Here is a 252,279-nt window from a genome sequence, read left to right as displayed (position 1 = left end):
CGCTGTCGTATGCTAAATACAAAGCGAATGCAAGCAGCAGGCTCATTAAGCTACGCAAAACAGGAGGCAACAGCTTGCCTGGATCTGTCCAGCGGTAACAAAATCAGCCTACAAGCACCTCTAAAGCTCGCCAATTAAAAGTTTGCATCTTGCGTTTAATCCAGCGTCACCCAGCAGCTTTAAAAAGCTGGCGTGAGCAGAATACCTTGGCAGAAAAACCAAAGGCGACTTAAAACACTGCGTTTGATTTGAACGTCATCCTCCACCCTACAGAGCCGTTTTATCCATCATCGTTATAGAAAAATATTGACTCGTGCAAGTGGGACAGTTGAATAAGGCTTAATGTTAAAGCAGCACCTCGGCTCTCGTGCATGTTTTAGCCCATTAATTCTAAATTGGACACACTTTAAGCCGACGCGGAGGCATATAGACTCCCAGATTGATTTCCTACCTTCAAGGCAACCATTGGATTCAACTCATTTCCCCAATGGAAAATTAATCTTCACTGACTTGGAACTTGCTTGATATAGATAATCAATCACAGTGAAAGTTTTACGTATCAAAAGGTCCATTCTTGTGAGCTGTGTATAGGGTCCAAATTCCTATAGATGCTTTAAACTTTGGGATTTAAGAATCAGTTTCTGAAGCTACCAAAGTACATTATAATGTTTTACAAAATAAAGTAGAATGGGAGTTACTTTGCTGTCTTTCTTTCTGTTTTTAATTAAAATTCATAGCATCTTATGGATGCATGTTTGGGACGTTGACTGACACACAGAGTTTTCAGGAAGTGGAAGGAGTAAATTGCATTGCAGTCTTCCTTATCGCACACGGACAGCTTTAGGCCAGACTGTGACTTTGTAAGCCGAACAAACGGTTTGAATGAGGTTGAATACAGCTACAAGTTCATGTTCAATAATGTCATCTAAGGTCAATGTTCTTCCAACGCATCTTCAGTGATCGTAGTTAAAGACACGGCCCGACGAGCTCGGGTTAAAATGGACGCCATTGTCGTTACGCCGCGCAGCACTCTGACGTGACACGATTGTTTTCATGTTTAATGATGCTTTGTTTATGTTTTTCCAATCATGTTACAATGAGATTTTAAGCATGGGATTTATAAAGGTTTTCTTAGCCAACCATGTAGGGTTACGTTTCGTTCACAGACAAAATAAATTAATACTTCATGCAGGAAGCAGGAAAAACCTCATCACAGCTTCAATTTGCAGTAATATACTTTGCGCCTCTTGGCCTTTTGGCTGCACATCTCTATTAAGAAATCTGTGCACGAGTCTGGCACTTGTTGTTATTCCAGAGCCGACTGAGCTGTCACCGTCAACCTCTGGGACAGAATAATGTCTGACTCAGACAGAAATGAGGCGTGAGGAATATAGAGAAATGTATGGAGGATAGCATGTGCACAAAACCAAGGTCTGGTGAAACATTATATGCTGTAGAAGTACGAAGGTAAAATCAATGCACTTTTAAAAGCGTGGCATCAACACTGCAATGTGGACATACTGTATATGCACCGTCCCCCCTACGTCGGTTCCTTCCATCATCATGTTACGTGACCATATTGTCTGTGACTGTGCTAAAGAACACTAAATAACATCATTTATGATCAAGCATAGAAACACGTATCATGTGAAAACAAAATTTTTCCACTTTTCTTTCAGGAAAGTTTTGCGTTTATGCAGCAACATTTTGAAAACAACGTCTGTTTGTCTAGCAGGAACACATAAAATGATGCGGTTTCCACATTGGGCCACTAGTGGGCGCTGTTGTTTGTGTTTGTAATGAAACCACACACACATACACACGAGTGCAGACTACCATACGCTCTAAACATTATCAATGGTGAGTACACCGACATTCAAAAACAAACAATAGCACCCACTGGTGGCCCTATATGCTAATTACAACATGTTGAGCATTTCTGCCGATTCCATGGAAATGCCCATTGTTATCAAAACTCTGCTGTGTAAACAGAAAAGTTTTTCGAACTGAAAATGCAACAAATATGCGTTTTTACTTGAAAGATCGTCGTGTAAACGACACCTCAGTGGGACGATTCTATTGTAGTTAACTAGCAATTGTAGCATGACTAACTTCTTAGTTCAACTCCGAAAGTCATTAAAAAAACTAAGTATGTGTAGAAATATATGCCGATGTTTAACCTGTGGAATGAATTTGGGTCTTTTTTATTTTTTTTTACCCATATTGCAGAACGGTTGTGTCAATAAATATCAGGCAAATAAAACTGACCAGTCGGTTGTTTTCAAGTTGGGGGAGGCTCATCATGAGGAATTAAAGCTTTTTTTTAATTGTGTTCATTAGTGTTACGGCCAAACCAAGAAGTCCTGGCTCAGAAGGCTCAAGAGGCTACACATAACAAATGACTCAGTACAGACTGAGTCGATTGGCATGCTTTGTGTTTAAGATGTTGATACCAAGAAACTCTAATCAAGACAATAATCACAACAACAACAACAACAACAACAATACATTACAATCATCATCAATGAAAGATATCAATGAAATGTGATAAATCTTATATTGTAATTTTTTTTTTTTTTTTTTTTGGGCTACGAGCATCAGGAGACTTTATAAAAAAGTGAACTCTGAAATAGAATTTCTGTCAGTCTCCACCATTCCAAAACCTTGTTGTCAAGGAAACTAGGAAATGCAGATATTATTAATTTCCTCACTGCCATCTTGTTCATTTATTTCAGAAGGTACTTGCAGTATACAGGAGCAATGCTTCAATGTTTTATAAGGATGTGTGCTAACTGCAACAAACACAGACGGCGAAGAGTGCAGCATGTCAAAACTTTCTTTGAAAATTCTTTGGCACGTTGAATACCCCCCCCCCAACTCCCCCTGTAGCTTTTTGTTTTAATGTAAAGGCTTTGTCGGAGCACTGACAGACAGCCTAAACAAAGAGGAGCGAGCAGTCGACAGAAAATCACCCTGTCTCTCACTAATGTGTATAGTTTGACAGCCATTGCAAGCTTTCTGACAACGTAGGCTTTATTCTGCATTCTGCACACACACGCAACCATAAATCCACAGTCATAAACCAGCACGCTAACCTTCAATCGAGGGCTGCCCTGATGAGAGCCTGTCGGAAAATTTAATGTGACAGCCTGAGGAGGTTTCAGTCAGATACGGCAGCAGTAAAGCAATAAAAACAGCCACATTGAACACCTGTTTACAAATAACGGCCTTAAACACCCTGAGGTATGGTCTTTTCTTGCTCATACCCATACATCCTCCATCCATCTGCTTTTTTTTATACGGCCTTTTACAATGCAGGGTTGCTGGATGCTGAATCCGATCCCAGGCTGCATACACTCAATACAAAATCATCCACATGTAATTTTCCCATCGGAGTACCAGCAAATTTAAAAAAAAATAAATAAACATGCGCAAACAAGGAAAACATGCAAACTCCACACAGAAAGACTCTCATCCCACACAACAACCGTGCAAACCACTGCTCCTGGACACAGCCTCTTATGCATCCTGCAAGCAGCGAACATGTAAATCTCACCAAAGACTATATTATTTCTCGGAGCCGGATTGCAGATCAATCTTTTTTGAGTAAAATGAAAAACACAATTCTTTTCAACAGGTAGAGAGTGAAATTGTAACGGGGGTAAATCCATCACTCTGCACACTGTGAATGGGTACGATCCATCACAGAGAAAAAAGCACCGGGAAACGGGAAAACTGAACATAACTCAGTTATTTATCAGCTGCTATTTGACAAGCAAGGCTTGGGTGTTTTTTTTAAAACTCATTATAAGTGAAACTCCTCACATGAAGTTTTATTTTGATTTTAATGCAATGCAGCAACTTTCTTTGCATTTTAACTTGAAATTATATCCTCTTTTCAGGTGAAGTCCAACATAATTCTCAGCTTACTTGTATTTTCATTGATATTACATGTATTTATCATCAACATTAACATCTAAGAAATATTGATTTCTGGAACAAATATGATTCAAAAGTTATCTTTTTGAGGCTAAAGGAGCTTTAAAAGAATCTATCCCTGTTGCACCAACACGGAACCAGTTCAGTTACATTACAGACCACCAAACATTATGGTAATGCTGTACTTCTAAAAACACCCTGAGGGGGTGCCAGAGAGCTTTGGGTGGAGGCACAACAGGCGAAACCTGAGTTAACTGACTTTCTGTAGATTTTAGGTATTAGATGGAGAAGCCAATTTCTAATATTGACAAGTGGCCAGTGTCTCTTATGGGGTTGTCAGTCAGCCACGACAGTATCAGAGTTAACCAAAGTAATGAATTGAATCAATTATCAGGAAGGAAGAAAATAAAAAGAGAAGAGCAGAAAGAGAAGAAGTGGACAATTCTGTCTTGCACATGCTTGTTGGCTTTCTAATGCATGAAACTGGTATAAGAAAAGCACCCGTTTGTGCTCCAGATTCGCAATAAACTGAAGAACGTGACTTGCTCCTGAATCCTGCATGCCATGTCCAACGTGTCAAAGTCTCCTGTACAGCAAAGGGCAGATTTAATTAGTCCATTTGTAAAACATTCATTTTTCACTGGTGGTGTTTTTCGCCGTTTGGCGGATTAAAATGAACATTTCTTTCAAATGAATTCATTGTGTTCTGATTGTGTTCTAGGATAATACATAAATATAACAAGAAACAAACAGACAGAATTAATTAGTGGCAATGCCGCTGTCACTTCATCATGGACACAATACTGAAGCACACGAGATGGCAGTTAATAACATGTCAGCCATTCAAGCAAATGTCAATTTGATCATCAAAAGTCTGGACATGGGAAAGAAAATGGATGTTTGCGTGCGTGGGTAAATGAGGAGAGCAAACGCACTCTGGAGAGCTCGCTGGCACTCCCATTTAGTTCCACTCAATAAGAATGTAAACGCTACTGAAAATTTGCATAATAATTAAGCTTTTATTTGAAATCTTTTCAGTGCAGATTGGATGTAACACACACTCTCATGAACGCACTTTAGAGGGCATCACAATGACTTATCTTATGCTCACAAAAGAAGGTTGCGTTCCGGTTACGAATTGACTGAAAAACACTCTCTCACACACACATTCTGACTTTCATCACTTGTGGGGTCCGCCAGGTTTGGAGGTACTTGTGGGGACTGGGCTTTCTGAAGTTTAAAAATGACTGGAAAATAAAATCAGTCAAATATTACTCAAAACTAACATTTGAATCAGCTTTGGGATCACATGACGTTGTAGTGGTTAGCACTCTTGTCTCACAGCAAGAGGTCACGAGTCTGAGTCTGGCTGTTGGCCTCCATATGTGTGTATCGGTTAAATAAAGGTACTCTTGTTTCCCTCCCACGGTCCAAAAACATGTTTTAGGGTAATTGGCAACTTTAAATCACATAAAGGTATGAATTTGTTCATATGGGATGAACATGTGACCTATTCAGAGGATGTGTAGAAGGAATCACTTTAATTTGTAACCACTTTGTCACACATTTTTGTCACTACTAATTCAACATGCATCCACTTTTGGATTACTTCTCAGAACAAAAAAGTATTTATCTAAACTGAAACCAACTGAAAATTGGTACTTGGATTATCTTTTTTGATGCCACAGTCTGTAAGAATGGAGGAAATAACATTTATCCTGAAAAAAGCAACACCCCCCACACACACACACACACACACACACTAGAAAGTCAGTGGACTCAGAAGTCTCTGAAACAGGGTATCCCAAACTTTATTTTACTGGTTTTATCAGAAGTACCATGTACCATAGAGAGCAGTCACAGTTAGTGGCAACACACATACAACAACGTTCCTCCTATCAATTGGTGTTCAACAAAAAAATCAATTAAAAAATAAAATAAAATTAATAAACACACCCACACCCACACATACAGAGGAACAGCAGCTAAAAAAATTAATCAAAACATAGAAAGAAAAAAAAAAGTCTTCATTATTACAAACATTTTTAGCTGTTATGGTTATTATTCCATTACAAAACACACCAAATCAAACTAACAAACATGAACTTCCCGACTACACCCTATAGGACAGAGAAGGAAAGAAAGGATGGAGGGGGGAAAATAAAGAAGAGAACCGACATGGACAAAGATGTGCAGGAAGGATTAAGGAAAGAAAAGATGAAAACGCGGGAGGATTTAACAACCAAGGAAAATGACAGATGGTTCTGAACGAGACAGACGGTGACTTCAATACAGAGAAATGATCCTTTGAGAGAAAGTTGGACAGATGGAGACACGGGGAGCAATATTGTGCGTAACTTCGGAGGGATGAACATGTGAGAGGACAAGAAAAAAACAAAAAACAGGCGATCTCGATCAGGCGTGGCGACACTGATGAGTCAGCGGGGGGAAGCGTTCGGACCTACGCCAGGCGGACAGACAACGAGTCTGAATCCAGGTGGGAAAAGTCCGTCCCACACACCCCTTCGATGGACGAATAAGAGAACAAGAGGAGTGGATGGAATGGAGGGGGAGAGAAAAAAAACAAACCATGGAGAGAAGAATGGATGAGAAGAAAGAGCCAAGCAGGGATATAGAAACAAGATTCAAACAAACTTCTCCAAAAAGGCAATATATGTCATTCTTGAGTGTAGTGAGTGTTTTTTTTTTCTTCCTTTAAATAAATATGTAGAATTAATTCTCTATGGTTAGCGTGATGGCCACACAGTCCACCTCACTTATAACACTGTACAGTATATACACGAGATTACTATTATTATATCTTTAATGACAAAATAACCTTTAGATGTACATACAGTATTCTTTCATCCTCTGTCAGAGAATACAGCCACGGTATTTAGAAGTAGCAAGCAGTGTCTTATTATTTTGTACAAATAACCCATGCAACTCCCATATAGTTTATTTAACATACATAACTTCTGCAAGATCTCATCTCTCATTCAATAACAGCAGATATTGCCTTTTTTATTTAAACCAAAAAAAAGTGCAAGTTACTCCAAAACTAAAGACGTCGCATCTCAGTTTAAATTAAAAATAAAGCCAACAAGCAAACCGTGGTTAAGCTCTACCAACATTACAGAGAATGTAACTGAACTGATGAACTGAAAACCTGAATCTGTACAACATTCAGACCATTTCTTTTGTCAACACCAGGGGAATGGGATACGATTCTCTATAACTATATACAGACATGTTATCATTCATGCACAGTGTCAACAAGTAGCACATTGACATTCCCAAAAATATGGAAAACATGGCATAGGGAGACGGAGGGGGGGGAGGAGAGAGAGGTGAGGGGTTGGGAAGGGATACATAAGAAAAGGGATTCGCTGCCCACTTTGGTTACTTTGGCAGCAGAGAGACGGAGAAAGAAAGACAGAGAAAGAGGGTGAAGAGAGACACAGAGGGACAGATAAGACACCATAACAATACACATGCTGGGCAGGAGAAGTCCATTTCAATCTCACTGGCCCAGAAATCAATGTATGGCTGTAACTTCATGTTTTTGTTTTTTTTTTGTAATTTTTCCTCCTTCTTCTCTCCATCAACATCCTTTTACATTGTACTCATCAAGTGTTACTTTAAGGGTAGAGAGTAGCTCTGGTTATTGTCTCTTTCCTCCGACAGCAAAGTCTCAGCGTGATGCAGCTCGGCTCGTACCAGCAGGGGTGTTTCTGTTTTTTCCTTTCGCACCTCTCATCTGTCTGTCTGTCTGGTGTTGCGTTTATTTATTCCTCGCTCTGTCGGATGGACAGTCAGTTAAGGAGTGAACGAGGCAACACAAAGTAAAAAGGAAACATCGTCGACCTTTTACACTAGAAGCAACATCGCTAATGGTTCACAACTGATTAACACCACTGTTTGTGTTTTTTTTTTTTTTTCTTTTTTCTTTTTACATCAGGTATATCATTATTATTCTGATAATCAGTCCCCCCAAAAAATCCCAAACAAACCTGTTGTTTACATCAGGAGCAAATCTCATGAAACAACTTTGTTGCCATTTCACATAAGCGACAAAAACCAGTGCAATGCTGCTCCTTCATTTTAAAATCCTGCCCACGTGCTCTTCAACCCCCATCAGCAAAAGAATGAAATAAACCCAAATCACTGTAATAAACAGCTCACTTCTCTACTCCGTGCTTCATTTTAGTATCATATGTACAGCAGTGGCTTTCCTAACCTTTGGCCGTCTTTACCTCTGATGTCCATACCAAGGCAGGACGCTAACGTTAAATGCTATTGCGGCTTTTTGCAAGTTGCTTTAGAAGAAAGATAAACAGCGTTGCCAGGTGGGGAAAGGATTGCATTTTGGGAGGATATTATGTTATTAACTATCTACTATTGTGCTACTGTCAAATTATAGTCACTGTATGTTAGGAACTTGGATCATTACGACCATCGCTACCAGAGTCGGACTGGGAATTATGGCAGATAATTCAATGAAAAAGGCCTTAATTGACATGCATGTGTGTGATATTATACAATAATGCAACACTTTAGTCATTTCAAACTATAATGGCACTTTGGCCATCGTCCAACCATTACCCACCAATTTCATAAATTATGAAACAAGGCTTATAAAGTATGTGGATGAGCGGGGACACCAGTTGCCAATGTCCACAGTATGTAGTTATTAATCTATTGCAGGTACTTTTTTTGCTCGTTTTAATTTTAAACTGTCACCAGCTTTTGTTACGCCAGCAGAGGCCATCAGAGTCTGCTACAGCCGTCAAGAAAATCTTTCCAATGCTCTTCTATATTTTTCTCTCGTCCTTCACCTCAGTCCTATTCAATAATTCTTGCTTCTGCATCACATCCGACTTCCTGATTGGCACAGCGCACCAATCAGCCAATCGTTATTGATCACATCGTACAGAAGGACAAATTATCGTACGGATATGATATCTACTGTACACCTGGCAACGCTGCAGAGAACGAGAGCTGCTATTTCCTGTAGTTTAGCTTCCCTTCTTGGTCTAAACTGTGTGAACAGCAATCGTAAATCTACCCTTGGCCTTACACATTGCATCAGACTAGCTTTAAGTTGCAGTAAGATACACCGAGAGAGGCGGTGCAACAAACCCAGTGCATCAAGGGAGCTAAACTCCTATAAATTAAAAAAAAAAAAGATTCCGGAAAAAATTGTGCAACAAATTATTTCTGATGCAAACTACTACTTTACTGCAAGCGTATCATTCCTGCGCACTAACAAATCACATAGTGGAGACGTTGTAAGTATATTCAACATGATTTAGCGATATCAAAGATAATTCATACCCTGTTGAAGGTACTCAAAAAGTGACGCAAACATCTTCCACAATCTTTTTTTTTTTGCGCAAGCTAGCATATTTTTGTTTAGTTTTTTTTTTTTGTTTTTTTTTTTAACAGTGTACAAACCTTCAGCTCCATGCCAGTGAAGAGACAAATACATACAAATTTAAATAGAAAGATTCAGGTTAGGTTAAAATGACATCAAGGCTTTTTTTGTCTTTTTTTTTCAGATTGTTAATGAAATATGAATATTTGGCGTTTTAAGAAACATCCATTGGTTAGAAAACCCTTTACAGTTTGGACTGCAAATATTACGTTTATGATAGAAAGATTTCCCTTTGGCAAAACAGGGGTAAACTGCCACTCCAAGGCCTTCACATGAGAACAGCGACTCCAATAGAGAACCACACATTGTGCTGAGTTTGGCAAATGCAAATAATGCTGCAGCTCATCACATTTCACTTCATCTCCTCCAGTTTTTAAACCAATGTATAATTGTCAAAGCTGTTTTAAGACTGCGAGTTAAGAGCATGGCAAGGCATTTATCTCACTTGAACCTCTCTGTAGCATCACATAGTCAAATATCCATTTGGTAATCAGTATTTATTAAAAAATCCATTAAGTATGTGGCAATCCTCCTCATACTCTGGATTTGCCGAACTCAACCAATCCAGGGCTCTGCTCGGCTCTGCTCTCTCACAGGGGTTAAAAGCTGTCTTGACAGTATACTTGCCAAGTCTGAAATGGATTACATCTAACTTAGACCTTATCTCACAGATGACAATTAAAGTATTAATCCATATTTCAGTTAAAAAAAAAAAAATCAGGCCAATTTAGATGCAGAAGGTAATGCCATTCAACAAATAATGGACTTGTAAAATGTCTACAGAAACTATCTAGGTTTATCTGAATGAGTAAGATAGTTAACAGTCTGAAGTTTAAACCTCTGAAATAATTTACACTTTACACATTATAAAAAAGCAAAACAAAACAAGCTTCTTAGGCTTATCTTACCCAATTCAAATGTTATCACCCATTGAAATGGCCGATTATCAGCGGGTATCGCCTCCCAATGTTATGCTATTGATTTGTGGGCCAACAGGTTCAATCTATTGGGACCTACAGTGGCTAAATTAACTATGATGGTAGCAAAAGATCTATGTGAGGTAGTGTATCTTGTGGAATGGTCTTTGTAGATGGGAGGTTGGGGAACACTGTTCAAGTCCCATGTAAAAACAGTTGGAAAAAAAATCATGTAACGTACTGGACATAATTATTTTCACATGTTTATTTATCTGCACACAAGGAAACACCTACCGATCCAACTGGCCATATTCTTGGTTTGTCAGCACGATTGATAATGGCCAATTAGAGGGCTGATAACACTGGAAGAGGGATGTAGCTTCATATAATATTGTTTATGTAATACTGAATTAAGAAACAAGTTTCCTAACTGTCTGATAATGTTTTTGTAATGAGGTTCATGTGTCCATTGATTAAAGAATAAACACGTTTTCGGATCATATTAGTGTCTACAGACAGCAAATCTAGTGTTTTATAAATTTCAGTTTTACTGGAGAAGAGTTCAGTCCTGGTCCATGAGGGCCACGCGACATTTTTTAAACACCTATCTGTTCCAGAACACCAGACTGGGATGATTGGCTTATTATCCGGATTCCTGCTGAGCGTGATTATGACACTTTCCTTAGATTCAGGTGTGTTGAAGCTGGGAGATGTCCAAAATGAAGAACCATGGCCCTCAAGGAACACTTTTCAACACCTCTGTTATAAGGTGTTGACAGATAATTTTAATGGGGCCAGCCTCCTGCCTGCGCATGATAAAATCCAAGATCAAAATATAGATATGTTATTTTGCTTCAAAATAGTGAAACTAAATACAAGATCAGATATTTCAGCATTTTTAGGGTACACGCATGTGATAAGAGAAGATATCAGTTGAACAGCATCTAAAGAGTTCTGAGTAAAAAGGATCAATTATTTCCAGACTCCCACTAGACATAGAAATTCAGTATAAATAAATTACTGTTAAAAGAAACCCCAACTGTGTCTTCACAACTGGACCTCTGGTATTCAGTTGGAAGCTAAAAAGCAACCATTAATTGCTTATAAGTACTTTTCTAAATATTGTGGCTTTTGTTTTGCACTTGGGATATGTTTTGAAACATCTATTGGGATTCTAAAACCGTCTCATATTACACAGCCTTTTTGAGAAGCCAATATTGCATGTTTAGGACTTATATACTGTATATAGCTATAAACACCTTTTCTTGTGAGCATGTCAGGTAAAATTTGAATAATTTTGATCTATCCCTTAGGGTTAGGGTTAGGGTTAGGGGAGGTGGTAATACAAGTTTGTCATGAAGGACTGAATGATTATGGCTGTTGTGATTGATTTCCTTTGGGTCAAGGCCTTGACGATGCCGCCAAGAGGCTGGTTAGTGTTTTCAGGCGTGAGAGTGAACAGAGAGGACACAGCATGGATATTTCTTTTTTTGGATTGAGCCGACTGCACACTTTTATTACATTTTTGCAATAAGTTAAGAAAAGAGTTGGAGCCTGACTGAGCACTTCAGATCAGCAAGTCACTCATTTTGGGGGTATATATGGATACTGGTGTTGGAATTTTTTTTTTTTTAACTCACACGGGGCACCATTATGTTGGGAACATGGTGGTCTGATTATGAAGAGGTGTTGTCACTATTTCATATCTTTTAATGCCATACTAAAGCAAAGTCGATGTGTAAAGTGATACTAAACTCCTGTTAAATATCCCCCTGAAGACCAATCTATCCGAGAGTTATAAATCAAGGGTTGGGGTTAGGGATTAGTGGTTGTTTCTTACAAAGCCCTTGAGGATTTTGATTGGTCCACTGACCAGCCAGGGGGAGGTGCTTAAGACACATGGGGATCTGGACTGAAGCTGTTAAGTTAAGGAGAGATAGATGATCACAGGAACGAGTAAAGAGAAGGCTTACAAGGCTTCACAGAGGGTGGCACCTACCTGTTTTTCCTACTGCGACGTTATGACGGACAAACTATGGTAACGTCATTCAAACTGAAGCCCACGATTAAAAAGAACAAAACACATAATATTAACCTAGATATTTATGCAATGATAATAGCAGTTTTTAACAGTAGAGTGGCCTCTTGGTCCTCTCAGACACGGCCTTATTAAAGGTAAAAGCACGCTAACCCTTCATCGATTCAAATTAGACCTTAAATCATTTACATCTACAGTATAAAGCAACAGAAAGAGGGCCCGTTCAGGAGCGCATGGCGTAACTAAGACATTCAGAAGGAAAATAGTGGAGCTAGAATGCACGTTCAGCTCTTTGTATTTACATTTTCTACCCTCAGTGATGATGAAAACACTGCCTCACTGAATGCGCCCTCCCATGAAAGAGTCCCACTCAGCGTTTCTACAGGCCGGAAGAGTCGAAAGGACCTCGAATACCAAAGCAGATTTCGTCTCATAGCGAAATGAGAGGGGTTTTTTCTTTCTTTTTTCTTCTTCTTCACAGTAGTTAACCATCTTCTCACAACACACAAGCAACATGAACACACCGTCACACATCAGCACACACACACACACACACACAGCTTGTTGTCGTTAAACAGTTGTGGCAATGTATCCGGTTTCTTCTGACTTCAGTATCGTCTGGTCATGCATGTACATACTGATTGCAATTATTTGGTCTTTTTCGGTCTCACTCATGCCTGTTACTGTAGCTGGACACAGAAGAAACAGTAAAGTGATTGTTGTTGAAGCCTTGCGTCCCGGGTAGCAGCTCAGACCGCTCAGAGGTCTTTTTTAATCCTCTTGTTTGGATTGCTTAAACTAGCTAGGACACATTTGTGTTTCTTTGTGTGGATCTTCAACTTTTGGGATTAGTTTTCTGTATCTTAAAACACGAGAGAGGTTCAGACAGCTTGATTGGTTTCAGATTTGTCGAGTGACACATAAAAATGTATTCCTTTGTTTTCTTCCTTTTTTTTTTAGCTTCTTTGATCCTCACATTTATTGTTGTCCATCCAGCATCTGCACCTTCTTCCTTCCTGTTTTAGATTTATTAATGCAACCTTCTGCGAGTTCTTCATCTGTACATCTTTTCATTCATCTGTCAGTCTATTGCAAAAAGGGAGTGATAGATCAATGAAACAGCCTTAATTTCTAAATCCATCCATTCATTCATCCATCCAACTCCCCCTGGTTTCTTCCTTTTTTATGCCGTTGTTGTTATATCCCACCATCTTAGAAGCCCTGGATGTGGCAGTAGGCCTCCAGTGAAGAGAAGAGGATGTAGAGGAGCCACAGGCTGAAGAACAGCATGGTGGTCAGGACCTTCGCAGTCCGGGGCCCGCCCAGCTCTCCGCCGATCTCCGGCCGCCGCCGATACATCAGCGTGGCAACGCAGATGAAGGCAAAGATGGTGAAGAGCGTGACGGAGAACGCCAGCCTGCCGGGATCCACCCTGAACTCTTCCCCCCTGCTGTTGTGGTAGATGGCGGCGATGGACCACGCCACCTGGTGGGCAACAGCAAAAACAAAGGCTAAGTTAACCCACGACAGCAAGATGACATGCAGCCAGTATTTTTCCCAACAATCACTCAAACTTTAATTACACGCACTCACCCCAATGCCCAGGAAAACGTTGACAGCGTTGGAGCCTGTCACATTCCCAATGGATGCATCTGCATACTGATCCTGGATAGCAGCTACTTTACTGGCAAATGTATCTGGATGGGGAAGTAAAAAAATAAGGTTGGGGTGAGAGCTGTGACTTATGCATCAAAATATGATACATTTTTTTTTGCCATTAATCTTTTAATTTTGAGTTTATGTCTTTTAACATATTCAAACGGGCGGTATTACTTTTAATCACAAGACATCTAAAGGACTGTGATAAATATTTACATACAAAACAACCAGGGTGGGTAATCAACAATTATACTGATATCAGTGCAGCCAATCAGATCATCATCGTGTCACAGCGGTGCTACAAGCAAAGAAAGCCATCTCACGATCTACTAAAATCCCCAACATCGTCATTGGTCTTAAGCATTTGTTCATATGATATGATCTCTAACATTAGTTCCATCCATTCTTTTAATATCTGGAGGTGATGTACTATTTCACAATCTGAGGATTATCCGAGCAGCCATGACTACTCCGACCTTTATCACTTAAAAGTCATATTTTGATATACTGGGCATTTCTGTTTGGTCTTCCAGTAGGAATACGCTTGGTGATACAGGTATCTTTGAGCCCACCTACTACCCTATGTATTATAGTACCTTTTTCCAAAATAGATTAATCAACCTCATCAAACCCATTCTGTGAAGCTTAGAGGGGCAAAGATAAAACCTATACCTGTACTGAATACATTTTCCACAAGCCCCTTTTATATATTTCCCCAATATTTGATCACATGTTTAGCAATATGATGATTTCTATTCAAATAACATTAAGAAACAAAAGACTAAAGGTGCAGTCGTGGGTGCAGGTCGGAGCAGTTTGATTAGCGATGTATGGATTTCAGTTTGAGGAAGATTTTTCAAAATAGAAGTTGTTTGCCTCATCTGTCCTGCAAGCTGGGCGACAATCATTTTGAGGCAGAGATGAATTTGCTAATCTGTCCTTTTTTTACATGTACTGTAGGAAATCTTGGCGTACAAGTCAAATGAATAATATTGCTCAGTTTGGCTTGAGCCCATCAGAGGTATTTATCTAAGGATTCAACGCCAAACTTTTGCATTTCCTCTTGAAACATTGTTGTGCAAATGGGGCTTCAGTTCTTGGTTTGAATGTTTGACTCCCCTGAACTAGAGGATCAAGACTATACATTTTATGATTAGGCCTTGGCGGAGTCAGAGTGTATAGCGCTGTCATTCGTTATAAATCAAAGTTTTTTAACTTGAGTTTGAGGGTCTTCAGCACAAATGGATTTATGCTCACCGTTCAACTCCTGAGCTCATCGTTTATAAGTCACACAAAGTTGCCGTGACAAAGAAGGACACTCTTGGTGAATGCAGAACACTTATAATTATTATTACAGAACACTGTGCAAATCCTGTTTTAGGTATTTAGGCGGGAGACCTTAAATTAGAAACCACAATCTTTAATCCTGTTACAGTGTGTCTTTCCTGGCAGTCGATACGGACAGGATTTTGGTCCAAGATCAATAATTTACACCGGCTGAGCCTTGGTTTGCAGGGGACAAACAAATCTTGGCCTGGCAGCTAATCAAGCGTGAGCTGCTTGGTCCCAGAAATTTCCCCCGGTTTCATGTCTGCCGAAGCACGACAACACCAAAAGAAGACTGTGGTGAAAAGAGCAGCGAGACCCGGCCAAATCTCAACAATGGAGCTTTTGGTGAGCGGTCAGTTGGCGCTCTTTTCTCTTCTAATTTTCTGTCCGCCGTGTCTTTGTTGGTGATGCATGTCGTCATGCTTTCATCTGGCAGTTACAGCGAGAAAGAAAACAAAAAACTGTGAAGAAGCAAAGAAGTGTGGGATAACAAATGGAGGAAGAGCTTGCTTGAAGTGGAAGCCAAACTGGCAGTGGAAAAGAGAGGAGATGGGAGAGCCGGAAGAGGACGGCGGGCGAGCAGAGATAAATCTCCTCTCGCACCCGAAAAGCCGAGCGGGCCAGCCCGTAAAGCTTGCACGGCGTGCGCGCTCGTGTCGACGCTCTATTTATGTGCCTGTCTGCCTGCGAGAATCGCACACGTGAACACCGAGTCTGTGTGCGTTTTTGAACGTCGCCACCTGGGTCCAATCTGACGCCATGCCTCCACCAGCTGGCAGAGGCGTGCATGTCTGCGCATCAATTGGTCTCCGAGTGCTTGTGAGCCTGACTGAGTGGGTGAGTGCGTGGGCGCTCGCTTGTTCTGTGGCAGCGAGTGTGTATGCATGTCTGTGTGTGTGTAGATGTATATATGTGTGTGTACGTGTGAAAAAGGTTACACTCTGCAGCTTTTTTCCATCTCAGTGGAGAGCTTTCTGCCCTTTTTCGCTACCTCTCTGTCAATCAACCAGATTTCCTGCCCTCTAGTTTCTAACTTAAGCTTCTTCTCTTTCGCGGAAGAACACATTGTGGAGTATTGATGTGCTTTTGACACTGAGATCTTCCTGACAAGTTTTTTTTTAAATATGGGCTAAACAAATCAACTGGTTAATTCTAAATGTTGCATATTCGCTGGAAACTTCAAGAAAATATGCGGCTTAGATTTTGTGATCTTCCATCAAAATCAGGCCTGAAGGGACAGATATATGGGAATCCTTCAAATAATTCCTATTGGTGTGCATGTGTGGGCTCTAAAGGGTATTCTCAACTTTCTGAATCTTTTACAAAATGATCCCTAAATAATTTTTCTTTCTTATTTTTATTTTATTTACGCAAACAAACTCATTTTCAAACAGACTTTAACTATTGGTTAAAAAAGGCTTTAAAAAAAAAAAAAAAGTACAACCAACGTGAGAAAAATGGGGGAAAATAGCCAAAACTGCAAGAAATGGGTTGGAAAACTGCTAAAACTGCTTAAAAAACCTAAAATGACTAAGATTTGTAAAATTAAAAATATAGATTAGAAATTGAGTGTGTGTCTGCATGAGTTTGTGTAAAATGTTAAAAATGTCTAGAACAAAACACAGTTTAAACATAATGCTTGAATTTTCTGAAGCCAGCAAGAAACGATACATAGTTTATTTTAAATTTACAGTCGAGACATAAAACTCACAAGGCCCAGAGAGTTTATCTGATTCCTCAAACCACCAACACATTTACTTTCATGTTGTTGTTGTTATTGTTTAATTCTTTTAAATTTTTTTCTCTTTCAGCAGCTTTTCTTTTGTGGCTTTCTTTCTACCTCACCTTTAGTGTGTATGTGTGTTTTAGCTTGGCTCACTGTGATGAACGAGGTTAATCATACCCGAACCACAGCACTGGATGGCTTTCATTAACAGTAATTGGAGCGAAACTGGAGGTTTTTGTCTTTGTGGTGTGTGTGTGTGTGTGTGTATACAATGGGAGGTACTGGTAATAAGGCTGAAAGCCCCAGAAAGGCTAAACCATTTTGTTTCCATTCAGCAACTCCACACATTGTGAGTTCACTGTGTGTTTGTCCATTAATTGCATTGTTGGAGAGTGTGTACATTGTGGGCGCCTGCACATATTACATGTCCATGTATACTCGTGCTGTGTACAGTATATGTGTGTGAAATAATGCGCAACACATAGCTTTTTATCCCCAAGCTCCCTGAATGGGAGGACAGAGACCACCAGAGCCTGACATGACGAATAGCTCTATGCTAATAACGCAAGGTGGTCACGGCAGAGGAGACAAAGGTGTGTGTTTCTGTGTGCGTTTACACGAGAGGTAAAACCTATTTCAACTTGAAATAGGTTGCAGGTGTGCGCGTTTGCTCTTGGGAATAATCACATTTGTGCAGTTATATGTACATGACTTCAAAATCTGATCCCTTTATAGCATACGTTGGGGGTTTGTGGTGTGTAAAAGTGTGTGTGTGGTGATGATGTGGGGACTTAAGATGTCTCGACAGAAATAGTGGGGTTTTGAAGAACGAAGAAGAAGAAGAAAAAAAAAGTCATATCACAAATCATTAATTTTCAAGGTGAAAACACACTTTATGGACGGCTGTAGAGAGTTACGGCTCATGTAAGTCAGTGTGACGCCCCCTAAAGTCACGGTGGTGTGCCTTTGCGTGTGCCTGGGTGCGCGGGGAGCGATTCGACTGGGGCCAAGGTTAAAACATATTTAGCTGCCGGGTGCAGTCGCTCATTCTTCACGCTTAGAGGATAATCCATGTTCGCTGTCTGCAGCAGACACTGCTTTGTCTAACCGGGCACTTACACATGGGGGGGGGGGGTGGGGGGGTGGATGGGAGCTACTGGGCCAGTGATGGTAAAAACAAAACATCTGCGCTGAGCTTTGTTTTTTTGTTTGGATGTGTAACTGTTAATAGTAGAAATAAATGTAAATGACTGCTGATTTAATCTGGAAAAGCTTGTGGGTATTACCATGATGCCGCAGTAGTGCTGGACATTTGTTAGAGATGGGCAATTACCGATGGAGAATTTTAACCATTCGCCGTAATTAAATAGCCATTACATTAGAAAGTAATGAATCGAAGGGAAAGCCTTAAAATCTGCCATGAGACAAGAGTGAAAACTACTTATTTTAGGCGCAGTTGACATGTTTCAAGCGAAAACATTGTTTTTGTGTCATTACATTTTCACGTTTACACAGCAACGTTCTAAAAACAGAAACGTTGGCAGAAACGTTGAAAAGTTTTAATGTATGGCCACTAGTCTGTGCTGTTGTTTGTTTTTCAAATGAAACCACACACACATGAAATCATCGTATAAAACTAGGCCTTGTAGTATTGAGCATCACAACATCTACAAATCTTTCCAACTTTGTAAAAGTTGGTGTATCCAGACACTTCTGGCGTCTATTGTTGATTTTTTTTTTTTGGAGCTTCACAACAAGTCTGCAATGTAATTGTGCTTTTATTCTAGTTTCCATTAAATCTACTATCGATTTGTTTGATTGCCTTTTACGAGACACTTTAAGACATCGATGCACATATATTCTCAGTAAAATTGTTCTCCTTCACACACAGTGAGCAGAAATGGGAAAAAGCTCCTCGGAATAGAAAGAATGAGGCAAAAAAAGAAGTGAAAATGTCAGTGTGTGCACCCTGAAGGAGATTATCGATGAGCACAAATCTATTCTTAATTTGGAGGACTTGAGGGTATTCTATGCTTCGCTTATGGAGCTAAATGCCAAAAGGTAGAGAGGGAAAGTGCTTTTGTTAAAGGTGGCTGGGAGTCGAACCGCGGTGATATGTCGGATAATTAAAAACACGAAATGACCACATATTATGCATATGAACACATGGAAAATGTATGTTTTGAAATGAATGGGCTCACCTGGTACAGAAGTTCCCAAAGCGACGAATACTACCGCTGTGACGGAGTCTTTCAGGCCCACTGTGCAACCAAAATGAGACGCCAGGTCACCTGGAAGGAAATGACAGAAGCATTACCTCCAAATCTGTTCTAAATGGTAAGAAGTATCTGTATTGTACCAGTATCGGGTCCAATACGGCACCGGGTGCTCGGACTTGTACTCTGTGGTATCGGTGCATCCCGAGTAAAAAGACTTGAATAATCAACGCACAGATCTAAATTTTATTATTATTATTCTTTTAAATTTGCGTACCAATGACGCCGGTGAGAAGTCCGATCATGCAGATGGAGACGACAAAGCAGGCCCAGCCGTTCCAGTAATCTGTGGGCGGGACGAAGGCGAAGAGCACCTTCCAGAAGACGGTGAGGAAGTGCATGACATAGTCGAAACAGGACGGCAGCTTCTCCTCCCCGCACTCTTCGTCGTCGTCATCTTCTCCTGTGAGGATCAACGGAGAGAGACGTTAAAGTGGAGCCCTGCTGGGTTTGAGATCCCTCTCCATGAAAGCGCTTTTCTTTCTTCTTTCGAAAAGCGTGTAGAAAAGCTCATCAGGTTGTCGTTGATGCTCAAGTGTTTGCAGGATATCTTCAGCCGATTAATTCAGTTTGCATGTTCTTACCGTGTGTGTGTGTGTGTGTGTGTGTGTGAGTGGTTTCTCCAGGTACTCCAGGTTTTATTCCAAAAACACACATTTAAGGTAAACAGGTGATTTCTACATGTGAATGTGACCGCACCTGATGGTCTCCCCCTGGTCAAAAGATCACCGTCATCACGTGTCACATGCACGACTTGAAAAGGTCACTCGCCGTCTTTCACTCCCAACTGAAAACTAAAAACTCCCGTCAACCTCCAGTAGAGCAGAAGGGCAAAAAGCTCGCTTGATCTAGATTTGCAGTAGGACAACAGACCGTGAAAGCGGTGGGCCTCATGATCCTTCTGACTTTTGGGGTTTGAAGCAGGATGTGTCAGGTAAGTTACTTTAGTGATAACCAATCATTCATATCGGCTTTATGATCCTTCAATGTCAGCTCTTCCTATCATCTTGAAGCAAAGTTCACCCATCGTTGGATCGCTCACCCACCGTCTTTAATGTAATCATTTCTTAACCTGTGATCACCACAACCACTTTCAACCACCTTTGATATCACATTGATCAGCCTCGGCTTGATGAGATGGATAAGAAGTGATCATCCATCTGGTGTGTCAGTCAAACGAATCAGAATCTCCACGACAAACAAAGTGGATTCAGTCACCAACAAAGAATGATGGTCGAGTATTTAGGGCTTCAGGGACCAAAATTAAAATAAAAATCTACACGAGTTACATGTGATTTCTGTAATTGACAGATAAGTGTGCGTGCGTACGTGTGTGACCGATACCGGTATCAAAGTCCAGTCACTGCCTGAGGACTCGGCCTGAAGCCAACCGCATGCTTCAAGGCTTTGTTGTGCATGTGTGTGTGTGTGTGTGTGTGTGTGTGTGTGCTGAATGTTGAATGACATCACAGAACTGCTTTCTCATTTTCTCTAAAAATAATTGTGCAGTACGAGCATCTTTTGAAGATTTATACAGTACTCTCATCTAGCAACTACCTCATGACATACTACCACCTTGGGGGCAAAATACCCAGTAATTCACATTAATCATTGAAGGTTCCAATATTTTTTGCACCATAATTTATGTCCATCTCCACCAAAATTAAAGAATCAAAGGATTTAGACCTCACAAAGAGAGTAAACCAAGTGCACTCATGCAAATCCACACACAGTGGGTATTAGCAGTCTGTGGAGTTGGCTGCTGTTGTGCTCCATTTATAAATGGGTCCAATGAATGGATAAACGAGACTACCTGCTGCCTCTGTGAAAATCGCTGACTGGGTGAATCCCTGGGAGCGCCATCATCCCTTATTGATTTCACCCCCGTCATTCATCCCGTGTGCACTGTTAACACTGTTAACATTCATGGAGCAGGTGACGCATTTAAACTCCCAAACAAAAAACCGTCTGCTCCTTAAACTAAAAGCTGCAGCACAAACCGACACCGGCTCGCATTTGTTTGATGCCCAGCGTAATGTAGTCAGCCGAGAAATGGACTTTTCTTACAGAGAAAACAACGAATTACATTTTGGTGGTGGAGAGCCCATACTGGAGCTCAGTGGCTAAAGAGGCAGCCTCACTTAAAGACACCACGGGGGAGGGGTGGGGGGGGGGATAAATGGTTGGATACTGCGAGCACAATGGACAGGTTATTCACTGGGCTCCTGCAGAAATGCAAAGCAGAAGATGAAGCATCGTCAAATACGCCCCCCCCCCCCCCAAAAAAAGGAAAAAAATAAAACCTTAATCCTGTTACACTGAACATAATTACACTGTGAAGGTGCTTGAAGTTAAACTGACACCAAAGAATACTGTTCCACGGTAAATAATTTCACTGTAAAGGCGGTTAAAAGAGGTTGTAGCTTATTTTATTGCAACCGATTTATTGCAGTTTACTGTTCAAAAGGTTGTGGTGTGAAATAAACTGCAGTGCAGTTTGAAAATACAAATATGTGTGTCTGATTGACAGTTGTGTGTGTAAAACTTTCTTTTTAGACCAAAACCGAAACAGTTTGGGAACCACTGCTTTAGAACCTGTTTTTAAGATCCTTAAAGAGTCTGAGTGGTATAAATGGCTGTTTTTCTTGGTTTTTCACTGCCTCGTGTGTTTGTATCCCACCTTGGTGTTCTTGTGCTGCAGCTTTATGGACCATAAGTATTCTGATTAAACTTTGACCGGATAAAAATCATTTCATCTCAACACTTCTGTACGCTCACATTGATCCTATCCAAGTGGAATTATGATCAGGTTGGGAGAAGTGGTGAAACCCTTTGATCTGATGTGAAAAACATTGAATTGCTTCTAGTTGTTTGAGCTCTGTGGGTGATACTGGTTTGTAATGTCATCGCATGACGCTTCACCTACCATGTTTTGGGGAAAGGTGAAGAAAAAGGCCGTGGCAAAAGCAAAACTGGTCGATATATGAAAGTCTCCTTTTCTTCAGAATCTGAACAAAGTGAGAGTTTCTTTGGTGTTTTCAAAGGAACACAACAAACTTTACTTAACAAATCCATCTTCAACACTTCCAGGTAAGTGTTCACATAAACAGGACAATTTGAAGTCTCAATCAGAGAGAGTTAAATACTTTATTGATTCTTTTTGTTGTTGCTTCACTGAGTCTTGTATCTTTTCTTGGAATCGCTTTTTGTTTGGAATCTTTTCTGGAACCCTGACAAAAGTGAAACGATACGTCTGTGGTCTGTGTCTCTTTTGAGTCAACATCTTTGAGCGTTTCTCCTAAATAAAGACATGGACGTGTGACTGCTCCCCTGTCTCTGTTATCCGGTTCACTTTCAACCTCACGACTACGAGCTCTCCCAGTCACAGACATCAGGTTCAAAACGTTTCCTTTCTACACATCGAATCTTCTGATTATGGTGACTGTCAAAATAAAATTACCAAGTTTCAGGAGAATAGATGGACTGGGAGTCATGACACCACGGAGAAAACATTGTTCTTATGGTCCATCTACTGAGCACGTGCAGAAGAAATATTTACTACGGCTGTGGTGCGCAGGACCAGTAGCAGTGTTTCTGAAAAATTGTGTTTTCGCCTGTTTCCACGGCGAAAAAAGTTTTATTCCTTTTTGTTTCCTTCCAGAGATTATTAAAGGCTTGAGAATAATAATAATAATCTAGACCAGCGGTTTGCAACCTTTATGACCGAAAGATTTTTGGACTTTTTTTGTGATTTTACATCAAATGAAATTTGTCTGGAGCCACAAAAGATGTTAACTATCTGGAAAAATAAAGTGTCTAAAAAAAAACCCAAAATGGCTTTATATCCTAAAAACTAACCTTGCTTTCATGATGTTTCAAAACACAATTTATATATTTATTTTTCTGATTTTGTAGCCAATTTTTGCAATTGTTTTTGCATCTTGGCTATCTTAACCATTTTAGTTATTTATATATATTTTGTTAATTTTCTCACAGTTTCAGCTATATATACCATTTTTAGTGATTTTACCATTTATGCAGCCATTTTTTTTCTTGTATTATTACATTTTGAGTTCCGCCATTGTCGTCCTCGTCCATTTACTAGGGCAGCATGTGCAGAAGAAATATTCACTACAGCAGTGGTGTTGCAATAAAGGGAGTAAAAGTGTAAAGTTATAGAAGAACATCTCTCATTTAGAGATAACAAACTTAATTATAGCAGAAGTACTTGTACTTCAGTTATCCTCCGAGGAGTTACGGACAGCACGGCTGTTAAGCTTCACCCTCTGCTGTAAAGATTAAACTTACAAGCCACCTTGATATTAAAGTCATTAAACACAAGTCATGAACCACATCCAGACTTTGTGTTGAGCAATTAATACACATCAGCGTGTAGTAACACAATAATTAATGTACTCTAACACGGCCAATACTTTCCTCGTAGGTCATGCACTCTGTTTAATGTAATTAAATATACATGCATCAAACCATCAACTATGAATGACCAGTAGAAGGTCAGTACAGTGACCGGCAGCCTCGTCCTCTGCCATGGTTTGGAACAATGCGCAGGCCCAGACACTTGGTTATGAATTATAAAACAAGACCTGAGCTGTGTCACATTTTCCAGTCAGCAACTCACCATCTGTTATGGCTGAATGGAGCCATGCCTGTCTCACTTTCTCTTTATTTCTGGTTATATGTTTTTACCACCACCTCAGCCCTTTGTGCCTCGTTCTCTTCTATTTCTTTGTACCTGTACGTAGAGGTGTCACTTATTTGCCCCCGAGCGTGGCCGAGTGTTTGGAATCCCGCTGGGGAAATGGGCTAAAGTGTCACTCGTTATGCACATGAAGTGCTGCGTGCAGTTTATCAAAGCCACGCTTTAATCAGCGGAATTTTTCCGCACAAGGCTCCTGGTTCAAATCTGGGTTGTGCATGAGTTTGAGTTTTCTGCTTTCCTTCCACAAAACAAAAACAAAATTACCAGTCGGTGGGATTTGAGTTTGTGTGGTCGTCTCTCTCTCTCTCTCTCTCTCTCTCTCTCTCTCTCTCTCTCTCTCTCTCTCTCTCTCTCTCTCTCTCTCTCTCTCTCTCTCTCTCTCTCTCTCTCTCTCTCTCTCTCTCTCTCTCTCTCTCTCTCTCTCTCTCTCTCTCTCTCTCTCTCTCTGTGTGTGTGATGGACTGGTGACGTGTTCAGGATGTACTCCATCGATAATTGCAAGCTTAGATTGTCTTGAAGTGGTCTAGAAAACCGCTGGACATTTATATAGATAGTTTGTATGAATTCATGTAGCTGACACTCCTATCGTCTCACTCTCACTTTTGTCCAATTTGGCTTATATGGCTGTGCTGTTTCATCCCCCTCTCGCTATTTTACTTCCTTTCTTTCCATGCTTGACTGGCACTCTTGCCGTTTCCCTCTGCGTCCAGGCTCAGGTATGCATTATACTGATAAAGTGGTTATCCCAGAGTAATTCTTTTCCACTCTCCCCGTCAGTCCGTCATTCCGCTGATATAGGCTTTGTAAAATTGATTATTCTCTGTCACTTTCTTGTTTTATTCCACTAAATCTCCTTCATCCCTCTACACAACCTCCTGTCACTCAAAACACCATCGACAGCCACTTTATCCGACTCTGAGCAGGGCAATTATGTGAAGCCTCTAAGAAGATGCTGCCCTGGGTTTGCATAACAACATAAAATAAATCGAGAAATCACACAAAGCTGAGGGTAAAACGCTTACTATAGAAAAGATGGTCACTTAACTGTGCAATGTAAAATAAAAATAATCAAAAAATGTTGACCCTAATATATTGGAATATGATAGTGAACAATCGCAATTTATTAATTAAGTGTTGAAATAATGAAGTGTAAATTAAGTGTAAACACATTAAGTGTTTACACTTCTACTTGTGTTGTCGTACTCGAGGTTGGTCTTGGTCTCATATATCACCATATTTTTAAAATCTTGGCCTTTCTTTCTAGTGCCGGGAATGGTATGGACTAGCCAGAACCAGAAGATGGCGGTAGTGCAACTTCACGAATGCCAACTGCCGGTGAACTCAAGTGAGGAAGACGAAGAAGAAGAAGAAGGAGAAGGAGAAGGGAAACAGTCATCAGGGACAAAAAAGCTGCTGATAAGAGAGAGAGGAAAACAATGTAGATAGACAGAACCAGCAGATGGCAGTAATGCAACCTTATGGATGCAAACTGCTGTTAAACCCAAAAGAAGAAGAAGAAGAAGAAGCTGGACTGAAATAAATTCTATGTTTCTATGGTTTATGTGGCCAATCAGATTGAGTTGTACTGCAGTAGACTGTGTTAACGATCACTTCATTATTTCAAATCTGGTGGCGACAGGCCAGAAATTGGAAGCAAGAAAAGCACCAAAATCATGCAAGCCTGTGAGAACTGCAGATGCACTTGATAAAAACAAAACAAAACAAAAAAAACAGGTTGTACAGTTATATCTCGTTAACATTAAGTCAAAGAAGACAAAGATCACTGTTATCAGAGATATCGTGTACTTAACAGTTTGTTCATTCACCGTGTGTCAGATCGCGATCGCAGCTCTGACCTCCTCCTTATTTGGCCTCGTCTCACTTCGGGTTCGCACGTGAGCGAGCTTCTATGTCTTTTACGTCTCGCCGATCGCGCCGACAAACTCCCGTTTTTATAGGTCAAGGCAACTGATGAGCGACTGCAGCCCCCGTCAAACGTGCTTGTTAGCCGAGCGAAGTGCGAGTCCACGAGTGTGTCAGTGTGTAGGACTGTGTTTTCTTAAGCTGATCTGGCCGGCGCCCAGGGAACTCGTAACAGTCACTCGTACAGCTGTCGGCCTCCAATAACAGACAGACACGTATGTCTACGAACTTACACACACACACACACACACACACACACACACACACACACACACACACACACACACACACACACACACACACACACACACACACACACACACACACACACACACACACACACACACACACACACACACACACACACACACACACACACACACACACACACACACACAGGGGGTCTTGAAACTGATGTGACCAAACAAGCTCCTGGGCAGAAAAAAAAAACAAAAAACCCAGGAGTAGCTCAAAAACAACCCATCAATCACTCTCTATTACAGACACTCTGGATAATTTATGTCAGGATGCATACACCTCAGCCACCAGGGAAGAACCAATGTACTGAGATCAAAGGAGAAGAGACACACTCATGGGAAAAGGACGGAAATAATACAAGCAAACAGGACGACCTGGCACGTTTTCAGGAAAAAACTAAACATAAAAAAAAAACTATACATGTGATCATGTGACAGAATTTAAAACCCGAACACTGCAGGAAATATCATACTGACAGTCGAGAAAGATGGCCTGTCATTCATTCGCGCTTCTTCAAACATCCCTGACTATGCGCCTCTCATTACCGCCCGTCTGACATTGACGGTTTAAGGCGAGTCACACGAGTGAAACGCCGCGGTTCTCACAAAAGAAACGGCAGCCAAAGTTTCAGAAGCGTCTTCTGAAGGGCAGTCCATAATGCCCAAAGTCTCCTCTCTCCTGTCCATTAGAAATCCTTCTGCACACACGGATTAGTTTGAGCTACTTTTCATGAGATGTTTCCACAATCTTCTCCCAAAATGATCCGTTTTTATTTCCTCAAGGTCTTTTACTGTTCTATGACGGCTGTGTGACCGACTGTGTGTGCATGTGGTGTGTGAGGGTGTCAGGATTCATGCTGACACGCTCATGTTTATATTCATGTTCCGCTGGTCCTGTCATCCACAAACACACGCACGCACGCACGCACGCACGCACGCACGCACGCACACACACACACACACACACACACACACACACACACACACACAGTCAAGCTGTCAGGCGGCAGAATCACCAGAGAGCCTCATGAAGACAGTTGACAGCTAAACGAAGCTGAATTGCATCTTCATGCATGATGTGAAATGAAGTTATTAACCTAACTTTACAGGTCAAAACCTCGGAAAAATCAAGCCTCTGTTGTGAACGTGCTCGCAGTCGATGCATACATGAACTTCATAATCAATCACTAGTACGTCTATTGTTGACTGTTTATGACAAATAAGACAAATTACAGTTTGTCTACATTAAGGGCCAGTTTACGCCTGGCAGTAACGGGAGCTTCGGGTTCTCCGATCACCCGATGCAGGCTGTTTACACTTTGGATTGTGTTACTACCTCCACGTCTTGCCCACTCTAAACTGTACTGAGGTCTGAGTGTGAGCTTGGGTGTACGTCTGTGTTGTGACGGACTGGTGACCTGTCCAGGGTGCATCACTTTGTGTTAGTTGGTACCGAAACTGTGATCATGGTCTTGATAAAGGTGGTAGAGATCTATCATTTACAGCCAATCGGCCATGACCACTGAGATCAGGGTTGTGAAAGACATTTCCGTTCAGGGGCCACATATTTCATCTTGAGTGGGCTGGACTGCAAAACCAAACAAATAACTACCAATAATTACTACAATCTCAACATGAAGTAAATTTCAATGAAAAAAACTAAAGCGAAATGTCCAAACTGGACCGAACTTATTCTCACAGTCGCCCTCAGGAAGACGTACAGGTCCACCCAGGAACCGTACCACCAGATTCACACACACGAGTGCAATACGTATACTAAACAACCTTAATCATCATGTGCAAGGATGTATGTTTATTATATGTGTATCTTCAGTATTTCAGTTTTTTATTTGCTCATATATATTTATAGTTTTTCACCTTTGTATGTATTTATTTTTGTTGTACTGCGCACCACAGTCTCCTAATGTCATTGTACCTGTACAGTGACAATAAAACTTCTATTCTATTTTATTCTATTCTAGAAATTCACCTATAGCAGTTGCATTACGCACGTTTTTACAATCTTACCCTGACAGCCTGGCTTTAAGACTAATGCTTGACCAGGTCTTGGAGTTAATTCCTAAGAAATGTATTTAAAAAAAAAAAAAAAAAAAGGTTTTCTTTGAAGTTTTTACTATTTGCTTGGACCGGATTGGAGCTATGTCTATGAGACACCTACATGACCCGTAGCGGCCATTTTCCATCTCCGGCGTTTAAATATCGACATGACACATGCGTCCATTAAGAACACGCCCACCCGGAGGAGGCGGGAGACGAACTCCACGACGTGGACTCAGTAATTAGAAGGCAGTGGAGTGTGGAGTGGTCACACATCAATCTCTTTTTACTTTCTTTCACCATTTTCCCCCCATTATCTGTCCTAACAATCCCTCAGTCCCCCTTGATTTCCTTTCGATTGATTTTTCTCTCTCTGTCGAGCCTTTGTTTGCGCCTGAGTCAGTCTCTGAACAAAACCCTGTGAAGACAAAAAAAACCCTACAAAAACAAATAAATAAATAAACTGTCTGTGCCTTCCTATTCAGCATTGTGTGAAATTGTTGGGGGCAGAGGAGGCCAAGAGGTTGAGAGGAGCGGAGATCCTTGACCCCCGTCAGCTCCCTGTAGCGCGGCCGCCCGCCGATGAGTCAATTCCAATAATTGGGACTAATAAAGCACCATTAGTTTAGTTTGAATGCTGGCAGAAGAATCATCCATTTGTCAAAGGATGATGAAGAAATTATCTTTTAAAATTCAAAACACCAGGGCAATAAACGAGTACGGTTCCTTTGAGCCCCGTGAAAGCGGTTTCATATTTAGCTCTCAAGTTCAGATCATTAACTTTAACTTGTTAGCAACTGGTTGTTCTAAAATAAATAAGACTGAATGACACATCAAACCCAAACAGTTAATTAAAATTAGGCAGGGAGGGATGATTTAAAGAAGTGGAAAAAAATGGATGTCTCCTGTGTCAACGCCGCACGAACGGCCTCCTAATACGCCACCGAGATGAATGTTGGGGTTCGTTCACACTTGACGGGTTGAATTCCATTAAAACAAACAACAGAGCCAGGGCTTTGTAAATGACACTCGTTTGTGGCGAACACCGCCACGTGAACACTCGTCAGGTCTCCGTTGAGGATGAGGCGTCATGTGCAGTGTGGTTTGGAGTCGACGTGCAGGACGGAGCGAGGGTCAAACACAGAATGTGACGAATGCATGCCATCGCTGCTGTCTGCAAATAAACATAAGTAGTGCAATAAAAAACTATAGATCGCCAGAGGGGAAAAAAAAAAATACAACCATAACAATCCCATATCAGCTCAGCTCAGACGGTCTGTTAGTTCTAGAGTATCGTCGACATAGTAAAAATGTATATTATGCCTCAAGCCTATCTGAAAAGCACGAGTAAAAATGCAATGTTTTGTTCGGACTAAGATCCCGTTTACACGCCAATGTTTCAAGTGAAAAAAACCAAAAAAAACAACATAATTTTTGTTGGTAAGCAATATCTTAATATGTTAGCAGCGTACAGCGTTCGCCATGCCCTTTGGTAAAACGTCGGGAGAATTGATCTCCTAGTGAAAATATTCAAGATTAAAACAGTTATGAAAACCAGGAGGATGGTTCGCACAAAGGAATCACACCAGCAGGGCCAACACATACCAACACATTGACAGGGGTTATACAACATTAACTAGAACAATGGTACTTTAAAAGTCGTTCAAATCTGTATGTAATATGTTGTTATACAGCATGGGAGTCAAACAGAAGTCAACATAAGGCACGTAGACCTAAACGGGCCTGTAAAAGGCTCCAACCCGGCCAAACCAGAAAATCTAATTGTAGAAATTCCAAAGAAAACATTGATTAAAATAAACAAAGCACATTATGTAAGATTCACGGACACAACACAACACAACACAACATTCTAACCCTAACCTTAACCCTGTCAGGGTAAGTTTATAAAAACACCCCTAATGCAACAGCTAAAGGACTTATATATTTTTTGGGACATTTCACTGTATTTTCTACCAGAATGTTTAACTAAAATTGGCTTAATGTTGACATTGTAGTCATTTTGTGACACTATAGACATTTTAATCATGTATACTCTGCAGCACAACAAAGAAAACATTTAAAATTTTAATTTAAAGGTTATCATGGCACTATTTTACTGGTCTGGTCCCTGAACTAAAATGAGTTTGACATCTCTGACATACGCTGAATATTCAAGCACTGAAGGCTCCTTGCACAGCCTTCGTGATCACCTTCGAACATCAGATTATGAGGGCGGAGGCCGTGATTGATTTCCGTCGGTCAGCTGCCATTTCTCATACCATGTCATGACAATTGATAAACGACAGTGGACCATTTTGCACAAAGCGTTGAGTGTTTTTTTTTTTTTGCCCTTCAAAACGGACAGAATTACTCCTGCAACATGTGACCTTATCCATCGAAGTGCATGGAAGAAAAAGAAAACCTTTCCAGAGCCCATTAATCATCAGGAAGGAAACAGTATTTGATTTAAAAAAAAAAAAAAGCGTTTCATACTCTTGATTTGTAAATATAAACAAGTGCATTGAGAATTCAACCTTCTCTGCAGCCTCTGTAAGTTAGTCGCTGCACGTTAACCACGATGAATAAATACAATCTTCTCAAACTTCTCTGTAAAAGATTATCTGGGGGAATAATCTACCGTTAGCCAAGTAACACACACACACACACACACACACACACACACACACACACACACACACACACACACACACACACACACACACACACACACACACACACACACACACACACACACACACACACACACACACACACACACACACACAAAAGCAGCACACTGGCATTTTCAAGGGGCTTTAAAGGCTAAACGCCGGCCTCTCACTTCTAGATGAATGTCACCGTCTCAGCAGGGTTTTGTGTGCGTGTCCGTGTGAACAACTGTGCACGTCAGTGTTCGCGCCAAATTGGTGTTATGATGCGTTGACCTAAAGTTCAAGTCGTGGCAGATTTTAAATGTCTTTGCGAGGGCTGCCATCTTCGCAGAGGAGCTGCATCTTTCTCGTCTAATGTTTTTCCTTCAGTGGAATCGGCGTTTCCGGGGGGGTTTCTCAGCCGACCCGACACTTTGCTTGCGGGGTGGAGATGAGAGCAATAAAAACAACTTGTCTTCGCGTCTACGGCCAACACACGGACAAGCGAGTGCTTTTTAAAGGGATTTCAATCTCGAGTTCAATCTAAAAATGTTGGAGAGGAGATAAGAGCGAGAGAGAGAGAGAGAGAGAGAGAGAGAGAGAGAGAGAGAGGGGCAGGGGTAATAACATGCGGGAAAGAGAAAGTAAGAGGTAAGAAAGAAGAGAAGAGATGAGATTAGACGACGCTGGCTTATCAGTGTGTGAATTAAATCCAGCACGGCTTCAGTCGGAGCCGCTCTGGATTTTGTTGGAGTCCGTGAAACAGCAGTGTGTTTCTGAAGGGATGAGCTGCCAAGTTACAGCATGTCTCCATTTGGGCCCGTTGTGTGTGTGTGTGTGTGTGTGTGTGTGTGGCATGTCCATGTGTGCGTCCAAGCCCACATGGGTTGTTCAAGACAAGGGCACAAAAATGTCCCATCGCGGAAATCCTCCATTTATGTTTTTTTCCTCTTCATCTCTTGATGACGAGTTGTTTTAACTCACTGTAAGCTCATCTTTCTTCTTCTCCTCCTCCTGTTTTTTCATGCCCGTCTCTTCCTCTCCCAAGCCAAGTTACAGGTTTTTTTTTTGAGGGGGGTTTCAGTGCAGAACATTAAATCAAGCCTCTGCTCTATTTTCCTGTAGCCTCGCCTTACACCCGCTCTATTTTTCTCCGATACGTTCATCCTTCTTCTCCTATCACCGGCCTCCACCTCTCCACACACACACACACACACACACACACACACACACACACACACACACACACACACACACACACACACACACACACACACACACACACACACACACACACACACACACACACACACACACACACACACACACACACACACACACACACACACACACACACACACACATCCATTTCTCAGTCCGTTCATTAATCCAGCCCAGGGAAGGTGACCTGGCTCGGCCATATGTCACAGCCAAATATCCTCATTTCCTCCACATGCCTCCACCACGGATTGAACTTGTTACTGTTGGCGGGAAAAGTAATTAATCTTTGACCTTTTTTCAATGTTTGATAATTAAGCGGAGAAACCCGATAGAAACGGAGAGCGGGAGGAATGAAACCTGAGACGAGGCGGGGGTAAACGGCAGCAAAATGAAGTGGAGAGCAGTCTGTAAACATGAGTGGAGTCATTTTTACAGATAAATCCACCAGAGCTTAGTCAGAGCTATCCTGTGCTTAAGTAGGATTCAATTCAGGCTCATTCATACTGCGCCAAAAACAAACAAAAAAAAAAAAAACTCAAGTATTCCTCTTGGTGGGCCCACAGTTTGATGGACCTGGATGAGTAAATTGGATGCATTAAAATTTAAGATACACATTTTGGGACCACTCAGAATTTTCCTCCATTGTTGTTATAATCTATGTCCTCGCACATGTGCAGAAGAAGTATGCCAGTTAAAAACACATGGGTAACGTGATGGTGCTGGTTGGCGGGGTTATAGAGGATGCAACGAGTTGCCACCTTATAAACAATCTCAGGTCACATTTACACACAGCGAAACCTGGTTGAACACTACTATTTGCATGTCAAACCTCTAGGTGGCAGTGTACTACGCATAGACTACAAGAAAATATTGACTGAAGTTTTTATAACAGTGACGTTAAACTCCGCCTCCTCCTGAGTCTCCACATGAAAATTTAAAGATAGTTTTTCCAAATTTCCACATTGGCTGGAGTTTTCTGATATAATCATTTTCGATGACCTGCAGCTTAGTTTCTGTGTAAACGAATTTAAATATCACAGTTTTCATTGTTTTTGTGTAGTCGGGGCCTAAAACTACAGTCCTTTCTTCAGGGTGAAAGTCCATGTATTTTCTGGTTGAAATGTATTTTCTTGATAGTTTAATCAGATTCACCGTCACACTATTAATTTTGTGTTTTAATGGTGTTTAAGACTTTGCTGCTTTTCATGTTTGGAAAGTTACAAATCACAAATAGCAGTGACTTTCATAAAAAAATAAAATAAATAAAAAGCTTGAGCCTGCTATGTTTGACGACCCTGGTAAACCCGAAAGTTCGTGTTTGGATGCTATACTCCACCTAATGTGTAGTTTTACCAGATATCTCTGAAGGGAGCACCCCGGTAACGACACACAATAACTCTAATGGAAGCACAAGTAGCAGGATGTGGCTGTGTTTATTCTCACATAAACTACGTCTATTGTAAAAACAAAGAGTCTTTGTGCTTCCTGGTTTCCCATTGAGGTTTATTTTTTGGGAGCCGCGCGAGCTGGCATCGCTCGAACTTCACCAATTTAGCCGAGTTCCACGAGGAAACAACTCTTTAAAAGCCCGCTGGGCGTGAACGGCACAATGTAGTAAAAACCAGTCAATGAAAGCTGAGATGCGATTGATTTTAAATGGATCCCGGCTCCCCGTAGCTCCGAGCAAATATTTGCACCGCGCATTCATACTGGCACGCGGCTCGTTTCAAGAAATGAATGCTTCCACATTTCTCTCCGCCTTCGTTTTAATTTCCTCAGCGTGAATTTGATTCCCCTCATCAGTTGTTTGGGGCTTCCTGTGTGCCGCTCCATCTCTTTGCTCTTGTTTCGCGCGTCGTCTCACAGCTGGATGCCAACTTCCTGTTTGATCTGCGAGCGTCCAATCGGCTCCCGATCTCAATCGCTTTGAACGATCCCCAATCCAATCAGCTTCAGACTGAAGGAGTGTGTCTGAAACTACCTTTTAACTGTTGTCTCTTTAATGCAAACACACACACACACACACACACACACACACACACACACACACACACACACACACACACACACACACACACACACACACACACACACACACACACACACACACACACACACACACACACACACACACACACACACAGGCACAAATCCACACACAAACACACACACACACACACACTCTGTCAGCCGAGACAAGCTAATCCCAGATAACAGAGCAAAGACAGGCCTTTTCATTAATGGCATCAGCTCGCCAACAAAGGCTGGCTGACAGGCCGGCTAACCAAAGCACACACACTTGTACAAGTACACACACACACACACACACACACACACACACAATGAAGTTATTTGAAGACACTAAGGAGATTGTGCAGGCCGCAGACAAACAATGCACTAATAGAAATGCTCTTCTGGAGAGAGCAGTAGCAGATTACAACCCCCTCCGCCCCCCCACCCCCCAATGCATTCGCAGTAATTCGTTGTGCCGCTTTTCATAAATGCACAGAAATGTATTCTTCCTGTTTCACTGTTAACACTGATCGTTATTTCGCCTCATACTAAGAAAGCAGACTGTTGAATTCTTGGGTTGGAAGCAAATGACTGTTTTTCTTTATAATATATGGAGTAAATTAAGGATTACAATGGAAACTATGTATTATATACAGTATGCAGTCTGATAAAACAACAAAAACTTGGTGTAAGAGTTTGTTGTGTTCAGATAATTGGAAAATTTCAGTCCAGGAAGTTTCATCAACCGTGAGAATGAGGAGATTAGTTTACGTCTCCACAATAAACCGCAATTATATGCTATTTCTTATGCTTAGTAAAGAAGGCTAATTTGAGATTTTAAATGAATGTGTGTTGGCCCTGTCCATCACCTGCATGATCGAACTAAGATTCAATAAATAGGTGGCATCGGTGCTCTTAACCTGAACCAGGAAAGTGGCTGACAGGAGAGATTATTATTCAGTTGGCTGTTGAATTTAAATGATTCCTCCGCAGTAAGAACTTTCTTGAAGCTTTTAGTTTCCCCTCTCCTCCCAGTAAAGAGCTGCAGTAATGTTCGGCTTCCTCCAGAGGGCAAGTTTCCACTAGGAACCAATCGGCTGTGAAGATTCTGCAGCGCTGCTGCTTTCTGTTTCCAGTCCTCCACCGACCTGCGTCCTCTCTCTTCTCTCCGACACACACCTCCGCTCGTTTGTAACCGAGTTCTGACGTCTTCTTTGACGTTTTCATAGCTTACTCATACCTTTTTTTCTTTCTTTTTCTTTCATTGCATTCGTCATGTGTCACGTCGTCTCGTTCTCCATCTTCACGGTACATTAACATCATCGAGGGTGAGACGCTGATGTGGCAACGCTGCTGAATAATCCCGTCCGGGAGGATTTTATGAGCTCTGCAGTTCTGATCCACGCCACTAAAACGACCCATTAGAACATTTTCATCGGTTTTACCGCAGAGATTGTTTTTCTCCCGACACACACCCTTGTTGTTCTGTTGTCATGCGGGTTGAAACACTCCCTCACCCCGACAACTGCCCTGAACTTTACCTCCCTTCTGGCCAGCGGACGCCGGTCCAACCCATCAAAAGGCCGATTCACCGTGCACACACTCACACACACACACACTCGACTCCACAGAGGCGTGAAATGACGTCGTTTTACACAGAGAGCGACTGTTCGTGAAATTTTGGATATTTCGGATTAAATTGATCATCAGAACAAATCGAGCTGAACGGCGGAGGGCTCAACACACGGCAAAGCTGCAGCTGTTCACACTAAAAGGATTCTTTATGCCAAACACTTCATCACACAAGCACATCTGCTCCACACACTGATCAGCCATAACATTATGACTATTGATCGGGGAAGCGAAAGACACTGATTGCCTCTACATTATGAGAGGTGTTATTGGGCGGGTTATATGAGGTAGCAAGAGAACATTTTGTCCTCAATGTTGATGTGTTAGAAGCAGAAAAACTGAGTTTGACACGGGGTAAATGGTCATGTCCATATGAGTGGGTTAGAGAATCTCTTGTTGGGCGGTTCACGATGGTCAGTATCTGTTAAAGGTGGTCCAAGGAAGAAAAAGCAGTGAACTGGCGACATTATGCTGCAGTCGAGGTGAACGTCGGGACGTCGTTGCCTCCTAATTTCTTTGCCGATTGAACAGAATTTTTAATTGAGATTGGTCAACTAGTTTACAAACATAAAATATTCATTTAACTTCAACATGAATGCAAATGTTAGAGGTCATTACTCTGACCAACTGTGTGATCTTAGACTGGTCATCATTACAGCGTCTCTGGGTAAATGATGTCAGTGTGGTGAGGTAGTACTGGTTCAATGCGGCGGCTTGTGCATGGCTTCAGTGCCAGCGCTTTTTTTTTCTTTTTTAAAATTCTGGCACAGCTACAACTCGCTGCTTGGTTTTCATGCTGAAAATCAAAGTCCTGCTAAACTACACTTGATTCACAAGATGGGATCTCTATGATTCCATCGTCACGAGGGAGTTAACTCTAAATGGTGACAAGTAGCTGTAAAACAGAAATGGGCTTAAACTGAGAAGCGAGGTTGCAGATGGTAGTGACAAGTTTCATCTCTGCGCCACAACACCACCTTGATTTAGCAGATTAATCACAAGCCTCCCCCAACATGTAATCCCCTCCACATTGGTTACAGAGAGCCCAGAGTACACAGCGTCAGGCAGGCGGTCACAATGCTCAGGCCGAAGCCATACGAGAGCACACAGGTCTTACCCGCACTGACGGTGATGGCTTCTATGAACTGGTCTCTCCAGCTGTTGGTTCCCACCAGCAGAGCCAGGTTGGTCTTCTTTATCAGCTTGTCCACTGTGTTCTGCCAAAAGGACAAAAACACAGGATACGATTATGCTCAAAATGTCAAGTTACGTCATCGGCTCATTCAGTCGGGAGGATTGGTTCGTGCATAATAATTCGTCTTTTAACATTTCGAACAACAAAAGGAACAGTCAAGCGTGAACATAGTTCAGACAACTTCATTCAACACCCGATGGACAATTACCTGCGTTCGCCACTTGATACTCACAATTTTCACCAGCAACAGATTGCTTCACACTCTTATATATGTACTGTATATATCTTATACATATTGTTATTGCGAGTTCCATCAATATCCCACAGCTCTTGGTAATGATCCAAAATAATGTATAACAAATATTAAGAGAAAGGTGTTAATGTACGGAACATTTCCAAACGCCATGAAGCTACGATACATAAACATTATATTACTAAGACATCGTGAGGTGATAAATAGCCGTTGCCCGATAACTGACTATCTGTTAAAAATTGCATTGTATATATAAAAGTATGAATGAATAAAAGTGTCTGTGAGTCTTGGAAAAGCAGAAATCAATGACTTCCTCTTTGACACACTTCCACTGAGCCACGGGCAGGACAAAGGAGCCCGTCATGTTGGGTCAGAGGGAGGAAAGGATCAATTTGTGGTTATAATTGATTTAAAATTTCATTGCTGAATAGTGAAATGGTCAGTCCTTTATTTTTCTCACAGTTATTAGAACACGGAGGGAAAAAAAACAACACACTTGCTCCCAGCTTTCGTGTGCTAAAGATAGAGAATTCCTGCTGTGTAGAAAATAGACCTTCACCTTTTCCCCAGAAATTCAACCTGACAGTTCGTCTCTCACCTCAAATTCAACATAGAGCTTCTTTTATTTTTTCTTTCCTCGATCCGAATTACGTTTGACTGTTTATATGTTACGACCGCGTCTCCATCTGTGGACTCAACTATAATCACACCGGTTTTCATACATTCTCATTGCATAATACAGCTAAAATATCTACACAGTGTACAAGTACAAGCGTTTATTAAAGTAAACATCTCCAGTCTTTCTTATGCCTTCAGAGATTTTTCGCTTTGCACAATATTTCCCCTTTTCTCTCTCGCTCGCCTTCATTTACTTTCTGAATTCAAAGTATTTATTATTTCTTTGATGTTTTCTTCAACCGGAAAGAAACTATGACAGATTGAGATAACAGCAAACACTTGAGCACTGCACACACACACACACACACACACACACACACACACACACACACACACACACACACACACACACACACACACACACACACACACACACACACACACACACACACACACACACACACACACACACTAATTAGTGGCGCGATGGGGATAGCTTTCGCTTCTTTCCTGCACTTCAGAGAGACACTGGGATGCTAATTGTGTTGAATGGCGCTCATGGGTGTGAATAGTGCGTCACCACTGCTGCTGTGGACACACACACACACACACGCACGCACGCACTCACACACGCACGCACGCACACAGAACAAGATTTACTGAGCCTCCTGTATCGTTGAGTTTTTAGTTAACTATTCTCTGCAAAGTAGTTCCAGTTAATTTTTCAGTTTTTTCCCCCTCGTCTGGTTTCAAATCTTTTCTCTTCATTATTTTCGATGCAGGTGCACGCGTCTCTGCAGGAGGCAAATATTCACATCACTCGAAATAGATGAATGATTGTGTCGACCAATATAAACTGCTGCAATGAAATCAACCAGCCTTTCCTTTTATAAACTAACGTTTACGAGAGTAATGACAGAAAATATTGTTTTGAATAGTCTAGGCTGTGCAGTGAAGCTGTGTTGAAAGTACATGCAGCAAATAGATATATCAATATAGCTTCTCTTTTCTTCTTCCATAAACATGTTAAATGGTTCCAATGATATTTGAAAAAAATGTGCTTCTTTATTTCTATTTGTAATTTCATAATGTAACTAGTTTTGCACCAGTTGGTAAGTTTTTTTTTATGATCGTTTAATTAAAAATGTTGTTAAATGTAACAAAACGTAAAAAAATTGAGAATGACATAATTTTAGACTGTTAAAATCTCATTTATTCAATTGTCACTTGAAAGCGTTGTTGTATAAATGGGTCTCCGTTACTTTTACTTGTCATTGTGCTTAAATAAGATTAATTTCACTGGAGTGAATATTTTTCAATTGGACCTATTTCTGTTGAGAACAGCAAAGTAAATTATTCTGGTCTGTCAGGATCACTAACAATGACTTCGGTTTGGCTTTCAGGAGCAATAAGAAAGCTAATTTCATTCCTGTACTTGTAGAAGCAGTGACATAAATATGACAACCGACACGGTAACGATCAAAGACGAGGACGATGTGCTCAAATCTGATCTGGACTGACGACAATGAATTCATTCGAAAGCAAAAAAGTGAACTTCCTGTTCTGACCCTCACCTGCTTTCCTCCCATCGTGAGAAACGAGGGCGTACTTCACTGTGTGCCGACGCGAGTCACTATAGGAAGCGTTCGTTCACACAAATACACACAATTTCATGCATGAACTACTTGACAAAGTATAGCATCCTGTCAAGTGGCGAGCTATTACCGGCTGTTATTAACTGTCTGTCCAGAATGAGCATGAAGGTGGAGCCACACACACACACACACACACACACACACACACACACACACACACACACACACACACACACACACACACACACACACACACACACACACACACACACACACACACACACAGTCTTGCCTGCGTGGGAGAGAGAATGCCGGGAAAATGATACGCACATAATCGCACAATTATTTCTTGCATGTATGTACATGTGATACGGGTGAATTTGTATTAACTTCATGTGTGTATCTGAGACTTTTGACACTATGTGCTTCTCAGTCGACCTCCGTATCTAATAACAGAGCAATTACAAGTAATTACTATTCATAATATGGATCTCACTTCATAAATAAACCATTTTTATTCTGATTTAATTCAGTAAAAATGCAAGGATTTGACCAACAGATGTTAATGATGCTGTTTCTGTAAACGACTGCCCTTGAAATGTACTTTAATTCTGTAACATTTCGAATCTGCACTCCAAGAAATTATTATTGTCATATGGTGAATCAACCACTTTCACCTTTGTGTAATGAAATCCACTGATTGTTCAATGTCATACGTGAGTCCTGTGGTTATCGTGTGGATTCAATTTTATGTGGACAGAGACTGATGAGGAGGGACCATAATCTCAGTGAAGTGCACTGGTCACATTTTCAAGTCAAAAAGATTAAGCACCGAGGTTTTCTAATTGCTAAATGGACCTCGTCATGGAGCCATCTTTATTAGGCACACTTGTACTATTTAATTTGAACTCGTGCGCCAACTAAGACATAAATTATGTTTTTATAAAGGTCATGGAGTGTGAGAAGTTTGCAGTGGTACTCCCAGCAGTTTATTAAGAGGTGTGCCTACTATTTTGACCATGAAATACAAAAGGTTTAGTGAGCATCACCTATAAATTCATTTAAAAAATTTTTTTATGAAACACATTTTTTCATATGAAGGTCGTCAAGGTATCCGAGATCGTAATTACAATTGTAACAAACCGAAATGGTTTCACAATTGAAAACAGGCTAAAACTTAGTTATGATTATGTCCATCAGCTACCTCAGGTAGAACTGACTGCACTGGCGGTGAACCAAGTCCTCATCCAATATGGCGGCCATGATGATGCGTCAGCTCTACTAGGCAGCAGCCGCTTTGTGTTTGTCTGCGACAGAGGGAGGTCTGCAAAGTGCAAAACTGCAAAAAGAGCCGCTTTGACGGTTTTAAACCAGTTAGAATTTGTCTGGATGTGTGAAACATGCTAATGATGTGAAATAAAGAAGAAAAAAAAATTGCTATATACACATACAAAACAAAAGTTGTTTTAATGATGTTTACAGGTAAAATGGAGAAATATTTCATCATTGAATTTTAAGCTGTTCTGGCCTTATTTAAAGGTTTTTCCATGGATTTTCCTGCTTTAGCCATTTTAAACATCTTAACCTCTTTAGCTATTTAGTTGTTTATTCCCCCATTTTTTCCTCTTTGTTCCTTTTTTTAAAAAATCTTTCCCAAAATCCTTTATTTTTCCCTTTTCATTTTCCTTCTTTTCCCCTTTTCCTTGAAGCTCCGTCTATAACACATTTAGCTGTTTTAAGCCTGAAAATTGTATAACTTTTGAAAATCAGTTTGGAATGCAAATAAAAAAAAAAAAAAAAAAATCTAAATGTTTGTTTACATGACATATTCTGAAAGCTTCAGGGAGCCGCTACAGAGGAGCTGAGGAGCCACATTTTTGCAGACCTCTGGTCTATGATGTCTTCTGGTGCAGAATTGTGACGCCTGCCTCACAAGTAAACTTCTGATGAAATGCCACATGATTGTACAGATTGAGGTTTCGGGCTCAATATGGGCATGTTTTATGATGATTCAGCGTTCTGGTTTGTGCTGTTCACACTGTCATAAACAATCAGACATACAGGTCACATATGGCAAAAGGTCAGATTTGGGCCATCTCTGCAGTGTGAATGTCGTCTTTGAAACCTGGACTGATGGAGACGGGGATTGAACCACTAACCCCTCAGTACTGGGGGGATCGTAGCCGCTCCAGTAATCACACATGAGCTTCTCGGCACTGGAACAGGGATTGACCAAGACACACATGAATGTGCTCTGCATGGCTGAAGACATTTTTTGAATACAACGATCCCAGATTGGCGGACGTCCTTCATCTGACCACAGAAAAACACACGGACGCCGTCTCACCTTGAACTCATACGATTCCTCTATGATGACCTCCAGTTTGACGTGATCGCCCAACATCGGACGTCCCATTTCAGCAATGCGCCGTTCCTCTTCGTCTTTGCCCATCTGAGCCTCTTCTTCATCTTCCTCTTCTTTCTGCTGTTCCTCTGAAAAGCCACCGGACAACCAAAGTTACAACAGGTCAGGATGTTGGGGACTTCAGTCACACGACGGGAGTAGCAGTCTTTAATATGACATATGAAGCAGTGACTTGTTTCCTCCCACAGTCTGTCCAAAGACATTTGACCTGAACCAATTACTTAAATTTCCTTTTAGTGTGTGACCTCAGCTGGAGCTACTCAGTGATCCTAAATTGGATAAAGCTGTTATAGATGGATGGACCAATGCTCTTGACATTCTCAAATTGATGGGTTATTCATAGAGGTTTGACACATTTTGCCAAATTCAAATCTGAGGTATTTGTGGCAAAAGCATGAATGCAGTCATATGTGCAAGATGTTTTAGACGGCAAAGCAATCTACCATTTCAACTCAGACATACTAGATTACAAGTTTTTTTTTATGAGTTGGAACTGACCAAAGTGGTAGGTCCATACAACAAACAGTGATATTCCCTATTTGAAAGAAACAGAATGTTTGAAGTGAACAAAGCAACTGGGGTCATGAAAACCAGAGTTTTTATCATTTCATTTCCACTTATAGCTAATCTTTGTGTTAAATTAAAAATGGAGACGCGACTGTGGTTTCGACTTACCTAATTAGGTTTACACTCTTCAGTAGTTTTAGAAGCTTCACTAAATGAAAAAAAGTACTTCCTTCCTCAATATTCGCCTGTCTCCTCATTATCCCTGTTGCTCCATCGCTCACACACCAGCCCCCTCTCTTTTCCTTTCTCCGTCTTTATGGTCTGTGTCAGTAATTGAGATTCATTGTAGAGAAGGAACTCAGTGCCGGTATCAAAGGGTGAGGGGGCAGGGAGAATAGCAATGATCAAATTTACCATGGGAGAACGGTTACCCATGTTACTGCCTTCCATTATCGCACAGTGCACCGAGGGTCTACACCAGCTCATTGGCCATTTGTTCCCCTCAGCGGAGCGACTGCATGGAGCTGAAAGCTTGCTCGCACAAACAGCCATGGAGATTTCTGCCAGGGGTACTTCCACTGGCCGTGAACTCCGTCGTAACCAAGAGGAAGAGTTTGGTGTTGTGACTTCCTGTGGTTATCTATAGCATGAGAGGTAAAGGAAGCTGCTTCTTTTATTCATTCCCAAAAAAATCCATCCCACCATCTGACAGTGTGCTCTCCAGATAACAACCAGGTGCTGGTGCCGGTGATTAGCTGGTTCCAATCTGGCACAAAATGGAGCCAAAATGGCCGCTAAAATAAAGCAGCAGTGGAACAGCACTTGCAGGGACGCGATGAGCTCCACCGTCGTTGCTGTTTGGGCTTCCATGTAGGGTAAACGGCTACAGAGGCAGTGACATACGCACCAATTTGGAAAATACGTGCAAAACCTGAACTGAAAGGAGTTTGTCACCCCTGGTTTAAGTAAAGCGTTTTGAAACCACATCGAGCCACTGCGACCTCCTACTAAAACACTTGAGAGCACAGTCAAAGACTTAACGAGGTACGTCCTCAAACGGGGGACACTATTTATGGAGGCGCAACCTCTTGGTCCAAACTTGAATTACCTAATAGGTTCAGGTGCATGAATAAATAGCTCCGAGAGGAAAGCCACCATTGCGGCGGAGCTGCTTGGTCCCAATTACATATCATTTGCCCTTTCAAGGTTCACTTTTAACTAACTGGAATATACAGAGATTTACACTTTTAAGCCCAAACGCGCATCATTACTCGCCATGTAACGGTGATTTAATGAATTAAAATAACAACCTACGCTAAGCCTCATGTGGGACGATGATGACCTGGCAGTAGCCTTGTTAGCTGCACTCCTGTGTGTGTGTGTGTGTGTGTGTGTGTGTAAGTGGACCTGACAGAGGTTGAGTGTTGCAGGGTAAGATGCTGTTTCCTGTCGAAGCTGCTGTCTGCACCATTTATCATTTTGATTTTTTTCCCCCCTCTGGTGTCCTTCACTCTGCTCCTTTGCAGCTCAACTCAATTAAATATAACTGGCTGTGCCTTACAGGCTGGAGCAGACGCACTGAAATACAGCAGAAGTGTCTGAATACGCCAGGCTGCCTTCATTAGAGATAATTAAATACTCAATATTTTCAACTTCCTCTGATTTTATTGCCAGTAAAGGTTTCGCCGTGCCGTGTAAGCTGTATCTTTAAATAAATCAAACAGAAAATGAGGCATAAATAATGTACTTCACCAGTATTTCTGTTATATAACTATCTAAACCTGTCTTTGTCTTCCTAAATCTCTTTCCTGATGATCCATGTCTGCTCATCACAATGAAAACTACGTTTTTTTCCATCTCCTGCTCTGTCATTTCCCTCTTTACTGCCTTCCTGATTTAGTTTACATTCAAGTCAGTTACAGCAAAACCAACACACGATGCTGCTACCTTGGTATTACCACTGTGAACAAACGGGACCATGCAGAGACAATCGGGAGCATTTGTCTCAATTTAGCAGAGCAAATAAAGAATGTCTTACATAATCTGCTTTCATGCTCTCAATTGCAAATAAGAGTTGTGAAGAATATGTGATATGCAGACATTCTATGCAACACAATTTTATTTTTATTTTTTAAATAGACGCTTTAATAACCATATAATTTCTTGAGTCTTTGCTTTAATTGGTCAGATTTTGGTATTTCGCTAATTTGCAGTCACAGCTATATTTGGATAATGTAGAGATTGCTGATATAATCATCCATCTGTATACTTACTGTAATACTACTATATATATTTTGAATGGATGGAGCAAATTTTCATTTAATTGAAGGACTATTTTGAATTAAAATGCCTAAAATACTGGCTGTGCATACATAGATGTGTACATATATACTGCATATATGTCAATATTTTGGTAAATGCTTCAACAAGATCAAATCTGAACTTCAGATACGCCTCCACTTTGATTTCTCCTGAAGACAGTGAAAAGCGAACGCCCTCTATAATGGAGTGTCAGATGAATTCAAATATCTTCTGTCTGATTGCTCCCTGTCCGATAGTCCTGCAGAATCTGCTCCAATACTACAACAAATAAATTCATAGCACCTCTATGGTCTCTACACTGATGATTCTGGATTTCTTTTAAAATATCAATTTCAGCATAATAAAAACCTCCATCTGTATGCAGGAGCGGTTTGTGATGAAAGCAGAAGGGGAGACGTTTTATGAATGTTCAAATGGGAGAAGAAATCAGATCAAACAGTAAAAGAGCGGTAAGTAAATAGACGGAAGAAGTTACAGTATTGCTAAAACAAAAAGCTTTATGGCGTCACATATTATTGAGAAATAAATGTTATGAATGTAATGATGTTTACCAAATAAACTGTAAGACAATAAAGCTCACAAAAGTGTTGGATGTATAGACATTGGCAAGTGTAATTTACAACTTTTAAAGATATTTCTTTCTTTATTTGGTTTATTCTGCAGCTTGAATTACTTTACATTAGAGATAAATCGTATCCTACCCTGTGGTAGAAAGAGTTCAACAGAAGAGAGGACAGAGTGCAGGTAGATACACTCTAAGCAAACCTCAACATATTGGTCATGGTTGCTTAATCCAATACATTAAACTATTATCCAGGATCTCACCGGGCCTTTTTGTGTGATTATTCAGCAGAACAATGGCACCTTTGGCTTGGAAACCGGCTTGAAAACACGTTATACAAGATGATTTTTGAAGAAAAAATGGACTCCTTAAACCATATCTAAAATAGGTTTGCACTAGGAGGAGTACATTTTGAAATCTATAAAAGAAATATGAGGTTTTTGGAGCATGCACTGTGTTTGGCATGAAGCTCTGCTGGCTAAATGAATGTTAATTATCAGCTTTCTATTAAAACAGACTGAAACTGAACAGTGCATTTTGGAAAACGGCATTAAATCACAAAGTCAAAAGCTTTAGGATGAAACGATGTAATGAAAAACAGAGTTGTGTGTGTGTGTATGTGGGGTTTCACAGGCTGTCAAGCTTCCTGGGAGTTTAACATAAGTGATCAAAGACGACGGAGACAAGGGAAGACGCTCCACAGGTGGAGAGAACAGGAGCTGCAAAGCAGACAAACAAGCAGCAGAGAGGAGGAGAGAGCTTTCCATTCTGTGTTTGACGGCGTCGGGTTCCATCAGAGGAAGATGAGAGGGGAGGAAGATGAGGAAGCCGAAAACTGTCAACACGTGAACGACGTGAGGAGGAGCGGAGGGGAGAACCGAAAGAGGAGGAAGCTGGGACGGCGGCATGAGGGGACATGATGTCTGACAGGATTAAACATTACAGCAGGGGACAAGGAGACGAGGAAGAGGAGGAGGAGGAGGAGGAAGAGATGCCACACTGTCACACTTTCAGAGAATCTCCCAGACGGAGGCAGAATAGAAGCAGGACGAGCACTTTGAAAGACTTTTAACACGTTCTGTCTGTCTGAAGGGAGGAGAAGAGGGGAGGAAGAGAAAGTGTGGAGAAACATTGTGTGGACAGAAAAAATGATGGAAAGATGTGTTAAGAGAAGAAGAAGAAAAGAGGGAGAACGAGAGATGATGGGTAAGAGAGGTGATGACATCAGCGGAGGGAGGAAAAGATGAAATTAGGAAAAAGATGAAATGAGGAAAACATAAGATGATGAAAAGAAGAAAAAATGAAGAAAAGAAGAAGAAATGTGGAAAAGAAAAAAATTAGGAAAAGAAGAAAAGAAGAAAAAATTGGGAAAAGAAGAAGAAATGTGAAAAAAGGAGAAGAAATTAGGTAAAGAAGTAGAAATGAGGAAAAAGATGAAATGAAGAAATGAAGAAGAAATGAGTAAAAGAGGAAAAAGAAGAAAGTAGAATGTAGAAGAAAATAAAAACGAGTGACTTATGAGGCTTTAAAGACTTGTTCAGTTCAAAATGTTAAAATATTCAGTTTACCTTTAACTCTCTATCATTTTTATCGATATGTTTCGCAAGCAGCTGTTTGTTTGTTTGTTTGGGTGACAAACGGATTACCAGCATGAGGAAGCAGATGAGACTGTTTGTGTGGAGTTTGCATGAGCTTTCTGAGCAGGTTCAGCAGAGAATCGGGTCTGAAGCCAATAACAGAGCCGAACTAAATCGAGCTCTTCAAACCTCGTGGTCCACACGATCTGACCTGGACAGACAGAGACGATCGAGCGTCTGCTGACCCGTGGGGATCCGTTTGTTTACCTCGCTGTTTTCTGTCGTTGACGTCGCCACTGTGTCTTGTGATTAGAATGTGTGTCGGGAGTTCATGTGAAATTTCTGGAATGCCGATGCGTCACAGACTCAGACTTGTTTCAGAAATCGGTTTAATGGGACCTGAATTGACCTCCAGAGGGCTTGACCAGTAAAATGAGAGCATGATAATCTTTTTAAACATAATATATGGACGATTTCTAATGCTCTTTTTACTTTTTCTGTAAATATAGGCAAAGTTTACGTCTATGGTAATATTTGTTTCAAGAAATCAGAAAATGTCAATTTCTTTCCATTGTTAGTGGTGGAGCAGGAATGAATACAGTGAATTTTCAAAAAGTCCTATATTTGTGGTATTTTGCAGCCATCAGCATGCATGTATTCACAAACCGATCCTCACAAATTCAGTTTGATGCTGCATCAGTGGCGTATCAGCTCGGGCCTCCATGTTGTGCAACTAAAACACTGTGATCGCGTTAAAAACAGACTAGAAACTGCAGGAAAATCGAATTTTTCTACAGTTTGTAAAGTTATCTCGCCTGATTACACAGGCTTTACTTTAATAGTCATTTATTCAATTTAAATAATGACTCAATTTATTTACTTTTATCCACCTGACCTGGCACAGTAATGATCACGGAAGAGTAATGAATAACTGCACTTTCAGTATTCCTTCTTTCTTTTTTTTAACCACTTTTTCTCTTTTCCACATTAACTGGCCTTCATCATGTGTCCAGTTGTATCATTCATTTTGCATCGACATCACATATTCAGGATTATTTCTTGCAAACGTCTCAAGCAAACTGCCGGAGTAATAAAGAAAAGAGACGTGTCACCGGATGATTTCTCAAACTAATCTAATCATTATAAGCTTCTTCTCCATCATCCAGTTCTTTTGTTTATCTTATCGACCCAGTGCGTGATCTTAATTATTTCTTGCATATGCAGTGGTAATCGGGTAAATAAACAAACATGGTCATTAATGGTCCTTAATCGTGGCTAATGTGAAGGTTACCCACAACTGAATATTGCCGCAACGACGACACAAACAAATCCATTTACATTGTTTGCCCATTTGTTGTGATTAATGACGGAGCTAATGATTCTGTTTCACGGCGGCTCATTAAGAGCTATTGTTTACTACTGTGCACATGGTGGGTTTGCATATTATGTTGACGTTCAAGCGGAATTTGGACACGTTAATCATGGGGTTTTTGTATGATTGCATAACTAAACAGACACGGAGGCAGCAGACAGAGTACGTAAGGGAAAAGGAGCAGGAGGGTGACATTGCTGTCAGACACAATCTGTCACACAGATACGTGTGTGTGTGTGTGTGTGTGTGTGTGTGTGTGTGTGTGTGTGTGTGTGCGTGTACACGACAATGCATACTTTATGTTCTGTGTGTGTGTGTCCATGCATGTTTGATATGGTGTGTGTGTGTGAGGACAGTGGGGTCGTCACCCTCTGCAGGGTGCATGTGTTTTCAGCTGGTTCCCCCTCTCAGCACTGTTCCCTCCTCACGCCGCCTGACTGACGGAGCTGCACTGAACTCTCCTCGCCCCAAAAAACCTGCAGCATCTGGAAACTTCAAAAGCCTCAAAGTGCACGCAGCTTTTACCTCCGCGGAGCCCGGCGGGGGGAGGTATCACTCGGATGTCTCCGAACTGTCGCCGTCAGATGGAATCAGAGGATTTTCTTGCACATTTTATAAACATAAATGCACACTAACGATGCGCCACAGCACTCTTATGTGGCAGAATGTCCGTTTTCAAGTGCAAATGTGAACTAATTTATGATTCTAAGGCTTTAGATTTGTCAAAACATGTGTAATGTTTCTTCCTTTTTTGTAATATGACTGTAAAATTCCAACTATCTCAGGAGTTCTTCATTGTTAATGTGCGTTTTTGATATTACTGAGAAGCTCAAGTAATTAATATGTACTTCAGGAGTCATCAAAGCTGCTGCAACTACAGGAACAAAGACTCCATTTCACTGCTTTCTGGTACTTTATTAAATTTGTATATATAATAAACGGTGAGTTATGCTAATAAGACACGTGCATGTCAAATCCGCACACATATAGAAGAGAAAAGGTTATATGAAATTATAAAAACAGCATTTCTCCGGTTTTACATCTTGATTTCAGAGAACAATTTTTTGTTATGTGCCATTTCTTTTCCTGTAAAACTCTTATTTATTATAATTTATTATAATAAATATTTATAATTTGTATATTTATAATAATGAATAAGTCTCCGCAGGTGACAAACCTGCAACTTTCACCGTATTTTGTCGACATGACAACATTATACGGTAAAAAGTCACAGTTGGAATTTATACTTTAACATTTAATTCACACCGGAGTGCTGGAGCACGCCTCCTCCAGTCCTCTTTCAGCTGCAGTTTCAGGGGCACGGCGCTTTTAAAGCCTCTTTGAAACAAGTTCAATTGTGCCAAAACGCGGCGAGGGAATCCACGTTACATTTTAGAGTCTCTGTGCTGCGGTTTCTGTGCGACACGAGGTCATTTACAGAAAGCGCGGCCTCGCTAAACACAGGCAGGGAACAAGGGACAGATAAGAATGAAATAAATCTCACAGCACTTTCTTGTAACGTCACTGTGCAGTTAATCCACCTCGCTGCCCGCATGCTGAGATTAGTAATAAGATAGTTATCCGTATAGCTAAAATCATATAAATCAAAAACTATAACTTTTTTTTGACTGTATCTTAAAAAAAACCCTCAATTATTTGTTTTTTTTTTCTATTTGTTTGAACTGTATTTTTTTTAAGAATTTCAGTCTTCAGTCATTTCCAATTTTTTCTCAAAAATTATATTTTTTTCCCTCTTAATTGTGCTTGAATAACCTCACAAAGTCTTTGTCGTTTACAGACACAATGTAAGATGGAATGAACTACATTGTTTTCAGGGTTTCTTCCATTTCGATGTAAACAGACGTCGTTTTCAAAACGCAAAAACGAGGCGTTTTATTAAGAACTGCAATCAAATATTAATTATCAATAGCTTCAATAGAAGAAATGGCTTTTTATTAGTTAGAGCTAAATTAACAGCCATGTACGCGAAGCATTAATAAATACCTGTGTATTATATAGCCAGTATTCATACATAAAAGTGACTTTATATTTTCAACTACATGGGATAACCTAATCTCCACGGTGAGGAGAAAAACTGCTGTTATACATTCTTCTTCACTAACATGATGCTTGATTTTGCTTTCCGGAGCAGTGCCGCAACTTCCTAATTGTATTTTATACATATAAAACACTGAACAATGTGGTCATTGCCTTCTCTTGTTTGGACGTGTGAGAGGAAAAGCGTTAAGATACAGCTTTTCTTCAGACAACAGAAACATGTTTAAATAAGCACGCACGCACGCACGCACGCAGGCACGCACGCACGCACGCACACACACACTCAGTAATGTGCCGAGGCCTCAAGGAACTGTGCAGGCCTCATTTAGCACAGAGAACCACCATATCAGTATCAGTTCATAAAACACACTCATTAAACACACCAAGTGTGTGAGTGTGTGTCTGTGTCTGTGTCTGTGTCTGTGTGTGTGTGTGTGTGTGTGTGTGTGTGTGTGTGTGTGTGTATCCCGGAGGTGTGTTTGATCTCCTGACTGTGATAATGTGATATCCAGCCCTTGTCTTTGATCCCCTCATCGCCATAAACACCACTGATGTCTGATAAACACACACTGCCATTAACACGGAGCTGTACTCAGTACGAGTGTGTGTGTGTGTGTGTGTGTGTGTGTGTGTGTGCGTACGTGTTCATGCGTGCGTGTGTGTGTAACAAAGACACAGACTGAACTACTTTTAATGAGTTTACCCAGAAGAGCTTAAGTGACTTTAAAGACATAAAATTCCTTTCAGACCTGAAAGCAGGCAGATTTACATCAAACTCATTAAGATGCATTCGAATTGTACATCCAGTTTAAAGGCCAGTAATTCATTTTTTTGGGGGGGGGGGGGATTTAAAGTCTGAAATAGTTTCTATTATCCTCTCATTAGGTTTTAATCTAATTTAATTTAATTGATGTACAGATATCCAATCGGGTCAACATTTTGTTAATTAAAAATTATGTAGATAGTTTGTCCATAGAATTAGTACCACCTGTGTGGATCCTGCACATATTTAATTCCTCAGCATGTTGGAAAGGAAAATCCTCCTCTCGGCTTCAGCATTTGAACGCTTCAGGATGAGTCACAGAATTATGAACCAATCAGAGGCCGCCTTATTAAAAAGGTATAGACCGCATGGTATCAACTGACCAATCACGTTGCTCGTCACTGGGCGTAATACAAAGCGGAAGTCAGTGGTGAGTTGTGTACACAACACCAATAATCTGCTATGTTTCGGCGAAAAAAGATGGATTTAGACGAAATTAGACGGCGACAAGTAGTGATGGACATTATACACGTATTTTACACGGCTTTGAGCAACACAATTGTTTCGGCCGTCTTTTTCAAAAATTGACCGTCCAAATTTGGACGGCTGGCGGCCTAAAGCCATGAGACGGAGAATAATCCATATGTACATTCTGACACAGCATGTACAAAGATCATTTTTATTATATAAATTAAACGCCAGTTAGTTAAAAATTCATCAGCAAGGAGAATTCAAATATAATAATTTCTTTTTAAATTGATAGACAAGATGTGTAAATTATATGAAAATGAGAATGAATCTCAAAGTTTGAGCAGAGCGGACCAACATAAGGCCCGTGAGCCAAAACCGGCCAGCAAGAGGCTCCAATCCGGCCAAACCACCAAGAAAATTGTAAACATTTCAAAGAAAACATAGATTTTCTTTTTTTAAACCCAACAGTAGTGGGCAAAACGTAACACTAAGACCAGAGTGGGGTATCGCCATGGAAGACAGTGTCTCGCTCCCTCGTTGCTCGAAGCCATGCTGTCAGACAGAGTGCTGCAAAGACCTGCACAATGCAACCGCTAAAAAGTTAGAAGTTTTAGGGACATTTCACTGTATTTTACACCAAAAGGTTTCAGTAAAATTGGTTTTATGTTGAGATTGTAATAGTTTCCTCTGCGCCACAACAAAGAAAAAGTTTAAAGTTTAAATCTAAATTTTATTATGGCTTTATGTTGAAAAACCTCAACTAAAATGTATTTGACATCCCTGATGTGAAGAGTGTATAAATTCCCTCGGATATGACTGATTGATTGACTGACTGACTGACTGACTGACTGACTGACTGACTGACTGACTGACTGACTGACTGACTGACTGACTGACTGACTGATTGATTGATTGATTGATTGGATGATTGATTGATCGATCTGTCCTGAAGCTTACCTGGTTTGCTTGGATCGATTCCAGCTTTCTGAAACATTAACCTGAATAAAACTTCAGACAACAGCATGATGGACGACTCAAAATAAAGTCACCCCTTTCAAGTTTTGAAATGTTAGTTTTTTTTTTTTTCATTTTAGTAGATCAAACAACATTTGTTCAAAGTAGATTTATTTTTGGCTTCTGCAACTTTTTTCAGAAGTTGTTTGTTTGCAAAGATTAAAAAAGGTGAAAACCATGAATCTGGAACGTGGTTATCTCTTAATTTGATCTTTCCCCCTGTTACCTCACCTTTTTCTATTATTCTTTGTACATGAGGGAAAAACCTCAGCGCAAGATGCAAGAGATCCAATAGTACAAATCCTATAAACCAGACTATAAGCTTAATAAAGGTTTGGATAACAATGTACAAAATAACATTTTCTCCCATCTAAATCAGTGGATCTGTGTGATATCAGGATTTCTGTACAGTGGATGTGTATTATGTGTGTATTGTGTCACAGGCCAAGTTATAATTATATGTTATAATTAAACAGATTGACAAGTTTTGCTTGGTTGAAATGGTGAATGTGGCGTCAAACTCGCGCCCTCCTGGGCTTCGCCTCTGTACGTCTGTTCTGTGCAGACGAGTCAGAATCGAACTGAACTGAGATGGTCATGATGGGAGGAGGAGGAGGAGGAGTGAGGAAAAGAAGAGTAGGAAGAGAGGAGAGGACAGGTGTGCTTTCCATTCGATTTGCAGTTTCTTCCTCTTGAGGGAGGCAGAGGAGGAAAAAGTGGAGGAAAAAGGAAAGAAGAAGTGTGCGTTCAACATGAATCCCAAATCAACAGACCCGGTGCAACAAAACACAGGAAACAAGACTGTGCTTTGTATCTCAGAAGGTTAAGAAAGTGAAACTGATAAACTGTTTACGCGTCCGTTTCCATGACAACGGTGCTCGGAGCCAGTGAAAACTGAGCTTTTTGAAAATGGCTCAAAAGGTCGAACTTTTTTATAAATGTTCCAACTCTGTCTCCATGGAAACGGGGGAAAACTCAACTGGCTTTCTAAATAGATGCACCAAACTCCTTCAAAATAAAAGTCCTTGTTTATAAAAACCTTCCAAATGGCTATTAAGGGGTTAGCTATACTTGGGCTTAACTGGAATGAAAAATAAAAGCCCCAAACTCCTTCAAAATAAAGCCCCTCATTAATTAAAACCTTCAAAATGTATATTTTATCAATATTCAAATGAACCAGAGGAAATGATTGGGCTGATCTCAACGGGCCAGAGTTACTTTTTTTGGGTTCCATATTTCTGGCCTGCCACCAAGTATGAAATAATTACGGCTGTTAACAATTATTTATTTGCATTTTCTTTGAATTATTCAAGATTAGTAACATTGTTATTACATATGTTAAATTCAATCATTTTGAGTTTGCGGATCATTAATGTGTAGATATCACAATAACAAATCTGTATTATATTGAGGACATTACTGGATCAATTCAAGAATCTGGAAGAGCCTTAAGCCACAAATCTTATCTTATTAAGTGCTGAAAATATACACATCAATATTTGAATGTGTGTGAATTTATTGGTGTGTGTGTATGAAGTCAGGTGTGTGTGTATAGTGATGTTTAGGTCATTTATTGGGCTTTTGTACTAGAAGTGTGTGTATTTATCTTATATTTATGAGGTATGTTAAGTCAACAATTCTAAATATTCTACGTCTACTTCCTACTTGAAGACATAGATGAAGTCCATTTTGACGAATTAGTGATTTCACCAATGTTCGGGACAAAGGGAATTGTGGTTTTCATTCAGCCTGATGGAAAAAACCACGCGATTAATTGAAATCAAGTTGTACCTCCGTGCATAATCACTGCCTCGCATGAGAGCACAGACTTAATTTTGTTCTATTAACAGGAAACGATCCAACAACCGCGCCATCAAAAACCAAATGTTATCATTAGAACGCCAATTAAACTGCAAAAATGTTCCCTAGAAAAATCTAATTATTATTTCTTTTTTTTTTTTTTCCTTTTGTTAAGTGTTTGGGAGTCATTTTACTACCACCCACAATCAGTTTTACATTTCCCTGCTGGGAGCTGCTCCATAATTTTCTGGTGCGTTTGCAATGAAGCGCAACAGAAAGCAACAAAAACTGTTTTCATCTCATCACAGTGAATTTTCAAAAGCTACTTTACAATCAGAGTGTGATATGATGTCAGGACACAGTTATTCTCTTTTCATGATTACTCATGCCGAGCATTCATTAAAAAAAACACAGCAACTGCACTGGAAACGTTTAAATCCTTCATTAGTGGATTATTTCGAAATACTATGAAGAGACATCTTCAAAATTAGAAAACAAATAAAAAGTCTGCAGTTATTGCTAAATCCACAGGAAATTTGAATTTTATTTTTGCATAAAAAGAAAAAAAATCTAATGAAAATAAACGTAGAAAAATTTACTAAAAATAAAAAATACCCAAAATAAAATAAGATAATTAAATCAAAAAAATGTAAAATAAAAATAAATGGCTCAAGTTGCCACAAAAAAAACAAAAATTTTATTAAATAATTTGATGATTTTGTTTTTATGACTTCTATGGTGAAATTATTAGAAATTGAAGATTTTGTTTTGTTGTGGTTTAGCTGTTGGTTTAGCCGTTTTGTAAGTTGCACATTTTCTAGGTTAATCCATAGAATTCATAGGAGAAGCAGAACTGAGCCAAAGACTTCAGTCTATTCCTTTTCTTTGTCACTTAAGTTGAACAGTATTTTGTTTGTGTTGAACTATGACCAGAAATAAAGCGTTATTGGAAAACGGGACTCTCCCATAGTATTTTTTACAGTACGACAGGATTCTGTATGTGCAGTTGTGCCATTGGTCTGTTGATCTGGGACCTCTGAGGCTCGTAAAGTGTGTTCTTAGTGCTGATTGGCTGCCACACCTGTCCGTTCCTTCCCGCTGCGTCTCCATTGGGGGGTTTCAAGCAGAACGTAGAAGGAGGATTGCTTATTGTACTCCTCCCGGTCTAAGATCCTAACGGTTATGGTCTTCCTGTATGGGACAACACAAGTACACACACACACACACACACATAGAGGGAGGTGGTGAATGCATGCATGGTACACAAACAGCATGAGGCACACAAAAATCAAACACACACACACACTCGTATATGGTGGATGTGGTGAGACGAGGTGACCCGCAGCATGCTGCATGTTCGCTGTCACGGCGAGGACACGTCAGGAGGCGGTCACCAGCAGACCTCCTCCTGTGCAGGCGGCGAACATGCAGCTTCTGCAGTGTGACGGACGCCGGAGGGGGGCGGTGCGGGGGGGTTAGGTCAAAGTTCATGGGCTCTCCGGGCTCACCGTCGTCCTGACCTTTGATGTCATTGCCCTCCACCAGGCGGGGCTCCCCGATCTCTATGTAGAACGTTTTGTTCTTCTCGTATTCCTCGTCGTCAATTACTTTCACCTTGATGGTTTTACTGAAGGAGGGGGAGGGGGGGAAGGAGGAAAAAAAGAAGAAGAGAGAAGGCAGAAAAGTGAGGAAAAGGACAGAAAGCCAAGAAAGTAAAACAGGAAAGAGCTGCATTTCCCACAAGCAGGTCTACTTATCGGATTACATTCAAGTTTTATTTGGCAGGGGACTGTGTTTCGGGGCTGTTTGCCTTAAAGGCCGATTAAATCTTCTTTTTTTTAATATTTCCACAGCTGATGTCAGATTAATCTTTGATGCTTATCAGAGCGTCTCACATCAGCCTGACAAGATTGATCTGATAAACTCCTCACTGTGCCAGCCCGCAGTCCCGATCAGGCCTCCATTCAATCTCCCACTCCTTTTAAAAGGGGGGGAAAACTTCAGCGCTAAAGGCTAAATGAATTGTGGCAGCTTGTGGCCAGTTGATTGAATCTATTAGTAATTTCACGGAAGCGAGGGACTCTGGGTCATGATGGTAAATTTGTCCTTCAATCAATGGAGATTTTCAGATAAAGGTGAAAATTTGGAGACGATCCAATGATCTAAAGCATCGTCGAGAGACATTTGCGAGGAAATAATGGATTTTTCTGGTATCGTGATTGTGAGAAAGCAGTAAATTACTGCCGATTCAGCCAAGTTTTATATCAAAATGAACCGCATGAGTCTGCAGTTCGAGGTTATGATCGACAGCTGATAGAAAATTGGCTGAATCCGGCGAGACATGCAGGAGAATGTACAAGTCAGAAACATCAGAAGATGAAGAAATCAGTCAGGAAAATCCGATCTGCTCCAATCGACACATTTGACTTTCATCTCAACTGCAGTAAAGACCTGCTGTTGTTTGTAACATCAAACTGAAACTGAAGACGCCGAGAGGCTGCGACCGAAGTGACGCAACAACACGACCATCTCCCATCTCGTCCTGCATCCTGCCGCTGAGTCGGCGCTCCATCTGTCACATCAGCGAATGTCATACATGCCATCAACACACGTGACACGTTGGGTATAATTATCTGTGCTCGTTGCCTTTCATCCCATAATATACAGCCAGCCTGTAAACTGACATTATTCCCGCCAACGCTGGGCTCCCGCCGATTAGCTCGATAAATGGAAACTCCAGCTCCATCTAACACGCCATCGTGGAAAGTGTGTGTTTGTTGCGGCAGATGTGCTCGGTCACGTAGGGAAGGGGAAGCCAGGATTCCAGGATTCCAGGTCAGGGAGCTTTGAAGCCAGGGACTGCATGTTGACACAGGTTGTGTGTTTGTGTTTATCAATTGTTTCCAGTCGGGAACAAAAAACCCAAATCCACTGCAGGCATTAACAAAAACCATAGATTTAGTTTTTTTTAATGCATATAGTGTAAGCATGTCACCTTAAAGCCTTATAATGAAGTCAATCTGAAAATCATGAGACCAAATGGTGAAGAACTTCACTTGTTCATTTCAGAAGCAAAGCAATTTATTGAATTTGTTCTATTTGAACATTTCTCCTTGGTTTTTGCCATACGTAAACTGCTATAACTTTGCAAGATGAATTGTATTTCTTTGCAAGATGATCATTATAAGATCAAACCATCTTGACTTTCAGAATTCGATCTACTCAAGGACAATCTGCAATTTGCACTGCGCAAAAAAAAACCAAATGTCAACGTCTTCCCTCCAAGAAGTACAACTGATTCACTATTATTAACTAACTAAAGATATTAGTTTCTTTCTAATGTGGCTTCACATCTTTCCCACCAATAAAAGGTGCATAAATGTTCCTTTTCTACGTGGAAAGAGTAAAACTTGGTTTAATCTCAGTTTTCTTATTTATTCACACTTTAAGCAGTAATGTGTTGGCAGCTGATGCAGCTCTGTTATCATTTCATTAAACTCTTGTTTACCTGATTACGACGATTACACGACAATGCTTCAAGTGAAAAAGCAGCGTTTTTTTCTTCGGGAAAGTTTTGTGTTTCCACGGCAACGATTTGAAAATGATTTGAATTTAGCTGTTTTTATATTCAGAATTGGATTCAGCCCCCCCCCCCCCACAGAGGAACTGATTGTGGAGCAAAGAAGTGAATCAACCACTTTTTTTTTCAGTCATTTGTGTTTAAAACTATGAAGGAACAAAAGTCTAAAAGGTAAATCAGTTTCTTACACGAAGCCAATGTTTGTTCCTCCAAAGACACGTTGACTTTATCCCCGAGATGTATTTCTGAAATGCTATATAGGTCGTTATCAATCTGAAATCCTTCAGTATCTAATAAAATACAAAGAATGGAACGAGGATAAATTCATGCACTTGCATCACGAGGAACAGAAAAGTTCTCTGAAGTGGATCTCAAATGCTAAAGTCGAAAAAGTTCATCTCTCAATTAGCGAAACTCTTTTAAAGAAGCTCACCTGAATACAGATGCCTGAAGGGGACGCTTAACCCTTAAACCCTAAGCTCAATCGTTTACTTAGTCAAACTTCACTCACCCCGACCGAGACATTTCCAAAAGACATTTTTAAATAATGCATTTCTTCCATTGTAGCTCTAATTAGGTGAAAATGCTAAGAAGTGATTCTCCATCATTTGCAATAAAAGGTTAAGAGGACACTTCAGCTGCGGCTGCATTAGTACTTTTCTCCACTTTCCACCCTGAGCATGCCACTTTAACGACAAAAGACACACAGCAACCTGCCGATTATCCAATCACAGCCGGGGCGTGGAGGGTTAATCCATCCACAGTGAAGGTTAATCCATGATAATTTCCTACACAAACACCGACACACAAGAGGTGAACTCATTACAGTGGAGGGATTTAGTTCATTTTACGTCAGATGAAGTTGTTTTTTTTTTTGTTTTTTTTTACCCTCTGGTATCTACAAGCAACGGGTTAATGGAGGGAGAGCTCCCTCTGCCTCAAGGTGGAGCCCTTGAGCAAAGCACTTTGGATGTGTTTCCCCACTGGGAAAGTCAAAGCTGCTGCTCCAGTGGATGTATGGGAATAAATATGGACATTTGCATTACACATTTGTATTTTGCTTTGCCTCTGCACACTATGAGGCCAAAATTGATTTGTAGAAGTAGTTTTTCTTTTTTTTTTTTCTTTCACAGCTGTTTCTAACTGATCCGGACACATGCACAGACCTCAAATCACCGGCGGGACCCACAGAGCGAGCGGTCCCATGTGAGTGGAGCTTTGGGATCCATATTCCCTCAAAAAAACACAACAAACCATCCCAGACAGATCAGACCTTTGGATTTTAACCCTTTTTTTCCCCCTTTGAACTGGCAAAAGATTGTTCATTTCTGATGGGACAGCGACTGACTCAGTGTGTGATATGATTAAAGCATCCATATGTGTGAAATGGCAGTGGATCATTTTTTCTGCACAGCGGACGTTAATCCCAACCCCCACCCCCACCACCAAAAACAAAAAGTTTGAGAGCGATGACTCGACTATTGAAGCTGGCAAACCTCACTGATGACCGACTCGCTGGAAACACACGCACACACAGACATTGACAAACACACACACACACACACACACTGAAGAGTCGGGGTAAATACATATACTAATTTACCCATACTGCATTGCATTGACCGGCTTAATCTGTCCAATCGTCATTGTCTCATTTGATCTATAAACACAAACTGACGCACTGGTTAATCCGCAAACACGCTTGTGCGTCTCTCTTCGCGGCACGCTGTCCCGTTACCATGGCGATGCTGTGTTTGGGTAACCAACAGGGGTGGAGAAGATTGTTTCCAGACCCACTGCGTGTGTGTGTGTGTGAGAAAGAGAGAGAGAGAGAGAGAGAGAGAGAGAGAGAGAGAGAGAGAGAGAGAGAGAGATTGATGTTACACAGTAGCCTATATTGTTGGTCATATGTTGGAGCCTCTTTGTACGTCTGCATCTGATCACATCTTAATCGCCAGTTAAACATAAAGTGTGTGTGTGTGTGTGTGCGTGTATGTCTGAGTGGAGGGGTGTGTCATGTGTCATGAGGATAATATGGTGTGAAATTTGATCGGGAATTATGTGATAGTGACACGTTACATGTATGCTTGTGGGGGGGGGAGCCACTCGGCAGGCTCTGACCTCCAACAGAACAACGATCACATTCAACCAAGTCTGGGATTAAAACAAGTCGACCTCCACCTCTTGGATGGTTTGTAGTGACAACGGTCCTCACAGAGATAGAAAACAATAATGATTTGCACACACTCAGCGGGACAGAGGTGGCATCACACTTGCATGGCAACATTCACAAATGTATCACAAGAGCATGCTTTCACACACACACATACACACGAGGCATTCCTGCACACACACACACACACACACACACTTCTCCAGGGACTGCAGTGTGTGTGTGTGTGTGTGCATCTGTTTCCACGGAGCTGTCCTCCATCTGACTTTGCTAAAAAGCGTTTAAAAAAAGTGAACATCCGCGCAGCTGTGGCAGATCTCCGCCCCGCCGCTCCTGCATCACACCCCCGTCTCCTCCGGTTTGCTGCCGCGGCTTCATCTGCTCGGCTCTCGTCTCCACGCCGCTGGTTTCCCCGCGACGCTTCACCGAGAGTCTCCAAAGGTGGAAAGCCAGCCGGAGGAACAGAAGACATTACTGAATAAACAGCTTGACTGAGTCACACAAACACGCGGGGCTCTGCGAGGGGAAACGACCTGAACGCACCCAAACACAGTTTGGCGGCGGCGCTCGGTGATCACCACTTTTTCCCCTTTCTTCATCAAGTTTGTTCACACTTGGCGTTCCGTCGCCTTAATTTTCCACATTGGCCAGCTCGTAAAGTGAGTGATTTCACAGGCTCTGGCCTCCGCGATCCTGCAGATTTCCAAATCGAACATTTGCCATGAAGCTTAGACACCGGCAGTGGAGGTGAGACATTTTAAAAGAGGGGGATGATTTGTTTTCGCGATCCGATGCTACAAAAGGACAGGGGCGGAAACGTGGCGACGTCTGGCAGACTGCCGCCACAGTTTGAGCAAACACGCCACGAAAAGCGAGAAGAGGCTGTTTTAACTCTGCAAATAGGATCAACACAAAGCTGCCACCAAGTTACACAGGAATTATATTTTCTTAAGCTGCTTTTCTTTATGAATCATAAATGATAAAACACTTTTATGAGGATTTAAATTTGTAATTAAAAGGCAAATGTCAGAAGCAAAGCACTCTTATTTTTAATATTTTAAATTTTTTAGAACAATGGTTCATTTTTTGGGACTTCAGCATTCAACATTTATTAAACATTAATAAAACATTTCACTTGAGTGTTTCTGTCCATACTTTTTGTTGTTGTACTTCTTATATTAAGCAGTTTTATGTTTGAGCACTTTTCGTAGTAAACTAAGGCCCCGTTTACATGACTTATTAGGTGAAAACATGAAAAGTTTCCCATTTACACAGAGACATTTTGAAAACGGAAGAAACACTAGAAATAATGTAGTTTTCATTTTGGGCCACTAGTGGGTGCTGTTGGTTTTCCGTTTTGTTTTTTAACCTCTTTTCAATATAAAAAAAAACTATCATTCATGCTATTTAAGGCTGTTAATAAATCAAACAGAGGAAAAACCCATATTCAAATACACTCATACTACCAGTATATGTGAATTTTGGGGAGTAGTTACACTTCCTATAATTCAACATGTTTAATAAAGCATAAACCAGATTATCATCATTATATGAGTTAAGTGAACACCAGTGCTTGAGATGAATCAAAGCTACTTTGGATTTTCTGACCTTCATGCAAAGTAAAACGGTTTGATTTGTTAAAGTGGGAGCCACTCGGTCACATGGTGCGCATCCACAGCCACACAACTTCTCACCCGAAACTATTAACTTCACATTTTTTCTCCATGAGGACGGCAAGTCCCAGCAACGTCAACTTGATTCAAGTCTCCAACACGGCAATAAATATGCTTGTGTACACACACACACACACACACACACACACACACACACACACACACACACACACACACACACACACACACACACACACACACACACACACACACACACACACACACACACACACACACACACACACACACACACACACACACACACACACACACACACACACACACACACACACACACACACACACACACACACACACAGGCTACACAGGAAGTTGTAGAGCACAACAGGGAGCAGCGCTGGTCACTCCCCTCTCCTCAGCAACCTGCCCTAGCGACGTATTTGGATCGGAAAATTTTAGTTTGGGAACCACCACTTTATTTTAGCTTCGAAGGAGGGAAAAAGCAGTGGGTCAGCTAATTGGTATGCGTGTGTGTGTGTGTGTGTGTGTGTGTGTGTGTGTGTGTGTGTGTGTGTGTGTTTGGAAGGATGGAGGAATTAGGGAGGGAGGGGTTGGCGTCCAATTAACATGAGGATGATGGAATAAACCAAGCAGAGATTGCTGTCCGGCCATCTCTGGACGGCTCTAAAAATGACACGTTTGTGTGTGTGTGTGTATGTGTGTGTGTGTGTGTGTGTGTGTGTGTGTGTGTGTGTGTGTGTGTGTGTGTGTGTGTGTGTGTGTGTGTGTGTGTAAAAACAGGCCCTTCAAACTGTGAACTGCTTCTTTTGTGTGTGGAACAGATTGCTGGTGGGTGGACTTTGGTCACAGACTAAACAAAAGAAGTGTGTGTTTGTGTGTACGTACTGTATGTGCTTGGCGTGCAGATGGTGTGTGTGTTTGCGTGCGTCATGTTTCCGTTGAGGGAGTTTACACAGTATGGAAAAAGAGCAACGCAAATGAGGAAATCTGTCTGTTCTTATGTAAATATGAATAAGACAGCAGCGGCCCGGTGTGACTTTATTAGCAGGACTGTGTGGAAATATATGTGTGACACGGATTTACAGCAGAGCACACCGAGTAGGTGTGTGTGTGTGTGTGTGTGTGTGCTGTTCAGATGCAGTGGTTTTATAAGACAAAGCTGATAATGATGCTATCCACTGTGGGAAACCGCAGCAATAGGCGGACGCTGCTCTGCCAGGCCTCCTCTAATAAGATCCTGACGGCTCACTAATACACATAATCTGAACTTCATGGAGTTTATAGAAAAATGAAAGGTAACAAACACACACACACACACACACACACACACACACACACACACACACACACACACACACACACACACACACACACACACACACACACACACACACACACACACACACACACACACACACACACACACACACACACACACACACTATTACACACCTGCAGCTGGCTCTATAATGCCTTTCTGTCGCATTAAACTTTTTTCAAGCTAGACCTGTGATATGACCCCTTTAAAATAAAGTTTAAATAATAAACTTCAGTATTCCGTCTGCTCATTTCAAACTACTAAATGTACATTAATTAGTTATTTAATACAAATTTAAAATATTAAGCCATGAGTGCAATGAGTGAGGGCTTAAAATATAGACCTTGTACAAGCCTACATACATGCATATACCCAATCCTTTCAATAAATCATATCTGCAGTACTTTTCAGCACATCATATTTTATAGTGGTTTTTAAATAGCATGTAGTCGGTTTTCTGCAGAAATCCACTATTAAAAGTGTCCAACTGAGAGACTTTTAAAGCTAAAAATGGTGATTTATGTGTGATCTTTGTCAGTATGAGGCACTTCACCATATGTTATGTGGAAATGAAGCATTGGGGGAGGGTGGAGGTGGAGGGTGGGCGTGTTACACAGACTTTAAAGTACTGAAATAAATATCCCTGGATAACACTCAATGCATTTCAATGAATGCACAAAACGGGCACTTGCCAATATGAAAACAATGAACACAATCAAATAATAATCAGTTATTACGGCTTTATTTTTTTTGACGTTGTAAACCAACAATATCAAGAATTCTGAAAGCTTCTTAAATAACACAGACAAACTCTTCAGAAGTACGGCAATTTCTTCTCCTGACCTTTTCCGATGTGAGCGTGGCCTTCAGATTCTCTTGTCACGGTGCTCCATCATAGTGAACATTTGGCCTGCCTCATATCTTTTCTTCCCTCTTCCATCTTCTGTATTCCACTGACAACTGCCAATAGTTAAAAAGTCCTCTTTATTCCATGTTCAGCGCCGCAAACTATCAATATTTAACACATTTAAAGTGATTCTGATCAGTTTCCTTGACAGGAGATGTCCCCCCTACGACAATTCAACTTCAGTAACAAACCTCTGCAATTACAAGTTCAACCACTCTTACTTTAATGCTGCGATGAAATGAAATTCAAAACATGCAGAAGACTGAAAATAGTCGGTAGGACTGTAAAAAGATGAGAGATATAGTAAGTTTAATTATGTATCATATAGATAGATAAGATAGTTTGACTGAGAAGTTTAGAAGCACAAAACTGCTTAGAAATGTCTTTAAAAGGAGCCACGTATTCATTGATTTTCTTTATAGAGTTCAGAGTTATGGCGGTCTGGAGTCAGCTTGCTGTGGTTAAAGGTGAGTTAAACACGGGATACTGGCATTAAACAATCATACACACTAATATTCACAGAATTAAAGTTACCTATTCGCGTGATGTATTTGCACTGTGGGATTAAAAACAAAACAAAAAATAGGCTCGAGAATGATTGAATTCGGGGAAGCTCCAGCTTTCTAAGTCACAAGTTGCAATGACAGTCATTTTGCATGTGTCTGGTTGGGAGGAGCTCCGTCAGTGTGATACTGAACAGGCTGTTAAATGATGTAGGTGGTAACGGTCCTTTTTATTGGACAGCCCAATCCAAATCGGCTGGGACAGTCATAAACAGTAGACACTCTCCATTTTTGTCCAGCGTGTGTGTGTGTGTGTGTGTGTGTGTGTGTGTGTGTGTGTGTGTGTGTGTGTGTGTGTGTGTGTGTGTGTGTGTGTGTGTGTGGCCATCCAAACTATTTAGTTTTTATCATCAGAGGGAGTTTCCCTATCTCCTCTCTCTCTCTCTCTCTCCCTACACGCAATATTGGGCTTCCTCGCTTTCCTATCTGCAGTATATGTTGTTAACCAAATAAGGAGTTTGGAAAATCCGCAGGACTCCCTCACACACACACACACACACACACACACACACACACACACACACACACACACACACACACACACACACACACACACACACACACACACACACACACACACACACACACACACACACACACACACACACACACACAGGAAATGTCTCAGAGGAGCTTGTAAATCTGATTGAAAAAGCACATACGAGTATGTGTGAGTGCGCCCGTGCTCATATTGCGGGGACATGAATGTGTTTACAGAGTGGCGTTGATGGGGCTCGTCTTCCTCCTGGGGACGAGCAGCCGGTCCCTCATAATATCAATCAGTACCTTTTAGGGCAGGGGTGTCAAACATAAGGCCCGTGGGCCAAAACCAGCCCGCAAGAGGTAAATTAGTTATGGCGCTTGCAAGAATATGCCTCTTAAAGATGAATATAAGTGCTTGTAATGGACACTAAATTGATTAAAAAAGAAATTAAAGTGTGTGTATGTGGTCTCGTTTTCCTTTAGTTCAGCATCTTTGCTCAAAACTGCAATATTCAGATTTCCATTTGTAAACACGTACAGAGCAAGACCGGGCAGAAGAAAGACTAATTAAGGGAACGTGTAGTTATTCTAGTCAGGATTAAGTGACAAATTGCTGAGCTCAGCATTTTAAAAGTAGCGGGGGAAAAACACACACACACACACACACACACACACACACACACACACACACACACACACACACACACACACACACACACACACACACACACACACACACACACACACACACACACACACACACACACACACACACACACACACACACACACACACACACACACACACACACACACACTGCAGCATATATCTGCAATTAGGGGAGTAAAATAGTGGCGTTAGCGAGGAGGAGCAGAAGGAGTGGCAGATGACCAGGCCACGGAGCAAAGTCAGATGTAAATACAGTCCCCATGTTATGTTCTATAAGCATAAATGCACCGCTTTATAATGAGATGGGGGGGGGTGCAGGGGTGTGTGAGTGAGCAAGAGAGAGAGGCTGCGAAAGAGCAGGAGAGGATATGAATGCTAATCAGTCGATGCTGCCAAACCAGCTGCAGCGCTCCATCATTTCCAGGCCATTTATGATCTCTAAGCTGCATGATGGGATCAGCGCTGATGGAGAGTGACGCAGACTCGAGTGGATCCGGAGAGCCTCTGGAGCCACAACTGCAGCAGGAAAAAAAAGAAAAAGAAAAGAAGCCTCCTTTCTGATAGCTCTGGAGAAAATGCTGAGCACTGAGAGGTTTCTACACTTTCTTTTTTTATTTATTTATCAGGGACAGTGCAATATACATAGATGAAATCCGATGTGTTGCACATAGAGTATATAGCTTGACACTAATTTGCAACTCTCGTCCCTGGAAGGGCTTTTCAGAGGGTAAAAGAGGAAGCAACAGTACGTACAACACCAAGCTACATCAGACAAGCAGAAATACACGGAATACACAGAGTAAATATCTGATTCACAATTAAGACCACGTTTCTATTTTTCACATTTAGGTTTTGTGCTTCAGAGTAGTATCAAGCTATCGAATAGGACCGAGCTATACGTCACCAGCGTATTGTTATATGTAATATGCACGATGTACAAAAGACGACATGAATCATGTTTCCATGCGCTTTTGCATTCATGCTCTGCAAATTCAATTTAAAAATCGAAAGAAAAAAAAATTTCCATTCTGTCACAGTTGGTGTAAATTGGGGCAAGTGAAAGAACACTGTTACTCAATGACATTACTGCATATCGCATGTTCCCCTGATACCATGCAGCTCAACCTTTTTGGTTCAATACTGGACTGATCCTACCGTATACCACAGATTATAGAAATAGATAGTAGCGGCTGTACTCTTTTGTTAGGTTATTCTGGTACAATTTTAATGCCTTTAAACCTTTAAAGTGGAGTATGCAATAACATACTGCACTTTAACATCTCCTGCAGTTGGACTGTAGTTGGGAGAAACATTTCCAAAGACTAACATTCCTGCATTCGATCGGATTCTAACGGCAGAGCGCTGACGATACACAGACGTGCCACAATGTGAGCTTCCTCCTTTCCAAATACACAGATATCTTATCGAGCGACATTAAAGAGTCGACGCGGCGCGGCGATCTGAAAAATGAAGAAAAACAGCCACTGTCACTGAAAAGAAAAGAAAAAAAAATGCAAACATTTAAAGGCCATCCTGAGTCCCATAGTAGTTTTCTTTTCCAACCGATATAGTTCAGAACAACAGATGCCCGTCCTGCATGTGTGGAGAACAAAATACGCCAAATGGGTCTTTTCAGGATCAATGTTGAATCTGTCATGAAATCTAAGGAGAAAACTACTGTGGAGTTAATGCATGTTTAATGCTTCCAGTTGTTTTATCACAATACGCTCCTGCAGCTACTTACATGTCATAGTAATACTGCATCTTCACTTACTGAATAATACTTCGACAGTTTGAGGTCAACACGGGACTGAATGGGATTAGTATGTATATATGCAGGAAAAACTGTTTACCCGTCCTAAATAAAACAAAAAAAGTACAAGGACAAATTGTGAAAGGACTCTGAGTGTATGTGGATGTGTTTATGTAGACCGACTGACCTGTCTCTTATGAGCTGATAGAAACTGCTTGACGCACTTTGATCATCTTCTGTTCACTTTATCAATGAGACATTTTGCCAATTATCTATTAGGAACTTTAAAATCGTAATAACTGACTTCTAAAGTAATAATACATAAATAGGGCCGCATTCCTTGGCAGGATCAATCGCTTCACAGATTAACGTTTCCGAACTGACACAGCAGCTCTGTAAAACGCCACTGAGAACACATGCGACCGCCAGCGTTGGCCTCTGATTCGCTACCAGGAAGCAGCGGTGTGAACTGGCTGCCGGTGTCGAGTCCGACCGCACAAAAGCAAACGGCAGAGCTATTCGGGGGCCTGGAGACCGTACAATAACCCTCACTGTCTTTCTGTCCGCCGCTTGCTCTTTGCCATTTTCCTTTTACAAACTTAAGAAGAGGGAAACACATTTATTTTTTTCTCCTCTTTCCTCCCCTTGACATTTCTTCTGGCTCTTGAAATTCTGTGGCAACCCCTTTACCTCAACTTTTTAAATCTGCCCCCCCCCCCCCACCCCCCATTCCCCTTCCTCCTCCTCTTCCTCCTACTCCTCTCGTCTGATGAAGGTTGAACAGTGGCACACGATTCCACTTGGCATTGCCCGCCTTTCCTTCTGCCTCTTACAACTTCAAATCTCTTCTGTTCTCCCTTATACTTTCAAATGATTTTTACTGGCATGAAGTAGAAAAGAAGGTTTACCTCCGTTCTGTTTTGAGCTCTCCTGTGAAAACCCTGTAGGCGTGACTCAACCCCATCGCCTCCCTTCCTCTCTGTCGGTCCATCTATCCATCAATCAGTCCTCTTCTACGCCACTTATCAAACTCAGGGTGGAGCCGATCCCAGCTGACTGTGGCATAAAGCAGGATACACTCTGGACAGTCTGCCAGTCCAGCATTTTCTACATTTTCATAGTTATTTTGTTGTCAATATGATTTAAATTCCCTCCAGATCCATGCACAGGTTTATATTCATCAACAATAACATCTGATTAAGTCCACAGATTAATTCAAGAATGATTTACTTGTGCACATTATCCCATGTACAGATTTACCAACCGGCACTGAAGATGGATTTGTTAACTTCTGTTTCTTTTAAAACAGTATAAACAAAGGAACATTCAAAGCTGGAATAATCCGATGAACAGTTTACATGCAGTCTGCTCAGATCGTCGGTTTGGCCAACAGATGCCCGAGGCGATGGAGGACAGGCAGAGCGCGTGGTAGTGAGATGGACAGGAATAAAGATAACGTCACGAGCGGCAGCTTTTGTTTCCCCCTTCATTCAACCCACAACTCCCATGTTGATTTGATCAAGTGTAACTCAGCCCTGGTTCGCCTGGCGTTCGTACTCAGGTTTCTCATCCTCGATAACCTTGGAGAGGAAATTCATTTCGCCGAGGACCGACGGCGGGAGTTTTATGAGATCAGGGTGGACAATCGCATTTAAATATGACGCGGAAGTCGTACATTAAAATTGCCAGTAATATTCTACAAAACAATGAAAATCACTCTATATACATCATAAATCTGCCAACGCTCCCGGCATGATAACCAGTAGAACCCCTCCACCATGCCCATATATGACCACTGCAGCCATAAACTTCTGTCCCGTTTCCTTATAAGCTTGCGTATATGTGGCTGGACGTAAACAACTGTCAGCATGACAGCAAGCGTTCACGGCGAAGATCTGGACCGATGATTCCCAGTCGCGGTTAGTCTGTCTTCCTCCTTCACACCTATGGGCCCTTTGTTTCTCTCTCCAACCAAACATGGTTGAATTGTGCAGAAGTTCAGACGCATATATGCAAGACGTTTGACGCTTCTTTGATTCAGAGGTTTTAAGTCCTGCTGTTGTCACAGTCACACTATATGAGAGACAAACCATCGACTTCATAACGGTCTGGGCAGTCCGTCTCTTGTTCCAGTGACACCAATCTAATCTTGGTGCGAAGACCAGATACCTCTGAGGTCAGCAATCTGTTCGCATTCTGACAGTCATGTTGTCTGAATGTTTTCGGCTCTTTGATGCTGTCAAAGGAGGTGAAATGTATCTCTTCCGCTGCGGAAGCATAGCTGACCGGCCACGGCACTCTGACACACACAGACACACACACACACACACACACCACACACACACACACACACACACACACACACACACACACACACACACACACACACACACACACACACACACACACACACACACACACACACACACACACACGTACACACACACACATTTAAACTCCCCCACAAGCACAGACAGAACAAGAACAGACACACATAGTTCTGATCAATCTTTTGCATGTGTATCCGGGAAACAGTGTTAGGAGCAGCCTGCCAGGTCCAAACCTTTGTGTGTGTGTGTGTGTTTGTGTGTGTGTGCGCACACAACTATGTGTGTGTTCTCTCTGCCTGTCTTGCTCTTATTTCATTCACACATATGAGTTACTGTTAACACAACGAACATTTGATACAAAAAATGTTGGGCCCGGGAACAGCAAAAACACGCACGCACGCACGCACGCACGCACGCACGCACGCACGCACGCACGCACGCACGCACGCACGCACGCACACACACACTTCGCTCCAGATCATAAAGCATGTAATCCACAGTAGAAAGAACAGAAAATGACAGGAATGTTACAATAGAAACAAACAACATAACAAAAGGAGAGTTTTGTATATAGATCTTCTGCATTACAGCAGCATCATAAAGTAAAAGGCTCCTGGCAGTCAGACCTAATGTATAAAACATATTTTGTCAAGGACGGCGATAAAACTTTGGGGGGACAAACACAGCAAATGACAGATCAGTTGATCCATGGACAGGAGTATCCAGTGAGCATGCTTGCAGGAAGTAGAGTTAGTCAACCCCAGGCTGCTTATTTCAACACATGGAGGTTTATTTTTGCATTCCTGTTATATTTGATTAATCACAAGTCAGATAAAAATTTCAAACCTGCCCGTCCAGGAAAGTGAACTTTTTAACTTATGAGTTTCCCGCCAGCAGTAATCCTTTTGCATGATAAACGGGCGGAAAATTTAATTGAGAATTCATAGTAAGTCAATCCTTGATCCCCGCATGACCGAATCAATATGTTAGAAAATGATTAACATGCCGCCAAAGCGAGCATGCAAAATACCAGACGCTTCGTCTCCTGCTGATGTGGGAGCAGGAATCAGAGCGTGAGGAAGATGGAGTGAAATCAGAGGAGACGTTTGCTTAATTCACTGTGTCTGAAGTCATTACCCACTCTGGCACGTGGACTGACCCCACAATGGGAGCCCCGATGTTCGAGACGTGCGAGTTCCACCTGACAGCAGGTGTGTCCGTGTCAAGTGGAAATGTCCCCTTCAAACATGAAGCATTTTGGTCTCAGTTGGCATCGCTGTGTCCGTCTGCGATCTTTCACCTCCGGCTGTTTGAATGGGAAGATGCGTTACGCTTGCGGCTCAGTTGTAATCCACATTTCAGGAACCACATTCGGCCTTCTCGCCGTTTAGGAAATCAAAGTCTGTTATCAGACAGCGACAGGATTGACCACCTTCACCCTGCCATGCTGAGCAGAACACAATTACATTTTTTTTTTCCTTTTTCAATCATATTTATAAAACAAACTCCATACAAAAGAGCGTAGGAATAGCTGTTAAAGTATTAGTGCTGTGTAAATAATAATTGCATCTATAGTTTTGAAGGTCTTGCAAAGGAAATGTGATTTGCATCAAATCAGAGCACAACGACTGCAAACCCGCCGGACCCACCGGCTCGTAAATTACCACCAACCGTCGCAGCCTCCTCGCCGCACCGATAATCACAGGGGTGAATTTGATGTTTGGCTGACTGTAACCGAGAATGAATAAAATGGGAAGCAATCACACTGGTAGCGGTAATGCGGATGACTATCGCCTCTCCATGAAACACATTTCTCATCTAATACCCCGCTTCACCTCCGGCCGGATGGGATTGAGGCTGAGAGACTGGACCTATCATTATCTTTAGATGGATGGATATTAAGAGGAAAGCGTCAAGTGTCAATTTTATCCTCCGCTCTGGGCTCTTCTTTCCCTCTGTTGCATCTCGCCACTCTGATTGTTTCATCCACTAAAGCTACACAGAAATTGAAGGATGGCAAACGCAGCGGTTTTTATCTCTGTAATTCATCACACTGTGAAGTTCAGAAGAACAAATTACACTTTGTACACCACAATGCAATGAAAACCTCTGCTACAGCGACATAGAAAAGTCATATAGATTATAAATAAAGCCCTACAAAGTAAAGGAATTGAAAGTAAGAGACTGTATACACTCAGTAGATAATGCCAATGTTGTAAATGCTTTGTTAAATAGGTATAAACATTTCAAAAAACAGCATACCGAATCTCTAATTCATGCAGGCACAGTAACTCTTTGCATCGATAAAATGCTTCTTAATTTGATTCCAATAGAGGATTTTCTCATATTGGGAAGATTTTGACTTTGCTGGCAATCTGGCAGTCATATCAGCCACCCATCGCCGTCTCTAGGGTACTGTATATGTGAGCTGCTAAGCAATTTTGCAAAGCAACCTGGTCTGTACATCAACCAGAAAAAAAACACCAAGGTGATGTATGTATATGCCCCATGTCTTGGTTTATTAACACAGACCAGAAAATGTATTTGTTAAACTCACAAAAAGCATGAACATTTTTTTATTTTAACAACAGAATTGACTTGATTCTCTATTTTTGCAGGCATACAAAACAAATGTACAGCCCTTTGTGGATGCAGGGCTTCAGTTTGTTTACAGGCGACTCGATAAAGTAAAGTTTAGCCCAGTTGATGTCCAATGTAGTCAAACTATCAGTTGCTGCCTCTGGTAATGGATGATGCATTGAACATGTAGAAGAAATGATGAAATGCTACAATTACTGCGGCAGTTTAGATAAGAATTGTCTTTGAGTAGAGTACTGTGACTTATTTAGACCAAAAATCTAAAGTTTTGTTGAAGGTTGGAATCTCCAAAAGCTTGAATGCATCCCAATGTAAAGTATCAGCAGAGTTACAAGACGGTGGTTTTCCTGCAAACGACTGCAACCGTTGACACTATTGTTGATGATTTGTCAAATGTATTTGAATGGTGTATCTTCCTACCCCAGAGCACATCATTGATTTAATACTGAAAGTAAAACCGGGACAGTCGTAAAGAGACAAAACCATTTGAGGGAAATTACACGGTGCAAAAAATATTTTACGACTTTTCGATTTATGGATCGTCAGCCCACAGAATAATAAAATCAGGTTTACAAATCCGTAAACACTGATAGGAGACAAACGAGTCGGCAAAGCAAAAACTGAAGTGTACTAAATGTCCATCGCTGACAAGTGAATGTGACGTCTTTGTTCGATGGTCAATAACGGTGGTGACCTGAACAATTGAACTATGGTTTATGAGGTCGACGTCAATTCATTTTCACCGCGGATCGCCCCCGTCGCCCGCCCCCCCTCAGCCTGTACACCTCTCCAGGGTGCGAGTTTGGGTTCAAAGTTAATCAGGCTTGGAGATGAAACATTGATTGACCATTGCCGTTTGACGTTTCTCATCGGCTCATTAGTCACCGAGAAAGAATTGTTTTGTGCTTGCGTGTGCATGCAGAAGAGAAATACACCCACATGCATGCACGCCTTTGAGTTGTGTACCTTCAAAACGACACATTAAGTCTGACTCATGCGTGTTGCGGTGCGGATCGGTCGAATGTCCGTGTGTGTGTGTGTGTGTGTGCATGCGTGTCCACTCTGACTCATAGATCACTGCCTGTGAGAGGTGCTTGCTCAGCACAACAACATCAACGAAGGTGTCCAATAAAAATAAAAGTGAATTCCAGCTCCAGGCTCAGGCTCTCTTGTCACTAAACGTTGGTCCTGACAGGCAGTTTATACTATCTGCTGCACCAGCCTGTAGATCAACCACTAATATTGAAGGAGGAAAGGTCTTATTGATTACACCGTGCTGAGCTTTCCCACTACCTATTTTTTATAAATAAAATACAAAAAAGACGCAATAAATTCAGTTAGCGTGCCACAAGGAATCTCACATAAAAACCCAAAAAGCAGGAGGAAGCTGGTAGATCTATTGACTGTTGGTTGAAAGTGGTGTCATGGTTATAGCGCAGCTTCCAGTGCAGACGTTGCACGTTCTCTCTTTATTGTTAGCTCTGCGTTGGTTTTCAAGCCGTGGTACATATTTCTTCTGCGCATGTGTGAGTTGATGGACAACAACAGCAATGGCGGCGTCCAGAGTGTCGCGACTCCCAGGGACTTTGGTAGTTTTATAGTTGACGGTCATCTTCATCGTCCGTCCACACCAATGTCTGGGTACTCGCCATTGTTAATGCTTATAGCTTGTTCTTCTCTGCATATGTGTGCGGTTTGTTTAAGAATACAAACAACAGCACCCACTAGTGGCCCAACATGAAAAACTACATTGTCTTTCAATGTGAACGGACGTTGTTTTTGAAACGTTCCGGTTTCACAAAAAGCAATCTGCAACCAGCTCCACTCTCCATGACCTTAAACTACATAGAGGTGTCGAATTTGGACGGGTGTTGGGTAAAACTGGACTTTGACTTCATGGGTAAATCCAAAATTCACTGAAAACGTTGATGATGAAAGCAGGCACTGCCCTGCTGGGGAGGAGCGCTTCACCACTTGGACCAAACTGCTTTTTAATATGTACTTAAGCAATTGTGGTTTAATGACACTGGAACACTTCAGATAGTGCCTCAGTAATACTAAAACAATGTGATCATAACAGTTTGTTTGTTGATTCTTGACCTCATTGTGAGTTCAGCTGAAGATGAAGTAGACGTTTCTCATTCGGGTGCATTAATGGAAACTACCATGGAGCCACAGGAGCTCGTTGAGCAAATAAAGAACGGAGAACTGAGCCTTTTAAGAATTTGTCAGACTAACTATTTTGTCTTCAGGCTCCACATCGAGTAAATGTGGATTTCAAAGACTTCCTCACATAATTACTTAAACTTTGTCAACTGCAGTTTCAGGTTTATTACAAAGTTTGCTATGAGAGGCTGTGGTTGAAGGGGTCGAGTGGACAGATGTAACCTTGCATCAATACACACTGAAAGTCAAATTTTGGACTGGTTTGGAGTCTTTGACGGGTTTTTGACAAAATTTCCATGAACTGTTGAAGAAATGGGTTGAATCCCTTTTCCACCACCGGTGGAACTTGTAAAGTCATCACATCACCCTACCATATCATTGATACGACTTAACAGGGTCTCTCATGGTCCCTGTAATGACCGACAAATCCGCTCCTCCCCACAGATCACAAGTTAATTCGACTCTGTGTTTCTATAGACGTGGCACAGAAAGTACAATGACGCAGTGAAGCTGCCTCCAATAACTCAAGCCGATCAAACATGTCCGCACTCGCCCTGCACCCACCGGGGGGGGGGGGGGGGGTAAAACAACTCAAGACACCAACAGCCGCAACCCAGTTCAAGCACGTCTGAAGTTTTATCCATTTTCATGAGCTGCTTCATCCTTGGTTGGAGAGTTTCCTGAGTTGATTCAATCCCTCACAGAGCGAGAGGCAGGCTACACAGAGATCATCGCCCGGAAACACAACTAACGTAGAGACTTACTCATACAAGCGGAGGACAAAGTCTTTGGATTGTATGAGAAAAATCCAAACAGAACCAGAACAAGGACAGCCCATATAGGAAGACGCTTCTTTCCAATGCGGCTCCACACCGCCCCATCGGATATGTCAAGGAAGTCAAAATATATCAGGTGAAAATGCATCGTTTCTGCGTTTTCCTTTTAGAAAAGTTTCGTGTTTTACACCACATTTTTTAAAACGATGTCGGTTTTCACAGAAACAGCAGAAACATTTGAATTTGTGTTAGTTTGTGAGAAATTACTTTCTTTTTCGTCCAGACTGGACTGATATTTGCTATTTGTAAACTCCCCTTTGACACAGCCTCTTGATTCATGTCCTTTGTAGTGGACTTAGTGTCTACAGCTACGTATTTGGGCTCTACTTCTCTTAAATCTCCTGGTATTCAAAAGCGCTTTAGCGGGAGATGACATGACTTATACTAGAGTGCCGAACCCAACCTGAAAAGAAATCCACGAAATCCCTTTTAACCCGAGGTGTTGTTTTTTCAGAAACTGCTGCCCAGGTTGACTGCATTTTATGGGTCAGTTTCACTCCAGCGGCCCACACACACACACACACACACACACACACTGCTTGTTTCACCCTCAGAATAACCAACATCATCATTATGTGACAATGACGACGGCATGTTGTGACAAAGCAATCGCCTCCTCTCTGATGTCACCGGACACCTGTCAATCACACCCCCCAACACCAACCTGGCAGATACATCGCACTCCTCCCACCCACCCACCCACACCCACACACACACACACACACACACACACACACACACACACACACACACACACACACACACACACACACACACACACACACACACACACACACACACACACACACACACACACACACAGTCCAGCCTGTCCACCGCGCTCTGAAAAACATGCTAATTACATCTGAGACGACACATGTAACCATACAGATTCTCAAAATGACTCAGGTGACTTTTATAATCTGATAAAAGTGTGCCTCCATGGGACTTAATCTTCGATTCAGTCGTGTTTACATCCAATTATGCTTTTCATGTCAATCACTTAATCTGTTGAATTCAAGCACCTCAAATAATGCTCGAGGGAGAACGATGAGACGCGGGCTCTGTGATTATGTGAAGGACGTATGGAGGCTGTAATTATATCATTTGCGTGTGTGTTATTGTGGAAGACAGCAGCAGAAGCTCTGAGATAAATATTCATACAGTCCGGCCTTGAAGGTAAACAAACAGAGTGACTTGACAACTTCTGGAATACACACGTACATGCAGTTTTCATTACCTGAACTCAGACACATTGTCTAAATAAACAAATTTAGAAATTCAATCTAATACCTACTTATCCCAACCCAGTGGTTCTTAAAGTGTGGGGCCAGGATTCCCTAGTTGGAGAGATTCACATGGGCTACAGCAATCGGAAAAATATGCGACTTTCCTTTCAATTTTATAAGAAAATCTTGATAAAAAGAAGAAATAGGAAGAAGCTAAATCCATCACATATTTTGTTAATTTTATTCATTTTCTAATGGCTTTTCAACAGTAATAATTGTCCCCATACCTGGATTGACACCCCAGAAGCAAAGAAAGTCTGTCATCTCTTTCCCTGGCTAGTTTCAATTTTTAAAACGTGTGTGTTCCAACGAGCGAATCAGAAATCCAACCCTATATAGAGTCATCAGGGGTTTAGCCAATCCTGATCAAGGTAGGCCCTCCCTTTGGCCCTCCCACAATTAGGCAGCTCTGCTCTGGCACATGGCATAGGTATGTAATTTATTGCATGTCATTAACAGAGTTAAAAATGCAGGAAGTGTGTGTGGGGTAGGTAAGGGAGGTGGTGGCTCTGTACTAACTTAATTCGAGAGGACAGACATTTAAGACGGAGTCGGAGCATTACCAAAAGGTTGTGTTTTTCCCCGTTTACATGGAGACGAAGTCCAAAGTTCCACCGTGGGTGCTGTTTACAAACAGTTGCATTTTCAGTGGCTTCAAACACTGTTGTCGTGGAAACGGAGCCAAAAAACACAACAGAAATTTTGCATTTTTGCATGAAAACATGGTGTGAACGAGGCCTAAAACTGTCAAAGGTTTTTCTATCAACAAGTAATATTATTGACTGTTTTAATAAGTTTCATCCCCCACACCTGCAATAAATCCTCATCCCTGAAAAGTAACCCAACTACTATTCTTGCTTTTTGCCTGTTTTGCTTAAAAACAACATCCTGAAGGTTCCACTGTTTTCCCTCTGCCATTTGATCCGAGCACTTATTTCCACGCTCATGTTTTCATTTCCTATTTTAAAACCTCTCCTCTGAGAATCAAGTCTGAATTGTAAAATAAATTCATTTCATGATACCTGACTGCACATCGATTTAGTCTGTTCAGCCTTTCTACAATGTGAATTTATTTTGTCAGATATCTGGCAAAGTGATTTGATGCTTGTAAAGCTACTTTTAACTGAGGTGACCATTTACTCCTGGACCTTCGCCAATGACAGTGAATGATTATTTCATGCCCGCAGCATACATTAGCATGGCAATATGAATTGTCATTATGTAAGCAGCTGCAACATGTGAGGTGGTATTTTGTCAAGTGTCCAAGTGAACAAAAGAGCTCCAGGAAATGTTCCCAGATTTTTTCCTAAGCGACTGTCTGCAACTCTTACTGACAATTGGCAGTTGTATTTCTCATAACAACCACTCTTCGACCTTTAAAGATATCTAGAACTTTATAAAATGACTAGAAAGCAAAGAAAATAAAGGTGAAGAGAAGTACTCACTACATGTCCAAAGTTGTAGCTATCTCAAAATACGAGAGGGCAGCCATCGCTTTTTGCACATTTTCTGACATTTATAACCATAAATCAAAAATAAATGTAGGAAGTCTAGCGGTAAAAGTGAGAACTTTAGCTTTAAAATAGTCTGGTCTGACCTCAACACTTTGATCCAATCATCTTTCTGCCCACATTTCTCAAAACAGCCATCCTGCCTTTCAGAGTCCTCGCCGTGCAACCTTCCGCCTTGACATCAACTTTTAAGGACGTCGCTTCAGTAATTCCATCAGCAAGTCGACTTTCCTGACTCTGCAGTTCATCGAGACAGCTTACGTTTATGAGTCTCCCGAGTTTGTGCCTCTCATCACCACAAACAAACTGATACAACTGTATGGAACAATTTATTTAGACCATATTCCATCCTGAAAATCATCAACTCTCATTAAAATGCAAACTGTAGAATAATAATTAGTATAATTATTTTCAATTACACGTGCATGTCTGTGACACACTTCAATAAACATCACTCTCAATCAGACAAATGTACAGATAAAGCAACAGCAAAAAGTATTTCAACAGTGGAAGGGAGTAAAAATACGTCATAAAAACGATGTTTGTAATTCAGAGGAGCACAGTTGTAGGTCTGAAATGTATGTCCACATGATTTTTTCAAATAAAGGACAGATCAAAACACAAAAGATCAGATTTACCCCTGTAAGAATCCCACCAATAGGTGCTCCTATATATTTGAGTTACCTGCTACACGGTATAAAGAACAACAGTGTGTTTGGTTTTTACAAAAGCTGCAATGCAAAAAACAACTTCAGAAAGACAATAAATCAATATAACCAGTAATTGGGGAACGCTTGAAGAATTTATGTGCACTGCAAAAATAATTTTCTGTATGGAAAATAATGGATCCAGTCGAATTTGGGTGCAACGCTGACGTGTTGATAACTTTTTGAAAAGGCTCCGACTCCGTCTCCATGGAAACGGGGGGGGAAACTCAACTTTTCTGTATTGCTGCTACTGTGAATGCACCACGACCGTATCGTAGTTCTTCTGCCCAAGTAGATCAACAAGAGTGGCAACCAACAGCTCCCACTAGTGGCACAAGTAATTCTGTGTAAATGAACATCGTTTTCAAAACATTTCCGTGTAAACTCTCAGCTGTTGTGAAATGAAAACATTAAAAAAGTTGAAGTTTTCACTTCAAACGTTGGTGTGTAAACGGGGCTTTGTATGTGTTGTCTGTCAACACCTGAATGAAATGAAAGTGATTGGTTCGACTAAGGTTTCGTCCGTTTGATATCCGTCTGCGTACGTGCCGTCAGTGAGTGTGCTCACGCAACCAACTGAGAAATTGTTTCCTCTTTGGTCTGTTTCATTAGCGACTCCGTAATTATCACCCCATCTGCTCCCGGAGTTTGACTGTTCTCTCCCACTTTCTCTCCCCCCGACTCAGTCTGCTAAATAAAAAGATCTCTGAACGCAGCCAGGAGGATTTCTCAGAGACTCAGAGCAAATTAACACTAAGCTGCTGCCCAAACCATCTCCTTGTTGATATAAATGTATTAAAAACACTCCAGACGTAATGCTCTTAACTTATCTACCCGAGATCTCATTAAAGTGATTCCTCCCCCCCGTCGTCTGCTACTTGTTGCCTTATATGCATCAGGTAAATTGGTGTTTATCAAACCAGCTACTGAATAATAAGGGTTCAGTGAATCCATCTGTGTTAAACATTGGAGCTCATCGTTGTTTATCTTTTTTTTTTTTTTCCCCCTCTGAACCCTTCCTTCCACCCTCCAGTGCTCTAATTGAAGAAATCTGGGAAGTAAAAACAATAAAACTGCGATGCTGCTTACAGCACAAAGGCGCTGATGAACCCACCGCACACTACTTGCTCAGCAGCCGACAGACAAATTGTGACTAACCTCTCATCACAGTGAAACAAATAACAGCTGAGGAGCCGAGACACTTTTGGGAATTGATAAGAGACCAAATCTGAGCTGAAAGAGGAGATATTTGAATTCTATTTATCAGGTGCGGTTCATTCAGGAACAACCACAACAGGCTGCCCCTCCATCGCAGGTCTAACATATTCTATGCTTAAATATGCAGTTTTTCAGTAATGTAATTAGGCATGCCAGATCCAGACTTGCGTGGCAGGAAGCTGGAGCCTTTCCAGACCGACTCGAGGCAACTGGCAGAGAAAACCATGGACAGGTCGCCAGTCCATTAACACATTCAATCAGTACTATGGGCACCAATCAGTTAACTAAAAACCCCAGCAAGCAGGTCTTTGGGGTGTATGTGAAAGGTAGAGTACCTGAAGAAGAGCAGATTGAACTTTCTTCCAATGAGGCAAAGGGCTGTATTTGAACCCACAACTTCAGAAACCAACTAGAGTTGCAATAGATTCTCAGTCAGATGAACCTAGATAACATATAGCGTGTAGGTTGTATTGAACAGGCGGCTTCTCAGTGGGGGGGGGGAAACACTCAGCGTCCATCTTCATTCCCAGATGAGCCAGGCGCTGAGGGGGGGCTGCTTGAAAATTAACGTTGCAGTGATGATAATTGGCTGGAAAATAACATTTAGAACAAAGTGTTAATCCGACTGTGCATGTACGAGAAGTGCACGTGTGGTCTGTGGGTACATATATGTGAGTGTGTGAACGCAGCCTTGTTCGACACGCGAGTGAAAAAGAAGAAGTTTATAATAACACTGATTTTCACTCCTTATACAGACTCCTGTCTGCAATCTAGAATTACTGAAGGATTAAATTCAACGGATTCACAGACGTAGCATTGCATTGTTTTCCAGGCAGCGAGGCACAGATGGGATCAAAACATCTCGGAATAGAAGTGCTGAGGTTTCAGAGGTGAAACCCGAGTCGTTTTGGAGCCGGGCGACGGACCTCTCTGGCCCTAAATCCACACAGATGAAGGGTTTGATTACAAACATCATCTGAGCACACATTAAATGAAGCCATTCTCCTCTTACAATCAAAACATGTGGGTAACTGTGATATGTCTCCAACAATAACAGCTGGAGGATATTGGACACCCGGCTTTGATTTGAATGAAGGTCAATAAAGTTGCATTATCAAAATAAGTGCTGTGTTTTGGGGGAAACACTTTGAAGTGAAAAGATCAGGGTCAACATAGCTGCATCAGGAGGCCTAGCAAACACTTTTACCTGCTCCCAGGGCCAGTTTATTCACTGCCAGGGCTGAATGCAGAATATAAAACACACAGTAGACATGATTATGTTTCTCGGCAGTCTGCATTTTGTAGATCCTTCAGCCAGCACATTTCCAGAGTACACAAAGTGCTGTTGGTACTCAGAGAACACAACATGCATCCATCCACACATCTGTATCTTTATTCAACTTATATGCAATGACGATATGCTAAAGAAGTGTACTTTGGGGCTAATTTAGCCGATTGGGAGAGTTCATCTCGCCATCTTCGTTGATGCTTAGTCTCTATGGCAGTCGAGAGAGAAAATAAGCCCAGAAAACTTCCTCCAGCTCTTCCGGGAGAAACTCCAAGTTTTCCCCAGACCAAAGCAGAGATGTAATCCCTCCAGCGAGTCCTGGGTCGACCTCTGGGCCTCCTACCAGTCGGACGTGCCTGGTAAACCTCTAAAAAGGAGACGACCGGAGGCCAACCGAATGAGATGAACTGGCTCCTCGCAATGTGGAGGAGTAACTGCTTGACTTGAGTCTCTTTGACGTGACGCCCGCCACCTGAGAAAACTCATTTCAGCTGCTTGTATGTGCAACACTATTCTTTTGGTCATGACCCAAAAGGTGAAGACAATATGCAAAAGCCACTGCATTTCCCGCTTTCGCTGGGTTGGAAGACTCTTCTCATACAAAGATGGTGGTTCAAGCCTCCCTTCAGCTCTTTGCTCTGTGTCGAAGTATTCCTGCGGTGGACGCTAAACTCCAAATTGATCCCCAAGGAGGGAAAGCACCTTGCATGGCAGCAAACACATTGATGTCTCAAAGCACTCAGAGACTTCTGGAGAGATGAAAACTCACCACATACATGAAGTCCATTTGCTTTTACCATTACTTCCTGTAGCTAACTACATCGACAGACGCCAAGTTGAGAACGAAATAGAGGCGTTCTTCTTCAGAGCTGAGATTGATAAACACTACTGCTTAAAACTTAATTTTTCAAAATTTAACAAAGTCTATGACACCGTGCCGCTCTTTAAAAATGTGCATCTACCTGCGCTGCATTTAAAAAGCAGAGCTCCAGGCAAGACTTCCATCACGTCATGCCAAAAGGATGAAGTTCAGCTGTTGCCCCGGTTACCGAATGTTTTGACACGAGCGAGCGGTCCTACGGGCGCGATTAGCAGACAAGTAAGTTTTAATTGATTGATGATTTCTCATGAGACTGTGTGAACTGTTTTCCGTGTGTCGGGTATCCGGCGCGCCTGTTGAATTGCAGCGCGACAGAAGCCGAAGAATCATTATTTCCAACTCGCACGTTCCATGTGAAACGAGCATAAATTAACAGCCGTTCTTTTGTAACAGTCTAGTGCTTCTCTGCACAGAATGTAACCAGTGGCTCTGCCATGTGTAATTGTCACTTGACAGTACACAACATCTCTCTGGTTAGAGATAACAGATGGCGCTGATACCGACTGCCTTCAGACCGCTGTGCAGAGAAACACCAGAATCGGAGGAAGCTTTCGAGGATTACCGAGCTGGGAAGAATCGCTCGTTCGTCTTCATTTTATCCTCCCGACACCGATGCCAAAAACTGTAATGAAAACTTTTCTGTGAGATTCGAAAGTCAGAGAGGAGAACATCAGAAAGTGGAAAAAGCTTGAAAGGAGGACAGGAAAAGTTACGATTGTGTCGTCACTAAGAGACAAGTGCAGTTTTGTCTCTTTGCATAGATTTTCATTTTATTCGACAATAACAGTCTTGTGCAAATAACTGCACAGTAGTGATTGATTCTAGGTGGTTGTTGTGTAGGAACTCTTTGATTTAATTCAAATCAAAACTAGTTAGTTGCTACTTTTGTCTGTTCGGTCTGATATTTGCATGAAGCTGAACAATCAAAATGTAGCAGACAGATCAGCTGAGCTGTCAGTTGAGTGATGGATTCACTCATTGATTTGATCTGAGATTACACCGTTCAGCTGGAGGAAGATGCTCCATGAACTGGGTGTTTGGAAGAATAGGCAGAAAAGCACCTGAGATTGACTATTAACATGCAGAAAGCACCAAAAACTCACAAAGAGGGAGATTTCAAGTTTTCAAATGCAGGAATAATGCATGAAAAGTAAGCACATAACCGATACTCAATTACTTTTAACTGTTAAATAATATTTAAACAATGATCAGGCACCACTGTGCTATGTTACCATTATCTTATACTTGTTAGCATTCAGCATGGCACACTGATGATCACAACAAACTAACACAAAAGTCTCCTCCGATGGTGTTTCAGGATTGAGTCTCGACTGTGAAGGAACCTGTTTTGAATTCAATTCAAGTTCCCATGATGACCTCTGCACAAGGAAACACTGAAATAGATTAAACACATAAGAGAATAAAGCTCTTCAGTACATGTTTGTGAACTGCCACACTTTATCCTGCTTGCCAGATCATGTTCACCTTTAAATTACCAATAATTCCTATTGCACACTGTTTTTATTGTGTCATAAGCGGTTTCTAAGTAAATCAAAGGGCCTGGCTGCCGAGAGGTTTAGAAGTGCTTTCTTGCTTGCATGAGAGAAAGTCAGTGCCGGCACACATTTAATCAGACCAAATGTGTTTTGCAGAATAAACTGGAAGCCTGAACACCGGCGGTCAGCCGAGGCAGAAAACTAGATTCTCGCTTGACAATCGATGCAGTATTATGTGACCGGGGCTGCCGAGGCTTTATTGGTGAAGGATCAATGACCTGCAGTCTGGACTTACTGGATCATACCAGACCGATGGGATTTACACGCAGGCACCCACACACTCACTGGTCTCTGTTTCTAAGGGCCGATTGGATTTCTTCAGTCTCTCTAAGTGACTGTCATTCAGAGCCAAGATGGCCGCCCGCCTTCCCTCAGGACCTGGGAAATTACAGGCTATTACTGACTGGCACAGACACACACACGGACACTGAGTACAGGGTACTGCACGCAGGTCACAGAGCTGCTTGAAGGGTTTGATTTGTAAATGAGAAAAATTTCTTTTTTTTACTTTTAGTTTGGTATGCTGTTCCAGTTTTTCTCCAACTGAAGTAAATCACCATTTATCAGATTCCGCTTTGTCTGTATAGTTTACAATCAAAATGCAAACTGGAACAAATGAGAGGATTCACTGAATGAAGCATACTTTGAAGTAACCAAACCTGGTTGTGAATAAACTCCAGGAATTGTGCACATGATGAGGTCCACCGTCTTCTTTACCGAGACCCCATCATGGACTGACCTTTGTTAAACAGCAGCCAGTATTTACACCCGTGCAAGACGGATAACCTCTGCATTCCCTGACATTTACAGAGTCAGGGTTTAGGCTGCCTTTGGCGAGGAAGACATATGGAGAGACGAACAGACGGGGACGGAGAGGAAGAAAGAGGAGAGGACTTCGCACACAAGAAAAATGTGCTCATCTTGACTAAAACCTGCAGTGGTGTTTGTTATCGACTTCCCTCCGAGTGCACAGCCTCATTATGATGTGCAAACACGGCTCAATATCAGATACTAATTAGAAACCATTTATGAAAAACAAACAGCTTATTAAGATGGACAGTCATCTTCAATTGAGTCGCCCATTTCTCTCGGGGGAAACATTGCAGCTCACTGCACTCATGTCGGCTAAACGGTATACGCAATTAAACAGTTTACACTTTATTCCATGGGCAAACCCAATGAGAAACTAGAGCTACACTCGGTAGAGCGCCACAATTGTTTGCGGAACCGAGTTAACATCACTAGCATGTTAGCCTTTAGCTCATATCGATGCTAACTAGCCTGTCAAGTAGCGACATAGCTGCGTGAGACACTGAGCTGGGAGCGTCTCCACGGCAACAGACGCTGATCTCCTCCATGAAGTGCTGCTCCCATCCGCTTTGTATGGGACATTATTTCACAGTTTTTTGGGGATTTATCCGGAAACAGTTTGCCGTTCACGTCCCTTAATCTAAGAGATTGGTTCTTGGGTGATGACAAATGATCCCTTAAGATTTCATACGAGTTTGTAAAATGCATACATACAAACCAATAAATAAATAAATAAATACATGTAGACAAAAACATTGTCTTCGCCCAAGTTTGGTTTACAAAGGTAAAAAGTTTGAATGAGATTGAAGCCCCAGTTACATGACATGTGAAAAGGCCACGTTTTTACCTTTTCACTTCAGAACGGAGCCTAAAATCATTTGGAAGATGGTGATAAACAGAGAATGAAATGATTTGTACTTCTCATAATCCTAATATTATTTTACCAATCTTTAAAATCACCACCTGTGAACAAAGCTCACCACAAATGGGAGTTAAAGGTGTTTCATGATAAGAAAAAGACAAACCATCCAGAAACAGATTTAAAATATTCTCAGACAAAACCAAAAACTCGATGGTTGGAATAGATGAACACAAACAGATGAATTCATACAATCAATTACCTGCAAGCTCATTGATTGCTGTTACTGATCACTAACAACTTGGTACGGTGACTCTATAAGATCAAACTAATAAACGCTGTTATAAATCCATTCATCCATCTTCTGCACAGTTTTACCCAAGTTTGCAAAGGGGGAAGGCAGGGTACATTGTGAGTAGATCACCAGTCCATCATACAAACATGTGGAGTAACGTATAAAAACTGCCAATTGATGCGGCTCAAAAAAACACATTTAGTTCACGAGTGTTTGTGTGCGTGGACAATAAATGGCGACGATACGTCATCCAGGCTGTGCGCCTATCTGATGAGTTATTATAGCTTTTAAACTATAGAATGCCTGGATGATCCAATGCAAGAGGATACTATGTGTCCGAGACTGTGCTCCTTATTACAATACTCCTGTTAACACAAATATTCAACATGACCAGATCTGCTTTTCAAATGAAGAAATCGATCCATCTATCGTCAATAAGGTTGATCCCTACAAGTCCATCAGAGAGCAAGCAGAGACAGTCACACAAACTGACATTTCGAGACTCCAAATTAACCTCCAACTTGATTTAGAGTTTTGGACAAGAAGCACAAAGAAGAAGAGAAGCACAGAAATGCAAAGCTGTATGTTTTTTTGTTCTCAAGATCAATTTTCCTCATCTGATCTTGAGTTTTTCTTTCCATTTTTCTACCATTTTCATTCTCCCTTTTATCTTGTCCTTACTTATTTTTATTCTCGCCAGTGCATTATCGCCATTCACACTGTGGCTGAAAGCTCTTTATTTACCTCCCCAGCGTTGTGATTTATGTGCAAACCAAACCTTTGAGGACACCTTCACTCTTTTTGGTTTGTTGTTTTGTTTGGACTGAGAAAAACCTGAAAAAACTCCCAGATGAGTACAAGAAATTGAATAAATCTTATAAGAGATGTTACTTAATAGTACTTCTCGCTGCAAAGACATGCTGATTAAAGTCCAACACTCGAAAATAGTCTTAAGGAGTCTGTTTGTTTGTTTTTTTTAGGAGGGGGGGGCAGATGGTCAAAGCACAGCAAAGTCGAGGATGTAATCTGACGGAGAAAATGAGACAGGGTGACGGGGGTGGAGAAAGGAGAGGGAGACAATTTAGCAGGAAACTGATAGACATACAGACAGAGAATGTTAGTTAAGGCCAAATATGACAAAAAGTGAGAAAAGGGATGTAAACTCAAAGAAGATTCAAGATTCAAAATACTTTATATATCCCCTCGGGGCAATTCAAAACAGCCCACGCTGAGTAGTCATGTAAGCACAAAGAAAGAACATTGAGGGAAATAGACAACTGCATCGAGGCTCCAATCCGACCAAACTACCAAGGAAATTGTAGAAATGTCAAAGAAAATATAGATTTAAAAAAAAGAAATTCTGAAGTCCAGCAGACAAAACACGACACTGAGAAATGAGCTGAGAAATCAGTGATGCTGCCGTGAAAGAAAGAAAACTAGCATTTGCCTCGAAGCCGTGCCGTCAAGGTGAGTATGTAAAAAACACCCAGAATGCAACAGCTATCAGAGAAGTTATTTTGGACAATTCACTATATTTTTACCAGGTTTCATTAACAATTCACTTTATGTTTAAATTGTAGTCTTTTTCCTTAGAAATTGTTTATTTTTACAAAAAATAAAAAAATTAAATAAAAATAAAAATAAACATTTTCATCACATATGGTCTGCACCACATCAAAGAAAAACTTAAAAAGTTAAAATTTAAAAGTTATTACGACACTTATCGTGGGCAATTTGGGGTTCAGTTTCTCTCATTCTCTCAACGTATTACAATATGATGGAACTAATATTTGGACTGAAATACATTATACTTGATATTTGTCTTCCATTTTCTGGCATTGCAATCAACAAGTCAGCAGTTATAAAATCATCCAAACAAACAAATTAGAGGCAGGAGCATCTGCATTTTGCAGATGTTTTCCCCGGCAACAAATTGCCAATTGAACATGAGTACGGCGGTTATCGGTGCTGCTTCGTTCTGAGCGCGCTGACGCTCCGTGCAGATGCCTCTAGGGTGTAATCTGCACTTCATCTCACCCACAATGTTTTGTAATTCACGAGCCACATGTAGTGATGTAACAGGAGCACGATAACAGAATTAAGAATATAATACCGCTGGCTGTTGGTGCTGCTTAGGTCCACAGTTAAGGACGCGCCGATGTGTGTTTTGCCTGTGCGAGTGTGTTTGTTGTGGCGGATCCTCGGAACTATCCGGCCACAATACCGTCTTATTGTCACTGCGATTACACAAAAAGGGCCTCTGCCTGCGAGTGTATTTAAATATTTGTACACTCGGCTGTTCGTGCTGGATTCCATACGCTTTTTCTTTTTTCTTTGCAGTGTTTCAGCAGTTTTTTGTTCCCGGCATCCTAAAGGAAAATGTTAACCCCAATCTGTCGTAGCAGATCCAGCGCAGGTTTTCCATGGAGAGCGGCTCAGTGAAGCTTTCCTCCGCATGCAGCTGCTGCGGAGCTTTAACAGGCTTACTATAACCCACAAGGTGTTTGATGTCTTTGTCAATATCTGACACTACTCATTCTGTGTGGCGCAGAAAGAAAAGACGCGATTTTTAGACTACTTCTCGATACCCTGCATTGACACAGAATTGTGAATGTAGCTTCTAGAGGGTTCTAATGCCATCTGTCGGACAAGCAATGTGAAAAACTGACTATATCTGTAATCTGTTTTTGTTTTTATAATTGATATATTTTATATTTCTATAGTAATATTCAAATTATTAGTAGTAGAGCGGTCGTCTCCCAAACGGAAAGTTGAAGGTTCGATTCCCATCTCTCCCTGTGTACATTCCGAAGTGTCCTTGGGCAATACCCTGAACCCCAAACTGCCTGGGTGAGTGCAGTGTGAGAGTGAGTGGTTGGTGATGGTCGGTGGTGCTCGGAGGGGCCGATGGAGCAGATTAGCAGCCTCGTTTCCAAGTACGGAGTGAATGAATAATGCAATGTAAAGCGTCTTTTAGCGTCAAGAAAAGCGCTAAATAAAATCTATGCATTATTGTTATTATTATTAAATTGGGCAACCTTTTACAGACCGATACATCCATCTACACATCTTCTGTCTCTATTTGTCAATGATCCCTACTTTTCTATATCCAATTAATCCATTTCACAAAGAAACATGCAAACCCTGCACAGAGAGCACCTCCAATAAACCAGGGACATTCTCCCTGTAAGGTGTGCAAATGTTAATCACTACATCACTGCATGGCCGACGAGTACTACAAATTGGATGAATCTCAATAGTACTTCACGCTGCAGAGACTTGCTGATAAAAGTCCTACATTTGAAATGAGTCTTAAGGAGTCAATTTTTTTTTTCTTTTAGGAGGACAAATGGTCAAAGTACAGCCATGTCTGGGATGTAATCTGACAGAGGCCTGTGGGCCAAAAACTGGCCCGTGAGACACTCCAGTCCAGTCCGACAAGCCACCAAGCATTGCATGGCCCAATATTTACCTTTAAGGGGTGATATTATCCAGCTTTTCAACACTTTCACATGGTCTCGTTGGTCCTAAAATTTAGTTTTCAAGGTTTATTGCCCCAAATCCAGCTTTTCCTTGATTTTCCCCCATTTAAATATTGGATCATAGGCGCTGCATTGAGAATCTGCTGTGTCTGTGTGAGCTGGACTGACTCCGCCCACACATGCTCATCTCGTGGTGCCATGTGCCAGCGCAGAGCTTCCTAATTGTGGGAGTGTCAAAGGGGAGGAGCCTACCTTGATTGGGAATGGGTAAACCCCCGATGATACTATATAGGGTTTGATCTCTGATTGGCTCGTTGGAGCGACACACTTTTTCAAAAACTGGAACAAGCCAGGGAGAGAGAGGACAGACTTTCTTCTATTCTTGGGCGTCATTCCAGGTATGGGGTCGCATATTGTTGTTGAAAGTGAATTTACCATAATATGACCTCTTTCAGGTCCTACTTATTGTGCTTCTTTAAAGTTAGAAACGCTGCATAATATGGTGTTCACCCCCCCCCCAAAATAAATAACTTCAAAAACAGCTTAATTTCCACGCCGTCATCGTGGAAGCTTTCCGTCATCCCAAGTTAAACAGTTTAAATCAGCGATGAGGAACAAACTCAGACAATAACAAAAGGGAGTTTGAGAACAAAAACCAGGGAAAATTCACCACCGCTGAGAAAAATCCTGTGTTTACATGTGTGTATGTTCCTATGTGTGTCTGTCCTTTTACACTTTTTGTTCACAGTCATAAAAAAAACGGTTAAAAATAGTGTGTGTGGCGTGTGTATGCATGTTGGAACACAGTAGGTTACAGTAACAGTCAACATCTGTCATGTTAAAGCTAAACATGGAAACTTTGCACTCCCCCTGAAAGTCTCTAAATGTGTGTGTGTGTGTGTGTGTGTGTGTCATATGGAAGCACTTAACATGTTACTGTTGTGCGCGCACACACACAGACGGGGAGGAGGGGGGCCTGGAGTTTCACATGTGGTTTATTTTCTTTTGATTTAGCGAGGGATTCCCCATTTAACTCTTTTTCTCCTCCGCCTCCCCCGCCGCCTGCATCTCTTCCTGCCACTCTCTTATTCCTCACCTAATTCAATTTATAAAGAGGGCAGCGGTGGAAACAAATCATTCAATTTCGTTTAAATGAGGAAGTAAATGACAGACAAACATTTCGGGCCATCCATCCATCAAGATCCAGGAGCTTTAATTACCTCGAAAGAACCTCAAACCAACCAGTGTGTGTGTGTGTGTGTGTGTGTGTGTGTGTGTGTGTGTGTGTGCGTGCGTGCGTGCGTGCGTGCGTGCGTGCGTGCGTGTGTGTCAGTGCGTGAGTTCAAATTGCAGCTAATACGAGAGTTAAAGCCTGTTGGTTGTTCCCATTTTAAACTTGAGTGTGTGCATTGAGAGAGAAGACATGCGCAACAGAGACTTTGCTGCAGTGAAGTGATGCAGCAGCTCCACCATGCAGCATGAGTGATAAAGAATTGAGTGTGTGTGCGTGCATGCGTGCCTGTGCACGTGCGACTACATCCGCTCATGGGTGTGCACTAATGTGTGTGTGTGTGTGATTTAATATTAATGCTCCCTGATGTAGTGTTGCACCAGTTCCACATCAAAGCAGAGCAGAGAGGAGAAACAGCCAGATACAAGCTTCTTAAACAGCACAACAAAACACTGCAGGGACGGGCCGTGGATGTCACAGTGTTTTTATTTATTTAATTTTTGACGCTGCAGTATTCGTTTCCTCGATCACACTGTCTTTTCCCAGTCGATACACAATCACGGAGGTCTGTGTTTTACAGTCATCCGCAGGTTGCCATAGCAACATTGCTCATGCCTCACGCCGCATGAACAATTAGCCCTGGTGAAACAATCCGCCCGATTCACACCCTCGCTCTTTAATCTTCAGATGGCGACAGTACGGGAGCCGTAACGCACCCCAAGGTGAAAAAGTTCCAGGCTGATAAAAGAGCACGCTGCTTCAGATCTTTTACTATCGGGGTGAATCAAAGCTTCCATACTGATCCAACTAATAGCAGTAAGATTTTAAAAAGTATTGATACACGTTTTTACATTTGATGCACAGCTATCATGAGTCTTTTGAAAACATTTCTGCCTATTATGGTGGAGTCTGTGCTTAGATGTAGTCATGCATGAACCATAGAGTGGTAGAAAAGAATAGGAAGTCTATTGCAAAACTAAGGCCCTGATTACACAAAGTGAAAACATTAAAACGTTGGCTGCACCTTGAGCGTCGTTCTACGTGACGACAGTGGTCTGAGGCACTGAAAACACGGGTCTTTCAGTGCGGCGCCCAGGGTAGAACTTTTCTTAAATGATTCTTCTGCATGTGTGTGACGAGATGGACAAACTTGTCATAACTGTCAGTCCATATTCTCCAGGGACTTGGCAGTTTTATGGTTGGGAGTCACGCAAAATAGCAATCTAACTTTGTCAATCTGTTCATACGAATGTCCGTGTACTCTCATTGTTAATCCTTATAGCGCATTTACCGCTGCGTGAGCAAGTGTGTGATTTCATTACAAAAACAAACAACAGCAGCCTCTAGTGGCCCATCATGCTAACTACATCATTTTCAGCATTTCTGTAATTTCCATGGAAACGGACAAAACATTGTCGTGTAAACGGGGCCTTAAAGGAAGTGGAGAAGTCGAAAAGAGTATTGTGTGACATTTGTTCTCAGCTCTGTGTCGTCTTTGCTCTCAGGTCAGACTTGCAGGCTCCTGAAACATTATGTTTTAAAATTACTTCTGACTCCTACCTTGTGATGTGAAGACTGAAAAGAGACTGCAGAACAAATTTCACACAACCTGACAAAAGTCAGCCTGCCAGTCGACACTGGGGGCGAAAAAAACAATACCTCCTCAGTTAAGAACTGTTGCGCTAAAAAGAGTGCATCGAGAAGTCCTTCTGAAGTGGAAGGGAAGACAGCGACACACTTTGTGGGCACACGAAACCATCCACGCCAACAGAGCATATATTACGCACACATACGGATTGGATTATGTGCTCGCAAATCTAATTGGACACGTCTAAATTTTGTTACACACAAATAAATGTGTGTGGACGAATCTAACTAGGCACACACAGATTCAATTTACCTAAAATTATGTGCCACACAAATCTGATTACACAAGTTACCCTGGTATTCCAATAGCATGAGCAGAAAGTTTGAACTGATGTTCTCCTGTCACATATCAGCGTGCGGATGTCCCCCTGCCTTATAAGGTGTCCTGTGCACTAAACTGTGAGTCCACCTTTTGTACTTCCTCTGGCATCGTTCGGTATCTGTGAATCTAAACATGGAGCTTTTCCCACAAGCCGTGAATGCAAGCAAAGCTCCAGTTTGCGATATCTCATCACAGGAATGACATGCTCCACTTGCACCGGGAGTGTGTCTGTATACTGCAAGCATCAGAAGAGATCAGATTTCCCCTCAATGATTTGCTCCATTTACTGTAACTGTGCACGCATACCCACAAGCATGTGTGCTGTGTGCTGTGTGCTGTGTGCTGTGTGTGTGTGTGTGTGTGTGTGTGTGTGTGTGTGTGTGTGTGTGTGTGTGTGTGTGTGTGTGTGTGTGTGTGTGTGTGTGTGTGTGTGTGTAGACTAGTGTGGCAGGTTGCTCTGCAGAGAGAGCCTGAAGTCATGGAAAATATGCAGCTAGTTTACCCCGGCTTCTCTAAACAATGTGAAACTGACAGAAAGAGAGTGAGATATGCACAGAAAGTGAGTGTGTGTGGGAGAGGGAGCAGGAGAGAGCGACAGTGTGTGTACGTGTGTGTGTGTGTGTGTGTGTGTGAGAAGTGGCAAAGGGAAAAAAAATATGTGAGTCAGAGGAAGAGAAGGAGAAAGGAGAGTGATGAAGAGGAAAACATCTTTTTATCGGCTCCGTCTGCCCTTCCTTGGCTGGAAAATTATATTTCCGTTTGTGTGTGTGTGTGTGTGTGTGTGTGTGTGTGTGTGTGTGTGTGTGTGTGTGTGTGTGTGTGTGTGTGTGCACTCTCTTAGTCAGCAAAAAGCCCATTAAAAGAGCAAGTTTTAACATTTCCACGCATGCATCACCACACGTAAGACTCGGTAAAGCAAACATCTTGCAGCCTCATGACTCCAAAGGTCAACGTGAACACTCGATGAGACCGAGTCGGCCTCGACTGGAGACGAAACACACGAGCAAACTGTCACAACTGTGTACACAACAACAGTAACCATTTTAAGAGTTCACGAGAAGCCTTTGAAATGACTGAGATGACAAAAAAAGGATGTTATAAAACCTTCCATCTACTATACTGCTTTACAAGTCAGCGTCACGGCGCACTGGAGCTGAGTGAAGGCAGAGTCGACCTGCAACATGTCACCAGTCAATCACAGGACCGGCACAGACACACGGAATCACACACTCACAGTTAGAATGAACAATTAACCTCAAATTCATGTTGTTGTTTTTTAACACTAGTGACAACATGCAAACCTCACACAAATACGCCTCCAAGTTCACATCCTGCAATTTCCTGGAGTACAAACCACTGCACCAATTCACTCTATTCTTTTTATATTGAACAATTGAAAGGTGAATTACTGAAATGCTGCAAATGAAGGAATAGAACCAATACAGCTGACAAGAACACAGTGTTGTATACAAGGACAATGGAGCTTCTTCATGAATAGTGCATGAAAGTAAATATCCGTCATATCATGTAGAGAAGATGAGAGAAAGCCATGCTTTAACTCTGAAAACGCTCTGTGCATAACATATGCATGCGTCATACACTTACACAGAAAAAGGATGCAGACAGATACACATATAAAAGCTAGAAACACACAGGACTATAAAGGAACAAAACTACATGAATAGAAACTTACAAAGATACAAAATAGTGTGATTGTGAATTGAGATAAAGCACTGAGAGGGCTGAAACATCAAAATGTTGCGCCTATAAGGGAAGAGAAACTAAACACTCAAGATCATAAAGGAAAAAAGCCGGAGCCTGGAATAGAACCCAGATCTTTCTGCTGCGAGGTGACACAATAGAATTTGTTTTCAGAACAACATATTTCATCGACTCGGCCACAAACACACGCTGGGAACAAGAACCCCCCCCCCCCCCCCCCCCCCCCCCCCCCAACAACTCGGCCCATCGAAAGAACGCATCACTTTCTGGAGAAATTGATTTCTGAGCTGGAAGTGAGAATGGAGAGAATAAATCCTCCTTCCCGTTCCTCCTCGTATCTTTGAGGACCCATCTGGGGCCGTCCTCACCGGCTGCCCGTCGACACCAACAGCCCTCACTGACAACAGCTGCCAATCATCCTGCCAGGCCATTGGCCAATTAGGACAGGGTTGCCATGGTTACCGGCACACACTCGCGCTCGCTCTCTTCTCACCTCCGACGGCGTCCGCCTACTCATGGCACAGAGGAAGATATAGAGAAGGAATGATTCAAAAGATGAAAAGAGGACAGCATAAAAGAGGGGAGAAGTGGAAAAATGAAACACGTTGAGCAGAAACAACGTCGACAGGAGATTTGATTACTTGTGTTAAAAGCATGCAATAGTTAGGCGTGTACAGGCTGACCAACCTTTCGACATTAAATTAGTGAAAACTAAGTGATAAAGTGTAAAAAGTAGTGTACCTATACTGGCATGCATGTTATATGCAAACGCTCAACTGCTGTTCATTGCCGAACCTGGCACCTCCTCTTTTTAATTAATCTGTTGGTCCTTATGATGAATAAATAATGACTTGCTTTATTCTTGAAATGTAGGAAACATGCAAAATGATATGTTGACCTTTTGTTCCAAATGCCTGTAAAGTCTTGTTACGCCAGAAAACATTCATTAGGAACTTAAAGTTAAATAGAGCTCAAAAAACTGGAAAAGAAATCTACATGAATTGTTAAATTTCCTGTCGACTGGCTAATTAAGCATTTCACTAATCCACTATATAAATACTTCATTAATATAAGACTGACTTAATAAGATTATTCCTCCATTTTAATTAGGACAGCAAACTACTTTTTGGGCTGATATTTTTCTGAATAGAATCAACAAACTGGAGTAAAATTGAGGACACATACGGTATTGGTGTAGTGGTTTGGACCCTTCCATCACAACAAGAAAATCCCCAGTTGGAGTCTCCATTTAGAATATTCTGTGCAGTTTGCATGTCATGCATGTGTGGATTTTCTCCGGTTTACTCCCAGAGTCCAAAAACATGCATCTGAAGCTAAAATGATGACTCAACAATAGATGCTGGCCTCTGAACTGAAATGGGTTTGACATCTCCGCCATCAGTCAAGTCCTCGTAACTTTGGTGTTTTAACCTGGATTTCATGTGAAAATATCTATGACAGCATGTGATATGTGAATCAATAACATTCTGATATTCTATTTACAGGAATCAGGTGAGTTCTCTAAATATAAAGATCAATCAAAGTCAATATTTATGCTGCTATGAAAAGCGATGCTTCAGTAAATGTTGCACATGTTGACATTCTAATGGTAAGTATTTGCGGAAAGTAAAGTTGGACAGGTGATGGATGAACAGATGAAAGTAGACGGGCCGAGGCGCATCTGTATCTGAAGTTTATGTTGCTTGTACACATAACACGCTCTCCACATACGTAGCAGCGTTACTGAGCACGAATACAACCTTCCAGCTGCAGCATTTGATTAACTGTACAAGCATTCAAATGGACCTCGGTGTACAAACACACACTCACTCCCTTCCCACATAAAAAGACTGCCTTGGAGGGACAATCAATAAAATCCTTCTTAAATTCCTCAGCTTCTCTGAGAGAGAAGGAGTGAGCGAGGGGGAGAAGAGAGAGAGAGAGAGAGAGAGAGATAGAGAGAGAGAGCTACTCTGACAGTTTTTTCCCAGTCCTCGTTCATCAAATCTGTGCACAGCTTAAAGGAGGGTTATGAAAGCAAGATATCCAGGAGACAGAGAAGAAAGGTGGGTAGAAGATGTAGTGGGACGAGTGAGGGGAGTGGGGAAGGTGTGTAGGTGAAAGGAGGGAGAGCCGAATCAACATTTCCCTGGGGCTATGGGATGGTAGGAAAGGATGGAAGGAGAGAAAGAAAGAAACCTCAAAGACTGGAGAGAGAAGAAATAGATGAGAATGCAAGACAAGAGTTCATGTACGAGTTATACTGAGGGATGGCAGGGAGAGAGGAAAAAGGAGGAGTGATATGGAGGGAGGATTAGAAGAATTGACGATGAAAGGAGGATGACGAAAGTGAGGCTAAGAGAGCACAAAGCCGGCGTAAAGAACAACAAAATGACAAAACCTGAGCCCATGCAGGCAACAAAGGGACAAAGCCAGGGAGCGAGAGGCAACGCGACATTACAGCCTGATCGAATAAAGTAAACAAGCAGCGACAACGGTACGAGAAATAAGAAATGACACATCGCCGAGAGAGAAATGGAAACAGGAGCAGAGGAAGAGGGACAGAAAGAAACGGTGAATATATTTTGGACAGGCCCAAATGAAAGCGGTAAAAAAAATGAAGATGAGTCAGAGCAGGGGTGTCAAACATAAGGTCCGTGGGCCAAAAGCAGCCAGCAAGAGGCTCCATTATGCACAATCCATCCTTTGGAAGCAGTTTGGGGTTCAGTGTCTTGCTCAAGGACACGTCGACGTGTGCACAGGAGGAGATGGCGATCAGACGCTGCAACATTCAGATTGACCGACCACTCTACCAACCAAGCCACTACCACCCTTCATTTTGAGACTGCCGTAATTTCCGGTTGTAATTATTTGTTTTTTTGTGAAAATATAGACATTTCTATCATGTATACTCCACAACAGAAGAACCTTGAAAGATTTAAAGGTTATTGCGACACTGTTTTACCGGTCCGGCCCACTCAAGATGAAACTGGGCTGAATGTGTCCCCTCAAATAAAATGTGTTTGACAGCCCTGAGTTAGAGAGAAGAAAAAAACCTGAGATATTCAGGATGAGAGTGTAGGGAGTGGAGACGAGAGGGAAAGCCCAGCATGTGGAGATCAATAGTGATTAGGCAGAAGGGGGGAGAAAAGCAGAGGTTATAAACTGTGACAGTGGAAGAGACCATCTTAAACACTGACGGGGGGGGGGGGTCGCTCAATACCAAAGCCATCACCTTGACTCGGGCATGAATCTTAATGAATTCTGCTATTGGCTGCTATGTCGAAACAGAGAATCAAACTTCACGAGGCTCACGCTGAACAGAAGATATAAGAGAGAATTAAATGTTGTTGCTCCTAAAAGTCACAAACTTAATTATATTGATGTTAATGGAGAATTAATAAGAAGAAAGGCTGCTGAATACAATTCTCCAACCAGGATCACAATGAGAACCAGGAAAAAAGAAATAAACACTCTTGAAAGTCATTGAAATGTCAGTTATAATTTAAGGAACTATGCTCAGGTATCCGTAGAAATGTGATTAAATACTCACCGAAATATGAATATTATGACACAATTTTCCCAAAAGACCCTGATGAATTGTACACACTTTTCACTTTACTCACTATGGACTAGTAATTCGGCTTATCTCCTAAAAACACAGTTACCGTTAGTCTGGGTAAGAAAAAGCTTCATGGTGTAACTCAAGCATACAGAACAAGAATATACACGAATAAAACCCAGATTTGAACCAGGGATATTTTCACCTTAAGAGGCGCTAACCACTACTCTCCTGCTTCCTTTAGTTCAATCCAACACATTTCTACAGACGGTTCTCATGAACCTCCATACTGCTGTTTTGCTGTGTAATCTATTACTGTAAGAGGGGTCAGCTCTCCGTCTGCATGTCGCTTTCTACATCTCATCCATCTGACAACACCACATGTATTATTCACACCAGCAGGAAACTGGGATTAAAATCTATACTATAAAGATAACGGGGGTCGAGGCAGATAAAGTAATGGCAAACTACTTTATTCGAAACGTATTCGCTCACGTGGAGAGTCTGTGTGCGTCACCTCAGAATAAAGACAAAAGACAACACCTTTTGAAACATTCATTCCATCCAACACAGATCCCAGAGATCTCCGTCTGCGCCATCCATCATTTAAAGCGGGAACCAGCGGAACATTTCGAAGATGGATGTGTCAATTTCAGCAAATCTGAGAGTGCAGCTTAGGACAAGACGATCAAACGTGATGGGTTTTTTTTTTTCCTTTTACCAGGTGAAGTTCAAAAAGAAAAAAAAGAAAGAAAGAAAAGTGCCACGAGGTGATTTTTAAATGATCTGACGATCTGTGCTCGTCACTGATGGGTTAATCACCATGTCAGCCGCTGGTTGCAAACGGAAGCCGGCGGCCAAATTGAACATGATGTGATTCAACTATACGGTCACTCACACACAAAAGTCACCTGGGAAGTTGTAATCATCCATCCAACTGCTCTGCTTTCTAAAAGTAGTGATTAACCTCATTTAACTGACACACACACACACACACACACACACACACACACACACACACACACACACACACACACACACACACACACACACACACACACAAAAGACAGTTGAGCGAGTTTGCGGATAATTTGCTCTCGATCGATTGTGCTGATTGGCCACCAAATTAAACCACCTCGTTCCAGTGATTACCGCTGCTCGATGGCATTTCATCACTTCCTTCACACTCCACACACACGGATGCACATACTGCATCAATTTGCTTTTCAATTTCTACTCATTTTTCAAATCACACATGAAACGTAATTCTAACGACAGACTATTCTCAAGCACCCGGAGAAAACCTACATGAGAGAACATGCAAACTCCACTAAGGTCCCAGTGACTTTGACCTTTGACAATGTGCTGAAATCACATCTTTAAATGACACAGTGCACACGTAATTTCTTTCTCTAGATTCAGTTAATGAGAATTCCGTGAAGGGATTTGATCTTAATTATTCATCCAGTCACCCTTTATACTGGAAGGTTTCAAAATATGAGAAGATGAGCCCCGGTTTAGAGCTGGATGGATTCATTATGTCTTTTAATCATCATTTTATCCGAATATGAAATTTTGCTTTAAAGGCTGGAAAGAAAGCATTGATTTTTATTGCAGCTGCAGGGTTACGGTTGGCCTCTCTTAACCCCTGAAACTCTCTGGTGCCCGACACAGAGACACTCAGAAAACCAGTATTTGCTAGAGAGCATTGTCCACACTTTGGCCAGAGAGGACGGACGGTTTGAGAGAGAGGTAAAAGAAGCCATCGATGTGTTTATGACGCAATCTCGCCCCCGTTTACAGCACAGTCATTTCTTCACTGCCAAAGAAATTCAATAATCCATCATTAAAGGGTCACGGTCAATCACAAAGGACCTCCATTGAACTGTAAGTGACCCTGTGGGACTCCAATGACCATGTAGAAAGGTCCCGTTCAGATTTGGCGTTAACATGCGTTTTTATTGTAAATCGACGCAGTAATACAATCGGAATACAATCGGTAAAACGCACGATACTAACAAATGTAAACAGTCTGATCACCTAACGCCAGGTGTGAACGGACCCACAGCCTCTGAAGTCATTGGCATATGAAGCCTTTGGTGACACACTCAAAGAGCTCTCCAATGTTTACACGACAACAGTTTTAAGTGAAGACGAGAAAGTTTCAGTGCGTTTTTGTTGGCCGTTTACGTGAAACTTTTTGAAAACACTCCCGACAATGTCTCTGAGGAAACGAGGAAAAAACTCAACATGCTGCTACTGACCCTAACCCTAAGGAGTTTAGCCTAACAAGCATGGACGGTAAATCAAAGACAGGTGCAAGGGAATAATGGAAACGCCACACAAAGAACCTCAGAATCAAACCGGATGTTCTCATTGTGAGCCACAGAGCTTTCCACTACACCGCTCAAGGATGAACATGTCGAGCAGGTGCGCCAAATCCGGAGGCAAATACTTATAGCCTTCATGACGTCAACGTGACACAGAAAGTTAAATAAATAAATCATTCGTCTCATGTCGGAGTTCCAGCAAATACTACGTGTGCACCAATTTGAATAAACTCCCTGAAGGCGTTCTGGAGATTTTGTGTTAATGAGGCTGGAATGAGCAACCCAAAAATATATTGCCTCCAGCTCATGCTACAGAGGTTTAAAGAAAAAAACTATGATCTGTATTCATGATCAAAACGTTGTGATAAGCAGGACATGATTAACCCGCATTCGACACTCTGTGACATGTGGATCACATGAGAGGAGCAGCTGATGTTGGAGACGCACAAATACTTGCTTGTAAACCTTCAGCAGCCTCTTCCTTTCCTGCAGGTGCAATACTTTCAACCCTCTAAATCTCTCTCCGCTGCACCGCACACTCAGACATACTACCGTGGACATGAAATATACATTTGCAGAGTGGCAGATGAATAAAAGATGACAGCGGGGGCGGAGTGGAGGGACCTGCGCTGTCACACGTGAGTAAAATCAAATCTTCGCCGGGATTTCCTCTTTTCCTCTCCGTGTTTATGGGGAAGTGTCTGAGCGTGGCCAGGCTGGGCCGCGTTACCATTTTTTCCTCCGAGTCTATCTTTAGTTTCCAACCCTGCGCTGACAGGTAGCAGCACTGCGTGTCTAAAAGATCAAAAAGAGTCTCAAAACGGCCAAAGGGCTTTTATGGTTTAAGTCACGGCTGAGGAAAAGCTTCTAAATGCAGTTAGTAGGGATAGCGATACTAGTCGGGTGTACTCGTGCTCGTATAAAGATTCCCGATACAACCCAGTGAGTAAACAAAATGGTGCAGCGTAAGGCTAAAGAGCAAGATGCATCTGTCAAAAATAAGAAAAAGCATGCGCTAAAAGAGTTTCATAGAATTTGGCAAAATTAGAGCAGCATCTATTTTTTGTGGTATAAAAACCACCAAACACCAAGATGGTGTGTAAACCCAGAGAGCTCTTCCTCAGACAAGAGAAAGTCATCATTACAGGTTATAATAAAGAATCTTTCTTTCTTTCTTTCTTGAGTGGTGGGAATGGTATGGACTGGCTGGAACCAGCAGGTGACAGTAGTGCAACTTCACGGATGCCAAAGGCCATTGAACCCAAGTTAAGAAGAAGTCATCAGGGATGAAAAAACTGCTGATAAGAGAGGAAAGGAAACGGTCATCAGGGACGACGGGAGCGGTGAGAAACAATGTAGATAGATCAAACCAGCAGATGGCGGTAATGCAACGTTGCGGATGCAAACTGCCGTTAAACGAAGAAGAAGAAGAGGAAGAAGAGGAAGAAGAGGAAGAAGAAGAAGAGGAAGAAGAAGAAGAAGAAGAAGAAGAAGAAGAAGAAGAAGAAGAAGAAGAAGAAGAAGAAGAAGAAGAAGAAGAAGAAGAAGAAGAAGAAGAAGAAGAAGAAGAAGAAGAAGAAGAAGAAGAAGATTTATCTGATGTTTCGGTGAAATATCTTGATTGGTCTTCACTGCTGATTTTGATATTTGAATTTGAACGAGTTTGAAAAAATTTAAATGAAATGAAATGATCTTATGAGGTTCCTTCAATTTTTTTGTGTGAAGTCAAGTCCCCTTTGTTTATAAAGCAGGGTGTTGTGGGGGTCGCCAAAGTTTATAATGAGAGAAATTTATGTCCCTCAAGGAAAAGGTTAGGAACTACTGCATGAGTACACCTATATCTAGTAGACGCAGTAGTATACTGGAACCTTCAAGGCTGTTGGAGGTGGTTAACGGCAACATATAGCCTTGGCATATTTGCAGATGGAATATATATCAGGCTTTATGGCATTTAATAAGTACTAGTATCGGTACTCGGTATCTGCAAGTATCTAAATGTCAGTACATGTACTCTATCTTGACAAATGTGGTATTGGTACATCCCTAACAGTTGCCTGTAGTTGATGTATCAAACTACTTCTTAGCCAGCAGCAGCAACTTATATCATTTATTTTTTAACTTAGAAATGAGGCAAAATGGTCCAGATGTGAATTTTATTCCCTTCCGGCCAAACTTTTTAGAATAAGATTGGAGGAAAACCTCTGTCCAACGAACAGTTTCAAGCTTTTTCCTCCATCGAAAAACATTTTGAAAAATCACCTGGACATTGTAGCTTTCCAGCAGAGTCAGTGGCGACACAGCAGGTTTTGCGCTTACGGCATTATTGTTCTCAGCGCTGTCAGATCAGCCTGTAATCCTGCACAGCAGCGAGTAAACAGGCCCGACTCGGTTACGTCAGGAGAAAAAAAAAGAAGAACATGTTGACAAAAAACAACAAAGTCTTTATTTTCAGGCTGTTTCTGGGACTCGGAGGAAGATTAAGAGGAATCACATCTGGCTGATGGGGGGGGGGGGGGGGGGGGGGGGGGGGTGGAAGGAGGAGGGTGGAGGAGGAAAGAGAATAATAGGGAGATAAACTCAAAACGTGACTAATAAACCCAACAGCGTTGGTTTTGTGAATTTTAGTGCGTCAGTTTCTGTCATGGAAGGAAAACAGAAGCAAGTAAATGGAGATAATGCAGCGGATGAGATGCTGAGAGAGGATCAGTGTGTGTGTGTGTGTGTGTGTGTGTCTGATTCGGCCTCGTGGTCCCATCTGGTTCTGGGAGAGAAGCTCCGGGCTGCTCCGAGTTTTAATGATCAACCACAGGACACTCTGACCCTAAATACATTCACCCCAGTGCTTACAGTTCAGGTCAGTCCAACAAATATAAACCTGCAGGGCAAAGTTTATTTTTAATGTGATGCCCTCTGCTTTATGAGCTGTTTTCCACTATTTAAAAAAAAAAAATCATCATCCACCTCCTTTCTTAATTCCTTTATAATGGCGTGGTGTATGAGAGAGCGCCCTCACTTGAGATCCATTAAAAAAAAACTGGACTAATGCACATTTATTATGCAGAGACAATTAAATGTTCATCGGTAAGTAAGTGAATGAATTCTTTTGAATGGGTTAATTAGCTGAAGAGAAAGCAACTAAATGAAAAGCAAATGAAGGCGCCAGGAATAATATGAGCTCATAGAATAGGGAACATATTCATGAGGGATTGAATGCAGGAGTGAATCTAAAAATATATATCACTGTGGATATATGACAAGTATAAGTACATTATTCAGGGGGAAAGCTCATGTTGAACAGGTTGGTGAGGTTTGGTCGTGTATGAAGAGGGGAGGAAGACACAGGAGAAAGAGGGATTTGGAAGAAGACGATCCACTGTGGAAGAAGAAGAAAGGAACACCAGGTATGTGTTATCATTTGGTAAAAATCTCTAAAACCCATCTGGGTTTTAAACTGATTCACTGTCGCTTCCTGATCCAGTCTGTATCCGCATGCATTCACAACAACATACAACATACTAGGTTCTGCTCTTCATGCCACAAATCTCCAAAAAGGAAGTGGTTTAAAAAGGTTTTCCCATTTTCCTAGGCTTTATATTGTTATGAGGTTGTATCGGGTCTTATAGTGAAAAATGAAAAACACTGTTGGATGTGAATAATTATTTCTAATACATTTTTTTGAATAATGGGGATATTGAAAGTAACCAAAAAAATAAAAAATATGCTGGCGGAAACTCCAAAATAGCTCTTCAGTCATAGAAATGTTAAGTAATCCCCATGTATTTGTGGTTCAGCGGCTGTGGCAGCAGAAACATGGACTGAGGGTGGAAGGCAGTAACAAGTGGCAGTCATGGGAGCGAGAAGTCAGACAAATTAATGGTGAGGGCAACGATAGCTCAGCTGGATGCTCCACAGATAACAGGGTGTGTGTGTGTGTGTGTGTGTGTGTGTGTGTGTGTGTGTGTGTGTGTGTGTGTGTGTGTGTGTGTGTGTGTTTTTGTGCGCGTGAGATGGGATCAGTCCAGTTTTAAAATGCTAAAAATGGTGAGAGAAGACACACACACAGCTTCTGATTCTAATTGTCGTGATTTCGTGTCTGTGCTGCAGGAGAAGGTCGTTTTCATCAATTATATCTCCTGCTTTGTTTTCGTCTCACTATTTCAACAAAAAGGTTAATTGCGACACCTGTTCTGCCTCCGTCAACCATAAAAACCCTCCTCAACATTAGGAAACAGAAAATCTCATGTAATCTCACCCCAAAAACCTTTTTATTCGTTTGTAAATGAGATTGAATAATGATTGAATATTGGAGCGATAGAGTGTATTGTGTGGATTGCACTGGGAAAAGTGGGGGGAAAAAAAGAAAGAAGGACTGAACAAACAAAGCCTGTGTGTATTTTTGTAAAGTTAAAAGTGTGCAAGGGGCCAACAAACGCACTGAATGGAAACTGTGGGAAACTTATGTCACTGCATGTGTATGGATTTAGCTTGCGCTGCAGCCTACGCAAACATGCTCCCAGCCCAGACGCTTTTATTTATGTCCAACACGCACACACTTCACATGTGCGCGCGCACACACACACACACACACACACACTAAGGATGTGTGTAGTCTTTCAAGCAATTCAATTACATAAATTACTTTGCTGCAGCTACGGTTCGTTAACTTTTCCTACAGGAAAATGACATGAGTTTGCAAATATGCCAAGCATCACACACACACACGCACACGCACACGCACACGCACACGCACACACACACACGCACACGCACACGCACACACACACGCACACACAAACACAAACAGAAAACATCTGGACAACTGCCCTCATATCACAGATACAAACACTTTCTCTTGGTAATTTGTCAGCATGCATGAAGACATACTGGCGTCATCGTGGTTCGCTGGTGATATCACTCCCTGCTTGGGCTTCGGTTCAGCTTCGATCTCACCGCAGGCCCACAAAGAGCCAAGCACGGCTCCCTTATCAGGCCAATTGTCAACAGCAGACCAACTGTAAGCTGTGCAGGCGGAATCTCTGCTTTGCTTATGGGCCCCGGAGAGCCGATCAGGCTTCACTTCAGCGTTCCCAGAATGGACTTTTCACTATTTCCTTTAGCTTTAGCCTGGATTGCACCATACAGCTGAACTGCCCTCATTAAGCCTTGTTAAGGCTCGGTGATCTGCAGGAACAGAGAGGGAAAAGCCACAGAGGATAAATGCTTATTTACTGGCTTAATTTTCCCGTAACGCCACGGAATGGAGCTTGTTAGTGCAACAACTAGCCAATGCTAACTTGTCGTCGTTTAATCCGTCTTGTTTTCCGCGACTTTCATCTTTTTTGTTGGACATATGGGCAAAGAAAATCAATGCAGCAAACACATAAGCAGACGTTGCGTCGGCTTTTTTCTGAGTCCGATGAGAACGATGTGTGTGTGTGTAGAGAGAGAGAGAGAGAGAGAGAGAGAGAGAGAGAGAGAGAGAGAGAAAACAGCACACTAATCACTCTATCGCTGTGGGGATTAGAAACACACACACACACACACACACACACACACACACACACACACACACACACACACACACACACACACACACACACACACACACACACACACACACACACACACACACACACACACACAGCCCCCCTGCTTTATTCCACCTGCCACAGTTCAAGGGTGAGCCGATATCCTGCAGGAAAGTGGAGGGTGTGTTAGCGAGTGTGTGTAGCTGTGATTGTGTGTGTTTATTTCTGCGCTTCACGAATGTGAGGAAGAAGGTTTGTGTTTTATGCACGAGTGTGTACGTGATCTGAACCCTGCAGCGTTGATGTAATTCTGCTACGTCTCGGCGCTAATGTGGCTCCGATAAAGAGAAAAAAAAAAAATGTGTGCAGAGGGGGAGAGAAAGTCAGAAAGAGAGAGAAGGAAAGAGTTGTAGAAATGTCACTGAGATTAGTAGAACCATGGAGCGAGGGCCGCTTGTGCTGATTCGACAGAAAGGTGAAAGTAAGTGACTTTTAAAGGTAAAGAAGAAGAGAGGGAGTGGAGCAAAGGGCGGGTTGTGATATCAGCCGGAAAGAGCAATATTAATGTAATACATATAAAGCAGACAAAATAAAATGGAAAATCCTAATAAACGTCTGAGGTGTGTCGGTTAACAAAATTGGCCTGCAAGAAGCTCCAATATGGCACGAGGACATGAGGAGAGACGTCAACATCACTGTGCAGCCTTGTTCTTCCATTTTTGTGCCATTCATTCATCGCACGCCCGCGTTAAGCCCCTCAAACCAAACCACACCCATTCAACAATCACAAAAGCACATTTAACACATTTCCTAACATGTTTTGGAAAATGTCACTTCTTTGTACGAGACATCCTTTCACAGAGAGGATCTTTGATCTCAGTGGAATCAGCGCGGCCGCCATTTTGGCAAAAGGCAGATGAATAATTTGAGCAAAGGCACACTGAAAAGGTCATAGTTTCCCCACACGGGCTCTTTTGATTTGTCATCCGTATTTTCCTCTTTCTCGTTAATAAGAACATGCAGTCTATTCATTTGGCAGCAGATGAAATCAATTCCCCGCCGCAGAGGTCGTCTTCGGTCTGCCTGGGTGTCAGCACACGCTGTTGATGGGCAGTGTGTCCACCAACTGGAGGCATTACCAGATGTGTGGAAAGTATTAATAGTGTGACCTTTGTTAATGTCACGACTCAATTCAATCAAACTGGCGTCATTGTGTTCTTGATGCCATTTCATGTAGATATAGTTTGGAGTACACCGTTTTAGAATAGAAGGATATTAAAACCGAAAGAAATCCTCATAGCTGATGTCACAGGGAGCCAGAAAAGTAGTCCACTGAGTTTTCAGCTTTGTGAATTATACCTCAATATCATCACATCACTTAGGGACTGTTTACACAATATTTCAAGCATATTATCTATTTACATGGCAACGGTGGTCGGAGCCACTGAAAATGTAACTATTATAATCTGTTTCCATGGAAACGGAGGGAAACGCAACTTTACTGAAACACTGCTACTGCGCATGCACATCACAGCTATAGCAAACAGTTCTTCTGCACATGCTCAGTAGATGGACAATACCTCCTGAGTGTCATGAGTCCTAGTCATAGTTGAAAATCTGTCTGTCCATACAAATGCCCGTGTACCCGCCACTGTTATTGTTTATATTGTTTTCTGTGCATGTGTGTGTGATTTTATAAAAAAAAAACCAAAAAAACAAACACAAAAACAATAGCACCCACTAGTGGCCATACATAAAAATCTTTTTCATAGCTTTGTCATGTAAACACGTACCTTTTATGAAACAAAAACACAAAGATGATACAGTGTTGTCTTGAATATTTGACAGTTTTACTTTACTTATTGTGTAAACCGGCCTTACGGTGGTGGACGTACAGAAAGGTACAGAACTTACAGCTTTTCCACAGATATTCTACTCATTACGCAGAATAAATATAAGACTTTCACAGTGAGAGGATTGCAGGGTCAGTGTTAATCTTTTGGTCTGCATTTGGTTCTAAAATGTACTCCTCCTTCTTCTTATCCTCATTTTTCCTTAAAACGAACCCAGCTGCAGCAGCAGGTAGCGTGTTATGCAAGCCAGTCGGAGGAGGATGATTAGCAAGGATGAAGTTCAGCTCGTGCAGGGAGAGAAATGATAAGGCCACAGGAGAAGATAAGGTATAACAAGTTTAGTCTCTGAGGTAAAAAAAAACAGAAACCAAAAAAAAAAGGTAATATAAACCAGAAAACTCAGCTTGTAGCACAAAGTCCATTCAGATCTACCACATCCTGATTCGAGTAAAAAAAACAACACAAAAAAGACTTGATGATTCAATTTTCATTCAATTGACTTAAGGGCCCCAGATGGCTGCATGATTTGATCTGTGCGTTGTGGATGGAACTCTGTGGTTCTAGAAAGCAGATTACATTTAATTGAGCACGACATACAGACACATAAAATATGTGAAACATACCACACAACCACAGAATACTGGATAAGTGCACTAAAAATACAAATATCAAAGACGGCACGGGGAATCGGAGAGGAGATATTTCTATCAGAGGACAACACATGCATGGGTGAGTGTGAGTGTGCACAAAAGCACATGGGAGGGAGGTTAAACTTTGCATTGTGTTTTTTCACACTCCATTATTTGGTGAAATTAATCACAAGGCGACATTATGTGTGTACCGTCATTTTCCCCGAATTGAATTCCACAATTTGTGTTTTTCAAAATGTCGCCGATGCGCTCGTGAACCTGCGTCAGGTAAACACCCAGCATGCCCTGAGAATGAGCATTTCCGAGGTCAAACCCTGAACACACCGTGGAGGCTGGAGGGTGTGTCACCCTGCCATGCTCACTCTTCCTCTGGTACTAAAAGAGCCATTGCCTGCAGGAAACGGTGCCTGTGTCAACTTCCTCGGGGCCTTTCTGAAAAGTTCTGAGCCTGATGACAATAATTAAAACAAGTTCTTGTAATGTGGCACCAGCCTCATCATCTTGCCTGCTACTGCTGCAGTGCCTGTAAACTCAGGGGCCACATACAGCTCAATTTCACCTCAATTGGGCCAGACTGGTATAATGAGGCCATAATGAGATTTAAATTCAAAATTTCAAGTTCTGTCATGGCACAGTATATATATATATATATATATATATATATGATTAAAATGTGGATAAAAAATTTTTTTACAAACCCTGAGAAAAAAAAGTATAATCAAGGATATAATCAAGCAGCTTTCGGCATTTCCTAGAATGGGAGAAGTTAAATTATGGCAAGAAATGTGTAAAAAAGTTTTGTTTCCCACAGGCCAAAAACTTGGATCGGAAGCTAATTGGCAGATCTGTTCGTGTTTGCGCTGTGATCACCCACAGCCTGCTGGAATTAGTTCCAGCGACCCCAAGTTGAGAAAAGCGGCATAAAATATGGATGTATGGATCGATTACCACCAATTTTTTCTACATATCTATTTTTGAGGTTGTATTGATCGTTAAGTGCTTTCTTATTCTAAAATTCCCAGCTTGTGTCCAACTTTTAATGGGCTCTAACCGGCGCACATGCACTCAGACATCGCTGTAGGTAGATGCTATTAATATTTGGCTGAACCAGGACAGCTGAAGTGGGGAACGGAAGCAGGCCGGTATCCGCTGGGAAACAGATCGCTGCCCCCGTTTTATGCAGAATACTGCTGGGACCGCTACTGGGAATGACCAGTGGGAATAATGGGAAGGCCAGCTCAATCTCTGTGAAAGTCGGTGACCTAGACATTATCAGGCAAGGTTCTTTTCCTCTCAAGTCTGATCTGACACTTGGAATTTCACCTGGATTAAACAACCATGAGAGTCTTGCCAGTCATTGATAAAATAATCTTTTTTTCTACGTAAACGAGACAGATTTCTTTTCAAATGCCGTTTTGAGAGTGAGGAATGTACTGAGAGAAGGATGAACTCCCTTTACTCCAATAGAAAACACACCTGTTGCCCCACACACTCCCTCTCTTTCGCGGTGTGTGAGTGCGAGGGAAAATGTTATGACAGATGTTGCACCATGCTGCTTCCCAGCAGACGACTGGCTTAAAGTTCATTAGGAAGGCCTCTTGACATTCAGCCCCTGACAGAAGACACTTCTAAAACACTGATGACTGCTGGTAGAATAATAAACACAAACCGCGTCTCCGCGCTCGTGAACGCTGATTGGCCGAGGTATGTTAAAGGCCATCTTAAAAAGGTCAAAGGAGTATCCATCTCGTCCTCATTTCCATTTTTTAATGTCGTCCGTGCGGCTCTTTCAGACGACGGAGGTTGATAACAGAGCTGTGGATGTTGTTTTACTAGACAACACGTCATTTGCCATGTTTAGATGTTCAGTCGACCGGCGTCCCTCCCAGAGAAAGAGGAATCACTAATGCACCAAGTTCAAAGCCAGCCTTTGTTCACACTTTAATTCAAATTGATAGAAGTTAAATATAGCCTAAAAGAGAGAGAGAGAGAGAGCGAGAGAGAGAGAGAGAGAGAGAGAGATATTTGTATTTAATTTTACCCTCTGAACTCCATTGTACCTGATGGGAGCCGTATCGTAATTCACTCTGGAACTACCTGAGAGACCAGACAGGGCCTTCTGACCGTGCATTATAATGAAGTGAACCTCATAGTCCATTCACTTTCAAGTCGGTGCCGGTATGAGCAGAGTGCTCTGCTGTCCTGGGACCTGGACTCATTAAAGCTCAAGTCAGGTTTTACCAAGGAGGAGAACCTTCTGCTGCCTCTGTGGATTCTGCTAGACATTAGAGCAAGGGTGTCAAGCACACGGCCATCGGGCCAAAACCGGCCTGTCAGAAGGTGGCGATGACCTTTCAATGTGTAAACGTTAGATGGATTTTTTCCAAAAGAATTGCTTTTTCAAGTCACAAAGATAGGAGATGGTTTTTGGTTTTTGGACATTTCATTGTATTCTGCATCATGAAAAATGGAAAAAGTGTTGAAATATCGACCAGATCAGATAAAAAAATATAATTTTATCCTCATATATTTTACCGCTTTGCATCAAGACAACGCAAATGATTTAGACTTGTGGTTAATAAAAAAATAAAAAAAAATTCATGCCAACCATCTGAGATCAGACTGTCCAGTGTGTTGTTTGACAGTCTACTGACACCTTGCATACAGCTTAACATAAAATAATATTGCCGTTATGCCGTGTTTCCCTTTAGGGAACCATCGGCTGACCATTAAATGGACACTGACTGGAAATGTGAGTTACGCTTGTGTAAAATATCGAGGTTGCAATATGAAATGCTTTTAACTGACAGGGTAAGGATGTATTCTAGTTGGGTAGAAGTTAGGATCACAATGTTGTTAAAGACAAACATGATAATATGCTGCTCAATGGCAGTCCAATCAACCTGCTGATATGTTGGAAAAACATAATTTACAGTCTGCCTTACTTCTGTTGCTCTCTCGTTTACCTGCTGGCGACGTTGCTGACGGAGTACGCCGTGCAGTATCGGACCCGATCGGTGCAGCCTTACCCTGGAACCCCCCTCTTGAGAGTCATCTGAGCTTTGTGTTATTACCACAACGTCTTCAAAAAGATCCTATTTCCTCAACAGTGAACAATGAACAATAGACCCCTGTGCCGTTTTAGGGAACTAACGCCTCCTGCTACTCTCTATTAAATCTCCCGACAGGTAATAGCTGCTACCGTTCAATATTCCAAGACATTCGGACGTCCCGTGGTCTTCATAAACTCTACTAATTGGTAGCAACCTGTTTACAACACCTTCATGCTTCTGGCTGCTTTCAAAGATTCAACTTTAGCGTCCCTATAGATTTTCCCCACAGAGTCTCTGAACATCAGGTCATCCAGGCTCCCCCTGCAGACTTCCGGCAACAGTCTTCCGGGAGCTGCACGCATCCCAGCCATCAAAAGCACCAACAATATACAGAAGAGTCCCTTTCTTACCGACACTAAACAATCTTCTGACAGTGTTTCCATCAGTCTACTTCACTGTATGTGTCTGTAATTACTCAGATTTCATTGTGTCCCCTTAAGATGCCTGTTTGACCCCCCCCCCCCCCCCCCCCCCCCCCCCAATTGGTTCTGTTCCATAAAGAGCGTTTGTTCCCATTTCATTCTCTGGCGAGTAAACAACAGCACGACGTGTGTGTTGCTGCACTCCATCAAGCAATCTCTGGAGGTGAGTGCAGCAGAGAGCTGCAGTCCATCATTGATTTCCACTTCAGATCCACTTCATACGTCCGGGGGAACTGAAGGGGGCGAACAAGGAGCCTGAGTGACAAGTGCAGAAGAGGATGGAAGGATGGATTTGATAGAATCATCTAATCATGAATGTGTCACTGGAGGCATGGCAGGGCTTCAAAGATGTCTACCACCAATTCTGGCAAATATGACATGCAATATGTCATATATCATTTCAATACTGTTTAGCGCGGGGGTGGCCAATATCAGTCCGAAAGAATTCTCCAATCCGGCCAAACCGCCAAGCAAATTGTTAAAATGTCAAAGAAAACAGATTTTTTTTTAAATGCAATGATTAAATGGTATTAGCCTCAAAGCCATGATGTCAGGGTGAGTGAGTAAAAACAGGAATAATGCAACTATTGGACATTTCACTGTATTTTGCATTGGAAGTTTTCCTTAAAATTTATGTTGAGATTGTAGTCATTTCCGTGCTCAAGTAATTGTTTGGTTTTGCAAAAATATAGTCATTTGGTCACAAAATTTTACATTGAAAGGTCATTATGGCATCTCTCATACATATTTTACCAGTCCGGCCCATTAAAATGCATCTGAAACACCTTATGTAGGAGATATTCTGCCAGTACTGAAATATAAATATAACTCAAGATATGTTTTCATTGTGTATTGTGTGCACTGATGGATGGTTCAGTTGAGAGAACAGGTCGGAGTTTCATCATATTTGTTTTACATTCCCAACAGGTGACGACAAATCAGGCTGCTGGAAAACGATGGGCGATGATGAGATGATTTAAAAACAAGCTCCGTGTTTCAACATGAAGTCTGAATATTCCACATAAGATTTACTAACCTGCGAAAAAGGAAAAAAGTACAGAGAGAGACTGTGTGTGTGTGTGTGTGTGTGTGTGTGTGTGTGTTTGTGTGTTTTGTGGCTAATGTAGAGCAGTGCGCTGCGCCTGCTGCCGTCTCCGATAACCAACGATGGAGGACAGACCTGATCGATAGCAGCGCAAACACACACACACACACACACACTGACTGAAGAAACACAAGCTCTATTTCACCGCTGCTCTTCACAAGCGGGCAGAGAAATACACACACACACACACACACACACACACACACACACACACACACACACACACACACACACACACACACACACACGAACATGCACATGCACACAAATGCACAATGACCCCAAAAACGTCTTTTTTTGAACGCTTGGGAAAGGAACATTCCTGTGAGAGAGTCCCTGGAGGGTTACGGAGCGAAGGGAAGGGGGGGGGGGGGGGGGGTGGCAATCCATAGGAGTCTGAAACAGTCCGGCCATTGCCCATAGGCACTCTGGCAGCCACGTGTGTGTGAATGAAATCAAACCTTTTTTCGTTTACTCAATCAAAATTTCAAACATTTTCATTTCACCTCCTCCTCTATATCCTGCCATCTTCTATTACTGTACTTTCAGTCTCACACTTTCTTTTCATGTCAGCACCAGTCTTAAAATAGAGTTAGTATGGTGGAAACTGCACACACACACACACACGCACACACGCACACACGCACACACACACACACACACACACGCTAAACCACTGCAGCTTTTTTGCGTTCCACAAAACAACAATCACAACTCCAGCTGACTAAATTCTCATGTGAGCTTTTTGTTGTGTACGGTTGCGTGCACGTATTTTATGAGCGCCTTTGGTTAGCGGAGGCTTTTAAAAGGGAGACGCTCCGTTAAGCAAAACTAATCGACACAAGATGCTGCTGAAACACAAAGAGAGGTGATTGAATGCAAAGATATATGCTTGCGAGATGGGAGGCGTAAAAGAGAGAGGAAGAAGAGAGGTGAGTCGGAGCATGATGAAGTGACGGGGAAAAGAAGAATGGAGACATTTCAGCAACCTAAGAAAGGAAAATTAATTTAAGCTTAACAATAGCATCCAGAGATTGCAATCACCACTTCAGTCGTCAGACGTTACACCCAAACAAAGACGGCTTTAGATGCAAGGAATAGAAAGAAACATTGACGTGTATGTGCCATGAATTTTCTGTCAGCAAACCTGATAATATAAAGTACAAGCCAGTGTTCTTAATTGGCATGAGGAAGCAGAGAGAAGATGCTTGATTTAAAACAAAAACAAAAAAAAAAAAGCAAGAATTCTATGTTTATCCTCTATAGATGTCTACTAACATTGAGAAGTTTAGGACCCCGTTTCCGCGACGATATATCAAGCTAAATTGCATTAGTTTTGAAAACTATGCCCATTCACACGTATACAGCAGAATTGCTGAAAACGATGTAGATGGCATGCATTTTCACAAAGTTCCACCTCGGGAGTCGTTTACAAACCCGCATTTTCAGTGACTCTGAGCATCGTCGTCGTGGAAACCGTCCCCCAAAACACAACGCAAATCCTGCATTCTTCACTTGAAAATGTTGTCGTGTAAATGGGGTCCAAGTATCAACTAGAGCTACACTCGGTAGAGCGCAGACCTTCGCCAACGCCACATTTGTTTGCTGAACCGAGTTAACTAGGTAGGTCAGGTAGCTACATCACTGTGTGAAACACTGAGCAGGGAGCGTCTCCATGGCAACAGACGCTGATCTTCTTTGAGCTCTATGAGGTGCTTCTTTCATCCACTTTGTATGGGAAATCTTTTTCACAGTTTTTTGGGATTACTTAGAAAACGGTTAGCCGTTAACGTCCTAAAATCTAATGGACTGGTCCTTGGATGATGAAAAATCATCCCTGAAAATCTCATGCAATTCTGGTGAGTAGTTTGGAAAAATACATACATGCATACATATATAAATACACTCAGATGAAAACATAGCCTTCTCGGTCAACTTCATGGGCGAAGGTAATTAATGCAAAACATTCAGATTCTTCCAAGAAAACAATGGATGTTCCATCTTCTGTCTGGCCACTGGAGTGTAAATATTTAAGATCTGCATCTCCCTTTCCATCAAACTGGTCTCATCAGGGTTTCTGTTCTGGGACAGTGAATAAGCACCAGTCAACTGAACCAATCTGACACGCACTGCGAGGAGGACACATTAAGCGAGACGCACAGGGACGGGACTGTCCGTCCAGTAGCTGGTCCTGGACGGGTGCGATGAACTGTGAGGTGTCCGACGGAGCGTGGCTGCACATCAGTGCCCATCGCTGACCCCGTTCTCTTCCCTCCTCGCTCGGAACTCTCTATCGATCCAGCAAGGAACAAATTCGCACTAAACCTCCAGGAATGCGAGGATACATGGACAATACACGTATGCCGGATCATCGAACGAGATTCAACACATCTGGGGAATCGAAACTAAAACAGCGCAGCACCTTAACTCGCACGCGCCCTTACAGTCAAACAACTGATGTCATTCAGAGTTTCCAGAGAAGTAGCAGAAGCCAAGCCCAACACAAGCAACTGGGAGAAATGATTTCAGAACCCTGGTAATCACAGCTTTAATTACATATTCTGCTCTCTCTCACTCTCTCTTTCCCACCCTCACTATTCCTTCATCCCTCTCTGTTCTTGGCTCCAGTTAATGGCCAGACATTTGTCACTTTGCCATCCTCCTTATGGCTTCCTCTCCATCTCGCTCTCTTTCTGTGAAGCAATGGAAACAGGCTTTTCGCTCCACTCTTTCTTTCCCCTTCCTTTTTTCATCCCACCTCTCTCACCTTTGACTCTCGACTAACTTGATCATCGCCGAGTTGTTTTTTTTTTTTTCACAGCGTGTTTACGGCTGCAGCTGTGCACAAAACTGCGTGGAATAAAACCGCTGCAGCGACAGACGACACAACGAGGACGCGGGAACTGCATATAAGTACCCTTTGTTTGTGTGCATATGCTTTTTTAGTGCAAGTGCATAAATGCGCTCAGCCTCTGAGGACAGCTCAATTATTAACGTGGTTCAGAGCACAAATGTCACATTCAGTCTGCATCACTGAACCTCTGCCACACTTATTTTTTTCCTTCCTAAGTGACAAATGTATTTTTATTTTTTAAGCAGAATTAATTTGTCTGCATTGCTATATCTCTCATTGTTGGAAAATTGCCTGGTTGCTCTGCAAACACCAGGATGTATGTTCTACTGAAAACGTCCAACTTTTACAGAGGTATCATGTTTGAAGCATCGTTTCTGAAACCTGTGCATATTTGGATCAAGAAAAATTAAAAGAGCCAAACTGATGAATAAACATGCTGGATGTGTTTTTAATCTGTGCTTCAAGGCTAATTCCTCATTCATTTATGAGAACAGCCTGATCGAAGAGCATCTTTTCATCAATATGCGACTGCAGTACGGTAGCTGTGGATTTCTGGAGAGGAGAGGAGGAAGCTGGCAGCGAAGACTCTCCCTGCGTGTGTGTGTGTGTGTGTGTGTGTGTGTGTGTGTGTGTGTGTGTGTGTGTGTGTGTGTGTGTGTGTGTGTGTGGGCCAGTCATAAAAAGTTAGTTTTTCTACTGTACAGTGAAAGCAAAGGAGGAAGGAAGAGAGTGTGTGTGTAATGGAGGCATTTTTAAGGGCTTGGATGTGACACAAGGTGACATACAAAGAGTCACGCAGATGCTCAGACTCGGACAGTTAAAGCCTGCAAAGAGAAAAATCTCACTCCTCAAACTAGTCGTTTACACGACGATGTTTTTAAGTGAAAATAGAAAAACTTCCGTTGCATTTTGGGTATCCGTTTACATGACAACGGTGCACTGAGACACTGAAAACGAATCTTTTTGAGAATGGCTCCCAAACTGGGACTTTGTGAAAACGCTCTGAATACGTCTCCATGGAAACGGGGGAAACTTGTGAAAACGCTCGGTGCTCCTTCCCTGTGCGAACAGTGGAAACGCTGCTGCTGCTGCTGCACATGCGCGAGGAGATGGACAACAAGTCCAGAGTGTCATGACTCCCAGTTCCTATCCTCCTGGGACTTGGTAGTTTTATATTGACATTCAATGTTCTTGATCGTCTATCCAATAGAATGTCAGTGTACTCCCATTGTCACTGTTTATTGTTCTATGTGTGTATGTGTGTGTAGTTTCAGTACAAAAACAAACAGTGCCAACTGGTGGCCTGGCATGCAAATTACATAATTTTCAGCATTTCTGCTGCTCCAATGCTGCTCCAATGCAAATTACATCATTTTCAAAACGTTGCTTTGTATACGTGGAACTTCACTGAAATGAAAATGAAAAAAAGTTGTGTTTATGATTTCAAAGGTCATGTAAACAGGGCCTAACAGAGTCAAGAGACACTTTGAGCTGCTGTGGATAGGCCGCACGCACGCACGCACGCACGCACGCACGCACGCACGCACTCACACACCGATCAGTGTCTAAACAGCCGGGCATGGCTAGTGTCTGCCTGTCCCTGTTTGTTCTCAGTGTGACATACGGCCCAGAGGGCAACTGTCGGCCAACCAGAGTGTGTGCAGGTTTACACCCGTTACAGCGTCAGATTAACACATACAGCCTGGCTTTATAGTGAGCATTTATAAACAGAGTAAGAGAGACCGATTGAGCAGTGCAGTTAAATTAGGTTACAGCTCAGTTTGTTATTACATTTTCTAAAATATCAACATGTTATGCGAATCATAACGCAACATTGCTGGTTGTATATTATCCTCCCTGTAGCTCTAAAATAAGTACCACTTCATTTTCCATTTCCATTACAGCTCTACAGCAGGGCCCTACGTCCTCAACAACTCAGTCCACCTCCCCTTCATTCACTTCTTTTAATACCTCGTTGGGTTGTTTGGTCCTTTGTTGATGCTGCGGTTTTTATTGATTGTCATTCACCTCCCACCAGCTCGCAGAGCAGTGCCAACACTTTTGACTGCTTCAGGCTGCTTGTTATTTAGGAAAAGAGATTTAGGAAAAAAAAATAAAAAATTCTCAGCCTGAACACAAGAACATTAACACGTCAAAGACTCCTACAGACCACCTACAGTAATCCAACGGGGACAGCAGTGCCACTGACATGTGAATATTTGAGAGAGATTACAGTTTCGAACAGTTTGGTACATAAGTAAAGTACACATTTGCTGGGTTTTATTATTTGATTTGAGCTGCCAGAGATGTCCAAGCTTAGTTCCATGTCACTTCTGAATGCTTATGTACATTTACTTTTTTCCACTTTCTTCAGCTGCTCTCTACATATGAATGGAAAAATCTTACTTTCTCTTTCTTGCAATCGCCAAACAAAATCTTCAAAAAACAAAACAAAAATCGACATGCTTTTGGACTGTGGAAGGAAACCTGGAGAAAATATGACGGCGAACATGCAAAATCTACACATAACAGCTCCCAAGTCAGCGATATTAGCTGAAACGAGTTTGCAGCCTAATTACTCTAATTTCCAGACTATTGGGCACACCTGAATATTAGCCGCACCGACCAAATAAATAAAAAATTAGAAGAAAGAAAAGTCTGAGTTAAGTGATGCACCTGAACGCATCAGCCTTGTATTGGTGGAATGAAGCTCCTTAACCCGTAAAACTCCATAAATTAGCCGAGTCACTGTTCAAGCCGCAGGGTTTAAAGTGTCTGAAAAAAGTAGCGGCTCACAGTCCGGACATTACGGTAATGAATAATCCGAAGGTTAATGATGGATCTCGAGAAAACTTTGATTTATTCAGTCCGAAATCCATAACTGGCTTGATGTAAAATACTTTGTTGAGTTTTACATGGGATGAGAGCCGGAGGCGAGCAGAGAGAGGAAGTTTAATGTGTCTCCCCGACAGAAAGTGAAAATGAGGGTAACAGTGTTATGGAGGAAGAATATCAGCGAGTGAGAAGGAAGGAGAGCCAAAGGCCCATTGTGCACTCCGCCCCCCCCCCCCATCTCCATCCTCCCTCTCCTCCTCAGGCATCATGGGAGTTGGTGTGCTACATTAGAAACAGGATCAACTGATAGCCTACATCCACTGCTGGATTATTGAATATACCAGAAATCAGAAGATCTAAGATATACATATATATATTTCCTAATTACTGATAAAAAAAAAATCACCTCACTGTGTGGCTGGAAACATCAGACAACAGTCCAGTAACTTCCACATTCCCCCCTTTCTGCACATGACGAGACTAAAGACAAACTGAATTAATAGTTGTTAAACAAAAGGAAAAAAAATGTGTAAACCTTCTGGAATTTGCACAATCACAGCAATGCATAAGCCTCTGACATTTATAACAGGCAAATGAAAGGGACTTTTGCACACTTGGATAAGTGAACGGTGCACATAAATCAATATTTCCACATTCACTTAACATTAATCATGAATAAGTCCGTTTTTTCCCCTCCAAGTCAAAAATCACTTTATTTTAGCGGATAATGGTGCGTAGGGAAACTTTTCCAGCATTATAGTGAGATACTTCTATGAGGTTGTAGAATATACAGGACTCTAGACAGCTTTTGGCACTTTGACAATAATAACAGTTATCAAAACCTCCCACAGTGAAGTGCATGTATTTGACTGAGCGTCCTGCAAAGGGTTAACTGTACTTAAGAGCAACAGACATAAAAATAAAATGCTGCGACATGCGAACGTAATGCTTCAGCGGAGATCATCTCTGCAGGTTGCACATCCACAACTTCCCTCCCTGGAAATCAATCTTGTTCTCTGTGAGAGTTTGCAGGTGATTTTGTTTTCCGTTGCTGCCATTCCTTCAGGATTAAAGACGTCAATCTGTGGCAAGGAGACTCTTCAGTACCACACAGACACAAGCGTTGCTACTTATCTACTAATCGCATTCACATATAAAGTCCTGGCATCACTTCCAGGCCAGTTGTCGAGCTATGTTGCGCTTGTTGGCCACGGCCTCACATACACAAAGAGACCGTTTATTAAAAGGGTTCAAGCAGTAATGCAGATCATGATCCTTGCTAAACGAGGTCATGAGGAGCTGCTGGATCTGCTCACTGGTATGTACATTTACAGACATTTTGACCCCAGCAGCTCAGTTACAGCTGTGATTTAAGCTTCTCGAACAGAGAATCGGAGTATAGTCCTGCTGTTTCATCCCGATCACACATTTATACTGTTTAGCCTCCGTTTCATCTGTGTTCCGACCTCTAAAGCTTCAGCAGAGGTGGAGCAACACTGTCCTCCGAATCCTGCTTTCATCCTGCGTGAAACAAAGACAGCAGGTAAAGATCGGCAGAGGCTACCGTCAGAGGGCTTAATGCTGAGCTGCTGCTTTCACACGTCACATGTACTTGAGAATACAATATAAACATTAACAATGGCGAGTATGAAAACATTCTAGCTCTAGATTGTTATTACTGTGACTGTCGACTATAAAACTACCAAGTCCCAGAAGAACATGGACCGGGAGTCATGACACTCCGGTGGCAATCATTGTTGTTATTGTCCGTCTACTGAGCATGTGCAGAAGAACTATCGAGCACGGCCGTGTTGTGCATGCAAGAGTAGCTGCGCTTCAAAAAACGTTACGCTTGCACCGGTTTCCATGGCAACGGAGTCAGAGCTTTCTTGTACCTCGGAAGCCGTTCACAAAAACTTGTGTTTTCCGTGGCTCCGAGCGCTGTTGTCGTGTAAACAGACACCCAAATCGCAATTTGTCTTTTCACCTGAAAACATTGAAGTAGGTGCCAAATCAAGACCTTTACTCACAGTTTTACATATAAGACCTGCTGCATTAAAATGATTTACATTAAACTGGCCAACACGACACATAGACAACTTTTTCAAACACATGAAATGACAGATTCCCAACTGGATTTCTGTAAGATTGTAAACACTGAATGCTGCTTTATAATGTATTTATAAAGCAGCATTCAGTGTTGCTTTATAATGTATTTATTTTAGGGCAGAAACAGTACAAGGTCTCAAATTGTTTGGAAGAAACAAAAGAAATGCAGAGCTGATATATCTTATTTTTTATTTATTTTTTGTAACGAATGACCTATTTAGTCACACTCAAGATTAACAAACACTTCCTGTGTCGACCTTCCTTTAGAGGGTTAACTGAGCTACACGTTTTTTTGCATTTGGTGGACGCGCGGCAGAAAGAGCACATTAGATATGAAACCGGCATCGAGGCATTTCTCACTGCCGGACGTGAAGTCGTAAATCTTCACCAACACACACACACACATGCATGCAGGAGTTCTCTTCACTGACAGTCCATTCATCCAATCATGGCTCTCTGGGGAGATGCCTGTCACCACGGAGACAGGCGGCGGGGGCCACCGGGGCATTGTGGGATAGCTCAGCCCTCCAACCTATAGACAAACTGCCATTGCTAATAGATGGTGGAGTGGATTTATTTTGCCTGCCTCCCTCTTCCTCACTTCCATTTTCCCATTTTACTCAACATGTTATCGCCACCTTTTTCCTCTGGTTTGTTGTCTTTCTTCCATCGCTCCACGGGGGATCGAACCAAAATCAAAAAACGGAATTACTGGCATGTTCTCATAGAATATATCTCAAAATGATGTAAGTAACTTTGGCTGATCACATTTTGAATGACTCGGGCAAACTTAACGGCGAGCTTTGAGAGCGTCACATCATAAAACTGATGAAAAAACTGCTTTGATAATTCAAATATAAAAGATCAAAAGAGCAAAAAGACAAAGGCAAACAAAAACTGAAATACTAAATACAGCTATACAGAAAATTTTGACAAAATACAAAAAATAAATAAATGAAATCCCTTGAAAGCCAAGCATTATTGTCCACTCACCTTTAAGGACCTATTTCACCCTGAACATAATCATATTGTGTTTTTTTTTCCTTCTCCTAATAGCTGCTGATGCTAAATTAACATTATTAGTGTTTCATTCCCTTGAGCGTTCTGGTTCGCTCCTTGAAGTAAAGTTCCATTTGAACATGAAAATGTGTGTTTGTAAGTATCAGAAATAATTTTGAATCTTTGAAGTGAGCAGGTTTCTCTTCTCGTTGATCATTATTGATCAGTAAACTCACCTACAACCTAATTTCTCCTAATGAGCTGCCCCGAGGTAACCGTAAAGCGGCCGCTCATTTTATTAATGTCATGGTCTTTCTTGAATTATTTCTACAACATCTTGGTTAACTTTGTCAAGGCAAATACATAATACCCTATAAGGGGGAATTCTCAAAATACTACCTTAAAAATCCTGATATTTCTGTGTCGTCTCTAGTGGAGGATCTCTCTTGAGAAGAGTAAGATTGGTTTATTTTAGGGACACACATAATTAACAATCTGTCTAACTTTCGTCATTCTCGTTAATAATAAAGAATCTCCAAACCACAGATACCGCTCGTCCTCTCTCGTCTACCTGCTGCCGACGTCGCTTTTGACAAAAGACTACATGAATAAGTCCAAAATATAAAACTGAAGGGTTTAGTTCTGGGAACCATGATTACCATGTGTCACTGACTTGTATAGTGTCCTGTTAAATGCAGCATTTCTTCTCCATCCCAGATGAAATATTTCCTCTCCGTTGATACGCAGCCACACAGTAAAGGTTGAACACCCACATGTCGGACCACAGGCTTAACCCAGAGGTTAAATCACGGACCTGGGTTCAGCTTCTACAGGCTTATGAGAAACCTGAAGGTGGATCATGTGCCAAATCCCCCCGCTGAATCTGCACCATCGGAGCTGCAGAAAAGGGAATTCCCAGCTGGAATTCCCACATTACATTCCTATTCCTGGGATCGCGGGAGAACTCAGTGGGGTCGGATCCCATAAGACTCAAAGAGACGTGAAGATTTATGTATACTGTATCTGCTGCATTAGAACACACACATACATGCATTACATATTTATACACATGGTAATCATGGAACATGCCAACTCTCCCTCTCGCTCACACACAATACACGTCAGGTCACTGATTCGGTCGCTTGCGTCTAACGTTATTTAATAAGCTTTCACATGTGGCCCCGGCTGAAACAAGTGGAAAATACTGGACCTGAAGTACACACGAGCAGAGAGCTGTGGGGCTTCGTGCACTTCACAGGATGAAACCTGAAGACAACGGCGATGACAGCGACTGTCAGAGCCTCATAGCGACACGCAGATGTGACACACGACGCTATAGCCAAAGGTCTCTAAATGCCACAGTGGTTATATCCATGTCTTCGTGTGTGTGTGTGTGTGTGTGTGTGCAGTGGGGGTGTTAGCGTGTGCTCTTTTGTATTTAGAGCTTTTTGCGGGGTCAAGGGTCGCAGTTAATCTGTGGATGAGCCAACTGATGTGGGTGTCATGGGTTAACTTCCTGCTACTTGATCTGGATTGAGAGTGGCACTGAAGTGGCGAACGCTTCCACTTGTGTCGGGAGTCCAGCTTTTTTGTTTGAGGTCTTTCTGTGAGGAGTTTGCACGTTCGCGCTATGCATGCCTGCGGTAATCCTCACGGTAATCTGGTTTTCCTCAGACACACAAAGAGCTGAGGGAAACTGGTGACTCAAGAATGACTTTCCCGTCCTCGTGTTCAATATTGACGGACCGGGTAACACGGTGTACCCTGCCTCCACCAATGTTCAGCTGGGACCGCCTCCATCCCTCGCAAACCAAAGTTGGATGAGTTTTGTGAATGTAGGTTTTTTGACACCCACAGTTCGACATTATGCAACCCTGCAGTTCTTTCATCTATTTATTTATTTTTGTACGATTTGAGCAAAGTACAAGAAGTTGATTGCTTGCTGGGTTCAAGTGAAAGTAATCTAACATGCTGTCAGCTGCATCCTCAGAGAGAGATATCAAAGTAAAAGCTTGCTGGAACATTTTTAGATGTTTTTGTACTTTTGTACTTTTTTTTTTAAGTAGTGAAAATCCAACAGATTCAGTTTAAGGACCTGTTTGTACGTTTTCAAGTGAAAATGAAAAGTTTTGTTGTGTTTTGGGTGTCTGTTCAAACAAAGATGATGCTGAGAGCCGCTCAAAATGCATTTTTTTGAAAACGGCAGGAAAAACGCTCCAACTCCATCTCCTTGGAAATGTGGGAAATGCAACTTTTTGAAAACTCTCCGACTTAGTCTGCATGGAAAAACGAAAATGCAGCTTTTTTGAAAACGGCCCGGAATATAGAACTTTTCCCAGATGCTCCGATTCCATCTCCTTGTACATGAAAGAAAAGCACAACTTTACGAAAACACTCCCACTACGTGGAAATGGAGCCAAACAGGACTTTTAAGAAAATGCTACTACTGCACGAGAAGATGAAAAATATCAGAAATTGGTGGCCTCCAGAGTGTTATGACTCGATGTAAACGGACTTCTTTATCAAAACATTTGTGTGTAAACGCGAAACTATTCTGAAACAAAAAGACAAAAAAATTATTCATTTTCAGAATAAATTACATCATATCTGTTTATAATGACGTCTGCTCTGGAAATGAGCCTGAAGGTTAGAGAAGAAGCACTCTGAGCCGAGGCGCGCTGTATAAAGAGAAAATATGATCATTATTAATGGAAAGTCATTTAAAGGACGTCAGTCAGCTTCCCCTGAAACAGGGAGGCAGAGGGGAAAGTGGCCGGGTTTTCTCAGGCATCCACATCTGTTGAGTTTAACTGAGGTCACCAGACATTTTGGCACAAATCCAGTGATTTTTTTTTTTTGACCTCACACACCCTTCACATGAACTCACAACACATTAAGATTGGGAACGTGCATCACCAAACGCTGCTCAGCTCAGCGATGTCTTTTGGACAGAAGCTCCAAGTGGTTTGGTGCCTACAGCAGGCAGCTTGTTTTGCTCTGTGTACAGAGAGAAAGTAAGGAGATGGGAATCTGAGTCACACATGGCTGCCAGTAATGTGCACACCTACATGCCTTCGCACCACGTGCTTGGAGAAAAGAAAAGAAAAAACCAAACCGGTTTGGTTCAGTCACAAGTTGAAGATCGATAAGTTTGTAAATGGTTGGGAAACTAATGGAAAAGGACAGAGGTGATAAAAACAAGACTGTGACTGATTTTATGCCACTGAGCCAGAGGTGGAGCTAAATATCCAGACAACAAACTGTTTTGTTATTCCACTATTATGACTTGAATCTGTCTTATGAGGGGTATACACTGAATACAGTGCTGAGCTCCAGATGTGAGGCGGGGCTTTAAAAAGACAAAAAGATAAAATTTTGGCTTCCTGCACCTTTAAAAGTCTAATTTTTTTACCTGAACCCTCATGACTGTACTGGATTTAATAGGTGAAATTAATCAAAGATCAGAGCCCGTTTCAATGTGGCTGTAATATATTTACAGCTTTGAACGCGGCATAAAGACGGAGAGAATGAGATGAAAAAGAGAGACAGATGAATTGGTATCAGATCTCTGTAAGCCCGGGATTCTGGACACTGGAGCTTGTACAGATTAGCTTACACTGCAGCAGCTGCAGTGTGTGTGTGTGTGTGTGTGTGTGTGTGTGTGTGTGTGTGTGTGTGTGTGTGTGTTTTGTGACTAATGCACTTCACCATGGAGCACGGTGTGTATCTTTCTCTCCATGCAGCAAGCGGTGCAGCTATCAGACGAGCGGGGAGTGTGGCCGTGTGTGTGCATGTGTGTGTGTGTGTGTGTGTGTGTGTGTGTGTGTGTGTGTGTGTGTGTGTGTGTGTGTGTGTGTGTGTGTGTGTGTGTGTGTGTGTGTGTGTGCACGTCTATCCCCGCTGTGACTGCGATCAGATATATATTCCAGCTAAGCTCCAGGCAAGACTCACTCTCTTGCATCAAATCCATTGCAGTGATCTGGGCCACTAAGCACCACAAATCAGTTTAACTTCCACTCGGCTATCACAGCGCTCTGCGTACCTCACAGAGTGTCCGCCGTCATGCGTTGTTCACCTTGCACAAGGTGCTGCGCTTTTCCTTTTTTTTTTTTTTTTGATCAACCGAACTCTGACAAGGTGCAAGAGTGTTGTGATCCGCAGATTAACAGTGGAACCCCTGTGTATGCAAGCTTCAGGAGATTTACATACAAAATGTATCATCTAGGACGCTGGGAGCTTTGCATTGATGGGAAGTCATTATCACATCGTATCATCCACAATTTGCAGCTCCACATGACTCAATTTTTATCACGGGCTTCACCAAAAAACGCGATAAAGGTGAGATGACACACTAATTGCTTGCCATTTTACTGCAATTTCCAAAACTTGAGTGAAAGTATGCAGAGTGTGACGCTGATGAGTTCAAATGCATCAATCTGTGGTATTGTGGAGTCGCGTTATAAATGTTGAACCCTTTCAATCTGTCAGTCTCAGTCATGAGAGAGAGCTTCATTTAAAGCCCAGACTGCTTGAGAACTTTTCGGTGAAAAGTTTTTTTGGTGTTTCTTTACACGACAACGTTGCTCGGAGCCACTGAGAATGGAACTTTTTGAAAATGTCTAACACGGTGGGGCTTTTTGAAAATGCTCCGCTTCGGCTCCGTAGAAACGAGGGAAACAACTTTTTGAAAACTAACTTTTCAAAAATGCCTCTTCTCCACGTCTATGGAAACTAGGAAAATGCAACTTTTGAAAATCAAACTTTCAAAAATGCATTGACAAATGCAGCTTGTCTGAAATACTGCTATTTCACATCCACATTACGGCCATAGTAAATAGTTCTTCTGCACATTCTCAGTAGATGAACAATAAGAACAATGTTTCCTCCGTCGTGTCATGACTCGCAGTCCATCTTCTCCTGGGACTTGGTACTTTTATTTTGACAGTCACCGTAATAACAATCCGAACTGGTCGTCTGTCCACTAGAAGGTCCGTGTTCTTGCCATTGTTGATGTTTATAGCGCATTGTTCTATGTGTGCGCCAAATCGTGACCTGTCATGGGAACTACATATTTTTCAAAATGTTGTTGGGTGAATGCTAAACTTTTCTGAAACAAAAACGATGCGTTTTCACTTGAAACATCACGTAAACGGGGCCTTATTCCAGCTGCTAGTCTACATGTCATCAAATGACTCATCAAACATTTTTTTAATGATACACACTTAAAGAATGAATGACAACAAGGGCACTCTTGGGCCCCCTGGTGGTGGATAGTGTTAAAAGCTAGTTAAAATACAATGATTTTCTATGTAAAACAGAGAGAGAAGACCAACAAATATTTCTCATTTACATTACATTCTGCCACCAAGGAGTTATCAAGACATTTGGACTTCACATTCAGGGACCTGTTGTGTCTGAATGTAGGTAATCCAAATTACCTGGACAACGAAGTGTTCCACCAGGCAATTCACCCACATTATCCAGATAAGCAGAATAATTATTCAGTCCATTCTGTTGCCTAATTTAAAGCTCAAGCACTTCAACCAACCTATAGAGTCTCAACTCCAACAGACTAATGAGACACAATCATCTTAAGTGAATGAAGTCCAAATGATTAGCTAAATGTTTTCAGGCTGAACCGAATAATTGATTCACGAGGATAAAAAAAAAAAAAAGAAAAGTTGCATGTCAGAGTTTATAATCCTAATGGCTTTTTATGCAGCGTGTTTAGTTTGGATGAGCAGACTCTTTTTCCCCTCACTCTCCGCTTTCCGCCTGTCGCTCATTAGCACCGCTGTGTATTTCTCTGCTGCTCTCATTAACATAATATTCCTTCGGGAGTCTGAGTGAAATATGAGACAAAGCGGCCGGCGTGAGCGCTGACAGCGAAAACGATGTGCTACGTATTGAACTCATGTTTGAAAAAGATCGAATGAAAGTGGAATCACTGAACTCCAACGTCTTTTTCCTGTTTTTTCCTTTGTTTTTTGTGTGTGTTATTTTTTTGTCCTCAAAGACTCTCTGGACCCTCTTTTCACCACCAAATCAATCTCACAACTGGATGGAACATGTGCAGATCTCTGCTGCTGTTTACTGAAGTAGCAATACAGGAGATTCTTTAAAAGGTTCCATATTATACAGTTTTTCAACAAATTCATATAGGTGTCAAGAGGTCCAACAACATTGTATTTAAAGTGCATTTCTCCAAATCCAGCCTTGGTCCTGAATTCCAGCCAGTCTAAAAGTCTCTCTACTGAGCTCTACTGAGAACAGGCTGTTTCTGTGTCTGTGCCTTTAAATGCTAATGAGCTATGTCTGTCCACGCCTAATCCAGGTCTGTTTTCCAGTAGCGTTTGTGAGGCCAAAAAATGGCGTCCACTCACGGGGAGGGTCAAAGTAAGTATCCACTACCGGAACGAGTGGTTATTTCCCTGCATGATGTCATGAAGGGAACATCCCTGATTCCCCTGTATGAGCACACATTGGCTAAGTGAGGGAGATGACAGATTTTATTTTCTCTTCTGGGGCCTCATACACAGGCTGTGGGGACACATATCACTGCTTGAAAACCATCAGAAAGTTGATTTTGCTTAATATGAATATACATTTCACGTTGCAATCAAATTTAGAATTTGAAGTTACTGGCAACACATTTCTTTTTTGCCATCTTTTTATTCCACCGTTTTGTCCACATGGCAGCAAAGTGGCCCGTCCAGCAGGATCCACCAAAGAGTTGGACGAGCCCGATAGACCCCTGATGGGAGGCGATCAAAAGGCATCCGAGTCAACTTCCACTTTGAGCTTTTCCCAAAATGATCGAGCTCCTCAGCCTATCATGAAATGTGAGGCCCATCACCCTGCAGAGGAAGCTCACTTCAGCCACTTCTATTCGCACTTCTATTATGACCGTGTGGAGAAAGTGGGGACGCAGTCGGACCGGTGAAGAGAGAGCTTTGTTTTCTGCCGATATCACAACAAGTCTCGTCATGAATAAGACCCCCAATATACTTGAACTAACCCACTTGGTGTAGCTTCTTCCCCTCCCACCTGGAGAGAGAACAAGCATTTCTTTTACTTTCCCACTCAGCCTCAGGATCAAGTTATTTACAGTTGGCATTTCACGGACGTGGCAATCTCGTACATTAAACAACATTTTTAAGACGTGTTGCTGCAATTCCCCTCACGTCACCACAACCTCAGTGCATCCCTCAGTCCGCGCCGTGTAAACGCTATCAGCTGGATAAAACAGTGGTCCCCTCATTAAAAAAGCAGCGTGCAGCAGCCAAAAAACCCTTACATCATCATCCACCACATCTGCACCAGTGTTGGCCCACGGCAGCCAAACATAGTCGAATCCTTTTTTGGAAAAGTTTCTCCTGTGGCTATCTGACCGTAACTATTCTGGCTATGTTAACATGCTGTAAACAGAAGGTGATCGGACAGGGAGCGTAAAGAGGAGGGGAAGGAAAAAAAGAGATACTTTAATCGACTTATGACATTTACTGCCTGGATGACTTGGGAATCTTTTAGAGAAAGGTGCAACACGTGTGCCAAGTCAACTGGAAGACAAATAACTTGCTCAGTATGTCACCTATCATGTCTGTTTAGACTTCAGCAGACATCGCGTCTCGTAAGACAAAATAAAGGGTAGGCCTTATTTGTGCTCTGGGGACCAGTGAAGCATTTCATTTGAGTTATTACGAGGTTTTACCTCAAATTGATTAAATATAGCCTTTTCGTGTAAGTATGAATGAGTCATCCTCTGCTGTTCATCACAATCTGCACACAAATTCAATGCAATCCACCCAAAGGCTGTTGACTAACTATTTACTGAATTATTGAATCTAACATGAATTTTTGACAAATTGACAGTTTGACAATGTGATCAAGTCAGGTTAACCTTTACTGTGTCTGCTGTTCATAAGCTTCCCGTCAGTCTGAAGGTCCTAGAAGGCCGACAAGTCGGTGGACTCAACTTTCCATACAGACTCAACAAGGAGGGTTGATATAATGTGCAGCGTGAAAATGGCTTAAGACTAAGGCCTCATCTATAAGTTTCAAGTGGAAACACGTCATTTTTGCATTTCTGAAGGAGAACGATTATCCATGGCCAAGGTACACAGATGCAGACGGAGTGGGAGGATTTTCACAGGCTGTGAGCATCATTGTCGTGTAAACAAACACCCAAAACGCAACAGAAGTTTCTCCTTTTCCATTGAAAACTTGAATCAAATCTTACTTTTATAATCCTTTTGATAGTCGTAGTGAGGAATGAGGTTGGCGAGACAATCTGCAGTCAATTGGGGCATTTAAGAGTGATGTTAAGAAAGAGGAAGATTAACAATATAGACACACTTAGAGGCCTGGTACACAGAACAATGCACACAGAACTGTGCCTTTCTATTTGTTTATTTCAGTCTCTTTTCCTTGTTAGTTCCCCTGCTCTCCCTCTATTTGTTCCTCTACCGACTTTTTTTATTAGTCAACTTTTTCTATGCAGTCATTGATTTCTTGCACACACTCTCTTCTACTTTGTGTACCCTTTTCCGCTGCACCCTCTCTCTCCCTCTCTCTCGTGCAGTACAATAAGTGGCAGAACAGAAGAGAGATAAAAAGAGAGGCCCATCAGAGCGTGAAATAGTCTGAGCTTTTACTACAACTGGCAGTGTTTGACCGCATACTGCACCAGCCATTGCTGCGGTTACCCGCAGCAACACTGCACTAACTGAACGGCACGCCAACAAAAAAAAGAGAGGAAGGAAGGAGGGGAAGAAAAAAAAAAAAGACGACAAGTAAAGCTGGTGTGTTCTGCATGCAAAACAGGTGTTAATGGGCAAACGAGAAACATGCTTGAGTTCACACAGACAGACAAGTTTGAAGCTTTCTTCATGACTTCGTGGAAACACAATAAGGGTTTGGCTCCACTCCACTGAGCATATTTAAACTATCTGCTGTCGCACACATAAGTGGCACAAGAGTCCAACTGAGAGCCTTTGTTCCATTCCACTAACCCCGGAGCCAAGGCTGAAACTTAAACCTGACCGCCTGACCTGGGGCAGTGTTTGTCATTCCTTCATCACAGAGAGAGATGGGCCCGCGCTAGATGTGCAAAAAGCATTTTTCATGACAGTTTAAAGTTTTGAAAACAGATCAATTTAATGGTCAAACATGCTATTTTGGGAAACACCTAACTAACGCAGGCCACCTTCTTTTTATTTTTTTCAAACAAACACGTGTCACACAAGGGGGGAAACACAGACCAAAAATAGCCAAACCTGAACAGGACGTGATCCCCAGGCCTTAAATAAACCCCATCACGGTCTCAAGAGGCCTGGCAAACCTCTCAGTTTTCACATGGCGCAACTGCTCCACCACACAACATTCAGCAGAGATACAACTGAAACAATACTGCTTCACTTGACCTGCCAATTTGGTATACACACAATCAGAGACGCATTTGGCTGACTCCCTCTCTCTGTGACTAAACGTGGGGGGATATTAAAAAAAAAACCTGCTGAGATTCAGTACCAATATCACAGGATGCGCTTGCCAAAAAATTAACATCAGCATAATAGCATTAGCCCGCTCATAGCGTCCATTAAAAGTACTTAGGGCAGCCGGGCAGACAGACTTGGGAATACACCAGCGCTCTTATTAAAGCACCTCATTCATACAGATAAGAGCTAAAGAATAGATGTGGAGATACAAGTTTAAATCAGGCTCACGTCCGCCTCGCCATCATCATTATATCAGCTACTGTATGAACAACTGTATGAATGGTTTGTGTGTGTGTAAAATACACACACACAAACTATTTAAATAAACACACGCAGACAAAAACATAACCTTCCCACAACGTTCGTTGGCGAAGGTAATAAAAAACAGCGGACCTCATCTCAGTATAACTCCAGAATTATGTCGAGGAATTGCAACCCAAGCCAACACAGGGAAAATAGGCGTCACTATTTCATGGCACTCTCGTTTTTGTGGAAGTGAAGCGATGGTTCATTGATGTCTTGTCCTTGCCAGAGGGACGAGATGAGTAAGTCGAAAGCAAGCCAGCAGTGAGATGTTTTAGCTTCTGCAAGTCAAAAGCCATGGGCAGGAACTGTGATCGCTCTTCTTTTTTAATCCTAGAAACAGTCTAGTGTCAAAACTGAAAAAGTAAACGGCGCCACTCGGAGCAAACACACAGTCAGGATTCGGAGTGTCGAAACAGTGAGTCAAGTACTTGTTATCCAGCAATAAGCATCCTTATTTCATTATCGCAAAGTGACTCACACACTCTTGTTCGCACTAACGAATCAAAATCACCAAACACAAACAATGAAGACGATCAGAAGGCACATCTGGCAGCAGTAAGAACAAGTAATGTGAAAATGCAGCTTCCATCTGGCCTCTCGTTCTACACTCCTCCATCTCTTCACCCTCAATCCCATCTTCTTCAATCGCGTCTTTTATCACTCTCTCATCATGCATTCTCTCTCTCTCTCTCTCTCTCTCTCTCTCTCTCTCTCTCTCTCTCTCTCTCTCTCTCTCTCTCTCTCTCTCTCTCTCTCTCTCTCTCTCTCTCTCTCTCTCTCTCTCTCTCTCTCTCTCTCTCTCTCTCTCTCTCTCTCTCTCTCTCTCTCTCTCTCTCTCTCTCTCTCTCTCTCTCTCTCTCTCTCTCCCAGTGGTTGCCAAGGCGATGGCGTTTTGTGGAGGCAGCTGGTTAGGGCTCATTTGTCAAGCCGCTGACCTGCCCTCACTTCTCCTCTCTTCTTTACCCTCTCCTTCCATTTCCTGGAATTCAGTGCACTAAAAAAGACTGAACAGGCTGAAAGACTGTCATACAGTCGTGTAGTACAACCAGATTTTCACAATTCAGATGCTGGCCAGTTCTCTCAATACATTTATGGCAGTGCCCATTTGAGATTAATATTGGATTGTTCTTTGATATTTCCAGCAGTATGACAGCAACAATTGGGCTTGATACAGTAAATAAAGAAAACGCTGCTGAGCTTGAATAGTGATGGTGACTGGGGACGTTGAAACACTGATTGCACTCGACTCCATGAAAGATGATGTGGCAGACTTCCAGAAATTAAAACTGACTTCTGTGGAAAGTCGGGTGGAAAAAAAAAAGGCAAAATATGTCAGTCCTTTGCCTCTTTTTCAGCCATGCTTCCACATGATTGCTCCTACTTTTACTCAACATATATTTTTTTTCCACCCCACATGACTGCAGCTATAATTTTAATTATGGCAAGTGGACTTTATTTACAGTATGTAGTGCAGTTTAACCACACCTCACATCGTTCACACACACTCACATCAGCAGAGACGACCATTGGGGTTCACTTTCTTTCCGAAGGCAGAGACTCGAGTCTCAACATTGGCGATTACAAAACGAATCACTTCACCAACTGAACCACCCAAACATTTATTTATGACATCTACTAAAAAGTTTTACAAGTCAATATACTTTTGGGGGTTTGCAGTCCACATAAAACGTTCCCACTCCAGTTGTGGTTCATTCTGCAGCCACAGTGTCACTTTTAACGTCAAACCACAGGCTGGTACGTCTTAGATGACAAGACTTTCGAACTTCCACAACAATGCTGTGTGCACGAGAGTATTGTAGTGCCATTTCTAAACAGCTGGGAACTTGGTAAGAGCTTATAAAATACAAAAAGGACTCACGACAGTGCCAGGAAGTCAGACAAATAAAGATTAAGCAGTGAATATAGAGCATTTTGTGACAGATTTAACATCATGTTTGATGGTTTTGGACGTCTTATCTTTGCACTTTTATATAAACAATTCCATCGGGATTGTGATGATTGCATTCAGAGTAAACCAATCTACATCACAACCATTTAATATTTGTGTTTTATAAAATCATTCCATCATAAAGGTTGGCAGTCTGATCATTTTTCTGTGAGGCAGGAGTGCAAACCACTCAACCACAATGAGCCCACCCGATGATACAATGTGAGCCTAAACATCTCTGAAGCAAAAAAAAATAAAATGCACTCGATCATCCATCCACCTGGAGGTTATTGGGGACATGAAGCCAATCCCAGCTGGCTGAGCGAAGGTGGGGGACCAATGAGAAAGGTCGCCACCTCATCACAGGGCAAACAAAGAGACAGACACTCACATTCCTACGTCGACATCAGGAATGTCAAACTCATTTCAGGGGCTCCAATTTCATCTTGAGTGGGCCGGACCGGGAAAATAGTGCCTTAGTAAACCTTTAAAGGTTTTCTTTGTTGTGGCACAGAATATACATTATGAAAATGTCTAGATTTTCCACAAAGGCAAACAATATACTACTGTGAATTACTATAATCTTAACAAAAAGCCAATTTTGAATAAACCTTCAGGTGCAAAATACAAAAAAGAAATCTTCTGTAGCTATTGCTTTATGCATGTTTTTACAGACCGGACAACATGACTTTGAGGCGAGGTTGTAAGAAACAAGGCAGCTCGCGTTCATGGCAGAATCAACAATATATTATAAAACGTAATAAAAAAAAAATCTATGTTTTCTTCACAGCAAAATCTAAATACTCCATTAAAATCCTAATCTATCCACAAGGTCTGAGTTGCTTCGGTTGGTTGTTCTTTAAATCTGTTGAAGAAGTAAAGTCCAGTTTCTTCAGGTTAACAGGAGGAGCAACAAACACTGACACACACGAACACACACACCGAGCAACAGGTGTGTGAGTCTTCTGCCTCGAGAGGTGCGACCACAATGTGCTCGGTAACATGAGAACGCAACCTTCACACCTCATAAAACACGCCCTGCGTGGTTTTGTCTGCGTGCAGCTTGTCTGTAAATATAAGGAGAGAGAGAGAGAGAGAGAGAGAGGAAGACATTTCTTTTTTAAAAAAGAAGCTTTGGACCGATATTGTTTTACGGTTTACTGTTCAGTGCCAGAGAAGAATTTATTAAAACAAATACAAATCAAAAGGACACTTCACAGGCACAGCCAAGGCACGCGCGCTGACAGTTTTAATCATCTGTCCTTTTGTAAGAGGGGGGAGAAAGAAAATGTGTCTCTCCTCTGCCACAACACTCGTTATCTTCCACCGCTAATTAATTTGGCTGTTTTATTTATTTCTTTACACTAATGATACTGCTGTCACAGAGCGATGGCTGTACGGGTGCATGCATGTGACCTACAAACCTCATCAAGCCTCATTACCACCTAATGCCCACTGATACGGGCCAGGAAAAGACCATTCAACTGCCTCTGTGTGTGTGTGTGTGTGTGTGTGTGTGTGTGTGTGTGTGTGTGTGTGTGTGTGTGCACGTGTGTTGCTGGAACTATGACTTCAGTCATTTAAAAAAACTTTTTATTGAATTTGAGGCTCGTGAGCATCAACTATTAACTAAATGCGTTAGTTCGGCTTTGCAAGACGTCTGAATCCAGTTTCTATGATACGTTCCCTCTTTGAAAGTCTCCGAGTACAAACGTGTCCCAAAAAAAGACTGAGGCTGAAACAGTACACCACGATTGTCAATCCCCAGTAATGCTGAGCAACTCTTCACCCCGCCCCGGTGCCGTCATCACATCCAGCCGTAAACACTGAGGCCAACCAAGGTTGGGGCGTCACATCATCTCACGGGCTGAGCTGTTCTGAGCACAACCCGGCGTGTGAAGCAACAGCTGTGAACTTTTTACTGTTCAAATGTTCCAAAAATGTTTTAAAAACTGGATTGAAATGACACAGACCGATAGGAGAGCTTCCGCAGAGTTTTATTGAAGTTTGTGTCTTTTTCCAAAGCGCTCTGTCTCCGTCTCCGTCGAAACGGGACAAAACCCAACTTTTGTAACGCTGCTACTGCGCATGCACAACGCAGTACATAGTTCTTCTGCACATGCTCAGTAGATGGATAATAACAGCAATGGCGGTGTCCAGAATGTCAAGACTCCCAGTCTATATTCTCCTGTGACTTTAGTGGTTTTATATTCGACAGTCATCATCATAACAAAAAAAAGAAATGCACCCACTAGTGGACCAACATGGAAATTACATTCTTTTGAGCATTTCTGCCATTTCCGTGGAAAACGTTTTCGAAACGCTGCCGTGTAAACACAAAACCTTTGTGAAACGACAACGCGAAACGATGCGTTTTCACTTGAAACATCGCTGCGTAGACGAGGCCTAAATATCCCCAGGGTGAGACGCAATGGAAAAGGAGGTCAGAACCTCACGCAGGGCTTTCAATGTTCTCGTTGTGTGTAATAAACTTACAGGGTGAACCCTGCCTTTCACCTGGTGTTGGCTTGGAACCTTTTAGTGGATAGAAGAGGATAAAAGATAAACCAGTGGATGTGTAAGTGAAATCTATTAATAGCTATATATAAGATAACTAAAGATCATTGAAAAATGTGGCTTCTGATAAAAAAAAAAAAAAGAGAAAGATGTGGAGACTGATGTTAAACAAATATACACAATCTCATATGAAGATGAAAGACAGCATTCCTATAGCTCCGGAGCATGAATCTCAAAAGGCCAATCTCAGCTGGTTATTGGAGTGTGAAGTCCCAGTCTGCTTGCTGTGCACGTGCACGTGGGTGTGCATGTGTGTGTGTGTGTGTGTGTGTGTGTGTGTGTGTGTGTGTGTGTGTGTGTGTGTGTGTGTGTGTGGAGGAGGAAGTCTAATCTAATTCTCCACTGCACCATGTTTCTCTCCACTGGCTGTCTGCTCATGGAAATTGCATAATTGTCAATTTCTCCACATGTGTGCACGTGGACCCGTTTGTGTGTGTGTGTGTTTGTGGATATTCACAAGCTCACAGGGTCCAAGAAAAAATGTTTAAAAAAAAATAAATCACTGAGCGCATGCACCAAAACCAACCTATAAGAATAATAAATGCATGTGTTCTGTGGGGCTGCAGCGTGTTGTGTTTCCGTGGAGGACCGGAATACAAGTGAGAATGCATGCAGGTTGAATTTTGTGTCCATTAGAGTCCCGTCCCCCCCCACCCCACCCATCCCCCACCCGTGAATGCTCTGTTTTCTTGAATCTTTGACCTTAACGTGTCGGTACGAGTACAACAAGCGTCTGTTACCCAAAATGACCCACGCAGCTCGGGTCTATTTTACAACTCACCAGCGATTGCCAGACCGAAAACATTCAACCTGCTTGACCTCTCGTCTGCTTAAAAATACAGTTTGAATGAAGCAGTCCTGAAAAAAAAAAAAAAAGCCAAATTGCTGGCCCATTTTGTATTAAGTGGTCTGCTAATCCCATCAGGACTATCCTTAATAAAAATAGAGCCACTCTATAAGAGCTGGAAGGTGTTCTGGTTAAAACTGCTCAACACATGACAGGTGTCAAGATACAAGTCTTTTGTAGAAGATATATGATTTATATCTCAGAAAATCATACATCGAAGCACATTATGTTGGCTTGGACCCAGTTTTGTAGCTTTATTTTCAGCAGAAGGTGTCGTGTGAATAAACTAACCCAAGCTGGCTGCCTTCAGCTCAAGTGATAATCACACTTCCCGCTTTGGACAGAGATGATCAAAAATAAAAAAAATAAAAAAATGGTTGGTTCTATGTGAATATTCTCAGTTTTCCAGGTCATAATATCTTCGGTTCTTGTCTAGAAAGGCACATTGATTGGCTTGAAGTTTTGAATGGCTTCAACAGTTTCAACTGACTAGTCTGGGAGTCTAAAGACCGCAATTTTTAGAGACACATTTTGTTTTGGGGCTCCACGGTGGTGTTTAACTGGCCTCATTAAGACAATATCCAGGGTTGGAGTCCAGTCGATGGACTTTCTGAGAAAAGTTTGCATGTGCTTCCTTTGCGTGCAGAGGTTTTCCTTCACACAGTCCAAATGAGGTTAATTAGTATTTTTCTAAATTGTCAATATTTGTGAATGTTCGTTGTCTTGGATGGATGGATGGATGGATGGATGTTTCTGTTTCATGCTGAGGTTGGTCTTCGCTCTGTTCATACTTCACTTGAACCACACTGGAGTTTTATTTGAAAGTGGGCTCAACCATCCATGCATCTTTCCATCCATCTTTTATGCCCACTTTAGTCACGGTAGGGTCACAGGGTCAACAAAATAATTATTTGTCCTTTTTGTTGAGTGCTCAATGTATTTCAGAGGGCACGGGTCGTACTTCTACCTCAATACACATTGTTGTTTTGGTTTTATTTCAACAAGTCCAGTTCAAGATATTCAAGATATCCAAGACAGTGTTTCTCCGCAAGAATCTTCAGTATAGCCACCATCCCACCAAATGAAATTAAGCTGCAAAACATATCCAACCTTTCAATTGAAGCTTGGATTTAAAAAGAGCTATTTGTAGTTTTGCCGTGCATAGCAAAACTGTATCGGAGGCTGCATTCAAAATCACAGGACTGCAATAAAAAGCTATAAACATTTTCTCCTTCTTTTTTTCTGCTCTTTCAACGTGTCCTTGTATTCATTTGCCAGTAACTCGCCACACAAACAGGATCATTTGCAGTTATTGAAGACCAATCTTTACATAGTGCATAAAACTGATTTCATTCAAGACGTATTTATCCTACAGAGGAAGGACCTGGACAGATGACACGTGAAGTTTACTTTTTGTTGGCTAGAAAATGAATCATTCTTTAATATTAGGTGTCCAATTTTTCACATTCAACAGCAACATAATTGTATTTTGCAAGATTCTCTGCAGTGCAAATTTTAAAAAAGGATGTTTTTTTTGACATTTCACTGTATTTTGCACCAGAAAGTATCATTAAAATTTGCTTTTTGTTGAGATTATAGTCATTTTTGGTAGTAATTGTTTGCTTTTTGCGAAAATACAAACAGTGTCATCACGTATATTCTGCACCCAGTAAAGAAAAACTCAAGAGAAAATTGGATAAAATTAGCCCCTGAACTAAAATGTGACTGACACAGTGCCCTATAGCGTTGCTTTTTAAAGTTTAAAAAGCAGTTAAAGTAACAATAATTCTTCTCATAGTAACACAAACAGTGGTAGAACTGCAAACAGTCATACTAACATAGGAGTGACAATAGGAGTTATAATAATGACAACCGAGTGTGCTATCAGTGCTGCTATGAATTACTGGGAATGAAAGACAGTTGTTTAATAGGCCTGTCAAACTCTGGCATCTGTACTGGCAGATAACACCACAAGGTGGATGGCAGATTGCGCCCACACAGACACTGAGGGGCTGAGCGAGTACAGGGATAATTTGACAGTAGCGAGCAGTTTGTGGTGTTGTTTCTTTGTATGTTTACACACACACACACACACACACACACACACACACACACACACACACACACACGGCGAACCTTCGCAAACTGTTCCACGGACAAATTGCACCAGGACTCTCACGGAGAGAAAGAAGGCGAGATGGAGAGGATGTGGACGAAATCAAAACGAGAAAACTTCAAGAGGGATCTCTCTCTCTCTCTCTCTCTCTCTCTCTCTCTCTCTCTCTCTCTCTCTCTCTCTCTCTCTCTCTCTCTCTCTCTCTCTCTCTCTCTCTCTCTCTCTCTCTCTCTCTCTCTCTCCCTCCTTCCCATCATTGCCTCCATTCACACTCGTTAATCTCTCGCAGTACCCTCCGAATCTGCCTCCCGCCCTCTGCCCCTCTCTTTTATCAGAGAAAACAGAATCAGGGTAGAGTTAGCCTGCAGGCAATCCTATTTAGATCAGCTATTTTGTAATTCCTTTTTTCCGGCTGCAAAAACCTTCATTGCTTTTCTCATAAGGGATGCACCCAGGCCCCGGCGGCAATCAGAATGCATATTTTCTGTAAGGAAACAACAAAAAAAAAGTCCATCATGGGACAAGTGTTGTAAAGTAATTCAAGCTGTAACTTCTGTGGCATATTTATTCAGCTAATGTTCATTAATGGTATGTCCTCAATAGTTTGTTTGATTACTGTGCTACAATACAACCAGGTTTTGAGCCGCAACGCCCCAAACAGTTATTGTTTACCTCACTTTAAAGGTGTGAAACATTAACCGCAAGACACACTGCAGTGCTCGTGCTCAGGTTGGGAAATCCTATTTTCAATAGTAATTGTTTTTAGATTTGGTTGACTAATTGTGCTAACACAGCTCAGATATTGCCAACTATCATTTTGGAGTTTTGAGTGTCTGTTTACGCGACAACATCTTTTTCTTCTGGAAAAACAATAATGCTATAGTATATCTGATTGCTGATTGAAGTGCATTCATAGATATGAAGCTAAAGTCCCACAACTCGAAGAATACCTTTTTATAGAGTCTCTTCAGGTGAGTGCTGATGCTGATTTCAAGGCTGCATAGACTAAAAACTTAGCAGGATTATTACATGCGGACAATGATGTGATTTATAAACAAGTAGCTGCACTATATTTATTTCATGCCCACTGTTGTATGGCTAAAAACCTTAAGTAATCTTGTTATTTTCTCACAATAAAAAAACTACTACATTAGGTAATATAGCTACTATTTTGGCTTTTCATGATTCAAAAAGTTGAGTCATGAGTGTTTATTTCAGTGACACCATGCCAGAAGTGGACATATGGACATATTTCCTGCTATTGCTTTACAATCATCTTGGACCACGTTTGGGGCTTTTCCTTAAACGTGCACACAAGCATACACGCAGTAACCATGATAGCCGGAAGGACGTTCCACCATTTGATTTGGACAAAGTGTTATTAAAAACCCACTTAGTGCTGGCTGTAAGAGCCATAAGCTATGGAAACTATGTGACCTGCCACAGGCTGAGAGCCCCGCAGTCATCTGCTTCGAATTGGACTAAAAACAGCGGCGGCTGAACCCGAGAGGCGGCGTTTCAGACTGCCGTTACCAAGACGGCCCGTCTCCCATTCATTCGTCCTGACAACACACTTTGCTTCATGTCGTCGCAGCCTTTCTTCCATCTCGCAGACAAACAAAACATTTTGAAACGAGCAGCTCAAATAAACTTTGGGTTTCCAAGGCAAACTACTGCAACTACCAACTGAAGCCTGGCAGAGAGAGAACAGGCAGGACTTGACACTACCTCCCCCGTGGACAGCGAAACCAAGTCCAGTAAAGTTTATTCTGCACTCCCACAAATGTTTCTGAAACTCTAGCAGACTTTATAAGCCCACCGAGAGAAGACATTACTGAACTGGCTCAAGTTCTCTAAAAAAAATATCAACATGACAAAAATGAATATGTTGATGGAACAAAGACAGACAGCAGGCACAAAGAAACTGAAATAAATTGAAAACAATGAAGTTGGAGCAAATTAACTATGAAAATTGGATTATAACGAATCATCGGATTACTTCAATGTATGATGTAATGTAACAGGGGAACAATGAGTCCTTTGATATATTCAGCTCAATTCTTGATATACGGTAAATGGACACAAACACTAATGGTTGCCATGCAAAGTGCTTGACTTCCATAGTGAGAAATCTGGAGTTCAGTATTTTGCCAAAGAACATTTAAATGAAAACGAACCACCAGCCCGGGGACTGGAGATGACCCAGTATACTGACTGACCCACAGCCACACAGAGGGAGCCAAAGTGCTGAATTAGAGGTCTGTGTGTGTGTGACTGTAGCTGGTAGTTAAACTGAGGTTCATCAGATATTCATAGTCCCAATTAAACCCCCCCCCCACTGTCACAGAAATTACCACACGGTATTAACTCTCAATAATGAAAGCTGCAAAGTTCATTGTAGTTTCACTAAACCCACAATCAAGTCACCACAACGAGACTCTGCAGCAAATCATGAAACCAGAAGGCGACCTTGTGGAGTGTTTACACTAAACAGTCAACTTGCATGCAGCTAAGCGATTCACCAAGTTGAGTTTTTTTGCAAAATGCAGCAATTTCACTCATCGTGAGAACCTCCACGCACAGAAGAGACTCGCAAATACGAGTTCCTCAAGAAGCAGAGACACAACATGTGACCCAGTTTACGCAGCATTTTCAAAGTAAAGACACAAAACTTTTTGGGGGCCATGTTGCTTGGAGCCACTGACAATGCAACTTTTTGAAAATGCTGCTACTGCACGTGAACACCATGGCCATAGTAAATGGTTCTTCTGCACAAGCAGGATTAGATGGACAATAGGAACAGACGTTTGCCTGCAGTGTCATGACTCCCAGTCCATCTTCTCCCGGGACTTGGTAGTTTTATAGTTGACAGTCACCGTAATAATAATCCAACTTGGTCATATGTCCACTAGAATGTCCGTGTATTCCTATTGTTAATATTTAGAGCCTTTTGTTCTTTGCACGTGTGTGGTTTTATTACAAAAAACAACAACAGCACCAACTAGTGGCCTGACATGAAAACGACATCGTTTTCAACATTTCTGACATCGTTTTCAAAACGCTGCCGCGTAAATGCAAAACGTTCCTGAAACAAAAAGACAAAAACGCTGCGTTTTCACTTGAAACGTTGGTGTGGAAACATGTCAACGCCTCTGTCGTCAACTGTAGTCAGAAATAGCCAGAAATTACTGGAACAAGTCTGTCTGCATCGTCAAAGTAATTACATTTTGGTTAATGATTTACTTAATGAAAAAAACACTTACATAATCCGGAAAATAATTATCAACTGACGTCTCTAGTTCGACATTATACATCAATAAACCATGATGAAAACCAAACAATATATTGACAGTAACATGACTGAAGTGAAAGCCTATGAACAGGAGTGTGACGGTTCTGTTTTATATAAAACAAAAAACTGTTATGAAATCACCAGACGTCACAATAGCACGTTTACCTGCACGAGATCAATTCACCAGCCAACAGATCGTGCACGGCTTAAAAATGTGAGAAGAAAACATGGTTCTTTTCCTCACAGTGATGTGTGCAAATAATGCTCACGATGCAAGATATAAATAAAACTCGGAACATATGTTTTATTGCATACCATAGTGATGAGCGCTGCAAAAACATTTGTGTTGCAGTCGGGAGCCTAATTTCCCAGACTACGAGGGGGTCAAGAGAGATATTACAGCCCCTGGCTGTGAGGAAAATCACCACCGTGGTAAAATGCCATCTGAACTGTGGTCAAATAGTAATCACAGACCTCAACATGAGTCACCATCTGATAATAAGCGTTTGGCTAAGATGAGCTTTGTACCGAGGCTGCGTCTTTTCCCAGCAGGGATCCTTCAAATGGAGTTTCAGGCCCTTTTCACCCAGGAACGACAACATAAAAGCCTGGAGCTGTCTGCGAGACGGGTTGCTCTGGGATGTTCTCACACAGTATAAAGCCACCCGAAAGGGCAACTGGAGGTTTTTAGAAGAAAAAAAATAAGCTTTTGTATATCCAAATTAAATGAACTTGATGGATGTCCTTTCTTAACATTTCGCTGATCCCCCGCTGTGTGTGTTGTGTACCGACACCAGCAACCAGCTCCTCCTTGTTTTCCATTGCGAGTCTCGATGCTTCAAGTAGTTTTCAATGTCGTGATCTTCCGTCTTCTTCAAATTCAAGCTTCAATCTGACAACTGCCGCACTTTCCCAAACGCTCCGCTCTCGACACTGAGACGCTAAACCAGAGTGTGTGGAGTGTACAGAGGTACCGTGACCAGGACAATGAAACCAACAGATGACTTAAAGCAGGTAAACAACAGTCCAAAGTTAAAAGCAAAGAGGAGATAGACGAAGGTAAAAGAGAACTAAGGAGGAAAGATTAAGAAAAAAGCATAAGGAGGTGAGGGGGGTGGGGGTTCTGATTTCGTCCAGTACCCGACGAGCAGTCCACCTCGTCACTCGTCGTGACCACCACATCGCACCGACACCCTCTCTTTCTCACATCATCAGCAAAGACATTGGCAGCATCACATTGACAGAGCGTGAAATCTAATCAAGCAAAACTTGAAAAACAATGACGGAGCAGCTGAAATATCATGACAATCACAATCGAACAAAACAAAAATGAGCAAAGTTACTCACAAGATCTCGTCGTTCTGAAACTCCAGGACGCCGTGAGTGTCTTCGAAGTCTTCGCCGCTGCCCCGCGCCGTTCCCTCCATTGTCTTGTACGGCAGCATGACCACGCCGCGAGCCCCCGAGGTCCTCAGCACCTTCACCTCCATGGTGCCGACGCTCTCGCTGACGTGGCACACGGGCTCCTCGAACGTAAAGATACCGGCGTGGTCGTCGTCGAAGATGGTGACGGTGGCGGTGGCGGGCAGGCCGAGGCAGGCCACCGAGTCGACGTGATTGGCCGACTCGCCCTCCTCAGGCTCCTCCCCTTCCGATGTCAACACCTTGACGTTGGAGAGGTGAATCAGGAAGTTCTCGTCCTCTTCGAAGATGTCGTCGTCGATGATGCCCACACGGATCTCCTTCATCGTCTCGCCGGATTTGAACACCACCACGCCCTCCGTGAACTCGTAGTCTGACCCGGCGTTGGCGGTGCCGTCTTCCGTTCGGTACTCCACAGAAATGGTCTTCCCCGTATCGCCACCGCGCCGCACCACGTTCACCGCCACCGTGCCGCAGTTCTCGAGACACTGGTAGGAACCGGGATCGAAGAAGATTTTAGAGATGGGATCGTTATCACAGGCGTCGGCGCGAACCTCGTGCATGCTGACGGCCTTCCGGGCCTGGTCGGCGGCGTGTTTCTTCAGGATGTTGCCGGCACCCGTCATCAGTCGGGTGGCCTGGCATCGATAGAAAGCGCGGCTCTTCTGTTGTTGGCTCAGGACTTGGTAGTTGGCGAGCTCAATAAGCTGTTCCACCTGGTTAGAGGATATAGAAAAACACAGAAATGGTGAAAAATAAACATGATTTTGATTGAGAGATGTTTGATTGAGCCAGGAGAAACTGAAAATATGCAGGACTGTGACCCTCCAGGACAACAAATTCTCCTGGCTGGGGAAGTTCAATTTTAACAAATGGATTAAATGATTTTTCGATCCAACTGAAACTTAGTAACATCATATTCCCTCTGGATGCACAATACAGAAGTGTCTTAATTTAGAGAACGGTAGCTTGATACAATGCTCAAGTACATTAGTAAGTGACCTTGTCTGAACACACACACCTATAAACAAACAAATCAACATTAGCAGGTCTGGTCTGTAAATAAGAATAAATTCACAGGGAGAAGCTACCATCTGTGTACAATTTTAATGAGGCCAAATTCATTTCATAGCTGTTCTTATTTACATTCCCTGTTGTTGGGGGTCGAGGATGAACTTCGTATAAACAGGCAACTAAATAATATTATTGTCCTTGCCCATGTGGAGTGCTGCAGTCGAAAATGAAAAGGTGTGATGTAAGATTTTATCGAACCAACAACGGGGAAATTTCCGTTTTTATCAGTATTATGTGGTGTCATCGCGAGAGAGTCAAGGATACTCCAAAAAAACAATATTAAAATGTTAATTGGTGACATTTTTTACTGGTGCCAGATGAAAGTGAGCTGTATGAGGCGCCTGAACTAAAATGTGTTTGACAACCTGCTATTGAGAATCAATGGATGAATAATATCCCAATATGTTAATGCTGAATTTAGTGTACTCCAATTCAAATACGCTCAACAAAAAGCTCTTATTACGTGTGTTCATGTTGCAAATTTCCCCTAATACCTTCCCTTCATTAGATTTACCTTCATCAAACTAACCAGAGGCTCTAAATAGGTCATTCATCACTAAAGTCGCTCGCATGGAAGGTGTCTGTCATCTTTACTCAGTTGGTAAGAAAGATCACAGTTCAACTCTGGCGGCAGCGACAATACATCAGTCTGACGTTGTTACCCACCTCCTTGTCAGGGTGCTTCTGTTTGAGCTCCTTCAGGATCTTGGCCATGTCTCTCCGGGTCTCCTCTTCATCCAGGTCCTTCTCATCTATATCCAAACCCAGTGGGCCGTCCAGGAAGTCAACACCGTGCGAGTTCAGCATCTTCCCGTCCATCTCGATGTCCACCTTCAAATGGAAAGTGAAGGATCTTCAATCAGTATCATCAATCACAGGTTGGAACTCCTCCCTTGATAGTGGTGTGATGGTTGACTGAGCGAGAACAGCATGGAACAAGCATGCAGTCAAAGACAAGTGTCTTTTTGTTTTACACGGTTTCAACGGTGTTCCCCCGGTTCCCAATGAAAGGTGCCTTTTCAGTCGCTCCAAGCACCATCATGAAGGCAAAACCCAAACAACAGCTTTCCGTTTTCACTTGACATCGTTGTCATGTACTTGGTGGCTTTCGAGTAAGAATTGTACTTTTCCTGTAAAATTATCAGTTTTGTTTAAAGAATCAATTCAGTTTTAACCAAGATAAAGTAGTTTTGTTATGATATTTTACCTCTTTCTTTTTTTTTGGGGGGGGGGGGTAATTTATGGCTTTGAAACATCAAGCAACGTCTTGTGGGCTACGGTGTTGAGGGGCTATAATCAGTCTGTATGAAGAGTCACTGTTTTTGTATTATTTGGGTGTAGGTTATAACAACACTGACGGAAACAAATTGAAAAAAAAAAAAGATGTAAAGGAGTAGGATTTAAAGTTATACTTCTTCCTACCCCTTTTAAGAACATGTACAACGCACATATTGTAAAATTGTGCGTGTCGTGTGATCCCTGGATTACTCATTTGGATGTTCGTCTTCTGTTTTTTAATTCTGTTGGTTTCTGTTTCTTTTTATGCTTTTTGTACATGTTCATTCATAAATAAATAAATAAATAAATAAATAAAATAAATAAAATAAATAAAATAAATAAAATAAATAAAATAAATAAAATAAATAAAATAAATAAAATAAATAATTAATAGATTTCCTTCAATGGTTTTCCTACCAGTTTTCATGCAGTGATCAAACGCACCATTTAAACCAGATAAACAACGAAAACCTTTCCAGAAAGTACAACACACTGAGTGAGCAGCAGGCATCCAGCACACAGAGCGAGAGCGCACGTAACTGTGAGGCGGTCCGTTGTCTATGGAGCTGTGTGAATGGAGCACAGCAACGAGAGCGACGTTTAGGCGATAAATACTGTAAATTGAACAACTCCTGAAGCCAAGTTCCCATGTCCTGCCACCTGCAGATCCTACCTCATTTATCTGACTCTGCTATTTAGTGGGGCGTCTATCAAACAGTGTCGTCCAGCCTGTCTTTACAGCTTATTGCTGAGCGAAGATCTGCGTGTGATCTGTAGTTTATTTAGTTTAATTGAAAGCAGCTGGCTTCGAAACCGCTGATCTTCACTGGCATTACAATCTTCTTTGGGGTGGTGGCATCATTGATCAAAATACTTTAAAGCTCATTAAGCAAGATGGAAACTTAAAATGTGGAAATTGCAGGGGCCATCTCTCAGGATAACTGTTTGACTTGATTCATTCATTTCTTTTTGCCAGAAGGTAAAATCAATGGGGCCATCATGTACCGACGGTGTCCCCATCCTCAATGATCTTATCAAACAAATTCTCGCAATGATAATGTGAGCCAATTTTAAGTTTGAAAGAAGTTTGAACATGTAATTAGATGAGTGCAATGCACTGCATGATCACACAAAGGATCAGATAGTCAAAACAGGAAATTAAAATGTGACAAGCTTTAAAAAAAAAAAAAAAAAAGTGAGGTGTGCTTGTCGCAACATGCCTCATAATGTTAGTTTACCTTGGCAGATCCCCATTCAGTAATACATTTAATTATTTCCGGTACACAATACTCATAAACACACTTCCGCCTACATGATAAAGCTCGGTCTTTATCCAGTGTGTTTGGATGAGCACTGGCTAATTAATTTCTCCTGGCAGGCTGTTTGTACCAGGATAACACAACAAAATGAGCTCCCAGTGAGATGGAAACATTCTTTACAGAAACACAGATGGGTTTTTAGCAGATGAAATTCTCCCAAATCATTGTTGACCTCAGATAAAAGTAATAAGACGGGTTAAAATTCCTGAACAAAAAAACAACAGTTGGAGAGTAAATCTATTAGATCTCACCTTGGAAGGGAGTGGACGGTCTCCCTCGGTTTCGATGATCATGCCACGCTGCTTTCCGGTACGGTAGCGCTTGTACACGTACTTGTAGAACAGCAGGCGGCGGTCGGCCACCCAGGCGAAGAGCACGCAGATGGGGAAGAAGAAGAACGTGAGCAGCCCCTCCCACACCTGCACCACCCCGGGCGAGATGACCGACAGGATCAGGTACAGCCAAATGTAGGCGAAGATACTCCACGTGGCCGTGACGAAGAAGACGCGCAGGTGCTTGACCTTCCTCGTCTCGCCGTCGGGGACGACGTACACACAAAGGCCGATGATGACAAACATGTTGAAAGCTGCAGAACCCACTATTGTGGAGGGGCCCAGCGTGCCGGCATGGAACCCGTGACCGACAACTTCTATGACGGACAGGAGGATTTCGGGAGCGGAGGAGCCCAGAGCCATGAGGGTGAGGTTGGAGACCGTCTCGTTCCAGATCCGGACGGTGGTCGTGGTGGTTTCTCCGTTGGGTTTTTTAATGGTGATCTCCTTTTCTTGCGACGTGATGACCTCTATCGACGCCATGAAGCGGTCCGCGATGATTGACACGCCCAGGAACATGTAGACCAGAGCCACAAAGTAAACCGTGGCCCTTGCGACCTTGTCACCGAATGAGGGGTTTACGGGCTCCCACACAGGTAGGATCACGCCCTTTTCACACTGTTCGGCCTTGCTGCATTCAGTTTTATTGGTGGACACCGCTGAAACTGAGCTGCCCAAGTTCGGCTCCGGAGGGGCGCCGGCCAGCGAGGGTTGAAACTTGAGGAGGAGAATCATCGTAACGACCGCTATCCTTAAAGCAGGCGACAGGAGGGACGAGTGATTCCAGCGGCCCATGTTGACGGTGTGGTGACGATAACAGATGGAGTTCAACCTTCAGAGAGGAAGAGAGGGAAAAAGAAAAGCACAAAATTAGTGATTTGGTAAATAGGCTTAGGTTTTTTTTCTTGAAGGTTCATTAAAAATGTAAAACAGTGGTATTAAACACAAATCCGTGGGCCGAAAACCAGCCCGCAAAAAGCTCAAATCCAGTCAAAAAGTAAACATTATTAAAGACAACAATGATTTGACTGAGATATCAGTGATGCTGCCATGAAAGACACAAGCGCAAAACTAGCATTAGCCTCAAAGTCATGTTGTTATTTGTTGTTAAGTTTTAAATTTAAAGGTTATTATGGCAATGTTTTAACTGTCCGGCCAACTCAAGATGAATTTGATCCGTATGTGGAAAACCTGAACTAAAATGTTGCCTTGATTTTGACGAACGAGCAGAACATCTACAGTTTTGATAACCCGTATAATCAAATAAGTATATTTTAATACGGTTAATGATCTGTTATGACTGCACTGACATTATATTAACAGATTGCACTTGTGCAGCGAGTACTGGATGTAACTAAGTCATCTCCCTCATAACAACCGTTCATAAGAGGCTGTCTGGGTAACAGCGTCGGCTTATATATTTATTTTACTTCAAGTAAACACTGAAGCAGTGAAAGGTCAAACCTGCATCTGCCTGACAAAAAAAATCGGACCGACGCTAATGTCAATGCAACAGAGTTTTGAGCACCGAACCAGATCTCCTTATTTCAACATTCACCGGGAAATATCAAGTACCTTCACATAACAACACCACAAAAATTAAAACATATGTCTCGAGTAACTACACGATAGGTAAAATTCAGATGTTGAGCACTGTGGATTTCAAAGGAACCACTTCTCAAATCTTCCTGCCACATTCCTCTTGCAATAATACCGCTCTACTTAATTTCACATAAGCGGTAATGTAGGAATATACTTTATTCTTTTTTTGATAACAGTAATAAAAACCACTAAAAATGTGTTATTTCAAGAGCATGGACCCATGCGGAGATGCATATACATATTTACTGGTTTGAACTTGATGGCTGACAGGGTCAAGTAGGTTTGTCTCCAGTTCCCTCCAATAATCCGCATAAATGTATATTATTATGGTGTGAAGCTATTTATCAACAGCTGTGTTATTCCTGTGATGCAGATGGATGGATGGATGGATGGATGGATGGATGGATGGATGTTTGCCATTTAAATAATGACATCTTGAGAACTGGGCACCATTATGAGTTTAATTTAAGATCTGTTTTACCAAGTGGCTTCGGCTTGTTTATTTCATCAGGTAGGTCAAATAATAGACACAAAGACAAAACAAACAAACAAAACAGAAACAAATTCTTTAAACAGTGTCACACAGTCAAAGAAAGGAAGCAGTATTTACGGTCAGTGATTTCATTTTAATGCAGCAAAACATTTAAAGTAAGAAAAAACATAATTTAATAGGAATCTTTTTCAGTGAGGTAAACGTGTCCCTGTGGCCCAACACACTGCATAGTCAGCACAGTTACCACACTTAATGAGCTAATTGCACATTGTTGAGTCATTTTCCAAAGGGAGAATCTGCTATGCAGCCGTCTCGAAGCGCACGGTGCTCACAAATTCTTTGCATACACGTGTCTGCAACTCCTCTGACAGCACATCACGGAAACACAGCAAATGCATGGGCATCATTAACATTCCCATATTAATGTGGACGGCGTTATGCCCGGTATAAAATATAACCACTGAGGCAAATTAGCAGCAATCTCCTATGCGGAGCTCCACGTCTGAGAACCAGCAGCTGCCTTGGAGCTCTCGAGGGATTAACATGACTGGGAGCTGGCCGAGATGCAATACCTAAAAGTCGGCAGCGAGGATTTAAAATAGCTTCCGTTTTTGAGGGGATGCACAAACTCATAACGAATGAGGCAAATTGAAATACTCTGGTATAAAACATGGATGGACGTGTTAAGTCCCTGGACATGTTTGTCAGTCCATTGCAGAGCGAACGCAGAAACACAGGCGATCACGCATGCTCGCTCCAATTACACTCAAATGCATGTTATAGCAGTTTGTATTTAAATCAAAAAAAAATAAAAAAAGGGTAGAGAGGGTTCCCGGCAATGTATAGCCTTCGCATACCATTTGCATATAGAGTAAAAAATAGGCTCAACGGCACAAGGAAGATGCAAACTGAAGCGTCTAATTTCTAACCTTGTGTACTCATCCTTCGTAGAGCGACCAGCTGAAATCAAGAAGATGACGCGCAGTAATCCTTTGAATCAGAGATCAATAACGGGAACCAAGACCCAACACAAGGTCAGCTCACAACTCCCCTCAAACCACTTGCCAGCATCCACCCACCACTAATTAACTGTTCACACCCTCACACGGAGACGCAGCACAAATTACCAGCCATCAAAAAGTGCATCTGAACTTTTCCACCGGGGCAAAGTGAAGCTCAAAGTGAACAACTTCCCTATTAAATTTCATGGAGCCGAGCTCAGAACCCGGAGGCGGCCGACACTATTCAAACCTAAATGCACAACATGCGATCCACCGGGGACACATCCAGCGTGAGCATTGAGGTTAATAGCAACCGGCGTGAAGTCCTGTAATCTGTCTTCGCTCTGTGGTTTCCAACATGCCGTATGCATGTGTCTATTGGCGTTGACCGATAAATCTGTTATGTTTGCAAAAATCACTCCACCCACGGTGAATTTAAATATTTTGGTGAAATAAACCAGAGTGTGAGAAGCATTCTGTTGTGACTGCTGAGCTGATCTACACTGGGCGGCCTCAGCTGTGGTGCGAGAGTTTCTCTCGCTCAGGACGTTCGGAAAATTAACTCAACAAAATTGCATGTCCGTTTAATTTAACTTCAATTCTCTCGGCTCAACATCAAAAAACGTCTTTTTCCCCTGTTGATGGTAGCCGGCAGATCCTTGCTTTCTCAGGTCTTCCTGTGTGGCCACACAAGGCTTTATGTGGCATTTCCAAGTGATCAATAATTCTGTGCTCTGGGGTTTGGTTGTTTTTCACTTAAGAATGTAATTTTTATAATAGGTTGATGACTAAAACACAATGCCCTGAGCCACTTTTTCATCCAACACAACAGAGAGTGTTGTCTACAGCTTTGCAATACCAGTGGAGTTCATCGAATCTTATGAAACAAAACTGCCAGAATTGTGAAAAAGATCAGGTCACAAGTTTTTACTCATAGTAAAATAAGTATAAATATGTAATGTCTTCTTTTTAAATCAACACATAATCTAGCCAGGTCCTAAACACGTCTTCAATCAGGGGACAACCTCATCTCAAAGACAAAAGTATCATGATAGGCAGCTAATAAACTAACATGTAGTGCGAGTTAAGGTCTGAAAAGATCACAAACAAAAGCACATATAGTAAATGAGGGGAAATTGTTCATTTGGGTGTATTTATTGCTGTGAAGGAGACCTGAATCAGTTAATATTCATTAACTTTGCAATGGGAACATCACCAGTTCACATTGTGCGTTTCACCATGTTCAAATAGAGTATTATTTGTAATATTGCAGTTCTTTTCACAACAATGGGGAAAGATTTCCATTTCAGATTGTTAAGGAAAACTCTACGTAACAGTTATGGTACTCCAAAGACTTTTGCAAAAGGTTTCAATCACGTTAAAAGTTAGATGATTATAATGATAATGCTCCAATGTGACATTTAGAGATAAAGCCACAGATGGTCAAAGTAAAAATACTGCAAAGCATCCTTGCTCCATCTAAGGCAGCAATTAACCCGTCTACAAGCCTGGAACAGGAAACCAGTCAGGGGAGTAATATCTGATTTAACAGCACATCCCTAAATGGATTTTAGAGAATAGGTCAATGCAAGGTGATTTATTTCTATTGGCAACTTCAAAGACCAACAAGTGATTTCACCGAAGATAACTAGTGTCCATTTTCTCAACTCGCCATAAAATCTCCACCAAAATGACTATAGACGTGAATATGTGTGGATAATTGTCCCTCTACATTTGGCCTCAGACATTTTGGAGAACAATCCAAGCTGTACTGTTTACCCATTGTCAGGTGGAATTGGCTGTAATGCCCCCAATCCTGGATTGGATGAAGCTGTATAGAAATGGACGGTTGGTTTTTAAGGCTGCATTATGTAAATCAGAATAAATGTTGTATTTGTTCCCCAACAGCAGACCAAAACCTAAATCTACTGGATGAAAGCCGTCTTGATCCACACATCAATCGTATACTTGCCGCAAAACACATGCGCTCACAGAACAATAACGTTATAATTTTCAATCGATGGTTAAAGAGCATTTCCAAGCTGTCCGTGAGAAGAGCACACCTCTCACAGTGGGTTAGGGAAGCGAAGGTGTTTGCGGGTCATTCACCGGGTTGAATCCTGTCAGTGATCGAGGCCATCTGATGTGAAGCTTGTGCCAAATCAAACGTGTGCCAGATGTACAGAAATGATCGGATTTACAGTCTCATTTTAACAACCAACCGACGTTGCATATCTTAGAATAGGCAGGCTTTTGGTCCAGGTGTGCAAAGACAAGATAGACCCTCAGTTTAACAACATGCACTTATATTCTCTAAGATGCATTTCCACAAATAATTAAGAATGAAGAAAAGCAAAGCAAAAACAAATGTAGCATACAGGTAATAAAGTGCAAGTTGAACAATAAGCACAATCAGGTGTAGGTTGTACTACTAATGGCTCGTTTTCAAACGCTTTGTTCCGCTGCTCCAGTTTCAGTTCCTCCGTGTGGCTTGCTTAGAATTCATCCTCATGAACAGAAATCCTCAATGAACCCTGCTTACACAATCTTGGTTGCTTCACCCTTTATTGCAAGATCACATTTCAGCTGATTTAGGATCCTCCCCATGTTCTGTCACAGTCACAAATTGCCTGTAAACCGCATCCTGCGATGATGCCAGACCTGCATATGGGTCATTACCGAGCTGTTCGATTAAAAAAAATATTAATGTCCTCGACTGGAAACAGCAGAAAGCCAGAGAAGGGTGTGTGTTTAGGTGTCTGCCGTTCACACTACAAACACTTAGTGGCTGAGCGCAGGAGGCTATTTTGGATTTGTAATTGAAATATCAAGTTTCAGACAACCCCGGCATGATTCTCCCTTGTGTTATGACCTCAAAAACTTGGCTCTATTTCAGAAGGAGCACAACATGAGGCGAGTCAATCCAGCTTCAGAGAGAAAGCCAACACGCAGACACAAACCGGACCTCGACGCTTCTCCCTCGAGGCAGAAACAAAAGCACAATACATAAAACCATGTGCTTTAGTCAGATAGGTTACTGTTTAGTTTTTTTTGTCTGTGGCCCAAAACTGTCAGTCCTTAGGAGCTTCTGAAAGCAGCACCTTAAGGTAGAAGGAGGTTAAATGTTTGGACCAATCAGGAACAGGAATAACACAAGATGGAGACTAAAGGCTCTTCCAGACTATTTGATTTTAGTAATGTGACACCGAGCGACATGGATTGAATAAAGTTTGACAGCATCACGTTTGTCTCTACTGTGATATCGATCACATCGACCACCGGTGACGTTCTAATAGTCACTGTGTGCAAAAGAGAGAATGTGGACTAGAGTTTTAGCAACATGTGATCTAACATCTGGATGGAGCCTTTGCAACATTTTCAGCTGGATTTCTATTATGAATGCACAATATCAGGTTTTAAGATGTAAAAATGTTTGAGAAACACTGCGAATGGGGATCCACCGATACCAATACCAGTATCGATTAGTCAGAGTATTATCTGAGGTTATCTGTTGGTCTCTGTAGACAATACATATTCATAAACCCTTCAATCTACTGGATAAGACCACAGTTTCAACAGATTCATCTGTTCTAATCATTCTAATGTAGCGGTGGAACATTTTCACGGGGAAAAGAAAGTGATCAAGATTAAGCCTCTGAAAAGAAAGTGTGTTTTAAGAAAACATAGGAAAGTGTGTTGAGCTGCTGCTCCAACAAACATCCCATCCGAGATGCATTTTCTCACTGCCGGACAAGGGGTGATGATAAAATATTGAAAGCACTGAGTGAGAGAGACAAAGAACTATGGAAGAGCGAAATGTGGGTAATGTAAGGAAATAGATTGGAGCAGGAAGTGATGTGGAAAACAGTAAAGTGGAGAAAAAGCAATGACAGAGAGACAAATGAAAAGTAGAGGGAAGTATGATGGGTAAGATAGCTACCCTAACATCCCCTCACCTCCCTTAATGAAATAAAACCACAGGGATAAAAGAGCCACACACACACACACACACACACACACACACACACACACACACACACACACACACACACACACACACACACACACACACACACACACACACACACACACACACACACACACACACACACACACACACACACACACACACACACACACACACACACACACATTATCCTGCCGCAAACTGAAGATTAATGGTCTGTGTTTACCGTCGTTAGAATGATGTGCTGCTCTTTTAGCCCGGATCTGCCTAGCAGCCAGTCCTCAAGCCAGGACGTCTTGTCATATTATTACACTTGGAAAAGGGAGAAATGATTTCCTCTCGCCTGTCTTCATGTCCACTGACATTATCAGTAGAGTGTCTGTCGTGAGCATCTGGGTAGGAAAACAGCGAGACTCAAACAGATGGGCAAAATGGAAAAAAGGAACGAAAATCTGTAATTCCCCTCAGTGGGAGAATAAAAATGAACCATAAACACAGTTTATGGTTTGACGGTTTAAACTTTCTGCTGTGTATTTTTTTCAAAGTAGCATAACAGTAACGATACCATAAGACCTAAAATCACCCGAGTCCGATCGCACTGCCTCGTAATGAGAAGGACCCCGGTTCAAGTCCACGTTGGAGCGCCTCTGTGTGGGGTTTGCATGTTGCCCAAGTTCTCATGCACGTTACAGACTGACTCCGTGAGAACAATCTGCTGGAAAAGTCACGGACGATCACCGTTACAACACACGGGAATGCGAGAAACGTTAATCACTGTCATTTAAATGCCAAACCACGTGCGTATGCACGCAGAGAACAATAGGCATTTTCGCAGTCCTCCGTGGTACAGGGCTCACTTCGTATCGCATGTAAGAAATTAGTTCATTGATCCAGATGATGAACTAAGCTGCAATCTTCCATTGTTACTCATGCATATGCAGAATTAACTGCCATGGTAATGCGCATGTGTTGTAGGAAGCTTTTCAGAAAGGTTCCATTTTTGGTTTCACATGGAGACAAAGTCGATTTCATAAAACCCAACAGCCAAAACACAATTAAAGTTGACAATTCTTTCTTGGAAATGTTGCATAATTAGTATGTCAATCGTCTCTAGGTGTGAAAGTGAGAGTGTGTAGTTTTAGGGACCGTTTACGTGATTTTTTCGAGGGAAAATGAAAAACTCTTGTTGCGTTTTGGGTGTCCGTTTAGAAAACAACGGTGCTCGGACCCCTTGATAATTCTACTTTTTTAAAATGGGTCCCAAGGTGGAAGTTTCTGAAAACACTCCGTCTCCATGGAAAAGGGGGAAAACGCAAATTTTCTGAAAAGTGTGCACCACGGCCATAGTAAATAGTTCTTCTGCACCTGCTCAGTAGACGACAATGTTTCCTACAGAGTGTCATGACTGCCGGTCCATATTCCCCTGGAACTTGGTCGTCTGTCCCTACGTACGTCTGTCCTTGTACTCGTCATTATTAATGTTTAGCGCGTATTGTTCTCTGCACGCACGTGTGTGTGTGTGGTTTCATTACAAAAATGGTCAACAGCACCCACTGGTGTCCCTACATGCTAACTAGATCGTTTTCATGGTTTCTGCCGTTTCCATGGAAACCAACATCTTTTTCAAAATGTTGCTGTGTAAACGAAAAACTTTTCTGAAGTGAAAAACGCAAAAGATGATGCGTTTTTCACTTGTAACGTTATCCCCACCCCACCCTCAACTGAATTCATCAGGGATCGGCTGCAGATCCCTGCAACCCGATGTGAATAAACTGGTATACTAGAAAAGGGATGGATGCATTCCTATAGATCACAAGCACGTCTTTGTTTGCGTGCATGTAGAACACTTGATAGGAAGTCACTCTTAAGTTGCACAACAAACATACAATTCAAGCTGTAATAATGAGCTTCCGCAACTCCAATAAGTCAAAGAGAGTGCTGCTAGGTGAATATTCCCCGTTGTTGAGCACTGTCCAGAGTTCCAGCTCCGTTTTCAATTTACTGCCCATAACACTTCTTCATTCACATCATTCAAAAGCGCTGATACGTCCACAATCTATACGCCAAACTGCTATTTCCTCCAGGATATTGAAAATAATGCATCCAAGTACTGCAAAAAACAAATTAAAAAAAATTATTCTCTGTCGTATTCTTTATGTCTGTTGGTTCTATTCAAGCAGTAGAGTGGGCCGACACTCTTCAGGGATGCTACACCATGAATAAGTTAAGATTGAATTATCTTTACAGCAGATTGACCAAGTGGAAGAAAATGCCTGCGATAGTTGCTGCAGAGGGATGACATGTATTTCTGTGCTCCACAGTGGAGGGTCGCGGCACAAGGGCTATTCGTCTTTGTGTGAATGTACAGTATATTGAAATTTGGAAATCCAAACAGCACAACTGAGGTTTTACTGAAGTTACAGTGCATGTGAATGAGGAAATGAAATGCCAATTTGATTTCTGTTTCTGTACATTGCACTGAAGTGCATTCAATTATTAATAGACTTCAATCATGTTACTTTCTCTATGCACGGCAGGAATAATAGATTTTTTGTGAGCTGATGTGGCGACTGGCATCACCCTGGTTCAGTAACAAGACTGAATTTGTGGAAAATGTTTGATATTAGCTTGTTGAGCTCCACCACAAATAGGCACATGCATTTAGACTTCAGAAGGCTAAATACAATTGCCATTCATCCATCCATCTTCTGTCCCCTGCAGCTTCCTCCAGCTCTCCTGGGGGGACTCCAAGCCACTCCCAGACCAAGCCAGAGATAAAATCTCTCCAGCGAGTTCTGGGCCGACCTCGGGACCTCCTCCCGGTTGAACGTGCCTGCTAAACCTCTAAAATGAGGCGACCAGGGAGCGTCCTAATCAGACGAACCACCTCAACTGGCTTTTCTAAATGTGGAGGAGTAGCAGCTCAACAGTAAGTCCCTCCCAGATGGCTGAGCTCCTCACTCTATCATGAGGAGCGACACCCTTTTCCGTGAGAGAGCCATGTACTCAGATTTGAAGGCGCTGATCTTGCATCTCAACTGCTTCACACTCAGCAGCAAACTGTTCCAGTGAACGCTGGAGGGTCTCATGCGACGCTGCCAGGAGGAAAACATCATCCTCAGCTAACACACTTGCATCACAGATTATTTCTTTTGCTCGGAGATCTTTGTGATTACTGTAGACCTGACAATAGTATAAGAAAAAATTATTTGCACAAACAAAAAGACGGTTTGGTTTTCATGTGATTGGTCAAATGTCTCAATACTCAAAAAAATTTCAACCTTCAAGTCATAAAGCAAAAATCTATTGAAGACATCAAATGCTGATGTCATTTCAGGAAATAATCAAGGTGGCGCAGTAGTTTGCACGTTCTTCCTGTGCCGAATGTCAACTTCATTTTACAAGCCGGTTAACTGGTGACTCTCAATTGGTCCTTGGAGCAAATGTGTATATTGTCCGTCTCCTTGTGTTAAATGGACTTCATGCTAAATGGACTTGGCTTATAAAGTGCGGTCTCAAAGTGCTTTACGCGATCAGTCACATTCAGTGAGGTACACACACACACACACACACACACACACACACACACACACACACACACACACACACACACACACACACACACACACACACACACACACACACACACACACACACACACACACACACACACACACACACACACACACACACACACAGTGGCGACAGAGTGACCACGTAAAGTGCTCACCCTCCACTGGGAGCAATCTGGGGTTCGGTCTTTTGGTCAGGACTCTTCAGCACACAGACGAGAGAAGTACAAACCCATGAAGGACACTGACGGAGGACGACACACTGAAGCCCGGGTCTACAATCCTATACAGGGTTTTACCTTCAGTTCTTTAGTTTTTTATTATTTTTCCATAATAAATCATAGCTTTCATGGTTATTGTGAAGTGTTTCTTCTTATCCAAGGTGAAGCCCTTCATTTTGATGCACTTTGCAAGAAATAAGTGCAATAAATTCCACTTGTCTAACCTGAATACTATGTTTATGGGCTCTGCATTTCATTATGCTCCACTGTGCACAAGTCCAGGCATGTAAACATGGTGGGATTCACATTTAGGGCAACGTGGAAGTTATTCAAAGATGGACGTGCTCCATTTTATAAACCACCTCCTGTAAGGACGCCACAGAAAGCTGACATTTAGCAGAATTGCCCCTTCATTCTATCACAAAGGTAAAATAACCCGACTGAGTTTATTAGAGCTCAACACAAGACACTTGAAGAGGTCTCAGTTGGCGTGAGAATCAGGTAGAAGGTGCTTGTCTTGTGTTCGTGTGCCGTAAGATGGACCAGATAACGGCAACACATTTATTACCGGTCACTGTCTGATTTCCTTACGATGCTTTTACTGAGATTGGCATGACTGCGATAAAATTCAACCGACCCGACACGTGTCAATCTGCCAGAGTTGGTTCTGAACGCTTGAGTACCGAAGACGTACCGTAACATACTTTTTACGTCGGCTGTCAATTCAGCAGTTCAGCGCAGCCATTCACCACATGTTGCTCCACAACGCAAACTCCGGGCTAATCAATACAAATTCCAATAGTTGTCTTCTTTGGTCAAACATCTCATCTGAAAAAATTATGGTGAAATACGTGTGGGTGGACTGACAGTGGAGGTCACACATATTATATAGAATAGAGAAAAATCCAACAATACCACTTGAGGAAGTAGAGGAGACGGTGGAAATAATAATAAGAAACCTTCAGAACCAGATTTAAAAGGTGGAAGCTTTCTGCTTTTCCGAATGGGGTGGGGACAGGGGGGTAGGGCTTCTCTGTTCAATTCAACAGACATAAATCCACTCGCTGCAGACGTATCAGCTACCTATTAGCTTGTTAGCTACTTTATCATCACCACCCTTCAAGACAAAGGATAACTTCAGTGGAAAACGAGGTCCTTCGCTTTATCAGAACCAAGATTTAACTTTTGTTAAAATTCCCCTAATAAACAGAAATCGTGTGTTGCTTCGATGGTCTTGCTGATCTGAAGGAAAATCAGCACGTCTGCTGATGTTTCACTTCTTTATTCTGGCATTGGAAAATGTGCTGTCCGACTTGTTCCTGCAATGAGACCCATGTTTACTGTAAACCACCCTCAACAGGGGCCCTTCTGGAGAAAGGACAATGGCAACTTTTAGGTGCAAATGATTGACAAATTCACAATTAAGTGTGTTGAAATAAACCATATCTTTGTCTAATTTGTTAAAATGTTATGATGAATTTAACACGAAAGCCAAATATTCAAAACAAGAGATTTGCCAGGCATGAGTCTAAAACCAGACTCATAAGAGGAGGAAAATTCATTAAAATGAAAGTAATACTTCAGTTGACGACTCCCTTAGGGTTATCATAACATGAACTATTATTATCATGTATTTCTTCCCATTAGATTCAGAAATAAAACAATTACAGAAAAATAGATGGACTGTGGCAGTAAAGTGATGGCAAATGCAATACCTTACAATAATTTCCATGCCATGTTAAGATGCAGTGTTATGATTCATTCATTCATTCATTCATTCATTCATTCATTCATTCATTCATTCATTCATTCATTCATTCATTCATTCATTCCTCTGCCATTACTTATTTCCAGTATGGTGACCCAGCAGCTGTCCAACTGTAGCAGCTTCAAAAACCTGCAGGAAGTTGTGTGGCTTTGCATGTGTGCTGCATTCTCCCTGAATCAGGTTAAAAAAAAAAAAAACAGGCTTGGTCCGATTCAACCTCAATATGGCTTCTGGAATGACAAATGCTCCACTTTTCATAATTCAAAACGACTCAACCTATTGTACTGCAACACCTCAAATGAACCTTCACTAAAGTATTTAAAGCTATTTCATCAATAACCAACTTACGTCCCTGCTGGAGGATGAATAAAGCACTAAAGACCCCTGACTGTGCTTATTTTTTAACATCGCCATGAATAAATATTTCATCCCATCGTACAGTGGGTGAGCTACAGTTCCTCTGTGTCATGCTCATAAAGCTCCGACTGAAGTCAGCTGGAAAAGAATTGCCTGGAAAGCCTTGATGGTACCTGCCTGATGTGCCAAGCACTCCACGCAGGACGAAGCGTTTGTAGTGTCATACCAGGGGAATGAAAAGCTGCCTCCTCTGATATTGTGCAAGCGGGTTTACAGATGTGCAAAGCTCTGCCAGTGATTTGATTTTTTTATTTTTTTTAATGCAAGCACAGTTAGATGAAGTACATCTTCTAGTTTAAAAATCCGTTTAAAAATAAAGCAAGGTTCAAGTCGGATTTTCTTTTTCACCTAATTTCCTCCCAAACTGATCTCCACTGATGCGCAAAAGCACTCCCCTATAGCCTGAGCCAAACTGCAGTTTGGCGCAAAGGATGGAGGGGAAGGGACCTGCACGGTTGCGCAATTTCAGTGGCTCTCAATGCGCATCTATCCTCCCCAACAAGGATTTCCACATCAAATAGGGGGAATTTAACTTGTGCTGGCGTATGTATGTCACCAAACTTCCACATTGACGACCAGTCAAAAGGTGAGAGTCAAAAGCTCTCTGGACGTGCTCTGCATCCTTAATCATCACCTCCCCTAGAAAGAAGTGAGACAGGCGGCTGGACCTCAACAAGGGAACGGGAAAGGGGTGGGAGTGAACAAATTAAAAAATAAAAAGCAGCCCGGAAAGCAAAATAAAGCAAACCTGTGGTTTTTTTTTTTTTTTTTAAACCATCCAGCTGTTGTCTGTGTGAGAAGCGCAGCGCGCTGAGAGGAGGATGGAGGAAACGTCCTTTCCACTGCACATCCAAACGCTCCCGACGCATGGTGCTTTCACGTCTCCAAACGGTCCCTTTCACATCCCATCCACTACACACCCTCCAAATAGAAACTGTAGGAGCCAGAGAGCAGCCCGCAATCATTGCATCAGGATCACTCCCGCAGAACGCACACCCAGAAAACTGCAGAACGTCTTACCTTTTATAATCTGTATTATCCCGCGAGTTGATCCACAATCCGGAGAGAAAAGCGGCACCGTTGGGTCTACTAGTGATCCCAACAGCTGAAGGAGTGAGAGTAGGAGGAGGAGGAGGAGGAGGAGGAGTGGAGGTAATGGTAATGGAGACGCAGGGAAGCTCTTATACGCCAGTCAAGACGGCGTTTCCAACGACCGAGACGCGCAGAAGGAGGGGAGAGGTGTCCGGATTCCCATGCACCGGCAGCTCTTCTCGATTCGTCGCTGTTTTCCGCTGTCGTCTACTCCCGGTTTCCATGCAGTGCGCCCTGGGTGACCTGTATGATCGGATGACCGGAGCGGCGCTTCATCAGCAAACCCGCATTTGTTGGGACGAGGCGCGCGGCGCGGCAGACTTCTTCCTCATTCTTCCGTTCCCGTCTCCCCCCGCGAGCTTCCAGAGAAAAGTGTGTGTGTGTGTGTGTGTGTGTGTGTGTGTTTGTGTGTGTCCGCGTGTGAGCAGGTCTCTCCTTCGTCTGTTCCCCCACACACTGACTGAGCCTTGGCTCGCCCTCCTCTTCCTCTTCTTCCTCCTCTTCCTCTCTGCGCGTCTCCCTCAATTCTCTCTCGTCTGTGTGTCCACACTCATTCATCTCTTCGTTCCTTCTCCCTGTCACCCCTCCCTCTGGTTATTGTCTCATTGAAAAGACTTTAGAAACACGTCAAATCCCGACCAATCAATATTGATCGATCGAGTCCACGAGTTTAAACTTGGAGCCACACGTGGCTCTTCGCACCTTCTGCAGTGGCTCCCTGAAGCTTGCACTATTTATGTATTTTCAAAATGGCACAATAAATTAAAAAAAAAAAAAAAAAAGTGTGTGTGTGTTGGGGGCGGGGGGGGGGGGGGGGGGGGGGGGGTTTGGTCAGTGATTGTGGAGAAGATTCAGTCAAATATTTAAAAATGTGGAGATGAAGATTAAGATTCTTTATCACTTACTTTAATATACTTCTTTTATTTCTTCAGAAAGCACTGAATAATCTTTTGTTTGAGTGGCACTCTATAAATAGATTTGCATAGCCTTGCCTTAAAAGAGAATTTCTAGATGGTGAACAAAAAACTAAAATAAATAAAATGGTTTAAAAGTTTTAAAGGGGTCTTATTGTGAAAAATTAAAAAGTAAGGTGTGTCCCTATACCTGGAATGACGCCCCAGAAGTGAAGAAAGTCTGTCCTCTCTCTCCCTGGCCTGTTTCAATTTTTTAAAAGTGTGTTGCTCCAACGAGCCAATCAGAAATCAAACACTATATAGTGTCATCGGGGTTTAGCCAATGTGTGGGTGGAGCCAGTCCAGCAAACACAGACACAGCAGATTCTGAATGCAGCTCCTATGATCTAATATTCAAATGGACCAAAATCAAGGAAAAACTAGATTTGGAGCCATAAACTTGGATGTTTCTGGACCAACGAGACCCACGTGAAAGTGTTGAGAAGCTGAATAATGTGACCCCTTTAAAGAATGTATAATTCACACTGACACACTCCCTTAAACGAAAACACGGCGCACACTGATGTCGTTTGCATATTTTCCTGCGACGCCACCGTCCCGTGACGCATGAGTGTTCCCGCTATAAAGCCAATCGGTCAGATGCGTCTTATTTGATATTCAACTTTCTTTCTATTTATTCTGTCTAGAGCAAGGCTTAAAGTAATTTCCATCTGGGATTAAAAAGTATCTCTATTCTTATGTGTTAAGATTGTTTGAAAAAATACTGGAAAAGGATGAAACTGTTAAAGTCAAGTGTAAAAACAGCTGAAAATGTAATGAAAAGTTTGCCATTTAAAATTGCAATTGAATCGTAAGCTCTAGTTTTTGCGTTTAGAAGGACTGCTGTATAAATTAAAGTTTAGAAGCATGTTAGCCTTATTTTAAAAGTTGAACATGTTTGATTTGCTCATAAAGGTTGCAGACCTGATTTAAAAACTTGCGCGTCATTGTGTTCATGTTTTCAGTTGGAGCTCGTTTCTGATCGGCAGCTCGTTTTCCCATTCACATCTTCAGCGGGGCGACAAAACCACACTTCCTGAGGTCAGAGCTGCTTCACAAGCAGCCCGCAGTTAAAGACTTTCAGGGGTGTGTCACTCCGAACTTTAGCAGTCCTCTTTGTTCTGAGCCTCTTTTACAGCTTAACAAGTTACTTTTTTATGTGTGCAGGATTAGTCCAGAGGAATATATGGCCATCACGAGACCGTATTTTAGGTTGTAAAATCCAGTTTCTTTAGCTCAGACTCACAGGATTGCAGAAATACCTTGTTGAAGTCATTTATACTATGACCTGGGAGATGCTGATAAATGTTGTCAGACATAATCTCTAGGCTCCAATCCAGCCAAACCGCAAAGGAAATTGTAAAAATCCAGAAGAAAACACAGATTTTTGAACAAATTTCTTGATTAAACACCTCATGAGGCTAGTTCCGCTGATCGACACAGAAAGTCATTATGTGGGCTCAGTTAGTTGGGCAGTCGTCGCTCAATTGGAAGGTTGCAGGTTTGATTCTCCTCCTGTTCGTGTGTCAAAGTGTCCCGGAGCAAGACACTGGACTCCGGATTTCTTCCAATGGATGAACGTGCCACCCCCATTGGTGTGTGAATGTATGGGTGAATGTTACCAACAATATAGATATATAACTGAAATCCATTTTCCATTATTGTTGCATGTATGAAAACAAATCGACCATCTTAGTCCGACTGGGCCGACATGAAAATGCAGAAAATACAAGTAACAAAATTCAGATCAGATAGGAACAACAATTAAAGGTGTTACATTGTCACTTTTAGGACATCTAAAAAATGAAAAAATAAAAAATATGATAGTAAAAATTTTGCTTCAAAAGCAGAATATTTATTTTAAGAAGCCATTGGGGGCTTTTTGTGGCTTCACAATTCAAGATGTCTCAAACTACTGAGACAACCCGACCTCAATTTAAGTGAGGCCTCCTTTCCACGAAAATACAACTTACTGAAAATACTACTTTTTGAAAACAATTTCCAAGGTGCAACTTTTGCAAAAGGCTTATGAATAACAAACGGCACTCACGAGGGGCCCTAGTAATCCAAACCCTGAGAAGTACATCAGTATTTCCACATTGTGGTTTCACAACTTATTTGAGGTTTTTGAAGCCTGATTCCTGTAGCTGGTGGAAGTCAGTGGTGAAAAGAAGAAGTTCTTAAAGGGATGTGGCTCTCTTAGAAACTACTCAGTGGAAACTTCCTCACAAGTACTGTAAATACTTTGGTCTGAAAGTAACTATGTGGCCCAAAGCACAAACTTTAAATTGTTTCTATTCGATCATCAATTGTTTAATTTTCTTTTAATAAGGGTTGGTTCACATGCAGATCAAAACTGAAGCTGCATCTCTTTGGCAGCAGTCTCGTGAAAATAAAGAGCCGATTCAGCAAAATATAAATTTTAGGTGTTGGGTGGGTTCGGTGTTAAAACCTGGTGACACAACCACCTGCCACCGCCTCTCTTCCGTTTTTCTTCAACTCGGGGAGATGAGATTTAAATCTAACCACACAACTCACTCCGATGTTTGCACCTGACCTGAGATAAAACCCATAACGTAATAACCTGCCAATAGCGTAATGATATATTAGAACCATTTCATTGTCAGATGATTGAAGTATCATGACAGAGCTCAGGAGGAATGACCCCCCCCGAGCTACTCAGACTGGAATGAGGAAAGAAACGCTTTGGTCACACTGACATGCCAACTGAAAGCTGAGAAGAGTTCATGCACATGCCATGCCATGGTTTAACCAAGAGAATAAATGGCACATACAAAAAGTTCCCACCAACCAGGGTGTCGGCCTGTGGGGCATTTAGCAGGTGAGCTCGTGCCCCCTGTTGCCCGGGGTAGTAACGAGGAGCAGCAGTACAGCACCCGCCGCCGCGTGAACCTCCTCCGAACAAAAGAATCTGAGGCTGCACCTTGCGAGAGTCCTGAACTCCGGAGGAGAAGCTATTTCTGTGCTTCTGAAGGGTTAGCGAGGGAGATAATTGAACGAGAAACACCACAAAGGAACAAGCCGATGGGCCCGGGTGTGAGGGTCACAGGGTTCAGATCACAGTGAACAAATGGAGACAGATGTAGTTTAAAAGGCGGGATTGATAAATGCCTTGAAAAGAATTGGAATTGATTCAGGCTTCAGCGGGTAAAATAGCAGTGGCAGAGCCGCTGGAGCAGATCTTAAACAAGGGACATGTGTGTTTGATGAATAGAATAACACTCGTCACTAATGGGGGGGCTTGCTGGAGGAATTTAACATGTTTGACGAGGTTACATTTTCCTGTCATGTAGGTTTTGCTATCATTAATAGCGAGCTGTTGCTAAAAGGGTTTCTGGGAAGTACCTTGGAAAAATGGTTTCTGGCATTATGGCTGAACATTTCTGTAATAACAAGGAAGATTCGGATGTGTGTTATTTTCTCTGCTGGATGGTTGAAGACAGATTATAGTTTCTATTTATGCTTCACAATCCACTTCAGGCTATTGCTGCTGTACATGATGCAATATCGTTATTAGCCAAGGATCTTCAGCTTTACTCAAGAATTATATCCATACGCTCAGAGAGCTAAGAAGCTGTGTCATTCTGATGTTGGGTGGATGCGTTCTCCATCACTCCACCTTCTTATTCATCAGGGCTGAAGGGAACTGGAACCGATCCCACCCAACCATGGATGAAGGCGAGGTACACTCCAGACAGGTAACCATTGTTAACCATCAAGCAACATTTTTAACACTTTTCCGGATGAAGACTTTTATTTTGGCCTCTCCATGAATGTGTGGTGTTTTTAATGGAAACAGATTAAGAAAACCCATTCACGGATGGAGAGAACATGCAAACTCTACACAGGAAGATTTGACTTGGACTTGAATGTACGAGTTTGACGCGCCGGCCCCTTCACCACTGTGCAGGCTCTGGGTGAGCGCAGCCTTATTTTAGACCCTGTTTGCAATATCTCAAGTGAAGCAACATCGCTTTCTTTCTTTCTTTCTTTCTTTCTTTTCTTTTCTTTTAGCAGTGGGAATGGTGTGAACTAGCTGGAACCAGTAGATGGCGATAGTGCAGCTTCAGGGATGCCAACTGCCGTTGAACCCAAGTGAAGAAGAGGAAGAAGAAGGTAATCTGTCATCAGGGATGAAAAACTTTCTGATAAGAGAGAGAGGGAAACAGTCATCAAGGACGACGAGAGCAGTGGGAAACCATGTCGAGAGATAGAACCAGCAGATAGCGGTAATCTAACTTTATGGATGCAAACTGCCGTTGGACCCAAGCGAAGAAGAAGAAGAAGGGAATCTGTCATCAGGGATGAAGAGAGCGCTGGGAAACCATGTAGAGAGATAGAACCAGCAGATGGCGGTAATTTAACTTTATGGATGCAAACTGCCGTTGGACTCAAAAGATGAAGAAAAAGATCTCAAGTGAAAATGCGTCATGTTTCTTTCAGAAGTTTCGCATTTACACAACAATGTTTTTAAAACTGGCAGAAACACTGAGGCACTAGTGGGCGCTGTCTGTTTTTGTAATGGAACCACACACACACATACGAGTAGAGAACAGTATGTTCTAAACGTTAACCATGGCGACGACATAGAACTTCGTATTGACAGACGACCAAGTTAGATTATTTTGAGAAAAAAGCTCCTGCAAAGACACAAGAGAATTTTGAGATCATGCCAAGAAGCAAAACCAGATTTTGTGCTTTGATACACCAGGAAAGACTGAGAATAACCGAACCAGCCAAAACCAGTTTGGGCAAAGAGTCGGGTGGTAACGGCTGATCCCTGATAGGAGATAACCTGAACTGAGAGGAAAGATGAGGAGTAGAGAAAGAGAGAGAGAGAGAGAGAGAGAGAGAGAGAGAGAGAGAGAGAGAGAGAGAGAGAGAGAGAGAGAGGTCAGGAGCATCATAAAAGAAAACAACTGCAGATCGAGGCTGCAGGAAGGAAACACAACAGACGCCCGAGGAAAGTGAACGGCTGGTTATCAGGGTTGGGGTGTCGAGCACGCAGCAAGTAAGCGGTCAGACTGAATGACGGATGGAGCGACTGATGAGGCCTCAACACTCTTGGACCTGTAAGTGCCTTTAGTTGATATCTCTGAAAGATGACAAGCCAAGATCCCACAAATTCTGCCTGCCGGTACAGACTGCTCGCCAGCTGATTTGTTAAATGCTTGGCAGGGTCGTGCCTTAGGGGAAACTGGGAAAACGCTGGCACTGGCAGCATGACACAGGAGGTTTTTCAGGAAACGAGAAACGATACTGCGGCGGCTGTGAAGATACAAGCAGAAGGCTTACCAAAATAAAAAAAATAAAAAAAGCATTTATCTGGTCTAAAGAATCATTTCAGGTCAGTTTCATTTCAAACGATACCTTCACCCTGCCTACTAAAGAAAATAATGCAATAAAGACAAACACTTCAAACTATTTACAGACCACAATTTAAATAAGTTCATCAGCTGCTTCGCTGTCTGGACTGGATTTCATTAAAGCTTATCCTGACCGTCGTTGCTCTCCACTGAAGGAGATCACCACTATAATGTTCTACAATAAACTGGACGCCGTCAACATATGGCGGCTTCAAAACAAAATAAAAGAAGCAAAACCAGAGTGAAGCTCAGTCTGGTTGCAGAAGGGGAATATCAACATGACTCAGCATTTTACCTCCTTTTCTAATCTATATATGATTCTGTTGTGCGACAGAGCTCTGCTTTTTACGACGGTCTTTTTATCATTTATTGGATCAGATTAAAAAAAAAATTTAAGTTCCTGTACGTCTCTTAAAGTCTTATTTATTCATTGACTGATTGATCATCGTATCCATGTGGGAAAGGTGCAAATTTATTTGGAATAAATAAGGCTTGAATCTGAAAGTGAACTTGGAAAATGGAGACCAGGTTCTTTTTCCATTTGAGTGATTCAGGCAAAGTGTTTGATGATACATCATTGACCATCCACAGACTGGGAGTTAATGTCTTTATGAAGATATAAGAGTACATTTCAATTGTTGACAACCAAACAAATGATGGTGAGTCACGGAGACGAGCCCACGGCCCGTCCTGCTGGTGACGGGTGACGTCTTGGACAGCTGGCATGTGACACCACAGACATTTTTTTGACAATTTGATTCTGGTAAAAGTACAAATGATGAATAACGAACTAGTGATGAGAACAGATGGCGGGCAAATTAATACGACTAATGGCCGCTTCCCAGGCTATAATGTGGATAAATGTCCAAAGAGATTGATGCTGTTGGAGAATTACTGCGTCCATAAAGACTTCGAAAACATTTTTGAGAAAACTAAAGATAAAGACACACCCTCAGAGGAAATCATGTCTTTACTCACTTTAGAAAGCATGCATTGTTAGTGTGTTTCACTTTAGTCATTTATTTAAAGTTAAACATTATTTATGTCATGTTTAATTTCTACCTGTAAATCTATCTATCTATCTATCTATCTATCTATCTATCTATCTATCTATCTATCTATCTATCTATCTATCTATCTATCTATCTATCTATCTATAATTACTTTTGAACATCAAGGGGTTAAGGTTAACCAACTTAAGGGAAATACGTAATTTATACTCAAATAATACTTTTTCGGCCTACATGTTTTACATCTTCCTACTCAACATGAACTTACGTTGATTGAATTTAAATTTTGAAGTCTTTAACTTAATTTCTGTTTAGCTTAACTAAATTTGACAAATTTTATTTTTTTAACACAGCAGTTTCCTTTCACTCGGCTTTCTTAATCACGGAGTCATTTAATTGTGCAGTTTTCTTCTCCTCGCTTGTCTCTTCCGATCGTCAATCTACTGTAAATTGTCCCGACCTGCCTAAAGGACGTTCTTCATGTACGGCGCGGTCGCTTGATTGATCGCTTGTCATAATATTTCAGTAAAAACAGAAGGGGGGAGTTGAGGTATAACGAGATGGACGAGTGGAGCGTCCTCTCTGCGTACGCGGCGTTAACGCGGGAAAGGTAAAAGCTTCAGCCCGCGAAAATTCATCATTCAGAGGAGCTGCGTCTCGGGGCGCCTCCTCTGAGCGCAGCCATCCTCGTCGCTGTCAATCACAACAAGGTGGAGCCTCAGCAAGACGTACGCAGAGAATATTAAAGGGTCAAAATAATCACATTAATGCAAATCAAATAATGCATTCGTGTCCTAAAGAAGAAAAACACTGCAGTTTTGTTTTGTTTTCTTATTCCTGCAATCACTTTTCCTTCAATGTACTTTTCAACAATTAGAATAATTAGGTTGGGTTTTTTTTTTCCCAGGTAATTCCAGTGATCAGTTATTTGTGATTTCAGGCTGAGAAAAGTGCCGCTCCTCTGCAGGGATGCATTTTATTAGACCGTCTTCATGATTATGATAATGCCCGACTGCTGTTTTGAAAGAGGATCATTTACATTTTAGTATCATTTTGGATGCGGTTCGGTAAAATATGAGGAAGACCTTCTGCTAAAGACCTGCAATTCATCATGCGGCTACAAACAGGAGCTCACACACAAAGAGAATAATGACGGTACATTAAAGGTATAGATCACTGTTTAACTTGGTTCTTTTTATAGAACACACTTCTTCTTTTTTCTTTTTTTTTACCATAACCAATCTAAGATGATACACAAAAAGCCCGAGGGAGTCTGCTGTGTTAAGACATTGTCCTCCAGGAGCAGCAAACAGTTCAGATTAAAGCTCAGTGCTTTGATTCTTCTGGACACCAACAGCTGAGGTAAAAAATAAATAAAAATAAAAAGCCACTAATGGCTTGTTATCCAATCTGCTGCATAACATCTTACATAAAATGTTTATAAGTAGACTCTTTAAGTATAATCACCATCAGAGGGTTGAATAGGGCTTTTCTAAAACGTGTAAACCGGGACGATAACAGGTTCTGCAAAAGCTTTTAACGCTCATGTGTACGGTTGATAAACCTATGAGCTATAAGTGTTGGTGAATCAGGACTTTAAAAAGGTAGAAATATTTAAAGTACTCAAGGTTCTCGATACTCCTACCTTGAAAACATTAACCTCTTTAGCTACCAGTACAAACACTTTGGGAAAAAAAAAAAAAACGAAGGTGAAGAATGAAGAGAGTAACATTTGAAAGCCGCTTTCTCTTGCAGTCACATTAACATCAAGTCTTTTGCCTTTCGGGAGTTAGAGAAATTGAAGGCAGCGGCCCCCCCTGAAGTGCAATCACTCACACAGAAAAGAGGTTTCATCACTTCACTGATCAACCTAGAACTTTCCCTCTGAAATCTGAATATTTCTCACCTGGAAAACTGCACATTCACTGATTATATAATTCTTGGTAATCACTGCAGCGGTTCTTAGTTTTCAGGCGGCTCCATCTTCTCCAATCCTGGAAGTTCTCTTATGATTTAAAATATACATTTCGAGACAAAGTGTTTCCAAAATTCATGAAAAATATGAAGTATTTTGACCACATTGCATTATGTTGATCTGTGGAGTACATGTGGAAATAAAAAAAAATAAAAAAATAAACAAAATTAACATCTGCTGAATCCTTGTTGCAAGTCTTTGTTTCGGATTGAAAGCTGAGATGACTTAAAAAAAAAAGAAAAAAAAAGAGAGGCAGACATCTTTAAGGAGAATATTTAGTGAAAACTGTCTTTGTTACAAGTAAGACGGGTTAAGACGTGTTCAGATCTTTGTCCGGTGGGCTGTAGCCAATTGAGGTATTATTGAATTCAGAAAACAGCTTTAATTCCTTTTCTTGGCTTATAAACTCAGCTGGCTTACAGTCTTCATCTCCTGTAACGGTACAGAACAGACAACTCAAGGTGAGATACTGTGTGTTAGTTCAGGGGCCACATGCAGCATCATTTCCTCCTGAGTAGGCCGGATCGGTGAAATAGTGCCATAATAAGCTTTAAAATGTAACTTCAAAGTTTTTTTTCTTGTTGTCGTGGCATCAAGTATAAGGTTGAAAAAACGCATACTTTTGCAAAACGTTTCACAAGTAGCAGCAGAAATCGTTTCAATCTTAACATAAAGTCAACTTTTATGAAAATGTCTCGTGCAAAATCCAGTGAAATGTTTACTAATCTTGTATGTTGCAGCCGTTTGCATGCATGTTTTTACAAACTCCGACAGCATGACCTTGAGGCTGATGCTCGTTTAATAGCAATGACTAGTTATAGTTCATGGCAGCATCATTTATCTCTCAGCTCGAGTCCCAGCGTCGTTTCCACTACTACTAAAAAATAAAATGTTTAAAAGTCTGTGGTCTCTACTCACTTCCTTGTACGATTTGCAGCCACACCCCAAACATTTCATGTCCATGCCACACAAATGATTTAATGCAAAAGTCATTTATCTTTTCGAGTCCTATACATTTTCTGTTGGACTAATTATGTTTTTCTTTTCTTTTGGTGTTCCCATGCTGGTGGGATGCATGGCAATGCAATTAATACTCGAGTTCAATCAATCAGCTATAAAATCTGTTGCCATGTAATGATGATGGTTTTCCCCACCGTTGGTTTTGTGTCATGTCAGTAGTGTTTTCCCCTTTTGTCTTAGTAGGTTCTACCTAGTTTGTTGCATTAACACCTTATTTTGTTAGTCGTTCAAGACAAGACAAAAAACAAAACAAAAAAAATTATCATTATTTATAGATAAATAAGAACCTTTTTTTTTTAATAAGTTTCTGTTTTCCTCAACTGTTTTGTCCCCTGACATCCTCAAAGACTGATTCCACCACAATCCAGTGACTGCTTTACAACTAAAGCAAATGGATTATCTTTCACTCTCATGAGTCCAAGTTTTGGGGCTTTTCTGTTCAGGATTTCTCTGGTTTCCAGAAATACTTTATGAATATGCCCTCTTCCCTTTTGGATTTATTTTGTTCATAAATAAATCACTCGATTGTGGTGAAATCGGTCTTTGAAGGACAACTTTTATTAACTATTTGTGTGTTTTGTTTGTGGAGTGATTGGGTTGCGCATGACTGGACTTGTCAACTTCTGGCCTCTAATTTGCAGAACTGATGATTGTGTCGATGCCGATGGACGATCTTCCATCACAATCACATAAAACTTGTCCCTCACAGGTTGATTCTTTTTTTTTTGTTTGTGTCTTTTTCCGTGCATGGTGTTTCTGGATTCTACATTCTGTATACATCTGTTGAAGGTGTGATTTTGATTGCTTACCATTGTTTACCCTGCCTTCAGCCAGATTCAGCTGGGCTCAACCCCAGTTGCATAAGCAGTATAGAAGACGGATATGTAACCAGAACTGTGTGTCATAAGAATCCATTAACACTCTTCATCTGATATAGTGCCAACCTGCACACAATGGCGTATTCACACGCAGACACTAATACACATAGTCTGGCTGGATCGGAATAGAGGTGAGTAATCTCACCGGAGCGAAAAGCTTCAAACAGCGCTGAGTCACTGAGCACATCCCTGTCTCATGCACCCGCTCGTTGTCTCTGGCTGTCTCTCGGTCCAGACGGTGTCGGGGGAGCTGGTTGTCTGAGAGAGAACCCATAGCGTGTTTGACGTGTTCGCTCACCTCCGACCCGCGCCACACCTCTCTCGTCTTGTTTGTCACTTCAGGTGTTTTGTGCATCGGTGCACATTTATTAATGGAATAAAAAACACACCCACAAACGGTATGCATGTGCACGGTGCAGAGAAATGTGGTGCGCAGGTGAAACGCAAGTCAACAAATGTCATGACTTAAGTAAATCATCCAGTTTATGACGCTACCAAGCATGACCTGCATGCTTCTCTAACTATATTGACTATTCTGTGTCAGTAGGTAATTATGAATCTGAGCATATAAAAATCACTTGTGGGGTTCCTCAGGGCTCCACCTTTGGGCCTCTTATTTACCATCAGATCATGGAACATTACATTTCCCATCGTGATTATGTAGAAGACACACGCGTCAGTGATAGTGAATGATCACAGCCCCTCATACCTGCTGAGTAAATGTATGAATTAAATTCATGCGTAGATGGGTCAGAACCTTTTACAATTTCATCCAGAAATAAAATCAAGTCAGAGATTTGGATGTAATTATGAACTCAGACTTGAAACAGCCATATTAAAACAAGAACAAAACCGGCTCACTACCGTATCAAAAATATTGCCGTAATTAAATTATTTCTCACTGAACAAGACGCAGAGAAAATGCATTAAATTTCAGCAAGCTGGATTCTTGTAACGGTGTGTTTACAGGTGTCAGGCAGCTGCAGCCCATCCACAGTCCTCAGCAACACAAAGTGGGGGCAACAAATCCCACCTGAGCTTCAATGTCTGCACTGGCTGCCCGTGCCTTAAAGGATTGACTTCAAAATCTGACTTGTGGTCTATAAAGCTTTAAAAGGTCTCACATGTCAGGCCACGATTACGCGCAACCGGTTTTTACAATAACTAATATTTCCCCCTCTATGTTTACAAAAATAAAAAAACCTCATTGACAGGGAAAGGGATATACACCTGGTTCAGGGATACCATGCGAAACCTGTAGGGGGCAGTGTAACGAGAAGCATGAAGCCATTATAGCCCATCAGAATCCTGGAAAAAAAAAAACACAACGTCACAAATTGTGACGTAAATCTCCGCCTTTAGATGCAACTGGACACAGTGAGTTTTTCTAAATCTCCACTGTGGCCGGAGATTTTGTTTGTGGAGACTCGTAGCTGTGTTTATGTATAAATGCAAAGCCCAAATGCAGAGAAATAGCGCAATTTTCTAAATACCCGCATACTTACTTGTAGAATCTGAACCATCCAGACCCCTGAGTTTCTCAAGGAGAGTTTTACTACGTGTTTCAGAGTCAGAAGAAACAAGGTGAAGCAGTTTTTAGTTCCTACGCTCCTTATCTTAGGGATAAAGTTCGTGACACATTAAATTCTTTTAGTCAGGATTTAAAAACACTATTATCTGCACAGGCTTTCCAATAAACAATAGATTTGACATATTTTATTACTTTTACCTTAATAACATTTAACTTTATTCTCCTTTTCATGTCTTTCTTAATTGGTTTAGTCTAATGTTTTTTTTTTTTTTTTTACAATAACTTATGATTAAGATTGTTAATCACCTTATTTTACTGTATTTCCTTTATTTCCTGGTGAAGCATTAAATAACACGACATTATATAACATTTCTAATATCACCAACCCTGTTTTTCCTTCTTCGCTCCAAAGTAGGCACAAAGGGAGGAAATACATCACGTAGCGCACGTCTGGGCCTCCCAGGGTTTATCACTGAAAAAACACAAACAAGGTAAAAAAAAAAAAAAAAAAAAAAAAAGATGATATCTTTACTTACATTTACAGGAGTTGTTCTTCCCCAAGTTTTCTCACAGCTATTCCAACTTTTCCTGGGTGCCACAGCTGGGCAGGTCATTGATAACAAAACTAAAGTGTTCCTGTGCGCCATTAGCAGCGATGATTGAGCTTCCCTCCTGCTATCAGCTGGCGCACCTGTTCTGAGGCCGCATGATTGGCTCAAGGCAGGTGCGACACACCACAACTCACTGACACCGTGGCATCTGTGTCACACTCGCTCAGCTTAGCCACAAAACCCCCTGAAAAAAATACAACACCCCGCAAAGTCTTACAAGGTAATGCACAAAAGGTGAATTGGAGTTTTCGTGACGTTGTCATCATTCGTCCCGTGCTTCTAAAAGTTGGCAAATTTAAACTCATGATGTCAACAGATATGTTCGGGTTCATTCTAAAGGAGCAGCAACTGGGAATGTATTTGAACATAAGAGAAATGAAAAGCATCAAAGGGAATCGGTGAGAAAAATGAGCAGGTTTGTTCAAAGGTCGTCCTTGTTGAGTGGTGAGGTTCCTGCAGGGCAGCGATGATCAGTCTGCCGAACTGAATAAGTCTGAAATGTCAGGAGGACGAAAACTGCAGCCGAGGAGAAAAGAATGAGGGGAGAGTATCAGACATCAAGCTTGTGAGGAGAGCTCCTGAAACACACACACACACACACACACACACACACACACACACACACACACACACACACACACACACACACACACACACACACACACACACACTAATCAGAGATTTCTAATGAGGTATATAGTGTTAAATTGTAATTTTACGTTCCTGCGTACACGTTTGCGTTCATAAAATAACACTCTCACACACTAAAACACCGGGATACACTCGTGCTTGTTTCTGTTTCGCCACCCGATCATGGAGTCCGTTGAAGTCCAGAGAGAACAGTCACGTTTTCACTTCTCCTGCTCACCTGCAGCAACTCTTCTGGAATTGGGGACAGCCTAAAATAAGGGAACTATTTTAGAGGGAGAGGGAGGGGTCCATGAAAAAAAAAAAGTAGCCCAAGGCTCCTGTCCCCCCCCCCCCCCCCCCCCCCCCCCCCACACACCCCCATTTCTCTCCTCCTCCCTCCTTCCTCCTCCTGTCTTTTTCCTCTCCAACAGCCCTGGGCTCCAGTGGAAACAGAGCAATGGTGCTCAGCGGAGCAGGATGACACACAGCAGAGCCTCGCATGACGTATATCTCATTAAAATACGACTAAAGTCACTACAGAATTGAATACTGACACAGGAGGACAGTGCAACGCACAAGATTATTGCAAACCAGATAGAAAGCACAAGATGTATATAGAAGAGGGGGGTCATCAAAATAATGAGCTAAAGACGCTTCGCATCGACTTACGAGTTTCACTGAGAATTGTATCAACCATGTCCACAGTGTCCACATTAATAAGACAAATCCAGCAGCATACTGGGTTAAAATATAAGGTAGCTAATGCTAACTTAATCAGATAACTAGTTTATCTAATTCTCCATATTTGAGAAATAACATGAAGGATAAAGTATTTCATTGGACAATCGTGGCTGTGGCTGCATTGTGAACAATGTTCATAAAAAGTGTTTGCTCCAACAAGCGTACTTCCTCCTCTTCCCAAGATGGGCGTGTGTGGGCGGAGCCAGTCCAGCTCACACAGACACAGCAGATTCTGAATGCAGCTTCTATGATCCAATATTCAAAGGGATGAAAATCAAGGAAAAGCTGGATTTGGGGCAGCCATCTCACAAAACTTTACTGTGATTGGTTTGTTTTTTCCCCCCTCCAAAACCAGCCAAACCAACAGATTACACAGTCAGAGGTCCTCCTCAATCAGATCGCGTGTGAGAGAAAGCAAACAAACAAACAAGCAAGCAAACAAACAAACAAACAGTCAGACAAACAAAGAAGTGTTTTACACAAGTAGCTTCTCTGTACTTCTAAATGAGTAAATAACATGAGTCCTTTCTACACTTCTAACAGTATTTTTTAACACTGTTTGCTGCTTCTGCATGTTTTTAATGGAGAAATATCCTCTTCTTCATTTCCATTCATCATTCTTTTGTATATTAAATCTATTTCTCTTCATTTACACTTCTTTTTCTCTGTACTGTTGTTATTCTGGATTTCATACTATCATATTATCTCCCTCTTTATTCCCTTTTTCTTATTCCGCATGCTTATTTCCCCCCACTTGTCTCTCTACCGTCACAAACATTAGTTTTTTGTTTAATCTCCTTTCTCCATCCAACACTGCATATTTTCTGTTCTTGTTTCATCTCCACCACTTTCGCCTCTCAGGTTGTTCCTCCCCCTTCCTCTTCCTCTTCCTCTCCGTCTCATTCTGCTTTTTTTTTCAATCCACGGCTTTGTTCATTACCTGCACTACAAACAAGGCTGACATTTACACAAGTGCTAATCACAGCAGACACGTCTCTGTAATGTTTCCGGTCAATCTGAACACACACACACACACACACACACACACACACACACACACACACACACACACACACACACACACACACACACACACACACACACACACACACACACACACACACACACACACACACACGCTGGCTGTTATTCATTTCCAGGACATTTGCTCTGACCGTAACAATTAAAGCCAAACTAACATGATTACATTGCTTGTTTTTTAAAACCTTGAGAAACATTTGTTGTTGGAACAGAACAAGCTTTTCCGTGGTACTTAAACAGTCTTGCTCTCCGTGTGTTTTTAATATGATCTTTGGTTGTGATTGTGGATTGACATGCACACACACACACACACATACATACACACGCACATGGTGAGAACATGCAAACTCCACACAGAAAGGCCTGGCTGTGAGGCAAGAGCACCAAGCACTGCGCCACCCTGTGGCTCCTAGAAATCACAACAATGAAGAAAATACAATTGTTGCTCGAGATAAACGAAGTTAAATGCAATTAAAGGCCTGCAGACCTCAGACAACACAAAGTAACACACACGGGCCATTCAGCACATTCGCATTCACAAATATGGATGAATTTACTAAACCTGAACATGTTTTTGTTGTTGGCCTTTAGCAGAGATGCTGCTGTTATTGTCATGAGAGACTTTTCCTCAGCTGGCTCACCATGACTTTCCGTAGTTGTTTTAGGATGTGGCCCCACAAATGTACTTGGTGACAGATTACCGCCCTTATTCATGTTTTTATTTCCAGACTCAGATTCCTTTTGTTTTGGTTCATTGAAAATGCAAACAGACAATGAAACACCTAAACAATTACTTGTACCAGCAGATCTTTCGCACGTGAGCATTGCTAACTCACACAAGTCGTCATTTAGATACTCACGTTCACAACTACAGGTGATCGAGGATCCCCATTAAGTGAGTCCCTGGAGAAAACACACACACACACACACACACACACACACACACACACACACACACACACACACACACACACACACACACACACACACACACACACACACACACACACACAAATACACAAACAGCATCTCAACAACACATAAAGGCTTCCAACTCGACTCAACTTGAGGATATTTTCACTGCGACTTGATACCTCCAACCACTGCTCCATTATACCCTGTTGGCAGTGAAATTATGTGTCTATAAAACAGAGGGGAGTGAAGTTAGCCCCTTCAGTGGTGAAAGAGCTTTGAGGACAGAATCACAAACCCTTGACAGATAAAGTGACACATGAATGTATCTTGTTCAAATAATTCCAGGGCAATTTGCAAAGAAAGATTGTGGAGGAATTGCAGGACTCCAGAATGAAGAGAAGGTCATAAAAATGTGAATTTCAAAGGAGTGAAATAGAAAGAAATGTCAAAGAATACGATGAGATATAGAGGATGTGAGCTCAGGAGAGACAATAATGATATAAAAAAGGGAAGCATTCAGCCTTCATGATAAAGGAAATCTTATGGAGCATGACATTAAGAAAGAAGAAATATATTGACCTTCGGCCTGCAAGTGTATTGCCACAAAATGACATTTTTTATGCTCATAGACTGTGATGTGGTGCTGGGCTACACCCAAGATATTCACAATCCCCAGGTAAAAAAACCAAACAAAAACCAAACCTGTGTGAAAAACAAGAATAAGTCCTGTGATTATGATAAATGAGAGATATTCAGTCCTCCACTGACCACATGGTGACAAGACGTTGCTGGGGAGTGTGTCTCACAGTGAGCTGCGGGGACACAATGGAAGCCCTGCTGGTTTAAATGTGTTGACTGCAATGACGGAAAGAGCAAGGCCGGTGAACACACTGTACCTCTACAGGAGACACACTTCTTCATTCTGAATGTGGTACACAGTAAACAATGGGGGGGGGGGGGGGGGGTTCCATCCAAAAATAGAGCATCAGGGCGGTGGAGACGTTATATTTACACGTTAAAACTTCATTAAAAAATATGAATAAGGCCTTGCTTACGCGATGATGTTACACGTTTTTTTTTTCCGTTTCAGAAATGTGTCGCATTTACAAACAAGGCAACATTTTGAAAACAACGTCCGTTTACATGGACACAGTAGAAACATTGAAATTATGCAGTTTTCATGTAGCGCCACTAGTGGGTGCTGTTTGTTTTTGTATTGAAACAAGCCAACAAAACGCTGTAAACAATAGCAATGGAGACTAAACAGGCATTCGTGTGGACAGAGGATGGAGTTGGATTGTTATTACTGTGACTGTCAACTATTAAAACTACCAGGTCCCAGGAGAATCTGGACTGGGAGACATGACACTCTATTGTCCATCTACTGAGCATGTGCAGAAGACCTATTCACCATGAATGTGGTGCTCATTACCAGCATTTCAGAAAACTTGTGTTTTCATCCATCGACATGGAAATGGATCTGGACCATTTTCAAAAAGTTGTAAACAGACCCACAAAGCGCAACAATGGTTTATTGTGTATATGTGGTCTAAGAATTCCAAGAGGTGTTTATGATTACGGTGAAATATGACATTTTATTGACATGAGAAAAATGTTGTCTCTGTGTTTAATGTTAATTTGTCAAATATAAATATTTTACTAATGTTGCATTCCACCAGAATAAAAATAAATCAAGAAGTCATAATGAAATATGACTGATCCCCTTTATGCTACTTTGGTCTGTTTTAGTGGTTTTATCTATTGTATTGCATTGTTGTGTCAGAAACGTTTCTGCTGTGTTAAACAAATAAATAAAACTCTTCAGTTATCAGAAACAATTTAACAATCTTTTTTGAAAACTGTCAAACCTACATTAAAAAAAATACTATATTCCCATTATTTAATTTAATATTGAAGTCTTTTTAGGCTAAATCAACTATATCTGATTGTAAAATTAATTAGGTTAATAGTATACAAACCTTTCATTGGGTTACATCATTGTAATAGTATGTTTACAGTTGCACAGTTTGGGTTTTTATCAACCAAAGCTAAATCAACTAAGTTGAAATCCCTTGTTAAATCTCACTAAACTGGTTCACGGATGCTTTGTTTTGTCTTCTTTGTATCAATGCTTCCCAGACATTTGCATTTGACTCGTTCTGTCCTTTCTACCTACATTCTTATTCACCAATCTGACAGTTGTTGGCTCTCGATATCAATTTTACATGGTCCAATCCATCCCTGCTCACAATTGACATAATTTGATAAACAGCATCAATATGGCTTGGTAGGCTGCGCCCGGCTCGGCCTTTAAGTGTACCGGAGCAGAAGAAACAATTTAAGATTAGTTTTGCTTGAGGAGAGGGTAATCCATGGTAGTCTTTGGCCCATTGTGATGCTAAATACTGTGTGTACCTCTTATGTCTTTAGGGAAGACAATTCCAATTTATCCAAGAATGACACACAAAACCTCTCAGCTGTATGAATGATAATAATCATCCAGCATTCATACCTGGAAACAGTCACTCTTCATGAAATATTGGAAAAATTGAAACAATCCTTTTGGAGCATTTTAGTATGTGCCAGACTAAAGACAAAATTCTGAGTCGCACTACAACCTACTGGACTGAGCTTGAAGAGTTTGCATTGAATAAAGTGTCACTGGTGCCAATAAGAAAAGTAAATTATTTCCTTTTGTGAAACACTTGAGGATTACTTTCATTATCTCCACCGGTAATGACTGTAGTGGGCGACGAAAAGTGCCTCCGGCGACAATTGCTGCACGGCAGTCAGGGTAAGAAAAAAAAAAAGAAAAGGTATTTCAAAACATTTCATCTTTAGCAAAAGGCTGCTGTAAAACTACAAAGTGGTTTTCGAAGTCTCATAACAACAGAAGGAGTCATGACCAACCCCTTGTCAAGCTGCTGGTGAGCACAATTACATAAGAAGAAGTGCCCCATATATGGGTCCTTTCCTCTCAAGTATGTACTTACATGTTTCTCCAAATGGATTTATTCACAGGCTATTGACAGAGAGGCCTCGATACTTTCATACACACTGATGGCGCACATCAGAGATGGAACAAGGGTCCACTTGTAGGACAAAGGTGAGTGAAGAACATTAACGTATGATGGGTCTTTTCTTCTTGTGTAACAGCTGCAGTGCTTCTCAATTGGCATTTTCAGTTCATCTCCTGTTTGCTCGAGGTCCATTAGCGAGTCTCCTCTATAATTGTTCGTCAGACCAAATGTAAAATAACTCGAGTTTTCCACACGCGACTGTGAGAGCTGCTCATTTCAGTATGTTACCATCACCTGAGAAATCCGAACAGTTGATTAAACATTTGTGCTTTGATGGCGAATTCTGAAGTGTGACAAAAGTATTTCTGTCTGGTTTTCATCCAGGTTTGTGACTTCTGCATTCTACTTTTAGTTCCATTTTGCTTGATGACTGATGAAAGAACGATGGCTGGACTTGGTAGAAAGTCCATATCAATTTTGTCAAGAATTCTCAGTTGTCTTGCCGCCATTGTATGACATTTTTGTCTACTTCCAGACAGTTGCAAACACCCAATATGTCATGGAAATTTTCAATGTGTCCAAGTCAAACGTGTCATGTGACATGGATGCAAATGGCAGGCAAAGTCCGACTCAAATATCCCGAAGGGTTTGTGTACCTGTCATGCTTCTATGTGAAAACTGCTGCAAAATCGGAATATTTTCTTGTGTTTCTGCGTTTCCACAAGATGACAGTGGTTTGCATTGTTGTCTCACAGAAAGTTGTTTTTTTTCGTTCCTGTTTGAAACATGCTTGCTGGCTGGTCCTTTGTCGAGTTCGTCTGCTATTTTCCCTGCGATTGTGAGGATGTTAATCAGGAACTCCGGCTTCCTTTAACAATCCAAGACATGCCTCTGTCAGTCATCCAGTCACCCAGTTAATCCAGACCAATCCGAAGTGTACCCATATTTTTTGTCTCCTGTTGGCTGCGATAAGCTCCAGCTCAGGTTTGCCTGAAATAACTGCCTATGAAGGACATGTGGAACGACGGCTGGATAAATGAATGGATCGTTGTTCGGTAACTCCGAAAACATGAGAGAGTTAACAGTTTCTGCAGTCCACTGCGGGCTACATCGGCCTCTTTCCTTCAGCACTTCATAGCACACACAAGATTGTTGGTTTGAGGACAAAAAAGTGTTGTTCCCATGTCTCCAGTCCTGACTGACCCATGGTGGAAAGCCTTTACTTTTCACCTTGTGAGTGACTCACCAACTCACTGTCGATCATGGATATTGGGACGAAACCAGAGGAAGCTGCCCAAAACACAAATGTCAGCCAATCATAAATTATTGACCAATCTATTTTCATAGGTCAATCAGAATATATTTGAATGAGGAAACTAAAGAAAAAAAATAAGAGCCAAATACCTGCCAGGCCAGCGGGCAAATGCCTGCAGTGCCAGATGGCCAATCCAGCCTTAACCGGGCAATAAACAGCAGATAAACTCAATGGAGACTCAGAAAAAGTAAAAACTCTGGCCGTTTCCCTCCAGTTATAATGGTGTGAGATTGCATCGATATAATGGATACAATTTTGATTGCAGTTATTCTAAAATGCAAAAGCAGCATAACATAGTTCTCAATGCGCTCCAGCTAACAAAGAGTGAGTCTCTGGTGATACAGCAGTTTTCAAAGGAAGCGCACCACTCATTACAAATAAAATCAATCTCAATGGTGGGATTTGATCTTGTGCACTGTAAAAGATACACCAAGGTATAGTTTGACCATCAGGCATGCAAGCATGTAAAAGAACACAAATTATGCCTTCATTTATAACCATTATACACTTTTCTATGTCTGAATAGCAAAATAATCTACTCCATCGCAATTAAAAGGCTTTGACTGTTTGCTTTTCATTGGAGCTCATTATATTTCACTGGCCTTTTAAAATATCTGCCACCGCACATCATGCCCCTCCGAGGCACGACGCAAAGAGCCACAACACTCAGTCATTAACGACAATAAAAGCTCTCAGAGGCATTGTTAGGTACGGTGTGAAAGGCTGTTGTGCAGTTGCATGTGAGTGTTTACTGGGATTCTACATGGTCTTAAATGTGACTCTGCTTATCAGAACAAAGGACCATAAGTGACCGTTCTATAATCCCACTGGCATCACAACAGGCTGTGAAACACTGCGGTCCTCGGCGGGTCTTTGGCTCGGAGCTGACACATTTCTCTTGGACCTGACAATCAGACTCCAGATGGAGCGGAGAAAATGGGAAAAAAAAAAATCACAGAGAGCTATTTGTCTGCTTTGCTTTCCCAATTTCAACTGGTAATCAAACTCTGTTGTGCCTTTGAAAACAGAGTAGAAAAGCACAAAGGACTCTAATGTAGGGAATTAACTCCAGTGGAACGTCAGTTATTTTACTTTACGGGCAGCTGAATTAGGCCTCGTTTAAACAACGGTCTTCTATTGTGTTTTGGGTGTAGATCTTTTGAAAAACGCTCCGACTCCGAGGAAAGGGTGGAAATCACAAATGATTTGAAAAAGCTCGGGCTCCGTCTCTAAGTAGACGGCAGAAACGCTGCTACTGCACCAGTGGCGGCGCCAGATTATTATTTTTTTTTATTTGTATCAAACACCAAATAGGCAATAGTCATCACTCACAATGAGATGTCATAATCAAACGATACATCGGTTGTTGTGGTTTAGACCGAAGCCATCAGTGAGTAAGTTACGCAGTCACCAGGAAAAATGTGCACTGCGCATTACAGCAAGGAGTGTTTTCCCTCCTCCTTTTGCATTTAATGGCGTAAGTTTAATGGTGTTTATCATGAGTTCAGCGTCCCACTAAGGCACCGCCGTGTGCTGCAGTGCTGCGCTGTGCATTTCTGCCCCTCACGGCTTCAGGAGATTTTTTTTTTTTTTCTTGTGTGTGAATGTTGCTACTACAGCAGAACATTTCCCCCGTAGGAAATAATTAAATGTGCCACACAGCCGTGGGGTTAAGTAGCATGCTAATTGGAAATGAGCACACTTTCCAGCTATTTCTTTTGCTCAGATTCTCTTTTGTTTCTTTCTTTCTCTCTCATTCTCTTTTTTTCTGCTCTTCTATTGTCCCTTTACAATGCGCTCCTCTATCTCGTTCTCCTTAGTCCAGTATTGCTGTGAAGCTGCTCCACTTTTGAAATCGGGGGGGAAAAAAAGGAAAGGAAAAAAATCCATCATTAAAACAGTTAACTATGTTTTCACACCTTTGCTATGGGAGAGCAAGCAGCACACTGAATCAACGGGCAAATATTCATGAGATTTAATCCTCACCTCTTGCTCTTTAACGCTCTCTGAAAAGATTTGCAGCTTTCCCTTTTTTCTTTTTTTTTTTGCACTTGGTGGCAAATCAGCAGGTTGCAGGTGTGTTCGCCAGATAAAGACCAGCCAGCAAAGTGTGTCTGAGAGCATGAGAGTTGTGTACATAAAAAAGTGGGCGTCTTCAGATAGCAGAAGAAAAACAAACTGACTTTACCTTCCAGTGACGTATTTTCCCCTCCTGACGAGAGCATTTCATATTTCTTTTTTTTTTATTTTCGGCTCAAACTCATTTAAGCTTAAAGTTTCTTCTTGTTCGTCATGCTTCTCTTTCTGTTCCGAACAGGCACAAATTGTTTTCACAAACACACACTCTCCAGGAAGCCCAGAGCTCCTCGCTGTGAAGCTGCTTTGAAGTTGCTGAGGAGGCAGAAAGCCGCCGACTGCTCCATCAATCCCGTGTTGTTACAGTCACTGGCAACGGGAAAGTACGACGCAAGAGGCAGCAAAGTGAAGCGAGGGGAAGGAGAGAGGGAGACCTGCTTTTCCAGAAAACTTTTTCTCCTGCAAGAGGACAACCAACAGAGAGACATGGAGGGAGAAGAATGATGTATTTGAAAACCACTGGCGGCAGGAAAAGAAAAAAAAAAAGGGCGACGTGACAGTGGAAATGATGATTGCAGTGAGGAGAGAAGCGTGTTTCAGTCGCACTCTGAGGATGAATGTGCTCATCAGACAATGAGAAATGGTATTACTGTGATTCTAAAAGCAAATCCTGAAGTCTGAATTGTTCTCAGAGGAAAACGAGTTATTGTAAAATGCTGGAGAAAATAACAGAAGGATCAGTGATTGTTCCTTACAGAGGACCCAAATGCAGATTACATTCAAACTAAAGACAGTCTTCATCAGATGAAGAATTCTGAATTTTAAAATAAATAAACAGACTCCAGGCAGGCGAATAACCAGAGACATGACGGAAGGACCTCTACCAAAACTAGGACGACGTTAAGGACTCAATGAAGCAGTGAAGAGATCGAATACTGAAGGTTAATCAGACAGTATTTCAAGTGAAAATGCATCGTATTTGCGCTTTCGTTTCAGAAATGTTTGGCATTTAGGCGGCAACGTTTTTGTAATGAAACCACACACACATGCAAGTAAAGAACAATACGCTGTTAATATTAACATTGGGAGAACACTTGGATTGCTATTACTGGTGACTGTCAACTATAAAACTACCAAGTCTCAGCAGAATATGGACGAGGAGGCATGACAGTCTGGTGGCCGCCATTGTTCTTATCGTCCATCTACTGAGCATGTGCAGGAGAACTATTTGCTATGGCCGTGGTGTGTTTCAGAAAAGCTGCATTTTCCCACGTTTCCACGGAAACAGAGTCGGAGCATTTTCAAAAAGTTCCACCTTGGGCACCACTAATTAAAAACGTTGTGTTTTCAGTGACTCCGCCCACCATTGCCATGTAAACACCCAAAACGCAACAAAATTGTAGCGTTTTCACAAGAAACGGGGCCCAAGACACTTGTAGAAACCCTCCTGTGCCGACCTCGACCTGTATTCACTCAATCCTGAGTCATGTTTCCTCTGTCAGTTATTTTTTTTTTTTTTACAGTGCATTGCATTAACTCGTACTATCATGAAGCGTTTCTGTGCCGTTACCATGTTGGTCTTTTTTTTCAGATCTGCTGTTGTTCACTTGGCTTCGAATATTATTGGATGTGCAAACGCTTTCTGTTCCTGCCAGTGTTGAGATGATCACATTGCTGGGTTTCTATAGTGTTTCAGCTCCTTGGCTGACTCCTGCAGCTTTGTCCGTGATTATGCAGAACAGCTTGGGAAACATCTGGACTCTCCTGCTCACGTTTTGTTGCACTGACTTGCAGTGATAATTTTCAGCACTGTAAGGATTAAGCATATTCTCACACAAGCTACAGGAAAATGGGAGACCTGAACAAAACAACTTGATGATTATGAGCGAGTGGTCTGCGAATGTCACTTTTCGTAAGGAAGCTTGCATAGTTTGTATAAAGTTATTGCAAATATCAATCAGGTAAGGTCAGCTACTGCTGCAAGAATGAGCAGAAACACACGCACACACACACACACACACACACACACACACACACACACACACACACACACACACACACACACACACACACACACACACACACACACACACACACACACACACACACACACACACACACACACACACACAGATTCTTCAGGCATCAGATATTGAGCAACAGTCAAAACAGAAAACCATCCCCCCAAAAAATATCCGATCCATGACAGCATTGCATATTTATGCAAAAAATATGTGAAAAACAAGCGTGACCTTTAGCAGAGTGTCTTCATTCTTTCAGTCATCTGTGTTCATTGTTAATTTCAGCGATATGTGATGATTAACATAGTTGGAAATCCTGTTTACAACAATGTATTAAAAAAAGAATAATATTTTAATGATCTAAATCTTGTTTCAGCATTTTGTTGTTATAATTGAGTGTAACCTCAATTATTCGTTGTTCTTGGAGCAGGCCAATCGGCAGCTAAAGCCTAATATATATATGTAAGAGAGAATTGAAAAATACATTGGTGTTACAGATGTAGCCCGAACAGGAAAGAGTTCATTATTGCACGTCAAAAAAGGAGGAAATGAAGGTAGCAGATCTGTGATGATTGTGATTGACCCTCAGGATTACAGTCTTTCCGTACGTGTGCACGCTTGTAGAGTTCACACCCTGTGATATTGCTCACACCGTGGGGAGGAGTGACAATCGATAGAAAACAGTCTCCTGGCAGGCTGGCTGCGAATTGGTCACATTTCAAGATCTGGTGTTCTGGCTGAGCGCTTCCCCAGGAGTGGGGGCTGATATTGGAGTGTGTGACTTTCTGCTGTGGGGTCCCACTTCCTGACAAGTGTGTGCTTATATATGTGTGTACCTGGTGGTGATGTGTGGTCGAAGGCTCTGTCCAAAACTGTTTGTCTCCGAATTAATCCATCTCCCATCTCCGTTTACCACGAGAACGGCATCGTCTCAGGAATATGTATTACCGCATCAAGTGATGAAAATAGTTGAATTTCATTTACTTTTGTTTTTTAATACTGGTTTTCTCCAGCCATGTGAAAATAAATAAATAAATAAATAAATATATATATATATATATGTCTCAAAGTCTCTGAGGTTTTAAAAAAAGATGATTACAGTATGGCTCACAGAGATGAGCTATAAAAGAGTTTCAGGAGCTGCAAATTGGCTACAATGCCTGTCTTTTCTTGTTATAGAAGACCAGCAGGTTTTCTGTTGAAAATCAAAGCAGAAAGCTTATAGTAGAATGTTTCTGAAGTAAAAAAAAAAAAAAGAAATTAACCCGAAACGGGTTAAAAGTATCAGGCTTTTTAGAGGGCGGAATATAAATATTGGGAAGATATTTCTCTCTGTTCAGCTTATAAAATTTTATATATATATATATATATATATATATATATATATGCAACCTACAGTATGCATCATCGAAATGCTCACCTATAATCTAATTTTCCTAGGCTTCACCGGGGCTTTAGGTCCAAATGGAGTATTTACATTACATTAAATTCCCATGAATAAGATTTTCCACCACAAAAGGAATGCACACACTGCTTGTCTCTATGCATAAACAGGTGAGTACAGGTGAGCACACACACACACACACACATACACATGAGCAGGGAATTGCCCATCAGGAAATGGGATTGTTCATCTGCATGGAACAGAAAATACTTATTTACATTGTTTTTTTTTTAAAGAGCAGGAACTCGGGCTTTGTTGCAACTTAGTTCCATTAGAAGCGCTATCAGCCACATGTATATGTTTGCACTACTTCGCAGTTTGCTTCAACGCACATCTGCTTTTATTTCCACCTAAATGGCAACTTTATGATTTATATACAGCATATTTCAGAGGTGGGTTGTGGCTTTTGCAGTGTTGAGTGCACGCCTTACGTTTTCCTTCCCCCTGTACCATTTCTAATGTAGATAATAGTCTCCGTGTTGAGTCAACACAAAACAGCCGACAGCCCTTTTCTAAAAGCCATTTCCAAGGCTTTCACCAGCTTCGGGAGAGAAAAATACAGTATTGCTATCACCAATAGAGAGTTATCAGTCATATCAGCATGCAAAGACATGAAAAGCTGTTTCCAGTGCCTCGATAACAAACTCTAATTTCACCTTGTTGTTGAATTCATGCATATTTTTTATTTAGCAAAGAAATAAAATCAGTGAAAAATATCAGGATGCTTGTAAGGGCACATCCTTGTTTGTCTGGGCTATTTATTTAGTTGTTTGAACCTTAATCATGGTGAAATTGATTAGTTTGGCGATTGTTTTGAATGTCTGGACTGTCTTCATCTGCCGTGTGTCAGGGCGGCTAAATAGAAACAAGATTGGACTTCAAGTTATGTCGTGAGCAGATTTACCACAAGATAAACATGGACAATATTGCAATGATAGCCAAAGAACTTCAGACAAACATTCAAAGACCTTCTAATGATGAGGCGAGACAGCTAAAGGCCGATTCATACTTCATTAGAAGAAGAAGAAAGTTCAGCAGATCGGGGTTATGTCGAACAAAATTCCGTCATTTTCTTCGGCTAGACGGAGAATTTCTAAAGTATTTCTATAAACATTGGAAGCGAGAAATAAGCTGCGCTGTTGAAAAGGTAAAACGCTGCTTCACAGATGTGTGCCTGCCGTGAGGGGGCGTGGCCTACAAGTTCGACCGCTTCTTCACGGAGTATGAACTCTCCTGCCAAAAAAGCTTCTTTTTTTTGATGGCAGCTTGACAGTTTTAACACAACCCCAAATGCCATTAAGTAGAATGTATTTAATGTCAACATTAAGAACTCTTGCACCTAACTAAGGGTTGCTACTTAACGTGAGACAAAAGCAGATGTCGCATCTTCTTGTGGATCCTCACCGCAGTGTTCTCACTTCCCCTGCTGGGTCTGCGGTGGCGGTGCTGCATTTACTGGCAATGCCAGCACATATCACCATAATCCATATGTGAGGTTTCACTCCTTCATATTCTGTTGGCCTGCTGCATGTGGTTGGAATATGCTAATGCTACTTAACCTCTCAATCAGTCTACTGAAATGTTTCCTGCTTTGCAGTGTGTAGTGATGAAGATAAAACCAACGTGAGCGAGACACTGAACCCCAATTAAATGATTTAAATGATTGATCTCCGTCCGTGGTAGGCGCCGCCGTTGGTGTGTGTGAATGTGATTAACGGTGTAAGGCGCTTTGGGGACTGGTCAAGCGGTGAAAAAGCACTACATAAGTGAAACTCTTTTACCATTTACCATTCAGTGATGGCCTAAATATAAAACCTCTTATGTATGGCAGCCTGAAGTGAAACATGTCAAGAAAAAGAAAGTGAAATACAGCTTCACTGAAACTTAATCCATATATTGGTAATTACACTGAACTAAGTAAATGACATATTTAGCTATGTCGCCGTCAGTCCTGTCAGATTCCGCATCATCTGGGGAAATCTGAGCGGGTGGAGGGACAGTACAGCAACTCTTTGGTCGATAACTACTATTGAGTTACTCCTGAGTCAAGCACTTAAACCCAAGCAGCTCAGCGATTAGTGGAGCAAGACAGAGTACAGTTCAAGCCACAGAAGCTCCACGGAGAGGGACGTGCTTCCTTCCCATGGTGCATGACGATTCCCCAACAATGGCATTTCCATTGTTTGGGAGAAGAAACCCAACCTGTCGGTCGTTGTTTTCTAAAGAAAAACGAGAATATTTGTTCTTAGAAGGTTGAGGAAACAGAGAAAAACATATTAGCATATATAAAACAGGGATTGATTGCACACAGTAATATAGCTTATATCTTGAGACGTACAGAGGAGTTTGAGGGCATACAGTATGTGATTACAAGTTTACTTTAGACGGAAATCTCTTTTCATCCCCCTGGGCTGGAACACAGTAGGAACGCAATCAGATTAAAACTTGAGGCTGAAATGCAAAGTTTCACTGTGGTTGACTGCGGCTTGCTTTTGCAATACTTTCTATGCAGGATGAGTCAGAATATGTGGTCTTTAAAGTAAAGACATAAAGACAGAGGCCAACACCCTGCTGGGCTGAACCTCCAATGGTCCTTTTGTTCCTCAAGCAGAGAGTATCAGAGAGGAAGGGAGGAAAAGGAAGGACATATTAGTGATTTGCTTTGGGTATTGCTTTGCCAGCTACTTAACATGAAGAGAGCAAATCCCTTTCATAAATAAAGACTCAGCTAACTGCTACTGTTGGCCCGGACCTCCTCAGTGCTGCACTGAGCTGGCAGACTGAAGGAGCACTTAGGGGGCTCATCACCCACAAGCTTGTGGCTTATGCTGACAGCGGTTTTCAATCAGGAGCCGGAAAAACAAACAAACAAACAAAAAAAAAAAAAAACAACAGCAGATTTTATGGAAAACGTCTAATAATAAACCATTCAGCAAGGTGCACCTTGGCTTTGCTGGATTATCGTGGTCCTGAAGGATCGATGCAGTGCTGAGACGTCTCAGCAGCCGAACATGTGAAGGAACTGCATGTCATTTAAATTCAGCGAGGCAGCTCTCTCCCGCTTTCTGACGTTGGGAAAGATCGAGCTTTCAATAATTCAAGTGATTCTGATTTAGTTTACTGTGTAATGCGAGTCAGGCCTGAGTAGAAGATGGATTTCGCCAAGTAAAATAGGATAGATTTTACCCGTAATGCATTCTAAATAAAAGGTTAACAAACAGCAAAACACATTAAAAATACAAGCCGACAAGAGTCTAGAGCCACGCTTAGAACTCCATGAGGAGAGTTTACTCAAGATGACGATGAAGAGATATGTTACCCAAACTCAAGGTCATATGCATAGTGCTTATTAAGTGCTGCAAGCATCTGAAGACATTTATGTATCTCTTGTGTGTGTGTGATGGACTGGACAAGCTCCATTGATGAGGCTCAGAAGCTGGCTGATTATATGACTGGTTATATTGCTAATATGTGGGTTATGTCTTATTCAGACACAATTGTTGCTCGCGCAATTTTGTTTTGAACTCATAGTCCCGTACAATGCCAAAAGCAGGTTTGGTTCTAAAAAGTGTGGTCAATAAGCAGGCAAAGGTCAAAAACGTGCAGAAGAACAAGCGCGAACGTGAAAGTCTGGAACGAATGCTGGGACACCGACATGAGAAGCACACTGGCACTGAACAGACTGAGCCACATGTCACATGTACACACCAGGGAGAAGATAACAAGATGTCACCGCAAACGATCGGCTGCAATCAAAGAGAAGGAACCCAGAGGAGCAGACGGGGGCCGAACCGACACACCTGAAAGGAGATGAACAGCCGACGGCAACGTAAACATGGAAACATGAACTTGGCATGATAAACAATGAAAGAGTAATAGTTATTTATTTTTTTACGTGTGCACGTTATTGGAAATGTGTTCCTGATTTGAGTTCCTTGTTGTTTCTGTAAAATGTAGTGGTAAAAGAGTTATTCTAGTAAATTTACAGAAACAAAAGATTTAGGCCCCATTTACATGATTTTCAAGCGAAAACTGCATTTTGGGTGTAAACGCAACTTTTTGAAAATGGTTCCCAAGGTGAAACCTTTTTGAAAACGCTCTGACTCTGTCTCTGTGTAGATGGCAGTAACACTGCTAATGCACATGCGTACCATGGCCGTAGTAAATGGTTCTTATGCACATGCTCAGTAAATGGACAAGAACAACAATGGCGGCCTCCAGAGGGTCATGACTCCCAGTCCATATTCTCCTGGGAGAGTCACTGTAATAGCAATCCAACTTCGTTGTCTGTATATACAAATTTCCATGTACTTGACATTAGTGTTAATAGTGTTTTGTTCTGTACATGCATATCTGTGTGTGGTTTCATTACAAAAACAAGCAACAGCGCCAACTCAAGGCCTGGCATGATAACTACATCGTTGTTTGTGTTTTAAAACGGACATCGTCTCAAAAACGTTGCCATGTAACCTCAAAACGTTTCTGAAACGAAAACGTGTATACAATGTGTTTTATCTTGAAATGTCGTCATGGAAACGGGGCCTTAATGAGGATCTTGTAGTGAATTTGTGCGTCGCCGTGCTTTGACGCGCCAGCGAAGCTGTGAAACACTGATTGTGTCAGCGCTCACTAAATCCTGCTTAAAGTTACATCAGTTAGGTTGAAGTCAAACGGAGGAGCGAACACATCGTTTTGGTCTGTTTGAGTTATTGCTGCAGTCTAACGCGCTTTCAACTCCACCGCACGAGCTCCTGCGATGGGAATGCAGCTTTGGCACAGCGCTTGTTTTTTTAAAGGGAACGAATGACACCGAGAACACCGAGCAACAGAACGGCTGAAGAAAGCTGCAGACAGCTCCGACTCTGTAGGGGAATGTTTTCCTTCAGATTGAAGACGATCAATGCCTCATGAAAATAATAGTGGCAGTGGTGCTGTGTGCCTGTGGATCATGACCGTCGACACGAAGCAGCCTGTTGATACTGCGGAGGCTTGACTGAGGCCGACGTGTCAGGAATCCGTCTGGAAGAGGATATGGTGGGGGCACAAGGGGATTCCAAATGACCAGCTTGGATAGCAGGGAGGGGAAAGAATGTGACGGGGAGACAGAGAGGTACAATAAACAAGTCATAATGATGATGATGATGAAGGGCTTCACTTTCAGGTGAGGAGATGAAGTGTGAAGTCACTGATTTCCTGTCTAATTCTGACCGATGATCCTTGGTATCAAATTAAACTGATTCAACAGATTTTCCTGTTCTTTCACTTTGTGGGAAAACAAAACAAAACTGTGTAAATATGCATATAATTCCAATTGACCTAATAGCTATTTAATCCACTCTGGGTGCCATTTCATGATGTCACAATATCCAATTCCCCACATTTACTTCTTATTATTCCTTAAACCAGTAGTTAAAGTGTTGCTCATTGGTAGATTTCAGCTGATGATGGTCAAAGATATTCAAAAGTATTTGCTGAATTGCACCGATATGAGTGTATGCACTTTGGATTTTTCAGAACATTTCAGGATAATTATCTTGAATTCACAATACTGCACTGAAGCATATGTTCTTTCTCCTTATTCCCATCAGGATTTGGTCCTTTTCTTCAGGTTTGTTTATGTCTTATTACACTTACAACCTCAGGTCTTTACTTTAACGACTGAATGAAGGATCATCACTTCATTAGCGTACATCGAAATTCTCAACACTCATTCAATACATGTCAACAGGAAACCCCACAGCGGGAGTCGGTGTGACAAAAGTCAATATTCTCGTGTCTTATTTTCACGCGTGCTGGTGTCGCCATGGTGACGGCGACGGCGACGGCTTTCCACTGGTGCTCCGGCTTCTCCCTGCTGGAGGCGGGGATGTTTATTTCAGGGGAGAGAAAGCACTTAAAATGATTCAGACATTGTCAGTAAAGATTTAATAACTACGTTTATACCGCATCACTCAAATGTGTTTTAAATAAAGTATAAAATCATCACTCTGTGGCTTGATTTATATTTACGAATCGCATGAAATTGGAGGGTAAGAGGTGAAACCCTGATGAGCACCGGAGAGAGAAACTGCGTCTCGGCTCTGAACGTGAGAAAGGAACTGAATGAAAAAAGAGGAGGAGAGAAAAAGTGATTAATAAAAGAGGGTGTCATGATGACAAAACTGCAATTAATGACATATAAAAGAGAATGAGGATACAAATGAATGTATTTTCAAAGCTCTACGATTTAACATAATCCAGAAAACCATAAACGAAAGTTTGTGCAGAGCATACAAGTTAATCTTGTTTGACTCGAGCAGAGTACATTTTCAGCTTAAAAGGATAATTTAATATCTTCTGATTTTTTGGTTTTCTAAATCCACAAAGGAATGAGAAGCATAGCGTCCTAGTAGGGAATATGATCGCCCAATAAACACTTATTTTTCTGTAAGAGGGTTGTTTTCTCTGGAGAAATAGAAGAGTGAGGAGAATGTTAACTACTCCTGACTCACGTCTAAAAAGCAGCTCAGCAATTTGCCTACCCTGTGTGTGTGTACATGTTTTAAAATTATGTTCCAACACAAAATGGGAAAATGTTGCAAAGTTTTGAGCAAATCGATCAAATATCGACTTCAGGAGTTTGATTGATCGTCTATATCGTACTCACATGTATTTTCATTTATGTATGCTGGATGTGTTATGAGTGTTTTAAACGTGATGGCTGCCCGCTGTATATGGCATTGATGCTCCGATAATATGATGATTCAAGGCATTAAAATGTATTTCAGGTTTATGATGCATCGGCTAAGTTTTGACCTTGAATGTGAGGAATGGTTTTGAATGCTGATTTCATGTAAAAGGGGAGTGAAGACCAGCCAAGTAAACGGTGCAAGTTTGGGGAAGGTATTCCTCCTCAAAGGCCCCGTTTACAACGAGATCAATGAAAACGTATAATTTTTGATTTGAGAAAGGTTTTTGAATTTTGAAAACGTTGTTCATTTACACAGAAACGCTGAAGACGGTCTAGTTTCCATGCCAGGCCACTAGTTGGCGCTGTAGGTTATTTTTGTAATGAAACCACACAAACACGTGGCAGGAAACAATACGCTCTAAACATTGACAAAGGCGAGTACGCGGACATTCACATGGACATATGACGAGGTTAGGTTGCTATTACAGCGACGGGAAACTATGAATCCACCGAGTCCAGAGAGAACCACCGTTTTCACTTTAGAAACGTTATATAAACCAATTGTGCTAGCGTTACAGTTAAAGTAGTGAGACTCGGTCAGCTCAGTCTCCTGTTCGTGAAGTGCAGGAAACCTTAAGCTCCAGAAAAACTGACATTGATTTGATGAAGTGCACAAAGGATCTTCCAGCTCTCGGTTTATGTTTACAAGATAGATTGTCATTCTTGCACCTCTTCTATTTTCAGACTTGCCCACGTTGCTCGTTCTTTGTTGCGCGTTGAATGCTGCCGTCTCAGAACTGGGACATTCCCAAATAGAAATGTTCCAGGAGAAGTTGGGGAAAGAAAGAAAGAAACAAAAAACATTGCTGGCTATGTGGCTGAAGAAAAGAAACAGGTGCTTCTGGTTGTTATTTATTTCAGTGTCACACGGAGTGGTCGACAAAACAAACGAGACAATTAATCCTCACATTTCGCAAAGATCTAAAAAAACCCAACTAAAAACCTTTCCAGTCTTGCATTTTTCCATCAAACAAGCTTCATTTGTGAGGTACTACATCCAGGAAAGTGAAATTACAGGTGTGTTTCACATTCCGTTTTGAATCTGAATCAGCCGGTGTGGAGCCAGCATGTCATTTTAGACAACAAGCACCTGCACAAAAACCCAAAACAAATAATATGTTCCGTCAGTTCTTTTCTGTGCACGCGTCTTTCCACTCTCGCTGTCAGTTCGTGTCGGTATCTGATCAAAGTTACAGCCCAGGAATAGACATGAACAGCCATCCAGAAAGATCAAATATGAGCAGCTATTCAAGAATGAAGGCCTGCGGTGAGGGTGCAGGCTTTGTCTTCACATCAGATCAGGTGGTCTTATTAATGCAGGATTCAGCTGAAATGGCACAGCGAGAGATTTAAAATTGCGGTCCGGCTGTATTACAGCACGGGCTCTTCGTGTTATGAAGATTACTATGCTAATGACTGTGTTCATGAAATATATTCATATCCTTAAAAATCCTCCCTTGAGTTGTGTTGAAGCCGCCCCGGTATCAACTCTGGCATCGCCACCTGCACGTCTCAGTATCAGGACTCTGGGAATTTTTTGTGTCCCCGTCTGTTTTGTGCTTTTGCGTCTTCAAGTAGCTCTTCGTCTGCGTGCAGAAGGGTTTCGCTGAGGCAGGAGGAAGGAGCATTTTGGAAATGTTTGCAAAGCCAGATTTATTCAGCATACAGAAGAGAAATTCATTTGCTTCCAGCACACAGGTGCTTTCATATTTGAAGTGAACGGCTGATGTTTTTTTTTAAGGAAAACAAACATACAAACAAACAAAAAAAGGCACATCCAAGTGGACAACATGAAATCTGCATGCGCAGTTGCATCAGGGGCAGGAAAGGACAACTCCGGTGATTATGAGGGACACAACTGAGGGATCATTAGAATTTTTTTTTTCCAGTCTCCTCTGAATATGACATAAATTATTCTGTCATCACATTTGAAAGTTAATTGTTTCTGCTTTGTTGCTTTAATTGTAGAAGCTTTACTTGTATCATGTATTGGGTTAGGCAACATAAGTTTAACTTCAGCCTAAACCCTTTGGTCACAATTTATAAGACGGATGTCACGTTGGAGAAAAAACAAGTTGGCAAAAATGGCTGTATTTGTTTGTTTTGTTTTCCTTTTCTGTTTTGTTGCATCATGTATTTGGTTGACAGAATACACTACTACTACTATGCAGATGGCCAAATTGTGACTTTTACCAGCGGGATTTAGTAAATATGGCTCCAAACTTGGACCTTTTAGAAAACGCTCCACTTCCATCTCAGTGGAGAAATGACGGAAAAGGCAACTTTATGAAAACGCTGCGTTTCTGAAAACTATTGCACATACACGCTATGGCAGTAGTAAATATTTCTTCGGCGCTCGTGTGAGCTACCTGGACAATAACAACAATGTTTTCCTCCAAAGTGTCATAACTCCCAGTTGATATTCTCCAGGGACTCTGTAGTTTTATTGATGGGATTCACCCGTAATAACAATCCACCTTCATCATCTGTCCATACCGATGTCCGTGTACTCGCCATTGCAAATGTATATAGCATTTGGTTGTGAGTGCACGTGTGTAATTTCATAGCAAGAACCACCAACAGCGCCCTCTACTGGCCCAACGTGAAATCGGACATCGTTTTTAAAACGCTGTATAAACGCAAGACTTTTTTACTTGAAACATCGGCAGGCAAAGGTTCAGGAGGTGAGTTTTGTTCGAACATTGTACTGTCAAAAATGTGGGGAAATTGTTGTAATTAATGACGAGAGTAGAAAAGTACAGTATATGTGTGTGTCTGATATAAAGCTATGTAAGTCCCTTGTTTTTGATGCTGCTGGCATGTAATTCCTTGATTTGCACACAAAGCTGCTCCAAACCGTGCACCAACATTTATCAATGGCCGTGTTTGTTTCATATGCACAAACACGACTTCTGCTGATATTTTGACAGCCCCCCTGTAAAAGTAGCTGTGCATTAATTATTCATAATCCAATCGGGGAGTTAGTGCAAAGGAAGAGAGCTCAGAAGGTCGCTCGATTTTTAATATTTACAACCCATTAAATAACGGAGATGGAAAAGATTCTGCTGAGGTTTTATCACTGCTGATCTGCTCAATAGCATTCTGCCTTTTATTGACTGTAAAAGCTGTTGTATGCAGAATATTTCTCTTTCTCAGTGCTTTGTCTTTTTTCTTTGAGCTGTCCCAAGACCTTCCTCAGCAAAATAAAGGTTTGTTAAACCATATAAGATCATTCTCCTTTGGTATTTTTTCATTACGTAAGCTGGAAAAACTCATTTCTTGAGGTTGCCTCCGAGCTTCACAGATTTTGCATTGTTTTTACAGTTTTTTGTTTTTTTTTTAGCTTTGCAGTGCATGCAGTATTTAGACTGGGGGATTGAAGTGAAGAAAAATGAAATTTCATGGAGTTTTTGTACTGAAAGTGTTGAACACCTGTGGTCCCTACAGTAAGTATCAGCTCTCCTGGTATTCAACATCTAATTTATGGCCGCAACGAAGAAGTTTTGTTTGAAGTTTATTTCCATATCACCATCATTGAAATACAAGAACTATGTAATACATTGAAATTAGACTTTGACAAAACATTATAACTACAAGTCTGGACACATTGTCGTTTGGCTTCTTCCACAAGGATATAGTACCATGTCACCAAGTTCAAAGTGTTTTCGTCAATGATATAATGAGTTCCTATGGCTTCCACAGTCACCAGATCGATTAGACCACCTTCAGGATGAGGTGGAATGTGAGACACAATACTGGATGTGCTGCCAGTATTCATGTCAATATTTTGCAAACCGCCTTATAAGAGTAAACAAAGTCCATCTACTACTTTTCAAGGTAACTTTAGCCAAATTTATAATTTTTTTAAATTTCTTTTATCAAATTCAACATTTACATGTCAAGCTGCACTATTCTTGGCCTCCAACAGACCTTCGACATAACAACCCACCAACGCAGCAGCCTGATCACGCTCAACCCACCAAGGCTTCTCCATCGGACAAAACCATTTAGGTCCCCAGTGTAAGCGGCTCCCGCTGAGCTCAGAGGGGAGCTCAAGGCTGATGGGAACAACCGGCCCTGAAATAACTGCCCATTTCAGCAGTTTGGAGGCTGGAGAAGACAAAAAAAAACAAAAAAAAAACAGCAAAAGGCAAAGAGATAGAAAGTGGCGATCAAAGGCAAACGAGGCACAGAAAAGGAGAGAGAGTTCACAGTGGGAGGAGGGAGGGTAAGACATGGGTGTGGTGTGTATCCGAGTGTGTCAGTACCGCCGGGGCCGGCTGTCAACAGTCAGTTGTCAGTGTCCGACAGGCTTTTGGCCCTTGGGGGGGCCTTGTCACTGCCCCGAGCACCTTGGGGTGAGGTTGTAGGACAGAGAGAGCAATGGGAAGGAGCAAGAGAAGTAGGAGGAAGAGAAAAGGGCTTTGCTTGCACCCTGTCACTGACCCTAATCACCTCTTTGGTGTGTGTGTGTGTGTGTGTGTGTGTGTGTGTGTGTGTGTGTGGGTGCGTGTGTGTGTGTACGCTTAAACAAGAGAGCAGAGTATCAGTGTAAAGGAGGCTTGGCTTGCATCAGGCAAACCTGTCACTAACTCTCAGCGCTAAGGGCTTTGCCTGCAGTGGCTGTCAAAGCCTCATGTGTGTGTGTATGTGTGTGTGTATTCCTATAGGTTTGTCCTTGCCAGGGCCATAACTGTTGTTATATTAGTGCAAGTTCTCTAATTTCACCAAAATCCTAATGCAGCAACATAAATTTGACAATTGCAGTTGCCAAAAAGAAGAAAAGACACGCAGAAAATTAAGCAACTTTGTCTTACTACACTCTATTAAACAAGTGGCCCTACTGGTTTTTATTTGTAGAAGTATGTTAAATACAATCAGAACATGATTGATTAAGTGCAAAATCCTGAGACGGGTGATGCGTTTGTAGACTTTATTTTCTTGGTGTTCATACTTCAATCAAACGGCATCACTCTGATTTCCAGCGGCCCGAGACGCTCAGCGGTGTGCGCGGGCGAATGTCAAGTGCAGCAATCAAACGTCCACAAAATACACAGCGCCAACTGACCAATTACACCTTTGCTTTCAGTTTGCTTTCACGAGACCCGGCCTGCAAAGTGTGAACCCCGACCAGACCGAAGACCTGCGAAGCGACGTGCACGCCTGACAACCCACCGGGAGATCCGGCTGGATCCCGCCTAGTTAGTGAGGCTGCGAGAGTGAAGGGGCGTGTCAGGAAAATGTTACGCTATTTAGGGCTTTCGCTGCAGTACGAGCTGAAGTGTTGCGGATGTGATGAAGCCTCCCGGTGAGACGGCGAGGGGTTTCAAAAGGCGAGGACAGGTAGTTAATAGAATCACTCAACGTGTTCTGCCTGGATTTGTAATTATACGGAATTTATTTGTCCGCTGTAGTAAAGACAAGAAGACAAGTGCGTCTTAATCACCGCCATCGTCAGCAATGTGGACCGACATGGGAAGACGTGTTGCTCACACCGTTTGTTCATGTTTATTTGTGGATTGCACATCAGGCTGCGGGAGGGCAGGCTTCTCCTCTGTAGTCTGATAATCCAATATTAATTGCCAAACAGACCTTGGCAGCGCTGGTTCTCTTAATTAATAGTCTTTCGCACAGAGACAGATGAATGAGCACACACATGTGCAGCTCTCCTCTTGAAACGCATTTAAAAACATGTATAGCACGAGCAAAGAACGGAGCTACACAGAAACTCATACTGGGACCATTTCCATAATGTCTAACTTAAATGCTTAATGGACACAGTTCTATTTTTCAAACACACGTTACACAGAAGCGAATCCAGCTGAGACGTATGCCTCCACAATGTCAGCGTGTGAATGTGTGTTTTTCTCTTCTTTGTTGTTTTGCATAGGATGATATTTCGCTCCCTTATGACTCATTTAGACGTGCCATGGTGTGTGCAACATCAGAGAGCTGCCGGTACAATTCCCAAGATGTCATCGGCAGGGAGGCATGAAAATTATTTTAAAAAAAAAAGAGAGAGAAGTAAGGGATTGGGGGGAGGAGTGTGTATTTATTACTGTTCAGGGGACGGAAACTGTTATGGACGTTCACGTCACTGGTACCGATCCCCACGAGGAGACTTTTAGATATAATAAATTAATGTAAGGCTTCGTTTACATGACAAGGTTTTAAGTTCAAACAACATTTTAGCGTTTTTGTTTTGCATTTATACGACGTTTATAAAACAATGTCTGTTTTACCCGGAAATGGCAGAAATGCTGGAAAAGATGCAGTGAGCATGTTGGACCACTAGTGGCTGCTGTTGGTTGATTCTGTAATGAAACAACACACACATGTATGCAGACAACAATTTTCTCTAAACATCGCCAAAGGGGAAGTCAGCACACATCCGTATGGACGGATGACCAAGTTGAATTGTTATTACGGTGACTCTGACTGAGAGTCTCATCTATTAAACCACCCAATCCCCGGAGAATTTGGACTGAGAGACGTGACACTCAGTGGGTTTGAGCCTCGTTGTTTACACCCAAAACGCAACTAAAGTTTTAAGTTTTCACTTAAAAACAAAGTGTAAATGGGGCCAAAGACAACACAATGGTTCTAAAAGTCATTGCAACCCAGCGCATGGCACACTCTCAACAATTTGTATTTTTTTTTAAAAACATATTCTTTCAGTTAGGCAGGCAGTAGTACGTACATACATACATACACACTATATATTCATAGTTCAGAGACATCGTGAACAACAATCAACTCTTTAATTTCTTTCCGTCCTTTGGGAATTCACCAGGACAGAATGCATTCATTTATTTATTTATTTATTTCTCCCCCTGAGCTTCTTCCCACAGGGTGTGAATGTGTCCTCATCCATCTCCAATCCTACTGGAATCCCTTTTGTTGACGTAGATGAAAAAATAAGGATATGAAAAATTAGTTTCCTGCTGTTGTCTCTAGTAGCTTTTAACTCCCATCCTGTTAGTAATACATTATTCTGTCTGATTATTTTAATGTGGATATGTTGGATTACTCGCAGTGTTTACCATGTGGAGTAGTTTTGTTTGGTGCTTGAGCGTGAGTACACTGTACCAGGACGGGATGTTTTTCCTGCTTCGTGATTTTATTTAATGTTTTACTTGAGGTAGCAGGAAAAGCTATATATTTTGACACTTTAAGGACGACACGGATTAGTGGTGTGTAGGTGTCCTCCCAGGTGTGTAATGAGCCTGACGACACCATCAAATTGTTAATACCGCTGTCAGTTCTTGCTTGAAGCAGCAGTTATAACAGTCTGTCTCAGCCAAATTTCTCCACACAGCACTCTGTCACACTCTGAAATTTCAGTTTGCACTGGATTTAGTGAGCAGACTTTGGTTGACGATGTCTAGCGAGACCCAGGGAGTCTAATTCACCATCTGTGAGCCAAAACAGTGCAAAGAATATAATCATGAATATCGATTTCAAAGTTGCCATGTAAATGGGACCTGAGACGTGAGAAAAGAGGCCGGTGATGCAACATTATTTGCAAAGTAGCTTTAGCTTTAGGGTGAATTTGTAAACGTGCAAAGCTGCAAAATACAGGAATTGGATCATTTCCTGGTGCATTTCACTGTATTTTGCACCAGTAAGCATAATTAAAAATGACAAGATGTTTAGAAAGTGTAAGTTTTAAGGTTTAAGTTGTCTAAAAATTACTTTTCTTTCCTGTAGCACTTTGAGATTGTTTGAATGTAAAGTGCATTATAAATAAATCATTATTATTATTATTATTAAAAGTCCATTGATGCAGACCAATCAGGATCTGATGTGTTGCATGAACTAAAATTACACTGATAATATTCAATATTTGGGACTGTTTACTTGTATATTTCATGGTTTGCCCCTTTCTTAACATGCATCCATTGTCATTAATAGGTTAAGGAAAGGAAAGCATATTTAATGTGTTTTTATAGTTTTATTCTATCAAACAGACTCTTAATTCTTGATAGGTTTACTTTTTGACAAGATATGATATCATGAAGCTAAAAAAGTTTTTGTGAAGAAAAAAAAACATCTGTGGCAATTTTTTCCACCAATTTTTCACACTTCCTGAATATAAATGTGTGCTTCACATCGCACACCAAACTTACAAAAAAAAAGAGATCTTTCTGATCTTGTGTGAAATTACACAGTTTGCCCATCAGGACCAAATAACACAAAAGAAATTGCTCTTTTCACACAACAAGCCTTCTGATTGTTTTGTGGCTGAGTACATGTTGACCTCTGTTTAGTCCACCGACCATTTTCCTGTCTGACCCCTGAGCTATTCTGGCGATGACAAAAGCTCAGATCCATCAGCGAGAGATGGAAGGATGATGGCGAGAGGAGAAGAAGCAGCTGCACCGACGAGCGCTGGTCAGTCGGAGTTAAGAGGTGAGCTCTGCTCTTTTCTCCTCAGATGCAAGGCGTCATCGGGGACATCATGGCTGGTATCATTTCATATTCATGGATTCATTTCCTCATGCATTATTGCAGACAAACTGATTCTTCTGTTATTCAGACAGGTTCAAGTTACACTCGTTTTTTTCCGCTTGTTATTTTTGTGGACATTAATAAGAAATTTGAGAATCATTAAGACGTCTGCTTGTCAATAACGAGCACTATAGACATTTCATTCTGTGAACCACCAGGGAAATTTTTAGGCGAAATTAAGAGGTAAAGCTTCATCAACATTCATATATCAGATATTTCTGCCTTGAAATATACTTAGTTATTCAGTCATTTGGGTTCAATTTTAGAGGTTTAAATGTGCTTAGTATATACTGCATATATCATTTTAACATTACTTGTGAAAGCAACATTTCAATTATCATTAATTTTTGTGAATTAGCCTCAGCACTCACACATATACTTATACTAATGTTGAATAGTGCTTAAAGCATGTACACTAAATAATCTCGATAGCACGATGTGGTATCAGGGATCAATTATGCAACGTTTCAAGTGAAAATGCATTTTTGTTTTGTTTTTTTCATGTTTCTATAGTGGTCGTGGTGTGCATGCTCAGTAGCAGTGACTCAAAAGTTTAGTTTTTTTCACAGTTTCCACGGAGACGGACGTTTTCGAAAGGTTCCACCTTGGGAGCCGTTTTCGAAAAGTTGCACAAGAGCACCGTTGTCTTAAACAGACACCCAAAATGCAACAAAGTTTGCAGTTTGCAATTAAACGTGTTTTCTTTGTCTCCGTCCATCATCTGAAATGACAGAAAACCCAGGATATCTGCAGAGCTTGTCACACACACTTTGGTCTGAATAAAACACACCCTGAGGAGTTTACAGACAGACGCTTTAGCTGACCGACGACTAAATCACTGTGAAAACGTCCAATATGCGGTACCGCAGCCACCGTACAGAAATCAAATACCAATTGAGAATAACAGCAAACAGTTACAATCAGAGCAATAAAATAAAAAGCGAGGATGGGAGTGAGCAAACAATCACACAATAAAGAAAAATGTATGGCTGCAACACATGATGAGAACAAATGTACCACCACTTTAGGCTCTGTGGAGCCGATTGTGGATCATCTGACAGTTAAACACACACACACACACACACACACACACACACACACACACACACACACACACACACACACACACACACACACACACACACACACACACACACACACACACACACACACACACATCCATGCTAAATGATACGTGACTGACTTCTTTAGTTGAGTGTGAAGAATCAGTGTCAGACCTCAGGCTCCTACTGTAAACATGTCATTGCAAATGTCCTTGTAAGGCAACAACAGTGTGACTGCGCAGAGACAAACTGCTGCCATCCAGCCGCAAAGGCAACGACCGGAAAAAAAAAAAATAAATACTCCAGTCATCAGCGTGCCACTAACAGATACGTACAAACACACACCCTGTGTGTGTATATCTGCACTAAACGAGAGCTTGAACGCATAAAGATGCACATAATGTGAGAGCAGGGAGCGATGGGTAACACTAACACACTGTATGGGAGCAGTGATTAATTCGGCTGTTGTGTATATCGGACGGATTGTTCTTCACGGTTGACGACTACGAGTCCCAGCAGGGTTTTTCCGTCGCTTCAACCATTTAACAACTGCCATTTCTTTTCATGTGCCTGGCCTTCACCCATTAGACTTACAAAGATCAGAAACAGGTTTGAACTCTTTCTTCCTGTTTCCCTCCTTTTTCCTCTGCGTTCTTCGAGTGCTCCCTCGTCACTTATATTAAGTGTTTGCATCACAGTCTTTTAATCAAATCTCACAAGAACAAAAACTCGTTTTGTATGTAATTTTCTTTGTGAATATGACTTTCAATAAAGGATAACTCAGAATATATTGCCATTTCTACATTACCCCCCCAGGATGTAATTCAGTTTTAAATGCAGCTTTAATATGATTTGATTGTGATCCTCTTGTTTAAACAGTAAAGTTGAAGAATCATTTTAGATTTTCTACTTAATTTCGGAACAGCAAGTAGTATAAAGTTTGTGTAGTTCATGAATCTATCTTTATTGAGCTAGGGGAAAAAAAGCAGAACAAAACTCAGTTGCTGGTGAATTTATTTACTGGTATATGCAGCCAAAATAACTGCAAAAAAGTTTAAGTTTTTGTGAATTTCTTAGGGCAAGTTGTGGTCTGTGCCAGTGCCACAATCTATTTGCTATACTGTGGCTGCTGATCATTTGCTCTAACATGCATAAATAAAAACGTTTTCACGTGAAAACTTTATTGGGTGTCAGGTTACACAAGTTTTTGAAAACGGCTCTAAAAGTGGAACTTTTTGAAAATGGAGGCAAATGACTCCCAGTCCATGTTCTCCTGGGACTTGGTAGTTTTATAGTCGAGAGTCACCGTAATAACGATCCAACTTATTCATCTGTCCAAATGAACGTCATTGTTAATAATTACAGTGTATTGATCTGTGTGTGCGTGTGCGTGTGTGTGTGTGTGTGTTTGTGTGTGTTTCATGACACAGACGAACAACTGCACCATCAAAACTTTGCCACGTAAACGCAAAACGTTTCTGAAACGAAAAAGCCAAAACGATGCATCTTCACTTGAAACGGGGCCAAAACGCGCTGCTCAGGGGTAAGAAACTGTGAAGTGCTCCCTGCCTGCAGAGTAGCTGCGTTCTCTCAAATCACTGAAAATAACAGCCAAAAGCAGCCGAGTGGAACATCGTCGCCTCTTGACATTTGAGTGACGGGCCGACTGCATGATTCTTCCCGCCTCCATCTTCCATGCTAATGACCTACAGTAATGACAGAGGGAGAGTGTGTTTGCCAATGCGACAGCCTCCCCGTGTAAATATTTGAATCGTACCGTGCAGCTAATGGCAAACAGATGATGCATCACTGAGCCAATGACGCTGGGCATAATTTAAAAGCTTAATCCTGCTCCAAATCACAGCGATAATCTGTTGTATTGACGTTCCTCAAAATGGCCGCACAGTGTTTGTCGAGCAAGTGCTCAGCCGGCGTATCGTAACAGGAATCCATTTGTGAGACTGTGCACATGTGTGGTGTCTGGCCGGCTGCTGGTCAGTGTCTTCGGCTGATCCGCTTCCTGCACACTATGTTTACGTCGACTGCGAGTGCCTGAATGCGTCAGCTGCACACGGTTTGCCGTAAAACGCGCGCTCGTTCATAATCCCACGGACATGTCGTGACATTCCCGCAACACAAGACGTAATGTTGAGTCACCGCAGCGCTGGGCAGCTTCAGTGCGCACTGACAGGCTCATTAATAAAAACGATGTTCTCAATCATTCACACACACATGCAAACAATTTCCAGAGCATCTGGGAACATGGTGCATTTTAGTGCACGATGTTATCATTTTCTACTCAGATTTTACTCATTCCCCTTAGTTTTGATTAAACTGCGAGACCAAGAGTGACCTTCCACCTATAAATGAATATCGTTGTTAATCTCCCTATGCATCTTATGGTTGGCCATTAAACCATTTCCCCTGCTTGATTAGCCGGTTTGATCTGCCCAGGATTAAGATGTCGGCATTAATTTGGCGAGCGGAGCTGGTTGATGACCATGTCTTGCATGTCACTACATTATGAAAAGGACGATATCAGATGAGGCGGACTCGAGAGGCGATTCAGTGCCAAGTAAAGAGGAGAGAAGCAATTAGTCTTCATGATCTTCCTGTCATTCTACTGAGCAAAGGAGAGAAAGAAGCGGAGGGATTGAGGGATGACCAGCTGACACAGTCTCATTGAAAGGTAGGTATTGAAAGAATGTAATCATAGCACCCCGGCCCTCATTCAGATCATTTTTGCCTCAAATAATTCACATTCTGTGCTTTTCTATTGTGTGTACATTAAGCCAATTTCACTACTTCCATTAATCCTGTAGCAGGTATTGTTGGAGTCCGAAAAGATCCCCCATTCCTTTTCTTGGCACACAATCTCAGCTATAGCTCACTGTCTTAATTGACTCATCAGTAGAAAAGCAACCACTGAAGGTGAGCCATTGGTGGACAAACCTGCTCACAATCCAAGGGATTATATGCAGTGGGAGCCAGCTGTATGCGTCGGCTGAAGGCCCACCAACCTCAACACAACCATCAGCAAATCTGCATTGAGCGGATCAAAAGACTTCATGTTTGCTTCATCCACAGCCAGCCTGAGAATGCAGTATCAATGGTATCGACGTGGGATTAAAATGCACGTTTCACCTTCTGCTGCATCTGCATAAAAAAGTGGCTGGTATTCCCGAAACTACAGGGGGTCGAGGAGAGAGACAAATGTCAGCTTTTCGTGCTCTCGAAAATAATATAAAGGCAAATAACATAACCGTGAATCCTGCCATCAAAGTTGTAGTGAGCTCAAGTAAATTGCAGCTGTATATATATATACATAAATATGTATATATATATAAGAAATTTATCATCAGCCACCACTGATGATAAATTTATGAAAATGGCTGATGATAAATTTCTTAGGTGGGGCTCTTCATTATCCCCACCCCCCCATGAAACATTTAAATGGATATTGAACAGAGAGCACTTATTAAGACTCATTTATTAACATACTTCTGAACAAATAGAAGCAGAAGCTTCATTAATCTCTTTTTAAAATAAGCCAATGATTTTTCATGAATTATTTTACATTTCTAGGTGGTGCTGTGGAGCCATATTGCCCAGCCCATGAATGAAACCAATGAAATACGTACATTTTCACCAGGCCTGATTTTTGTGCCAAATTTGGTGAGTTTCTTTAAACATGTTCAGGGCCCCAAAAAGCCAATTCATCCAGTAAGACATATGAATGATAATAATAATAATAATAATAATACAAAGAGACACACACACACACACACACACGCACACACACACACGCACACACGCACGCACGTACGCACGCACACACACATACACACACACACACAAATTTCATCCTTGGTTCATAATGTACAACACATCTCGTCCTCATTGTCAAATCTACACATGAGCTGTGTGTGTGTTTGGGGAGTGTACGAAGCAAAGGTTTCAGTGAGACTGAAGGAATGAATCAAGCTCAAGAGAAGGTTCACCTTCCCCTCTGCTCAGTGCATGCGGTGAGCAGGAAGAGACGGGTTGATGAAATATCCACCAACTCTATTGTGGGACTAATCTTAACGTCAACTCAATAGATAAATAACACCAGCTTTTGTCTAAATCCTTTAATTTGCAGTTAAAAAGTCAGACTTTCCAAGGTTATAGTCATAATTTTAATGATATCATGCTTCTTTTCAACACGGTGATGTTCAACGTCAGGTGAAGCTGAGCTGCATGACATTATTTGTCAGGAATGACACATATATGAGTTATCTTCTTTTTCCTTCAGTAGAAAGCAGCGTGGAAGACAGATGGTAGGTAGGCAGATAGGGAAGGAGATGAAATTGGCAGGTAGAATACAAATAAGTCTTGCCATGTTGCCTGCCCAGGAAAGTAAACAGTCAAAGGGGCCTGTGGCTGAGAGGAAGCCTGGTTGGTTCCGACTCAGTCAAACAGCCAGGCGGGGAGCGGCACTGTGCAGTTTTTTCAGCTCCACAACACCTGGCCTGTTGCTGTGTGAAGAAGGATTGATTGTCAAATTGTTTTGGAAAAAAATTACATCTCGAAGGTGTGAGAAGGAGAGTTTTCTGCGGCCAAACGAGGAAGAAAAGTCGACTGATCTTCTGTTTCTCCAGGAAACATAGTGCAGATCTGCAGTGTAGCACAAGCTGAATTTCACTTTATAAAAAGTGTTGGGCATCTCAATAAATCCGATTCATTCACTTAATTCATTTTGACCTGACAATTAGTTTAAAGGATGGATGACGACTCGTGTTGGGCTTCAGTCTTCTGAATATGGAGAGAACAGTGTTTTAGATTTGGCCTTGGCGACCATGTTTGATTCCTTTCATTCCTTTCTGCCAAAATATTTCTCTCCTTCAACAGATTACATGCACCTTTTGAATTATAGCGGAAAAGATACAAACAAACAAATAAATACATAAATAAACAAACAAACAAACACATAAATAAATCCATAAATAAATCCACAAATAAATAAATAAATAAAATAGCAAAAATGCATAGTAAGTACACAAAAAGGCTATTTGTGCTTTATTGAAGAATCTTTTTCAGTAATCTGTATTCTCGCTCTGCATTAATATGGTCTGTGAGTATTTTGCAACATTTCTTCCAAATGAACCAAGAAGACCATATGAGGAAAATTAATAAGCTTTATAGTCAAACCAGCCGCCACTGTGATGTAAGACACATAAAAACAGACGCTACACATACAAAAGGCTGCTGCACTCAGACAAGCAAAGCAGCAGCAGGTTGTTTCAGAAGCACAAAGTGCTTTTAAAACTCGGGAAGGCTGAACTTTTCAGAAAGAAAAAACCTACCGAATGGCATTTTCTCTGCCAGAGAGGGATGAAGGAGATGCTTCAAGCTGTGTGGGAGGCTGGACAGCAACAAAGATGGACACAGAGTCGGTGAAGAAATTCTGAACTAGCAGTCAGTTTTCCTTTTGAGCCCGACAAGAAATGAGGTTTATTTTTTTCTTTCTTTCTCCACAGTGAAATAAAATGTAGCTCCACGGGATACAGTGTGGATGGAAAACAGCGGGAGGCAATTATATTTTTTCCGGAGGGCCATGGAAAGGAAACCTTGGAGTGCTGCGGAGGGCTGAGCTTTAAATGTGACACAGTTTCCCTCGATATCCATATACGTCTCTCATCAAAAAGTAATATGCCTAATCTTTACACTGGATTTAGCTCATTAATGCCTATTTAAAAATATGATATAATTACTCTTTACACTACTCCCATTAGAAACAGAAGAAAATCAATAGGACGAAATGAGTTCACAAGCATGAGGACGTCCCGAGTAATGAACTTTCCTCTTCCACGTGTCAGTTTGAAAACGGCCCCTTCAAACCCAAGAAAAATAATCAATGGTCTTTTCCTGGGAGGAAACCAGAGACCCTGGAGGAAAACCAAAGCATGCTCAGGGAGAACATGCAAAGTGCCTGTGCCAGAGGCACAAATTTACTTGTGAGAATTTCGGAGCTGGAAGAGAACAGGGAAGAAAGTGTGTGTGTGTGTGTTTTGGATATACTCCACTGTGAATCAGGAGGAGTGACAGTGTGTGTGATTTGCTCATTATCCAGGACCAGATAGGGAGCGCCTTCTCCTAAGTGGGGATTAGATTTACCATAAAGATAAAGGTTACATATAACACGGAGGGAAGAGCACGACTTTGCATTTCATCTCCGATGTATCACATTTTATCCTGTATCTTCTCCACCCTACCGTGAAAATTAGAGCTGAAATATGAACTTTGGCCATAAATGTAAGTGACTACATTTTCCTCCAGTACTTCATTCAAGAGTTGTTGGTTCCCAAAAACCAAAATAAATGTGTTCACACTGGAAAATATGAATAACAATCAGTACAGTCCATCAATATAAGTGGTTTTAGAATGCCATGTTCGTGAGAGAAGAGTAGAGGAGTAAATATATAATTGATCTTAATGGTCAAATTGTATACGTGTGTGACTTCTGAATAGAAGCTGTGAAGTGGTACATGGATATTTGTCAGTATTTTATCTTCTCTTCAATGTCAAGTGTCTGTGATGGACTTAAAAAGCCTTTAAAAAAGAACATCAGAGAACGGTGTAGTTTAAAAATATTATAGGTTTCATTGAAACACAAAGATTTATGACTTCAGAGCCTGTTTTATTTTCAAAGTCAGTAACTCGCACCATGTATTGCTTATGGATACGTCATTGATGAAACGCAGAAGAGTTTCTCTCAGTTTGACACTAAAAAATGAGAGAGTGAGTGAGTTTATACACTGTAGGGATAATACATGAACAGTTTATAATTGTGTAAATATGTATGCATCCTTATCGTAGAAGTGATAGGGTGAATAAAATGTGATTAGTGAATATTAGAGAGGGGATACGATTACGCAAGTTTTGCTCCTTCCTACCCCATTTCAGACACGTTAAAATAGATGTATGTGTTGTGTGTATTTCTGCTAAATGATACATTTCTATTTATCTGTGTGTACATTGGATTAGATACATTTTTTTATGTATATATATAAAAATTCATATGTAACTGTATTCTGTGTGTGTTTTGATATGTTTGGATTGAAATTAATAAAAAAAAAGTTTCAATCTCAATACATGAGATATAGACGCTCTACTTTGATCTCAATCGTTTCATGTGTTTTCTCAGGTCTGCTGGTGAAGGACGTTCGATGTATTTAATTCTTGAAATGATTCAGAAGAAGGGAGCAGATAGACAATATGCAGAATCCTTTAAACAGACTGCAATCCTTGTGGATTTTACAAAGATATTTCACTCTGGTTTGCCTTATTTACTGAAATCACATTCCGCATCGCCGTTGTTTGTATGTACATTCTGTATTTTCTAAAACAGATCATGACCTGTAGAGTGACTCCTCATGCTTGTGAATCTGTGCGTGCATCTTTTGATATTTAGCTTATTTTTGACTGTGCAGGTTTCCTGGAGTGGCGTTAAAGCATCCCGCCTCGACACGTCGGTGTGTTTGAACGTGTTAATGTGCATATCTCAACCTCTGGTGGGACGAATGAGATACACTGGCAGCTTTTCTCATCTCGCTAATTTGTGCTGCGAGTTCCCCGCCTCTGTGAAACACAAGGTGTTAGAGACCCCAAACTTCATATCAAGGTGCTCTGGAGTGTTTTAATCCACAATATAACACATTAATCACAGGATAACATCATAACTCTTGCTGGTTAAATGTTATCGAGTTTGAATAACATCAACTGGTTGCCAAAGAGGAAACAGCCACAGATGGAGAGAGAGGTGTTGTTGTGTAACACTGGCAGAAGTCCATCTTACAGACAACAGGCTGTAATCTGCTAAAAGAGCCCCAACCCAAGGTCAAGCCTGTTTCCCCACTCCGAACACGAGAAAGAATGAAAGCAATCATACACCCCCTAATACTACAGCATAACAGGGAGATGCTGAAAATAATGCAATTAAATTAGAGCACTCATGTGTAACAGATTATCCACTTGGTTTGGTTGAAGAAGAAACAGGAGTGTAATCAACGAAGACATTACAGAGGGCAAATTAATAGCCTCTGTTCTGTAACCTTCTTTGGGAGATGATTTCATCTGACTTTATTTTCTTCACCCATTTGATTAAAACCAGGACCTCATATTTCTCCGTTTTCCTCGACCACAGACAGTTTCAGGACTTCACAGAGGTAAGTATTAGACATCTGATTTTCCTCATCGTTATGTCGTCATCCATTGATCGTTCCAGTATTCTCCCCTCTCTATTTACCCTTTTCTCAAGGCGCATTGAACTTCAAAACAGCTCTGACATTGTGGAGGTATGTTGGAATGTACAAAGAAATGACGGCCCTTTTGAACTGCACACTGAGAATACGTGGACATCCTGGCCTTTGGGGATTTGTTAGAATCAATCGACCGGTAGTACTGAAAACGACATGTCATTAAGGTAACATTTGACCCAAGGAATCTAACGGGAGAAGTCATTATATTACCTGTACTTATCCAATCAAGGTCGTACTGAAGTTGAATATGTCATTAACCACTCAGAGCACCAGATTATTGTCAATAGATTACTGTAGTGAGACGAGTCAAGCTTCAATGAGGGTGCACTCAAATAATAGCTATTTGGGATGCATCAATACCAATACCAGTGATACTGCACGGCTTAGGCAGCGAGCCGTCATTTGGACAGTCAATTTTCGGAAAAGACAGCCAAAAAAAATAGCGGACGGGTTGCCCAAAGCTGACAGAAATATGTGTATAATGGCCATCGTTAATTGTCACTGTCTAATTTTGCCCGAATTCATCTTTTTTCACTGAAATATAGCGAATTATCGGCTCGCACACAACTGATTTCCGGTTTTGTATTACGCCCAGCAGTGAGCAATTTGATTGGCCAGTTGATACTATGTGGTCTATACCTTTTGAAAGGTGGCCTCTGATTGGTTCATAATTCTCTGACTCATTCTGGTGCATTCAAATGCTAAAGCAGAGAGGAGGATTTTTCACTTCCAATGAGAAAGTGATATAAGAAAAGGAAAACTATTCGGCTTAAAAAGCAAACACCCGTTTTGGTTTTGGATCCCCCAGTTGGATCTGGGGACATTTCCAGAAAACAGGGACATCTTGGCTTCACTCCTTCCCTTATTACTTCTACAACCTTATTTGGACCGAGCAGTTAGGAATTATATGGACATTTTCTTGGACCTACAGTGCTTCTGCATGGTTGGATGACCTACTGCACACTGGCTAAAACACCCTCAAGGATCTTGTAGCGATTAATTACAAGTGTTTAGATCTCTTGCCAAATGAACACTGTGTCCAGCCTCCCTACATTAGGGCCTAAATCACATTTTTTGCATTACTGCAGTTGTGGAGTTAAGTATGACAGCTCCTTCTAACATTTGATTACTTTTTCAATGAGTGAGAAGATGATTAATACTGTTGATTGGATGGTTAATACACCAAAGAGGGGACTATGTATTCAATATACGAACAGTAAACACCTGCAACTGGTAGAATTTTACCATGACAGTATTTTATTATGAGGTGGTAACAGAAGAAACTCCATGACGTCACCACCTATATTAAAGTTCTCAACACTAACTGGTGTAAAGAGCTCACTGCAGAGGCAGGTGGAGGTGGTGGTTCCCAGATCTCTATGGATAAGGCTCTAATACAAAATGAATCCACATCTGAGAGATGTTTTTTCAGGAGGCACGCTGATTTGTTTGTAACAGGTGGCCAGATCATCAAAAGGACTAACTAACTTGAAGAAAAAGTGCTAAATCGATCGATCGGCAATTTAGTAGATCACCTTCTACTTGTCTGTGGAAGGTGCCTGTTTTTATACCTCCAAATAAATCCAAAAATATGGGAAGTTTTCTCATAAAAAAAAAAAAGGAATTTCTGACTAGTCAGCCTATTCATTTTCCAAAATATAATAAATTAAATTCCCATGTGTTACATTTAGGGCCAGTTCATCTTAACTGTGCTGCACAATGTGATTATTTGCATTAGTGGTGGGCAAAGATATTTGTATGCGTAAGATTAATGTGGCATTTAGAATGCTTCAATGGAGTCTTGAGTCAGTGTATGGCCAATTGTGGCCTGTTAATTGAATGCGTTATAATTATTTTGTATGTTGACATCAACAACAACATAAAAGTGTGAAATAAATGTGTAGATCTGCATGTTCAGGGGAGAAATATCAATATTTTTTCCAATATATATATTGTGTGCTAACAGAAACTGTGCTTGCATTGGGGTGTTTTGTGTTGTCCTGATGTCTGTGGGCACATTTACGATATCCTTAGTGTACAGACAAATGCAAGTGCCACCCTGGGATCAACTACATGAGTTTAAGTATTGCTTACAGCCAATTTCAATCCGTGACCTGACTTTCATGTCGTTGGAGGTAGCGCATCAGCTGCTGTGGCAGCCGGGCTGCCCCGAACAATGTGGAGGTCAAATTTCAAAGTACAAGGCAGAAGAAGATACACAGAGGTATTCTGATTGGATGGGAGGATTGGTGACCTTGGCAACTACCCATTACCAGGAGCTCCCGAGGTCGGGGGGTTTGGAGGTGGGGGGGACACTTTAGCAGTCTGAGGTTTACTACAATGGAGGGAAAGACAGAACAGAAAGATGACTTAAAGGAGCATCTCTCCAATCCAGTCAGGAATCTCCCAGCATTCATGTTATCGTTCCCAATCCATATGGCTGTCACGGTAACGGTAACCATGGCACTGAGCAGGCGGGATCACCTTGTTTTTTTTTTTTTCTTTCTCTCTCTAAATGTCATTTGATTAAATCCACACATGATCATGCTCCTCGCAGCTTCCTAGAGACACACGCTCGAACAGCCAGAACATCACGAGAGGTGACTCTCATAACACTTGTTGTCTTTTCATCACAACACCTTGACACTATGTAAATAAGAATATAGTAATCTACAGAGGAAAACACAACTATTCAACATGATCAAGCAGAGGTGACGGTGGAAAGAAAAAATCTCTTTTACTCAAAAGTAAACTTTGCAGAAGCAGGCTCAGAGGTGGAGGATAGAAAAGGCCAGGACAGTGACAGAGAGCATCAAGCAACACACATGTTCTGATTCAGAGACTCAGAGAGAGCACAGACTGCAGGAGAAAGACAGAATGTTAGTGACATGTAATGGTAAAATACGACTGTAGAGAGAGGAGATGTGCAGTAAAGGTGTTCCAGTACTCTGAACCTAAAGCAGCTAGAGTAACTTGGAAATGGTCCAGGATGACCTGATGGAGCCCTGACACTAAACTTAACTAAACAGGACGATTTTAAATCTAATTTTAAAATTAAAAACTTCCTTCACTAAACCTGGGAGCTGGTTCCACTTGAGAGGAGCCTGATTGCTGAAAACTCTGCCTCCCATTCTACTTTTAGAAACCCTAGAAACTTCCAGTCAGCCAGCGCTGTGAGAACCAATTATTCGGCTGGGGTAATATGGGACTCACAGCCCTTTAAAGAATCTGCTGCAAACATTCTGATGCCGGATACCACAACAGGTCTTCAGAAATCTGATGGAATGAATGTTTTCAGAATATGCAGGGAAACACAGCAGGATGCTCAGGGACAATCAGATGAGACAGCAGAGGAGTAATGAAGGCCTCCTACACAAATTAAAGGTTACCACTCTCATTTTATACAGACAGAAAGAATAAGCAGGTGAAACATGCTCTATGTGACCTTCAGAGAGGTTTACAACCAATAAAATGCAGACTATAGTGTCATGGTATATGTCACGTTTCGCAGTGTATACTGCTGTGTTTGTTTTTGTGTGTGTGTGTGGGCGTGTGTGTGGGCGTGTGTGCGTAGGTGGAGCGGACGGCGTAGGAGGCTCACCTGAAAGAGATGATTGAGGCCACTATATAGGAACCGGGTTTCCAGGCTCTCATCGCCAGATCGTCTCGTTTACCCCCGCGGTACTTTGACTCGGCCCCTCGAGCCTTATTGTAAAGCCAATTGTTTATCGTATACTACGGTATTTTGAGTAATCTGTGTAACTCCCCTCCTGTGCAGTCCCGGTGTGCGCCGCGCTGTCACTGCCGTCAAGTGAGCCGGCGTTCGCTGAAACAGCGTCAACTGAGCCCGCACTTGTTTCTTGCTGCTCTTTTAAAAGCGCCTTTACGGTAAAACACAAGCGAGCGTGCGGCCGCAATGCTGAAAGGGAACCCTTCAAAATAAAAGCCCAAGAAGCAGCGATAGACAGACAGAAAGACAGAGTGACAAAATAATTGGACGGACGGATGGATGGATCGAATGCAATATCTGTACAGACACAAAAGTGAAAATAAACCCTTTAACCCTTGTTTTTAATTGGCCATAAAAATGAATTCCTTATAGGTTTACACCTAATCTGAATCAGTACAATAGAAGACATGCTCATTTGTTACGACAAGCAATATGAAAGGAAATCACTGTAGAAATCTGGAGTAAATTACTGTTAAACTTGGATCTGACCATCGAACGTAATGGTCTCTCGCCTGTTTTCAATTAGCCATAAAACTTTATTCCTTATAGGTTTACTCCTTATTTCACTACAGTACAATACTAGACATGCTCCTTTATTACTACAAGCAATATGAAAGGAAATTACTGTAGAAATTTGGAGTAAATTGCTGTTAAACTTGGATCTGACCATCGAAAGTAATGGTCTCTTGCCTGTTTTCAATTAGCCATAAAACTTTATTCCTTATAGGTTTACTCCTTATTTCACTACAGTACAATACTAGACATGCTCCTTTATTACTACAAGCAATATGAAAGGAAATCACTGCAGAAATTTGGAGTAAATTGCTGTTAAACTTGGATCTGACCATCGAAAGTAATGGTCTCTCGCCTGTTTTCAATTAGCCATAAAACTTTATTCCTTATAGGTTTACACCTAATTTCACTACAGTACAATACTAGACATGCTCCTTTATTACTACAAGCAATATGAAAGGGAATCACTGTAGAAATTTGGAGTAAATTACTGTTAAACATAGGATCTAACCATCGAAAGTAATGGTCTCTTGCCTGTTTTCAATTGGCCATTCAAATGAATTCCTTATAGGTTTACACCTAATTTCACTACAGTACAATACTAGACATGCTCCTTTATTACTACAAGCAATATGAAAGGAAATTACTGTAGAAATTTGGAGTAAATTGCTGTTAAACTTGGATCTGACCATCGAATGTAATGGTCTTTCACCTGTTTTCAATTGGCCATAAAAATGAATTCCTTATAGGTTTACTCCTTATTTCACTACAGTACAATACTAGACATGCTCCTTTATTACTACAAGCAATATGAAAGGAAATTACTGTAGAAATTTGGAGTAAATTGCTTTTAAACTTGGATCTGACCATCGAATGTAATGGTCTTTCACCTGTTTTCAATTGGCCATAAAAATGAATTCCTTATAGGTTTACTCTTTAATTCACTTCAGTACAATACTAGACATGTTCCTTTATTACTACAAGCAATATGAAAGGAAATTACTGTAGAAATTTGGAGTAAATTACTGTTAAACATAGGATCTAACCATCGAAAGTAATGGTCTCTTGCCTGTATTCAATTGGCCATAAAAATGAATTCCTCATAGGTTTGCTCCTAATTCCACTTCAGTACAATACTAGACATGTTCATTTATTACTACAAGCAATATGAAAGGAAATTACTGTAGAAATTTGGAGTAAATTACTGTTAAACATAGGATCTAACCATCGAAAGTAATGGTCTCTTGCCTGTATTCAATTGGCCATAAAAATGAATTCCTCATAGGTTTGCTCCTAATTTCACTTCAGTACAATACTAGACATGTTCCTTTATTACTACAAGCAATATGAAAGGAAATTACTGTAGAAATTTGGAGTAAATTGCTGTTAAACTTGGATCTGACCATCGAATGTAATGGTCTCTTGCCTGTATTCAATTGGCCATAAAAATGAATTCCTTATAGGTTTGCTCCTAATTTCACTTCAGTACAATACTAGACATGTTCATTTATTACTACAAGCAATATGAAAGGAAATTACTGTAGAAATTTGGAGTAAATTGCTGTTAAACTTGGATCTGACCATCGAATGTAATGGTCTTTCACCTGTTTTCAATTGGCCATAAAAATGAATTCCTTATAGGTTTACTCTTTAATTCACTTCAGTACAATACTAGACATGTTCCTTTATTACTACAAGCAATATGAAAGGAAATTACTGTAGAAATTTGGAGTAAATTGCTGTTAAACTTGGATCTAACCATCGAAAGTAATGGTCTCTTGCCTGTATTCAATTGGCCATAAAAATGAATTCCTTATAGGTTTACTCTTTAATGCACTTCAGTACAATACTAGACATGCTCATTTATTACTACAAGCAATATGAAAGGGAATTACTGAAGACATTTGTTGTTCAGTGTTGACTCTTCAATTTGTGCTTGGCATGGTCTACTGCAATGCAAAGTTCTCTTTCAAGTGTACTACACTAATGCTAGACTTGCCAAGATTTACCCTTCTGTCAGGGACAGTTGCAACAGGTTCATTCAATCACCTGCTAATCACACGCATATGTTTTGGTCATGTCCTAGTCTTGTTGGTTTTTGGCATCAGGTCTTTCACACACTGTCGGTGGTGCTTGACCTGGACCTTGACCCGGACCCATGCACGGTTCTTTTTGGATGCCCTCCCCTCTCTATATCGAGCTTGCCGGCAGCTAAATGTCGTGTAATGGCCTCATCAACGCTACTAGCGAGACGTCTTATCTTATTTAAGTGGAAACATGCCTTCCCTCAACGCATAATAGTTGGCTTCATGAGGTTCTGACCTATATTAAATGGGAAAAGATGAGATTTTCACTTTCTGGCGACCCTTTATGGAATATTCAGATAAACACACGATCCACCCTGACAGATCCCCCCTTTTATTGTATCTATTTCTTTTATTCATCATTTCTTTTTCCTATTTTTATATTTCTGTGTGTGTGATAATGACATGTATGTATCACTCTTATGATTAGTTTTGTGTCTATTCCAAATTTCTACAGTAATTTCCTTTCATATTGCTTGTAGTAATAAAGGAGCATGTCTAGTATTGTACTGTAGTGAAATAAGGAGTAAACCTATAAGGAATTCATTTTTATGGCCAATTGAAAACAGGCAAGAGACCATTACTTTCGATGGTCAGATCCTATGTTTAACAGTAATTTACTCCAAATTTCTACAGTAATTCCCTTTCATATTGCTTGTAGTAATAAAGGAGCATGTCTAGTATTGTACTGTAGTGAAATAAGGAGTAAACCTATAAGGAATAAAGTTTTATGGCTAATTGAAAACAGGCGAGAGACCATTACATTCGATGGTCAGATCCAAGTTTAACAGCAATTTACTCCAAATTTCTACAGTAATTTCCTTTCATATTGCTTGTAGTAATAAATGAACATGTCTAGTATTGTACTGAAGTGAAATTAGGAGCAAACCTATAAGGAATTCATTTTTATGGCCAATTGAATACAGGCAAGAGACCATTACTTTCGATGGTTAGATCCAAGTTTAACAGCAATTTACTCCAAATTTCTACAGTAATTTCCTTTCATATTGCTTGTAGTAATAAAGGAACATGTCTAGTATTGTACTGAAGTGAATTAAAGAGTAAACCTATAAGGAATTCATTTTTATGGCCAATTGAAAACAGGTGAAAGACCATTACATTCGATGGTCAGATCCAAGTTTAACAGCAATTTACTCCAAATTTCTACAGTAATTTCCTTTCATATTGCTTGTAGTAATAAATGAACATGTCTAGTATTGTACTGAAGTGAAATTAGGAGCAAACCTATAAGGAATTCATTTTTATGGCCAGTTGAATACAGGCAAGAGACCATTACATTCGATGGTCAGATCCAAGTTTAACAGCAATTTACTCCAAATTTCTACAGTAATTTCCTTTCATATTGCTTGTAGTAATAAAGGAACATGTCTAGTATTGTACTGAAGTGAAATTAGGAGCAAACCTATGAGGAATTCATTTTTATGGCCAATTGAATACAGGCAAGAGACCATTACTTTCGATGGTTAGATCCTATGTTTAACAGTAATTTACTCCAAATTTCTACAGTAATTTCCTTTCATATTGCTTGTAGTAATAAAGGAACATGTCTAGTATTGTACTGAAGTGAATTAAAGAGTAAACCTATAAGGAATTCATTTTTATGGCCAATTGAAAACAGGTGAAAGACCATTACATTCGATGGTCAGATCCAAGTTTAACAGCAATTTACTCCAAATTTCTACAGTAATTTCCTTTCATATTGCTTGTAGTAATAAATGAACATGTCTAGTATTGTAATGAAGTGAAATTAGGAGCAAACCTATAAGGAATTCATTTTTATGGCCAATTGAATACAGGCAAGAGACCATTACATTCGATGGTCAGATCCAAGTTTAACAGCAATTTACTCCAAATTTCTACAGTAATTTCCTTTCATATTGCTTGTAGTAATAAATGAACATGTCTAGTATTGTACTGAAGTGAAATTAGGAGCAAACCTATGAGGAATTCATTTTTATGGCCAATTGAATACAGGCAAGAGACCATTACTTTCGATGGTTAGATCCTATGTTTAACAGTAATTTACTCCAAATTTCTACAGTGATTCCCTTTCATATTGCTTGTAGTAATAAAGGAACATGTCTAGTATTGTACTGAAGTGAATTAAATAGTAAACCTATAAGGAATTCATTTTTATGGCCAATTGAAAACAGGTGAAAGACCATTACATTCGATGGTCAGATCCAAGTTTAACAGCAATTTACTCCAAATTTCTACAGTAATTTCCTTTCATATTGCTTGTAGTAATAAATGAACATGTCTAGTATTGTACTGAAGTGAAATTAGGAGCAAACCTATAAGGAATTCATTTTTATGGCCAATTGAATACAGGCAAGAGACCATTACTTTCGATGGTTAGATCCTATGTTTAACAGCAATTTACTCCAAATTTCTACAGTAATTTCCTTTCATATTGCTTGTAGTAATAAAGGAGCATGTCTAGTATTGTACTGAAGTGAAATAAGGTGTAAACCTATAAGACATTAATTTTCATTGAAAACAAGGGTTGAAGGGTTTATTTTCACTGATCCATCCATCCGACCATCCATTCATCCATCCATCCCTTCTACCTCTCTATCTGTCTATCGCTGCTTCCTGGGCTTTTATTTTGAAGGGTTCCCTTTCAGCATTGCGGCCGTACACTCCCTTGTGCTTTACCAAAAAGACGCTACAAAAAGCGCAGCAAGAAACAAGTGCGGGCTCAGTTGACGCTGCTTCAGCGAACGCCGGCTCACTTGACGGCAGTGCGCTGTCCAGCTCGGGAGATCGCTGTCCGGTGACGTCAACCTCCGCCTTCACGCCACTCTCCGAGGATTGTCCGCCCGCTGGAGAGATCGCCTAAATAAACTCTTTTCTTAAACTCAACTTCCTCGTCCTGTCGGCGCCTGAATCCTCCTTACACCTTACATGACAGAACGATCTGGCCCCAGATGGATTCAGCCGACCCGGAAGTCCTCCAGCGCGCCATATCCTCCCACGGCAATCTCTTGTCCCAACATCAGACGTTCCTCCGGGAGATTGGGACAACGTTAAATGAACTGACCGCCAAGATGTCACTCCTCACCAGCCGCCTGGACGGGCTCGCCGTCGGTCAGCAACATCCCGGTGACGCGGCTGCGGCTGTGGCTCCTCCCCCCGGGACAATACCGCCGACCGCCACCAGGGAGCCGCATATGCCCACCCCGGAACGTTATTCTGGGGAACTGGGAGGTTGTGGCCGTTTCCTCCTCCAGTGTGAACTAGTGTTCAAGCAGCAGCCGGCTACTTACTCCACCGATGACTCTCGTGTTGCTTATTTAATTGGATTATTGTCTGGTAAAGCGGCAAAATGGGTGACGGCATTGTGGGAACGGGCATCACCCATATGTAGATCAAGCACTCGGTTGATGGAGGAGATGAGGCAGGTCTTCGATCATCCTCTCCAGGGCAAGGAAGCAGCTCGACGTCTGATGTCTCTCTCCCAGCAATCACGGTCGGTTGCTGAATATGCTGTTGATTTTCGGATCTACGCAGCGGAGAGTGGCTGGAATGATCCATCGCTCCAAGGAGTGTTCCTTCAGGGGCTCTCCGACGAGGTTCATGATGAAGTGGCAGCCCGGGACGACACGACCAATTTGGAGGAGCTCATCTCCTTGGCGGTCCGGATAGATAATCGACTCCGGTACCGTCGCAAGAACCAGAGGAGCCGTCAGCCCCCTCTTCGTCCTGGAACCCTGGTGGCCACCCCTGGTAACTCTATTCTCTCCCATCCAGCTCTTCCGGCCCCAGAGGGTCCCGGGGAACCGATGCAGCTCGGGAGAGCCCGCCTGTCCCCCGCAGAGAGGAAGCGCAGGTTCGATGCCCGTCTCTGTCTGTACTGTGGGGAGGTGGGACACCAACGAGCCACCTGTCCCCATCAGCCAAAAGCCTAGGCTCATCAGGATTGGAGGTGGTCCTGATGAGCCATAACCCCAGCCCTCAGCCTTCGGCTCCCTCACGCCTCCAACTCCAAGCCTCCCTTGTTGGTGACAAGGGCAGTTTCCCCCTGCAGGCCTTGGTAGATTCTGGGGCGGATGACAATTTTTTGGATCGGGAGTTTGCGGTCAAGGCTGGCCTCACCTTGGAGCCTCTTTCAAACCCCTGGACCGTGAGTGCCCTGGACGGCAGGAGGTTGGCTAACCTCACTCATCGCACCGTCCCTCTCCGTCTTCTGGTCTCTGGGAACCACAGTGAGGAGATTAGGTTCCTGGTCCTGTCATCGCCCCACGTTCCGTTGATCCTGGGTCTCCCCTGGCTGAAGAGACATAACCCCCACATTAACTGGAACCTGAACACCATTTCTAGTTGGGGTACTTTTTGCCATACCCACTGCCTCCAATCAGCTCCAGGGCGCCCCCTGACACCCCCCTCCACAGACCAGGAGGAGATCGACCTGGGTTCCGTCCCTCCTGAATATCACCATCTGAGAGAGGTGTTCAGTAAACAGCAGGCTACCTCCCTTCCCCCCCACCGACCATATGACTGTGCCATTGAGCTTCTTCCAGGGGCGCCTCTTCCCTCTAGCCGTTTGTATAATGTGTCCCGTCCAGAGAGAGAAGCCATGGAGAAGTACATTCACGAGTCCCTCGCCGCGGGTCTGATCCGCCCCTCATCTTCACCCTTGGGAGCCGGGTTCTTTTTTGTGGCTAAAAAGGACGGTACATTACGGCCATGCATTGACTTCCGAGGTCTCAACAACATCACGGTGAAGAACAAGTACCCCCTGCCGCTCATGGACTCCGCCTTTCAGCCGCTCCATGGCGCCACAGTGTTCTCCAAGCTGGACCTCCGGAACGCTTATCACCTCATTCGGGTCCGTGAAGGTGATGAGTGGAAGACGGCGTTTAAGACTCCCCTCGGACACTTCGAGTACTTAGTGATGCCGTTTGGACTCACAAACGCACCCGCAGTGTTCCAGCATTTAGTCAACGACGTGTTGAGGGACATGCTGAACAGGTTCATTTTTGTTTATCTGGATGACATCTTGATCTTCTCTCACAACCAGGAGGAGCATGTTCTACACGTTCAAGCAGTTCTACAGCGGCTTCTGGAGAACCGGCTGTTCGTGAAAGCAGAGAAGTGTGTCTTCCATGCGACCTCTGTGAGTTTCTTGGGTTACATCATTGAACGGGGACAGGTGAAGGCGGACCCGGACAAGGTCCAAGCGGTGGTGGACTGGCCCAGACCGATGACCCGTAAGCAGTTGCAGCGGTTCCTGGGGTTCGCTAACTTTTACCGGAGGTTCATCAGAGACTACAGCAAGGTCGCAACCCCCCTCACTCGACTCACATCCACCTCAACCTCTTTTCTGTGGACACCGGCGGCCGAACAGGCGTTCAGCACGCTTAAGCAACTGTTTACCCAGGCTCCGGTGCTGTGCCATCCCGACCCCCTAAGACAGTTTATTGTGGAGGTCGACGCCTCGGACTCTGGCGTGGGAGCAATATTATCCCAGCGTGCCGAGGATTCTAGAGTGCACCCCTGCGCCTTCTTTTCAAGACGCCTCACTCCTGCTGAACAAAATTATGACGTTGGTAACCGAGAGTTGTTGGCGGTGGTGCTGGCGTTGGAGGAGTGGAGGCACTGGTTGGAGGGTGCTTCCCAACCTTTCGTGGTCTGGACGGACCATAAGAACCTCTCTTACCTTCAGACCGCGAAAAGGCTAAACTCTCGGCAGGCGCGCTGGGCGTTGTTTCTGGGACGGTTTAACTTTACTCTCACTTACAGGCCAGGGTCCAGAAACACAAAGCCTGACGCCTTGTCCCGGCAGACCACCGTCGAGAAGACTGAAGTGGAGCCAGAGAACATCCTCCCCTCCACCTGCATGGTCGCGTCCTCTTCCTGGGACATCGAGAGTCAGGTCAGACGTGCTCAACTCACCCAGCCCGACCCGGGTAACGGTCCGACTAACTCTCTCTTTGTCCCTGAGCCTATGAGGTCCAAGGTTCTTCAGTGGGGGCACTCTTCCCGGTTAACCTGCCATCCCGGTTTCCAACGAACACTTTCCTTCCTGAGACAACGTTTCTGGTGGCCCTCCATGTCTCAGGACACCCGAACCTTTGTGGCTGCCTGTGCCGTCTGTGCCCGAAGCAAGGCATCTCACCAACCTCCTGCGGGGCTGCTCCGCCCATTACCCATCCCTAGTCGACCCTGGTCCCATATTGCCGTGGACTTTGTTACTGGTCTCCCCCCGTCCGACGGGAACACGGTAATAATGACTATTGTTGACCGCTTCTCCAAGTCTGTGCACTTTGTCCCTCTCCCGAAATTGCCCTCAGCGATGGAGACAGCGGATCGGATGGTCAGGGATGTGTACCGACTGCACGGGATCCCCCTCGATGTGGTGTCTGACCGTGGCCCGCAGTTCACGTCTCAGGTATGGAAGGCTTTCTGTAAGGCTCTTGGAACATCTCCCAGCCTCTCCTCAGGGTACCACCCTCAAACCAATGGTCAGACGGAGAGGACCAACCAGGACCTGGAGACTGCACTGCGGTGCATGACGGCTCGACTTCCATCGTCCTGGAGCTCCCAGTTGCCTTGGGTGGAGTACGCCCACAATTCCCTCACCTGCTCAGCCACTGGTATGTCCCCGTTTATGGTGGCCCTGGGTTACCAACCCCCCCTGTTCCCCACCCAGGAGGAGGATGTTGCTGTGCCCTCAGTGCAGGCCCACCTTAGACGCTGCCGACGGGTTTGGAGGGAGGCTAGGGCCGCCCTGGTCCGATCATCGGCCCGAAACAAAAGACTGGCTGACCGTCGGAGGGCTCCTGCCCCCTCATATCGCCCTGGACAGAAGGTATGGCTCTCCTCCCGTGACCTCCCACTCCAGGTGGAGTCTCGCAAGCTGGCGCCTCGATTCATCGGGCCGTTTGAGATTGAGGAGATCATCAATCCGGCGGTGGTGAGGCTGAAGTTGCCAGCATCCCTAAAGATTCATCCCTCATTCCACGTCTCCCTGGTGAAACCGGTTCACTCTAGCCCTCTTAGCCCCACCACAGAGCCCCCGCCACCCCCCCTGCTCATCGATAACCATCCTGCCTTCACAGTTAACAAGATCTTGGACGTTCGTCGCCGGGGTCGGGGATTCCAGTTCCTGGTGGATTGGGAGGGTTATGGGCCTGAAGAGCGGTCGTGGGTGCCGAGGGGCCACATTCTGGATAGGAGTCTGTTGGTCGACTTCTACCGGGAGCATCCGGAGAAGCCTGGTAGGACGCCAGGAGGCGTCCGTTGAGGGGGGGGTCATGTCACGTTTCGCAGTGTATACTGCTGTGTTTGTTTTTGTGTGTGTGTGTGGGCGTGTGTGTGGGCGTGTGTGCGTAGGTGGAGCGGACGGCGTAGGAGGCTCACCTGAAAGAGATGATTGAGGCCACTATATAGGAACCGGGTTTCCAGGCTCTCATCGCCAGATCGTCTCGTTTACCCCCGCGGTACTTTGACTCGGCCCCTCGAGCCTTATTGTAAAGCCAATTGTTTATCGTATACTACGGTATTTTGAGTAATCTGTGTAACTCCCCTCCTGTGCAGTCCCGGTGTGCGCCGCGCTGTCCAGCTCGGGAGATCGCTGTCCGGTGACGTCAACCTCCGCCTTCACGCCACTCTCCGAGGATTGTCCGCCCGCTGGAGAGATCGCCTAAATAAACTCTTTTCTTAAACTCAACTTCCTCGTCCTGTCGGCGCCTGAATCCTCCTTACACCTTACATGACAGTATAGCTACGACTCCCGCCACAGTGGGCTGTTAGAAAGACAAGTCAGTCATATCTGTGAAATTGATAAGAGATTAAAAGCATGCCACCTGTAAATTATATTTAGTTACTTATAGAGGTGCTTATATTCTGTTATAATGAATTTGATGTTCTCCGAGAATCACAGAATGCAATACAGCTTTCATAAGGCTGTTTATTTGAATCACTGAAACAAACAGCCTCATGAAAGCTGTATTGTATTCTGTGATTCTCAGTGATTCTTCGTGCTTCTTCTTTACTTCCTGTCTGGTCAGTGTTTGTTTTAGGCGACAGCGCCCCCTAACGAGCAGCTGTTGTAATTGCGTGACATTTTCCAGGCTTTTTTGTTGGGTCTTTAAAGTGAATGTGAACGCCACCCGAACTAAATGAAGGTGTGAAAATTCTCGGCTCCCATCCCTCCAAAGTGAAATGAGTCCCGGAAAATCTAAATGCGAAAGGCCCATAAGAACATCAATGCCGAAAATGGATGTTCAAAATTTGTAATCCCACGATACATCCCCAAAATACATTACCAATGTTGACTGTCGTCATACCAACAGCAAAAGACAACATCTGGTTGTATGACGATCATGTTTCATACCAATTAGTACGCTGGTAATAACATGTTAGTTCACTGACTAAACCCACATTTAACCAGAATCAACCAACACAGCAAAATCATACTTGACACAATGCAGTTTTCTTCGCCAGCAGTGCCAATCGTGTTGAACCACCCAGCCTGAGCGTAGAGAAGGCTATATCTTACACAACCCTGACCTGGATACACGAGCTGGTGATACTTAATTCGACAATCCATAATAGAAGTAACACAGAACGGGTGAAGTACACAGTGTCCCACTTCCACTGCAGGTCTTTTCAAGCGTCTCTCTGCTTGCATAAACAAGAAGAATCTCTCGTTTCACGTTCTTCCACTTTTACATAATAAATAAAATGGTATCTTTTATTTACACTGAAGGAGTCTTGGTCAACACACTCAGTGCCAAACTCTTTGACATCACGGAAGTCTTTACTTTCACAAGTATGCTGCAAATGTAACACAAAAACACACCTCTGAATCAAGTCAACACAAGAAGGATTCAAACGTACGCTGATCATGTTTTCACTAGATGAACATCTGAGTGCTGGTTCATGATACCAAAGCACCACAGGGTAGGATATGTTTCCATCAATGCGAAGCATTCTGCAGCTCTCTACACGTACACCAGTGAGTATGTGGGTGTGTGACCGTGACATCCCAAAGGATTTGCAACAACATGGCGTTACGTGTGCGTCACAAATACTACAAAGCCTTTAAAGTAATTAATATTTATGTTGATGCTCTGCACAATTATGTGTCTCTCCACAATTTGAATAGAAATAGTGCTAAGGGGCTGTTTTCAAATGGAATTCAGGACAACAGTTCATAATTAGTGGCATGTTTACATCCACATGTGTCTGTGTGTGCCATTTTTTTTTTCGGATGCATGAAGAGAAATGGGTTTGACCAACTTCAGAGAATATTTGTTCCATTAGAGGGTGTTCTCTTTTCAACAGTGGATTATGGCAAAGATACGAAGCCCTTCAAAAACTGTACACATAAATCAGGAAATCATAAGGTCCAAGTGTCCATCTGAGATATTTGATTGATTTTCAAGAGTGTTTCCTTGGTGAATCATGGAAGTGGAAAATGAGAAACCATCTGAGTTGCTGGCAACACAGAGCCTACTAACTAAATACACCACACTGTTGGAAGAAAAAAGTTTCTAACGTTTAAAATTTGTTCTATCAGAAAAAAAAAAAAGTTTAATTTATCCCCAGAATAGAGTACTCTGTTTGAGTACTCCACGGCCTCAAGATATGTTTTTTTTTTTTTTTTTTAATATCCTTTGTGTGAGTATGTCAATAATTGATGATTTTCTGGAATTTTCAAACACAGCCACCTCTGTGGGTCACACAAAATGCTTCAAAAAACTGAAACTATCCAGTGAGCAACAGCCCTCTGGGCCAAAATGCCTTGTTGAAACCAACATATTGACTCTTGAAGCTGGTGGTCTACTGCAGTAGAAGACCACTCAAGAACAGGAAACTGAGTTGACACTATAAGAGGATTTGGAAAAACGTCTCCTGCTCTGATGAGCCTCCATTTCTGTTCCCACGTTCAGATGGTCCGGTCAGAATTTGACGTAAATAACACTATATCATTGCTCCATCCTGCCTTGTATCAAACGTTGAGGCTACTGCTGGTTGTGTAGGAGTGTGTGGTTGATTTTCTTGACTCACTGTGGGCAGCTTATCATCAAATGAGCACCAAATGAGCAATGTTTAAATGCCACAGTCCACCTGAGTGTTGCTGCTGAATATGTCCGTAAGGTAATTCAGCAGTCACCAGGTGTTTCAATAAAATGTCCTTGATATATGTAAAGGGAGTGTAGTTTTCATGCAGTGTGGTATGGTTAGGCTACAGGCAGTTTGATTTTGAGCATAATAGAGCTTTAAGTCATCAAAACAATAGCTTTTAGTCACAAAATGAAAAATGCAAGCCATTGTTCTCCGCTCCTCCTCACTCGCTTTGCTCTCAGCTATAATCCTCTGTTCTTTGTGTATCCATTTGGGTCATAGCTCAACACTTCACATCTCTGTCTCATAAGAAGGTTTAAGGCAAAGGAAAATGTCTCAGCTCTCTAGCTCACGCCTGCCGTTATTTCAAATGGGAGAGATTTTATAGAAGGAGGATGAGAGGGAGAACGAAACTTAGAAAGTAGAGTAATAAAGAACCTGACCCTGAATTGGTGAAAATATGAAGACAATCAACAACTTTTAGTGAACTAGTCTGGCTTGCAGGAGTAATCGATTCACTAGGTTAACATCAGCTTTATATGGTATGGTATGGTATGGTATGGTATAGGGAAATACCATATATCTGATCAGTGAGGCAAAGCATAAAGGATGAATTTATTGATATTAACAGTGAAAGGTCTAAGTCCGGGGGGTCAAACTCATTTTAGTTCAGGGGCCACATACAGCCCAATATCATCTTGAGTGAACCAGTCGAGTAAAATAGTGGCATAATAACCTTTGAATTTAAACTTTAATATGTTTGTTATAGTGGCATCAAACATCAGTTTTGACAAAGCACAATCAGTACTGGAAATTTCTTGATGCCTATCTCCAAAAAACTTCTCCTACAGATGTTTTTACAACAGCATGACTCTGAGACGACGTCTCAGCTCGGGTCTCAGTGTTGTTTTGTGTCTGCTACGTTTAAGAAATTGGTTATCTTGCAATTGTTTTCATTGGAGATGGATTGGAGAATCATTTGGGCATTGGGTTTTGGCCCGCGGACCTTATGATCGTCACCCCTGATCTAAATAAAATAGGAACCTTCACACACACTTTAATCAACCCACCTTTGACAATACATTTGAACAACACCCTATTGAATCGTCACTACCTTCTCCAGCTGCAAAGCTTTTCCATTAACATTACAGACAAGCACTGATTGGAGGAGAAAGTTAAACCACCTTATCGAGATGCAAAACCACATCTGGGAGCGAGGGTGGAGAGCTTAGAGTGTATGTAGGTGTTGCTGACTGGTTGAATAAATAACAAGTGGATGCAGAGATGAAAAAATGAATATTAGTCCCTCTCTCTCTTTCTCTCTCACACACCCACAATACATAAATAAGATAATTGCTAAATGATTGCAACTCATGGCAGCTAAATCTCTGTCTCACTCTCTTTGAGTCTATATTTAATAGCAGTCGAATCTGGCAGGCAGCGTAACAGTAGGTGGTCCTTTATGACACTTTTAGATATAATAAATTACTGTTTTGGTCTTTACCATTTTCTGTTATCACAATTATGAATCAACCAACTCCTACAGTGCTACAATTTCAACAACTAAGCCTCTATTTTAAAGGTTTTACGTGTCCAAATTCACGGGAATCGTGTGCAAATTCTAAAGCATGGCTCGGCTGGGTGGCCATTGTTTAATTTAAAATGAATGGCTGCATCGGTCAACTGCGCTGTGGGATAGCCATTTTCTATTCATTTTAAGAGCTTTTGCTTGTTTACACTCGCTCACATATCAACTGGGCAGGTTTGCAGTCTATCGTGAAAGTTAAAATACAAATAGCTGCCGTCTGTTTCTCGTGTGGCTATCTGTGAGAAAAATAAATGCGAAAGATAAAACTGCCATATATGTAAATGCACTCTACTATTAGAGCAGGGGTGTCAAACATAAAGCCTGTGGGCCAAAACCGGCCCGCAACAGGCTCTAATCCGGACCGCCAAGCAAATAGTACAAATTTCAAAAAGAAAACATTGATTGTATGTAACAGGCAGAATGATAGAAGAGTTGTTAGCCACCTATCAATGTGAATGGCAGTATGCATCTTTAGAAAAAGGAAAACATTTTCCATTGTGACAAGATGTTTCAGTTGATAAAGAGCAAAATTGCTTTGGATTGCCTGAAGACAGCAATGCATAAAGAATCTTTAGAGACGGGCCCCACAGTGTTCATTTCTTTAAAGAGGATCACATTACCAGTTTATTTTAAGCTTCAAGACGTTTACGCACTTACACCTGGGATTTTTTTTTAAATCCTTTGTACATTTTTAAACGTGTAAACGGGGTAAACGCTCCTTTAAAAACCTTTCAAAATGCACTACAGCCTCTGCAGGTGTTTGTTCAAACATAAAATTGATAGTTTCATCAAAGGTTCTTGTTCATTTTAACATGTCTTTACTCAGTTAGGGTCGAGTTGGGTTATAGTAAGTATTAAGATTCAGGTCATTTGTACTATAATGACTACCGTGACCACAAGGTTATGGTCAAGTAGAAATTGTGCTTAAAAAAAAAAAAAATCGTACTTTTGTCCTTCGCTTACAGTCGCCTCAACTTCCAACACATTTGTTGTCATTAATGACTTTAATAAAAGCATTGCTTTATTCAATCAGCAAATGGAAGCCAGAGAATCTTTGGCGGCGTGTTCGCTTACAATCATTGGCTCCAATCAATACTCACAGAAATATCTGCTTCGCTGTTGAGTCCTCGTCTTGTTGTTATGTTTCTTTCTTCCAATTCGGTGTCTTTTTTTCCTCACCCTCCCGCTTTCTTTCACACGATCCTTGGAAGAAGCTTCAGAGTGTGAAAATGATGAATAAATTAGCAGGAGTAGAGCCTCTGTACTTTATGCAGTTAGAATGTGTGCAAACGCTCTGCTGATTCCTGTTTTCAGCCATTGTTTCGATACAAATGTTGCTTTTAAATAGGACACTAACATATATGTATGTATGTATGTATGTATGTATGTATGTATGTATGTATGTATGTATGTATGTATGTACAGTCATGGACAAAATGATTTGCACCCCTGGAATTATTCCAGAAAATACACCATTTCTTCCAGCAATTGTTGCAATTAGAAATGTTTTTGGTATACACGTGTTTATTTACTTGATGTGCATTGGAGAAACACAAAAAAGCAGAAGAAAAAAAGCCAAAATTGACATTATTTTACACAAAACTCAAGAAAATGGGCCATCTTAAAATCATGACTTCCATTCTAAAAGCAAAAGCATAGTAGGGTAACACGCTGGACGCTGGAGTTCTCTTTAGGAAAATCCCTACAGCTGTTTTTACAAAAAAGTCCAGACACTAAATACCAATCTGCACAAATTCCTTAAGACAGTAGTAATTACAGTGGTAAGCCTTATTAAGAAACTAACTCTCTGAAAGGGGTCTGTTTTGCTCAAAAATGAGCTTGCCTGGCAGTGTGGACGTGAACTTTCCAGTTTGGTTCTGCCAGAACAAATCAGTCAGTCCTGCACATGGTTAATGAAATAAGGCTTGTGGCCTTTTGACCTAACACTGTTGTAAATCAGCTTACAAAACATAAAAATAAATAGTAAATTCAGGGTTGTATAAAGAGCTGCTTGAATGTCTGGTCAAATTAAATCTTATTGGAAGTTGGTAAACTAAAGCCTCTCCTTCAGTCAAGGTTCATGAAGGATCATTTCTAAACAGGATTTTTGTGGTTGGAGCTATTTTCACGGTCCGCCAATAGGACTAAACGTAATAACAACAAGACAAATAATAAGCTCTGACTCATGGAAGCCACTGCGTTGCAGGATGTGACCATCCAGCGGACTCCAATGGAGAAAACAAGCTTCTTTTTGGTTCCTGCGTCTCTTCTGGATATTGTAGCTGAAGGGTCCACGTTTGTCACTGACAGCTGGCCTTGTGAGCGCTGCCAAGAAATGCCAAGGCGGATCAACAGCAGAGCAACTGAAAGGACAGGAAGGGTTTAATCTGCACAAGAACATTTAGAGGGGAAAAAAAAAAAAGTATTTGACGAGGCGGGTCAGCTGGGAGCAAAAGGTGTTTAGTTTTGAGAGGTACATTCATGTAAAAGTTAGGACACCCTACAAAAGCCTGAGTGTTTTGTTTTTGTTTTTGTTTGTTTTTTTAAAACATAATTGGACATATGGGTATTTTAATATACATTCTCACCCTACTGACAATTTTCATTAATACAAATAAACAATTTAAAGCGGAGAAAATAGTTTAAAAAACTTTCTGTAAAATATAAATATAAAAAGAATGCCATTTCTGGTGAGGAATATTCCCACCTAAAATGGCTAAAATCACACATAGTTGTATCAGATCAGTTGCACTTGATTAAAACATTGTTATTCAGCATTTTGAAGCAGGTTTGCTGTATTTTAACCTCAGAAATGCAGTTTGGTGTGCTCCTGACCGGCGAACAACATGGTGCGATCCACAGAGCTTCCGGAGGTCATCAGATAGAAGATTGTAGAAGCTTATGTGATTCAAAAAGATCTCAAAACAATTTAAAATCATCCATTCCACCGTTCAGAATAGTCTCTAAGTGGAGGACATTCAAAACAAGGGCCAACCTGTCCAGGTCTGGCTGTCCGGGGAAGGTCACCCCCTATCAGTGGGGAGGGTGTCCTAACTTTTTCCTCAGTTAGAATCTGTATTTCTGTTGATATTGTTTGTTTTATGAGTAAAACAAGGTTGATTTTTGTTGTTTACAACACATTTAAATCACTTTCTTTTCCAGAGATGAATAAATACAAGATCAGACATCAAGATGTGAACATGTCTGGATAAAGAAATGAACAATTAATGGGGTGCCCTAACTTTTTTTTCCCCCACATGTTTTTATTCAGTCGACAATTGAGAAACTCTTGCTCATGACACCTCGATGCATGTATGCCTGGTTAAAAGGAAACTTTTCTGCTTCACAGGATTTCACTCTGGCCCTGACGGAAAGTTCATAATGCCACGAACTCCCTGACATCCAGCCCTGATCCGGCTCATACGATTACGACGACCACATGCCCCCGTAGTCAACACAAAAACCTGCAGGTTTCCATCACCGTAATCATTTTCATTAATCTCCTCCAGCCATCTTTATGCTGGCAGGACACACTCAAGCTCTCCACTTTCCATGTCATGAAACATCTTGTCAGCGATCCTGTATGTTCTGGTTTTTTTTTGTTTTGTTTTTTCATCACAGCTTTTTTTCACCTCACAACTTCTCTCTCCTGCTCTTTCTTACTGAAAAGTTTAATTATCTATTATGAGCTGCTCATCTTCATTCAAATCGGTATTGCGAGACCCCTGGAAACAGGAAAGGAGGGCAAACAAATAGTCACTTTCACAGTTTCACAACAACAAAGAAATATCCCTGAACAAAGCGGTTGATTTGATTTATTTGGTATTGCTCTCTGACAGATTGTTCTGTGGTAGTAAACGGACATTTTGTCAGCTTTTCAAGAGATGTGTTTGCTCCTGGCAGATGAAAAAGGAACCCTCATCTGCTGTATACTCTGGCTGGTGATGATTAAAGTACATCTTCAAAATGGATGAAAAAACCTAATTAAATTTTTTTTATTAAATTTTTTTTTTTCATAATCTAAGATTGGATCGTTTATCAACAGTGATATTGTTTTCCTTCATTGTGTGGGACAAATCTACTAGTAATGCTGAGAAAGTTAGGAAATAGCTTATTTCAGTATACTCACTGGATTGTAGTTGATGATAAACTTACTCTTTATTATGATTTAAATTTGTTTTGTACTCAGAGTGGTTTGTTTTTATCCTTAACTATTATTGTGCTTTTAGCGGTTGTATCCATTTTTATAAAAAAAATTCTTTTTTTCATGGATTTTCCTGCTTTAGCTAATTTATGCATTTTGGCTATTTTAACTACTTAAGCTATTTGCATATTTATAGCCGCTGTGCATTTCCTTGTGGTCGCACTTTTAGCCGCACTAGTAGTTTTATTCCTTTTTTTCCTATTATTTTCTTTTCCCCTTTCCTTTTATTTTCCTGTACTAGCAATCATTTAGTTTAACCATTTTCTTTTACTATATTTTTACATTTATTGCAAAATTGTATTTTTAAAAATTATATAGCATTTTTAAAATGATCATATTTGAGTAGTTTTAGCTCTTTTTTGGGGTAATTCTTTGGCAATTGCAGCAATTCTGTCTGTTTTAATTTATTTATTCAATGTTAAATTTGGGATTAAATCAAAGCATCAACAGGAACTTCTTTAGAACTAGAACAATGAGACCAACAACCTGGGACAATGTTCACGGCGTTGAAAAGAGAGAGGACATGGAGTTACTTTTTATTGCCGAAATCAGTTGCGTTCACTCTTTAGGTGTTGTCACAGAAATATAATCATACAGTTAAAGGAGGGAGAAGAGAACCAGAGACAGGAAGTGGAAGCAGCACAGTGAGATTGCTCCACTGCACGGCACCGGAGGAGCATTAAGCTCTTTGGAGGCGTGTTGCTTCAACCGTTCCAACCAAAGTCTCTTTCTGATCCAGAGATTCAAACCAGAGCTGAGAAAGTGGGAGGAAAAAACCCCCAACTATGGAATACTAAAAGAACTTGGACAAAAAAGGAGTTAGAATTGAAGTGACCACTCAAAAGACCGCGGCATGTGGTAATCGTGGGCTCTCAATGTGGCTCTTCACGAAATTAATTCATCTCGTCCTCTTCAGAAAATTTAAATACGGAGACCGAGTAGCTCTGCAGTGGAGCTGTTAACACTCTCACTTCATCCTCCAGTATGACGGCTTCCACCTTGCATACCCCTCGCCATTGGCGGCCTTGAACGAACCCGGTCACTGGACATGGTGCGGTCCACACTGCTTGCACAGAGCAAGTGTGTAGTGCATGTTTTTAATGAAATTCCCTCCAAGGAGAGCGATAATGAAAACCTGTAGAGTAAATGACTAAGATCTGCTTCAAAGGCATCTTTGGAAAATGTGCCATTTCAACGTACTGAGTTACGCATCCCCTTTAGGGTGATGTTAAGCATTTATTCCATTACTGAGGTAATGGGATGTCCTCATGTGTCCAACCGCTGGCTGCGTCTGCTCTGTGATATTTACTGTTCGGATGGCTGCAGGACACGTGTATCGTGGCTGCATACTAAGCGTCCAGAGGGGCCGTCTGACGCAGCGCTGTGTGCATCTACAAGAGATTTGTGGAGATCTAAAAAAACAAAAACAAAAAAAAAAACATAGACCTGGTATGAAGCACACTGATGATAAGAGAGATATAAATGGGCAGTAAACAAAAGACGGGGCGAAGGAGAGAAAAATGTCAGGAAAGGGAGGAACGAGAAGACAAATGAAAGAAAAGTTGGAGGAGAGAGAAGTGTGAAGCCGTGTGGAATCGATGAATAATGTATGGCTTTGTTCTCGCCCTCTTTCTTCTCTGTCTGTCTCAACAGCATTTCGTTCATTCGCTGTTCGTCTGTAATAAGTTCCAGCCAACATAAATCTCCACTCCGAGCCATTGTAATGGGCTCCACTCATTCCCCGGATCCCTCCTTCTCCCTCCTTCTCCCTCTATCTTTATCATTCTCTTCATTGCCCCGTTCCTGTCATATTCACTCCTCCTCTCATCCCCCCTTTTCCCTGCTAATCACCCCTCTTATGGCTGATCAGGCTGGAGAGAAGGAGGGGAAAAGAGAGAGAGGCAAGAAAAAGGTGTAAGAGAGAATACAGTAGAACTCTTAGTGTGGAAATTCTTTAAAGAGTTAGGAACGACTGTATTGATTTCATAATCAGTCGAAGCAGTTTGAATCAACTGGAAAATTTACAGGTTAAAAAAATGATATAAACAAAATGTAAAGCTTCAAAAAAGCTTAACCCTTGAAAATAATATATTTTTCATCGGGTATTCAATATAATGTACTTTTTGACCAATACCTCAAAATCAAATTCTTGCGTGCCAAATCCTGTCGGCAGCAACAGGATCGGAATAAAAGGTTTAATGGAAAACACTGATCCCAAAGCAATCCGTAACACTTGAGACAATAGTGTGTCTCATACATTTTGGCAGCGGCGTAAGGAAATCCTTTTCCTGTGGAAACATGACTACGCGCTCATGCATAAATTTTGGTTCGCAAAGATAAAACACGTACATATATCTTTGATCATTCTGCCCTTAAAATGTACTCCTCTATGTAAGTCGGTCAAAGAATAATAGGAACTGTTAATTGCAGGTCTGTGACTGATGTTTTGTCTGTTTTCCTTTTGTGCGCGCTGCTTCCTGCGCTGGTGCTTGGACATTGGCATTGAGAATAAATTGTGAGGTCCAGACTTGCCAGCTGAATGGGAGTTCCCAAGGGAACCAGAATTGTGCGGAAGAACTTGACATTTCCGCTACATTCAACACCTTTGAGTTAAAAACAAAAAACAAAAAAGCACACACACACACACACAACACAAAAAAAAATGGGAACACTGAAAACTCTCCGACAATAAAGAAATCTCAATTCTGATCATTTTCAATAAACTCCCTCACCTGATCAAAAATGCACTGACTACTTGGCACCTTTTGACTAACACAAAGGCAATATTTCCTTCTTAGGAGAATAATTGGAATTAGGTAGTGCTTACTTGCCAAATTAAAATGGGTCCTATTGTAATTTGGCAAGTTCAATATTATGCTCCAAATCAGGCTTTATGGGCACAGTCGTACTGGACGATCTTGGCCACATCAGAACATGCAGATGGACGCCAAAAAATTAAAATATATAACTTGCACAGATTTCAAAATTGAAAAAAGGAATTATTCTTAGTTGTAAAGGTAATCATGAATGGAAGTAATAAACACTATATACGGAGAAGACTGACTGTTAGGTGTGTGTGGCTTTAATTTGACCAGTGTGCATCTGCGTGTTTGAAGTGACCTTGGGTTAAGAAAACTGTGGTGGACTGTCACAATGAGAAACAGCAGCCCGATGGACAGCACTGATCTTTTTCTGTGTGTGTGTGTGTGTGTGTGTGTGTGTGTGTGTGTGTGTGTGTGTGTGTGTGTGTGTGTGTGTGTGTGTGTGTGTATTATCCTTTCCTCACTGTGTGTACTTCTTGTTTTTCTGTGCGCTTCTGTACTAACCACACATTTTCACCCCCCCTGCAGGTTTCTGTGACTTCCAGCAGTCAGAGATCTAAGAATAAATCCAAGTGTCAGGGACAGGAACTGTTTAGCTTGTGCCAGAGTGAGTGCAGGCATTCACACAGCGATTATCCACACTATGCTCAGAAGAGGATGAAGAGATACGAAAAAAAAAAGAAAAAGAAAGAAAGAACATCATTTTATTCAAGCATGACTCTTACAAACCGGGCGCGACCGTCTTTTTCTTTTGCTTTGAATGAAGTGTGCAATCCTGTTGGATTGTTGGCGAAAGAAATACATTTTCATACTGAATGTGCTTTCAACTACCAGATTTATCCGATGTTCCCACCAGAATCGTGTTCAGAAATGATTAAAAAAAAAAGAAAAGGGTTTAGACTTTTTGAGCATCTAATATCAAAGATTAAATATACAATTTAAAAGCTGTCTGAACACGTTGTAATCAACAGTCACCTTGACACTTTGGCTTGATCTCTGGTATGAACATGCACATGCAATTTGAAAAGTTTTCTTGACACGCCGCATTCCAGAACACACAAAGCTCTGTGTCAAGGCGCATGCGATGCTCAAAGAAGAGATGAGCTGCGGTTGAACAAAAGCCAGAAAACAGGAAACAAAGTCAAGTCATCAGGTTCAAAACCAAAATGAAAGCAGGTGGAGGAGACCCACTATCAACTCACTAAAGCACAACTTACAAGAAGAGGATTCACAAAGGAGGAAGAGACATGATGAGACAAACCAGGAACGATCAGGATTTTGGTTGATTGCAATGAGGACAGGACCAAAGGGGAGGGGATGATAAACAGGTGAACCCACAGACCTGTACAGAAAAGTACTGACACATGAAAAGACGTAAGAAGATGCCAGTGCACAAATCAAATCGAGGAACACAACAGACAAGACATAAAACCAATCCCATTACAGGTAAATACCGCTATTGTTCAGCCTTTCACATCAACGGTCAGAGTGAATGTATATTCTGTGCCATGGAGAATGGAGTGCACTCACTGCATGTAGCAGTTTTCCACTGATTACCAGCCTCAAAAGCGTTTTACATTGTTGGTCGCATTCATCCATTCACGCAGTGCAATGGAGGCGGCTGGCAGGCGAGGCTCTCATTACATCTATTTTATCAAACCTGCAACCTTGTGATTGAGAGACGAGCCACCGAGAAATGTCTTTCTCATCACTAAAGCGTTTCATGAGGTTTTCATTTTACTAAGTATTATAATCATGGCGTCGTCATTCACCATTATTAATGTTTATACCGTATTGTTCTCTGTGAGCATTGTGTGTGTGGTTTCATGACAAAAACCACCAACAGCACCCACTCGTGGCCTGGCATACTAACTACATCGTTTTCAGCGTTTCTGCTGTTTTCGTGAAAATGGACATGGTTTTTAAATGCAAAACTTTTCTGAGAAATGAACTTAGACTCAGCAATTAGCCTCAATGCAACTTGCCACTGTTCATTTTCAAATTCAGCGTGAAAGTTAATAAACCATGTTTGACTGCGCGGTTGATGGAAACCAAACGATTCACTATCATTTCTTTGTTCCACAACATGTTTGTTGTGTGCTGTTTGTTGTTTGTGTGCACCGTGGATGAAGAAACCTACTCAAAACAGCCATCTAACTTGAGCCAAATGTTAAGAAGAGGTGAAATACACACACACACGCATGCACGCACACTCACTCACACACACATTATGTCACAAACAAATGCTAGAAACGCCATCAAAAGGGCACAATGTAAAACTGAATTCGTTCCTCTGGTGTCCACGAGGGGGCAGTGTTGAGTCAGCGCCAGTCCGTCAGATTTTCAGATTGTCGTCTCTTCTGTTTGGTTGGCTACTTGCTGTATTCTTCAAACCATCATATAACAGCAAGACCTTTGATCAGTGTTTATTTTTCCTGGTGCTTTGTTATGTGGCTCACTCCACCACCTTGTGGTTTGGTCTTGTACTGCAGGACGTATATCGTCACGAAACTCTTTGAGTTCACATTATAGAGGGTTATTCAAGGTTTTATTGGCTTCACACAGCCATGATGCTAAATATCAGAGCTGAACGGAATCATTCTCATAGTAGCTCTGCATGTGGGAGATGGCAGTATCTTCTACATTATGAATTTTGCCTCCGAGTGTTACATGAAAATACCGTGTTGACTCTGTGCGCCGATTTTTAAATAGAAGCAACCTTCACTGAGCCTGGAGCAGCCATCCCGTCCTTGACTGCCCTTTCCTGTTAAAATAAATAATGGGGTGATTTATCCAGCCACAGTTTCGGGCAATTAACCCCCCAGTGTGTGGAATCCAGTTCATGGTGAATATGAGACACAGCGAGAGAGAGATTGAGAGAGTGAAAGAAATGATTGGTAGAACTTCTAAATTATTGGGGAAACTAGCAGTTATGCTGTAATGTGATGGAAATCATGTCGTATCAAACACAAGGGGCAGAATAAAACGTCAATGTGTGAATAAGTAAGACTTGTATGTTAATATATGTTAATAGTTTGCGTGTGCGGGGAATTGACGCAAGAGAGACACACACTGCAGAAGTATTATACTTTCTCTGGTGGGAAGCGAATTGGTATGCAAATGTTGTCGAGCGCAACAAGTGTAGAATAGAGTGACATGACACAGGATTTGTGAATGAATACACACACATTGTAGACGCACACCCACTTCCTGACTCGCCGGGTGTGAGTCATGAATGAGTGAGTGACGTCAGACGTTGAGGTGGAGCGACGAAGAAACATGTGAAGACGGGAACAGGAGTCCGAAGGGAAGGATAATAATTAAAGCCACAAATCTTCTGTGGAAAAAAAGGAAATAAATGACTGAACGCGCATGGCAGGGGAAAAACCGGATGATTGATTACAGCCTTTTCAAGCCTCTGGCTGTCATTCGAGCTGAAAAGACTGAAAGAGACAAAGGGTCCTCAACTTTTGCAGTTATTCAGCCGCAGACATAAAACTCGACATACTGTATCTCCTGTCCATATGGAGGGAGACAGTGGAAAACTGCTTAGAGGAAGCTAATTACACGCCGCTTGATTAATGCGGCGTCAGCTTTTGTTTCATGTTGGACAATAGAAAAAGATTGTCTAGTTTTTTTTAAAGGGAAATATTTTTTAATTGAATTATAAACAATTTACATATTGACAAAGAGCATCACTAATTTGGTTTGTTAAGTTTAAGACCATCATGAAATCAGCACTTTGCTTTGAAAAGACTGTAAATGGTTCGTCTGTGTTTTGAGAGCAATGCTCATCCATGACTCTTATACGGCTGTGTGACAAGATTGATGTAAACTAATTCAGAGAAAATGATGATATTTCTCTATGTTTAGTCCTTGTATTTACACATAAACGTAGCTACGAGTCACCACAAACGATGATTCCTGAAAACTTCGGCCACAGTGGAGATTTGAGAAACTCTGTCTCCATTTGCTAAAGGCGGGTTGGCGGAGATTTACATCACAATTTGTGACATCGTGTTTTTTTCCAGGATTCTGATCGGCTATCATGGCTTCATGCTTCTTGTTACACTGCCCCCTACAGGTTTGGCATGCTCATAATAGCTCTGAACCAGGCATATATGCGAGTCTGTGTCAATGAAGATCTTTTGTAAACATAAAGATTTGTGAAAATGGGTCGTTTTAACATTTATGTTTTACAAAAGCTTCAAGTTTACTAAGCAACTTTTACTTGGAAACACTGTCCTGGAAACAAGGCCTTGCTGCGTTCGATATATTGAAAAGTTCTTATGAAAGTCTGGCAGTAGTGAAAGTGACAGCTGATTATCGGAAGCTGCTGTGTGATAGATAAACACCGTCTGAGATTAAGAAAACAACACAATATAATTTGCCGTCTACTAATGTGCATGTCTAAATATGCACCTTCTAAATCGCAGGAAATATTGTGCCAGATTTGTGTTAGTTGGCAAACATGCTCATGTGATACTAATACATCACAGTGCACACAATCTTTTTTAATAATAAGGAAAATATCAACTGAATCTCAAACGAGCACACACAACAATAATGCAGATTGTGACATAAAATCATTGCAATTCCAGTTCCGGCATATTTTGGTCAGATGAATGACAATCAAAGTCAGATGCAGTACTTTATTGATATTGTAGTCAAGTATCTTGCCTTCCGTTTTCAGTTAAATTGAAATGTTTTACCATTTATTCGTTATATAAATGTATGTTTAGGGTTATTTTTTTTTATTTTCCCTGAATGAAAATGTATTATAATGCTGATAATACATCTTGTGCTTTGCATGTTTGACCAACATCTTTTTCAAGTGTCACGAGTTCATTGATTCGTCTCATCGAACACATCTGTCAGACTCCATCAGTGCAAACGAAACAAAGCAACTCCTCAGAGAAACTTTATCACCTTGAATCTTGCTGCACGTCCCACTTCAGACAGGATCCATGTTCCTCATTAGGGTGTGTGTGTCTGTTCCTACGTAACGGGACAGACTGTGTCATTAGCCAAAGTGTTATGTCGACCCTCCTTCTCGCTGGGAGTCAGGACCAATTAAAGTGCCACTTTAAGAAAAGGTTGTGCGCGTGTGTGTGTGTGTGTGTGTGTGTGTGTGTGTGTGTGTGTGTGTGTGTGTGTGTGTGTGTGTGTGTGTGTGTGTGTGTGTGTGTGTGTGTGTGTGTGTGTGTGTGTGTGTGTGTGTGTGTCAAGACGACAGGAAACCCAAAGGACTTTATAAAAACCCATAAAAAAACCCAGTTTCAGGCATAATTAGGGAGAAGTTGTGTTTGTGCCGGACATCTTTTCTTTGGGATGGGACAGCGCTGAAATGCCACGGTCACATACAGTAAGAATGTCTTTTTTCATCAGCTGTTTATTTTTTTTATTACTTTAGATATTTAAAAAAAAAAAAAAAAAAAGTGCAAATTTGATCTTTTAGTAAGCAGCGTCTGTGTCTTAAAATCCAACATCAAATTAAATTGATATCATCACAAAAAACAGAAATTAGAGAAGCATAATATTCAGATTGGCTGCACCCAAAGGTCTGTGTCTTCTTTGGTCTCTGAGATATAAATTATATCAAACGAGGTTAATACTTACAAGAAAATCTGTCTTTTGGCGCATAAACAGGGCTTGAGCTACAGCCACCCGATTTCATATCAAGAGCCCCTTGCGCCACCGCATTATGTAATAATGTATCACATTTTCACCTCATTATGTAATAATACCACATTTTGTAATAAACTTTGCCACATTTTGTGATAACTTGTTACATATTGCAACAGTTATTACAAAATGCTCGTTTGCCACTTTTCTTGAAGAAAATGTAATAATTTGGTTTGTGTAATACACTTCGTCCTTTATTCGTATACATGGTTCTGTGTTTAATAATTAGGAAAAACTTTAAATTCCCTAGTTGGACCAGAAATATATGTCAGTCTTCACTCATGTCCTGCCAACATAGCAATAGAAGAATGCTTAAATCAAAATTGAAACCAGATTGAAAGTGAAACCAGAATTTAAATGCTACTGAGTGCATTTAATCATTTAACCAGCATTTTGTAACAACTCTATGTTGTGACAAGTTGTGGCAAAATGGGACAAAGTTTATTCGAAAATGCAGCAGATTATTCCAAAATGCTGTGTTATTACATAATAAGGTGAAAATGTATTACATATTGCACCATTATTACATAATGCGTCGCTGCACCCCTCTTTAAACATAAAGTAACTCAAAATGACTTCTAAAGAGAAAAGAGTGGTAAGATTCAAATCCTAAATGGAGACTAGAGGGCATTGTGGATTCAACAAAAGGATTACAATTATTATTACACAATCGCTGGGATTGGCTCTGCTGCCCTGCCATACCCTGAACAGGATAAAGCAGTATAGAATGGATGGAGGATTTCATATACGAGGGTTCTGTCCCTATAAATGCCTGATAAGATTTTCCCTCTTGGATTTCCTTATAATGTCACTACGACACCATTAAAGGAATTTCAGGCCTGAGCAGTGTGTCGAGTGACATGCTGTAAAAGCCATAGAGATGAAAGGTTGCGGTGAAACGGGAGCCGGGCAGCGGCCAAAAACTCAATTGGTTTACCAGTCGATCTACATTTTCACCTGCAGTCATGAACTTTGAGTCATGACTGAAAGAATTAAACTGCTGATGCAAGCCAGTGAAATGAGAAGGTTTTTTTTGTTCGTTTTTTCGGCAGGGTTGTGAACCTTTCACCACGTTTCTGAGTGAGGACATCGTCCTGATGAATGGATGGATGGATGCCTATGAAGAGATCGGTTTTTGAAATAAATGTTTCTACCAGGGTTGACTTCATGAGGAAACAGTTCAAATATAAATTCAGTAAGATGAGATGTCCCAAAAGCGATCAGTAGCACAATAGCTTCTTCCTGATGCTTGCAGTCGTATATTCAATTGTGAATGTATATTAAACGGCCCTGTCAATATGTGACCTCCAGATGACAGAGACAAGCTGTCAAGCTGTCAAAAGTCAAAAATAAAAACATTCAGTCATTATACTGCCGATTCGTCGTTAATGTCGTTGTTAACGCTTCATGAGTGAACGTTTTCAATCTGCTTTCGTCTAATCTGTGATCTTGTATATCCTTTTGTCAATTTTTTCCCCCCGCATCCTCGTCTCTCCTCAACACCTGTGAGCAAAACCATTATCATATTGGTCTTTTCTTATTTGTATAAGAACATGAATTTATTGATGCTTTCCAAAACTTTATTTTTCCATTTCCTTACTATAACTTCCCTCAAGGTCTTCAAACGGATTCTCTTTCTTACACTATTTACTTTGTTTTCCTGTTCTCTCTCTCTCTTCACCTCCAGCATGTTTCTTCTGTCTCTCCCTCTCTCCACTCCGTAGCTTTATGCCATCAATAGACGGTGGTTTAAAGTGTTTGATGTCAGTCAGTGGTGTTGGTAATAGATTAAAACAGCTCAGAAAGCTATTGATCTGCAGGGTGCAGGGAGATGTGCTCAGCTCAGCACTCCGGTTCACTCCTCCCCTCGCTGCCGTGTGTGTTTACAGAAAGAACAGTATTGCTTACAGTGATTCTCAGAAACAGCGATTTTCAAAGCGTAGGAGTCCGAGCCCCTCTCACGTAACTCGTATCACACTATCCGAGTCTGACGCCTCAGATTAAGTAATAGTTTGTTGAATGATGTACTCCCAGGAGATGCTTTTGCAAACAGAATTTAGTTTGAAGCATCAGATTAGTCTTTATTTAAGGGTTTATTTTATGATTTTCATTTGTCTCCCAGCTATAATAAATTTGAGCAAATTATGCATGCATTAAGCTTTGATGGCACCAGAAGGCTTTATGTAGAGATTGTAGTCATTTTTCGTAAGTAATTTTTTTTATTTTGTGAAAATATATATAGAGACGTTTTCATCAAGTATACTCTTCACAACAACAAAGAAAAACTTTTAAAGTTTTTTCTGTTAAAGGTTATTATGAAGACGATTTCACCGGTCCGGCTCACTTGAGATGAATTTGGGCTCCTTGGCCCCTAAACTAAAATTTGTTTGACACCCCTGGCATAGTGATTAGATGAAGGGCGATAAGATTCTCTCAAGCATTGGAACAAGAGAAGCACCAGAAGAGATTAAAAAATAAAGTTTGACTGAGAAGACCAAAAAAGGTGTATGACATAGAAAACGGTCTTTAATTAGGTCTGCAAATACTAGACATGGAGAGCCATTTGCTATTGCCATATATTTTCACTAGCAATGGAACTATATTTAGACTTTGTAAATCAAATTGTGCATTGTACATATATTCCTCCAACTATATTGTTAAGTTTTTGTTCAGGAGAGGACCCAATGTGCCGTAGCTGGAAACGAAGCTCATCTTTATTTCCCCCCCAAAAAACTAAATAAAGTCCACGAGATCGCAGAGGAAACAAGAGACGTGCTGGACAGTCCAAACAACAGAACCCAGACAAACAGACTGAGTCACGAGAACGCAATCTTCAGAGTAACACAGACAAACTGTCTGACCAGAACACACAGACAAAGCCCATTATATACCAAAGCCACCAGGTGACGACGATCACGCACTCAGGCACAGGTGAAACACATCAAGGCAGCAATCAGACACGACGAGGGCCTGAGGCCACATTTACATGTACCTGGGTTTAAAAAAAAAAGAAGATATTTTCCCCCTCTACATTTGCAAAAAAAATCTTTATTGACATGGACCTGGATATACACCTGACTCCATTGTAAAATCAGTGACATTTTACATTTTAGTTCAGAGGCCACATACAGACCATTTTCATTCTGAGCGGGCCCGACCAGGTAAACAGTCCCATAATGACTTTACAATTCAAACTTTAAAGTTTTTCATTGTTGTGGTGCAGAGTGCACGTGAGGAAAATGTCTATATTTCCTAGAAAAGACAAATAATTACACCCTAGAATTGGTACAATCTCAACATAAAGCCAATGATATTAAAACTTTCTTGTGCAGAATACAGTGAAATGTCCAAAAATAAAACGTATCGATAAGTCAGCTCAGGTCTCAATGTTGTGTTGTGTCCACTACTCTTCAATTCGCTTAAATAAAAAAAGAAAAGAAAAAGTTATCTTTGACATTTTTACCATTTGCTTGGTGGTTTGGCCGGATTGGAGCCTCTTGCAGGCCAGTTTTAGCCCACGGGCCTTATGTTTGACACTGCTGCATTTCAGCATATCAAGTAAAAATGTCAAAACTTTGTACATACGTACATACTTTCTACATTCATGATGGACTCTGTTCAGCTACGGCGTTTTTGAACTGGCTCAAAGCGGTTAACTTGTCACACAGTGATTATACGACTTGTTTGAATATAAACAAGCAGAAAACGACTTGTGGGGGATGAGAACGAGATAAACTAGTACAACGTACAAAAAAGGGCTGAGAGGGAAGTTCATTGATTCATTGATTTCTGCCGTATCTCCAAAGTCGTTGGTGGATTAGAAAGCTAATGAAACTACTGTAGCCGAAAGTGTCAAGCCGAAAAAGCATCTGACTTGTTTGTTTTCCTGCAGGTTCCTTATTTATTGCTTTATCTGTTTACCCACAAGTGTGTGTCTACTTCTGTATCTCCACCTCTGTCCTACTTGCATATTTATCTTGGATACACAGTGACAACCTGAAGTCATAAAAGAATGAAAAATAACAGTGGCAAAAGGAATATTGTTTAACTTACTGTTCCTTTACGACTTTCAAGCAGACCGTAATTACTTTTATGTGGCACAAGCGAAGGCAGTGTCTTTGTTTGGTTTAGTTTGTTAAATTGAAAAGTTCATTGGTCCAAATTTAGGGCTTTTTTTTTTCCTGAAAGTATTTTTACAAAAGTGTGCTTGTCTTATGTGGGAGTGTAAAGCTCTCTATTATGCAGTTATGTCTCCAACCATAGTTTATAGATCCAGGAATTCAGCCACAGTTTGATCAAAGCCAAGAAATAGGGGTTTTCAAGCCTGTTTGGCATCAATATAATGTAACACAGTTAAATCTATAACTGAAATCCGGACATCAATTGGATGATTGAGCTTCACGAAAGTGCAAAACTGGCAGCGAGAATCAACTTAAACAAACTGAAATAATGGCTCGCTCATTATTACGACCAGTTTATGTCCTTGGTGAGGTTATCAGCGTGTGTGTGTGTGTGTGTGTGTGTGTGTGTGTGTGTGTGTGTGTGTGTGTGTGTGTGTGTGTGTGTGTGTGTGTGTGTGTGTGTGTGTGTGTGTGTGTGTGATCTCTCGTCTGTTTGATGAGTCAGCTTCAGACACACGGGAGCCGATACCGTCTCAATCCCTCACCTCATTTGTTGCTGCTTCTTTCCGTGCCCGTTGACATATTTCTGCTGCTGCTGCTTCAATCGGCGGAAAGATTCACAATGTGTTTGACAAATAGCTGAATAAAAAGACTCGAAATATAACAGCACTTACGGTAGACGTCGATGTTTGTACTCAATCTGGACCCAAAACAAGAGAGGCTTCCTTAATGAATAATGGATTTTGTCCATTATTCCCTCTACTTTGTCACTTTGACTGTTTTTCCATTTGTGCCCTCATTTGTTTAGAGCTCTTATATCATGTTTATCTTACTGAATCTGAGCCCCCATCAGCACACTGAGGGCTCACACCTGCATGCACAAGTACACCAGACAATGCTCACTAAGCAGAGTAGCTCCATCATGATGTCGTCGGCGCCTCGTGTGATTTGTACCTCGTACTGCGAAAATGGTTGTAGTCTCACACAAAGCTTGTAGCGTAAGCAGAGATTTTATATTCCAGCTACTTTATCGTTTCACTCCTACGTTCTGACAGTTTCTGACATTGTGAGCCATCAAGTATAGAAGAGAAGGGTCATTGCCACAGAGCTGGGAGATCATTTCTGTTTGACTAGAAACACAATGTCTGAAAAGAGTGCTGGAAACAAATGGGGGAATAAAATTCAATTCACTACCATTCAATTTTGTTCTTCGAACGCCACTTGTAACACAGTCATCTCAAGGCACTTTTACAGAGAAAAACTCTTCCACATGAGCAAGCAGAGGAGACGGTGGAGAAAGGTGATAGAAGAAAAAGACAACAAGCAAACGAACAAGCAAATTGTCGTTAGAAGGGAAGTTAATCGACTCACTGCTAACTTGAAACATCTAATTCTGCTGCCAGAGGTTACCGTACAGTACAGGAGAGAGATGTGTATTAGGCCCCATTTGCACATTTACAGAGTGAAAATGCATCGTTTTTGTCTTTTTGTTTCAGAAAGGTTTCGTGATTACGTGGCAACGTTTTGAAAATGACGTCCGTTTACACAGAAATGACAGAAACTCTGAAAACGACGTAGTTAGAATAGGAGGACACAACTTGTTTCTGTTGGTTGTTTTTTTTTTGTAATGAAAGCCCACACACACGCACACAGAGAACAATACGTACAATATATAAACATAAACAATGGCAAGTAGATAAACCTTTATAGGGACTCATGGGAGTCATGACACTCTGGAGGCAAACGCTGTTGTTATTGCCCAGCGACTGAGCATGTGCAGAGAAACTATTTACTACGATCATGGTACGCATGCGCAGGAGCAGAAGCACGGAGACCGCGTCGGAACGTTTTCACAAAGTTCCATCTTGGGAGCCACTCTTGGAGGACGTCAATACCTCCCCACAGTAAATCACACCCCGTACATCGGTGTCACTGCTGGAACATTTCTGAGAGAGTCAGATCCAAAGTATAAATTAGTTCAAAGTCACATTTCTTGTACTTGCTTGCTTTTAACAAAATAACAAAAGCTTTTGTCAAACTGCCGCTGTGGGGAATTCTTTGGAGCATGTGTGCTCCAGTAATTAATCACTGTGTGTTGCCAAGATGTTGTTTTCATGTTTTGCCAGATTTGAGGAGGCTGGGACCCGCTGCGAGATCAGCCGTTTGTTATAAGAAGTTTCAGCCTCAGTTGCATCATATCAGCAGAACAGTGGTAGCACGGTTTGCTTCCAGCTGATAACAAAGCCAACAGAGGGACCCAGAGTCATTAAAGTGAGAAGGAGAAATCTCTCTCTCTGAGTGGATAAATTCAGAGAGATCAATTAGAGTTGGCCTTCTTTCAATGTACACAAAGTTGTATCCTGAAGAACAGAAGTTTGTGTTCAAGGGGCAAACACAAATCTGTTTTCGATACCACCAAGGACTAAGTGGCCAATCGTTCTTCCCAGATGAATTTTAAAAAGTGTCATGAATTATGAGTAGTATTTTGTATTTTGTAGTATTGCACATCTACAGTATGTGCCCTTGAGGATAGAGAAAGTCAGCGTAGTGGAGTAGGCAGATTTGAAAACTCACTACTGACATGTTGCCCCTGTGGATCCCAGAGGAAGACCTTCCTCCCACTGGTCGACCTGGAGAAGTGGCTATTCGCACCATTTGTGCATTCTTTTGAAGCAGCCCAGAAAAGATATTCTTTTAGAATCAGTGGCATATAAGACGACTCCATTTAGTGGAAATCCATCCATAGTATTCACTCATTGTCAGATAATTTCGGTATAATTCATTGATGCTGCCTTGTAAACTTGTGGATATTAACCAACCAGATCAGAAAATTAGAGGCAGAGTAGGGCAGGTCATGGTTTTATTATTGTAGTGAGAGAAACAAAAATCACCCAGTTTGTCTTGTATACTGCTGAGTGGTGCATCATGGGGCATTGGTGAGTATACCCTGGACTACACCTCTGCATTAATCTCAACTGCACACTGTGGCAGCCCACGGCTCTTAGCACGTATAGTTAAGATTAACTATGGGTTAAATGCAGAAAAGTAGTTTTCCTAAGGGGCTCAATAAAACTTTCTTTCTATCCATCCATTAATGAGGCAGGAGTTCTTACCATTTGTGAAAGGTTTCCTGAGACCTTGCCGTATGTTTATTATGTAGTACTTCACTGCATCAAACTGTCGTGGTGAAGAGGAAGATAAACGGCAAGTCGAGTCCGTCCCCATCCGTCCGTCTCACCTGTGGTCATGAACTGTGACTTGATGTAACTACTTTGTTAGTTACCAATAAAACATATGCTGGATTACTCCAACTCTGCTGAAGCACAATGACGACTGATTAGTTCTTGGTTCCGATTCATCTCTGCGGAATAACCAGTGACTGCATGTCTCCGTCCATCATCCCAGGGTTTTAAACGTTGACGGCAGTGAGTTATATCACAGTGGCGCTGCTGAAACTAATCTGTATGCGGCAGGTATTATAGGAGATTAAACCTCCAGGAACCTTTTGCATCAATAATGAGCATATTTTAATTGTGCATTAATATTAATTTTGATTATACAGATGTGAATAATTGGCTGTTAGGGAGAGTTGTGAAGCAGCCTCTCTGGCTGCTGGTAACAGGATGGATTCATTCACCTTCAGAGAAGCATGAGGATGTTTTCTGTCCACTCAGATCTGTCACAGTAAACCTGATCGTGTCATAGCTGCTGGAAGTCAAACACATTCAGAGAGTGCAGTGCGAATAATATGTGGACAACGTCAGTATTTCTGATGTCATAATGTTCGAAAGCAGTATTATGTTTATAAACAAACAACATTTAAAGATTTGTTTTGTTATCATGACTTTTTTTTTTTTTTTTTTTTATGTATTTAGTTATTTATCCAGCATTCTCAATACCACTTTATTAAGCTGAAGATCACTGGGTGCTGGAGCAAGCAGAGCAGAGTAAAGACCAAACACATTGACATCTGGATCATTCCATTTAGAATGAGAATCAGGAGAAAAACCCAGCATGCACAGGGAGAACATGCAAGCCCACAAAGAAAATCCTGGCTATGAGTTTTGCTTAAATATGAATTTTTTCCAGACATGTCAAGACATACACGAAATACAGACACAAACAACCTCTCTCTCTCTTTCTCTCTCTCTCTCTCTCTTGCAGTGCTACAGCCTTGGTATTATTGCACCACCTGTAAAACCTTACACAAGGGTAATCAACACACATCACATTAAAACACGTTTTAATTGAGATACATGTAAAATGTGATGCGACAGGAGACAATATTGTCCTCCGTTTGCTCCCCCTCCTTCTTTAGAGGTTTACAGTACCAGTAAATGAATGTGATTTAATTATCCTGCTGTGCTTCATGGCTTGTAATGAACACACAGAAAGACACTTCAGCGTGTCACACCGCCGTGAGGGGGATGTCAGCTTGAGCTCTTTGTCGTTATCAAGCCTCACGGTGTCTTTTTCCTCTGTGTGTGTGTGTGTGTGTGTGTGTGTGTGTGTGTGTGTGTGTGTGTGTGTGTGTGTGTGTGTGTGTGTGTGTGTGTGTGCATGTATTTTGGATCCCGGGAGAAGG

The 252,279-nt window shown here is 41.6% G+C and overlaps 1 protein-coding gene across 3 annotated transcripts; it reads right to left on the bottom strand.

The window, feature by feature from the left end:
• Positions 1–11,785: 11,785 nt before the first annotated feature.
• slc8a1b (solute carrier family 8 member 1b) lies at positions 11,786–162,248 on the bottom strand. 3 transcript variants are annotated; one of them, XM_080481253.1, is made up of 11 exons: positions 161,605–162,248; positions 147,463–148,375; positions 145,281–145,445; positions 143,466–144,256; positions 55,837–55,955; positions 41,805–41,950; positions 36,914–37,013; positions 19,539–19,724; positions 19,247–19,336; positions 13,925–14,028; positions 11,786–13,816 (listed from the first exon to the last, which is right to left on the bottom strand). In XM_080481253.1, exons 2-11 carry the CDS (start codon positions 148,336–148,338, stop codon positions 13,544–13,546), a joined length of 2,850 nt encoding a protein of 949 aa, XP_080337379.1. In that variant the 5' UTR covers positions 148,339–148,375; positions 161,605–162,248; the 3' UTR covers positions 11,786–13,543. The 3 variants fall into 3 exon arrangements, with proteins under 3 accessions (XP_080337379.1, XP_080337380.1, XP_080337381.1); XM_080481254.1 differs by lacking the exon at positions 55,837–55,955 and adding an exon at positions 55,410–55,519 and having other exon boundaries at positions 161,605–162,222; XM_080481255.1 differs by having other exon boundaries at positions 55,849–55,955; positions 161,605–162,134.
• Positions 162,249–252,279: the final 90,031 nt, after the last annotated feature.

The sequence above is a fragment of the Lipophrys pholis genome, assembly GCF_963383615.2.
Source record: "Lipophrys pholis genome assembly, chromosome: 15".
NCBI lineage: Eukaryota > Metazoa > Chordata > Actinopteri > Blenniiformes > Blenniidae > Lipophrys > Lipophrys pholis.
This window is presented reverse-complemented; position numbering and strand designations above follow the sequence as displayed.

What these genes read in the sequence shown, in the direction of transcription:
- slc8a1b (XM_080481253.1), bottom strand. Translation starts at nt 148,338, where the DNA reads ATGGGCCGCTGGAATCACTCGTCCCTCCTGTCGCCTGCTTTAAGGATA. An exon ending in TTTGGGAACTTCTGTACCAG is followed by an intron (nt 14,029 to 19,246) that starts GTGAGCCCATTC and finishes TTCCCCATCCAG; the next exon opens with ATACATTTGCCAGTAAAGTA. An exon ending in ACGTTTTCCTGGGCATTGGG is followed by an intron (nt 13,817 to 13,924) that starts GTGAGTGCGTGT and finishes GTTGCCCACCAG; the next exon opens with GTGGCGTGGTCCATCGCCGC.